This window comes from Grus americana, chromosome 2 (genome assembly GCF_028858705.1).
Source record: "Grus americana isolate bGruAme1 chromosome 2, bGruAme1.mat, whole genome shotgun sequence".
Classification (NCBI taxonomy): domain Eukaryota; kingdom Metazoa; phylum Chordata; class Aves; order Gruiformes; family Gruidae; genus Grus; species Grus americana.
Genome location: NC_072853.1, coordinates 36,164,560 through 36,452,917, shown reverse-complemented (window position 1 = coordinate 36,452,917; position 288,358 = coordinate 36,164,560). Strand labels below are relative to the sequence as shown.

Below are 288,358 nucleotides of genomic sequence, written 5' to 3'. Positions count from 1 at the left end.
GAGCCAAAGCTAGCTCCAAATCTAATTTTCTTCCTTGCTGAATAAGTAGTGTGATGGATAGGCAGGAAACAATAATAGTGACATATTTTGCCTCTAGGAAAGTTTTTAAAAATACAATCTCCATGTGCCATATCTATAAAGAATGGGAAAATAGTATTTTGACTTTCCTGGGTCAAAGCTAGGTCAAGATCAGTAGATGCAGAATTGCTTGAAAACTTGTACCCAAACAGTAGTTATTTCTGATTTTCTGTTATGCATATAAGTAGGACTCTGGAAGGACATCTTCAGCCAGTATCATTCAACACTTTCAGTACAGACTCGGCTGGTAGATTAGAGAACACGTTTACAAAATATACAAATACCAAAAGTCTGTGAAGGGTCACTAACAGACTAAAAGAAACGATCAGCATTTAAAATGCCTTTGAAAAGTTGAGAAAGTCAGAAATCAATTAATTGGATTAATTGAATTCCATAGAGAAAAATGCAAAGGAAAGAAAAAAAAAACAAACCCAAGAACCCTCTTCAATGTGCAGAATAATTGGTTGAAGTAGTAATAAACAGGTAAACAAAATAAGAGCCAAAGGGAAATGTGGTTCTGTTTTTTAGTGTCAAAACCATTCTAACTAGAACTCAAGATAAAAAAATATTTTATTTGGCTTTTATTAGGCTTTATCTGGACCAGTGTTTCCATATTGGCATACCTCCTTTCAAAACAGGTGCAGATCAATTAGAGACAGTCCAAAATGGTAATAGCAAAAGAGCTTTATTAAACGTAACCCACAGGAGACATTAAGTTAATTAGTAAAGATTCATCTGGGAGATAGGAAAAGATTAACTACATCTATGGAAGCCCAAGTGTCGCCTGCTGGGGATGGCCTGGATGTGAACTTGAACCTACCTTAGAGTAGAGGTTGGCCTAGATAATATTTTGAGGCCCCTCCACTTGTGTGTTACGCAGTTATGGAGATGGACTCAATTCAATTTTAAAGGCCATTTGTCATGTTTTCCTCCTTCATGCTTTCTGAGCCGGGGATTCAGGAAGCTGGGGCAGGTCCAGGCATGCTTTAGAGTTAATGGATGTTTACACAAGGAACAATGTCTTTGCACTCGAGGTATTCAAAAACAGATGAAATCAGAAGGGCCTCAGTGGTGCTAAGGGAATTTGGATGCCTGTCTGTGTCCTGTAAAAGCAGCCAGAACTTCCCTAACAAGCCAAAGCCATAAGCTAGGGCTCCTATTTAGCTGTATACCAGTCCATTACGTGCTGAATGTGTTACCTTGCCCACATTGCTGCAGGTTTTGGCACACTTTCAGGACACAAGAACATCATTCTCCGTGAACAGCCTGATGCACAGAGAGTCTAGCGGTAGGTCAAGCTGTGGCAAGACTTTACTCCTGCGGAGTTATGGAGGGATGGGCTGAGATGTCTGCTTACAGTTTCTGCAGACATGGGAAACATGGCTGAGGTTCAGATGTTCGGACACCGCAGTGTGGGCTACCGGATGGGTGGACAAGTCGTGAGCCACATAAAGTTAGTTGGGTCAGAAGTGTCTGTGGGGTGAGTTGATAGGAATTGCAGAAGCATGCAAATCACACCATTTCCAGCGTGTCCCTAGCTTGCTGTTTCTCTGTGCTCATGCATATGGACCTCTAGTACAATGACCCTGATTTTTTTCGAGGATGAAGGAAAGTATTTGCTGGGTGCTGGGTCTGACATTTGGCTTGGAGTCCTCAGGGCAGTTTTGGGAGAAACTTTTCTGAATTATGGGTTATGTGATGAAGACCATGTAACTCCTTAATACCTCATTTGTGACGGTGGAGAACACGGGGTAAATGACACAAAAGAAACACAGAACTGTGACCTGATTCTTAAACTGATCCCCATGTCTGTTGTCACTGCATATCTTGATGGATGGACAAAAGCAGCCTTGTCCAGTTGGTTTCTGATAAAGGAAATACACAATATAGCATTTGTGTGGCTGCAGGAAAACTAGGCTTTGATTTCTAATTTTAGTTAGTTTGATACCTTTTTTTTAAATTAAAAAACCCAAGAGCAACAACCAAAACCATAAGCATGTGGCACTGTATTTTAATGGTGCTAATGTCTTTTTCAGTGAAGACAGTTTAACTAATGATGAATATACTCACCAATATTCATTAGATCAGTATTCAGATCAAAGTATTAATTGAATAATCAATTGCTAGAGAATGCACATTCATTTTTCGAGCATGACATTATGCCTTCCCTCTACTGTATTCAGAGTTTAAAGTAATGAAATATATGGACAAAAAGTTTGATTGTGGTGGCTATTTGTCACTCAACTAATTTTGATCCAAAAATGAAAATTGCAGTGTCACTTCATTAACTTATAGCTTGTTCTAGGATAGCCTAATGCCAGCTATCAGTGTGATCACATGTCACTGAAGAGTACAAATAGGATAGATCAGGTCTTTTGCAGTATCTTAATGGTTTCCATCTCTTCAATTCTATTCCTTTTTTTTTTTTTTCATACTGAAGTCCAGGTGTCCTTGTCTGGAACAGCCAGAAATAGCTGTTCAGTGCAGGCATATCTGGCTCACACTCACCCTGCTGTCTACATGTCTCTGGCACAACCCCCTCCTCTCCCACACACAGTCCCTCCACGCTCAACAGCGAATGCAAAGCCTCTCGTACAAAAAATCCCAAAGCTTTAAAAGCTTTAAAAAACTACTATGCACCCTTGAAAGAGATCAGGAGTTGCTGAGAATTTTGTCAATGCACCAGGCTGTTCTTAATGGAAAGGAATTTGTTCAATGAAGTTATCTGTGAAGATCATTTCCTAGGATAATTCCTCAGAGCTGCTCCCATTCCCAGGGAAATACAAACTCCCTTCCCCCTGCATAATCCTCAATAGTCTCTGCCAATCTTATCTGGGCAAAAAGTCTTTAAAATTTAGTCACAGGGCCTAACTTGGTCCCTTTCCCAAAGATTTTGTGTTCAGGTACCAAGTAGTGCCTCTGCTATTAGTGATTAATTTCATCAACACAGTACTAGCACAGTTGTATCCTGAAGTCTTTTTTTTCACTCCACATACCTGATTAAGCATTTAACCATATGCGGTAATTGCTTGCATTAATGCACTAGGCAAAATCCTTAATGAAGTGTTAAATAGATTCCTATGGCACATTACGCTCTACTGTGATGAAAAAGATAAAGTAATAAAGATTTGTGAACAAAATAACGAGTAAGACAAGATAAGATGCCACAGCGTAGAGAGGCCTGATTTACAAATCACCTTTGTTTATCCTAGGCTAATCTTGGCTTTCAGTGTCTTTCAAGATTTACCTTTTACTTACAATTTTCCAAGTTTTACCGTTTAGTTACAATTTTTTCATGTTTTACCTTTTACTTATAATTTCCAGATGGGCCCCTACAGTCATTCCAAGTCTTCAAAATCATGCTGCTTATGTCCTTCACATCCCAACGTCTTCAAAATGGTAAGCGTGTTTTTGCATAAAACAGATGCTTCCCTTTAAAAAAAAAAAGTTTGTTACAAGAGAATAGGCTTCAGGATCGAGGGAATTAGGTAAGCTGTGCAATTACCAGAAAATACATGCTCCAGTGCAACTGGAAAGCACCATCTGGGACGTTTCAGACTGTAACAGTTCTGCAAAAATCCACTTGTTGAAAGAAACAGACACTGCAAGGGCATTTAATCATCTCACTTTCTTATATAAAAGGAAATCCCTGAACTCCTTTAGAATATCAGCTTTCGGTATAATTAGCCTAGTGATGATAATGTGCTTCACAAAGAGTGGTGGGTTTTTTGAAAGATTTCAGGTATCTGAGAAACACATTTATCAGCTGATGTTATCTCTTGCCACCATCACCCAGTGATTTCAGCAAAATGGACCTGCAGAGACAATTTCACCTTAGCTACCCTGAAAGTTATCAAAGGCAAAGTCCAATCAGAGTGTCTTTAAGATGCATTGGTTTAGTTGGAGCCACATTTTTAATTGTGGACTGTGATGCCTACCTGCAGAGTCCTCCTGATCACCGAGCATAACCACAGGCTGGATGACATTCTGCACTAGCACATGGAACAAACTTTAGCAGAGGTATTTCCAGCAGCTAGTGGAAACAGCTAAAGATACACTCGGGATCTTCACAACAAAAATGGCATCTCATCACCCACTGATCAGCTGTCAGCCCAGTTTCCCCCTGCAGTGTTTTGAAGGAAAATTCATTATCCAATGAATATTTTTTTTAGTTGAAAAACCAGTCAATCATTCTGCATCACAAGCTGCTGGCACTGGGTTTTGCTCAGCCAGACGTATCTGTGTCCAACTTGGCTTTTCTTCTGGTGCAAACAGAAGGACCAGTAAAATCTCTGACTTTGGTACTGGATCAGGGATTTAGAATATTCATTTTAGCCATAGCATTTCTTTCTCACTTGGGTAGAAAAGAGTAGGTCTTGAAATTCTTATTTACCAGTGAGGCTTGCTTCTCCACGTTGCAACTAGAAGACGCTCTTTTTCATGGGCCAATTGTTCCTGAGCCTGAAGTGCTATGATGGTGCCGTTTACTTTAATTGCCATGTAGTGCATAGCAGGGGCTGAGTAAGCCCAGATGGTTGAGAGTCTGGCTGTAGCACTGGGGCTATACTGAAAACATTGAAGCTGATAGAGCATATGTCCTTACACTGTACTGAAGGCAGACATCATCTAATGCTGATTCAAAAGTTATGTGGCTGTTGGGCTCTCCTAGTATGTCCCACATACAGCTGATTATGGCACGGTGCTAACACGGCCATGTGGAAAGCTTATTTTGCCCACCATATCCTGTAGACAAGAAGATTGCTATGGTAGCAAAACTTCTGAGGGCAGAGGCATTAGCCAACCTATTTTTTTACTCACAGATTATCAATATCCTTCCAGAAAACGTTCATAGGATAAGTTGTGACCTTCCACTCATATGTCATGCTTTTGGACATCCAGATGCTGTGCAGGTAAAACAGTTGTCTTGTTTGAAGTCCAGTTTGTTCTAAGAGCCTTCAAAACCTGAACTGTGGTGGTACAAGTTAACCAGTGAGAAAACTAACCTAACCGGTACCTAACCGGTACCAGAGGAAGCCCCTACCACGGGCACGGGCTTGCTGACAAGAACATTGTCTTGTTCCTCAGAACAAACTTCTATACCAGTCTGTGAAGAGATGAGAACCTGTTTGAAATGTGCGGAGGGTATCTATACATACTCCTGCGCTCTCTGGCACCTCCGCTCTAACACCTCCCTTGATACAAAGTTTGCTGTGACGTGACTGCGAGCATTTGCGACGTAGTTACCAGCACAATTGCATCCACGTTAGGAGCAGCTGGAATATCAGCAAGGAAATCCCAGTGTACTCATTGCCTAAATCTCACTCACCCAATATAAACTGAAATCTAAAATCTCTGTTGTGTTATTGTGTAGTAAGGACAGTAGCTGGCATGCTCACTAATATCTTTCAGTGGTTGAACATAAAAGGGAATTTACACAACCAGTGCAGGCAGCCTGGGTCCCCCTTTTCAGGTGTGAAGCGTGAATCTAAAGCATATGAGCAGCTACGGCAAAGGCGGCTTCTTACACAATGTCTGTCTTTGTTACAAGCGTAAGCCAGTCTTACTGGAACCTGAAATTTTGCCATCTATATGACTTTAATCAAACCAACAGATGTTAATCAGCTGGCACTGCTTTGTTCACGTGGAGTGTTATGTGCTGCTACTGTGGAAAAGGACTTAAAAGAGAAAGCAAAGCACAGATGTCCTGAGCCCTAAGCCGTGGGACCAGATGATGAACTACACTGGAGCCGCTTGTACGCACGTCCTTTACAAAATGTTCAGAAATGAATGTGTCTCCCTTCTGCTTATCGTACAAGCCATACTGTTGTGTGATTACTCTCACCACACCATCGCACCAAAACTCAAGTCCTAATACAAAATGTATTATTCTAAGCAGGGCTTATTTTACCACGGTGTGTAAAACTTCCTTGGAAGCAAAAAAATATTGACTATTTTAAGTTAAAGGAGTAATGTTGCCTGGCCTCTGTTATTGATTAGGACTCTTTTCCTACAGTGACACTTTTGAAAAACAGCTAGAAATTTAGCTATGCAAGATCACTGAAATGGAAAGACACTTTCATTAATATTTTTTGCTTGTTTTGGAAAAAAAATGGAACCTGTGTGTCAGAGTTGGAGATTACAGGAGAGTCTTTCTTTTTGGCAATAATGATAATTTTCTTTGGCAAAATAATATTATCTTTTTCTGCTACTTCTTTATTTCTGATTTGGATTTTGTATAGCATTATTTATTGCTATATAAGAAGAGAAAGAAGAGTGAAGTTTGACATGATCAAAGAGTCCTGACTCAGCACAGCACATGCAAACCATTTCAGTTGAAGTGTTCAGTCACTAATTATCACAAGACTGGGCTAGTCCATTGCTTGCTCACAAACAAGACAAAAATAGGAGGAATCATGGATGAAAAGGAGACTTTACAGCACAACTGAAAGGGAGATCACTCATTTGGCAGTTCACGTGAGAGAAGGGAGAATGGTTGAGAGTACTGAGATCATCTGTTAGGGCATGGTGTCCTTGGCTTTTTTTCTGATTTAGGTGTAGCGATGCTGATAAGCTTTCACATTAGCAGTACTGCTAGCTCAGCATCCAGCCTTAAAGTGCTGCTTCTTAGTGAGATCTGGAATTGATTCTGACCAGGAAACACTGCATGGTTTCCAGAGAAATGATCTTGTCTTGGGATATTCCATGCTCCCTTGCACAAGGAGCTAGGTGGGAAGCAAAGATCCACAAAACAGGAAGAGAGAGAAAAAATAAGTTTGCTGTGCACGTGACTGAACCCACAGGGCCATGCTACCACAGTGCGAAACTCAATCTAAAAAGCTGTATGAAGATGTGAGAAACATTAGGAGAGACTAACAGTCATGTAACTTGAATCAGCATTAGGTCATGCCTAACTTCAGTGTAGTGTAAGGACCTATTCTGTGCCAGATCCACTACAAAAAGACGGGGTAGGTTTGTCCTCTTTCGCAAAGAGCACCAGAGAGTAGCTTAGTGCTGATTATGTCTAATGTTTCAGATTTAACATGAGAGCTCAGAGTTTGCAGGAATTCAGGTGAACCTGTGGTTGAAGATGTCTTGCCAGAAGGACAAGTCTCCAATAGAAATTCTGTGGAGGTGGCTAGCAGACACTCCTGAGATGCTGCCCCCAGTCTGTGCTGATCATCATCACCCCATGTACTGTTTTTGGCTGGAACTGAGTTAATTTTTTCATAGTAGCTTGTATGGGGCTATGTTTTGGATTTGTGATGAAAACAGTGTTGATAAGATAGAGATATTTTAGGTATTGCTGAGCAGTGCTTACACAGAGTCAAGGCCTTTGCTGCTTCTCGCACCACCCCACCCGTGAGGAGGCTGGGGGTGCACAAGGAGTTGGGAGGGGACACAGCCGGGACAGCTGGCCCCAACTGACCAAAGCGATATTCCAGACCATATGACATCACACTTAGCATATAAAGCTGGGGGAAGATGAGGTAGAGGGGACATTCAGAGTGATGGCATTTATCTTCCAAAGTAATGGCTATGTGTGATGAAGCCCTGCTTTCCTGGAAATGACTAAACGCCTGCTTGCTGATGGGAAGTAGTGAATCAACTCCTTATTTTGCTTTGCTTGCACGTGCAGCTTTTGCTTTACCTATTAAACTGTCTTTATCTCAACCCATGAGTTTTTGCACTTTTACCCTTCCAATTCACTCCCCCATCCCAGTGGGGGAGGATACGTGAGCGGCTGGGTGAGGTGGAGCTGCCCACCAGGGTTAACCCACATCGCCCCATGGGCTTCAGCGCATTATGATCAAACATGAATCAGACTGGTTTGGTGAATTCAGGTATGTTTATATCTCTTGAAGCTTCCTGATCAATACTCAAAATAGTAGATAAAATTTATCAGCAAACCTTGTATGTAATTTTTGCTTAGGAACATTGGGCCAGATGTGACTAAAACTCTGTAACTGCTGTCATCTGTGTAACCGTAGAAAATTTTACAAGAATACTCCGTTTCTAGCATTCTAGAAATGTTAGAATCATAACAGAAAGCATCACTTCTCAACGGCATTTCACAGCAGTATCTGTACCAGGCTGATTGGCTTGTCCAGTGGTAACATCTTACACACTGACAGGAAAGCCCAACACAAGAAAAGACAGCTCGCAAGTAGTCTATGTGGACAGAGTGGCAATCCTCATTTATGCCCAGGAGTATTTTACCTCTGTCTAAATTGAAGTACTTTACTAGTAAATCTAAATTAGGATCCGGTTTGCCTAACCCTTGTGATATAACCACTGGGGAAAGATTTCCAGCATGTAGCCTCCATTCGCTCTGTGGGAAACCTAATACTTTAGATGCCTAATGTTGGGTTGCTTAAGCCTCCTTTTTGATCTCCCAGTAATATCTGGTACTTGTTTAATCGTTATTATTTTCTTAAGAACACAGAAAGCAGAAATATGGGAGAATATTACTCTCCAGCACTGAACACAGTAATCTTGAATATCATGAATGCTGAGTCTGGAACAGAGCTAGTTTAATAAAAGCGAGTCTTACAAAACTGGGTCAAAGTGGGAGTTTCTGAGCTTTGTATAGTTTTTGCAGAAATCAAAATGTTAGCTCACCTGTCATGCCAAGTTTGCTGTTCTGGGTGCAATACCCTGTCCAGAGCTCCAAAACACCACTGGTTAATAAATGCGCTCAGCATTGCTGGGATGTCTGACACTGACATTCCACCACTTGATTCCTAATTAGACCAGAGGAATTAATGGATGGCATGTTGCCAGAGGGGCATTCTTTCGATCCATGCTTGAGACCAAAAAGTTTTGGCTATGCAGGCATAGTTAGTAGCTATGCAGGCACAGTTATTTTTGGAGGTTGCTATTCTTACTAAATTATCCAACAACCACAAGAGCATGTGAATCAAGTTCTTTTGTTTGCATATTTACGGTTTAATATCATTTATGGTATCAAAGTATTTGACTTGTCAAACTAACTTAATGGAAATTTAACAGGCGTTCCAGCTCTTGCTGTGGCTCTGCCTGTATGAACAACTTGGTGCAAACCACGGCAACCAACCACTAGTCACTTCTTATTATAGAGAGCAGACATTTAAGTTGCAGAAATCCTACATCTTGTGGTGCTGTCTGGAAAGCAGAGTCCATGATTTGTGGGTCAATCCCAACAAAAACTGAAGATTGTGGGATCTACCAGTGTACATATTATTTGAGAGTTAGTTTAGGAGAAGAATGAAAAATGGAGAAGATTACAGCTCTCCAACCCTTAAGTCTGGCTCTTCTTCTCTGTCATATATCTCAAAAGAAAAGAACCCAAGAAAAGAGAGAATATGAGGAAACAGCTTGCTTGGCAGTCCCATCTTGGCTCCTGCCATGTTGTATTTTGAATTTTAGATTGGATTCTGTGCTAGGAGACTGCATCTGCTATTTGTATTCTAATGAATATTTTTGTTCCTTCCTGAGCATACGTTTTAACATCCTCATTTCCCTTCCATTTATATGCATTCATTTTATCAGTTTTAAAATATAAGTAATTATTAAAACTATAGTAAACTTCCAAAATGAAATATGATGTATAGATAGAGATTGATTTCTGTTTGCCGCTTTTGTGAAATGCAAAGGAGGCCTGAAGATTTTGTCAGAAATACTCTTTCCTCTATTATTTTTTACATCAGTCATTTAGATCCAGTCTTATTTTTCCTGAAAGTCTGCAAGAAACCTGGCAGTCATTTTGACATTTTTAAACAGACCTGAACAATGGAATCAACTGAAACCACTGGGTATTTTTATTAAGATGACACAAACAAAGTTCTGAATATTTAATTAATAATTTGAATCAGAGAAAAAACCAACACCACACTTGCAAGAAAAAGAAGCCAACTTTTTTTTTTTAAAACTCCTGACTACTTCAGTTCAGTACTGAAAAGATTAGTCAGAATAGTAATAAGCACATTTCAGTCACTAGAAGGGAGTTTTGATTCAGAATGCTCGAATGTCTTTTTCTACTCAATTTATATTCACTTTTGTAGCCACTCCAGTTCACACTAAAGTCCATGGAAAATTAATTTTCAGTCCATGCCAAAATTAATAAAGTAAATCAAGTACCACAACCTCTGGAGCAGCAGAATTTTTGTCCAAATTTCTCATTAGTGTTAAGATGCCTATCAACTGATGCTGGCAATTGAAGACATTACCGAGATAGTGTAGGTCACTGTTGCTTGAATTGCCTTCAGCCCTGCTGCACTTTTTTAATAGATCTTTTTCCTGTTTGTTTTTTCTCTTCATTATGTGGACTGATGCCTAGAGACTCTGCGCGAAAGATCCTACAGAGGTCTGACCCTGCTTTCCCACAAAGACCATGCACATTCATATGTGCTTCGATAATAATTTCACAATGAATCCTGCTGAAGGACACATGAACACAAAAAGAAAAATTAAACCCAAGATCCCATATAATAATCATGAGAATGAATCACCAGGGGAATTAGATGCAGACGTATCTCGCAGAATCAACCTGGGTATTGGAAATTTGAAAAGGCAAATGCAATATTCACACGCAGAGTGAAGAAGGTGAGCTCCAGTGCAGCCAGGCTTTAAGAGACCTGGAATGATGTAATCCAGAGCTGTTCCTATGGCAATCTTGAATATGCAACAAATCTTTGTGGCCAGTTGCACTGTGAATCAACAGCTGGTGATGGATTAATGGAATATTTTCTCAATGGTTATTTCAAGCCATTTCTCTTCTCGCTGTGCAGACTGACAACTAAAACATTCAGATAGCCCATATACTGAACTCCTTCTCACACAGACATATCGGCTCTTACTCCTATGGTGAAAAAAGCACCCTACATACTATATATTAAGCAAAACCACTAGCAAAAAGCTAGCTAACCGTGCTGGCAATTTCATAGCCTCCCTCCAAATAGTAACATAAGTGCAAGTAGGGTGAAAGTAAATCTACCTTTGAAAGGAATGTAGTTCCTCAGTAATTTTCTCACTCACTGTTCAACTTACTATGTTGAAACCTGACATATCAAGGATCTTGCAGTATAGTTCTATTTCTCTGTATAGAGACTCGCTGTTATTTTAGGGCTATCCTGGCAGCAACCTGCTTCATGCTGGAGTGGCTTCCTTAACCAATATTAGGAACGGCCTCAATTTTCCACCGTGAAGGTGGAAAAATCTCAGCCCTGAGGTGATTAATTGTCTCCTTTTTGAGGAAAGTGGGACTTTAGGGACAAGAGGAGCTGCTGGGTAGCCTTCTTTCTTTACACCTACCTAGTGCAGAACACGAGTGTCAGTTCTAGATGTACAGTGGTGGGTATGTGGGCTGGTAAAGATGATGGGGGAAGGGTTTTTTTCTAACCACATCTAAGCCAGCTATGCCAAAATTAAATTGAGAAGGAAAAAAGCATCTGGAAAATTGCAGCAATTTAAAGCACAATATTTTAGTGCAAGTCCAGGGGGATAACTGGGGTGTAGTGACATTTATCAATAGCTACAACATAGAGTTCCAACAAAAAGAAAAGGAACAATCTGCTCTCTGCCCTTGGCATGATAATTTGCCTTTTACCTTCTGCATTTTCATATACTAGTTTGAAAAGCAGAGGACCAAAACAATCAGCAACAGATGTTCTATACAATCAGCGTGGTACATGAATTCAGTTAGCATGCAAATTGTCATCCCTGGGCTATTCATGTGGACTGCTGGGAAAACAGGCAGCCTGCTTTGCAAAAATAGATAGAAGGGTTATGATTAAAATGTCTGGATTCAATCACATGTTTAATCACCATCCCCTTTTTTATCTCAGCTACAATGACTGGTAGCTATTATGACAAAAATTTGAAAATGTGCATGACACACAGTGGCACCCAGGAGCCTGATAGGTGGTCTGCGCTTGATCAAAGTGATCAAAGCTTTGTCCTGTGTTTCCCTCTGTTCCACCTCACCACAACAACTCTAAATGCACAAAATCTGATTTATAGGAGGGTGTGCTATACTTTTGTTCTTAGGCTAGAATGTTATAAACTGCATCTCAGTTTTTCAGTGAAACCAGTAAATTATGTTTCTCCCTCCTTAAAAGTAACAACAGATAACTGTGCTGTCTACTTAGAAATAGGTTCTCAGGGACAATACAGGGGAACAGAGACTCCTAACCTGCCTACACACAAACGGTGGGTGAATCCTAAGAAAAATTTTGTTGTGTCCCCAAAAAAGCTTATTCACACCATTCTGAAACTTAAGGGTCAGATAACAGTCATCCTTGTGCTATTTTGGCACTTTCTTTCTAGTTGTGGATGGGTGCCAGAAGGGCAGGGAAAAGTAGTAGGAAAAATTATAATCTTGATTTCTTTTTTTAAAATCTAAGAAGTGGGTTAGCTAGAATTTTTGGCAAGGATGTATATTGTTTATTCAGTGAATGAGATGCCAAAAAAAGGAGCAGCCTCTGAGGGATAGACTGCGGAAATTTTACTCACTCTGATAAGTGCTTGCTCATGTGAAGAGTTCTGCTGGTTTCAAAGGGACTATTTTTGTGAGTTGCATAATATAGCTCAAAATTAACCCAAATTGGCTTGAAAAGGAAAATTGTCAAATGGACTGAAGACTGTTTAAAGAACACTGTAAATTAGGGATCACCCTAAATGGCAAAATATCAAGTAAGGGGAAATTCTCTAATGGGGTAATCTGAGGATCAGATACAGTACAGTACCGTAATGACGAAGAAATAAAAGCAAGACTCACTGCAAAGGAAATGCCAGGACACTACCAAACTTAGAAGATTTACAAATATGGGCAAGATAAGCAGAATTTCTCTAAGTCTAGAGAAATTAGCAACCTGACCCAAAAGGATAAAATAGGATCTGACTTGGGAATATGCATGCTATGAAAGCAGAGGAGAGAGTAATCTGAAATACAAAATTAGCAGCAGAAACCTGGGTAGCAGAAATGCCAGGAAGCAGAACTGAAGTGAGAGGAGGTGGCTCTACATCTGCTGAAGCCCGCACAAGTGAACAAGAGGTCACGACACTGGTTATGCTCAGTTCACGTTCAGCATTTTGCACAAATGGGAAGATTAGCAACGATTCATAGTTTTGAGAAACAAATGGCATCTGAGATTATCATCCTTCATTGGGGTTGTGCGCTGGCCTTAGCTGGTTAGCTCTGACCTTTACTGAAAGTCTCTTTCATAGGTGAGGGGGCAGGAGAGGTACAGTGAATTTAACTTTCAGAGGATGAAGTTGGGTGGATGGTTTTGGAGAATTAAGCCTTTCAGTCTGAGGCAAATAGAACATCCAATAATTCCTGCATCCTTTCAATGTGCCTTGAGCTTCCACAGCCCAGCCTCTCCCTGGCCTACCAAAACAATACCCATGCGTCTTCCATTACAGAACCTAAGTGACAGAAAATTTCAAATACAGGGTAAAGAAGAGAGATGGCAAGTAAATAAATAAATAATCATGATACTGCCCGCTAGACGTGCTATTACACAGCTGATGTGCTATAAAGACAGCATTCACTCTGGTCTTGTAACAGCTCTGTTGGCAATGGGAGGCTCGTGTTGTTACTTAGAAATGTAGGGCTGTAGCTGAGCCATTTAGATTAAGAAGAAAGACTGAGAGCCATAACAAAAAAGGTAGCATATGCCAGTGGATCAGATGCAATTTGTATATTTTAACATTGAAACATTCTGTCCTGATTAAAGCTTAATTGGCCAAAACACTGACTCCGCAGACTTCTTGGCTACAATGAACACAAATATTTAAAATGCGCAGTTCTTGATTAAAACAGTGACTGTGCACCACAACTAACAGCACTAATATTTAAACAAAAAGGAAAGGAATGAAAATAGAACTGCAGTGGTAATGATTCTGAGGTTGATCACTTTAAGTTACAAAATGATTTTTTTTTTCTTTATTAAAACAAAAAGAAATTAAGCAGTCGTTCTTTTTGGTTTCAAATTGGACTTGGTTGGTCTGCTGGCCTTGTTGCTTTTGAAAACCACCTCTAAACTTATTTTTTATTTTTTTTATTTGTCAGGCAATTTTGATAATTGCCTGTGTCCTCCAGTATTGGAGGACGCTTTACGGGAGAACAAAACTGAAGAAGGAAACCTCAGTCAGCTTCTGGCAAAATGATCTAGAGAACAAGTTTCAATAAATGGCTTTAACTTCCCCCAAACATAGCTTTAAAAAGTTTTATATTGTTAATTCACCCACGTAAGCAACCTTTGCTAGTCCTGCCTTTGGTACATGACATGTTGGACCACATGGTGGAAGATGGAGACAGCAGGCTAGTAGAGAAACCAACAGCTGTTACTCACAAAATCTGATACATTTTTCAAGTCTTCCCATTTGTTTCCGTCAAGGAGTGTGTTAGCAGCCTTTCCCCCCAAGTCTCATGGCAGGATTTAGCAGTTCCTCCCACAGACCCAGAAAATGATGCAATCTTTATTCTAATTTGAGGCTATTCACAAGAATGAGTCATGATATTCATTTCAGATGACGTGTGAAATTTCCCATCCTCCTTTTTTTCTAGAAGAATTGGTCATTTTGCAGGAACACATCTTTTGTTCTGGTAGGTCCCCGAAGTAGAGAGCTACATGACTGTTGACTTGAAGCGTAGACATCACTGGACTAGCTCTCAGCACTAGAATCAAAAAGTGAGGCTGCCTAGTCACATATTTAACCCGTGAAAGACAAAAGTTGTTGCCTAGATATTTCATGAAGAAGACCTAGTAGTGGAGAAGCGTTGCAGCCTACTGAGCACTGCAGCATTCTGAGTCAAAGGCACTAGGTCTTCATTACAGTTGTTAATCCTTTGATTTTTTTTACATCTGAATTGCATGCAGAACCCAAGGCACACACAATAGAAATAAAGCTACAGGAATAGAAGATAATTCCTCTGTCTGCTGGGTCAAGAAATCTTTCTGCCAGTTTCACAAAGTACATTGGACAGTCATATTATTGTAAGCAGTGTTTTCTAGTTTGGGTAGAAGAAAAGAAGGAAGTAAATACTCATTTATGCATAAGGAAGATTGGAAAGTAGGAAAAAACCTTCACAGCTCAGGAATATGCAAATGCATTTTAAAATGCATTAAATAAAAAGAAATAAAAATCTTCCTCCAAAGCCTCCAAAGCCTAATTCTGCCATTTTCGTGGTTCAGAAGAATTTAAAATAAAAGATGTTAATGCTTACTCCATTGTTATATTAAAATCGCAACAACCCATTCTCAAAGCAGTAAGTTTCTAATGGGACCCCATGGCTTGTAAAGCTTTCTGAGTAACGATTTCATCTACAAAAATACAGCCCCCCAAAACAAAACCTTTGTAGACAGAAACTTTCTGTAAAAGTCATATTGTACTACTGAACAAAAATGCTTTGCCATGAGAGACTACCATCTGTTTACTATATTAAATATATAGATCTTTGTGGTTTTATTAGAAGATTTTTTTCTTTAACAAGGCAGACGGAGGAGCTTACATATACAGCAAACCCTTTTACTGCAACAATGTGTACAAGATGCAGTATAGAAATAGCATGACATTTGGGGAAGATTACCATTTTTTTCTCTGGGTGCTGCTCAGAGACAAGCGATACAGTTATATTTGCTTCTAGTCTTGAGACAGCGGGTGTAAAACTCACTTGTCAGAGAGGACACCTCTGACACTTTTATTCTGTTAGTACCCCCTGCCAATTTGAGAAGTTTAAAAGAAAGTCCGTAGCTAGAGATTATTTCTAACATACATACATATCTCTGTGAGACATCTCCTAGAGGTGTTGATGCCCGTGCTATGGAAAATCCTTCCTTTCGGGCCTGACCACCTGGTGGACCACAGCTGGACTGGAACAGAAGGTCTGGACCGTCTTGCTTGCTCAGTCATGCACTTCAAGACTTCCTTAAACAAACAGCATTTTAATGGAGGCCTGATATCAGAGATTTGTAAACTGCAACCAAATCCATTTACTGATAAACACAGGTCTTCCTCTTGAACAATATTTTTTAAATATGTATTATGCAAGTAGTGTATTTCAATCACTAAAACTTTAAATTATGTATAGAGATTGTTTCCCTTAGCAACAAAACATGCCATAATAATGTGAGCAGCTTTTCCAAAGATTTTTTTTGTTTTAAATGGACTGTATTGTCTAGAAAGTTTTTTATTATTGGTAAGATTTCTTGTTGATTTTTGATTGCTGTGATACAACTATGAAATCTGTATCAAGAAGAAAAAGACTAGAATTTTGGGAAGGAACGAAAAGGAGAAGGAGAAGAAAAGAAGGGAAAGGAAAAAAGGAAAGAGGAAAGAGGAAAGGGAATGGAAAAGGGAAGGGGAAGGGGAATGGAAAAGGGAATGGAAAAGGGAATGGAAAAGGGAAGGGAATGGAAAAGGGAAGGGAAGGGAAGGGAAGAGAAGGGAAAAGGGAAGGGAAGGGAAGGGAAGGGAAGGGAAGGGAAGGGAAGGGAAGGGAAGGGAAGGGAAGGGAAGGGAAGGGAAGGGAAGGGAAGGGAAGGGAAGGGAAGGGAAGGGAAGGGAAGGAAAGGAAAGGAAAGGAAAGGAAAGGAAAGGAAAGGAAAGGAAAGGAAAGGAAAGGAAAGGAAAGGAAAGGAAAGGAAAGGAAAGGAAAGGAAAGGAAAGGAAAGGAAAGGAAAGGAAAGGAAAGGAAAGGAAAGGAAAGGAAAGGAAAGGAAGAAGAAAGAAACAAAAAAGGGAAGAAGGAAGAAAGGAAAAAAGAGAAGAGAAGAGAGAAGAGAAGAGAAGAGAAGAGAAGAGAAGAGAAGAGAAGAGAAGAGGAGGGGAATTGTTACACATCATTAGTTTGACAGGGATAATTTTGGACTAACTGGTGACAGAGTATATTAAATGTGGATTTAAGGCCAAATTCTTTGTTGAAAGAAATGAACGAAACTTCATTGATGCAACTAGAGCACTAGTCATTTCATCTGAGGTGATTCTTTTAACAATTCACATGTGACATCGATTGTTAAAGGGAATTAGAATTCTTAGCAGCCATTTTAATTCATGTCCTCCTAACATTTAAGAACCTATAAAAGTTGTCCCACGGAGAAATAGGACTACCTATTACCATGTCCCTATTTAATATTGTATGCTGAGATTTTCAAGGCATATATTTCTTCTATGAATTTTGCAAAGACCCTCCTGCCAATGGATCTGTACACTTCAGAGGTTCTCAGCATGTTGTGTTACATTTCACTGTCATCTCACATCCCCTCCTCTTTTCTTGCTTTAGGCCACCAAATCCCAACTAGTGAGGTGTGTTTTACTGGAGAAGCATAATGATGTTAGAGATGAGGCATGGCACTGAGCCCAAGCTAATATGCTTTGCTGTGGTTATTAGTATGGGCTCTGCTCCAGAACTGCTGGGGTGGTTGGAGTGGGAGGGATGAGGAAGAGGAGAATGGAAAGAAATTGACAATGGCTATGGTATAGGAATTGGGCAAGAAAAGAGGTGTATGATGCTGGGCACAGAGGAATCCGAACAGGTGAGAAGATCCCAGCTTCAGTGACGTAGTGGGGTCAACATAACAGCCCTGAATCAGCAGGATGGAGTGTTACTGTGAAAATCAGAGGCTATTGTTCCTGTATGAGCAATTGTGAAGCAACTCCAAAATCAAAGATGCTCTTCCCCTTACAAAGTAGACAGTTATCTATAGTCATTTTGCCATCTGGATTAAAGAGGCAAGAAAATGAAGCGATGCAATATCACTTTGAATTTCCTCCCAGTACGTAAACGAATGTTTGCATTTTTAAATTAGAGCGGATTACAGTTCTGTGGCGAAAACCTGTATGATGATCACTGATAATTAAGACAGATATGAATTGCTGTCTTTCTGGCTTTGAAGTGAGGTAAAAAAAAATAGAGTACCTAAAACATCTGTCAAAATAATACACCATTTCTGGATACAAAATGGAAAATCATAAAGAACACAGAAAAATAATTAATAAACAGACATACTTAAGAAACATATCTAAAAGAGACAGGGGAGTGAAAGGGTGGCTTGTGTCACTAGGAATGGCAAAGAGTTAGCAATGCTCATGGAAGTGGTATGGATCCTAATTGCAGGGACCTGTGATGCCAGTGGGAGGGTCTTGCTCCTAGGGGTTGGTTGTGCTCGCCTACGTAAGCTGTTACACTTCTGGCATAGCACGGCACCTATCCGTCCCACCACAGCAGATCATCTAGCAGTCCAGGATGTCTAGAAGTTGTACTGGGTTTTTCCTCCACAGTGCTAATTCCCTTTGTGCTGTTGGTAGGTGGTGGAAATTAGAGCAGATCAGAGTCTCTGCTGGGGGAAAGGGCTGGCACACAGTCATCTCGAATAGAGAGAATACAAAAGGTATTACCAAAGACCCCAGTGAAATTTTCAGCTGCAGACACTGACTTGGGCCTTGACTTTTATTGTTGCCTATTCTGCAGTTACTCTTGCATCCAACAGGCGGAGCAGCCGTAAGCAAACACGCAGCATGGGGGCAGAGCTCATGTCAGCTGACGAAAACCATCGCTGGGAATCAGTTCAACTGACAGCATCAGCCCTGCTCTTCTCAGCAGTTGCTCCCTCACCACTTGCAGGAGCAAGTGTGCTGTATCCTCAAAGACCCAAATATAGACTGGCTCTTTACCCTCCACCCCTATATTCTTGTCAGTTCAATACAGACCACATTATTGTCGTTGTTTGCTGAGTAGTAGAAGGGGAAAGTTCACATTTCCCTTTCCTTGTGCTGTCCAGCAGAATCATTAGAGAATCACTGCACTTAATAAGCTAAAGAGGCTTTTACTTTCACCTACTCTCATAGTATCAAACATTATCTTCATGTTTGCACAAGACTGATTTACTGTTCGCCGTATCTCTCAAGTATGTCTCATTAGTATCACATCTGCTGCGTTGCTCCTGTAGTGCATCATGTGTATATCATCTTCCTCTTTGGCTTCCTACCTGTTTTGAAGACACTTGGGCAAGCTTCTTTCAGCACTGGTAATATGTTAACAACACAGAAATGCTGTTTGGAAACAGAGCTCCCCTCAAGCTATATAACTATTATACCAAATCCAGAAAGCAGCATGTAATTACCATTCTTCCTGGTCTCACTTGTCCTCCTGGCTTGACTCTCCCATACATTATATCTGGACCAAACCTCACCTTCTATCACCAGCTTTGAATCCCAGTAGCAGATGAGATCTTTGGTCAATATATATCTTGGGTAATGTGAAACCCTCTGAACCCAGCACAAATTTCTTCAAGACCCACTGCATAATGTTACTATTACCCAAACAAGACTGTATTTTAGACTGGTTATTTCTGTTTTAGAAGTATTTATAAGAAGTTATCAATTCCAAAGTGTTGGAAAATCCTGTCTTCTTTCAAAGTCAAATGGATTTCATGGCAAAAGTTCAAAATTTAAGATGCAAAACCCCAGGACATTTATAAATAAATAACTTAAGATACCTTCATCTGTTTGTTCCTGATCTTTTACAGGTATGCTTGGAGTACATCTCTGAGTCAGTCTTCAAAACCAGAAAGGTTTAAAAGTCACTGTTTCTTTTAAATGAAAGTTGAGAGCCTCTGATAATCATCTGACCTAGATACAAGGCACTGTAAAAAGGGACACAGGCTGTCATGAAGAAAAAAAAAGAAAAGGCAAAATTTGGCAACTGGGTAGCAAATTAAAACATTAGCTTAATTGCTTTTCAATGGGGAAGAAGTTGATTAATCTGATTATCAGTTTTCATTCATTAGTAATTAGTTATTCAAGCACTTAGAGTATCCTTACTTTAAGCAATGGTAGTTTAAATAATGATAACTGCTATTCATTTAGTTGGAAACTGTGGCTAAATTTTTTTTTCCTGTACACAGAGCCTGCATTTTCTAATTTTTCTAGTATTAGGGAGCTCTCTCCTCTTTTGTCACTGTGCTGTTTTTGGCTGGGATAGAGTTAATGTTCTTCGTAGTAGCAAGTATTGGGCTGTGTGTTGGATTTGTGCTGGAAACAGTGTTAACACAGGGATGTTTTCGTTACTGCTGAGCAGTGCTTACACAGAGCCAAGGCCTCTTCTGCTTCTCACCCCACCCCACCCGTGAGGAGGCTGGGGGTGCACAAGGAGTTGGGAGGGGACACAGCCGGGACAGCTGACCCCAACTGACCAAAGCGATATTCCAGACCATATGGCGTCATGCTCAGCATATAAAGCTGGAGGAAGAAGAAGGAAGCGGGGGGACGTTCAGAGTAATGGCGTTTGTCTTCCAAAGTAACGGCTATGTGTGATGAAGCCCTGCTTTCCTGGAAATGACTAAACGCCTGCTTGCTGATGGGAAGTAGTGAATCAACTCCCCCTTGCACGTGCAGCTTTTGCTTTACCTATTAAACTGTCTTTATCTCAACCCACGAGTTTTTGCACTTTTACCCTTCCAATTCAAGTAATTGTTATGCATGATGGAGCCCTGCTTTCCTGGAGATGGCTGAACACCTGCCTGCTGATGGGAAGTTGTGAATGAATTATTAAACTGTTTGTATCTCAACCCATGAGTTTTCTCACTTTCACTCTTCGGTCCTCTCCCCCATTCTGCCATGGGGCAGGTGAGTGAGTGGCTGTGTGGGGCTGAGCTGCTGGCTGGGGTTAAACCATGACAGTCACACGCTGAAACATATGTTAAAAGCTTGTATCATCCATTTTTAATTTTCTGCAAAATAGTTACTTTCAATTACAGGTCTTCAAAAACTGCAAAGAAAAAATCAATTATTGGTATTGACTTTTTGTATCTCAACTAAGTAATAAAGCACTGTTCAAGGGAACAATGTGATACCATTTCCTCTGGTTTCTTTCTGCATTTCTGTAGTTGGCCATCTCTTTCTTCACATTTTACCTCCTTGATCACTTATCTTGTTTGTAGTGCAGTCAGAAGAACTACGCTGCTTCTTTTTGAACGTTTTAAAATGTGTGATGATATGCTCCAAACAGAGATTTAGATGCAAAACATTCACTAATTGACCTATTACAAGCTTCCTTCTCGCCTCCCTTTAGTCTGGAGACTGAAGGGCAGAGTGCATCTTAAAAAGCTGCATTTTTATGATGTGCTAAATCAGCATTTGGCAAATGCGGCTCTTACTCTGTACCTGCAATATGGAAAGATCCCAGTACAGCACTGCTGCTGATTTACATCACAACTCTATGGACACCAACATGTTCTTACCACAAAGCAGGAATGTGATCTCTGCTTCACGTTCCAAAATCTGTCTCATCTGGATGTCCGTCGGGGTGTCAATCAATCTCCCTTTTTGCTTGCCCTTCTAAACATTTATTTGCACAGTTTGTGAATGTGACAGAGAGTTTACAGTAAACTTCATCTGCTAGTAGGATTAGGCCAGTGAGCAAATACATATAGAAAGACAGATTCATATGGATATATGCTTCTCGGAAGATTCTTCCAGTTCATTGTGGCTTGTCAGGGATAGACAGGGAGACCTGTGGGGAAATGGCGAAGCACATGCACACATCTTTCAGCAAAGCAACAACTTCTCTGAACAACCAGAAGACACCAGTTGTACCAGCACGCACAACGTGTTAGAAATGGAAACAGACTCACGTGGGCCTGTGCAGGACTAAGGCAGCTGTGGCTGATGGACCATTTGTGAAGTGCAGCAATATTTGCTTAGTGATGGACCCGTTTTGGTTAGTAGGCTGGAAAACCAGCTACTTCCAGCATCCCTGTCCTTTTGTTTCACGGTTATTATTAAGGCTTCTTGCACAAAAGGCGATGGCAGGCCGGCCACCTCCTTGCACAGCTTCCCCAGCAGCCTGCCCTCTGCACCAGCGCATATGACCAGGGCTTGGACAGAAGAGATGATGGTGGCATATGAAGCTGCTTTCAGCGTCTTAGTTTTTGTCTCTGCTAGGAATGTCTTGCTGATATTCATACTGATAACACATTTGGGTGCAGACACGGTTAAAGTGGGATAAATGTAAGTATGTGGCTATAAGTCTTGGATACCTGGGGAAGATATCACCAGACCAGATCATGCTCCTAATTAAATTGCCGGCAAAAATTCAAAGTGTGCAGGCAACCTAATCGTTGTGCTACTTTTAAAATAATCTTCTACAAAGCGCTGCACTGTCACTGACCTTGTTCTTTTTGTGTGACCAAGCTAAATATAGTAAGGCTGGATTAAGCCAAAATAAAAGTTTCTGTGTAGCTTCTTGCACCTGATTAACAACATCTTTTTAAAATAATAACTTAAGCTCAACTGGTGCGATTTCTTCATGCATGGAAGATCTAAGTTGTTACAGGTGCTGGGACAGAGAAGATAGCTCCTCAGAACTCAAAAGGTTGTTTTTTAATTTATTTCCTACTTCACACTGTGGTTACTTGGTTTGCATAGAGTCTTCTTTTATTAACTTTTGTTGGAAGCAATTAATTTTCATTCTGATCATCCTTAGGTGCACATATTCAGAGCACAAGAAAAATCTCTGCTCAGATCCAAGCTTTCTAAATGTGAGAGTGCTCAGATCTAGGGATTTGACTTTGTGCCCACTTCTAGGATATACAGTGGTATTTATCCCCAAAAGCTTTTTTTGCAAAATTTCTTTCCAGTATTTTATCCATAAAGCAAAGTTTCTGTGATTTAAAAGCAGTATTTTCCACAGATTTTTTCATCTGGGAGTCGTAAAAGATTGTGACCAAACAAGAAGAGAAGCACCACACAAGGTATATGAAAGAGAAAATTACTTTCTTTAGAGAAGGAACTGTTGTAGATAATGCTGCTTTGAGAGTCAAAAATTATAATTACCTACATAAAATGAGTTCCCCCTTTCTTTATGTTCTGTCGTACCCACTGTTGTCTCTTCAATGCTACTGGAAAGATCTCACTGCGTGCTGTGACTGCTGCAGAACGGCCTCCTCTTCCTAAAATACATCCCAGAGCATCATGCAATCAAAAATAGATGTACTTACTCCATGCTTGCAGATTTTTCCATTTAAAAAGGAAAAATTTTGTTGTATGTATGCATGCTCAAAGTCAGAGACCAAAAAGCCTGGCTCATCTTTTGAAAACCCTTAAGGTAAATAGTGGTTATTTTTAAACAGATCCAGCCTTCATAGAGGCTGCTGAATTCCCAATGAAAACTCATGAAAACCTCTGCCAAAGGTTTTCAGTGACCTCTAGCTGCTTCCTGAATCACCTCTGACTCTGTTAACGCACAGGGTATTAGCTGCCTCTCCAGCAGATTTGTAAAAAAGCATCACTCTTTTGCTTATTCATTGCTAATCACAAAACTGAGTATCAAAACCAAGAGACTGCTCCAACAATCATCAACTCTGTGTGCTGATATCTAAGCGCTTAAAAAGTGAGTTTGACTTTCATAGCTGAAAACCTTAGAAATCTCTGAGTTAAGCCATTTAAAAATGCTGTGAGCTGGCTAGCCAGAATTCACTAGCCACACATAAAAACCATAACCAATAAAACTGAGCACCCATTCCTCTTTCTTCTCTCCACAGATCCTGCCCTCTCCATCCCACAGAGCTGTATGTCCAGTGGGCCATCACAGAAGTCTTTGGTCAAGTGGGTAGTATGGACTTAAGAAAAAAACATCAAAACCTATATTAATAATCCTATTTGTTTCAGCTCATTTCCTTTGAGGTCAGAAGTTAGTAAGAGATCCAAGGAGCTGGTTTAGACAGCCTTTAAGGGTTTAAAGGTTCCCCAAATTTCTTTAATCTGGTCAACCTCAGTCTGTTTTCAGTCAGGAAAAAACCAAACAAAACCCAAAGACCAGAACACAGGGACGACTAGAGACTCATGTAGAGACAATTGGCTGAGGATGATGGAGGCATGAATTTCAAAACAGAGATGGTGAAAGATTTAACTTTATTCTTTTTTATTTCTTTTTTTAAAAAAAAAAACCTAAAAGAAGCTACTGGAATAACAAAAGAGTGAGGTAAGTTCCTGGGCAGATTTTATGTTCAAATTTTCTCCTTGTATAGCTAAAGCTTATTAAACCACACATCTGTCTTTGGGTAATGGGGTACATTAAGTGTACACTGAATGCTGACAAAGGCGGGTTAGTTTATTTTCACAAAATATTATTTGAGACTGCTCTTGCTTATATGGAAGTGTCAGTAAATACCCTTCCTGCAAGTTTTATCCTTTCTTCCTTTTCTCCTTAAAATGAAAGCACTTTAAGGGTCTGCCTTCAAAATTCTTTAATATTATCACATCAAAAAAACATGCCAAGAAATTTATATTGTCCACTATTCTGAATAGCAAACTAGGCAATATTTATCACCTGATATATTTGTTATGCTGTCCATCTGCTCTTACACATATAAACTAGCTATAAAAAAATCAAGCAAATTCTCTAAGGTGAATGGAAGATTTTAAAGCCTGCTTACCCTCATACACATTTTTAAAAAATATTTACTTCCAAAGTTCCAAATATAAAAATCCTAGTTAAAAATGTAGTCTCCAAAAACACACCTGGCAAGGTGGCAATGACAAGCAGAATGAAGTGGGAATAAAAGTTACAATGAGATTAAATATTGCATAAGAAAAAGGCAGGGGAAAAAGTATTTGTAAGTGCCAAAATACCTGCCAAGTAACAGAGTATCCTTCAGCTGTGTTGAATTTGAACAATTTCCCATTGTATCACATCATCCATTTCTGGGCCACCTATAATTTTTGAGTTAGCTTGTGAAGTAAAGCACACAACAACAACTCAGTAAAATTGAGTAATTCCCTGGAAACATTTTCAGTTCCTTCCTTCTTCCTTTCCCCTCTCTGCTTTCCTTTAGAAAACAGGGAAACGAAATAAATTTAGAGCCATGATTTCCAGCTGAATGGTTAGCAATGAATATCAGGTTTTAAAGACCTGTCACCTGCATTTCTTTTTTTAAGTCCACAGAATTATATTTACTGCAGTAGTTGCAATCATTGCCATTTGAAGCCCCAAAAAATTGTGTTAGAATCAGATTGCTGAGCTTTAAACCCGTAGTCCTTTAAAGGTGATCTGCATAGAGGGCTGAACGCTGAAATATTTATAACCAGCAAAACTTCATGTCGACTAAAGTATTTTTGTTTGATGATTTAAACTATTGTTCGAAATGGATGAAAGGATTCTTTCTACAGATTGTTCATACTGTTCCTTTCACCCTTGTTTGAGTCTTCATGTATTATCATAGTAATGGTACTGGCAGCTGAACTACTTCCAATGGCTGTGGACTGCAGGTAATTCACCAAAAGTGTTGGAAGAGATTAAACGCTGAGAGTCATGCAAGTGAGAAAAGAAAGAAAAAAAAAAAATCCCTCTTTGGGACCTCGTAATGAGCTCTCCTTTAATAGATGCTCAGCTGATTGCTATTCTGTACTGATGCAGTGCTTTCCGAGAGGTTTGGCACCGCTGTGCTAGAAGCTACAGGGAAGTGTCGTTCTTTGGTTCAGTCTGGCGAGATTTCAGCCTGGAAAGCGGTGAGCAAAAGGATGGCAGGGCGAACCAGGGCAGGGAAAGCGTGGGAGGGAAGGGGCTTTTACACCAATATCACAGCGCAGGGCTTTCCAGCTCCTGAGGGCTGGTCGTGCTCTTATCTGGAAGCATGACTATACGGCAGAGGCTCAGCTCAGAGCCATAAAAACTTAACACGCGTTTGGGGTGTGCGTTGAAGAGGGAACTGATGCACAGTGCCGCTGCTGTGATCTTCCAGCTGAACAGCCCCGATGCACGCCATTCCTAGATAGCTCTCAACCTGCTGGGCTGTTATCAGCCTGTAATTTAATACATGCGTTAGTGAGAGATGAGTTTTTGGGAGGGACTTGAAGGAGGGGAAATGTTACGGTCTTGAAGAGACTTCCCAGGCGTACGGTCTGGCACCGGCCCTTTGGTTCATTGCTCTTCGTACCTGCGGCACATACGCACACAGCCTGGAAAACGGAGATGGAGAGCTTTTTTTGTCAGATGAAGCAAAGATGTACATCAGTGGATCACTGTGGTTGCCTTTTTACCAGCGGCTCCTGGCTACTGTTCCACGAGCGCTGCACTGAAATTGCTCACAGCCTCCGCGCCTCGATGACATTTCCTGAGTATGAGCAGCAGCGCAGTGGAGCTAACCTTCGAATATGCATGTACCAGTGGAGTGGCACATAAGGGCAAAATAAATGGCATCAGGTGAAAAGGGACAATTGTTCACTCTACAGAAGACTAACTTTGGGACTCCCAATCGTTGCAAGGTGTTGCAAATTCAGCGGCACATCTCAGCTTTGCTATTGCAATCTCAACTGGGCCAGTGCCTTCGGGGAGAAAAAAAAAGGCAAACACCCCCATTCTTATACAACTTCTTTTGGCTGAGTCATTGCTATTTGTTTGGGCCAAGAGCAATCATTATTCATTATGGAGCAACTGGCTGGTTACTATTAGTTTTCTCTTTTTTTTTTTTTCAACTAGAAAAGTGTTGGCATGTCAAGTGGCATGCGTCAGACTAGGGGGTACCAACCAAAAGGGTAAAGAAAAGGTGTACCTATGCAATTCTTCACAGCACTGCAACGGAAATACCTAAGTGCAGCTTTTTTGGTTAAAGGTTTCACTGTGTCATACAGCTTCATAGCTGTAACCACGCTGAATGAAGGAACTAAGTCGTCTTCTACTGCTGTCTCTGCCTCCGTCATTTCAGATGGTTTCTTTTAAATAATCCCATCTCCTTTCTTCCCCCATCACTTGGTGCAGCTTATGAACACATTCAAAGACTGGCAGAGCAGAAAGACATCACTCAGAAAGCGTAATTGTCCCATTAACAGAAGCAATGTAATAACGACAGTGCATGTTTGGGAGAGTATGAATTTAATATTCTACACTCTTATTTCCCTGCTCCAGAAATTAATCTCCAAAGATTACACCCAAATCGATGGCAGTTCACTGGATTTTTGTACGTGTATTAATGTAGAAAAAAGAAAAGTTAAATAAATACTTGAATTCTGTATTTGTTCCAAGTTTTAATTCATTGATGAAACATTTATAATCTCAAGCATTACTTATTTTCTGGAACGTTTTGTTCTATTTTCCTTTGCTAACTTGATTAGACCTGCTGTCCTGACCAAGAGAAACTAGAGCTTGGGGTTTGGATGGGGAGGCGATGATGGTGTCCATCCAGCTCAGATGAAAAAAATCTCCTGCTCTACTTAAATTTAAAATGAGAAAGCCCCAAGCTGTTGAAAAAAAATGGGGTTTTTTTTTCAAATTATCAAAAGATATTTCACTGTCATGTTTCTCATTTCACAGCAATGTGATGTAGTAATGACAGAATTTTGTCAATTAAAGTATTTTTCTTAAATACAGTAATTTAATGAATAATATGCAATTGTTTTGGGGAAAAATTTAAGACAGAAAACTCACAAGTTTTTTACTAAAAACATGAAACATAATTTAGTTCCTGTATTTCATTTAAAGTTATTGTGTGAACTGAAACACTTTTGGAAATGCTTATGAGTAATCCTTCTGCACAACACTAGAGGGGAGGCCAGGTAGTTTCAATATTCTCCGTGTTTTAATACCGCCATGAAGGTAGAAGGATGAGCTCTTTAACACATGGAACTTAATGGAGAAAGGCAATTTTCCAAAATATGAATACAAATCCCATTTTAACAACTGGTGACTGAGCAATACAGGCGGTATTAGTAATATGCAAAACGCAGTAATCTGAGGAAAAATGTATTAGGCTTTAAATTACCAATTCTTATCAGGGCAGTGTAAGATTTATACTAAAACAAAAATAGCACTTTTGCATTTTAGATAGTGAACATCAATTTACTTTCACTTGGTTAAGTCTTTCAAAAGTAGTATCACTTGCAGGGGTTCAGAATAAGATTAATATTCATGTAGCCGTTTGATTTCAAAACTTAATTATAGGCATACAACTATTTAATATTAAATGAAGTGGGATTATTTTGGGAATACAGATTATTGCATGTGGGGGTAGGAGCAAGGGAATCTGAATCTGAACTCCACTTCTGGAGTTAGAAGTCAGGAAGAAAATGGAATAAGGAGTTTTAATACAAGGCAGCAATGCCTCAATAGTTTTTAAAACTGCAAATGCAATTTTTAATTCTTGGATGGATTTTGCATGTTATGTTAAAGCAATTTACCCCCACGCACCATGCTCTACATTGTCACTTGATGCATCCTTATTACTTCTCCAGGTATTAAAGGGGTACGATATATTTTCATTTCATTAATCTTCTCTCAGGGGGCAGTGATGAGTTCATCCAACTCTCTACTCTCAAGACTGAAAATTCTTTTCAATTAAAAAATCATCTCCACAGATGGTACTGGCATTACCAGCAGCCTATTCTGTCTACAACAACAAATATTGAGATATTTCAGGAATTGCCCTATAAATCACTGGACATGGAATGATCTGCAGGATTAAAAAAAAAAAAAAAAGGCTACCAGAAGTTAAGATGATGAGAATCTGGCCCATATGGTTTATTGTCTCTTCGATGTATCAGTTTCGTCACTGTGTCTGGACAATTTAATTGCATGTTAAGGTGAAATATAGTGAAAAATTTAACAAAGCTATTAACTGCAAATATGTTGCCCAAAACATTAGGATCACAAAGGTGATAATAGAAATGGTTTAAACTCAGGGAAAATTCTCTGTTAAAGGGGATTAAAGAGCCCATTTATTGAATAGGATGGATTTCTTCCAACCCCCTATGTGCAGAAAGCATGCAATGCGTGAATAATTCATCCAGAAATTCTATCGTGAAGTTGTATCAGTTTCCACAGTAAAACCTGGCTGTGGAGGAGGAAAATACATCAACATCTGTGACAGGCCCTATGAAGAGACAGTTGCAAAGCCTTTCAGGCACCAGGAGCAAACCAAAATATAATAAATTCACCAAGTGTCAAATTTGTGTCGGCTGAATAATGACACCATATGTCTGGGTTGCCGTGTCGCTGCAGGCTGCCCCACAAAAGCAGCCCCCACGCCTCCCGTTCTCACCAACCCCCCTCCTCGAACCTCCCCACAGCTTTATAAAGTGTGCGTCGGCAGGGGAAGTGCTTCAGCTACCGTTTTCCACCCAGAAGATGGATAGAGATCCGCCTGATAAATATGACTCTTGGCCGTTCTTTTAAGTCGGAGCTCAACCACGTCTTTTTATCCCCATCTCAAGCTAGGTGAAACGGTCACTTCCAGTCCAACGCGGGCTCTCTAATTTATTGTCCGATGAAACGGAGGCATCCGGCCCAGAAAGGATGGTTAGCATTCCAGAAGAGGCAGGCTTTTCTCAGCCCGAGGGGCATGAACCAAAGCTTAAAACTGCAGTTGGAGACGGCTGACTGGGCTGGTGGCAAACCATCGCTACTCTGCAGGAGAAGCTCTTTCTTGGATGTAGTGATCTTCCCTGCAGCGAATAAAGCCAATAAATTCTGGTCCGGTGCTTGTGCCCCAGAAAAAGGTGCTGACTGCACTGTTCCTACTGTCTGATCCCTGCTGGCAACTGCTAGACAAATAAAACAGGGGAAAGGAAAGGGGCGGGCGGTGGAGGGAACAGCAAGTTTTATGCTGTTAAATTGGGTTTGCTCTACATTGAAAAACAGGGACAAAAAGAGAGGACTCAGTGTTTCCCTGAACTGTCTGTGCTGACAGGTGAAATCACTCCAGATGACATATTTGACTCAAATCCTTGGAAAAGCACCTGAACTTCTCTCCAAGTTCTGCTTCAAACCCCAGTTCTTCTACAAACTGCCTCACAAGATGCCAACTTGCATTTTGTTTTAGAAAGCTCTAGCTAGTTTTGTCATCAAGAGCCTCCGCACGCTAACCCTGTGATTGCTGTTCCTCTTCCCGTAACCACCTTGCCCTTGCTGGGAGCTGTTACGAGTTTGTGTTTCATAAGGTTCAGTTTAAGAACTGGAAGTAAAAGATTTTTCAAGCATCGTGAAGATGATCCAGAGAAAATAAATAGAGAACTATTGTGGAACAGCGAGCATATTACATGGGCTGGTGACAGACACAGTTATGAGTTCTTAACAGGATATCCACAAGCTATTATCTTCCCTTGCAAAACAGAAGAATATTAAATAAACAAAATGTGAGATCAGTTAGAATCAAACTTTTTAATCTCAGCAAAGCCAAACAAATGTGAACCTATGCAGGAGGGAAGAAAAAGCTGATAGGAAATTTTGCTGCCCAGCAAAATTCTATATTTTTGACATCTGGTCAGTGAAAATAATCCATAAATCCCTGAATACACTTGCTCTGGAGAAAGAGAGACAAAGTAAGTAGAAAAAAGCAAAAAAACCCCACCTACTAGAACAAGTGAACTCCACTGTGGGTTGTTTAGTTACAGACATCTATCTGTCATCATTGCTTTTATGAACATTGGAATCAATGACAAGTCTGTCAATAAAAGGAGAGGAAAATGAAACCATGTCTTTAAAATAGAGGGGAAATATATCGTATATGTATATCTGCAATTGTATATGTATAACTGCAGGCTGTCAAGCTAACATACACATGGAAAATGAAAACCAGAATGCCATCTAAGGATGTCATTGAAATGGGGAGGACAAAGTCATACCAGAATTGTTTTGGCTTGTGCTTTTTGCTCATTTAATGAAGAACTAGAGATGCCTGAAAAAAACTTTGGTTGCAAAAAAACCCCAAAACAAGACCAAAAAGGAGTTTGATATTTGGTTGAAGATAACCTTATAATTTGCAATGAATGACATAACCAGAAGCAGACTCTTGCTGGGTATTGAAGGGCTGGCAGATTGCTGTTTGCTTTTGCTGACTGGTTTTCTTTTTTTTTTTTCTGACCAATCAGAGAGTAATAAGCTATCTTACTAAGAAACTATTGGACCGATTTTTTTTTAAAATAATTAAATAAATGGAATTTTTGTCAAGATCTTCTGGAGTGTCCAGTGGAAAAGGTGTAAGTTTAGGAAACACGACATGGAGAGGTATGGTTAGTGAATTCTAGCAAGTTAAAAACTCTTCTGCCCTGTACACAGCGGGCCATTCCAAGGACATACCTCTTGGAAATATAAGTAAATGTCAGGTTGAATAGTGAAAGAGTAAAAGGGTGCCTTTTATAATTTCATTTTCACAAAGCAGTTGTGTGGGGTGTGGGTATGTAAAAAAGAGAGGTTGGATTTTGTCACACTGATTTGAATTACTCCGAGTGAAGCATTTAGGGATCACTTGAATTTGATCTATGTAAACGTTATTTGATTTCTCTATGTCCTTGTGTCAGTAAAACTTGACTATGAAAATGGACATAGTAGCAATTTTGAATAGAAGAAGTAATGTTTCAGCTTGAACTAATTTAACGCTTGATAGTTTTAGCTTTGACAACAGGAGTAGTAATTTCTTCTCAGACTCTTCATCTGTCTTCTGCAAGCCTCACTCAGCTCTACCTGGCCCTTTCCTGCTCCCCTGATCTGCTACTTTCTCTTCTTTAGCTCCCACCTCAGTTTCTACAAGAACTTTCTCATTTTCTCTCCCAGTGCTTCTGCTCAGACCAAGATGACAGAGGTTATCCAGTTGCTCCCGGACCACCTCGCGCTCTTCTCTTTCCTCCTTGGCTTGGTCCCCAGAGAAGGGAAAACCTCAACTGCAAAGACAGCATCGAGGTTAATCTGGCATCTACAGCACTGGGGTCCTGAACATAACAGCAGCCTTTAGAGTAACACACAACGCATTTCAAATAAGCAGCAAAAGCTGAAGAAAAAGCAATACTATCATCTATTTTTAAAACTCTCAAAAGACCCAAATGAGGAAGCTTCTCTTCTAAACTATTGCTATTTACTTTTTTTGAACATAGTCATGAAAGCGGAGCTGGTAGCAGGGAACCCACTGCTCTCTGAAAGGGTAGAAACAGTTGGAGATATATGGGGAAATGTATCTGTGACAGTGACCTTTACCCCTGGAGCAAAGTGCTCTTTGATGCATAAATCTCAAAGAGAGAGAAGCAGAAGGGGCTTTAGCTGCTGACTAAAGTCTCTTTTTCAGTAATAGTCGGAACAGACAGTAAAAAAAGCCTGAGAGATGGTTACTTAAGAGGTACTAAAAAGTCCTTTGAAGGAAAGAGAGTCCCCCCAAAAGGCTGAAAAAAACTCAGGTTAATGACTGACAGGCTCACTATGCTATATTTAGCTGAGGAAAATGGCTAACAGATCCACTACATTTGTATATTTATTTACTTTTTTACAACAGATGTAGTCTGAACTCCTCCCATGACAACAGCAGGCTGATCTGTATCCTTCTCAACTGTTTCAGGGTTTTATACAGTTACAGAGCATTCAGGAGAAACCATGGGAATTTTACAGTGCCGAGATAAAGCTGTGTGAAAGGGCCTGTACATCTCCACAAATATTTCAAAACTCACAGTCTCAGGAGACTCATTTTGCACTTAAAACTGGCACGTGAAATTTTGTGAGCATGGGATTTTGAGCAAAAGTGATCCATTTTCTTCAGTGGGCTGCGTACAAAGAAAAGCCACTGCACACATCCTAGTGGCCCCGCTAGCTGATCACCCAATTTAGGAAGGCTCTTAACTACTGCATCCCCAAACCTCGTGTAACAAATTAGATGCGGCAGCAGCTTTCTTGGAACTGTGTCATTGCCTTTACTCCTTGTGAAATTCCCCACAGGCTTTCAAAGCTGATGCAGTCAGTCTTACACATTTTCACTGCTTTGAGACTTTATTTTTGAGCATGCAGATACAGAGTTAATGGTAGGACCTTGGCATTACCCTCAGTTCACTGCTGTCTTGCCTGAACGTCTGTTGTGAGGTGAAGGTTCTACATAAATACTCAAGAAAACAAATGAAAACACCACTAAGCTGAATGCCAGCATTTTTCTTTGCTTGGCACTAAATAAAACGAGTATGGAAATATGATTGTAATGGAATGTATTATGCAGTCATCTCAAGTGAAATACAAGAGTTCCCTGGCTATATCAGTCAAGGGAATTAAAGAAGTTAGTAGCCTGGAGCAAAGAAGGGCTTAATCCAGCCAGAGAGGCTTTAGATCCTTGATGCCACAGATGATTTTCTGGGCACTATCTTCCACTTTAAAAAATGATGTAAATGGAATGCAAAAATATTGTAAAATGCAACAAAATTTTAATCTTGACAATAATTATAAGTACCCAGATCAAGTCTGTCTTTTTAGAGCATTTATATTCCCCTTCTAAGAACACTAGGCAAAGGGACACGTGAAACTCATATTGTAACTCAGACAACCAAGGGAGGACTGGGCATTGCAGCACACGACATCAACTGTATCATAGGCTGAAATATTTCCAGTATAAACAGACTGAAACTTTACTGGTATTCAGATACAAAATACTGAAGCCACTAGTGTTTCTCTTTGACGGCAGTTCCAAATCTGAAGAACACTTTCTAGAGGGGTAATATGTTTCTGTGGAAACTGCACACTTGGAGAAAAGAGAAAGGGAAAAGGAAAGAGAAAAGGGAAGGGAAAAGAAAAAGGGAAAGGGGAAAGATTTTATATTAACAGAGGTTTTTCTACTATCTTGATCTGTTGCTTTGATGAATGCACTAATTATTTCTTATGACTGATGTCCCATCTCCAAAAGTTTTATTAGTACAAGGTCTATCTCTTTCACAGCTGTATTACAAACCAGATTTCCACTCCCTAAGCAGAGACACAGATGTAAACCAGAAAGTTCAAATTCCTATATGGTCATCCAGTCTCTTTTGCCAGAGTGCATTTGATTTATATTGTATTTATATTTAAATAACTTCAATTTCACACTCCATGTAACAAAAATGCAAAGGAGACTATATGTTATATAGCGGCACTGCTGTTTAAAGCAATTCTCGTGGCTTGGTAAGCTACTACAGTGACAAGTGCAATGGACCAATTTGAACAGAACAGACTGCTCCTGCCAATTTTCAGTAAACCAAATGTTGAGCTCCAAATTAATAAACCATTGTGTATACCCTTGGCTATCAGAAGTTCTCCCTGATACTTTGGTAGAATATTTCCTGGCTTTGCTTCTGTACATTTGTCTGAGGGTTCTGTTTCTCACTTTGCCCTAAATTGCAATTCTCTTCATAGAATCATAGAATTACAATATCATTTAGGTTCGAAAAGAACCTTAAGATTATCTTGTTGCTCTTCGTGTTTATTCCCTTTTCAGTCTAGATTGTTAAATGTCACCTTCTCATCCCCAGATCACTGGATTACTAATAGGAAGTGACAATGAACAATTACAGACTCTATAATTGGTCATCCACGCTAAACAATACAAAATCAGTTTTTTAAATCTATTCTCACTATATGTCAACAGCTCCAAGATTATGTTTACTAGAATATGTGAGTATTCTAACACAAAATAAGCAGAGTATATGCATATTGCATATATTGCATATATGCACTGCCATGTCAGTGAATCTCAAACATTTAAAATAAAAATCCAAAGCACTATTAAGCTGAACACCTCCCCTGCCAATTGTTTTACTTAGATATTGTTTGCACTCTCAAAGAAACCCGAATATCTTTCAAGGATCTTCTAAAAATTAGATCTAATTTTTTGTTTTAAATAGATATTTTAAGTCTTTGATGCAGAGTTGACCTCTGTTTTACCTATAGCAAGAGCAGGAAACCTGTGTGGACCAGAAATCACCTCTAGGCATCAAACCTGCAGCCTCAAAAACCACTAAATGAGCTTCTTTTTCTTTCACATATCCCTTCTACACAGCAAAATATTTAAAGTGACACCAGAAACATAAAGAAGATGAGCTACCTCGTAAACTCTTGGCTACCAGTGCTCGCCCTGGAGTCACAAGCCCATTGTTTACCTTTTCTTTTGAAGCCTGGGAAAAAAATATATCAAAGTATTTCAGGCTGCCAGAACATTGCACACACAGACACTGGCATTGTGACAGGAAACCCAGATGAGAAAAGATGTCTAGGCTTAAATATCACGCTCTCCCCTGAGCTCTTCTTGGGAACTTGAAAGCTAGCCTGCTTCAAGGTAATGATTATAAAATCTTGCACAGAAATGGAAGTACTGTACGACTAACCTCTTCCTTCCGTGAGCCTGCTGGGCCTGACATCATCTGGCATTTCTCCATCCAGACTGCAATGGGAAAAGACCTGAAATGGGCCGTTTTGTTTTCCTGTCCATGTTCAGCTCTTCCTTATGGTTTGTCATTGTCCAGTGGAGGAGAGAGCACCAGTTCGCAGCACATACTTCACTGTATAGCAGAGAAAGTGAGTCATTTTCTAGAGTCACATATTGATTTGCCAAGTGGACATAGATCCATTCTATATGGAAAAGTGTGGCAGAACTCATCATAAACTGCAGAGCTCTACTAGCAGAAATCCTAGCTATAAGAATGTCATTTTTTTTCTGGAAGACATTCCCTTTTCCTATGACCTTCCAGGAGAGAGCTTTTTGCTCTCTACACACTTTCCATCTGTCTTTTGCCCGTCCCCAGGTAAATATTCAACTTTACCAGGGGAAACCCTCTGCTTCAAACCAGTACCTTTTGACCACATCTTTCAGATACCACATTAAATGCCTTCTGATCCCCATGGGTATAACAGTCCTGTACTCCAGCTGTCCTGCAGTGTTAGAAAAGCTAATTATCCTGTTTAAGCGAACAATTAGACAACTTCTCTTTCTCAGTGTAAATAATGGCCAAAGAAGCCATGCTCTCTGAAACAAAGATACAATATTTCCTGTACCAGTTCTGTGTATCAGAAGTTTTCCCCTAGGTCACAACCCTGAGATGTCCAAGACATAAAATAATAGGATGATCTTAATCCTTTATATCTTCCAAGTATATGTGGTATGTCGCCAGGCTGAATGGAGCAACAGTTCTGGCTTATTTAAAAAATTATTCTACCACAACTTAGAAATACCCTTGTACCAAAGAAGAAGGAAAAAGACATCCCACCAACACACACATTTGTCTGTTCCAAAGTACCGATCTCTTCTCTCAGCAGGTTGCTTCACAAACACAGAAATTGGGCAATGGCTCCAGCTTCCTCAGGTCGGCTTCCAAGGATAGTTAAGCAACTGCCCTTTATTTTTAAGGCTAACCAACACAACCCACTTGGCTCTTTCTTCTACAGTCTGTGTAGTGTTTGGGCAACAGAAAGGTTGCAGCCACATATAGACACAATAATAAAAAAAGGATAAAGCATAACAAGGCAATAACAATCTTCCACACTATGCATATCATATTCATTCACCCCTACCCTTGCCATAACATTCCTTCAGGAGACCACCCTGTCACACCATATAATAAGGTGATACCTTCTCCCATCATTCCATGGGATTTCTCTTTACTGAAATAACATAGCATCTTTGTATTCCAGATGTTCCCACTGAAAATCATTTCAATAGTATATTGAAGATTAAACTGTTCCAAGATGTTGGCAAGTACCAACTGAAATTCCAGTAACACACAATTTTAACATCAAGATCCTCTGTTTGAGCAATCTCTTTGTACTGGGCTATATTCCAGCAACACCCTTCTCCATTGTCCTAGCAGCAGAAATAAGAGCTGTGAACATGCAAAACCCCTGGGGACCAAGTCCCTCTCAGCAACCAGTTCCCTGTTCTATGAGGGGACAGAGTTTGCAGATGTCATTCCTACAAGGCCACCTGTACAAATTGCATGTGTCTCCCCAAGGCTACAGGTCTGCCTCTGAAGGTGTATCCCAGCCACAAACAAGGATTTTTTTTATTATGAAGAACCCTTGTAAAAATGTATGTTTTGTTTTGACTAGAATTTTGCCTGATACAGGTAAATTAAAAATAAGTCTACAGATAGCTGCAAAGGACTATTATTTGAGGTACTTCAATATTTTTTTGTGTCAGAGACTGATTCATCTCACTCCTCAGTATTACTATTTCCAGCATCCCTTCACTTCTGCATCAACTATGAACTGAGTTTCAAAATGCAGCTCAAGTGACTAAGGACATTTTAGAGCCATTTTTACTTCTACAGGTTCCCAACACAGTTAGGGAGTAAAGTCTTGTTTTCCTCTTCTATCCTAAAGCACGTAATAGTTTTGGTAACATGGAAATAGACCTCCTGTACTACTGGTGTAACCCTGTAAAACCTGAAGTCTGACTGGGGAGTTAACCAGATCTATACCGCTCACATTTTCTCTTGTCAGTGGAAATTCCCTCTGTGTTGAGGTAAGTGACCTCTTTCTGAAAGAGCTCACATTTCTTTGGATCCCATTTCCAACTGACATGCTTAATCTTATCACAACTATCTATGAGTTCATCAGTTCACACTGGAAATGGTCAGGGTGCACCAAATGCTCAGCCAGACACATACGCAATCAGGAGACACATCAAGAGGTAACTTCTCCAGTAATGTTGTAGAGGTCCTAGGAGAATCACACAAGCTAAACCCAGGACTCTCACCCTGGTAACATTCCTGTCCTCATCTTTTTGACTCAATTCCACCTGCTGAAAGGTGGAACAGATTTGAAAGAACGTAGATGAAGCTGCTAGCTCTCAGCCTAACTCACTTAGGTGACAAAAGGTAGGATCTTTAAGATACACTGAATTATTTAAAAGCCAAACAGTTCTGGTCTTGGTTTTGGGGTTTTTCTTTGAATAACTGGAACTGTGAGTGAGACCCCACAACTGGTTGAAAGCATAGTTATGCTTGTTTAATACCATAAAAATTTTCTTCTTCAAAACGGTAACCACAAAGATGTCTGTATGATTGTACCTGATCTTGCCTTACCCCACCAAATCAAACCCACATCTCTGTTGTGTTTGGAAAACAGTTTCCTTTTCCTCATGCTTTCAAATATTTTTATTGCACTCCATTTAAATGTACAGCAATGCCTGAAACTGCTCCAATAAAAACTCAGAGTCCACAATCTCTCCTTATCCTGTAAAGTTTTCCTGGAGCCAACAATTACTGGAATTACACATCTTGCCACCATGGACCCGTTCTTTATCTGTTGCTGTTTTTTAAGAAATATTTAGTCACTGGGCACAAACTAGATTCTACGAGAAGCCCACAGTGGTGCTAGCTGCTAGAAATTCCCCCCATGTTTGTTTACTTCCAAGCTGTTACTCTGATGTGGTGGTAAGGATGACTGCGTTCAGCATAGATCAGACAAGCTCCTGTTCGCAATTCAGCTTCAGCAAAGTTCTTGTTCCAATCAAGTCGCATGGTTTCGGGGTTCCCATAATGCTTTTATCAACAGATGTTATGAAATTGCATGTGTGATGTTTAAAAGAGTTTCATAATGCATTCAAGCTTTAAATTACCAATATACCTCAACTCTGACTGAATTTTAATGTATGGTTTTGTAATAGCATTGCCAAGATCAACATTTTAATGTTTGCGTATTTACCTATTCCAGTTATAGTTAGGAAAAAATTTGTTCCAATTTATCGCAACCCACTACAACTTTCTTTTGTCATTTGTCCCCCCCTTATCTTAGTATATTTTTAATCTATCTGTTTCCATCATGGAAACAATATGGACAATGTTCAAACTATATTATTAGAATTATTATTAGATTTGTTCTCTTTATTTTTTGCAATCCAGAAGTATTTAGCAAAAGCAACAAAAGAATCTCTGAACAAAAATGGTTAAAGGACCCTCTCCTGGCTCAAGAATTTGTTTGAGCTTGCTGAATTAATAGCTCACAATGATTGAGCTATAACAAAACCACTTCATCCCCGAGACAACAGAAATTGTGAGATAAACTCTGGAATCAAATCAAGGATTTTTGTGGGGAAACTCATGTGGTCCTGCGGAGCAAGAAGACTTGTAGGAAATGTCTTTGAAATCAAAGTTTATGAATCACTGGTGTCTATAAAAATTGCATGCAGATGTTATAAAGTGCCCTTTCTGTTTTTATTGCCAAGAAGGTAAACTGGAAACACAGTAGATGTAAAATGAAGGCATGAAATGCTGATTAGTGTTATATATGTAGAATAGAAAATCTTACTTTTATTGTCCATATTGTCTGTTGATGCACCTGCAGCTGATACCAAGATACACATACAACAAGTTACCTCTTGATTCAGGTTGGTTTTCTGTATATGTGCTATGCTCTACTATTTGCTCGTGTATACAATTTGAAAGAGTTCCCATCAGCGTCTCTGATCCTCCCCAGAATGTCAATATCTACTTTGTTAGAGCAGCATTCAAAGCTCTTCTCAAATCTTTGCACTGCTTCATGACTTTCTCTGGTTGTTTAGGGTTTTTTGCCTCCTTACTTTTATGTACTTCTCTATGCTGGGGAAAGACTGTACCACATCCTTTTAGCCTTCTTTTCCTGGAAACAATAGCCAAGTGGTGAAAATTTAAAAAAGGCATTACAAATACCAGGGTTCATGCCTATTTTCCAGCCATGCTCCTACCACTTATACAGAGATTCAAACACACTGGAAAAGTCCTTATCTAGATGCAGCAATACTTCAAACCCCCTGAGTTAGCCCTGGGAGTGCTGAAGCAGTGCAAAGTGTTCGTAACACACCCCAAGATTTCCCTCTGTTGCCAGATGTTAGCTTTGCTGGCTGTTACGGAGTGCCAGGTACACCGATATTGTCCACAAATGTTACAAAATGTCTTCCTACAAAAACTAATTCTGCAGAGCTAGTCTAGCATCCCTGCCTGATTATTTTTAGTGAGCCTAAAGGTATTTCTTCAGTTGGCTATAACAGATCTTCACTTTTCTCAGTTTTCTGGGTCACATATTAAGGAGATGGGAATCACCCTGAGATCTCCACTTTGGTTTTAATTAAACAAACTTCATGGGAATATACTTCATGACAACAGCACCAAGAACAAAGGTATTTTGGTTTCATAGTTATGAGACTATTTTTTTCTATGGTAGAAAGGAGGAAGGGGAAGAGACACGTTGCCTTTGTTTTGCCCCTCATATGGATGGTTGGGTACATCTGAAAATAAAATCTGTCTGGGAAATAATTCACCGAGTTTAAGCAAGTGATGAAACAGCATGATGTATAGACTTAAACAAATTGTTCAGGCATGTGCGCATAACGCTTCAGATGTAACAGGACACTAAGAAATCTGGACTTCTTACCAAATAAAAAATATGGTTTATATTACTAAACCACTCCCCTGAGCATCTGTATCTAAGATATTGCTTTAAGACTCTCATTTTCACTTATGCCACTGAATGTTGTGCTATACGGAGGGGAAGAAGTTAAGCTCAGCATTTCCTGCCCTCAGTTATTTGTAGAAAATGAAGGTGCTGTATACATCTGTGAAACTGCTGCATCTATACAAAACACTTTGTGCCAGGCTGCTGTACTGTTGCCTTCAGAGGGAGCTGAAGGCAAGAGTCAAAGCAGGTGATGGTCCCAGAGAGCCCTCCATCTGGCATTAAGTGTGAGTGAAGAGGGCACAGGGCGATGGCAGACATGGCGGTCATTCAGAGCCCAGGAGAATAGACCCTTTTTCCTTTTTTTTTTTTTTTTATTTTTTTTGTTTTGGTTTGGGTTTTTTTGTTTTGTTTTTTATTTTTTGGTTTTTTGGCCTCCATTTCCACTGACTGAAGAGGCAAGGTTTGGAATGGCCTGGGCTATTTTCCAAGCTGTTTTTAGTAATGTGTTTGAAACAATAATAGTTTCACATTTTCTTTGCTTGCACTGTCTGCTTCAGCTTCCACAACTGAAGCATCGTGCTCAATTTGGAGATAAGAGACAGGGCACAGGGAGAAGTGCTACAGCATGAGTCAAACTGGAACAAATTGCATCAGCATTAAAAAAGGCCACCTGACATTTAAAGTTCATTATTATTTTAGAAGGAAATAATTTACAGAGCTGCAAGTGAGACAAAGGCCTCTGGGACTTGATGTCGAAAGAAAGAGATGCCTCTCACAGTGAGGGACAGCAGCTTCCCTACAGCTGCAGAAATATAATGCCCTGAAACATACAGGCTGAAGTACGCATGGGCGTAGCTCTCATCTCACTGAGTATGCTTCTACCCGCGTCCTCCAAGATCACTATCCCAAACTCCACATGACTTAAGAGAGGTTTTCCAGCCCTGTGACTCTTTATGGCTGAGATTGTGAGGCTTGTGATTCCTTTCACCTGCACCCCATCACCAATTGTCATAAACTACCTGAAATGAAGTTATCCCCATCAGCTCTCATCTGTACCCCAAGGCATGATGCTTTTCCCACTCTCAGGTAGAGTCAGATTTTCCATTTGTGATGGAAGACAATGACTGCTAACACAACCACCCTAACAACCCCCACACTAAACACCTACTTAAACAACTCATGTTTTACTCTTCAGTACAGCGGTTCACCATTTCTTTCCAAAGGGGCTGTCAAAATAGTCCTGCACTCCTATTCATTTTACATAACGGAGCTTTTAATTTCCTTGTTTCACTCATTATGGTTGCTTCCGCTTGTTCAAATCTTCCTGGTATGCTCCAAACCCTATATATATGCTCTTACACATATCTCCTTTTTTTTCTGAATCCTGATTACGAGTGGTATCTTTATATTTGAGTGAGTGTGTGTTGAAAATCAGAATTTCTGAAGACATAGATCTTTCTGCTAATTCTTTTGATTTCTTTGTGTTGTAGCCAGAGCTCAAGAATTAATTTCTGCTATTATCAGGTGTCACCTTCAGCTACAGTTTGAATCCAATGAAAGGCTCTACAAAATGTATTGCAAAGTGATTTTCCTTCCACAGAGGAAAAAGGTAAGTCATTCCTAAACTCCAACCATGGCTAAATTATCTGATGTTGGCATGGTTCAGAGACAATCTACAAACAAAATTATAATCACTGCGCCTTCAGTTTCCATAGGTCTGGCCAGAAAGGATTTTTCTCCCAGACCTTATCCCATTTAATCTTGTTTCCTTTGTCTTCATCCTTTCACTCTCTGCTTCATACTTAATTTCTCACGCTCCTCTCTCATTCTTTTTCTCAATCTCTGCTTTGGTTTCCCATTCCAATTATCATCCATCTGTTAATAAAACTAGGTGCAAGAAAATTCGAAATGAATCAGATTTGGCTCAGGGGTTAGGATTTTTTTTTTCTCTTCTAAATAAAGCTTAGATAGGAATTGGAGTCTCAAGTACAGATACTAAAACCTGAGTGAATGCATTTTGGCTCCTACATCTGTATTTTGGCATCTAAATAAAAGTGGTTATTCAATGATTTTGAATATCTGCAGCTGAAGTTTTAGGTGTTGCATTTAGACATTAACATATAAAACGTTTTTAACTGCAAAATTTAAACATTTATGGTGTCTACAATCTTCTGTAAGTGAACTTCTCTTCTTGTCTAGAAATAAATACTTCATACCAGTAAAGTTTAAAGTGTCACATTCCAGTCCTGGGAAGGCTTTTATTCTACCCCTTGAGTGGGTTACAGGAGCAAAGAAGAGCATCAGTACATTTTCAATGGTTTATATTCTAGTCTGATCTTTCTTTATGCCAATGTAATAATGAAATGTTGAAATAATTCCATTGATTTTTAGAAACTCCAGTGATCATATTTGAGGTTAAAATGAGGCTGTATCCTCAGTTAATAATCAGGTACTGTTTGAAGAAACCTCTGTGACAGTCTGCCCACATAGACATACTCCAGAGCAAGGCTACCGCAGCCTCCTAAGGTGTTGGGCCCATCCAAGGCTGGTGATGGTATGGGAGCAAAGGCCTAAGAAAGCTGATCCAGATCAGGGTGCAGAGAAAGGTGACCAGACTCCAAACATGTTTGGGAGTTTGGCTTTTTTCCATACAGATTTATCTCTCTCTTTCCTTTATTATTCTTGGTTTGTTTTGTTTGAGAACGGAGGAAGGAGAAGTGAAGACCGTGGACACTTTCCAGGGGCCAGAGGCACTGCACAGGCTGACACCGTGAGTTACTAACAGCTTAATACCGATCGAGACCTACTGACTTCTGGCACCATTCTGCTGCAGGGTGGATCTTACTCCCCCTAAATGTCCACTCTGCTCTGACCCTTACAACTTCAGTTTGAGAACATTTGGTCCACAGAGTCAGATACTTGCCTTTCTCTCTCCTTGTGCCCAGAGCAGAAACAATGGAGTTCTAATGATTTAGGGGAAAGGTTACAATAAATGTCTGATTACTTTGCTTTTTTAACATTTCTTAAGCACTTTAGCATGGGTATACATGTGCAGCCATAGCCTGAAAAGTAATCTCAATAATGCCACATTTCTCATATTGTGTTTAATTAAGGTGTTACTTAGCCAAGATAATGACATAAGAGTTCAAAAGGAGCTGCAATAGCCTAATTAATAATAATCCCCATTCTAAAGAGGATACAGAAATTTGGGAAATTAGTATGAAGAGAACTATTGGTCTTTCTAATCCACCCTTTTTCTTTGGACTGCTATTCATTAGCCATGCCCCAAAGTGCTCTCCGCTCACTGCTGTTCAACTCCATGCTGTTTGAATCTTCATCTTTTGTTAGACTTTTCAATATCGTAATTATGTTTTTAAGTGAAAAATCTTTCACTAAACCCCAACCTAAACCTCCTTCTCATTTCTCATTTCAAGTCACAGTGGAAACAAGACAATGGCCATTACAGAGTTAGCCCTTTTTATATGACATTTGTTACATTTAGGTTTTCCTGTCAGCACCATTTTTCAGACTACAGGCATTCAAGCTCTGCAAAACAAGCAATGGCTGTTAACATAGCCAAAGGCAATAGCAGCAAAGGAGTTTGGCAAGCATCTTTAGAGAAGCTTTTACATTTGGAATTTTCTTTAGCTTGATGTTAATTATTTAATTATTAATGACTTTATTTTTTTTAGACCAGCTAGAGGAATATGGACGACAAAAACATATCTGGAACCAATGGCTATGTAGGTTTTATGGTGCTATTTGTAAACATGGAGTTTTGATTCCTAGATCCAATCTCTCTCTCTGAACTAGGGGTCAAGATACGAGCGGGGAAAAAAGTAGGCAAACTGCTTTTTTCCCCATTAAAAGTGATGAAGAACTTCCTTATACAATTTAAATGACATGTCCATGGTGGTGTGTGAAAGATTGTCTCCCCACAATGCATTTTTCTTTGTAAACATCCTTTCAGTGTGCTTCAGTGAGTTCTGAATTGTCTTATCTCTGCCTCAAGGGGAAAAAGTCAGTTGTCTTTATAATCCTGTGGTTTAGGATGTTTTAAAGGCTGATCTAGTCTACGAGGAAGAGGCACACTGTGGCAAGTTCCTTAATCCGGGCCCCACTGATGGCTGCATTCACAGCAGAGCACATGTGGGAAATTGAGGGAGGTCCCTTCTGGGCTCAGCGTCAGTGAAATGTAGGGCATGGGAAGAAGGCCAATATCTGCTCAGGTCTTCTCCTGAAATGGATTTACAACATGCAGCTCAAAACATTTAGACCATGGACGTGCTCCTGGGGTCCCCCAAAGCAGTCATAGCTGAAGCATAGCATGTAAAACTTTTAATGTCTGCAAGTAGGAACATTAAACACTTCCAAAAAACATGTTGAATTTGAAACAAAGAACTACCTCCCCCACAGCCCTATTGGCAAATGACTAAACCGTTAGTACTTTTCTCTTGTGTGCCTGACATTGGATGCAAAGTGTACACAAGGGATTAGTAGGTGACAGCCTCAAGAATTTTGAAATGAAGCAGGGAAAGACTAAATTAAATTCCCAAATGCTGTGAGATGCCAATTTAATCAGTTTCCTTAGAACATTGCAGCATGAAATGCCACAACCAAATCAGGTGTTTATCAGTACTATCAGTATTTTGACAGCTGTAACCCACTTGATTCTCAGGGCTTATTAGGTGCGGGAGACTGGCAGAGATGGTCCCTATTCTTAATGAAGTAAATATATTACCATTCTGCTTATTTACATAGACCCCTTGTCCATGTAGTCAGTCTATATTAGATTTTGTGTACCTACACGGGCCCTTGACTAGGATTATGGTTATATTGTATTTTTGCTTTTGTAGAAACTATGGTTTCTGTAACAGCAGATGTAAGCTGACAGGTACATTCCCCTACTGGCATACCTAGATGAAGTTCCATCTCACAGGTTCATGTTAGGACCAGCTTCAAAAACTAACAGCATAAAAATCTCAAAATATCATACAAAGCTAGACGGCCTTCTTCCACAAGCTGGTAAATGGAAAGATATAGCTTTCTAAGCAGTCTTTCCTGGATATCTCACTAGTCTGGACATTCCCCAAGCATTTGATCCAAGCTAAAAACATTTGTTCTTTGCTTTGTTCTGATCCCTATGACATAAACGTATCATAAACTTCTTACTAGGTCCTGGGGGAGAAAGTATTTCTGTTTCCCAAAACCAGGATAGGAGCCTTTCTTTAAAGAGCAGCCAGCAGACAAACCACATGGGAATCGAGAAGGTGACCTTTCATGCGCTTTGGCAAATACAGTGTCCCAGCATCTTTTCCTCTACCGGACTAAAAGCTATGAGGATAGTTAACTACCTTAAAAGACATATCTGTGACTTTCTCTGTCTTAATACTAAGCTGATTAGATAGCAGACTGGTGGAACTAAACCAATAGAAAGTTTTAACAGTTGCCCGAGAAAATGGTGTGTGGGGTAAGAAGCCCAGGACAAGAATTCTAGTAAGACTTAAGTAATTCTGACTGACTTAAGATGACTCGCTGTGATGAATGGCATCCCTAGTAACTTGCACTCTTTTTTTCCTGTGGATTGTTATTAAAAAGAGTAATAGGAAATAAGTTCAGGAAGGCAATAAAATAAGGTGGAAGATAGACTGGTGCCAAAGGATAATGTGCATTTCTGCCAATGTCACAGTCTACCAGCAAGGAAAAGAGACAAGATGTAATGCTGGTCTATAACTAGTGGGAGAGTACTGCTGCTGAGAACAGCAAGTTTTGCACTAACACAACAGGTAAGACCAATTATACTTTACGCAAAATGTAATTGGGAGATGGATGTGACTAATAATATTGTTCATTTATTTGTGGCTTAATACTTAAAACGAGAAATCTTTTTAGTATCTTTTTGCAAAATACCCGAATGGATGAGCCTAATACATCCTCAGTGTGTGAACATACTCAGATCTTCACCTGAAGTACCTCTCTGCCTTCTTGAAAGTCAGTAAAGAGAACCAAAAATGCATTCTTATTTTGGGACACAAATGGCTGAACTCAACAGTCATTTTCAAAAGTGATCTTTATAGCCCTCCTTGACACCACAAAACCAACCAAACTGTCAGTGGCCCCCCAGAAAAAAATTCATGTTGGCTCAGTTTGTCATGGGCAAAGATGATGTATCCCTGACATGACCCACAGCCCAAAGTGACCTGGGGAGGTGATGGGAGAAGGCAGAAGTGGGACAGCTGCCTTGTATGACAGGATGACTGCAGTTTTCTCACACAGCACAGGTGCAATTATCCCCACCACGTTGGGTCACAAGAAACAGGCACGCTGTCCCATGTCAGTTGAGGTGCTGGGCCACAGCTGAAAAGATGTGCATGGTTCTGGGCTACAGCCGAGCACCGCAGCCTGCTCCCGAAGCCCACACACCAGATGCAGCTGGTGGAAATAAGGGACAGATGTGTGAGCTGGATGCATAAAATGCGTGAGCTGACACCTCTGTCAAGGTCGCACCCCCATTAATCCACACTATGTAAATCCCTCAGTAAATGTACCTCAACCATGGCCGCCCAACCTGCTTCCATCAGCATTCATTGCCCCTGAGCTCAGATGCCCTGGCAGCATGGGCAAGATTTTGGGTGCCAACCACACTGCACACCCGCGTCATCCACCCTGCATGTAAAACAGGAGCAGCTCCCGGGGAGCAGAGGGGGAAGAGTACAGTCCACCACATCCTTGGACCATGGGAGCTGCCTCTGTATACAGCCCTGGTTGAATTTGTTCTGTACCTGTGGCCATAGCTGGCTCACTTTGGTTAGAGGACCCATCCATAGCCTTGGAAAACGGGTGTCGCCTAAACATCTCTTGAGGACAGTGTGGAGTTGCATGTCATTTTACAAAAAACATGAGCGTAACTTCTGCCCATCTACATCTCTTGCTATTCATCCTAAACAAAAATAATATTCTAACAGTAGTCTAAGTGTTGGTTTAGGAACCAGTAAATCCTGCACTTTAATGCTGCTATCCTATTAATTTGCTATGTGATTCTTATACACTCCATTCATAAAATAGAGAAAATACAATTTTTATTTTCCCAACTAATAAAATCACAAGGACCATTTTCTAACATCTAAAAGTTGATTTTAGCATATTATATACTGATTATTAAGCACTTACATTTATGCCTCTCTTGGAAGTTACTTTTGTTGCTAACTCAGATGAAGGATTAGGCTGTAACAAAACTGCATTATCTGTATTTAGATTATCACCAGACATACAATGCTGTCTATTTGGACTTTTTAGACATTTTACTATTTTTAAATATTAAAATATGCAGGTTAGAAAATGGTCATTCTTTCAAAGTCTTCACTATCTCTGCTGCCATAGGTCTCTCTTGCTATTATTTATGTAGCAATAAGTATACTGTCACATAAAATCTCACATATAGAATACACAATATAGATTTTTCTTTCTGTTCCTGTATATTATATTCTCTTCATCATAATAAAATGTGTCTTCCTCAGATGACTCTCAAGAGAATGTGAACTCTGTGTTGTGATCTGAAGGGCTTGCATTATACATTTGCCTGGAGCTTTCATTATTAATAGACCCTCCTTGAGCACCTCTTAGCTAACTGACATTCATTTGAGACCACTGGATGCCTAAACTTCCCTGACCTTGCAGCATTAACTCAAGATTCATAGTCTCAAGTAGAATGGATAAATCAAATAAAATATTTTTATTATGAGGTCTCAAATGTTGTTGAGTTGACAGTAAAATAGACACAATAAAATTATATTGAAAAATGTTTCTCTAGAACAATATACTTTTATTCACCAGTTTACAATGTTTTCCTATTATTTCAATTAAAGCTAAACAATTATTTATTCACTGCAAGCATGGTGCTAGTATTTTAAAGTAAAAATAAGTATTAATTTATTTATATTGTGTTTGTAGTCAAACTCGCATAGAAAGTTTTTCAAAAATTATTTTCATGAGTATTTGAACTGTCAAACTAATATAAAGGGTTTTTTACAGTAGCATTAGTCTTTGCCAGCTATAATATCTCAGTCAGTACAACTGTAATATTAGACCCTGGTAGGGATAGGTATTGGATTTGTTTTATGTCAAGGCTTCCTTCAGATTTTTCCATAGACTCCCTGCTGAATGGTTTTTCTTTTTAATGTGTTCTGTACCTCTCCTGTGTTTGGAGTCACTTTAAGCATTTTGTTCCTTTGTTTCCAGCAGTTGGAGAAGCAGAACGCAAGAGGACAGGACGCTCGCAGGAAAATCCCAGCCCCACAGCAGACAACACCGAAAATCCCTTGGTTTTAGGGGTCCAGAACATGACCCTCAGCACGTGCAGCAGGCAGCTGGCAGCAGCAACTGTGGAAATTTGCCCTTTGGTGTTCTTTCCACTACTGGAGTTGATGTTTGTACCACAAAACATGCTACTAAGGAGGACCTGTCTTGAACCCTCCTTAGATACCCAGGTATCTGTAGCACACAGTAGATATCAGAGTCCCCAGGGTTCATTCCTCCTAGGAGAGCTGAATCTCCAAGTGTCTAAGACTCATCCTCTTGCCTTGATGAGCAATTTGTTGCTCACAGAGTTTCTGCTAATTCAGGAGAGCATAGAGTCCCACTCGGAGCCCCAGGAGAATTTCACCAGTGAAAGTTCAATACGCGTGTGGTAAATCAGAACAGCTAACGAACAGCATAGACGTCTTTGCCATGTAGTTAAGAGGAGAGCTGCAGAAATAGGTGCGGAGAACGGAACCTTTAGGCAAACATAGTCCTCTGTCTAGGTGGACATACTGTTTCACAGGAACCCTTTTTAAAAGCTGTGCAAGTAGAAGATGCATAAACTCTGGGCCATGTCCCAGCTACATGGCTAGTCCTGAAATCCTTGCAGATGTGTCAGGTTACCCTCTCTGAGGTATGTATTTCTGTTTCAGGGATGTGATGGATGTAGCATGTTTTCAGAAATACAAGTCCATCATTTTATTTTCAATACACCGGTTTTTAATAGATTACGCAAAGGATACTGTGTTTAGACTTATATTTATCCAGGCACTGTAAGAAGAGAGATGATGAACTATGCACAAGCATATTTGTGTACAAAAGCCCTCTGAATTTTCCTTTGAAAGCGAATCACTGCCCCAAATGCAAATAAGTAGTTGCATCTGACGTGCCACCTTAGGAACCTAATTTACGTGATTTGAATATATGCCTGGAAGTATCTTTTTCCACTGACTACAGAAAAAGTCCAGGGTAATAGTCTGCGATAAATTATTCACTAAAGTTAGGTTCCTGAACTTAGACAGTATGACTGTCTCTATTGCCCATCTCTCTTAGTTAACTGACTACTAAGGGTGGGCAACCAGCAGATGGGGATGCAAAGACATAAGCAGCCACATTGAGATTGAAGAAATTAAGCCAAACTATTTACAAAGGGACACGTCTCCATTTTTAATAAAAAGTCTTTTGAAAATGTTTTGAAGATTTTCCCTACTGGGAACAATTTTCTTAACACTCCCTAGAGAAGGACACTGCTTCTGGAAACTGTGCCTATTTCCATTTACTCGGGACATGAAAATTACTTGGGATTAACCCAAGGCAGGATGACACCTCAGAAACTTTTGTGTGTTTTTGAATGTCTGGAAACCCTTCAAAGGGCGCACCAACTTGCAGAGAGTTAGGATATTATTAAAGCAACACAGAAATACTGAGCAAAACCAAAACTAGCTCCTTCCCAGAGGTGTTTGTGGCAAACGACGTGTCTGTGGTGGCCTCTCTCCCACTGAGGGTGAGACGCCATGGCTTGCAGCTGCCACAGAGGTTCAGGCCAAGGCGTGAGGGTGCAGAGCAAACGTGAGGCAGAAGCACCATTCACAGCCCTGCGAACATGAAAAACTGGGAAATGTCACAGTTCCTGCAAACAGCAGCCATGGGACAGACCTGAGGGTGCCGACTGGGATGGGATATAAAGGATTTTGCTCTGTTCTTGTTCCAGTGGAGAATAAGCTACCAGGTCTGTTTGCCTGACTTTGGAGAAAAGCCAAGGGTTTATCCCATGGGGAATAAATTATACGTATAAAATATGAGGCATCAGGTAATGTAATTAGCTCAATTTAGATGCACTATTGACATGACACTAGTGCTTATTACTAATGAATACACTGCTAGTGAATCATTAATAACGGGAGTATCTAGCTACCATGCTTATGAATGCTTTATTGTGGAAAGGTGGAAAGTTCATTTAAGCTGTTGGATTTTGTGGGCCAGTTGTTTGCTTCACTTTTGACCTTTTTGATCAGCTATTCTGAATTAGGTTTGTGAACAAAAGGAAAGAATATGAGTTGAGTTTTGAAGGAATTTGGGTGTCAAGGGTAATGGGCATGTCTTGAGTATGTTCACTACATTTTCTTTGCACCACACTTCCAGTTAAGTGCCAGGCAAGGTGGGCAGAGGGCACCAAAGTCTAGAAATAACTGTGAGTAAGAGTTGAATCAGCAATGAGCAGACCTAGCAGAGGCTGTGCCGGAAGAAGAGCGTTTAAACAGTCAAGAGGAGAAGGAGACACTTTCAGAAGGGGTTTGCAAAGGTACAGGGACAGTCACAGAGGTGTGGAAGTGTGAAATGACATGGCTGCAGGAGTCTGCCTCACTGCATGGGCCGTATCATGAGCCTCAGTAAGGCCCTTGTCCTAAAAACTGGATCTACTCAGACAGCTGCACTTGCGGGAACTGGGACTTTGAGCAGGGACACTCTGCCGGTGTGCTGCACGACTTGGGGTGTGAGGAAGGGATCAGGCCGTGTCCAAGTTCATTAAACTTCAGCTGCAGCTTCTGGCGCAGAGGGTTAATAACAATCCCTGGTGGGCCAGCTGGTGGCTTCGGGGCAGCTCTGGTTTTTAAGGCAGAGCTCAGGGAGGATTGGAAGCCCTTGCAGCGGTGACTGCTGCTGGGCACACAAAATAGCTCTGGCTTTTCTCAGGAGAGCACCAGCACTGCCAGCAAACCCGATCCACCGTAGCCTGACGTTTCGCTGCTCACTGGAGACCAGGTAGATCCACAGAGCTGGATTCGGGGAGCGCGCTCTGTTTCAGGCCTCTCGCAGGAGTCACTGCTACTTCCCGGGATAGCTGCTACTTAGCGAAATAAATCAGGGGACTCCAGGTGCGTCAAAACTGCATGGATAACAAGCTTTGTACTGGAAACACTAGCTGGAGCCTCACCCAACCCAAAATATTTTACAACCTGTTTGGAATCTGAGCAGTGGGATGCAGAGATGTGGTGTCTTGTGACAAGCTGGCTCAGCTTCTGGTTTTGAAGCAATTCAACTGATGAGATTTTGCAAGCTCAGAATCACTCTTGTTATGCCCTTGCTAATTGACTGAAGCTTTTCTAATACCAACATTTTCCCATGCAAAAAGGAACATCTTTTTGAAAAACTTGTCTACCTCATAGGAAATAAAGTTTTCAATTAAACAGAAAAGCTTAATTTCTCTGAATTTTGGGGTATTCAAAGGTACTTTATCAGCCCAGAGCCCTGGCCACTGAACAAGCACCCACAGAGACTCTCCCCATGTGACTGCAGTGCAATCTCCAGCACTGATTTTGCATTTTCTAACCAGCCCCGAATTCTATTCTGGTTTTCCCAGTTCCGTTCTCCTAGGTACTTCCATAGTACTTAAGACAAAGTTTCCTGTGAACAGGTCACATTGGATGTCAGATTAATAGAAACTGTATAAATACCATCTTAAAAAGAAGAGTTGTCTTCAACAGCTACTTAATTAATGGAAAATCTTCCTTCCATGGGGATGCCCCAGGCACAAAATGAACAGCTCTGAGCAAGATGACTTGTAGAAGCTTTTGTTTTACATAGCCCCACATCTTTTGTTAAATTTCCAGCTGAAAAGCAAACAACTCTGTCATTAAGGCAAAATTTACTCTTATGCTTCAGTTTGTGCATTGTTTTTTCCCCAGAGATTCACCAATTGAAAACCAAATCATATTTATTTGGGGGTAAATATTTTATGAGTTTACAGTCACATTTTGTTCTGAATTCCTACAGATGGATCTGATTTGTGTGAGCAGGATTGTCTCTCCACTGCAAACTCACCACCCAAAAGGACAAACTGGTCAGGATGTTTCATGACCTTGACCTTCACCTATGAACTCACTTTATTAGTCTGTAGAACCAAACCCAAAATAAATGCCCTCAAACTTGCTTGGCCTTTTCAGCTCACACCCTGCACCCTGCACAGCCCCTTTTTCATCAGTTTTCCTCCTCTTTCTTAATCCACGTTAGTCAGGTGAGCCATAGGAATCAGCTAACCCTTGATGTACCAGATGGTATTGAACTATTTTGACAAATGTGTCAGGTTTTTAAACACAGTGGACCAAAAATCACACAGTATTCATGATTTATGAACTGAAACAGTTCCTCTTGTAGAGATTGTTTGCTTATGAGCAAAACAACAACTTGTAGAAAGACCATCCTCTGAAAAAAAATGGAACAATAAGTGAACATGTGGTGCATTGTTTTTCATAGATTACGTATTATTTTAGCACAGTTATATGAATTTGTAAAGAAAAATAAACAGACTTCGAGAAGTAAACATTACTTGTAAGCTAGATGATTTCTTTGTGTGCTCTCCTGGGTTCTCTTTCTTTCTTTCTTGAATTATAATATCTTGGAGGGGACTGAAAATGATTCCCAGTTCAAAAGGCAGCTACAGAGGGTACAATAATTCTGGAAGCCAGACTTTCGGTTTTTTCTGGCGTGCTGTACATCAGGCAGAATCTTATAATCTGGACTGCAGCTGATAAAAATGGGACTCTTCCCCTCCCTATAAAATGTACAAGTATTTGCTGGCACTTGCTATGATTTTCCCCAGCAGACTATTCTTGTATGAACATGCAATAAAAGGTCCCAAATCTCCAATCAGATATGGGGGTATGGAGCCTGAAACCCAACAAGGCTCCGCACAAACTACAGCCCTGTATCTACTCCAAGATGGCTCAGGTTTCAGGATCAATGCTCTAATTATCCCAAACTTGAAAAGTATGCTAAAAAAATGGTTTTTGCCAAATAGAGGAGAAGGAAACAGAAAAGCCATTTCCAGTGTGAACAGACATGTCTATGCCATAAAGACAATTGGGGTTAGTTTCAACAGAGTTGTCAACTGTCACTGTCAACCCTGGGAGTGTTTAATCATTGCAGTAGTGATATATCCTTCAGTATGGGAGGTGCTATTAAGGTGTTGTGTTTCCTTCTAAAAGCTTCTAACAATCTCCTTTCTCAGAGTGACTGCTCTGTTGTTATACAGTTGGTAGTTAGGAGCAAGCAGACTATTCAGATTTTCAGTGGGTATTTTTTGCTGCTTGGGTCATGGAAAGGTTGGACACATTGAGGGCTGCGTGTCCCCAACTTTGCCCTTGCTTTTTTTCCAGACTTTTTGCCTTCCCACTCTCAGTTCTTGTTTCTTCAAGTTCTGCTCCCCAAATGCCGAACATTTCCACTCCATGCACATAGATGAGCTTTACAGCATGTGCACAGTAAATCCAATACTTGTGTGTCACATTAAACCTACTGCACATGTGCACATACTATGTGTGTAGTAAATGTGCAGAAGGTCCCATGCTTATTTAAAACAGTATGCTCCTGCATGCAGAACTTCACAGCCCATGCACACGTATTTCTTCATGGCCAGTTCTTGACTGCAGTATGCCTTCCTCCTTCGCCCACCCTGCTCTCCACAGGGGGACAATTTTCAAAAAGCTGTTTCCATTCTGGACCCTCGCAGAGGACGGTGTGTTGTATACTGAGTTCCTGTGACAGCCTGGCTGCAAACACGGTATGGCAGGGCTGTAGGCTGTTTTGAGCTTTTGTAAAAACTTGGGTGTCTGAATATGAGCTTCAGAAAAATCTGGGCCCAACAGCAGATCCTGAAATATTTGAAAATCTGGCTTGTAGTGTGTGTTCTTTCGTCTGCTCAGCAATATGCTTTGAACAGAAAATTAAATAGCAATATTGGAGAGAAGATTGATTTCAGGCCACATTTCCGCTCTTCAGTAGCACCAGCTGAGCGGGCGGCTGGCATGGGCAGGGTCTCCCTCCTCCTCCGCCCCCATCCCTCTCTGCTGCAGCTGCTCGGGGGCCGGGAGAGCCCAGCGGGGGCTGCATGCCCGCCTGCCGCCCCCGGGCGGGGGATGCTGCATAACTGGAGATCCTCCGGTGCACCCCACCCTGCCACGGCAAGCGCCTGTCGCACGGCATCGGAGGCTTCGTAGAAAGCCCTGCAGTAGCACTTGACTCATCTTTGCAGACCTGCTTAACTCTCATAATTTATCTTTAATGCCTCAAAAAACTATGTGTTTAAATAATTCTTTTATATATATATATATATATATATATATATAACTTACACTGTTCAATAACTATGTAGAGGATCTGAGACACATCCACCAACTGACAAGTGCAACAAACCTTCAATCTCAGCTTAATAAATTTGGAAAAGAATGATTTGGAAAGGGGTGATTTCAGACCTGCGCTCACCATGTTACATTTCAGTACAAAGCACATAAAGGTTCACACTTCAGCATAAAATTCTTCGGATTTTGTAATCACGTGCTGAAAGGTGGGCCAGGCTATTGACAGCATAGTTTGACTGCAGCCATAAATAGTCCTATGTGGTTTCCTACAGGAGACACTTGACTACCCACAACACCTGTACAAATCACAGACATGCATATTTTTCAATCATTCTCTGAATCTGTGACATACCACAGAAACGAGTGTCTGTATTGAGGATACTGGAAATTGTAAATTAGTACTTAATAATCTTGTGAAAAGAGAAAGACTTCTCCTCCTCCTCCATTTTTTTGGGGGGGGTCTTTTATAGCTAGTTACTGTGGTGGTGATAATATAAAATTCTGTGTATGTACGTGAATATGTTCATATATTTTGAGGGACAGCTGCAATTATTCAGTAGCTTTCTCTTTGTATTGGTGAATATTCTTAATATTAATTTATGTGCATGTGAAAGATGAATATCAAGGTAAGTCAAGTGTCTTGGAGTTTTATATTTATATTTTTATATTTTTCTTCATAACTTCAAGAAGCTAGAAAGTTTTACGAACCTTCCATCCTCCCCCCGTCCCCCCAATGTGCCAACATCTCTTGCTGTTCATTACTCACGTTAATTCACTTCCAGTGAAGAAGACGGATTTCTAAGTGGAAGCCTATGCCATGGTTTTGTGATAGAATAACATTCTTCCAATCTTCAGAAAAACACAGGTGAGCTCACGCAAATTGGTGAGCTCTACTTCTGTAGTGGCTGTTTAATAATGCAATGGCTCTCCAGCTCATTTTTCTTGTGGTATAGCTTAGCTCCATTGAAATCACACTTTTCAGTCAAATGAAGCTGACTTACAGCCTAATTTATTTTTATTAACTTTTATAAATTTAAATTAATTTAATTTATTCAATATTTCTTCTGTTCTTTTTTATCCCTCTCTTTTAATCACTCCTCAGCAACTGAAAAATGGGATAATATTTGTGTTTAAGCTAAATTCTCAAACCCATCATGTTCAAATTGGTTTGGAGTTGGGGAAAATGAATTTGTACAGACCAGCAAACAAGGCTGCCCTGCAGAAGTGCCTGAAATTACCCATGATAATTGTTTTCATATTATCTCTACCGTAACTCTACAGTGATATATTTGCTGCCTGTTCTGGCAGAGATACAGCAGCGCTATCTGGGCAAGTACATGGCAGACATTCCTGTGTTTGTAATTATGGTTCCTTGCACATACCAGATGAACCGAAGCATGGCACAAGTGCCTGTGCGTTTCTTCAGTCTAAATCTGTACACTCGCTCTAAGCTTTCACCAGTCTGGCAGAGGAATCTCTTGTATTCAGCCTTTCCTCTTCAGCATATAGAAATTTTTATTAAATTACAAGAGTGATGAAATGTTGAGACTGTCTTCTGATACAAATCAGGAGGCCAGATTTTTACTCATATGAACAGTTCAATTAATTTGAACGAGATCATTTTTATGGGCGTAGTGGATAAATATTAGCAAAAATTGAGACTTGAGTTTTTTTATTACATTTGTTATGAATGAATGTGACATAGCTGCAAAACTGGGAAGTGAACTTAGTGAAACTGTTAAGTACCACAAAGGGTACTACCAGGGAAATCCTGGTTCCAATGAAATTAATGGGAAACCTGATGTATAGGACAAGCATCAGAAATATGGTGTATAACCACAAGAATTCTCAGGCATATGCTCTTAGTTAAACAGTTTAGAAATTTTACTTCTTACATAAAATCTAATATTAAGAATATTTGTGTTAGTTTAGAACTCAAATAATTTGAAGAGCTCTTCATTTCAGCAGATCACCTTTCATACGGTGGGTTTTCTTATTTGTGGTAGAAGACTAAAATTTGTTTCCACTGCAGAACATAATTGTGTTCTGTGTGAAGTCTTGTAGGTGCATTGGGAGTATGTGATATTTTTTCTAATTAAAGCCAGGCTTTTGCCTAATTACATCTGAGTAAGGATTTCAAAACTTGAGTCTGACAGATTTTGTGTGTGTGATAATTTTATTGTGGCAAATAAATTAGATTCAGTCTTATGAAACGGCATTCATTGCAAGATGGGAAAACAGGACCAGGCCGAGACAGCTTAATCTTTGCAACTGTTGGAAACTCCTTGTGAAATTTAGTAGCCTCGGGAATATTTTGGAATAACCTTTGAGTGCCTGTTTCCAGGCTGAGCTGGAAGCTGGAATGGTGGATCAGAGTTGCTCCCAGATTTTCCAGATATATCCCTTGTCTTTGGCTGGGGCTTCTACAGAAAAGCCCTGGGGGTTCAGTTTAGGAAAAACATATGATATACATATATATTGGAGTCCATAGAAAAATTACAAAAAGACTGCTACGCTTGTTATATATCAATGCATTCTGAAAAGTATTTGAGTTCTCCTTTCAATAACCAGCCAGAAAATATTTACAAATATTTTAAGTTCCCCGTAGTCCAAACAAATTTACTCATTAAAAACAACTGAGTAATAAAAACAAACATACCCAACCATGTAAACCAAATGCAAAAATCTGCCAGTCATTTGTGAAAATTGTTTTGATTTGACTATAGCTAAATTAGTGGGGGTATTATTTTCCCTCAGTACAACTGATGTGGTTTTACATAAAGGGTTTAATAAAATAGGTGGCATTAGTGAAATGCAAAAAAATGTGTCAGGGATGTTATTTTCACCTAACAATATTGAGAGGAAAAAGCAATAGGCAATGTGGATTTTTTTTAATAAAATATACTCTATACCGTCTCTTGTGAGAGGAAATCCAGAGCCACAGTAATAAATGTTCAGTGATAAATGCTCAATTATTTACAGCAATAAGTAATATAAATTGTGCTCTAATATTCTACTTTTCCTATAGTACACATGCAGCACTCTCTGAGCCTGAGCACACCAGGACCACACTATGAGGGTTTCCAATGATCCCGAATCTGTAAAGCACAGATTTCATCATCAGTAGAAAGCACATCTCCCACAGGAAGCTCTCCAGCAATAAATACCTGGGTTTTTGGGTTTGTTTTTTTTTTTTCCTTACAGCTTTGTTAGTCATTTTATCTATGTGTGAATTGCAATATATTTTTCTGATTTACGGCAGAGAGAGAGTTTTGGTTTTACAACAGTATCTCATTATTTGTTACTGGACCAAAAGTAACAATAGCTGAAGTATACAGTGTTATGAAAAGTGCTGGGCAGTTCAGGCTCCTGACTGTTTTGTCCACTAAGAAAGTGGACATTTTTGTCACAAGGCCGATATGTTTCCTAAATACAAATATCACATCTCAAATGTATATCAAAACCTCATTTTGGGTAACAACAATTCAAAATGTTGCAATTCAAACCTTTAGTTCAAAACAAAACATATTGTCTCCAACTTCCTTAACAAAAATGCCATTTAAACATAAGATTCAATATTTCCTAGCAAATATTTTTCATTTTAGCAAAACACCATATTCTGTGGAGCAAAGGTATTGGCCAAAATCTTTGCATTTAGCACATTTCCCACAAAATGAAATGCCAATTTGGGTTTATTCTGTGACTAGTAACTGCATTTCTAAAACTCTGTGGCTACTTTTTCTGCACAGTGTGTTAGGCAAAGTAGAACAATATTTAATTAAACACATTAACAAACATAGTGGGACAAACCTGCGCAAATCCGCAGCAAGATTCGCTGACTTCCAGGCAGTTCATAAGGATTTACACGATTACTAACAAGAGAGCAACATTTGGTCCTGTGTCTTTGTGATGTCTGCACATATAATTTGTAAATCTCAAATATGGACTCTCCCAGCCTCTCCGTACATTTGTTTCTTTATCTGATCGCATACCAGTGTTTAAACCTCCTCGCTTAGGACAGATGGAGATTTCTGATGCCAGAGGCTCAAAACCCCGTTGGGTTGTGCTTACGCCTGCACTCCTCAGAGGTCGGGAGGAGTGTAACTGCCACACCGCAGCCGCCGTTCGTCTGTGCTGGGCCTGAGAACCGACCTCTGCTCGACTTGGAAGGCTCTTTGCCTAACCGTCACTATCCTCGGACAAAATCTTCACCTCCCGTTCACTCCACGCCATTCCATTGGGATGATTGTGCAAGCAGCCAGCAGCCTGCTTTGGTGGGTCGCCTGCACCTCCGAGACACGCACAGGGCAATGGGGAGGCAGTTACATGTGGATTGCGAGCCACTTTCTTGTCCTAATTTGTTCATTTTCCAGCCTTTTTCAGTGCTAAGTTATTAACTGCAGTTAAGGGACCACTTTTTTTCCCTGCATCTCTGCCCAGCTCAGCACAGAGCAGTGCAGGGGACCTGGTAAGGAACTGGCTGTGGTGACACTGAAACTTGGCACAACTTCATAGAGACAGAGAAGAGCTGCCAGCCCATTCACGGGCTTTTGCCCTCCCTGGTCAAACACATATCCTCCCTTTCCAGAGTAACGTGTCTCCCAGGGACGGGGGGGGAAGCACTACTGCTCAGGATTTGCTCTGATTGTGCCATCTTGATCCAAATTCAAACCGCAGGTGAGGAGATAGCCTCTAACTGCCCCTTTTTAGGCTGGAATGGATTTAGCTGCAATTATGTTTACGGTGTTTTTAAGGAGATTTACATTTGGTTTTCTGCTACAAAAAAATACATTAGAAAATGTGCAAAATAGCACAGCCTGTGAGACAAGCAAATCCTTTCTCCTTCAACAGCATCAATGACTTCCAGCCAAGTTAATGCCAGGTTGCATATGTCTGCAGTAAATCTTCACCTTCTTCAACACCTCTGCATGATTTGCTGTCTCTAGGTATACTGACACCTTTTCTCAGGTGAGAACTTTATGGCTTGATAACCATAAAGGGACAGCTGGCTCAGTGGAGTGGTTACTACTTACTCTCACCTCCTAGTTAGTAGGAATTTAAATATATAGAAATGCATGTACAATTCTTGCTTGTAACCTGATCTACGGGAAACGTTCCTTTATGTATAAGCTTATTACTGTGGGGATACGTGTCTTATATCAGCAGTGGCTTTGTAAGTCCCTTTGTAATAATATAGCTATTAGCAATGGGCTCAGTCTGAACACCCCTGAACTCTGAAAGAGGCTGGATCCAGTCCTCAGTCTGAGCCAACCCGTGCTGAAAGTACTCTTGTGGCTGTTTTTATAAATAAGGAAAAGATCAAGGCATTGAAAAGTTTCTCTTCATTTCTCCCTCTTCCTTTCTCAGTGTTGTGCTGCTGATGTTTTATTTTGGAGGTGATGCGTTAAGAGCCCCATTTGTGTGGGGCTGGGATTCCCTGCGATTTCCTGCCTGCAGGAGCTGCAGACTGTCTCCTACTTTACAGACCAGGCAGACCTGCAAGGACAGTGACTAATTACCTTCATTTATCATGCTTCCAGGCACCCTTTCAGGTAATCTGATTGAAATCTTCTACTTGTCAGTGGCTCAGGAGTCATCAGTTCACAGGACCACCGCAGAAAAGTACTGAGGTTTTGGTATCCATTATTGCTCTGGCTGCTAAGGCATTTAATTACTCTAACACAGAGGGAATAAATTGCACATGTGTCAATTGCTAATAAAACTTGAGTCTTCACTACTGCCTTTAGAAATCCTAAATTCAACAATAATTTCAGCTTTGCGGTTTCTGTTCCCTCATCTCACTGGGATGGGAAAGCATAGATATACAGGAAAACTGTTGTTTCCAGGTGGCCAGGAAAGGAGGGATAAGGAAGCAAGCAGGAGCATCACCATGTCTGACTTGGGCAACCTGTTGCTATTAAACTGCTTTCCTTTAGCTTCCCGGCAACGTTAGCATCCCGTGTATGGCCTTTTCCACAGGGGAAGAGCTGGGGACCAGACACCGCCTCTTGCCAGTGAGTCACTGCCAGAGTTTTTCCTCCTCTCATGCCACTGAAGAGAGGTCCTGACCTCAAGGAAGGTGTTTAGCAGGTCCATAAAAATTGCCCTTCCTCTCCTGTCGTGAGGAAAGGCACGTGCACAAGATGGGGACAGTGGCTGGAGTGCATCCACCGTGGCTTCCTTGGCAGGACAAAGCCTTTTCACTGTTGCTACCTTTCAGCTGGCTGAACCCTGGAGAATCTTTTAGGAAAAAAAAAAAAAAAAAAGAGTTGGAGGTAATGAGATGGAATAGCTAGAAGCTGCAGCTGTCATGTTTCTCAGAAGTCAGAAAGCCCACCACCTCTCCCAGCAAGTGCAAGGACATCCCATAGTACAATAACAAAAAGCTGTATTTGCTTGACAGTTTCTATGATAAAAATTCCTACAGCTGGACTGCCCTGGCATTGTTTTGAGAAGTTTCTTAAAAATTACCCTTTTCTGCCAAATTAGTGGTACCTCTTCTCAAAGCTTGTCACTTGCCAGCATGTTTTCTTTTCAGTTCAAGATATGAAAAATATTGTTTTACACACTGCTTTATTAAATGCTTCCCAATTCATGGGATGTGCTTTAAGTTCTGTAATAGGAAATCTCCAATTACTTAATTAAAATTTTAAGCCTCATGCTCCTCCCTTGGTAAAAATCACAATGCTCTACCCAAACCCTGGGACTCCTTACCGTTTTTTTCCTAACTGAACAAAATGTTACTTTGCAATTCCAAGCACTTAAACGTGTTTGTTCACTTCGTGGGAGACTAGACTCAGTGGTGCAGAAGGCACCTTCCCTTCCTCTATTTCTAACTCTTTTGTTACCTTTTTCAAAATTCACCCAAGGCAAGAGTTAATCTTTAGTTAGGGTGAGTTGTATTTTATTGTGCTTGTTCTCTATACCATTAATTTGAACTTTTTCCCTTGAAATCCCATGATTTGAGCATAAAAATCTTATGCATGGAAAGATGTCAGTTTTCAGGCATGAAAATAAACCAGTAAAAAAATATTTTTTTCCAATTGCAATATTGCAAGAGAAAAAAAAACTCAATAAAATTAATTACTGTTTAGACAGAGATTTTATTTTCCTATTCGGTACGTTCTTGGAATGGAAAATGTTGAACTGGTCCATTGATCTGAAGTTTCCTTTATTTAATATTCTAGAGCTCTGCTAAATATATTTTCAGCCAGATCAGTAGCAGTGTAAGTCTATGGTTTTGCTAGTTATATGCTGTATGGTATTGTGTTACCTCAATGATATATTTTGAATCCCACACACATCCATTACTGTACAATGGGCAAGTACTTTCCTTTTGGCTATGCTCTCTTAGATATTTCCTTACACTTGACTGACATTCTCAAATACTTATTCTCTTTGTTAAATACATATTTATAATTTAATAATACATTCCAAGAATGATCACTTAAAGCATCAGGTACTTGGAAAGTTTGCAGAGCAAAGCCAGTGCATACTTGTACACATTTCATGACTATTTGCCAACATATATTGTATTTTCCTTGACCCATTCCTTGCTTTTACAGCTTAAAGCAGAGGTTTCCTGAAATAAGTGTTTCTTTTTAGGATCACCTCATAATTTGGAACGTAGTCACTTGGACTACAGATATTGGCTCTGTGTGCTTCAAGTTCTGCACCTACAATCAGAACCTGAGTCCAGTCAAGTATCAGAGCTCATGACTGTTTCCCAAACTCTTTGGGTCTCACACCTTGCTGATATTCCGTTCACCAAGTGGGTAGGAAGTGTTTGTGTCAATACTGTCCTACATTCCCTAGCAATCATTCTAATGCAACACAATTTATATTAAGGCTCCATAGTTCCTAAGCTTTTACAGAAGAAAGAAAAATTGCAACATTATTCACATTACTGATATGCCTCAGAGTGGTGACAGGAATATAACATCAACAGAAGCCGATGAAAAAATTCCCCTCGCTGGGCAGAGGGAGAGAAAAAGCCTGGAGTTAAATTTCTTCCTAGTAGCTGGTATAGTGCTGTGTTTTGGATTTAGAATGAGAATAACGTTGATGACACACTGATGTTTTAGTTGTTGCTAAGCAGTGTTTACAATTAAGTCAAGGACTTTTCAGCTTCCCAGGCCCTGCCAGCGAGGAGGCATGAGCCTTCCGCAGGAGGTGCCCAAGAAGCTGGAAGGGGGCACAGCCAGGAGAGCTGATCCCAACTGGCCAAAGGGATATTCCATACTGTATGACATCATGCTCAGTATATAAGCTGGAGGGAGTTGGCCAGGGAGCACTGGGGCTCTGGAACTAGCTGGGCATTGGTCAGTGGTTGGTGAGCAACTGTGCTGTGCATCACTTGTTTTGTATATTCTTTTATCATTATTGTTATTCTCTTCCTTTTCTGTCCTATTTTATCTCAATCCATGAGTTTTACTTTTTCCAATTCTCTCCCCCATCCCACTGGGGTGGGGGGAGCGAGCAAACAGCTGTGTGGTTGTTTTAGCTGCCAGCCGGGTTAAACTGGTTAAACCACAGCACTATGGTATGTAATTATTTCTACAATTAATTTAGAAACATATTTTGCTATGATCTGACCTGTTTTCTCTCTGATACAGATGAAATTCCTAAAAAAAGGTGAAGTGAGATTACCAGTGACAAAGGAAAAAAAAAAATCAATGATGTGCAACACGAGACTGTAGTAAAAGTCTCGTCCAAACCTGTATTTTACCTAACTTAATGTCCTTTTCTTGATTGTCACTGTAATGTCTGCAGTCACTGGACTGTGCATTCATAATGATTTGCAGTAAGAGACAGGAGGTAGAAAGCTTTTTGTGTGATTTTATGGACTAGTCAAAGTTTCACCGATTTTGGAAGGCGCTTACACCTTGCTAACCCCACTGCCACTCCAGAAACTGTCCATACAATGGAGTGACGTCTCATGCACAGCGTTATGCCAGATGTTCAGTGGCACAGGAGGGCTTTTGCCTATCTGACTACGCAGGAAAGTTCAGCTCTGAAGGGGAAAGGAGAGATGCCACCTTTAGCCACTTAATCATTCTTGTACATGAAAAAGGTTATTTGAAATTTCTCAGAGTGGTTCCAGTTGTTAGAAGGAGTTTTAAGAAAGATGAATTAGTGGATATAACCAAGGGAGTAACTGATCCAAACCATACTTTATCCCTGAGGTAGGTCTACAACTTATCAAAGCAAGTGTATGTTTACAGGTAATACCTTAAAACTGAATCACTTTTTCTGCATGTAGACATGACTCTTCAAGTGAATATATTTGGCCTGATTCCAGAGTCCTGACAGGCAGAAAGGGAAGGCAAACTCGAGGGTTTCACATAAGAAAATGCCTGTAGTAGTGCTACTCAGGGTTTGGATGGAGGTGAGGGGGGCAGGGCTGGGTTTTTATTTTTATTTTTGTAACAGAGGGTAATTGTCCTGAAGGATGCTCAGCAGGAAGAAGTGTGTCTGTTCCAGCTGGGCTGAGCCAAGTGGGCGCTGCATTTTGTTTTCCTGGCGAGAAGCGGTGACGGCTCGCCATATCTGCTGCCCCGGGAAGGGTAAGAGACACAGGTCGTGCTGTGGGAAGGCGGGAGGCAGCACGTGCTCACGACCGGGACGCAGCCTGGGAATCCCACCTAGGGACTGCCGACTACACGGCTCTGACCGGCAGCAAGGTCAAAGATTCTGGAGACACAGACTGTCACTGACGGTTTGATTTAAATTCATCTGTCTGGGCAAATTCTTAGGCAATTAGCTGTGCCTCGTGGGTAATCCACAGAGATATCCCTATAACCCAGGGAGCTGAGATTAAAAACTATAAAATGATCTCTTAAGGCTGGAAAATAAAAGCCTGAAGCCATGTGAATATTTGTAGAGATTGTGTTTCAGGGCACAGATTATGTCAGTAATCATTAATGTGCTACCTTCAGGTATCGCAAGAAAATTTTCCACTGTAGAGAAGAATTAGCGAGGTTAACTTTTTAGTGCTGGGAAATTATCAAGAAAAATATAAATCAGCAAATACCTGTAAACACTCCTAGTCTGCAGGTGAGGTATCCCCAAACCACCTGCTGGATGAAAAAAAAGCACAGCTATGAGAGAGCTCCGCTCAAATTACAGTGTAAGAAATAAAGAATGAGTCTGTGTGACTGACTGTACCCTTTTAGCATTGCCAAACAGCCCCAGAAAATTAAATTGATTCGACCTGACTGTATGATTTGTGTTATTTTTCAAACACATCATTTTCTTGCTGAGAACATTTTTCAGGAGTTTGTTCATCAAATTGCAATTATTTTAACGTTATGAACCACGAGCCATCACTAGGTTAACCACAGATTTATTGCTGTGATAGGCAAATAAAGCAAGCGTGCCAGCTTCCAGTGGGTTCTGCTATCCCTGGAACTGGTTTGCAGCCGGGATGCTTCCTTCACTGCAATGGAGTAATGTCGGAGCAGACATTCCCGTTGCTTGGTCTCTGCAGCTATGCAGGTCCCTGCTGATGTAGCAGGGCTCTGTGATGGTGGGTCGATCCCAGTGAGTTATTGCTGCAGGAAGGAAACCTCCTGGTACAGCAAGCACAGTCTAAGAAATTCCTTGGGAGAGTTTCTTAGCGTTGATTTCACTTCTTGTAGAGTTTTTTTTTAAAGGTTCACAGAACAGCTGAGGTTGGAAGGGACTTCTCTGAGATTGCCAAATCCAAACCTCCCCCTACAAATAGTGTAGTCGGACTTTGCTGTCCCTTTCTGTAAATACCTGCTTTGAGATGCTTTGAATTAAATTGTACAGAAGAAATCTACAAAAGCTGTTAAAATCAACCAAAGCTGTTAAATATCTGCTTTGAGATGCTTTGGTTCACCAGCTGAACAGCTCACCAACCGTAAACAAGTGACAATTCGGTAAATGTTTTGGGAACTTGGGATGATCTGAATGACTTGACTTTTGGCTTTTGCAGGCATGAAGAACGTATTTACTCAAAAGGGGGAAGACTGGCTTCTCTCATGGAAGAAGGTCATGGAGGCCTGAGGCAAAGGTACATCAAAGCACGGGCAGCACATCAAGTACACGAGCACTGCCATTGACTTCAGCGGGATTGCTCCCGAGTTGAGGGTGAAACCAACAAATTATTTCTTGGCTTTGTGCTTTATCTTGCATAGATTTTTAAGGCATGATTTCAGAGATGTGGTTCATTTTTTTAAGCATTAAACAATACTTCATGCTATTGCAGGCTAATGTAATAAGACGGGTCAGGTTTATACACTAAATTAAAAAATAAATCTGTCCTCAGTTTTCACCTGAAGTTGACATTTCCCTTGCTCTCTTTGTGCATAAATTGCAAAGTGGTAGCCTAAGGGAAGGCGTTTGAAGAATTCTGTGTTTATAAATGGTCTATATTATATTTTATATATGTAGGCAGCAGCTATAGTCTCCATTTTTCGGCCTGAGGGGGAGGCAATGGTTTCCTGCATCACAGAGCCACAGCTCCTGTCTGTAAGCAGGTACACAAAGGTCCCTTTAACTGGCTCGAAAGGAGCGGTGAGATGAAACATGCCCACTGATGGTTAACAGATCTGTCCCTCAAGACTGCTTTTTGCCGAACATGGCATTTGTTTACACTCAGCTAAAGCTTTTAGCATTTTCGGGCCTATAAGAGGATTTGGCTGGTAGCCCTGCTGTTGATTGTCATATTCCCTAGCTAGAAATGTCAGTTACCACTTCTCTTTCTTCTTCCGTTCATTAAATCTTTTGTATATTTTCTCTATCGTTCCCAGGAATTAGCGATGACATGTTCCATTTGCATATTACTGTAGTTCTTCCAGGGGATGTGAGTGCACACAGAGCTTGCAGCTTTTAACCCACTAGGGATTCGGGGGACCAGGAACGACATAATATCATCTGAATATTATTTGTAGCATCTTGTGTATAGAAAAACCTAGTAGAAAAATAAGAGCTGTTCAGCTGGAACTGAATATGCACACATACTGCTTTTCTTTCGTGACCTACCACTGAGCTTTTTCTCTGCAGACGACAGGAAGATATTTCTGGAAATCTATCACAGTATAACTAACTGGATGGATCTCGCAGCTAAAATTATTTAACCCACCCTTTTATTACCGTGTGGCGCTGAGTTGTCAGTGCTGCTGTACAGCTGATTTCTCAGATTTGCCATTGAAGAACACTCGCGGGGTCGCTGCTTCACGCTCCCTGCCTGAGAAGCTACCATGGGCTTCTTCTGCTTCTCTCCTGTGCTAACGCACAGGGAAGCAATGGTGTCCCCCTTTCTTTATGAAAGAAGACCTTCATAATATACAGAATACTTGGCCGTGCAGGGCCGAGGCTCAAGCCAATGGAATTAAAGCTTCAGTCATGGTCAGATGATGTAGCCCAGCTGCTGCTGATTCACGTGTGGTGGTTTCCACCCCAGATCACTCTGTCCAGCCATTTTTCCCCTCCTGGTTCATTCACAAACCCAAAGTAAAGTTCACTGACAACTAGTTAGACCAGCAGAACTGAGGAGGCAATAGCCTTGGGGAGGAGGGTAGGAGCAAGCAGCTGGGCATCAGTGGCAGTTGCCTTAATTTGCCTACCACAGCTGTCTTTGGCTCGTTGCAACAACGAACTGGAGGGGCTTAAAAACACTGGAGTCATTTCACATACATCTACCTAGCTGAAAGTTATGAGCTTGTCCTAGCTCATGAGCTAAAGTTCCTTTGGTGTCTAGAAAAGAGACAGGCACCTTCAGAAGGAATTTCATCTGTCTTAGGTACTTCCAGAGCAACTCATCTGACTCTGTCTCTCGGGGTGATGGTGAAAGCACAGATTAGGGCAATCAGGCTATATGGGTTGGTCTGTGAGAACCAGGGATCCAAGAAAGCTTTCAAGCCATTATCTTGTCCAGATTTTAGTAACACCAGTGAATACCCTGCAAAAGATTCATCTAGGATGCGTCTTCCTCCTTGAGATGAGTCTTAGACTCCCTTATTAATTTCCAACCTGCGGTGGGACAGAAGGAGACTTTTTGCCTGTCATGCTCCCTGACATGTTTTCCACTCCATTATAGCCATTAATCCTGTGTTTAGACTCAAGCTGCCCTATCCCAGATGGCTAGATTAGACTACCTTTCTAACTTCAGAGTATTAAAAACCAGGGAAATTAATTGCATTTTTAAAGGACAAATATGGCCACACTGGCTTTAAACTAGTTAGCTGAGAGAGTGTTAGCAGGTAGCTACAGCAGCAGAGAGCTCAGCTCAGCAGCAGAACCTGCCTCTACAAAACATTTTGTCAAATACTCAAGCCAGCACTCCATTCAAGCAGGGCTGCATCCACAGCAGTATCCAGTAGCCACTCAAAACCTAAGGCTGTATCACACGAGTTACCTATGCAGTAATGAAACGTGCATGATCTTATTCCCTGTCAGCCCCAAATGAGACTCCAGATAGTCTTTGGCAAAGACTCTGCCCTAGAAAGGCTGTCGTTTATTAAAAGACCCACAGTAATCCCAGCTCAATTTGTGGCTGGCGCTTGGCTTTTATGTATGATGAATTAGCAAGTGGGATGGTTCCTCCTCACACTGCAGGTTTCATTTTACTCTTCTTTGTGAGAAATTCCTCCCTTTCAACCTACAGACCTGGAAAGCATTTCAAAGCCCGTCCTGTTCATGTGATAGTTTGGTAACTCCTCAAGAACTGGTGAATGTAAAAAGTGACACTGTTCCCCACTTTCAGTTCCTGAAGCATATCTCAGAGCCACTCAGGTTGTTTCCACTTTGTACCACTTCTGGAATTTCAGAGATAACTAATTTGATATTAGCTGGTAAAACAATGTAACTACATTACTAATAATTCAACCAGATCAGCTGAACATCTTCTATGCCAGCATGAATACCGAAAAGGGAAAATCCCTCTGACAAAATCTTTATTGAAAATGCCCTACAGGAACTTGCACAAATTGCAAGTGGATGCTTACATTTTTCAAACACATCTTGTTTACTTTGAGGTTTTTTTCCAGCAAAGTAGTCCTTTTAAAAAAAGTTCTATAACTGTTTTTTAACTGCAAAATGTAATGTGCATGCCAGGGTGTACATCCTCCTGTTATCCTCTGGACAGTCCAGTGAAATCTCTGCTAGACACTGTACGCAACGCAGCACAGCTGCTGTCGGATTCGGTTTCATTAGCCACTTCCTGCGGCTCTGTGCTGTTGCTGGGACTCTCAGCTATCCTCCTTCCCTTCCTTTAGTTCACTCCCCTCTCATTTATTCTCAGTAGAGTCATATACTGTAAGGTACCTCAGCTCCGGTGTCTTTTCTGAACAGCTTTCAAAAGAACTGGTACCCTTAAAGCATGCACGGATGAATGTATCCAGTTTCACAAAAGTATATATAAATTCACTGGAGAGAGGGAAAATCCAGGCAATGGCCTCAAGGCCAGCAGGTAGCGGGGCTGCATTTGTGGCTCGCACATCAGCAAATTATTTACACGGCCTGAAAGCGCAGTGGGAGCATTGACAGAGAAGGGAAGGGACTGCTGTAATTTTAAAGCATGGATGCACTTTCTGTGAAAATTCAAAAATGAGGGCCTATGCTGAAACTGGTCACATTTTGCTCTCTGAGATGCTCTTCAAAGATAATAAGTTATACAGATTTCACAGAGTGTAATTTGGCTTGCTGCACGTCCTACAGCAAGTTGTTTACAGATATTTGCCAATTTTGGATAAGGATGTTGTACTTGAACTGCTTAGAACAGAGGCTTTTCAGTGCAGATGTCTTTCTTCATGATTGTACATGATGGAAGGGGGTGGCTTGTCAATGTTATATGATAAGAACAGTAATGCTACTGATTTAGCAGGAGCTTACAGATACCTAGGAATTTTCTCCTTATATTATTACTGTTCTTAAAATTTCACCTTTCAAGCAGGATTAGACTCCTGAAGGAGTATTTTGTTTTGCAGTTGTTCATTTGTCCTTTTTCTGTTTGTTTACAAAACATGATCTATTTGTTTCTAAGTGCATAAAATAATTTTTTATTTTATAACAAATATTAACTTTTTTTTTTTTAATAGCTGTAGCTTCTAAGTATTTCTTGGATAAAGATTTGAGTTTGGCACACAAATAGTTCCATGGTTTGAAATGTTCCAGCATTTCAACAGCCTGGTGAAAGTCCATTTTCTTTTGTCCAGATTATCACAGTTAAGTATATGCGGCTTTTGCAGAAAGCACAAAGTGATCGTTTTCCTAACTATCTGCCTCTCAATTTTCTCCTGCCTCTGTGCATGCTTGTGTAAGTAACCTGAGATGAGTGCTCAGTCTCTGAGGCTACAACTATTCTAGTAAATTAAAAAGTGGCAAGGAATGTTCCCAGACACTGGGCTTCAATTGCCTGTACTCCTAAATTTTTAAAAAGGTCCCAGGGATGGTTTTGGCTCATGTCAAACAGCACTCTCCTGGACAATACTCAGGCATGGTCTGAGGGATAGCAAGGGACAGAAAGTCTTCCCAGTGGGCAACCTGAATGCAGGGACCCTGCTTTGGAGGGCAAGAGTGCGATGACGTGAACCCAAGTGCCAGTTGTGCTCACTGCCAGAGAGTGGTTCCAAGCACATTTAGTTTATTAGTACAGACACAATTTGAGTGGTATTAGGGGACCTCTACCTCTTTGATATTTGACGGACCTATAAAATACCCCTCTCATTTCAAAGGAACTGTTAATGGACCCACAGAAACTTTGATGTACCAAGGCACTTAACCAAGTAAGTAGTTCTGTGACAGTCAGCAGCGTAACTCATACGCTTGAGGTCAGCTCCATCCTTGTCACATCTCTGGGTTGTAGCCTAAAGTATGTGAGCTTTGAGCTGGCTGGCCTCACTGAATTTGGATCTTCACAGGACAGTCTCTTTTTACATCATGAAAAGTATCTAAGGAGAAACAAGATAAATTCAGGCCAAATTCAGAAAGGAGGCCTTTTTCAGTACAATCACTCTCTTTTTCTGTACTGAAATATTCGGTTGCTGGCCACTTGTACAGTTACTCTAGATCTAACCTGCGTAGCGTAGAAACAGAAAAAGGCATCAAGTGATGCCTCATGTCACCTGTCTCAGCAGACTGATGACAGCACCCATGTTGTCATCCAAATTAGCATCTTCAAAATTGCACAACTTAGGGACAAGGCCCATATAAATGAAGGTTAACGCGGCTGACTCAAAACAGGCAGGTGTCATTCACATCTTAAATGATAAAACAGAAAAGTTAGTACATTTGTCTCTGGTGAAAAGAGAGAAAAGCCCCACCCAACCTGGCCTTCACTTCCAGGGAGGGGCATTCACAACGTCTCTGGGCAACCTGTTCCAGTGCCTCATCACTCTCATAGTGAAGAATTTCTTCCTAATATCTCATCTAAATCTACCCTCTTTCAGTTTAAAGCCATTACCCCTTGTCCTATCACTACATGCCCTTGTAAACAGTCCCTGACCGTCTTTCCTGTAGGCCCCCTTCAGGTACTGGAAGGCTGCAATAAGGTCTTCCCAGAGCCTTCTCTTCTCCAGGCTGAACAACCCCAACTCTCTCAGCCTGTCCTCATAGGAGAGGTGCTCCAGCCCTCTGATCAGCTTCATGGCGCTCCTCTGGACTCTCTCCAACAGCTCCATGTCTTTCTTGTATTGTACTCTGGGTTTAAAAGCTACTGGTCAATGAAATTTTGCAAAGAGATGACATGCACTGAATAAAACGATCAAGACCTCTAAGTAGGCATACTATACACACAGATGGCTTTGCATGTTTGTGTCTACCAGAATCCAAAGCCACATATTCACCATCAGTATTTGACATGGCACCATTTGGTTTTGGACAGCCTTTGTGCCCAACAGCTAAACCAAGAATATTGTTTTGAATGTGGGTCTTGGTTGCCTTCGTTGCCACTTGTAAGAAGTTTTAGCAGAAACTTTGTCATAATACAAAGGGATTCCCGGCTCAGATAACTGAGCTTTGATCATCACGTATTCACATGAAACTCTGGATCTGGTGACAACTCTAGCAGACTCAGGGAAGCCCAGCACTCACTGCAATAACTGAGCAGCACAGCTCTGACCAAGAAATAGGCATGTTCTGCTAGGATGGATTAGAAGGGCATCTGAGAAAGCTGACAGAAGATTAGAAAAGATAAACTTTTTTTTTACCACCTTTACCATTTCTCAACAATGACAAACCTCTGAAAAGTGAACTGTAAAGCTTGAGTTCCCAGAAGTGGAGAAACAAAATTCAGGGAAATAAAACCTGTATAACCTATACAGGGAAGTCTGTTGGTCATGGCCAAAGGCAAAAGGCTGCTATGAAGGGAGGGCAGACAGAATAACTATGTCAAGAAAAAGCAGCTAAGAAGAGTCTGGCTATTTATTCAGACCAGAGGAAGCCCAGAATGTTGTGGGCTAATGTGGCATCCTTGTGAGGACCAGGCTGGTGGCCAGCCTCAGCAGCATGCAGCTCGTCTGGTGGTGTTCTTCCATGGCATGTGCCTGCAACAGTTCCCGTAACACCAGTTACAACAGGAACGGAGCAGGTAGGATGCACAGAGTTTGTTGGAAGCACCTGTCAGAGTAACAGGATAATCACTCCAGCCTGCCATAATAACAAGTAGACAGCAAATAGTCTGGGTGTGAAAGAACAGTCCTGCCAGAGCTGTATAGCTTGATTATAAATAGCTGGGCACATGGACTTCTAGTACTTATTAAAGATATTTTACCTCTCCTTCTGCTTTGGATTAAAACCCAGCAACTTATTAGAAAAAAGACCAGCAACTCAGTCAGATGAAGATTTTCTAAGTCCAGAGAGCACAACAGCCTCAAAGTGGGAAACATGAAAGTTAATTGGTGCTTCTCTTCTCCTACCCCTTCCCCTTGAACAATTTGTCATATATGATTGAGGCTGGCTGATTTTATAGTGCAGATGACAGGTCTAGGCAGGCAGCGCTGCTTGTACAGTAGGACTAGGAGGGAAGCCCAGGCAAATCTGTGCCAGCTCACGAAGTTAAAACAATTTTGCATATAAAAAGGAAACCATAACTAATTAACACCAGGCAGGTGGTCTAGCTGGAAAAATAAAATCCAAACTAGGTCACAAGGGAATATGGGACTTGGCAGATGAAACTGTAACTGAAATCATCTCCCAAGACCAGCCAAGTGAGAGCAGAGCCAACTACCCTTATGAAAAAATATGCCTGTGCCAGTCATTTCTGGGAAAAACAAGCCAAGGACAAATGACTGCAGCTTTCAGAATGAGCATGATTGCATTTAGTCTTCAGGGCTTTGTTTCTAAAAGGGTTTTTTGTTAAATGCCAGTCGCATTTGGTCAGATTCACAGAGAGATCAAAATCAGCCTTCACGGTGCTTTAAGAAAATCAGCAGGGAAGACGATTGGGAGGGTATCAAATATTAAAACAAAGAGGAGGGTGTGAAAATTTATGTTAAATTTAGGTGGAGCTTGGAGGAAGCAATAGACCCTGCTGAGTTACAAAAGCAAAAGCAGATACCAGCAAAGAACAGAGCTGGCTATATATCAACTATGGTATCAGGGACTGCGGCTGTTACCAAAACGGGGGGAGGTTTTGTTTGGAGGAAGGAAATGGAGAAAGCGAGATTTGTGAGGTGAATGGCTCTGCTCTTATACTGAAAATAAGGACTGATCAAATACAAGTATAGTGTCTTAAAACTTACCATGAGGAGCATATGGGCCTTGGGAAACTGAACACCCAGATCACATTTTCAATTGGTGGCCCTTAGGGATACAGAAATTATTCCCTCCCCTCAAACTCCTGAAATGTAATCTTATGACATACCTAAATGAGAGAGCAGGCTGATGGGGACTTACCCACACACTAGAGAAACAGTTGATAGATTTGGACTTTTAAAAGCTTATGAAGGCTTGCAAATGTGTAATGTAACAGTATGTACAAAGCCCCAGCTTCTTCTGCTGTTGCAGGTAGATTATTCCACTCACCTTGCTATACCTGTGGTCAGAGTATTTGTAGTTCTTCATGTGATAAACTTCAGCTGTGCATTTAATGCATACTAAAAATACAGCCTGTAAGGTCAATTGACTGTAGTTTAATGGAGTCCTTTGACAAGCAATTCAGTGAAGAGCTAATTGTAATCAGCGAGCAGGAAAAGTAGCTCTTTAGCTTTAATCAGCCTCATGGTACCATTTATACCCACTACTATAAACACTATTATGGTAATTCTATAACAATTCATGTTCATACTTTACTAAGATTATGATTGTTCTCCTTTGCACTGCAATGCTCACATGCAGTCACTCACATATGTATAGCATTATAGACATGCCTAAAATACAACGGGCCAAGCTCTTAGCTGGTCAATACTGGTGTAAACTACTGATGCCAGGTGGAGTCCATACACTTCCATGAAATCCTTGACTTGTAAATATTTTTGAGCCCTATTTAAATATGTATAAGGCAAGGCATAAAATACTAATGGCTCAGGGTTTGCTTGTAAGGAAAGTTTGGGGCATCGAACGATGTCTTCCGCCAGATCAAACTGAAGTACTTGAAGACTTAACTGTCCTCGTTTCTCCATTGCCGGCTCACCGGACCTTCTCCCAGCCTTCAGCTCTGTGTTACGCAGGCCACTCAGGGTAAATGCAGCCAGACAAACTTCAAAACTCATCAATGTGGTTTGAGCTAATCTACTAACCCTGTGCTGAAGCAGATTAGGAAGCACTTGCCATGCTTACTGCTGAGGCTGTACTGGCATAGCAAATATTCGTCAGGGTGAGTAACATCTTCTGGCACCACAAGGTTTGCAAGGTAAATGTGTCATGCGTAAGAGTAATGTGCCCAGTCATAACCAACTAGTTCTTCCCTTAGGGAGACAGAAAGAAGTGCTTTGTCACAAAAGGCATAGGAAACTATTTCATCTAGAAAACAGCTAAGATTGGGAGGCCATGAAAATGGTAAAGTTAATGCCAGAAGTTGGAGTGGCAGCATGAGAATAGATTTTATAGCACTTCATGCATGAGAAGAGCTGTTGAGCTGGGGATAGACCATGCAGGAGCTAGCATCCATTTCATCAGGACAAAAGGAGAGTTTAATCCCTTTCGTATCATGTTCTCACTAATTAACTGCTCCCAAGACATTGCCCTGCTAACTGCTTTTCTTGTGTCCCTCCAGAAGTCCTCAGTTCTTAAAAAATAAGCTATTTTAAAAAAACCAAAGAGCACTCTGACAATTGTGCAGTTGGCATCTTTCCGTGTTCTACTTTAAGCAAAATACTGCCCTTCCAATAGGCAAAAATAATCTCCAAATGGGAGCTAAAGCAGCTGAGTACCATTATTTTACAGCTTCTTACCATCGCTGACCTGCTGCAGAAAACTACTCAAATCATTTGGGAGCCTTCTATAGTTTGTGCACAGAGGAGTGATGGATTAATTTATACAGTCATCATCATCTCTATAGAAACGCTTCCATTGTCTTGAGGAAAACATATCTGAATCTCTAAGAACCTTTATTGCTTATATGAAGATTATTCTCTTGGACAATTATCATACCTGTTGACATGGGCATTCAGTTGAAACCAAGCTATTAAAAAAACACCCTGAGGTGATCTTTGTAAAACTTTTAATTATTGAGTTAAATAAAACATCAGTTGTCTTTTAATGAAATATGCCACTGCGTTCAGCCTTTCCCTTGGGTTTACCAAGTGTGTTCAAATAAACACTTAGAGACAGCTCTGTTATTATCATTATTACATTTATAGTGCCAGATAAGTGCCTGTTGTATTCTAGAGAGAGACAGATAGTAGTCTAAGTATGCTTGGACTATTTAGCTATGTAAATGAAAATCACAGGAAAAGAGGCTCTAAGAGAATGAAATAGAAGAAGGTCAGCGTTTGGCTTCACAGAGCAAAGCTGACAGTCCATATTACAAACTAACATTGCATGGCTACAGAAAAAGCCAGGCACTTTAATAAAAATGTTAATTAGTGCGTTCAGCACGGGTGACATAGCCAAATGCTATTCTCTGACCAATTTCATAGAGGTGCCAGACCTGAAATACTCCCAAAGCACAGGAAAGCAATGCCCAGGGCTGGACTATTCCTCTGCCAGGATACATCTGCTGTTCATATGGCACCGAGCCCAGGCACACTGAGAATCCCATTATGGCTTTGTTGTGCATGAAGTTCAAGGGAAGAGAGTGTCCAAAATGGCCTGGGAATCACATTATGGAACTTCATGAGGTTTGCCCGGAGGCCTTAGATGCCCCCATCCCTGTCAGGGTATATGCCGGCTGCATACGTTCACGGCCCTGGCCCCCGGCAGGGACAGAGGCAGCACTGGAGGCAGCCCCTGCTTTGTGAAGCGGGAGTGGTCCTCAGCAGGGTGAAGTACTTCACTGATGTAAAGCGTCTTCTCTGTCTTTAACTAGCAGCATAGTGAAAGGGTAACATCTTTGCTATCAGAGTGCCGCTGGTTTGTAACCACTTAAAGTTAAAACAATGGTTACTCTGCGAGGGAAGCAATAGACGCTCAGATGATACATATGCTACTGCTGGACATGACCCAAAGCACACTTTGGGTGAAATTAGAGTCATCCCATTGGCCTCCCTGGGATTTGGATGATGCCAGTTTGGCTCCCGGACCACCAGGCACAGTTTGTACTGTTCATGCGGATTATATTGTTACCCTTTTCAACTTGATTAGCTATGCCAAAAAACTGGAGGCATGAGGGTTATTCTCTTTAAGAAGAAAAATTGATGATGGAGTCAGGTAGCTTTTATGCAGTTCTCTCTGGCTACAAGCCCTGTGTTCTTGAACCCAGGTAGTATTAAGCAATGGGAGGCAACTTTGGTTTTAGCAGAAAATTTTTAGGGCAGCTTCCCCACAAAAGCTTTTTCCTTTTGGTGACTCTACTGGATGAGGCCATTCTTAGCTTACTTTCTGCTTCTGAGTTTCCTGCCACTGCATCTGCACAGCCTTTTCTACAAGGAGCAAAAACACACACACAAATGTATACACATACATCCAACTATATCCCGCTTAATGTAAGGCCGAAACCCTTCTGCCCACAGAATGTTTCCATTTTGAGCAGGGTCTTACCCCCCTGTGAGTGGAGGCATAGCCCTGTGTTCTGATTTGGGAGGCTGCTATCATTTCAGCTACATACTTAATAGAGGCACTCCATACACAGAGGCACTTAATAGTTTTTTCCAGCCTTTTGAAATGAGGGGTGGCAGCTTAGGTCCGCTTCCTTCGGTGAATTCATGCCCAGCCTGTTTCAGACTGCCTGTTTCACTGTAGCCGTTCCTCAGACCTCATGATTCTCTCCGTACTTTGCTCTTTCATTTGGTATCAGATTTTCTGCATGTTTTGTGTATTTTATGCACTATGAAAATCAATAAAACAGATTGAACAATGAAATGTTAATGAACAACAACTGAGAGACTGCAGCTGTTTCACTTTAAGATGCTTTTAATCGCCATTACCATAGCCAACAGCATGCTCTTGAACGACAGTAGTTACCAAGACAGACGTATTGCCCTCATCACTAACAATAAATCGCTGAAAAACCTACTCAGCTGCAGCATTGCTGTGAGTGGTGCAAGTCCGTTCAGTGAAGCTCCTCCACCAAAATCAAGGGGTCTATGTGCAGGATTGGTTTCAAACACCCAGATCCCTGGAATCGTTCCATGAAGTGACTGAACGAGCGCAGCCCAGGCTCTTGCCACGTCTGCTTATCTGCCTAGGGACACACGGGAAAGTTGAGGCAAACCAGCTCAAGGTGGAAAGTCACTGTGCATAAATTACAGCACACTAATCCCTTCCACAGATGCTGTCATTTAGGTGTAAAATGGTTTAAGGTTATTGAAGTTCCATGCCACCCTTGGCAGGATTTATTTACATTTCCTGCAGGAGGCTGTGGTTTGATGTTACAAAATGGTCAACAGTGATATCAGCTTAAGAGAAATTTCCTGTTAAAAAACTCAAACCAAACCAAAACATGGTAAAAAAAGAAATTAACTGATTTTGCATCCAGATCGGTTCACCAGTCTTATTTGCAATGAAGTCACCCAAATAACATGCTAGAAGCTTTCCTTTTTTCAGATAAAGTTTGCTCTGGATACCTTGAGGTTTTATGTTCATGTTTTACTTTAAGCAGTTAAGGGTACTCCCACTGTAATCAATCTTGTCCAGTTCTGCCTACTTACTAGTATAGCAATTGCAAAAGCAATTTCTAATGAATGTCCTAATTAGCTAAATATGTGCATGCATAATGAAGGCAGAAACTAACCAATGTCCACTCACAAGTTTTCCTCATCAACCTGTACTTCTGCAAACCCTTTACATACTTGCACGGTTGCAGTGAAGCCTAATGCAGAATCGGTGAATAACATGAAGTCAGTGCAGTCTCCCTGGTTAGTGAGATATAATTCAAGAAGTATAAAGATCACCTGATGAGATTGGTGTATTAGGTCAGTAGGTACCTTGGACTTGTGGCACCTCAGAAAAGACCTGGGATTGCAAGTCTCTGTCATCAGTCTTCTAGCTCAGAGACCTACGTGGAGATAAGAAAGTTAAGGACAGGAAAAGAAGAGTTGGAACGAGATTGTGATTGCATACGAAGTGGAAGGAAAGTGTATGAGAGACCAGTTTGGAATGGCAGCACTTGAACCCCCTCTAGGAGCTCCAGGAAACAGGCCGAGGTTTGACAATCTCAGGAACTGGACCTGGAGGTGATGCCCTGACACAGGGATGGACTGGAGCTTCTTCCTGTTGTACAGAAAACCTCGTTAACTCTGCAACAACACAGCAGGAACTACTGAGCTGGTTCTGCCTGACCAAACAAGAGGCAATGGCCTTTAGTCTGCACTTTGCTGTGGTTGGACACACTGGATAAATACTGGGAGATCTGCCATTAAGGTACATGGGACTATTCAGGAATTTCAATCTCCATTGCTAAAGAATGGGTTGACACAATTCCAGTGCATTTGAAAATGTTCGAAACTATTTAAAAATTCCCTTTCACTAAACCTATTATCTGTTTAGGATTATTTCAACATTAGTTAGTAACGTTCTTTGAATAATAGACTAGTGTCCAGTTCCCTGGCAAAACTCACCTTGATCTGTATTACCATTTAGACTCCACCTGAAAACATCATTAATTTAAGTAAGCAGTAGAGACTGAAATAAAATTCCATTCATACTTAACTCTCCAATGTGGTTTTGAAAAACCTTTCTTCTTTAGCCAGTCTTATGTTACATGCTGGATGGTCTTTGCTTTGACCACCTCATAAAAAAAGGCTCATAAATACTTTTCATGTGTTATTTAAACTAGCGGTACTCCCTGAGGCACCATGCTTTTATTTTTAAAAATCCTTTGTGTATTCCTAAAGCATTTCTAAACCAGTAGTAGAGGTAAATGTGTATTTTAACCCAGGAATGCCATGTTCTGTCAATATCAGACCACAAATTTTCTTACTCCATGCTGATAAGAATAAAACTTTTCTAGCAACTTCCACCTGATTTATGTGCTTTCCTTCTAAAAATCATCAATTTTTGAGTATGAGAGAAAATAACTGAAATGATTTTGCCTGTCTAGATGCTTTCCAAAACCAAAAATGCATTCCTAGTATGCTACCACAGGCACAAGCAACAGACCAAGAGCCTCTCCCCCTGCTGCTGCCTGGGAATCATAGAATCATTTAGGTTGGAAAAGGCCTTTAAGATCATAGAGTCCAACCATTAACCTAACACTGCCAAGTTCACGACTAAACCATGTCCCTAAGTGCAACATCTACACATTTTTTCAATACCTCCAGGGATGGTGACTCAACCACTTCCCTGGGCAGCCTGTTCCAATGCTTGACAACCCTTTCAATGAAGAAAGTTTTCCTAATATCCAATTGAAATGTCCCCTGGTGCAACTTGAGGCAGTTTCCTCTCATCCAATCACTTGTTACTTGGGAGAAGAGACCAACACCCACCTGGCTACAACCTCCTTTCAGGGAGTTGCAGAGAGCGATCAGGTCTCCTCTCAGACTCCTTTTCTCCAGGCTAAACAACCCCAGTTCCCTCAGCTGCTCCTCATAAGACTTGTTCTATAGACCCTTCACCAGCTTTGTTGCCCTCCTTTGGACACGCTCCAGCTCCTTAATGTCTTTCTTGCAGTGAGGGGCCCAAACCTGAACACAGCACTTGAAGTGCGGCCTCACCAGTGCCGAGTACAGGGACACAATCACTTCCCTAGTCCTGCTGGCCACACTGTTTCTGATACAGGTCACGATGCTGTTGGCCTTGGCTGCCTGGGCACACTGCTGGCTCATGTTCAGCTGGCTGAACCAACACCCCCAGGTCCTTTTCCACCAGGCAGCTTTCCAGCCACTCTGCCCCAAGCCCGTAGTGTTGCCTGGGGTTGTTGTGACCCAAGTGCAGGACCTGACACTCAGCCTTGTTGAACCTCATACAGCTGGCCTCGGCCCATCGATCCAGTCTGTCCAGATCCCTCTGTAGAGCCTTCCTGCCCTCAAGCAGATCAACACTCCCACAAAACTTGGTGTCATCTGCAAACCGACTGGGGGTGCACTCAATCCCCTCAAAGGAAGGAGGGATGCATAAAAGCAGCACCTGGGATGGGTGAGAGCTTGCCTGGAGAAAAGTGGGACTAGTAGAGGTGTGGTGGGCAGTGACCATAGGTGCATAGAGCAGGTTGGTAGATGGGAATGCAAAATTTCAGCCAGCATAAGAGACTTCTGGTTTTCCCTAGCTGAAAAGTATAGATACCAGTAGAATTAAGTTGTACTGCAAGCAAAAGAACCGAGACTCACAAAGTGTAGGAAATAAAAAATATACAGCAATATTGATGGAATATTATATTTAACAAAATCAAGTGTAAAGTAGGATTTAAACTAAAAAGATTAGAAACTAGATAGGCAGAATATGCATTAGACAACCGGATAAAACCAGATATTCCAGAAAATCTAGAGTGGTTCTTCCATGTTCCAGTGCTGCTCCTCATTTACCTTTCAGCAGGGGAAAAAAACCCAACAAACTCCTTTTCAGATCGCAGCCTGAGCACATCCTTCCTGGCAATATGTAACCTGTGAGCTGATTGTACTATCATGAATTAAGGCAGAAATTACATCATCCTGAGTGAGACAGGTGTTCTCATCCCAACCTCCTTGAACGGCTCAGGCTGTGGTGCCCACACAAAATGCTGACAATAAAGCCAAGAGGTAGAAGGCAGGGTTTCTAAGCTAAATCTTTTCCTTAGACACTGCTGCTGTGGTGGGTCCTTTGACACACGGAGGTCAGCTGGTAGAAGGGGTAAGGTCTTCTCTTTTGCTTACAGAGTTTGTAATCTCTGCCAGCACCTGACAGGCCTTTAAAGGTTCACATTTCTTTAATGGATAAATCCTATTAAACAATTTTGCATCCTTCAGAAGAACCTGCAAAGCACTAGCTCTTGCTGAGATAAATCACTAAGACCCACTTACAGCTTCAGATGTAGCTGGCTTGCTAGATACTATATTTTAGAACAAATGTTACAGAAAACTGTTTTCATATTATTTTTATCAATTGTTTAATCAAATGATCATATTGTCAAGACTTCCTTTCCATATACCCTCAAAGTTTTAAAAAAACAAATAATGAGGAAAACAAAATAATCAACTCCTCCACTCCTTGCCCAACCATCCCAATTACTGGGCAGCCAGTCAGACATGAAAAATATGAGGAAGAAAAAGAGATTTATTAAGAGTTTAGGATTATATTTCATAAGGAAGAGAGAAAAGTGGCATCAGAACTGGTCTAATAACACTTTCTGTATAACTATTTCTCTTTCTTCTGTCACACTCAGATCATTCCCTTCAGACAAAAGCAAACTTTTCACAACACCCTTACTGTTTAGCTGATGCAGTAGTTCTAGGATTCGATTCCAGTTCAAATTTCATGAAATGCGAAAGGCTGCTGGGCTGTAATTATCTGGCACACACCTTGACAATAGCCAACATGGGAACCATGGTCCTGGGTCAAAAGTGGAGTTATAAGCTCTGATTGTCAGAGGACTTCTCCTCCGAATATCCTACCAAATTCAACAAGAGATGAGATTTCTCCCTGCAGAGCCTCCAGACTTGAATTTAGAGGAGTGGGAGAGCAAAAAGTGTCATCTCCATATACTTTTGCTGTGTGGCCACCAAGGGTGACTGTTCTTTGTCTTTTATTGCACTCTACACACCACATGGAAAGCCAAAGATGGGCTTCAATGGGACACTCTCAAGAGACATGGAAATTCAGCAGAAGGAGGAAGAGGAGGGTAAGAAGAAGGAGGTAGACTGTCTCACAAACATCAGGACATCTGGTTGATCCACTGGGATCTGTGTGGAGTAAAGAAAATAAAACAATTGAAATAGAAATAACACACAATTACAATGCAAATGTACATACAATGAAATACTGACATCGCTGAAAACATTTGACCTTTTTTGTATGTCTGAGAATCATAGAATCGTAGAATGGTTTGGGTTGGAAGGGACCTTAAAGATCATCTAGTTCCAACCCCCCTGCCATGGACAGGGACACCCTCCACTAGACCAGATTGCCCAAAGCCCCATCCAACCTGGCCTCGAACACTTCCATGGAGGGGGCATCCACAACCTCCCTGGGCAGCCTGTTCCACTGCCTCAACACCCTCACAGCAGAAAAAAATCTTCCTAATATCTAATCCAAATCTACCCTCCTTCAGTCTAAGGCCATTACCCCTGGTCCTGTCGCTTCATGTCCTTGTAAACAGTCCCTCTCCAGCTTTCCTGTAGGCCTATCTCCTATCTAAGGATAGGAGCTTTTTGCTGCTGGCCATACTCATGCTTTGCCTTCCTATGGCTTTGCCTTCCTATGTGTATTCCCCTAGGGCAGTGTCTGGGGCATACACACGCTGCACAACTCTGCACAGTGTCCAGTATTTTAGCTCTAGCTATGAAAGGGCTCAGGCGTCCCTGCAAGCGCTGCAGAGGCACAAGCGAAGATCCCTGATGCAGGAGAGGGTCATATGTGGCTGCGCTGCAGCTGGATGAGCCCGGATGCTCCCGACGTGGAGCACTGCCTGCTCTCCTTCCCACTCTGGAGGGAGACGGGTTAAGCCTCAGCCAAACTGTTACAAGATATTTCAGCTAACATGGACTCTAAACTTAACCACAGGTGCTGGCATGGCACACAACATGGTCCCTAAGCCAAATCTTTTCTCTTAGCCTGGCTGATCCTTTCTGCCCATCTTTTAGTTTCTGGGAGATGAGTAAGGATTGCTGTCTTTCCATCAGTTATGTTATTCAATTAAAACCATTTATTTATTTTGCTGGTTTTAATCCTATCCTATAGTGTCCTGTCCTATCCTATCCTATGCTTTTATTTTTTGAAAGATCCAGAATGCTTGTTATCTACCAAGCAACCTCAACAACTCTTAAATGAAGGAATAGTAGAATATTTGCAGACTGATGTAGTCAGCATCTGGGAAGCTGAAACGCTGTGGCAAAGTTGCAGAGACCACAAGCTAGGTTTGTGGGCAGAGGCTTTTACCATTATCCTATTTGGTTTTTTGGGTCTTTTTCAGCAGCTGTGCCAATTAGTGTTACTAAAACATGATTCTTTAGGATTTACTGTCCGTGCTACAGAGATGAGGGTTTGGGAAGTTCTGGCAGAACAAAACATTGATTCTGATGGATAAATAAAATGACACAGTTGCATGGGTTCAACTTTTGGCTGAGTAATTTCAAATCATAGCTGTGCCTTTTGATTTATATTTGTTTGCCTTCCTTTTTGCAGCAAAGAAAACTATAAACCACTGTAGATTTACAGGAATATATGAGGATGTCAGAGTTGGTTATAGTCTGACTGCTGAGGCTCCATAGTTTATTTTTTCATGGGCTATATCACTAACAGCATGCTTAAGCTATGTTTTGGAGAACCACTGATTAATTTTATTTATACACTTAATGCAATTGTTTCCTCCTGGCATTGTTTAGACGGGCTTAAATTGTGCATGCTGTTGTTAAGGAGTATTGTAATGAGTTTGAAACAAAGCCTTTCTTCTAGCCATAGACATAAATATATGGTATTTTGTTTATTTTACCCAGGCCACCTTTGCAAAACACTGAACGTGAAGATGAAACAGAAAATTCTCTTTCAAGTGAAGATTATGACATGAATGAGACATGAGGACCTGACATGTGACTCAGTGACTTGACTTGAATTTCATAAACAGGAATCTAACTTGTGTAGAAGAGGCAATATGCCATGACAACAAGCCAGAGCTCTGCCATTTCACAGTTCACATTCTTGCAGCGTTACTACACTGACTGTGAACGTAGGGAATTAATATGATGTAATAGCGAAAGACCAAGACGAATGGAGCTGAGGAATGTGCTCTGCAATACATGAAATAGGGCTGTATATAGAATAGCTTGAACCCAGCCATGGCGGGGCACTCCCTGCATATACGGTGTTGAAGCTGTTAATGAGAAAGATGAGCACGGGCATATATGCTGCTGCTCCTGCTTCATGACTTGTCATGTCACAGGACTGAATAGAATAGAAGATGAAGGTGACTGGTGGCTAAAATACTAATTTCTGCACAAATGTAGGTTCACAACAGAATCTATCTGAAGATGTGTGGGAAGGACGCATGGTGACCCTAGGTCTGGTTGGGAACTCCTCATGCCCACGCTGATATTAACTGTGCAACTGATGCTGGAAGTGAAATCCGAGTGACTGGGAAGAGCAACACACAGGTTAGAGATCTAGGGCATACTTGTTACAAGTGCTTTAGTATGTTCATCTACCAGTTCAGCCACAAAGACATTGGATCTTGGTTAGCTTTTCTCACTTAGTTACCCTCTCATAGACGAAAAGGAATGACATTTGGTTATTTAGGTGGTTTAGTAAATCAAAGGGTCAAAATCCAAATCTCAATCTGTCTACTGAATATTGGGAATAATTGGATTTAACCTCAGACTGCAGCTGTCCCTCATTTTTGATTCAAAGTATGATTGAAAGGGGTCTACTTTCCATTTTCAACTAGAAAGGAGTGGATTGAAATTTTTTTTTTCCATCTATGAGAGCCAAAATCTCCCTATGCTTTGTGCCTCTGAATGAACACAACCCCCTGAATCTCACCTACTAGTCTAATAAAGTCTAATTAACAGACTGATTTGAAAACAGCATTCATAGCTCATCTTCAGATTTATGTCACACAACAAAGCATTTACAATAGTCTATTCTTCTTTTACATCTTACAAATAAGATTTTTATTTCTACAAAATTATTGGCAATTAGTTTGTCATCTGGATAGTAAAACCATCTGTCCAGAACTATTCCCACCAGGAAACTGAGGGTTTAGAAATCCCATGTACTTCCACACTTTAGAACGATAGCACAAATATTCAGCAGAAAGCCACTGTCTAAGAATTAAACCGGTGTCTTGTGGAACAGACTCCTTTTGCCAGCATGTTTTCAAAATTACTAGAATGGCTTTTAGAAACCTGACCAGAGACAACATAACCGTTCAAAGTCCTGCCAGAGACCTACACAAGGTTTGAACATCACTCTATATTTGGTACAGATGAAAGAGTAATTAGAAGCCTGTGGAAAATATTAGTATCTGAACTGTAACTTTTTCTGCCCATTTCAGATACAGTGTTCTCCATCTCAGAACAGAAGGAAATGTATTATATACTATTATGGAAGTATTAAATAGCTTCTGTCTCAGATGTCAATGTTTAAAACATTGGGGTATCATTGAATATGGAGGAGGACATTGCACCCAGTAGGAAGAAGTTCAAATGGCAAGAACAGAATCATAGATCAGTTCTTCACAGACAAACGTTGGTGAAAATGTGGTGGAAAGGAAAGGAAAGGAAAGGAAAGGAAAGGAAAGGAAAGGAAAGGAAAGGAAAGGAAAGGAAAGGAAAGGAAAGGAAAGGAAAGGAAAGGAAAGGAAAAGAAAGGAAAAGAAAGGAAAAGAAAGGAAAAGAAAGGAAAAGAAAGGAAAAGAAAGGAAAAGAAAGGAAAAGAAAGGAGCATGAGGTCAGTATCTGCTCTCATCACCCAGTGGCCTAGCTCAGGACTTGGACTGCTCAGCAGGAAGGAGGAAACAACATCAACCCATATTCCCAAGCAAAACAAGGGTCAAGAAGCAAATTAAAGTCTTCAGAAAAAGGTCTGGCTTGGAGTTGCCATAGCAGTCATCAGGTTTGTCTCATTTCTATTCCTAGTGGAAAAAAAAGAGCAAATATTAAGCAAAGATGCCAATAAGCTTTCAGGGTCTGCTACAGTTACAGACCTGCACAGATGCCCGGAACTTTTCTAGAAACCAATGGGTGACCCAGTGTCTGGGATTTGTAATAGACAATTTATGTTCAGGTTTTGATGGAAATTTAGTCTTTGACTTCAATGGAAATAAATTTATAGCCACCGTAAATGAATTCCAATTCTGCTTACTTGTAAGAAAGAAAATTGCAAAAAATAGTTCAGAAACTGAACTTCTCTGCTGTCATTTAACATGCAAAGATATTAGCCTGTTTCCTATGTTAAGCAAGAACAGCCAATGGTAACAAGAGCACCTTCACTCCCAAGAAGATATTAACATTGGCTCTGTTACCTGCTCTGTGCACCCATCTCCTGGTTTGGATCTTCTGCAGGGAAATGCCCAAAGATCCTCAGCAAAATCTTCAGACCTGCTGGTTCACACAGCAACTGGAGCAATGGAGGGGGAGGAATCACGGGGCATTTGGTCTCTTCTCCCAAGTAACAAGCGAAAGGACAAGAGGAAGTGGTCTCAAGTTGCATCAGGGGAGGTTTAGATTAGATATTAGGAAAAATTTCTTCACCAAAAGAGTGGTCAGGCATTGGAATAAGCTGCCCAGAGAGGTGGTGGAGTCACCATCCCTGGAGGTGATCAAAAAGATGTGTAGATGTGGCACTTCAGGACATGGTTTAGTAGACATGGTGGTGTTGGATCAATGGTTGGACTTGATGATCTTAGAGGTCTTTTCCAACCTTACAGATTCTATGATTCTAGAACAGCAAGTATTTGAGAAATGCTGGACCAAAAGATTACAGAAGGATGGATTTCAGATGGATTGTAAGAACACAAAAAAGGATTGCTAACATTCAGAAGAACTTATTTTTTTTCCCCCATGCAATTACCATTTAAAAGGGATATTGCAACCTTGATAACTTCTGTACAGAGCCCTGGCACAGGCTGCCCAGAGAGGCTGTGGTCTCCTTCTCTGGAGATATTCAAAACCCTCCTGGACATAATCCTGTGCAACCAGCTCTAGGTGATCCTGCTTTAGCAGGGGGGTTGGACTAGATGATCTCCAGGGGTCTCTTCCAACCCCTACCAATCTGTGATTCTGTTTTCATTTTATTTTGCTGAGTTTTCCTTGTCTTCTAGAGAACTAAGTATATAGTTTAGGGGGTTTTTCAATTCCTGTTCAAACACTTTCTGTCTTGAAACAAAAGAGCTCCGGGAAGGCTGTTACTGGGGATAAATCTGGGCCTTTTTAATTGAATTTCAAACTCTCATTTTATAGGAAAATAGCAGGATCACTCCTAGAGGATTTACCTGCTGTGTAGTGGAGATATTACTGGACTAATCTCCTGTGACCCCAAATTAATGATAAGTACCAAATGGCATGTAAGTAGACCTCTGATATCTATGACAGAGATGCTCTACTGAATGTTCAGTGAGTCATATATAAATAATGACTGCATAGATAGATTTAGGAGCTGGAACATGAATTTAATACAAGGTTAATAATCCCTTCTGGAATTATAGCATTTATTGAGGTAAAAGGGAATGTCATGATTTTGTTTCTATCCAGTTCCTCATCTTCGTAGCAAGAACTGCATTCGTTTACTCTGGAGAGGAGGGCAAACAGGTATTGTCACTCTGTCCTGCTGAATCTGTTTCAGTCCATCCAATGGATTTTGCTGAGGAGAGCAAAGGGCTCTCCTGTAACTTGGTGCGAGCGCACACCTCAGAGGCAGGAGCCCCAAACTAAGTGCCAGCTCCCAGGACCTTCTGGTTTTTGCATTAAGCAGCTATACAGAGGCAAAGCATTCTTGCTCTGCAAACACCATCCTCGTGTGCTTCTCTGAGACCCTGCATGCTCGCTTGCTCACTCCCTCTCTCCCGTTTTCTTCCGCTCCCACAAAAAATCCTGAGACTCTCTGAGAATTTTAACAGCCTGCAGCCTCCCAGGAGTACAAGACACAGATATGGATAGAGTTGAAAGCGGACTTGGATTAAAGTCACCTATATCCTGTGCAAGTGGTCACTAATCACTAAGGTTCTGCACAGGGGGTGAGCAGCAGGAGCCGTGCAGAACACGGGGCACCTCCTGCCACGTGCCTCGGCACGGGCAGCCTCTGCTCCTGCACAGGGAAGGGCTCCCAGCCATCAGTCAAGGGGTAAGATGTAGGGCCCAAGCTCCTGGTGAGGGCACAATTTTGTGCACAGCTCTGGTGCTGGCAGCTGGCTTCAGCAGCTCCTCACTGAGGCTCCCGGCTCTCTCCATGGAGAGCACGCATGCCCAGCTGAAGCTCTGGATGCCCTGTTGGAGGCCAGCCACAGCAACACTTGGCTTTGCTGAGTCCGAGCCCGTTGTGGACTGAGGCCCTAACAATGTGCCTGGGTCATTCTATGGCAGAGCCAAGAAATGAAACTTGCTTTCCTAAATGTAAAGTTAATTCACTTCACACTGCACAACTCATCATTCTTCCCCACTCCTTGTTTTGGATTATTTTTCCCCAGAATTATTCTCTTACATTTTTCAAATCAAATTACTTTTTTTTTTCTTTCTCTTTCTAACCACTCTCCATCTCCTCTGCATTTATCTCCTGTCTCTGCAGTCTCAGTTATTCAGTTTAATGCAATCTCTAGATCTTAACTCACTTCCATGTCAAATCTGACATGAGTTGGCAATGAAGAAAATGAAGCAGACTGGGGCTTCCTTTGCAAATGCTTCAGTTCCCACTTTGGAAAACAATGCTGCACCTATACATAAGACTGGAAATAGCACAGTGTCAAAGGCCAGCCCTTCGGGGAGCAGTAGTCAGCAGTCCACGCAAAAGATTTCAAAGAGTAGGTGAGAAACAAAACCCAAGCCACAAATACCTCTTCCCAGAAAAATAACTGCCAGTGGCGGTGAAGCAATGGAAAGGGCAGATTGCTAATAGCATGCTTACTTGTGCCTTGGGCTGACTTCCACAAGGTGTTAGTTGGCAACATCATGTGGCTTCCATGAGAGCTGGCGGAGCTGTATTTTCCTTTGTTTAAATCCAAATCGTTTGTTTTCCTTCTGCTGTTACTCTAACACCATTAGCAGGAACTAATAGCCACTTAAAACCCAGAAATGGCAATGGAGAGTATCAGTACAGAATGAAAAATATAGTTTTCCCCAGTGTATCAGAATATGAAAGTTTATTTGCAGTAACATAAAATGAAATGCCGACAAATGGCTATAAAGAAAGATGATTTGGGTATGCAAAAGTGAGAGTTTTATTTATCTCTTCATAACTCTGCTGGAGAATGAGAGTAAAGGGTGTTTTCTATTGCAAACCATTCGCTTTAGAGTCAGGCAGTCATCAAGCTCAATGACACACCATTCTAATTCTGCTGTCATAACCAAGCTTGGCAATGTGTGCGTGCGTGCTGTGGCCTTCCTGGCAGGCGGTGAGAGGAATCCCTGCTTTCTTACAAGGTCTCAATTTAAGTAGGGTCTTCATATGAAGTTCCTTAAAAAAAAAAAAAAATTCTGAGCATTGAGAGGCTCAGAAAAGAAAGCCACTGGCTTCAGAGGGGATTTAGGTGGCTACTGCAGAGGACTAGCCCCATTGGTGCTGTGCTGAAAATACATATACAGAATTTTACTCTGAGCATCCAACTTCCGTGGAGGTGCCAAATACATAGAAACAGTTCCTTGATTGGTCTTGGTTTTGCTTCCATTTGTTAGGTTGTCAGCTTTAAAAGAAAGGGATGGAAATATAAACAAAAAGCTCAATTTCATTGTCACATTCTAAGTAAAAGTTTGTAAAGCTGTGATTTGCCACTGTAAACTCAATGCTCTAATGGATTACGGCAGAATAATATATTGCATCTGGCTTCTTTTGCCTCAAATACAGCAATAGTACTGTATATATAATGATTTTAAGATGCAAAAGTTTAAAATAAATGAGGGACCTCAGGCAACATTTTTTAATATGAGTATGTGTATTCCTGTATCAAAGAAGCTGACTCACAACGTGGAATATTTAGGCTACATAGCTTCCATCAGTAATGTCAGATAATGTTTAGCTACAGGCCTTCCAGGGTTCTGGAAGCAAATGTTTGGAGCTAAGCAACACTTGCAATTTCATGTTCTTAGTTTAAGACTAATCTGAGATCAGAAGCAATGATGAAAGAGGATGTCTTTAAAACATTGTGGTCATCCACCAGCCTAAACACCAAAACTTCCAAAATGAGTTCAAAAGAACAGTCCGTGCATTTGCATGGGCAGCGCAGGAGCTCACCTGAGCACTACATTCAGTGCATCGAGGGGAAGAGACAGCTTTAGAGGTGGCTTTTTAAAGCGTGGCCAGCTGGCAAGGGGATTTCGGTCTCCAAAAGACATCTATCCTAGTAATCACAAGAAACAGCAAACCTCAGAGGCTTTGGTTACCATTTGCAGAAGTAAATTGCAAAACCTCATGGAATTACAGCCATTATGCTTGTTCTAGAGTGCTACTGTTTGGAAGAATTTGGTCAATTTTTTTTGTAACAGAGAAAACTCCACTTTGAGTGTTCTGAAGGTAAGCCACTTCTTAAGGGAAGACAATTTCTGGCACCTGGTGACATAGTGGAACTGAGTCCCTCACACATGGTGAGACTGGAGATCTTGCAACAAGCACTGCCAAAGATCAAGCTACACTGCAGCAAAACCCAAGTAAGCATTTGTTGGAGGAAAGGTGAAAGTGTGGAAGATACAAGAAAGGAATGGTGTTTGGCACACGGAGGTTGATAATACTACAGCTTAGCTTGTTGCCCATAACCTTTTATTCAGGGTATTTTCCTCTTCCATGGGACTGAGGGAGATGTTAAAGGCTGCATACAGAAAGAATTCAAGTTACCTAAACTGAGACTTAGGCAGACTCCACAATGAAACTATTATCCTGTTCCTGACCTAAAATGATCAGATACTGCAGTTTGTAAAGGTAAGAGTTATTTGCATTTAGTTGTTTCACCTCTTTACATATGCTCAGTCTTGGTTCCCGGCTCACTCCCAGGGCATCAGAGAGTTGGAAAGTAGACTTTTCTTCTCCTCAACCTCCTAAGGACCTGACCTGCCAGGCACTTCCAGCACCTCAGATGCCAGTAGGATCAAGTCGTTCAGAAAACATGGCAGACATCAGTTAATTCCATGCCATGCAGGGAATGGGTGTAATGCACTCCTTTTGGTCATCACTGTTACAATTGGACAATTAGTTCAAAAAGAAGTTATGCTGACTTAATCCCTTTTCTCTCTCACAAGACACAAACCCATCCTTGACTAAGCCATGCCTTTCTTCGCTTGTGGCACTCTCCATCAGTCCTTTTGAAGTTGTACCACAACGTAGCCACAAACCCCGGGTCTCAGTAGACCAGAAAGTGAGCATAAGTGCGCCCTAGCCTCCATTCAAGGCTCTCACTCATGGGTGCAGGAGCAAAGAGGGCTCTTCACCAACCACTGCAGAACAACCATACATAGTTGATGGACACTTTTTTCTCCTCCTGGCTGATCCTGCTTTTCCCTTCAGTGCAGCTGTACTCACTCTTTGGTTCACTGACTTCTTTTCTGCAGTCTCTGGCTCAACTAATCCCTTTGTGCAGGGTGGCACAGCAGTACCAGCAGGAGTAGAGGATGTTTCTTGGGTAGATTAGTCTAAAAGTTAATTAGGATAAACTCATGGAAGGCAAGATATGGGTTTGGGCATGCACCTCCCTCTCCTTAGAAGAGTGAATCAAATCCACGTTCTGGACCAATACTTATGGGTCTACAACAAAGTGCCTGCTATAAAATGGTGGGCACTGCCACTCTTCCCCTGATTTAAAGGGCGGCCCTGCTCCACGCTTGCAAAATATAAATACCAGTCCTGAATTCCCAGAGACATTCAGGCTTGTAGATCCTCAGAGGATGGGAGACTTGCTGTAGCCCTGAGTGAGATGCCTGAACAATGAGACTCATCCGTTCAGCACATGGATTGCTTTGGATGATGTTCAGAGGCACCTAACGTTCAGGCATTTACTTCTATGAGTCACTTCAGCACACATTTCCAGGACACCACGCACCAAGTCCCTATTCTGCACTGACCTTCTCCTGCCAATAAGCAAAACAACTGCTGACCATCTAACCAAGCCTTTTGTAAACTAGATGCAAATAATTTTTATCCTATTTAACCTCTCAGCAGGGCACAAGCAGGTGAACAACTTCTGCCTTGTGACAGCAAAGAGAGATGTCTCCTCGTTCCCGACCTAGAGGGCAGAAATATTATAGACTTGCATACAAGACAATTGTTTAATACGTTCACAAATCAATTTTATTAATTTAAAACAAAATTAATGAAGAAAAATTCTGTACACAATTGTGGACACAACACACCTTTTGTACAATAAGTCCCAGATAAACTGTTTGTTTTTTTCAGTCCGCGAGTGACTAAAAATTGAAAAGAGCCAAGAAAAAAAAAAAAAGACAACCAACCCCCCATCACTGTCTACTTTGCTTGAGAAAAAAAAGGCTAATTATAGTCTCAATTCTAAAAACTACCCACAACGTGCTTTATGTACGTATGTGAGTACTGCGTGAATTCCAGCACTCATACCGGGTAAAGTAAAGCACATGTGCAAGTCTTGGTAGGATAAAAACCTCTCTGTTGGTAATAAAGCAATCCACAAACATTGAATTCTAGCAGCAATGATTCCTCCAATAGAGAAGGGTGGTGTTGTATAGCTACATTGGTGCTTTGTAGCTTTGCAGGTAGCTGTTTCAAGGCTGGTGTTTATAGCGAAAGAAAACAAGAAGAAAAGCTGGAGAACGAGCCAACAAAGCCGAGGCTTCTTTTTAATTAAGAGATTTAAATCAGGTAAAGGGAATTGGTACAATTCAAGCCGAAAAGTCAGACTAACAGTTTATCTGACCAAGTAGCTCATGGCCTTCAAGATTAGAAAAGTCACAAGTCACAGACAGACAGACACACTCTAGGTTTGTCCTGTAAATGGGTATAGACAAAAGCAAATTTTAACTCCTTGGCGATAACTATTTCAGTATTTCCATTGCCGGCAATGGATGTTATATCTTAGGAAAATCTGACTCCTGGTGGAAGAGGATTAAAAAACTTAAATGTATATGAGTATTCTTGTTCAATTTCTCCAAAATATTCCCATTTCTAATTTCTAAAAATAATGCTGAAGATAGTTTCCTTCATTTTTGGATGAGACAAAAACTATTCGGTACCGAGATTCCAGTTGAAGTCATGTCTTAAAATATATTTGTGTTCTCTATTTCTTTATGGAATGAACCTGCTAATTAATTTTTCAATATTTTAAAAAGGGTTATGTTAACTTTCAAAGAGGAAACAGAAGACAGCAAAGGACTCCTCTTCAGTTGTGTTTTATCTGTATTTCCTTCGTGAAGGGAAAGAAATCAATCTTTTCATAATCAGAGTAGGTGAGAGAAGAAAAAGGTAGAGAAACAGCTGAGAAGAACAAAACCCAATTCTTATTGACACTTGACATCCATGCTTTTGGTCTTGACAAATTTATCTAAAAAAATCCATTATCTACATATTTATATCCAACGCATTGATAAGGCACCGCACAACAGTTTGTGCACACGTGGCCTCATTCTTCACCAACAAGGCATTACTATCTTTCAATAGCATTTACCTTAACAATATGTAAAAGAATCATTCATTATTACAAATTTACACAAAAAATTCTTCCTGTACATGATTGTCTCAGTGATGTACCTATTAGTTTAAATTAGACATATTTTAAACTACTCTGTAATGTGCTAAAATCAAAAGTAGTTGCTGTACCATAAGGCAAAGGCTTATAATAGCCTTTAATCCTATTATACATATCCTCAGTTATATGATGTCAAAATATAGTCTGTTCATAAATAAGTAAAGATGTACAGAGTACCCTGGGTATGAGAAACCAAAAAGTAAACCTTCTTTACAAGAAAATTACTCCACTGGTATTTTGAAAAATCTCAGTCTTCATTGTGCAATCAAGTTTGCTGTGTTGAAGAAACGGTGTGTGTCACATTGAAGAGTCTAAAAACTACGAAGCATTTGCAGGTCCTTTTTTTTTCTTCACAGGTATGAACCTTTTATTTCCTTTTTTTTTTCCTTCTCTATTTCTTTTTGGTAGCAAATACGGTAAAGATGAATTGTTCAAACATTTGCATGGCTTATTTTCATCGGACTCGCAGTACCAGAGTCAACAGCTGTTCTGAAGAAAAAGACATGCTCCTCCGTTTACTGAAAGGGCAAGGGTTAAGACCAATTGCAGCTGTACGTCAACATGTTGAAATCACAAAGTTCTGTAGTCCAATGCTGACACAAGACACAGGCATCCCGTCCACGGGCAGAAGGAGGCTCTGGGGTTTCAAAGTGCTGCTGAGCTGCTACAAGTACTCCAGTTCCAAGGCATGGTGAAGGGCCATAAGGTCAGAGTGGCTCGAGATCCTCCAAAATGGCATAGCATGCTGTGAACAGCACAGACAACATGTAAAAATAACCCCGAGCATTCTGGTATTTAGACCCACCCATTGTCTTTTGCAAGGATAAGGGAACACTGTGAGGAGAGAAAAAGAGCTCTTAAAACCTCGAGCCCTTCATGTTTATCTCTGGTTTCTCTGACCCACTCCCTCAGCATAAATTCTCAGTAATAGCAAACCTATTTACCAACAGGAACAACAGCAAATATGTCAGGAAATCAAAAGGAAGGGAGGGGTTTCTCGTCTCTTTTATAAGAAAAACAGATTTCAGCACATTGCAGAAGAAAATGTTATTTCTAGAAAAAAATTAAGAAAAATAACCTATACATGAAGCATGTGGGCAGTTTGAGGAAGGGAACAGAACTTGATTAAAAAACCAAAAAAATAAAGGAAGTGAAAGTACTGTTTACTATCCAAGCGTGTATGCTCCTTGTGGAACTATCCCTGACAGGTGAGTTAAGAACATAGCCATGGTGATTAAGAATAGCTCATGCGTTGCTCACATCACTTTGAAATCTATTTTATCCCAGTGGTTTGTATAATGTCATTCATTGTTAGTGCTGATCTTAAAACATCTTTTCCATATGGGACAATTTTAAAATAAATACATATTTTTTTCCTATTAGTTGTAATAAAATCTGTCTGGAGCACAAATACATTTGCAAAGAACCTGAATAAACCAAAACCACAAACACCAGGAAAAGCACACATTACCTCATCCATGAAGGGTAAAAATCTGATTAAGAACTATCTTTATACTCTAAACCAGAGTTTATAGTGTCAGCAAGAACTTTTGCATAAATAATAATAATAAAAAAAGATAACCATCAGCTTTCATCAGGACAATATTCTATAAATCCCATGGGAAAATAGTTTCAATTCAACAAGGTTCTGAAGGCTAACATGATCATATTCGCCTTTTCATTGGGTCAGCTTGTGCCCTGGCATCTTTAGGAGGCAAACCACAAGCAATTTATTATTGCAATAGCTTCTGAGTTTCCCAAGCATTTTATCTGCAACTTCTCAGAGATGCTTTCCTTCATCCTCCTTCAGCACTTCCTGAGCAAATTCCTAATTCTATTGAAATCAGTGGCAAAACTCCATCTCTTCTGATTATCACTTCTATGCTGATCTCCTTTTTTTATTCAAGTCTTCTCCTCACATTTTAAGTTAGAGAATAATTTTGAAAATAATGTGAAAAGCTCTGTTTCCAGCTGCATGTTTACTGTAAGCCCTGTGATTTTACCTTATACCTGTCTCAGAAGGCAAACACCTTAGCATAGAGCGTATCATAAATTTGTCTTTAGAAGCTCAGGTAAACATCTGTCTGTCAGTGTAAAAATAATTATTATTTTTAGAAGAATGCTGCTTCAATCCAGATAATGATGTGATGATGAACTACTGGGCTGAATTTATAGAATAAAGTGGAGATTTTTAAAAGAAACATAACCATGTAAGTAACAGCTAGTCTCTCTGAAGTCAAATGGCAACTGTTAAGGAACAATCAACTGTTGCTCTTGCAAAAGTCAGAGAAGGTAATACTGAGTTAACTAATGCTAATAAGCAAGACTAAAGAGTCGTACGTGATCAGCAAGGGAGCACTGCAAGGAATCTGGAAAATGTGCACCCAGTGAAGGACAAGTGTCAGCAGCAGAGTTGCACAATTAGAGGACTGAAGAGAGAAGGAAGAGGTGCCCGCATTCAGAGAATGCCTAGCTTTTAGAGCAAAGAAATTTATTCAGGAAGAAAATAAAATGACCCATAAAGAAGCACCATTGGAAGAGTTTCTGTTCTGCTTTGCTTTACTCTAGGTTGTTACAAAGCCTTGAGAAACAGCTGACTAAATCTCAGCTTGAAGATAAATGCATAAGTGATAGCTTCTTAAGGAGAGAACAAAACAAACAAAATAATTCAGAGGCAATTGAGATGTTGCTGGAAAAAATGTTTATGACATTTCCAAAGCACTTTTACAGATTAATCCTTTCCTTAAGAAGGAAGCGTTAAACAGTGATTATGACACCTACTATTTCTACATCTTCAATCTAGCCTGTCTCTAACTGTCTCTACACTCCACCAGCAACAGAAACTCAATGCAATTAGCTCACTCAGTGACAACTCCACGTCCCAGTGTCTTCCCTGTTACATTATACAGACAGTCTATCCTCTGCGCTCTCTCGGATCAGACACTGCTGCTTTCCAACTCAAATCTTTATCCTAAAGATGCATTTCTCGCGCCACATTCAGGAAATGAACCAGCAACAGCAAAAACGAAATAAAAATTCCTAATCATGCTGTTCTCTGCACTCTCCAAAAGCTCCTGTGCAGCTATCTCTTATTTAGGCTGCGAGATCTTCCTGGCAGAATTTATAACATCTGATAGGGGTGTTACATCAAGGACAAACGGGCACAGGTTTGTGCTTGCAGCAGGTCTGTGCAGTGTTTGCCAGCTGACTGCACTTGGCGGGCAGTGCTCAGCAGCGCTGCCTCCCTTTCTTGCGCGGCTGTGGTTTTCCTCTTCTCTCACAAGCCCCCTGCCAGGTGGGACCTACCTGCTCTCCCTGCCAGCCAGCCACAGCTCCCTGCTTCTCTGTTGGCTTGGCACCAGCTCTGTCTCAGCCACGGGGTCAGGGAGGTGTAAATAGCATACCTAAGATGTGGTGTGGCAAAGAGTTTGGTGGACACCTGCCTTTGCGTAGTGTCTCTGCAGAAGCCAAGAGTCAATGACATGGACCCTCTCCAAGGTCATACAGCAAACTAATGAATAGGGAGAATTGTAGTAATAAATTCTTGGCTTCCAGCTCCCACTTCATGCAGCTCCAGCATTACACTGCTTCCCTAGTAACAACCTCGGCATCACAGAGCGTACACACACCAGGCAGCTAGGGCAGTTAAAGACCCTGATTGATTTAACAGAAGGCTTAGCTTCTGCTAAATCAAATCACAGCGATTCTTGCTAGATGCCCATATGCAATATCGAGTTTTGGATTACCCTCAGCCGTTTATGGTCAGATTTTAAACCAAAACTTTAAGTGGTCATTATTTTGACTATATCTTTCTATTTCAAACCACTCAGGTGTCCTCTGCTTTATTTATGTCTGTCTGTGAAAGGAGTATACCTCCATTTACTCCATGCAGTTACAGAGGTGAGGTGTGGAATGATTCCAGAGAGTCCCATGAAAACAAAGAGGTTGTGTAAACCTCAGGATTATAATTATTTTCAGTTCTGCTGCTTATAGGTCAAAAGACCAGCAGCACACTCCCAAGAAATAAAGCATGCCAGGAACGTGGCGGCTGCACAGGGCTGGAATCTGCGCTGGCACTCTCTGCATGGCTGAATGCAGCCGATTCAGATCTCTATCAGTCTGACCCTACAGCACAGCCTTCATAGCTAGGAGGAGGGGAAACAAACCTGATACAGATCTACATATAGCTATATGTATATGTTTGTATATGTATATACAGTCTCACACATGTGTGTCCGTATATATGCATGTGCATTCATGGGTCATATACAGTAATTTTCACCTTATCTAAGATAACAGATGATTGTACAACCCAAAAACATTTAAAATAATAAAATTATAATACAAAACCTTATACATTATTCCTGTATTAACATACTCCATTTATCCACAACTATTCAGCGCTGCCCAAAGAGGCAACACAGCCATGAGACAGAAGTACATTTTTTTCTTACTGAATGACTGGGCACAAGTTTCTTTGTATATCTATTTACTAAATACTGCCTTTAGAAAGCCATCCCTGCCCACACTTAGCACACATGTCATGTACAACATGTGTCTTCTATTCTGAGCATACTGAAAAATGCTAATATCTCATTTGCTGCTGTGTGAGAATGGATGACAAATGCTAACCGCTAATAAATAGGCAGTGTAACTGGATGCATTAGTATCTAATGAAACTATAAGAAAGCTTTCTCATTGCATACTGGAGGAATATGCATCTAGACTGGCAGTAAAGCAATGATTTTGTGTACTATTTTAGTATCTTCCAAGTAAATATATAGCTTTTGTCATTTAAAAAACATGAATCATTTTGTAGATGATACCTGGTAATAAATACATTTATGAACTTTTTAATGATTTAATTTTGATAACATTTTGAAATGAAATATGGTGGCAAAAATTTGAATTTTGTTTTGGTGTAAAAAAGCATGAAAAGTGAAATTATTAATTTAGTAAATCCAATAACTGTAATATTATTAAATAACCTAAAATATTAAGGTATTTTATTTCTTAAATACAAGCAATATTATTTTTCAGCATTTATTTACTAAAAGAACAAAACTTCAACTATTTTGCTCAACAAAATTAAGTATTTCTATTAATACATGTGCAAAACAAAGGCATTTTTTGACAGCCACACGGGAAAGTGCAGGCTATCCTCCTTCCCTTAAATGAATACATATTGATACAAAAAACTTACTCCTGAGATTTGTGATGAATTTGAATAGAAAACTCATCAGTTTCTGTCATCTTTCACAGTATTTTTGTTGTGTTCCTGCCAGATTTGCTAAGCGGTCGTCTTTGCTTCCTACCCCAAACCTGACCAGCACAGTGTGATTGTGAGCTTAAAAGCAGTGGCATATTGGATACCCATTTATATTCTATTTATTGCTCCACAAAGATTTATGATTTTTCCTCCCAATTTCCCTCCGAGGCAGCATGACCATTTTGGAGACAAAGGGAGAAGCCGATTTGCCCAGGCTCTCCCGAATCACCTGATGTAAAATCCAGCTCCTCAGTGCAGAGAGCCTCCTCCTTTGTCTCCTCTCGCAAATTAGAAATCCTTTGGAGGATTCTCCTAAGTAGAAAAACTCAGGAGTTGGGTTTTTTTCTGCCTTATGAGTATTTCCTGACTGTGTCTCCAAAGGCAAAAGATGAGCTCAAACAAAACAAAGCAAAGCAAAGCAAAGCAAAGCAAAGCAAAGCAAAGCAAAGCAAAACAAAACAAAATGCCAAGACAATGGAGTCTCTGGCAGAAAACCCCAGAAACTGATTGTGCGAATAGCTGTGTCCCCGCAGTGGCAGCAAGATGCTGCGGCACTGACCCGCACGGCACCCGCACCGATGCCGGCAGCCGTCCTGAGCACCCCTCGGCTCTCACACCGGTTTCTCTCTCCCCTCCTCTCCCTCTTTTCCCAGGGAAGCCGATCCTAAGGTAGCAACCTCCGTGTGAACCCCGGCGTTACAGCCACCCTAGCTGTGTGCTGAACTGATCCAAAAGGGGACGATTATTCCTCAGTCTGCAACACAAAAGTCCCAAGAATTTTAATTGTCTTATAAAATATTTTGCTGGAAGTGGCAGCTAAACAAAGGTGTTGATACCATGGCTTGTCCTGTGCTATGTGAAATGTAAGAGCGTGCGGTTTCCTCAGTGTCTTGTATTTATTTTCATCAATCAAAAGAGGCATTTTATAAAAAAAGTCTATCCTAAAAATGTTTCTCAAAAGAGCAATGATTTTTTAAATGGCATAAAAAAATTTCTATTATTGAATTTTTACAATAATGACAATAATAAAAAGATTTTAAATTTTATTTTCCTTATTGTTGTATTGACCGAGGATTTTCCATGAATGAAGGACATAAATGAAAATCTTGGTTTATGATGAAGCAATTGATAAATTATTGGTAAATTATTTTTAATAACAAACCTTAACTTTCTTACCTCCTAAGCTGGAAGTTGAGCTCTTTTCACAAAACAAACACAGAATAAAACAATCTCTCAAATTAAATGGGTTTGAATTTATATGCTCACTTAAAAATACTCATTATAGTTTGCATGTAATCAATGAAGTGCTTTTTAAAGAAGGGTGTACTGTTTATGCTATAAGTAGTGTAAACAAACATACATATACTAAGGGCTTCACCACAGGTCAAACCCCTTCAGCAAAGCGCTGTGCAAAGGGATAATGCAAAAACTGTCCCTGCCCAGAATATCACAAAACCCAACATGCTGATGGGAAGGAAGGAAGGAAGGAAGGAAGGAAGGAAGGAAGGAAGGAAGGAAGGAAGGAAGGAACCAGCTAGCAAGTTTCAGGGGATGAGCAAGGCAATGGGGTACATCATGGGACAGTTATGCCACTTTGGATTGATGGGCTTTGGATGGTTTTGTGGGGGTAAATCTTCTCCTGCTTTGTTTGCACGCTCTGCAGAGAAGGTCTAGGCTTTTACTGTTTTCTGACACAGCAATACCATTTATTCCTTAGATGGGGCATACATCTTTAAACTGAAGCACAGTATACAGTAGGGTGCATTCCCATGCTCATTCCTCCTAATAAAAACCACCTGAGGAGCAGAGAACCAAAAAGGCATCATCTGAGTTGGGAGCAGCTCCTTGTACCGCAAGGCACTGTGTGGCTCTCGCTCTTGCAGAATGCGAGGGCCAAAACTTAAGAGGTAAATGCTGCTTTCACAGTGTGAAATGGTGACTTCTTTTTCGGTGGAGTAAGAAGCAGGACAAGAATTGCAGAAGCATTTTCCTTAATCAAATTAATAGTTTCTGCAGAAAGGCAGGGCTGCTGGTCTGCTTATTGACTTCTCTGGCATTGCTGCAGCAGATAATTTAATCCAGAGCATCTAACATGCGTTGAATCTGAAAATTCCTTCCACCGAGAAAGAATACACAGAAATAATGGCACAAAGGAACTTTCTATACTGCTACTCCTCTTAGCAAGTGGAAAGGCTTTTTCTTATGCTTTTCTGAATCATGTTTCCTGTTGAAAAAAGCACTGAATTAGATAATGTTACCAAAAGGACTACTCCTGCCTTTATCATATACAACACTATTTCACCAAGCAACAGAAAAGGAACAAAGAGGAGATTTTTTTTTTCTCCCCCTGATCTTAAATACAGCTTTTAAAATGTAATCATTTACAGCGGGAGAACATTTCTCTGCAAAGATGAAAGGCATTTCTGAAGGAGAAAGGAGCAAACTGTTCCCGTCAGTCCGCCAAAGGGATATATGAAACTGAGACTCTGCGAAGTGCTGGGACGAGCCGGGAACCTACCCACAACGCTTCGGGGGCACAAAACCCAGATTTCATGAAGCAAAACCAGTCAATGGTTGTTAAAATGCCATGCGGACTAATTAGTCACTTCTCCAATTTAGAAAGTTACAGTGGAAACAGATATAGAAGTACCACAGAGTGTTTTGTGGTAAAAAAGCAGCTGTGTAAAAGCAATTTACCTGTAAAAGGAAGCAAGAACAGAAATGCCCATTTTCCTAGTCTTTCTCCTGAATGAGCCAATATTATGCCTCATTCCTCCAAGTGAAGACTCCATATCTGCTATACTTGGGTAGAATAGCAAGGCTAGGAATACTGCCTATTATTTGTCAGTGGGAAGTATTGCTTTTTATGGAGCTTATTCCACACTGGGGGGAAAAAAAAAAAGTGAATTTTTCCCTTCTTCCCAGAGGAGAGCAAAAAATAATAAAGACATAGTCAAATAGTATCCTCCGCTCAGTTAACTGAGGTTATGAATGCAGGACAAGCCACAAGTAGTTACATGAATGCAGAATCCAAATTATGGATGCACAAGAAAACTGAAATTTATGTATACCTACTCCAGTCCTACATACCTTTTCAAGGTGTGACATATATGTATTTCATATAGTGAAATAGCACACTGCCTTTGATCAGCAAGAATTGCCACTTTTTGCTTATATTCATAACATCCTATGTGGTATTTTGGGATGCCAATGAAAACAGAACTATTAGCTCTTGGCACAAAAGCCGGGGTCCATTTTCTGGGCCCTTTTTGAAATACATCAAACATACATAGCTAGCTTAATGTGTCTTTCAGAGAACAGCAGGGCACGTTATTATCTAGAGTTTTATTCAGCTTTCTACTAGATATGGTCAAAACATATCTCATAAAGCAAAGATGCAAAACCCAAATGTCAATGAATGCTGTCCCATGTCGAAGAAAAGACAGTTTTGCTTTCAGACTCTTGAAATCAACCCAAACTGAAAAAGGGGCATTACCTTTTTTGCTCCTTGTTCTTCTTCGACACCATCCCCTATAACAACATACACTACTTTTCTTCCAAATCTTTGAATTATTCGCTCAAAACAACTTTCCTTTCCTGAAAGAAAAAGATCAGACTAATCAGGATAGGTGGTGATGGGATGACATCAAATAAATCACTCTTTAGTCTGGAACTCCCTAACACTTTGAATATATAATTAGAGCTACAGGGAGAGAAGAGCCTCTCCTGCGGGATGGCGTATCAAGGCTGATTGCAGTTTTACTCCCACCACAGCAGCTGACAGGCAACCTGAAAATCTGCTCCGTGAGGTCCTTTAGTACATGCGTCATGGTAGACATAGTGGACTAGAGGTCTGCAATATCACCTTTCTTGTCTCCCTCCCTAATCTGAGACAGGTTTTGGGGGGGAATTTCCCTACCAGAGAATTCTCTACTGGCTGTTTACGGACAGTATCCTGAACTGAGCAAATTGATTGAATCTGAGTTGACATTCTAGCTTTTACTCCACAACTTGTGACAAGATTAATCATAGCTCCTGAAACAGTAGTATCCTGACTTAGAAGGTCACCCAAAAGATTTAGATTTAAATGTCTGTAATCCAATACATGGGCAAGGTCCTTGATCCTGCACTGGGATCCATTAATGAGGCTCATTACTTCCCTGCATGATCCCAGTGCTCCAGTCCTACACATAGGTATCGATACTGGAAAGCTTCAGGTACTGGTGCTGGGAAGCCAGAAAGAATGCTTGCAGTTGAGTTTTTTGAAATGTCCCATTCTGAAAGATCACTTCACTCTGGTCATGGTATGTGCTTACCTGGGTGTCTACAGCAACCGATGGGAAAAACTGTGTTTTTTGAAATAGTTACTTCAGCTACAGAACAACACCAGCGTAAGAACAAATAGGCTGGAAATTAAAAAAAGGTTTCCAGCCAGCAGAGGAGCCAAACTACTCAATGACACCCTCTAAGAGTGGCGCCAGGCATAAGAAACCTCCAACGCTAACTAGGTTGAAACGATGCTTGAAAATTATGAATCGTGTCATGTTACAAAAATCTCGTGATTTCCTGTGATAGTGACTCAATGCAGTTTTCCAAAAATACCCTTCTGTCCTGTGTACATGAAGTCACAAGTGAATATTTATTAAAATATGTTTTAATTAAAATGTGTATTTAAAGTATAACAATTCAACGTTTTAATTTACTTTAAAATTTTGACAGTTGGTACCATAACATTTCTATCCAGAAAACAGCTTTAAATCTTTCATGGTAATGCTTTCAAATTTCTTCACAAAAACTCTCAACTAAGTTTTTTTTTAAAATACCAAAACCAAACAAAAATAATCCACCATTTTTTCTTGGCCATTTGAGCTTCCTGTATTATAGACACTTAAGAACACATGAAAAATGTTTTCATGTAGCCCACAATTTTGAGGGAATCTGAGACAGAACAGATACGTCATAATCACGTTAAAAACTACAAGCACCATTGCCATCTGGTCCTATGTACTTCTACATACTCAGAATAACATCTTTTATATTGAACCAGAAAACAGAAATAAACATTTGCCCGGCTGAAGCTTATTACAGTCAGTATGAATGAACTTAAATAATTACATTCTGCAGCAAAACATTCTTGCTTCTGGTAAATTGTTTACCAAAATTTGCTCCAGAGCCCATGAAAACAAATGGAGCCAGGGCTTACCTTTACAGAATTTCTTCTGCTAATCTGGGGAGATTTCAGCGTTCTGTACTCACAGCCCACTAAAAAGCCTTCTCAGCTGCTACCTCGCCTCACAGTTTTGAGAAACGATGACAAAAAAGCCATTATATTTCCTCCTAACAGAAGCTGCAGCAGCATTAATAGAGCTATATGAAGCTTCCTGTGCTGGATCATGACAAACATTTGAAAAGCACTTTAAGGATGCTTTAGCATGAAAAGTGTTTCATGAGATCAGGTATTACTAACCTCTATATTTGCTACAGTGAATGAATGTCAGAAATAAATATAGACTAGAATATCTTTTTATTTAGAATTACAGCTTCAAATGTATCACAACATTATAAAAATAGCTCACCTATTTTAGTTGCACTGTAAATATTTTCTATGGGAAATACAACCCCTAGTCCATACAACAAGACTTTTGCCAGAGCTGGAATTAGCTGAGTAGTTGTTACCAGAATGTTCACACAGTTTGTCCTATGGAAGAGAAAATGCAAACATCTTTTTTTTTTAACAAAACAAAACAGAACAAGGAAAACCTTATCCCTCCCAGCAGAATCCCTCACCATTATTATTGCCACTTACAAAGAAAGGGGTTTTTTTCCCACCTTACAGGAGAGCAAGGTACAGAGTGGCACGGTCCAACCAGAACAAGGAATGAAAAGAAGGTCCTCTAGGTTCAGCATTTTGCCCACCAGACCAGGCAGCCTCTTCCAGATCATTGTCCTAAAGTTTCCTAACTACTCCGCACTCTTTGTACTCACCTTGAATGAATAAGGGTGAGTGCTTTCAGTGCAAGTGTTAACCAAGAATCCGTCAACGCTTCAATTTCTGCTCTTAGTTGTAACCAAGCCTCTCTTTTTGCTGGACCAAGAAGACCTATGGAGTAGATAAGGGCATGTCTGCACTGAAATTAAGTAATGTTCTGTCATTTTCCTTTGCTTTCATTAGCTCAGAAAAAATTTTTCACACAACACAAACTGAACAGTTCATTAAACACTACCATGTTAAAAAAAGAACAGAAACCAAAAGTTCTTCCTTTGTACTACTTCTTGTCTATATTTGTTATATATTTCAGAGTCACTTGCCTCCGACATTATTTTTGTAGGTATTGTATATTTCTTTTACTCGTCTGTAGCGGAAAGCCAATTTTCGCATCCAGTCCACTCCTCCGCGCACCCCCGTCGCAAGGCACAAATTCGCACTGGTGGCAGCCGCGGGAAAACCGTCTGTTCCGAAGTTATAGGTGCTAGTCAGAAATAAGAAAAACACCCCAGATGATTAACAAAAGGCAACAGGCTACATTCAACCACCAGCTACTCACTTTGCTGGGTTGCAAAGGCTAAGACAGCTAAAAAAGACAGCGGGCTACTCTAAGCGTTACAGCAGTTCATTGCTTTCCCAGGAAGGAACTTGCAAAGCAACGTTTTATCTCGTTCAGTTCTCTTGTACCTTAAATCTTGACCGTTGTCATCTGAAGACACGTCGTCAATGTGAACCTGGTCGCATTCCTAAGATGACAGAAAGATTTTATAATTTTCTTGCAAATCTCGAAAATAAAGCTATAAAAACCTATGAGCAATCAACTCATCAGGAATATTTTTAATTGTAGAAATCAGTAGATGGCAGTCTTGTTAAAACAACTATTTTACCTGTTCCTTGTGCTCATTTCTTAGAATAAATGCACACCATCATTAGCTACTACCGTTAAATGGCTTTCCAAAAACACATTTTTGTGTTTAGAAAGGAAAGTGGTTAAAAACAATTAGCATATGTGTTCCATAAACATTCCTGTAGCCTTTCAGGTACCTTAAAACATCATGCTGCTCAAAGCTGATTCAGTCAGTGCATAAGTGTAACTGAAACCAGACATTTTGGTAAATGTAACATATTAGAAAAATTAAACCTGATGCTAACCGCCAATGAAATTATGACCTCTGATTGCTGTTGAGCCACACACCAACACAGCCTGAGGCCAGTGTTTCAGAGGAGCGCAGACGAAAAATCTGTTCCTAGTTTGCCATTCATTTGAGAGTTGTGAGTTTCCTTCTCTCTCTTTGGTCTTAGTGCATGAAAGCAGCATGCAAAGATGAAGAAAATCCAAACAGAAATAGCCAAATCAAACCATCTTTTTTCAGTGACTTTTATGCAAACTAACATGGCACATTCATAATTAGCTTTGTCCAGCACTATATTAAAAACTGTAATGCACATTGTTTATCCACCAAAAAACATTAGAACATTACTATTAATTTAACTTTTGGCAGGAAAACAAATAAACCTCTGGCACTCTAGATCAATCTCAATTCAATGCTTGAAACAATAATGGATTTCAATTATTTTAATAATTTCCTCTTCTCTCTCTTAATGTGAAGTCCTGTAACAAACATGATCTATTTTAAACATGAAAATACTGCAGTCCTTTATTTTTGTGTTACTGCTTTCCTCTGAACAAATTTTTCTCTCTCCATGGATTTGTGAGGAAGGGAGGGAAGATAGAAGTGGAAAGAAACTCAAACCAGCTGTTCCCTAACAGAATTAAAATCATGACCCTCAACCCTTTTTCTAAAATATCTATTTTCCAGCCAACCCTCTCCCAGCAAGCAGCAAGCTCCAAGGAGGAAAAGACTTTGACCCTGTAACCTTCTCCTCCTCTCCTGAGGTCAACAACCTCAGATAAGAAAAAAGCTGAAGAAGTCTATTTGGCCTCACATGATGGCTGTGGATTCTAGATTTTTAAAAACATAGGTCTACGAAAAATATCTCAGAAACTTTTAAAACGCTTTGAAGAACAAGGTGTGGTCTTTTGCACTTGCACAACATATACTTTTTATTACTGTAATACGTATTCTTTGGTATTTTACACATAGGTAGCTTGTGCTAGAGAGAGAGGTAAAAGCAACAACCAGCACAGGAAAGACAATACTACATTTGCTCATATTTAACCACCATACAGTGAATTTCCTCCTCAAGCAGACAAAATGTATTAGATGTACAGACACAGCTGAAACTACAAGTGTGAACATATGTTGCCAGGCTTTGAAAATCAACTTGGCTAAAAAAAAGCCAGAAGCTTCTTCAGCAAGTTATCAAATTCACAGAAATTAAGGTTTTTTGTTTAAAACTGAAAGGAACTGTCCATCCAAATGCCTATGAAGTTAATGATTCAAAGATGAACTGAGTATAAGCTAATGAAGGGACACCATCCTGAATCCACGAGTTTCCCCTTGTAGTTACTCTTCCACTGCTCAGTGACTTCTCAAAGACTTCATGGATAGAAAACTTAAGCTTGAGTTGTCTATGTAGCAGTGAAAATTATCAAGTCTATAGCTTCCTCCCCCAGCTTGTAAACTACGAATGACAACTGGAACTAGTTGCTGGAGAAGAGGATTCAAAATAGAAATCTGTGAAGAAGAAACAATATTTTTAGTAATCACAAAACTAAAGGAAGGAGTAGAAGATCAGCTTTTCACAGGACTAGCTGAAAGAAGTAATAACTCAACAGACTTCCATATTCAGCGCTCTCAGGCAAAAGACACGAGGCAGGAAAGATGACACCACTACATCTTAGATCCCATGGTTAGAGAGGACTTGAGGACTTGGAATTTTAATTTATGCTGCATGATCGTGGGACCATCACAAGCCTTGGGACATCACAGACATTCTCCCCTTTTGTCCAACCATCTGCTTTGTAGGTAGAAAGTGAGAACTGAAATGATACATTACAAATGTATCATTGGGGCTGGATCTAGATGATCTTTAAGGTCCCTTCCAACACAAACCATTCTATGGTTCTATGATTCTATGAAATAGAAATCATGGTATCGAAAGAAAGAGGTATTTTGGAGAGAAAAACCCAGAAAAGAAATCAGAGACTGAAAATTGGTGGGGTAAAGGTATAGAAACAGTGTCAAGAAAGTAAGCAAAGTGAAGAAAAGGGCATGAACATCACAAATTTCAGGTGAAATACTAAATATAATGAAGAGAGATAGTGTCCTTTTTGTCAGGAATAAAAGAAGAAAAAAGTAAAGTCAGGAAGGGAATGAAGCAAAATTAAAGCACAAGAGATACATGTTATAATTTGGAAAGGATTAAAGACCAATGTGATTGACACTATATTACAAGTGAAGGAAGGTCACAAACAGTGCACGACTGTTTTGTTCCTGTTGAGTGGCAGGACACAGCTTTGAGGCTAAATGTGAGTTTTGTGTGCCAGGTATTTTTTCACACTGTCTAGCTGACTCAGACTTTGGGCTAATGTGTAATGGGTGCATTTTTCAACCTCTGAACACGGGAAGTAAAAACACTCATTTAGCAATTGCCCTTTTAGCAGTAAAGTTATTTAGGAATACCTGTCAAAGAAGCCAATTACCTGCCCACCATTAACTGACCTGGTCCAACCTTGCTTCAGAATGCCTTGTATTTGTTTTCACCTGCTTGCTTTGTGTGGAGCATTTGGTTCATGAGCAAAGACGACCTGAGACGCTGTTCGCTCCCCTGATTAGTTATAAGCAAGCACCCCCACACTCAACATTTTACAACAGCAGTTTACTCAATATGCACCATAATCAGTGATATGTTAAAATGAAGTTTGACGCTGACCAACAAATGAAGTGTGCGCTCCCAACTAGTACATTTGTGCAATGATATATTTTAATAGAAATGCAAAAACTCGTAAAATCCTCAAGTACTTTCCAAAAAAGCTTCTGTGACGGAGGCCAACTTAGAGCTAAACAGCCACTGAGAAAAACCCACAACTCTACTGGTTTGTTTGCACACTTACCATTTCGAACTTTTACAGATATATTTGACACTTTTTAAAAATTTTTATAGGAAATACAGTACTAGTATTCTCCCCCCTAATTTCTCTGGCAAAGTGATATCTGAAATTAATATTGAAAATCCCTGTAGAAACACTATAAATACATATTATTTATGCAGATGTATTTCATTATGATAGAATCAGTTTAGCAGTCAGCTCCAAAGCAGAACATTAAAATTGTTGGATTCTCTTTTAAAATAGGCTGAATTGGCAAGTAAGGAGCAAAATATCCTGTGGCTTATGTATAAAGATTATGCAGCAAGCTGTGTTTTGCTCCTAAAGGTGTTGACCTTGCAACTTCAATGCATCCAGTTTGAAATCTTCATGAGGGACTACAAGCGTTGACATGTTTGCACTGAAGGTTTGGATTTCAGTCAGACAGGCTGAGATGCAGCTCTGCACTTTGGGATCAATCCCTGGAAAGCAAAATGCACTTGGTATAGTTCAGGGATAACACTTTCAGAGGGGCAAAGCACCTTAGGCATCTGAACCTTATTCTCACATAGGTCTTCTAAACTGAACTGATTTTAATGAAACCCTTGCCAAAGTGCTTAATTCGCATTTCAAAATGAGATTTGGGCTACTAAAAACATACAGAAACTTTACAAGACCCTATTCATGGTGCCGCATGCATGTTCTGCGTATGAGGGGCAGACACGGGATAGGACAGGTATTCACAAAGGGTAATTTGGTCTAAGGAAGTGGTGCTGCTCTAATTCAGATCTCTGCTGCAGATCCCTTGCAGCTGTGGCCAGCAATCATAGGGTAAGTTGGTCAGGAACCCAGAGCAGTTGCTTTTTCTTGGTTGGTTTTCTGTGCAATCAGCCCACTAGCTTGACAGCCGCTGTGGGAAACGACAGGAGAGTGGGGCTGGGCGGTGGGAGTGGGACTTGTCTTCCTGGCAGCTGCCCAAGGCAGCACCCTCAGAGCTACGTCAAGTAAGCGCCGTCTGGAAGCTGGGGAGGTTTGTTCAAAAGGCTTCATGGAGAATTACATTTTAAGAAAGAATTCAAGGCAGAGAGAAAATTAATCTTCTGCAAAGGGAGTGAGCAAGTCTTTTCAGTTCGGGAATGGCAGCATGAAAGACAGCAAGCTGTGAAATGCAGGAGGGTTTAAAAGACTGTAGGAGAGAGAATCATAGAGTCATAAAGTCATAGAATCATCCCCTGACATAGGCAGGGATGTCTTCCACTAGACCAGGCTGCTTCAAGCCCCATCCAGCCTGGCCTTGGGAGAGCCCAGCAAAAGCTATTGTCAAGGGAGAGAAAGGAGACATTTCCTGTATACCTTTAAAGTGCAAGTTTGGATGAGGGAGGATGCTAGATAGGTGATATAAAACATTAGTAACATGCTGAAAGTATGCTCAAAGATACGATGTTAATGGTGATACTGGGGGTGGTCTGTGGACTTATCAATTAGCCTAAGGGAAAATGAGAGTGTCAGCGTGTGTTACTTAGCAAATCTACCTATAGCAGTTTAAGAAGTTACTGCCCATTCTGTCCTTTGCTGTTCTCTCGCACAGCTAGCTCACATGGATCCATGCGTTTCTGCCCCTCAGATCTTTCAGTGCCACAACTGGTAGCTTAGCATGAAACAAATCTGCTGCTGCAGCAGCTCAATTAAACCAACAGACGTTGCAACTGAGACTTGTTTCTACGTTCCTTTCCATTGGCTCTGCTTTGAGGTTAGAAGCAGCAGCAGATACGTGCTTGCAGGGGCTCCGTAAAACTGCTGCAATCATTTGCTAAGTGAAAATATGTCTCCAGTGAAATGCAGTAAGCCAAAGAAAAACAACAATCGAAAATGAATGACTAGATGAGTCCAGCCTAAGACTTGTACATGGAAAGCTTGTGTCTTCTCCTTCCTCCATTCCCAAAGCATTTGCTAACTCCTTCCTGCTAACTTTTCCTCTTTCTCTTTTCTGTTTTTGTATGACGAGCCAAAAACTCCCAGAGATGCTCCACAGTCATCATTCACAGCTCTTAAAATGCCTGGACCTATGTAGTCTTCTGGAATCATTCCTTCAAACTAACTTAGGATCTTTATAAAGATTCATATGCAAAGCATTAAGTTATGGCAGAAATGTTCTGCAAATATTTATATTACTTTGCTCTTTTGCTACCACCCGTCAAGTTGTGCACTTCTGCCATAATTATGTAAAATACGCTTCACTACTCAATTTACTGTAGGAAAATTAATAATAATAAAAAAAGAGATTAAGGCTGTTACAAGAGTTTCTCTTATCTGTGCCAATACTACATGCCAAGTGGAGTGACGTAATGGCTAGCATGCTGATCATCTACATTTCTGTGTTACAAACCTAACAAAAATAAATCTAATAATTCTGCTGTCTTTGAATAAACACTGAGTGTAAGATAACTCTGGCCTAGTTTGCACATTATGAAAAGGAATAACGTGAATAATATTATGAACATAACCTCAGAGGATGCCGAAGTATTACAGTCCCAAATCTGCTGATTATAGCTAAAATACATTTCCACATTTGGTTAATCTTCTTAATTTACCGTGAGAAAACTAACACCACGCTGTCAACTAATTGTTTCAATACCTTAGTCTGCAAAGTCAAATGAGAGAGGGGGAAAAAAACCCAACCAGCAACCACCCTTCAGAACAAGCTATTTTCGTTTTGCCTTTACATCAGCTTGCCCATTGAGACAGCCTGGAAGCTGGCCAACTCGCAGGAAATGATTGCTGGGATTCTCTGTTCCTCTCATATCTGTCATTACCCAATTATATCCACTGCTTCATTTTCCCTACTGAACAGTAGAGAAATTTGGTCATGTACATGTGAGAACAGATCTGGCAAAACAAGTTAAAGCTGCAATCCTTTATAAATGTGATGTATTTGAAAAAAAAGCTTAATTTAAAAAAAATCCTCTAGTGTACACTGTTGTGTTTTTTATGCAGCTTTTTACGACAGCAGTATCTCTGTTTATGTCTTTTCCAGAAATAAGATATATACCCTTTAAGATATATAACATTTCAGATTATTATCTGCTCCACAAACGCTCATCACTTCTATAAGCCACAACGTGCTTCTTTGGGAAACAGAGGCTTACAGATTGTCAAGGAACGTTTTTCCAAGCAACAATTGCATGTTCCAAAGCTAGATTGTGAATGACCATTTTTCTTTATAAATTTGTTGGTTTCTACACCATTTTACTTATAGCTGTGATTACCTTCCTGAAAAACAAAAAGCAGATTGGACCAACTCATCTCTATTCTAATTTTAGAAAAATAACATGCAAGGATCCCAACATTAGTTAATAGTAGTCATCAAACTTGACAAGTAAATCTCTGTTTTTTACTTGATTAGAAGGATAGCAAAATGTCTAGTATGCATACAGGTTAGAAAATTGACCTTACATAGAACAACACTCCTATATCCCACGTATATGTGCATGCCCTGTGCCAAATGCTCCTCTACTGTACTTGCTAAATATACAAAAACCTCTGCCCTTCCTTTCAAGCCGAGGCAATAAAGGCTGCAGTGCTGAACTTCCTAACCCATCATCGCGGAGTGACTGTTAACATACAGCACAAATCCATGTGAAAAAGCAGAGACTACGGTTCGCAGGTTCTCAATACTGGCACTCAATTGGCAGGACCTGTCATCTCTGTCTAGCCTGCACCTTGTGACCCTAACATTTTCTCTTCTTTCCCACCACAATTATTCGGCGCTGAAGAAAAAAGGTGCAGATTACCTGTGGGTCAGGCACAGGATATGAAGAACAAAGAGAGTTCTTGAAATCCACTTCATTCTGTCTGACAATTTGTGGATGAACAGTCAAGGAATGAAATCAGGCTGTGAAGGCTTTCAAAACACTCCCATTTTAAACTTAAAACTATGAAGAGAAGCTTATAGTGTCAAAAAAAATCACAACAAACCCCCAAACTTCACCTTTCACTGTTAAAATAGCACATCAGAACAAAAAAATAAATTTAAGGCTATTAGCTATATAAACTATTAGCTATTATAAACACTGAGTACTAAGAACTAAAATTATTTAACAAACCCATTTTCATAGCCAATGACTAAGGAGTGCTCTCCTGCACCAAACACGTAATCCTTTTAGAATGCACAATGGATGTCATTCTTTTCTAATAGAAAAAGTGATTAAAATCCTATTTTGCTTGCTCACACGAACAAGTGCATTTGGATTAAATACGATACTCCTAAAGTAAACAGTGTTTGTTCCAAAATAAATACAGATCTTATTCTGCAAATTGTGTTTACTGAAGTAGCTACACTAAAATCAAGGTTTACGTTTTCATTTCAGCTGTACCTTGTAACTGGAAGAATCCAATTTAAAATAAAACATGACCTACAGAAGTATGTACAGAGCAACTGTAACATGACAGTTACATTCCCACAGCAAAAGAAAACTATTTTGCTAGCTCTCTTTACCTCATAAGTGTCATGAAGCAGATATTTCAAGAACTGATAGTGTCCCGGTATATATTACTCGATACATTGAAATCTTTCTATTGAAAAGGAAGACCACAATGTAAAATCACACCTCTAGCACAGGGTCAGCAGAGCTCAGGACAGTCACAGTAAGTGCAGTCCTCCAAACCCCAGAGCTTTCTCACTTGCTTTAGGGTGTAGATTTGTTGTTTGGGTTCCAGTTCAGAGATACTCCCTATTGTTCTGAATATGCTCATTACATTCCAGTTGTTCAGACAACATAAAACATAAAACTGTTCTATTTCTGTAATGTATGATCTTAGGGAAGTGTTTTGGAGTGCCTGTCTAACAATCAATTCTTGCTACAACTCTGACATACTTTGTTATTCTATTTCCGTATATTTTGCAGGAAAAGAGATGGGAAGAGGAAGGTGTGAGAGAAAGAATTTTACCCATAGATAGAAACCGCTAAATACAACTCAAGTTTATCTGTTTAAAGACTCTGTGTCACTCCTGGAAAGGACAGTGTTAAGTTCAAAATGTCAAGTTCACTTTATTTTAAAAGTTCAGCACTTCACATTGTAAATACCTTCTTTACGACATGATTCATGTTATCTGCGGATATATACTTTTGTAAAAAGAAAAAAATTCTATGACTAATGAAAGCCAGTGAAAATAAAATATGAATGTGTTTAAAGAAGTAACAAAAGCCATGAACCTGGTCAGCATGTCATGAATTATTCCCAAACGTATTAACTTGAAAGTATACTTTTAGGAACATATACACTTTATTGAAACTATATACTAAAGGTTGTTCAAATATATTTAAATTTTAAACAATTTCAAAATTAAACTTAGGAAAAGAACGATTTTTCCATAAAAGCTTGAAAACAATGTCTCATATCTCAGGAAATGAGAGTGCTCTTGTGGTACACATGGAAATTTTCACAAAGAGATGTAAGGTCTCTCTTTCAGTCCTGCGCAACCACTTCACTTAAACTTGCTGTGCCTTGGTGCTGTTGATCGTCTCCTAAATGCATGTGTTTGAATGAAAGCTACAATGCTTTGGGCTAGCGAGTCTCCCATCCTTGTAATTATCTGCTAATGGGACAACAACTGGGATTAAAATTCTCTCTGCTAACCTTGCTAGTACAGACAGCTAAAACTTTTGCTTCTATGGGCAGCCTTTGCACAACACTTTGCATTTTTCTCCTTCCTTTTCTTTCCCCCTTCACGATGTTGTGGGGCAGATGTTGACCCCTATGCCGCTGCTCAGTGGCAGAAGCCGGGAGTGAGCTGAGGCACTGCTGCCTTGCCGGGCTGGAGCAGAGGATGACTATCTGCTTCACCAGAGCTCCAGGAGGGCCAGCTGGATAGGCAAAGAGTTTTTGTGCCACCTACATTTAGAGAAAGGGGGAAGCAACGTGAAGGTAAATGAAGTGATAAAGTGATGCTATGAGCTTGGTAGGCTCCCGTGTATTTTAGCTGAGCTGTATGTGTGCAAAGACCACTCTATCTGATTTTCTTGATAAAGGAAATCATATATGGTCTATTTTCAGTGGCCCCCAGTATGAAGGTACTCATCACTGGCCACATGAAAGAAGTTCAGTGGTTAATAAGTTGCATAAGCTTATAGGAATGATCTTCTCAAGTAAGCTAAGGAGGTATTTGTTATTCTTTGTAGCTCTAACACTCATGAACCACAGCAGCACATTCCACAACAGCCAGGCATCATGCATTTTGGATGGGTCGAAGCTTTTAGCTGGGTTTTGCACACACCAGCAAAGCCACAGTTCTGCCTATGAATAAAGACTTTGTTTTGCATCTCTGTTCATTTACCTACAGCCACATGTGCGGTGTAATTTAGTCCCACATTCATGAAGTGGAACTTCATGAGCTTTCTGCAAGTCACCCATGGTTGTAGTATCACGTTGATGAGAAACTATGTCCAGTCATTCCCTCATATACATATCAGGGAAAAATTCTTTACCATGATTTGTATTTCCTTTCCTTTCTTACCTTCCTTCCTGCAGCAAAATTGAGCTGTTCCTAGATTGCTACTGTGGAAAACTAAATGCAAATAGATGGGCTTTGTGTCTCAGCCTGAACCTGCGATGCCTGCTGGAAGGGACTCCACAACTCTTCATAGGACTTAAAGTACCTTAGAAATTAGGTTTACATGTACAAATAAATGTAGTATCGTAAAAAAAAAAAGGTTTACTGAAGCTTTAGGAATAATCACATTTGGTTTTCCCAGAACTCACTGTTGCTGAAGGTGAACTATCAGACGTTGAATCATGGGCTCCTAATAGAGCATACCTGGCCACAGTCTGGTTGGGAGTTCCCACTGCAGACATTACGAACATCAGAAAGAGATGCACTCTTATTTCAGCCAAAATGAGAAAAGACAGTTTTGAATGGATATTCCTCTGTAGGGCCCTGGATGACTCTACTCTGAAAGATCAGGGATTAGTCCAGCTGCCATCCTTAGGATATTTGGGGGTGGGAGGGAGATAATTCAGCTGGCTCTATCTGAAATTTTCCTCTCCCTGCAACCATCCCTTGCATCTCACCAGGAATAAGGCTTATTCAACAGCTTTTCCTGTAATTGCATATTCTTTTCAATTTGATGGCCCAGAAATCTATTTTCAGTGTGTTCTACAGTCCTTTCCACCTGTTTTTGTAATAAGCAACTACAGTTGTTTCTTATTCATCATCCAGCTAACCAATTAGGAAGCAAAGGGCCAAAGGTCCACTAAGACTTTCCAGGATCCATCCTCCAATCACAGCCAAATCAGACTAACTCTGCTAAAATCAGAGAGGTGCCTCGAGGAAAACAGCTATTTATCACAGCTGTAGAACCAGACCTAGTGGTCTGAACACGAGCTGCTGTCCATTGTTCATTGCTAAATGTAGGTCATCTGGCAAAACCCATCACTTTATGACAAACTGGACTGTTGTATTCTCAATTTTTGTATTACCAGCAATAAATATTCACATGACCAACATGAATGACTACATTCAACAATCACCAAGAGCTGCTTCAGCTTTCAGCTGCATCTTTAACTATCATGCGCTTTTGAAAACTATTTTCAAACAAAAAGTATTTCTTTCATAGATTGTTTTTTAGATATTTCTAGTGAAGGAATATTTCTTAGAATATTAAAGAATGCACATGCTATTTTTCTGGTTTGAGAGAATGTGAAATGTAATATTCTTAAGAAATACATTTTCTTTGGCATCATCTTAATAAATATTTACTTTTGGGTCAGTAAACCCACCTGTTTACCCCAAGAGAGGTTAACCTCCACCTATCAACAACACCATTGCTCTGTATTAATTTTTTTTTTCCCTGACATTGACACAGCTAGGTTGATTTTCTTCCTTGCTGGTACTTCATTGGTGATGTCAGGAAAACAAAGGAAAGTCATGCCATAAGGCTACAGCAAGGTCTTGCAATGCTCTGAGACAAGTTCACAAATGAAATGTTTTAAATAGAACTGGGGTAATTGTGCATGAGAGAAACAAAGAGCAGGAAGCACTCAAAGCTGCTGTGTTTACCTCTTAAACAGCTGCTACCTATTGCTTAAAAAAAAAATAAAAAAAATCCCAGCCAAAATAGTAACAAACCCCTCGATCCTCCAACAACTTTCTTTATGAATGATCAACAATTAAACCCCATAAAGTTGCTGTATGGTTTGAGAAGAACCATCAAATTCTATGTAACTTTACTCTTCATCTCAAATGGAAGATAATACCAGCTCTACTGGCAGTGCTGCAGACTTAATCAATGGTTTAATCTTTTGAGCAGTCCGAAAGCTTATCACAAACCTAATCTAAACAAAGTAATTGTTAATGCCAATTAAGTTCATTAATGTATTAATGCATTCTCCAGCACACTTTCCTTCTAATAGTATTATTTCAAGTTAAAAAATAGCCAAGTGATAAGAAACAGACAAGTGATAATAAGAAATAATAATAAAAAATACAATCATTATAACTAATAATTATTTAAAAATACTAAAAATCTAATCAAAGAATAATTTTTTCTCCTTTCTCCTGAATTATTTTAATTCCTATATACCACTATTTTTTGTTATCTCAAGGAAAATTTTGCTGTAATTTTACTGATTTCTGAAGAATTCTTTCACCTCCCTGCAACTGAAAGCTGAGAAGTCTCGCTTGCTTTATGGACAAGAGAAATGGGAGCTATTAAACGATACACACAATCACAAGTAACTTGTTTTGGAACAGCAGTACTTAGAGGGGCAAGACTCTGATTTACTGTTGTTCTGATTTCTTCTTTTTCAATGGGTTACCCTATCATTTTGTAAACATAATTTGTCACCAACACCAGCCAGAGTTCTCTGTAACTACTTTTTGTCTTTCTTTCAGATCTGTTATCCCTGCTGAGAGAATCTACTAAAGAAGAATTTTTCATACTGACACCAACTGTAGTCTTGCTGTGAATAACCACATTCCCATAAAAATCATTCCATTTATTGCAAAGTTGTTGGCAGACCATAGGAATAATAGTCAACTCAGGAAACCTTTTATCCTGAAATCACATAGCTTAACCCTTTGCATGACCATATGAAGTTTATACACAAAAGCCATATTACCACACTGTTGATTCAATACTTTAGTGAAAGCATTTTTGTTGTTGGCAAGTTTTTAAAATTATTTTTTCACAGTACTTTTTTTAACTAAAATGAAAAGAAAAAAAGGACTGAATTGGAATCAATCAAGCAATATTTTGGGTTTTTTTCTTAATATACACTGTTGTATTTAAAATTATAGATTCTTTCCCAATACAGGAAATAACACATTAGCATAGATGCCTGAGTGTGATTTTGATTATAACCTAAAAATTTACCATCATATGAAACTTTCTTCCCTGAGTACTTTTCCTACCTTCTTATGGTAAGGAAAGATGTATGAAATCACAATATAATGGAACAATTAGAAAAAAAACCTGCTTGCTTTATGATTTTCTGTGGAAGATACTTCTGTTAGTCATTATATTTGCTTTGTTAAACACCAAACTGGTGGAGATTAGATTCAGGAAAGAGATATTCATCTTGCTAGTCAGTCCTCTTGATAGTTTGGGAGTCAGAGGTTGCCTGTATTCAAATTTCTGTCTGAATTTATTAAAGTGATGGAACAAAAATAGTTGGTGTATGTTTTCACTGTCTTTTTTGTTCTGTTCGTCAACTCTTATTTGTAGGTAATTATGGCTTGATTTATACTTTATTCATTTGACCAAGGCCATAATGGGAGTTTTGGACTTGTAAACACAACATTAAGAAATATATACACATTTCATTCCAATAAATTAATTTAAATATTTGACTTGTATTTTTCAACTTTTCAGTCAGAGAAAATTCTTAGAAATCCTCTTACTCTAGTTATAACCGCTGCTACAATTGGTTCTCCCCCTTGCCTCCCAATGTCAGGGAAGGAGTTATTCCCGTGTATCCATGCTTTACATTCGCAATACCAGTTACACCAAAGTGCAGAAGAAAAAGAGGAGATACTTCAACTGATTGAAATGATTTTCTACAGTTCAGAAAGGACCATTTGCTTAGATAGAGATGATCCTCCTTGTGACAATATTTCGGCTGAGCTTGGTACTCATGTCAGCAGTCTGTACTCTGCTGCCAGTGAACATGTAAGAGCGATCGTCTCCCGACTGCACAGTACTGCAGGTAATGTCCAGAAAGTGCCTGGACTGCCCTGTTCCAACTGCACAAGGGTCTTGGAAGAAAATAAAACAAATACTCCATTCCTTCAATACCTCCTCGTTTCTTTTGCTAAGCTTTTCATTTACATTTTTTTGAAATCCTCGTTAAATCCTCATGCTTTAATAGCACACACTAAGACTGCTTTACTCCACCATAGAATCACCCAGCTTCTTGACCATATCTAAAGACAAATTTTAAGAATGCAATTAACAGCAGTCAATTTTTACTTTAAAACACAGAAAAATAAAAGGGATACAGCAATGAGTAAAGGGAATAATCCCCTCCCCCTTTCTTTAAAGTTTCATTAGACCATTGAACTGGATGAAATTCAGATAGAGGCCTTATTGTAACCACACTGAAACAGTAGAAATCTCCCGAGACCGTGAAACTCAAACATTTTGGGAACCAACTTCAAGCACTCCTTTCGTGCTTTTAAAAGAAAATGAATGAAAGGCACTTCTTAATTTTTCTCCCTGTAGCAACATTTTAATATAATTCCTACTAAAAAAACCCAGCACAAACTGATCCGTTTAAAATACATGTGCATGCATATTTTCTTAAAATTTAAACTACAATCATAGCAGTCATACGTAACCACACCAGCACAAACCGCACGATGGCTCTCAAGATACCAGACAACTGCACTGATAACTTTGTAAATTCATGCTAAAATTAAACCTAGGCTGAAGAGGTTGATAGAAACTACGTACCATGCATACTGTGCATACTGTGCATAAGATGCTTACGCTGTGCTTTCAAATCTGCGTACTTATGTGAGGATTGGCTAATGTGCTCTCATCCTGCAAAACGGCATGTAAGGATGACACTTTCACCTAGCTTTCCTAAAATAAAAGTACATAATTTTCAAAGACTAATCCACTTAAAACACCAACTTGAATAATGCAAATCTGAGATTTGCGGTTTAAGATAGTACCAAGATCAATAAGGAGAGAATTTTTTAAAGGTGACTATTACGTTCTCTTCAGGTTATCTTCTGGGTTTTGCATTGGAAGAATCCAGTGAGGAAAAAAAAAAGGTTTTGCCTCAAAGTGGTGGAATCAGAACAAAATAACTGCATTATGTGAACAGAAAGGGTGGGCTGGGAAAGATATTTGAGTGTAAATTAATGTTGATCTTAGCTGGAATAACTCGTACTCCTCAGCATTTGCAGCTGCAGCAGGGACTTGACTGGCTGTATGAGATTTTACACATCTGTCAGCTTAATCAGAGACCAAACCACAAAATCTACTGCTCAGGAATGTTATTTGAATTTGTGAAACTTTTTAGATTTTTAGGTTATAAACTAACAATGGATTACTTTGGAAACTTATGAATGAGTCATAACTACAGTACTGACATCTGTAGTAGTAGATAGGCTTTTGTTCAGTGGTATTCATAATATTTAAAGAAAATGTAAAACACATTTTGTTCACATCAACTCCACGAAATATTAAAAGCCAAAAAGAAGCCTCTCTATGCAAGAATAAATGGAAATAAATACATTAACTAATAGCAACATTTACTGCTTTTGCCATTAGTATCAACTATTTACTCATTCATTTCGCATCTCTGTTCTATTATTTCAGACTTCTGGGCTAAGTTAAATAACAAAAAGAGCCTATTCATATCTAAAATGACAATTCTGGCACTAAGAGGCCTTCCGGATGAATCATGTCATTACCTGGTTTTGGATCGAACATGCTGAACCATCAAGCAGTGTATCACATCTGTGCTTAGGGCACAATCTGCATTGGCAGAAGAGCTCTGTGGCACGTATCGGGGGTGCTGCAACCCCTCAAAAGTAAAAATTCATTAAGGGCAGGTGTCTATATGTGCCAGCAATATAAGGTAAGCCAGTGTTTTGAAATCTGCTAATGGATTGACAGCAAAAGCATGGAAATCAACTGCACAATTCTCAGTCTGTTAAATTTCTTACAGTGAGTTTTGCATCTCTTAATTTCCATCAAGCCTTAGACAGGGTTTTTTTAGAACAGTAATATTGTTTCATTACTGTGTATAAGAGAATTTTCAAAGTGCTGTCCCATATCATTCATTATAGAGCAATCTTTATGATACCCTTCAGAATCTGTCGCTGCAGCACAACACTAATGTTTCTGTTGCGATTCAAGCTGCCATACCTGGGGTAGGTCTGCGATTCCACTAACAGACACTGTCTACATACTGCTTTGATGCCGATGTTACAATGACTTCCAGGTACCTTACTGCTGCCCTTCAACACACTATCTCCTGGACTGGTAGAGCCTTAAATCTGATATTTCAGGCTCTACAGAACCTAGCTGTAACGGGCAGGTACAATTGTTACCATGAAAAGCATGTCAGCATTTGGTATTTTATTTCCCCAGAAGGGGCCAAGAACTTCAATTCTTTCACTAGAAGGAAGACTTTTGAACATGCAATTTGGGATAGTATGTAGACAAAGCATGTTTTGTTATCTGATAGAAATTACTTTAGGGTATGATCTTGGAGATGGGTTTAATACCATTAAAAGTTAGCTTGCTGTCTATCACAAACCTTTTTTCACTAGCATATATAACACTGACAAATGAGATGCCATCCAGAGGGACCTTGACAGGCTTGAGGAGTGGGCCAATGTGAATCTCATGAAGTTCAATAAAGCCAAGTGCAAGGTCCTGCGCATGGCTTGGGACAATCACCAGTACCAACTGGGTGGTGAATTGATTGAGAAGAGCCCTGCAGAGAAGGACTTGGGGATACTGGTGGATAAAAAATTGGATATGAGCTGGCAATGTGCGCTCACAGCCCAGAAAGCCAACCATATCCTGGGCTGAATCAAAAGAAGCGTGACCAGCAGGTCAAGGGAGGTGATTCTTCCCTTCTACCCCACTCTCATAAGACCCCACCTGGAGTACTGTGTCCAGCTCTGGGCCCCCCAACATAAAAAAGACATGGAGCTGTTGGAGTGAGTCCAGAGGAGGACAACAAAGATGATCAGAGGGCTGGAGCACCTCTCCTATGGAGAAAGGTTGAGAGAGTTGTGGTTGTTCAGCCTGAAGAAGAAAAGGCTTTGGGGAGACCTTATTGTGGCTTTTCAATATATAAATGGGGATTATAAGAAAGACGCAGGGAGACTTGTTACCAAGGCCTATAGCAATAGGACAAGGGGTAAAGGGTAACAGTTTTAAACTGAAAGAGGGCAGATTTAGGTTAGATATAAGGAAGAAATTCTTTACAATGAGCGTAGTGAGACACTGGAACAGGTTGTCCAGAGAAGTGGATGCCTCATCATTGGAAGTGCTCAAAAGGCCAGGCTGGATGGGGTTTTGAGCAACCACACCTAGTGAAAGATGTCCCTGCCCATGGCAGGGGGGTTGGAACTAGATGATCTTTAAAGGTCCCTTCCAACCCAAACCATTCTCTGGTTCTATGAAATGCTTTTTACTATACTGGGCGATTTGCGTGTCAATGTATTTCTTCACAAAGTATTCCTGCCTACTCTTTAGCTCATTTATACTACAGCAAAATCTAGGCATCCCAAACAGAAGCCCTGGTACCAAACAGTAGACTACATGCAGTTCATACTGGTTACTAGCTCACAAGTACAAACACCTGAAACACTGCAATGATTAGTGATGACTGATGGTCTTCTGCTCTAAATTGGTTTTGGTTTTTTTTTCCCTGTGGCTTTAAAAAATGGACTTTACTTGAAATGTATGAATGACTCAAACTGGAACAATTACAACTTAAAAAAAATAATCCAAAATAAAACACAGTAGAAAACAAATTAACAAATACAATGGAAAACTGGAAAGTTTTCTTGGATGACTATTTGCAATGGGGTTTTGTCCTTTTTTTTTTTAAAGTTGTTTGAATGCACGCATTTTCTAATTGTCTCAGCAGAGAGACCATTAGTCCCAAGATGTTCCTGAGGACTAAGACATTAAAGAGACCAAGCTGAAGCATTGTTAGAAAGCCAACTACAACTGCACACAATAACAACTACTACAATCACCAGGCTCAGCCGTCTCTTTTTCCTCTTTAGTACTTTATGACATTATTATCATCTTTGTATCTGTAGATAGCATCCTTATCACCATCATCATCCTTATCTGTAGATGAAGAGACTAAGGTACAGTGATCAGGAATTAGAAAGTAGTGGCAAACACAAAAATGGACCTTGTGTCACTTCATTCTACAAGCTGTGTGATGTGGTCAACACGCTGGAGGGAAGGGATGCCATCCAGAGGGACCTTGACAGGCTTGAGAGGTGAGCCCATGCGAACCGCATGAAGTTCAACAAGGCCAAGTGCAAGGTCGGGCACGTGGGTCAGTGCAATCCCAAGCACGACTACAAGCTGGGCAGAAAATGGACTGAGAGCAGCCCTGAGGAGAAGGACTTTGGGGTGTTGGTTGATGAAAAGATCAATGTGAGCCGACAGTGTGCGCTTGCAGCCCAGAAAGCCAACCATGTCCTGGGCTGCATCAAAAGAGGGGTGACCAGCAGGTCGAGGGAGGTGATCCTGCCCCTCTGCTCTGCTCTTGTGAGACCCCACCTGGAGTACTGCATCCAGCTCTGGGGTCCCCAGTACAGGAGAGACATGGAGCTGTTGGAGTGAGTCCAGAGGAGGGCCACGAAGCTGATCAGAGGGCTGGAGCACCTCTCCTATGAGGACAGGCTGAGAGAGTTGGGATTGTTCAGCCTGGAGAAGAGAAGGCTGCGGGGAGACCTAATTGAAGCCTTCCAGTACCTGAAGGGGGCCTACAGGAAAGATGGTGAGAGACTGTTTTATCAATGACAGGACAAGGGGTAATGGGTTTAAGCTGAAGGAGGGTCGATTTAGATTAGATGTTAGAAAGAAATTCTTTACTGTGAGAGTGGTGAGACACTGGAACAGGTTGCCCAGAGAGGCTGTGGATGCCTCATCCCTGGAAGTGTTCAAGGCCAGGCTGGATGTGGCTTTGGGCAACCTGGTCTAGTGGAGGGTGTCCCTGCCTGCGGCAGGGGGGTTGGAACTAGATGATCTTTGAGGTCCCTTCCAACCCAAACCATTCTATGATTCCATGATTCCAAATACGTACGTAAAATACGTGTACCACATTATTGATTAGTACATAATGCCAGCAAAGGCTTACCCTATAAACGTTCAGAGCTTGGAGCATGGCTTCAGACACCAAACAATCTTGATCTGATTTTTTCTGTGCAGAGAAGTTGAGCTTCTCTGAAGAAGAAGAGCTTTTCTCCTCCTTCTCCACTTTCCTGGTCTGGCTGGCTATGTCTCTGCAGCTCCCCCAACACCCATCACGGACTGTGGACCTCTGTACAACTGAGTTAAGTTTAAATCTAGGTAACATCATACCTATCACACCTGCCCAAAGCTGGCTCTATGACATTTCCACAAGGTGTGAGAGGATAAATGATGGACTTCCACACTGCTAATAGTGGCCAACCTGCTCTCTCAGCTTGCTCTGGAGCTTGCTCAAAGCCTGCACTTAAGGGCTGGTTTGCATCCAAGCAAAATCCACTTGTTAGATTACTTGACTCTAGGACCAGATGTGCTAAAATGCTTTCAGAAAGAGAAGCATTTTACCCTGCAGTGGTTATGGTTCTTTGAGATGTGCAGTAACCTGCACACAATAAGCCTGCCGAATGTTATTATTCAACAATGTGTATTATCATAATGCCCGTGATCCCAAATCATGCCTCAGAGTGCTACTGTGCTAAAAGTTACCAGCCTAAGTCTGTGGCGCATTAAAGTATCAAGGTCTGAGGGGAAATAGTTTCCCTTTCTCCTCCAGATTAAAGAAACAGAACATATGGCTGTATTGCTTCAAAGGCATTCCTACAGGGCACTGCGTGGTACGCTGGGGACATAGCTGCATGCACGGTCACTGAAGGACCTGGGAGGAAAGTCACTTAGTCTCCTGCAGTGTTACCGAGACCTACAAAGGAGAAAATTCTCAGGCTGATGAAAAGAAGAATATATGTCCCTGTCATGAAGAAAAGGTCTCCTTGAGGCCCAGAAGTGATTTATATGGTGCGTTTGCTTCTAGCAGCAGGGAGGCAACCCAGTTTCACCTGTAAGAATTGAAGGCAAAGGCCAACGAGGGACTAACATTGGAGAAGTTTTGCTCCATGATCAGGCTTCATGGTCACTGTGCTGTGGTTTTGTTACTTCCTTTCTTAGACCTGAGCTCTCACTACGATCTCCCTGGAGCACCTCTTCTTGGAGCAATCCCTTTAGTGTCCAGTGTTAGTACAGGAGGTATCACCATCTGCTTTAGTGCCACGAGGGTCTGTATTGCAATGTGGGCCTTAGAGGTCCTTTACATTTCTTTAGGGAACAGAAGGGCTTTGCATACTGCTGGGTGTCAGACAACTCAGTCGCATTTCAAGTAGTAAAAGCTGCCCTCCACACTGCCTTGAGCTTGCAAAGGAATAGGAGGGAGAGGCAGTGTTGATAAATGCTGATAGTCCGATGACTGGGAGCTACAAACAAGGAGAGCAGGCACATCCACATAGTAAACTATGCAGAAAACAATCCACAAAGGGCAGTTTTCATAAAAAATACCTGGCAGTTAATTTCTCCCTATCAACTTCTAGATCTGAGTAAATCCAAGCTAGCAGTTACAGACTAGTAGGAGTCCTGGAAGGATTTATTGCCACATGGGTGGAGGGAGGAGGTTTACAGGGCAAACTCAGAGTGTTAGAGTGCAGGGATGCAAATGCTGTCGATTCTTTGCTTTAAACTGTGAAAAGATGCACCGATGTAAGTCAGTATCTCCATGCTTCATGGCAGCCGGCTACGTTCCCGTATGTGTAAAGTGCAGGATTTGTAAAATGTTTTGATATTAATCTAACTTTAGTTAACGGAGTGAAGAGGCAGGAGAGTTAGAGCAATGCAGACGGCTGCTCTTGTGCCACTCCTTGGCATGGGAGGACCGGCATACTGTGCCAGTGGGCAGGACAGACAACGGGGCAAAGGTGCTGCCCGGTAGCAAGGGGTGAGAAGCAAGCACCGCAGCCCCCCTGCCCAGGCTGCTGCTTCAGCCAGCCGCGGTTAAAGAGCTGTATCTGATGGAAATTGCATGCAACTGTAACGCAGGCAGCTTTCCAGAGGGGTCTGTGCATAGTAATACGCTAATGCAATGCCTTAAAGGTTCATTAATCTGAAGTAACACCATACTTGTAATCATAAAGCAGTTATGCAGCCTTTTTGACAGACAGAAGAGACTGTGCTCTGAATTTCTATCAGCAACACATTAATATACATCCAGGTGGATTTTAAGTAAGAATCTGAGGAGAAATTAATCAAGATCAGCATTCCTAATTGTTAGAACATAACTATTTTTTTTTCTTTTCCCAAAGAACCAAAGTTACTGCTTTAGAGTAATACCTAATAGCATTTCCTCATCTTTTATTGTTAAGAGAAATACATTAACTGACATAGCTGAAAAACTCGTACCATGCTGCCGTTCATTATAAATGACTCCCATACACATATCATCACTCTGCATACAAAAGTGAATTGTGAAGCCAAGAGTGTGCTTCACTGATGGCAGAAAAATGAATGTTAATCATTATAACTGTGCCCTTAGGCATTATTGCATTTCTCAGAGGTGTCAAAATTTATTTTTTTTATAGTATCATAATATATATAACTTTATTTTGACCCCCCCACAAAAGCCCAAACCAAAAACCTGAAACAAACAGAAATAAAAAGTCTAAAAGAAAAAAAAATCATGAAATAAAACTACAAATTAATTTGATTTTAATTACTTAAATAGAATTCAACACAGACAAAAAAAAATCTTATTCATAAAAAAGTGTTAGATTAAAAAAAATCTTCATAAGTGACATTTTCAGCTTCAGTAAATATCTCTAAAGGAACAGATCTAATGAGATTGTACCATTTTAGAATGCACTAAACTAACTTTTTAAAATAAGATGTTCATAATCATTCACTACCAGCAATTATTCCTTTAAAGTACCAAGTTATAATAGGCACCTGATATGCCAAAAAAAATGAATGAACTAATCTTTTCAGAGGGTCAGTATAAATATATAAATATACACAATCTTTAAAGATGCAGACAGGTAGATGTCACATTTCAGTCCTATCATCAAGTTGCTAACTTCCCTAAAACACTGGAGCATACATCCTAAAATACCTAATATGTGTAATTGCTCCATATATACCATTAAAATATTGTATCTAACTATCCCTATCACAACATAATCAGCATGTGTCCTGGCTTTGGCTGCGATAGGGTTCTTTTTCTTCCTAGCAGCTGGTATAGTGCTGTGTTTTGGATTTAGTATGAAAATAATGTTGATAACAGACTAATGTTTTTAGTTGTTGCCAAGCAGTCAAGGACTTCTCAGCTTCTCATGCTGACCTACCAATGAGAAGGCTGGGGGTGCCCAAGAAGCTGGGAGGGGACACAGCCAGGACAGCTGACCCGAACTGGCCAAAGGGATATTCCATACCATATGACATCATGCTCCGTAATATAACTGGGGGTTGTCTGGAAGGCAGTTTTGCTCAAGAACTAGCTGAGTATCAGCTTCAGGTGGTGAGCAATTGTGTGCTGTGCATCACTTGTTTTGTATATTCTTTTATCATTATTATAATTATTTTTATTATTTTTATTTTTATTTTCATTTTCTATCCTATTAAACTGTCTTTATCGCAACCCACAAGTTTTACCTTTTTTTTTTTTTTCCCCCCATCCCACTGCGGGGGGGCGGGGTGTGTGTGAGCAAATGGCTGTGTGGTTGTTTTAGCTGCCTGCCAGGTTAAACCATGACAGCATGCAAAATCACACATTCTCTTTTGATGAGATAACTCTGGTTCTCTTGAGAGCACTACATCAATGTAGTTATTCCCTCCTGCATGCAATTAAAATTCTACTGTAGAACAGAGTATGAGATATTTAAATGAAAATTTTCAATACTGAAAACCTAAACTTCCTATTTTGAAGCCCAAATGCAGATTTTGGAATCTAAATTTTGAGAACACTGCACTATTTTCTACTGTTTGGCCTACTATACTTCTAAAATTTCATTATAAAATTACTATTAATGCAACAAAACATTGTTTATAATGGTACTTATATCAAATTATACATTAGTAAACATTAATATTTTCCTTTCAGTATATTAAAGAACTTGTCATACCCCTTTACCATGCTGTTTAAGAAATGTTCCTTCAAGATCTGAAGTTATTTGCTATTATATCAATTTGGAATTAATTACTCAAAATAAATCTGTGCAAAGTGAAGAAAATAAGCCATCTCTCTTACTTTTTCTCAAAGCAATAACCTAAGAACTAGTACAAACTGATGATGTAGTAACTAATTGTAAATCTAAATGCAGCTCACCCATTCGTAAACAGAATACTGACTTCAGAGCTAGACTGTGAGATCTGACTGATTTTTTTCACTGAGTTTGAAAAATGCCAACTACAAATACCATTATTATCATTATTATATACAGAGGAGCATATAGGAACTTAGATGATTCATTTACCTGGATGTATCCCCCACTAAATTAGGATGGGTAAATTAGTTTGCAACTGATACACATTGGCATTGATTCACTTTATACAGACTAAAAAATGACTGCTGAAATTTAGAATTTAACCTAATAACATTAAGTAAATTTCTCGGTTGTGCTTTGAAAAGCCAGTTAGGTCATACACAAATCAAGCAGTGATCACTGCTGCAACTCTGCCCTTTGCATTCAAAATGTTAAATCTGTCTTCAGCAGTTTATAAGAAGACAAAATACTTTCCCCCTAACTTGGATAACAAAAGAGCTGTTCTGATTAGAGCTTTCTGGAATGCGTCGGATGAAAAGAAGATTTTTATTAAAAAACATTAACTTGTGGTATCTGGAAAAATGTGCATCATAGGCCAAAGTTATGACAGATGATTGCCTGCCTGTAAACCCAGCCTCTCTATATGCCAGGAAGGGTTCCCTCTGAGCCTGGGTGAGCCGGAGAGCATCAGCTTTCAGGTTCCCGCTTTGAATTATGCCTAGAACCAAAGACATGTCTACACTGTGGGTTAGACATGTTCCAAATCCAGCTTTGCCTGTCTTCATACTATTTCTGGGCAAGGATGCCCAAGTTCTGCAGCTTGCTGGCAACATTGCCCACAGACTTCTCAATTCCTAAAAGCCCAAACGCTTATGCACATGAATTGGAAAGCTTAGGCCTGAGCAGGGTCACCACTAGATCTTCCAGACTCAGTCCTTCATCAGCAAGAACAGATGCTTTGAGCCTGAGGCAGAGCCAAGCCAAATTGCTTGCAGTTTTCATGGAAGCTTGTCAAGCTGTAGGGCAGCCTGAACTTCCAAACCACCAAGCAAGGACTTTGAGTTTCTGAGATGGATGCAAGGAATCTGCCTTGAGGTCGCAGACCTTGGGAACCAGGCAGGCCCTTCTAATAATGGTGATACTCACAAGAACGATAAACTGTGGCTGCAGGAGGACATGTTCCTTCAAAAACACCACGTATCTGCAACACGCTTCAGAAAACCTGAAATTTCTGGTGAACTGAAAGCCTTAGTCTGTGGCCAGGTCTAGTCCTTATGTGCACAAAGTACAGGCTCTCTTACGCCCCCTCCCCGTGTACTTCTCTGAAGACTTCTCTGTGGCAATCCACACACACAAACCCACTTCCCTGCACCGCTGAACATGCTCTTCTCTCCCTTGGACAGGCCATGATCTTTCAGATCAGAGCTCATGTTCCTCAAAAATCATAATCATAAAATCACAGAATGGTTTGGGTTGGAAGGGACCTCAAAGATCATTGAGTTCCAACCCCCCTGCCATGGGCAGGGACACCCTCCACTAGACCACATTGCCCAAAGCCCCATCCAGCCTGGCCTTGAACACTTCGAGGGAGAGGGCATCTACAACCTCTCTGGGCAACTTGTTCCAGTGCCTCACAACCCTGATGATAGTGAAGAATTTCTTCTTTATATCTAATGCATATAAGGACTTTGAGCTCATGTACAAGGACATGAACACAACTGCTCACTCCTAAGTGCCTCTGTGCATGAAGAATACAGACTAGGGTATAGACACAGACTATTACACTTGAGTTTGGAGACGCAAGATAAACTGGCTTGTTATGGAGGAAATGCAAAGAATCAAGGTCATCCAGTGAGCTCCTCTGTTTCCATGAACCACTAGGATCAGTATTTTTTCCATATGCAGCTTCAAAGTTCTTCAGGGAATAAACTGCTATGCTGTACAGTTAAGGCTGTAAAATGCCAATTAGCAGTTGATTAACTTCCACTAAAGTCAGTGACACTGACAATCACAGAATCATAGAATGGTTTGGGTTGGAAGGGACCTCAAAGACCATCTAGTTCCAACCCCCCTTGCCATGGGCAGGGACACCCTCCACTAGACCAGGTTGCCCAAAGCCCCATCCAACCTGGCCTTGAACACTTCCAGGGATGGGGCCTCCACAACCTCTCTGGGAAACCTGTTCCAGTGCCTCACCACTCTCACAGGGAAGAATTTCTTCCTTATGTATGAAGAAGTAGCTACAAGTCTACTAAGTATCTGGCTATGCAGAGCAAATGAAAACACACTGAACTTTATTGAACATGCTGGTAAGATACAGTAGTACTTTCTCTTTCTGCTCTGGATAAAATGAAATATAACCAGAAATCAGATTTGGAAAATAACTAGCATTGTTATACTTTTCTACAAATCTGAAAAATCAGTCCTATACATGCAGCTCACTAAAGTGTTTCTTATATCCAAAACAATCATATCTTTACATACAGCTACCTTAATGAAAGAAAATTCTACTTTAAAATTTAAAGAAATCCTCTTTTTTATTGTAAGTATAAAAAATAAATACTCCACTAAGGAATGGAAGAAAAAATAAAGCACATTTAAATAATTTCATTACATTCTAAGATGCCAAATCATCTGTGAGTGGTTTCTTTTTAGATGAAAAGAAATCAAAATATAGGACAGATGTTGGACAAACCACATTTGAGGTCTATCACACACTGGCATTTTTCAAATCATTTTGGCTCATCTATTAAATAAGGTGTATTTTGCTTGATTTTGAAAAGGGAAACATCAGGAAATATTTAAAGGCCAATTGCTGCCAATTAACTTTGATCAGCAAAAGTTGCATTTGAATCTTTTAGATTCTTTTGCCTGTCTGGAATAACACACTATTCTAAAATCTAGCAAAACAACAACTTGATGATTAATGTGTGTTGGCAGCCCCACCACAAGCTTGCTTAACAGTTGGATTTTAAATAAACAGCTGTCTTCATTATGATGGGAAAGAAATCTGACTGTTTTCATGTTTTTGTGTTATTAAAATATGATCAGAAATTGCTTTTTTCCCTTTTAAGATGAAACAGCCAGGCATTATGGTGACAGTCTCTTTCAGCAGTTCGGATAGTTTTAGAACGATCTCACAAGCATCGCCAAACCATAGCCTACGTAGGCTGAAAAAGCCCTTGGCATGCCACCACCAGCTCCTCGCCACATGCCGCAAGGGAGAAGCAGAGAAACCCTAGCGTGTAACAAATCGTACCTGCCACCAGGGAAGGAAAAGGACCCCCAGGAACAGGCTACTGAGATGGAGAGTGTATACAACATTAATGATTTCCCTCGGGTTTAAGGTAATACTTGCCCACAGTGGGATGTAAGTGAGAAATCTGTACCCAGCCATTAACTGCTTATAGAAGCTGAAGTTTAATATTTAATGGCCTGTGCAGACTATTGAATTCTAATGTTTACAGACACTGTTGGCATATCCACTTTTAAAACTTGTCTACCGTGGTCATGAATACTAAGACCTGTGAGGACAAAACCCTACCATTTAAACTATTGTAACCTTTGAATGCCAGTGCAGACATTTAGTGGAGATATTATTACACATCCTAATGGCTAAATAATACAGATATTTTCTAAACGTTTCCATATGAAAACTGTGAAACCAAAAATAATTGCCAAACCATCTAACAACACATAAAAAGAGACAAATATTAAATCACCACTATGTGTTTTAAAAGAATGAACACTTACTTCTAAATCGTTAAAGAATAGATGTGTGTCCGCCAAATTGAAAATCATCTCTTCCATTCGGAGTCCAAGAGAGACAGAAGTGGGTGGATCCTTAAAGAAGAAGTTAAGTGAGTACACCATCGATACCGTGCCTACATACATACTAGAATACAAACTGGAGGAACTGCTTTTCAAGAGAGATTATTTGATGGATTAAATGCAACATCCACTTCACTTTAACTTCAGTAACGCTCTAATCCTGTACTCTAACACTTACCAGTAACGCTCAAAAATATGACTTTTAACTCAAGTGACACCATGATTCTGTAGCGGTACCTCTGTGGTCACCAATGTGCATCCCTGGCATGGGCTCTCTGCTCCCCGTGTAGAAAGAGTAAATCCATTTCACCTAAAACTCCTCCAAATTTTACAACTGTTTACAAGTTTTACGATCAACTAGAGGCACGATAATGCTATTGTTACCTAAAATAAATTCTCACTAGTCACAAGTGAAAGGATTCGGTCCTGGGAATACCTACTGACTTTAAAGCAAATCACCATTAATGTTTTATTTGGAAATGGCAATTATATTTAAAACCACTCCTTGATTCTCCACAAAACCATGCTTTAATTACACTTTCAGTTTGGCCCACCCATGCAGAGTGAACAAATCTATTGTTTGTTATTAATACATAACACACTTTAACTTCTCTACAGAAATTACCATAACAACTTATTCTTTACTGAGCTAATAAACTCAAAAAGCATGTTCAGCATTGTGGTTACCAAATGCATTACAGATGTTTGTCTTATTCTGATTTTTTTTGGTGTTTTATATATTTTCAATCTGAAAAATTGAAAAGAAAGCCTAATATATACATTTGATATAGAGTTTCGCATTTATAATGCCAACTATATCCAAGCGCACAGAAGCATGAGTTTGAAAGAACATGTTATATTATCTCATGACACCCCCTATTAACAATGTTAGTTTGTTAGGAATTGTATTTTAAATAGAACTGCAGAAGTGACAACCCATATTTTACTTAAAATAAGTTAATAATCTAAACTTGATGACAACTCGAAGTTAAAAACCAAGAGATGCAATCCGTAGTTTCTTTTTCCACCTCTCAATCAAATTAATAGGTGTTTCAACATGATCTCTGAACTTTCAAACATTTTTCTGTAACTACTGGTTAAAAGGCAAAATGTGTCAGTAGCAAAGAGTTGGAGAAGAATGGTGATTTGGCAGCCTGTTTGCCTTCTGGAAATGCCAAAACCAAAGTAAAACTGACCAGAAAAAGAATTTTCAAAAGAAACATTTACAAACAAAGCTACATAGAACAGACAAAACATTTACTTACATACATTAAGAGTAAATAAGTTTTCTAGTATCAAAAAAATAGCCCTTATAAATGGGAAAGAAAAATTGCATCATGCTACTTTGATGAACTTTGCCCTGAAAAATAAGCCTTCTATTTAAACTGGCACCGCCAAAAAAAGAATATTTGGCTTCTTTACTCAAATGGAAAGACTTTAAAATACGAACAAAAGTATTCTATCTCTCTGTTTTAATATTGCTCTATTTGTAGACCTACATCTTCTTTTATTTTACTTTTGTAGGCACATGAGGTGGAAAGCAGGTGTATTTTCTCTCTAGCTAGGCCTGAGGCTACTTTCCCTCTGACATTCCTGCTTAACTTTGTGCCCAGTGCCTAGCTACATCTTGATTATCAACTGCTAACATAATAGTGTAGAACTAATCCCGTTCTGACCTTTCATCCATAAATACAAACATCATTTTGAAAAGCAGAATAAATGGGCAGACAGAGCATGATATTGGTTATGAACCCATACGATTAATTTTAAACAAATGGCTGTGAATATATATTTTAAGTTTCAATGTACGCATGACAAACATTTTTATTAAACTTTTATCACACTTCTGAGTAAAAAAAAAATGGCTTTTTGTAAAACTTTCTGTGAACCATTTAACTCCAACATATTTTTAAATGGCAGACAAAACAGAATGGGGATTTCTCTAAAGTAATATTAAAATAATGCCATTTATTAGGTTAATTTAATTAGGAGAAAAACAAATAAGAAAATCATTGGCACCTACTGAAAATGTCAGATTAAATACCATAAAAGCTAGGAGAAGAAACAAAACAGGTTGCTTTTCAAAGAAACCTTAATTCCTTGATTAAACACAATCTTTTTCTATAGAAAGTTCCACTTAGCATAAAACCTGTGTTAAGCTGCAGCTCTGGACACCACATATTTAACAGAAGCCAAAGCCTTATCTGCATTAGGGTTTTTAATATCTGTGTAGGCACAATCTGGCAACTGCTCTAGTAAAAAGCACAAGAGCACTAGATTAAACTCTGATGCCAGACATTACAGTGGGGGCTGAAAACTTTAAAAAAAGACCAGGCTAGAATAAAAAAATAATCCCATATTGAACCTTCTTTTGCAGTTTTAAGCCACTAATTGCTAACTAATTATTGTGAGGTGCCACACAATGAGGAGGAAAGCTAACAATCTCTTCTTGTTGATTGGGATTTGCAGGTTCAGTCGGAGTGTCTTTTCAGGTATGGTCAAAATCAGGTACAAATCTCTGAGGGAGGTACAGTTTAACTAAAGAAAAGAAATACCAATGTCAAACTGCTTAAGCAGGCCTCTTGTTTTGAGTATTGGTATTGGAGCCAAAACATTGTCTGTATGTCATTTCTAAATTCTACCCACTTGATTTCTTTGTTTTGTGGAGAAACAAGAAGCTGAAAAACAGGAAAGTTCACTTTGGGTACAAGGCTTATTTTCCACTTAAGCCTACAGGTCACAAATGAAGGGTTAAGTGAAACCAGGCTTTGTTTTTCTCAATCTCTAAAATATATTAGACCACATTAAAATAGCTTATAATTTAAAGGAAAATTCCTTTAAAGCCTCTGAATATAAATGCTTTCACGGTGAATGGAAATGTATGTAAAGACCACAATATTCTAGTGCCAATACTGAGATGTATCTCCACCTGCTCCAAGCTACTAAAGAAAAGCTCCAACTTTTTCCAAATTCCAAAACTTAATCAGTTGACATCTGGCTCAAAACATGAGTTTTGAGGTGTTAGAAGCCCTAATGTCAATTAAAGTAACTGGTAACTTTATATTTGATCAATAGATCTTTCTCTCATATTAAAAAAAAAAAATTCCAAAAGCAAACAGAAATTTTGTTTTGTTTTGTTTTGTTTCTTTTTCTTCTCTTCTGGAAGGACAAATAATTATCCTATGCTAGTTTCACATATTTCCATGAAATTCACAAAATTCAAATCACCCTTAAATAAAAACATAGCAGTTTATACCATGACTGTGCAAACTGAAAAACAAAGGTATTATTTTGTTCCAACAAAGCTGAAGGACAAAAGCAGGGAGAAAGCAGAGCACAATAGCAGCAAAAGGAGAGCAGGTGATAAAAACAGACGAGAAAGTAAGAATATACAGAAGAGGGTGGCACAAGCAAGAAGTTATGAGGAACGAGATAGAGAATAAGGAAAAGAAAATCAATCCCTTCAGTAGCAGGGCTGCTCATCATTCATAGTCATTCACCATGAAACTCACTCAAGCATTATGAAAAGAGCTGAATGCCTAGTTGCCAAATCCCCTATTATTTAATTAGGATAGTTTTGTTTGTTTGAAGATCCAGTTTTTGTATTTTAATGATTATGTGAGCAGCTTAGATTTAATTTTTAAAAGGGCATTTCTAGCCCTCACCACAGTGCAGAAACGTAAGAGAACGTGACGCTTGATCACTCAAAAAGCAGAATACAGGTGAAAGGAACAAAAATTCCCCTCAACAGGTTTGGTTTGGTTTTCTATTTTTTTCCAGATTGACTTATGATCTGGATTTCTGATTTTAAAGGCCAGAAATCATTAGGAAACATTCTTTAAAAAATGTGCACCTCCCATTGCTGCAAATAAAGCCCACAATTCTCATATGACAGGTATATGTTTTAGCATGTTTGCTTTGAACATTCGATACTATCTTCCTCTAATGTCTATGGAAATTGCTAACTGTTGTCTGAAGCTGTCAATAAGCCAAGAGAAATTGTGATATGAATGAACCTTTAAGAAAACAAAGCAAGAATGGCACACTTTCATGACTGCATCTGAGAGGCAAGGACAGGCACGTTGCTACCCCTCACCAAAAAAAAATCTAATATTTATCCACAGCGTAAGCACTAATGCCATCCGTCATGCCTCTTAACATCATCGGTCGGTTGTCGTTTAGCAATGCAGAGGTATTCTGCCACATGCCATGCAACCAGAGCCAGCCGGGCGAAAGCTACATCTCAAGCAAACAGTGCCAACAGTGAGGGAGCTGCAGTCAGGAGTCACCCACTTCCTTACGGCGGATGTATTTATAGCTCTTCGCAGCTGAATACTAGCCACTTTCCTCAACCTCAAGCATCCAGCAAGAAAGGTGTTTATGTTCAGGCCTCAATTAATGAAACCACTATAGGGAACTAGTAACAAATGGAAAAAATATGCTTGTACAAGTACTTCTACAGCAATGACTAATTAGGCTTTTCCAGCACTACCCTGCTGCCCAAAAGCAAGTGGTGAGATTCTCTTGGCACTGACTTTTTTTTGTGAGTACTGGGATTTGTTCTTCTCATTCTGAACTGAACTGTCATAGATTTCATGCTTTTGGAGTGCCATGCAAAAGCTGGTTTTGGCCTGAGAAATGGAAAATAACTTTTGGTAAATGGTTAATACTCTATAAAGCTGTTGCCTATATGTATCCATACAATAATTGTTGAAACATTTAAAGTTCCAGAGTCTTTTTACTACCTAAATATAAACTAGTAACACCTAGGAAACCAAGGTGGCTGAATTAACTTGCTTTTCTGGCACATAATAAAAAAACCTAATCATATTCCTCAAATAGATAAGCTGCTATTACAGCAAAGTCTTCTGAAAATACACTGTACCTGAACAAGTAGGAAAGGTTGCAAAGCAGTACTGCTTTAGATTTTTTTTACAATGCAAAAAGCTATTGGGAGCAATTCAGAACCTGACCCAGGCATGGACTGTATCAGTAGTAGCTTTGCCTTTCACTCAGCTGGGTGTAGGGTAAAACCACTCAGTGATAAATATAAGCTTTACAAGAAGACAGAGTGATTACATGAAGCCAGACAAAACTATCTAGTTGTACTTCATATGTAGAATTTTTTAAGGTTACCAAAAAATCACATTCTAGTTACACTTCACACGAGGTGAACATGAAATGACATAACAGATTTTAGCACAAGCTGAGACATTAGCTTTCAAACACAATCCTGGAAAAACAAAGTTTGATCTCACAAGGGCATTCCATTCATAAACTGTTCTTATTCACCTAAGACCGTGTTTCTCTTCTGAGAATTACCAAGGAAACCCACAGTCTGTAGACATATTCATTAGTTCAGTTGTGATTTATAGACTGTGCATAATAGAAAGATTTGACTCATAAGCAGACTTTCAAAAACATCAGACAATATGTAGATTTAAAAAAAGTTAAGGTAAAAAATTTAGACTAATCTGTCCATGTCCAAAAGTATTCTTCCTCTTGCCTTCTCAATACAGAGCACAGCCCACTGCAGATCGCTCAGAACAAAAATGTTATTTCAGCAACCACTCCTGGAAGTTCTTCACTCTCTGAGGGTAGGTAAACCTTTGCAGATTTTGATGATATCAACAAGTTTTAGACACTCTGTACCTACAAACCAAACCTCAAGTGGTCAAAGTATTACTCCCAAAGCTATTTAATTATTTACTGAATATAAGAGCTGAGTAAGTGCAAAGAATGGACATCTGAAACAGCTTTACTCCTTGATCTTTTATGTCTTGAAGCACCAGTATTTGGTGTTTGCCTCTAGAAAACTAATGTTCTGGTCTTCCTTGTGTATCAACCATAAACCAGCAAATATTACTGAAAATTTCCATCAGTTTCTTGACACTTACCCTTCCATATCTGTTAGCATAGGACCCTGTAAGCAAGGAATGGAAAATGATGATTGTCTCATCCAAATCCCAAATGAATACTCTCTGTAAAAAGAGAATCAAATCAATGTGTTCCTCTGTGAAGCCGATACTTGAAATGGAAAGTTAAAATTTGAATCAGTAAGCGCACAAATGAGAAAATTGTATTGAAATGGTTATATATTAAAACCATAGTTTCCTTGCCATTTGTTTTCAGAACTAACAAGTTTTTTCCAGAATCGGGTAATACAATCTGTTAGCTTTTTACTACAATTGCTCTTATATCAAATTATTCTATTAGAATAGAATTATAGTTATTGTCAAATACACACAGAAAATGAGATTGTACAATGTATTATTTTAAAGCCAGATGTGAGATAGAAACTGAAATAAATGAAGAAAAGCCTCTGAAAATTAAATCTTTGGGGTTTGAATTCTGTATTTCTGCAAGTCTTACAAAACAAAGTTCATATAACTGCTCTTGAAAATTACCTCTAAAACCAAAATGAAACAAATTGCTGCTAAGCACTTAAATCCTCTTAATCTATGTTCATTTTTAATGGATTTTAGGCACCTGAAGAATGAAAATTATGAACTTAGATGCTGCATGTGTAAAAATTTATGGCATCAGTAAATAATTCTTTCACTTACAGCCAATGGAAAATACGTGTTTTAAATTTGTCCTCTGACCACATACAAAATGATATTTTAATGAAAAATAAAGTGTTCAAATACAAGTATTTTAAATCCTGGTGAGATTGTATTTCCCATGATGACAAATGGGCTAAGCTTTTGGAAAGGAAAAGTAATGCAGTGTGGACACTTCTAGCTGTGGTGTGTCATTGGAGATGTGTTCTCAACATAAAGCATGGGCCACTGGGAAGAATGTGAACATAGCATGAGAGAACAAAAACCACTATTGTGCTAGAAGTGTCTCCTGCCCAGATGCAAACCTCTCTTTGACTTGGGAAAAGCTTGCTCTTTTTTTTGTTTGTTTTTTTTAAATAAAAAGGAGAAAGAAACCTCCAGTATTTTTCAGAGAATATTATTTTTCATGAGGAAGGTTCTTCAGAAGAAAAATTCTAATCTTCTACAAAAATACTCTTAGGAAAAAAGGGATCTCCAATGCCACTTTACTTTAGATGTGTAAATAATACTTATCTGTGCAAAATAATGATAAAAATAGAGTCTGTAACAGGTCAAAGATATCTAATACAATGTACCTCTAGATCTGAGTCAGGTGGTGGTGAAGGATTATTGTTTCTTCTGCCACGTCCACGTGATTTCCCATCTGAACTACGACGCAATCTATCTGAATCTGAATCTTTAATGGGTGTTGATGGACTGTGGATTGTACTGTATTCTGCTGTAGTAAAGAAATGACATTTTTACCTTTCAGTTTAAACTCCAAAATGTTCAACTTGCATTTTAGATGTGACACTAAAACCAGGACGTTCACTAAAAAGTCCTAACTCAACCAATTAAATCTGCAATGATAGATGGCAATACTGATATACAAATTAATTCAATCAAGTTCAAGTTATATGTAAAAACAGAGAGATAAATCATTTCAGTAAACAAACAAAAAAGAAGTAAAAAAAAATCTTCATTCCTTCAAATCATAGAGAAGATCATATCACTTCATAGACAAGATTAAACTCCAAATGAACAATTTTAAGGGATATCAACTTTTTTAAAAGAACGTTGATTTAATTCTAAGTTTTCAAACATGCTTTAAGATAACCATTATGGTGAACTGTAAGGAAAAAAAAAACATCCAAGTGTGAAAAAAAATAACATCTAGAAATTGAAAACTTCCAGATTGCCTGGCTGCAGACACTTTACTCTTAGATTGCTTCTTTTCAGCCAGACGAATAGAATTCTTTCTAAATATGGCATAAGTAGAGTCCTTATTTTCCCAGGGTAAGTTAAATTAATGTTTTAAATATGCATCAACTATGAAGATGAAATCCATAGTATTCTTCAAAGGCCTACTCAACATTGAACTTTTCCAATGAGTACCTTCAAGACAGGATACAATTCTTTATAAACAGCACTGCACACAAATTATTATGCTTCAGCAAAATCTATTTACAAAAATATTTACTGTTGTTGAACAAGTAAAAAAGAATGATGATTTACCTATGTAAGAACAGCAAAGTCTTCCTGAAAACTTTGCTAGTTGGAAGATGTTTTGCATTCTTAACATCCATACACTCAGTAACAGTGAAGTGCTTGAACATTAACAAAGCAGACACTCAGCATAAATTATCCTTCCTAACTCATTTAAGTAGAAGTACTATACTCCTCAGAAATGCAACAACACATTTTTAAATGTCTTTTCATGACTTCCTTTCACAGTCTTAAGTTCACAGAGAAAGACTTTTATTTTGATGGTTATAGTTAATTTTTTTTTCCTTAAAAAACCCCTATTTCTGTGAAGGCAGCTGGAATTTTCAGCATCTGATGTATTTATCAATTTCACTTCTCAGTTAACATGAACTACTCTTTAGAGTTCAGTGGATGTGGATATTTGTATCAATATTAATTTTCTTTTTAATCAGCCTCGACCATGGCATTCCAGTTTGAACAGACAGCTATACTTCTCACATAAGTGACTCTTTCTACTAAAAAAACATCCTGTTGAGGTCAAAGGTTAGCTTAAGGAGAGGACTCTGGACATCTGTGTAACACCACACAAAAAATTACTCAAAATAATAACGGTTGCTTGTGCTGAAAGGAAAAGGTCTTCAAATTCTCATGTTCGGTCTTTAAATCTACATTTAATGGAAATCAGCATATATTATATGTTTCACATTATTCTTTTACCTAAGTATCTCAGGCTACAGTAAACAAAGCAGAATAACAAGTTAAGATGTAACTCTAGGTAAAACAAAGAATGTGTGATTCTGTGTATGTGCCAAACAACAAAAATCATCCAGCTATGTCAGTCTACATAACTGAAGACAGGTTTAAATGTTGAAGACCATGTACATTCCAATAACATATATTTTTTTCCCATGACAATGTATACTTCACAATATTTATTTAAACTCTTTAAACTTTGAATACTGATTGCTCTTTCACCTATTGTACTTAAACATAAATAAGAAATCATAACTCAACTACTCAACTAAGACAGATTTTCCCAACCTTTTAAACTTAAATGAGTTTATCTGCTATACAATATTTTTATTATTAAAATCCTTAATAAAAAAGAAAAAAGAAAAGAAAGAAAACAATGCACAAAAGCCTTGAAATAAATTATAACCCATTAAAATAAACGGATCAGAATTTCTTCAACAGGTATATTGGCCAATGGTGTTCTAAGTACATGCTCTAAAATTCAGATGTAATGAAAAATTGTATTTTCTACTAACTAATTTAAATTAGGGTTGCTCTTGGTCTCTGACAATATTTTTAGAAGTTTGGCTTTAGATCCCAGGTTTTTAAATTTTTCTCACAGACGTGATACACCTAAAACTTCTAAGTAGCAAGCTTGGGGTAGTAAAAATAATACTAAATAAAATAGGGAAGAGATAGCATGGAAAAAGTCTAAACAAAACTTCATGACAAATAAAACCAAGTAAACCTAAGAGAGTGAGCACACACAGCAGAGCGTGGTGAGGGCAGGGAAGAAAATCTGTTTGTAAGAGCCAGCCAGCTTTCCATTTTTGCAAACTTCTTCACTTAAGTATACTACATTCAAAATTTCAAACACAGAGCTGCAAATTTGGGTGGAGGCTCATTTCCATCTCCCCTTCACAGGTACACAAATCATCTGTCTGGATGGGCGAGACCCTCACCTGACAGAAAGACTCCCAACCCTACCTCGGGACCCCAAGGTTGGCTGGGCACACCTTAGCCCACCCTTCTTGGGACCACTGCACCTGCATCATTCTCAAGAGAGATTTGTCTGTCTTGCTGTTATGGATCTCTCCAGGAAATCCACTCTGCTGCTTTAATAGCCACGCCATTAGAAACAGAACATACAACTTCAGCATTCATTACAGCAATGTAAATTCAATCTGTGAAAGCAGGGGAAAAAAAATTATTCCCTTCATTGTATTTGCACGCATTTGAAGACTGTTCTCAGATCCCCTTCGTTTTTCTAGGTTCTGATTATCACTCTCCAAACTGGACACAGTAATCCAAAGCAAAAAGTCAAGCAAAGCTTTACTTTCCATGTCCCGCAGGCTACCCTTCCCTGAACACCACTTGGTAGGAGACAATTTGCATTTTCTGCAATATTTTCAATAAATGTTAGCTTCAGGTTTCCATCCGAGGTGGAAGTGACACCTAACTGGCCATTTCTCAAAGACCTGGCCAAATACTGCATATGAACTGAAGACACAACATTGCTAATACCTGGGGCTTCTGAGCCTACTCAGGAGACCAGTCTGTTATGAACAGTGTGACAGATGGCAGTAACCAATGGGGTGAAACGTGACATTGTGTGCAAGAAACTTATTCCATGTATGTAAAGGGAAACCGTAGCATGTACTCTCTGGATTAAGGCTGTTCGACGGGGCAGCCTCTGTGCGCACGGCTGGGTTACCAGCTCACTGTCCAATGGTCACTCTCAGGTCCTCATAAGGAAACCCAGTTAAAGAATCCAGTACCCAGCTGAGCCCTGAGCCTCGACAAGCCCAAGCCCTGACAAATTCTGGAGCAAGAAAAACAACAGCGGCTGAGGGTACTTGGTGTGACACTAATATTTGGAGTACTGAGAGCAGTCTGCAGGGAAAGGTAGAGCCTGGAAGGAGCTGCCAACATTCCCCATCCCACATTTGTGCAGTTCATCATTGCTGCCTAAATGTATACCTCACACCTGCTCCTATTCAGATCACATCTCCATTTTTTGAGTTCTCATCCTGTCTCCAAAGAACTCACAGCCCCTCTCAGCATGGTGTCATCTACATATTTAATAGGCAAACACATTCTGTTCCGTCATCTAAATGATTAATGAAAATGCGGTCTGGTGCTAGACCCAAGGCAGACACTGAGGAATGCTGCTGTAGCCATCCTTCTATTTTAACAGCAAGCTCTCACTGACTTCTCCCTGGACATGGTTTCCTAAAGAGCTTTATATCATTCCACTGTAGTTTCTGCTGGACTGCTTTAGTTTAGTTTGCTTATAAGATTTTTTAAGTGGAAAGATTTAACTGTCAGGGCAGCAAAAGCCTTGCTGAAGTCAAGCTATACAGCCACAAAACACATTACTGTTATACCCACTATTCTACGTGCATTGATAGGAGAAGGTTAATTTGTTCAACCTCAGCTGACTTCATAGTACCAGATGTATTGTAATATTAGCCAAGGGAAATGATTACGTTTCTAAGGCATTGAATTTAATTTTATGCTGTTCTTGAGCATCACAAACCCAGGGAAATGCAGGAGAAAACCCAGCCCTCCACAAAATCATGAGCAGGAAAAGGGGTGAGGATCAGCTCTCCACTGCCTGTCCCAATACTAAAGCAAAGGAAGCTGGCAGCAGCCAGGTTGAACACAAGAAGAAGTTCAGATAAAAACTAGGAGATTTGTGGCATATTTTGCTGAAAAACGCCAGGCTCCCAAAAGATTACAAGGGTTCAAGAGGAGCCTGAAGACATCCTTGGAAGAGAAGCAAGAGAAGGGTGCTACAGCCGTGCTGCATTAGAGGTTGGGTCTGTGGGACCAAACAAATGGTGGCAACAACCCCAGGCTTCACTGCCTGTTTCTGGGAGGTCATTTCACTGTAGGTCCAGCCTGATTTAGTCTCCTGAGCACCCTCAATAGGGGCTGGAGGAATTAGGAGCCGTCCTGGAGGACACCTTCCAGGTTAGTTTTGTCTGGAAGGACTCCAGCTGGGTGCTCTAGGACCGCTCTGCTGAGCCAAAGCTCCGCATCAAAACAAGACTCCTGCTCCAAATTAAAATGTTAATGTAGGCACACCCTAAACATACAAACAACAACAGCTTTGCAAATGCCCTGAGATGAAAATATCTGGAAGCTGGAAAAGTGCTTAGGGCAAGTCTTACACAAGCTCAGCCCATCCTTGCTGCTCCCAGGGTATCTGCTGATGGTCACTGCAGCGGGCAGGGTATGGGGCTGATGATTGATCCATCAGACTGGATCACTACAGCCATTTCAGTGTGTCACATATGCCTTCACAAAATCCTATTAATAATGTAGCAAGTTATTCTTCTGCATTCATTAACAGACACATAATTTTAGATCTCTGTGCTACAGCACTTCTCTGCGTGGCACCCCAGGCAGACACTAAACTTTACAACTTGTTTCTCCTTCACACGCTCAGAGTTCCCTCTTCCAAACCTTGACCAAGTGTAATAGACCAAATCTTGACTTCTTTAGTCAGGCAGAAAAACATTTTAAACACTTATCCTACAAATGTATGCCTCCTTTTCCAGGTGTGACTGGTTCCCTCTGCTCCCTCCTGAGCCCTAGTAGTAACCCCTGTTACTTATGGTGACAACAAGCCAGACAAAAACTACACATAACTGTGAGGAATAAAATATGTTTACATTTAGATTTAGCTAAAATAGATGAACCATACTGCAACATTTCCCTATGTTTCAAGGCACTGTATTATTGCAAGTTGACATAATATTTCATAAGCATATACTTCCCCATTATACATCATTGTTGGGCAGTTTTGATGGTTTTGTTACAGAGGACAATTTCCATCATCTCATAAATAAGAATACTTTGATTATTTATGACAGTAAATCATAGACAATAATAGACAATACAGCCACAGAGAGATACCATTTGCAACACCATATTCTGTAATTCCTTTCTGTTTGTTATGAAAATCCCCTCTAAGTAATTGCTGTATTGTCTTACTATTGATTTCAATGTACTGTACAGCAATAGTATCAAATGACAAACCTGGGGAAAACTAGCTGTCTGAGAAATCCCAAAATCAAGTCTGTCTCTAGTAGGACCAGTAGGTAAATTCAACTGGCAAGTATGTGAGTAGAGCTCTTGCTGTTGACAAAGGCATTGCAAATTTCATCAGACTTTTTCCCTACTACACCAAAAGGGTATGCAAAAAAGAGTAAACGCACATTATCAAAGTAATCATATCTCATGTCACAATGTAAATCACATGAACGAGATGGGCCTAGGATAGCTAGTATAGTCAAATATCTCTGCAAGTAGGTATGTACAAATATTTTCCATTTAGATTGTGCCCAGATTAATGGTTTCCGATCAAATCTTATACTTAATTTTGAATAAAGACCTTAAATCCCCTGGCCAGTGTTATTTTAACTCCAGTATACCAAAATAAAAATATAAGATACAGGTAGTTTGAATACGTCAGTCTCATGCTATGATTTTCTTACTTTTGCATAAATAAAGCTAAACACAAAATTCCATTTGCACTATACAAACTTCTTCCTTTACTGCTTACATAAAACTGGACCAGGATTAAACAATGCAGCAGAATCACGTAGGTATTTGAGGATTTTTTTAATTTTTTTTACTTCCCTATAAAATATATGACTACTACATTAGCAGTAAGTAAAAGTACTAAATAAGTATTGCAAGAAATACAATGCCTGCTGACAGGATCACAGAAGGATGTCTTTAGTGCTGTTTAGACAAAACGTCAAAATCTTCACCTGAAAAATGAATCTAATGTTTGTCTATTGAGGACTATGAATATACTATTATACTCTTGACAGAAATCCTCAATAGTCTGTTAAAAATATTGGCAAAAATGTCTATTTATTTCAAGGCTTGGGCGAATTTTGATTTAGGATTGTATATTCAAAATAATGACAAAATGTCATATTAACAGTAAATCTTACATGTAACAGTATACATTAACTATGTATGACAGCTATATTAACAAGCCCTACAGTGGTCCAGATTTTTTTCTCCAACTTTCAATGTTGAAGAAAAAAAAGATGAAGCAATCCCATAATGGACAGGTAGTACCTCTCTCCATTGTAGGCATTTCTTCCTTACTCATTATTTACACTTTCAAACAATTTGAAATTATTGTTACTTTTAATCCTACTAAAACCAATGAACATCCTATTTATCTATTAAAAAAAGTCTACTGAAAAATGCCTCAAGTTCTTAGCCTCAACGTATCTTGTGACAATAAGTCAGGCTATATATTGTTGGATGCAATGCGAGAGTTAAAAGTTGAACATTGTTACGGTAAAAACAAGAGAACAACCATTATCAGAAAAGCAAAACCAGTCCTGTACTTCACCATTCATCATTACATCCAATCTCATTTCTCTTTTTATAGAATTTTCATTGAGTTTCCTTCCTATATAAATATATACTCTAGATTTACTCTTCATTTATATTTATGAAAAAGAGCAAACATTAGAACACCAGTAAATACTGCGAATACAGCAGTATTTCTTTCCAAACAGGTATTAGTGAAAAGTTGCCTACATAGTCTATTCGCTCTGTTTCACTTTCCTGTCTCTAATTTATTGTTATGAAATACGATAAGGAGAAACTGTAAAAGTAGCTTTCCCTTTTGCAATACTAAATGTGATATAGTGTTCAAGGAAAAAGAAGTTTAGTCTTTAAGAGCACTATGGTGACCCATGGCTGAGAACAATTTTTGTTGGCTAGCACAGCCCTTGTGGGGTTTTTAATCTGCATTGTGAAGTATGTGAGTAATATAAAAAAAAAAACCCACAGCCTTCCAGTAATATTTTAAACATACTTATTGCAGAAACCAAGAAAACTGATCAAATACCAAGAACAATGCAAGTCTCTCTTGCGAGAAACACTGTTTAATAAATTATAAATACAGCATCATATGAAATAGAAGGATAAATTTGGCTTGGTTGACTGAATTTCTAAACAAAAAATCGCACAAATCAAGAATTTTTTGTTACCAGCTGTGATGATGGAGTTGAAATATTACAAGAGAAAATTGTTAAAGCTTTAGAAAAAGTAGTAATTTCCTACATTAACTCTTAGAAATACATGTTATGAATGTTCCTCTAATTATTTTAGAACATCAGGGCAGGCATAATGGATTGAGGCAAAACTCTATCCGTACACAATAAATTTGAACACTGGCCAACAGCAGGTGACTAGGTGAGAGAGCATAAAAAGGACAGACATACACACAGTGCTAATTCGTCCGCTGTCTCCAGTGATTTTTTCTGTCAAGAATTTCTTGAATTGATGTTGGTGTCTGTGTAAATCCAATCTTTGAGTTTGTCTAAGCAATGCTTGAACTGGCATAAACTTTTTGCATCCACAGCATCCTGCAGCAAGGAGCTGCACAGCTTACCTATATGCAACATAAAGAAATACTTCCTTTTATTCACTCTGAACCTACTTCAATGAATTTGAGTATTGGAAGGCAGAGTGAATTTTTGCTCACTAGTCTACTTTTATTATTTTTTATCATTTTAATTATTATTACTTCTCTTACATACTACAGCTCACACGAAAAAATCAGCAACTCGCTGTTCATACCTGGGATAATCTAGTCATGTATGGACTGAAAGCTCATCCCAGAAGGAACCTAATATTCTATCGTTATTCTGATGAAAAACATTTCCTTCTGTAAAGAAAAAGTTAGAATTCTACGAGTGGAAAAAAACTTTGAAAATTCTTACTTCTGAACTGAAACAAAATTTCCAATGAATTCTGAAGCAAAGCACACATTAAAAATTTGAAATGTCATACTGAGATTGTTTTGTTTAATAATTTTCTGATTATGTCACTAGAAAAATACAGCCTTCTGTTCACAAGGAAATAACATTAATCTGAGTGTCTCATTTATGGAGACAGGGACTATCAACCTCTGTGCAATCAAAACGTTTTGTCATGACTGAGGTACAAGAAATTTTTCAGATCCACAAAAGAAAGAGAAAGAAGAAACACTGAGCATGGAAAATCTCAGGTTCTTCTGCAAGAATCCCTGGACATCCTGGATTGCATTGCAAAAACTTGCATATTTAACTAAGAACTGTGGGAAACCATAAAAGGATTATTTTATATTTGGACAACGAATTAAATATATTTTAAGTGAAATTATCTGAGCTTTCTGAGTCTGCAAAACTCTACTAAAAATGTCACAAGAGCACATAATTACTTTCTCTCTTTTCACATTTCTTACCAGACTCTTCTGTTTCACTTACTGGCCCAAATTCATAGGAACCACCTATGTCTGTCAAATTATTCTGGTGCCTCTGTAAAGCCTGAAGGCTGTTCTGTGCTTGTCCTGGCATAGTTCAGAACTGCACAGATTACACGGGTTTTTTAAATATATAAGATGTCTAGGGATATCAGCATCCAGTAAGAACAGCTGCAATTCAGCAGCTGGAGCCCGTCCTACTAAAGGGGTACAGTAGCCTAATGTGATGGCTCTGCACTGCTCCCCACCATCCCTCATATGCAGTGTTCCAGTTGTGGTAGAGAATCAGCAGCCTAACTTGACCAGATGTGGCAAAACATCCTAGAGAAATTTGACTAATTGTAATTAAAATTTGCTTAGTTTGCTCCTTTGTTCTGTGTTTTTGACCCAACTGTGAATTTCAGACTTCTCTCTAATAAGCCTTTCACTTGTCCCCACTCCACCAGAACTCCCTTCCTCCATGCTGATCCTCCTTTCCTTTGACCCCAGCCTTGCTTTGTCTTCCAAGCATACCGTGTATGAGCTCACCTGAGACTTTGCAATAAGCCTCAGCAAGAAGAAAGTAAAAAAATTTACACCGTCTGAGGGGAAATGGCAGGCACAGCACTGGATTCACTGACTGGTCCTTGCTTCCCTTCTACCAGGGTTGAAGGTTTGTGATGCAGTGAAAGGTTCTCACCTAATTTTAACCTAGGAACCCAACACTGGTATATCAGCCGCCTTAAACTGCTCTCATACCAGTGGAGAGGCTTTGGCACCTCAGGATTAAGACTGTAGTTAAAGTGAACTCTAAATAGAGGTACTCATCTCTCTCCACTCAATACAGGAGTAGCCTAAACAGGTTTGATCCTAACTTAAATGCATAAAGACAAATATGTAAAGATAAATGGAGAAATCTGGGTCTAGCCCTACACCTTCTGCAACCGTGTTGGTGAAGTGGAACAGAAAGGTGGTTTCCATTGCTTCTCCTAACAGAGAGTGGCTCACAGCAGGTAATTTTCTAAACGTGTCCCTGCCTGTGGTACAGGCAGCCAGGCCAAGATAACCCCATACCTACATTAAGACTTGTTATTTGCAAACTATCTGAAGGAACTTTTTCAGATTTGCTAAATCGGTAACATAAATATCTCAGGGAAAGAGATGGCAGGCCCAGCGATGCCAGAGGAGGTGTGCACATGTCCAAGGAATGGCTATGTCCAAGCAAGCAGTGGTAGGGCGCCCATTGATGTACAGCTTTCAATACAGGAAAGCATAAATTATAAGAGGGCTTAGGTGCAGGACACATCCATGAGAAAGCCCACCAACTTATTTCAGATTTTTAGACAAAACTATCTTAACAAGACTCTGGAAGATTTGAGGGAGAAAAGAAAAACTTCTTAAAAAGGAACTGATAGAAAAGTTCTGTCCAGGCTTCTAGAGCACAGAAAACTATTTAAATAGGAAGACAGGCTTTAAGTCACTAAGTTTGAGCTTGGAAAAAATATATGTCCTGTCTCCATATGCGTGTTTACTGTTGCTTTTAGGAAGTATCAACTACTTTAAAAACATATATGCAAAGATTTTGCAAAAGATCAAGACCCAGATGATACAACAATTCAATTTTTGTGTCTTGATAAAAGCTAAAACTTGATCACATTTGGTTTTTGGGGTAAGAGGAACTTACTGCTTCCAACTTAAAAAGAAAAGTAAAAAAAACCTGCAAGAAAACAAACCCCCCAAAATTAAAAACAAAGTGAAAAGCAGAGTCATTATGCAGAACCCAATACGCATCCACATATTCTAAAAGCCACAGACTCCAATATGCATTCATATATTTAGAAAGATTCCTTTCTCAAATACATTGATCACACACACGTGATCTCGTGTATATAAACACACACCCCAGCTGTATTTTCTTCCCTACTTAATTTCAGCAAACGTATCAAAAGACACAACATTGCATATGTTTTCTTCAGGTATACACTCATGCAGAAAAGCAACAGAGTACTACCAAATTATATTAAAGCTCACATTGCACATGCAAGATCAGTCCTACAACGTACTTCAAGGAAACTGAAAACAACCTCCCCCAACAAAACTCCAAAACAAAACCTTCTGATAATCTTGCCAAATCATAGGTGATTTTTTACCACATTACTGAGAAATACATCTGCAACCTTGGACCTTCTCTCTGACAGATTTCAAACTTCTGCCATCTACTAACTACTGACATGCTTGAACTGTTAAAAAATGTAATTTTTTTTTTTTTTAATAATGGGAAAAGTATTTTTCACCTCTCATTTCCAAAAACAGCTGGAGCAGTTTGGCATAAATGTTCAAAAAATATCTTAACTGGGAAAGGACTGCCAAATTCCAGCAAGAAAGGTAAAACGACTGGGAAAAAAGGACAAGCCACTGAAAATCTTTTCTTAAAATGGAAACACTTGTGCAGTTTCAACTCCCCATTACAAGCATTATTATGTCCTCTGAAAGTGAAAAACACAAAAGCTCTCTTTCAAGTGGACAGTTGGGCTATGGTCTGAAGGCCTCTAGATTTCAGTTTAAGGAAAAATCAAAGGAGTTTATCTTAATGAAGACAGAGCCTAAAAGCATCAGGTTCTGGTTTAGTGTAAAGAGCTTTCCATGTCCTGCAATTTTTCACACAAGCATTTTACAAATAAATACAAACAACTTGTATTTTGTACAAGCTTTAAACTTTTACTGATCCCGGGTTTTCTTTAGTCTATTTTCTGTTAGAATCTGTGCAAGATGTGCCACAGGCTCAGGATTAAGAAATAATAAAAAAAAAAAATCAACAACTACACACACACACACACACAAAAATCCAATCCAATCTCCTTTCAACTTACAAAAACGTGCCTCATAGGGACCATAAAATCCATGTAATTACCTGCTGCAGGATCTGTAACCGCTTGACTGGTGATGCCAGATGGTGGTTCTTGAAGCTGGTATGTTGCATTTGTGGAGGGTGTCGTCGGGCTGGTGTTGCTGTTTGTCATGTAATGTGAAGGATATGGTGAGCTATTATAATACTGTGCATATTGGCCCTGGCCAAAACTGGGATAAGAGGGATATTCCTGCAAGACAAAAAAGCAACTGAATAGTCCATCAAAGTTTTGCTACTTTTTAGTATAAATTCCAAAATATAACTACAAACACATGTCAGATTTTCAGCACGTATGCTTCCTGGACTGGATGCAGGAGGACCTAAAACTGTGAAGCAGTAAAACGAAATCTAAATTACACATAATTTAGTATGTCTTCTCACACAAATAGTTTATTAGGCACACTACTGAAGATGTGTGAATAAGAACATCAAACCCAGATGATTAGTTCTATTATTGGAAGATGATGAATTGAAGAAAAACATTTATACACATTAGTTTAAATTGAAATTATGCTAATTTCATTCAAAAAGCTATTTAAGGGTTACATTTTTTCAGTGGATGAGAATTCTAAGTTTGCCAAAGTTTCCTTGACTCATATTTACAAATTTACCTGCTGTGAACTATTAAATCCAGTAGAATTTGTGAGTGAATTATTTCCTGCATATATTCCTGATGATGTTGTAAAACTGCTGCCTGAAATCAAATGAAATGAAAAATTATGTGAATTACTAAAACACAGTATCAGAAAATAACTTCCATCATGCGATTATATCATAAGGATATGGCTTATTTGTAATATTTCCCATATGTTGACTGATTCGGTTGTCATCAGCTCTATAACATGTTAATATAGGGAAAGTGATAATTCATTGTTCCTACACCCTGTGTTTCATTACTGCAATAAAAACTTTAAATTTAGACAGGAATTTGGAGCCACATCAGGTCTGATGGAATATTAGGCTATCCCGCCCCTCTGAACAGTCCTCAGCATTGTGGAAGTAATGAGGGTTTCTTCACTTTCAACTTTTTGTTGAACAATAACTGCAAGCTTTGTCCTGGGAGATGCCATCTCCCCTCACTGAAACCCACTGGCTCTGTTTCTCCTATTGCCTTCGAGAACCAGGTCCTCTCTCCTCTCTGAACCTCAGCATCCAAAGGAGCAGCAAAAGTGGTAACTCCCTGATCCGAGCAGCTCAGCCATTAGGATTCACCAGTTGATCATAGACAGCCTTGGGCCGCAAACCTTTTTCTTTTTTGATAGAGTCTACCGGGCATGACACAAGGGAGAAAAGTACCTCTTTGAGAAGGGAGGCCCAAGATTGAATTTAGTGCACAGACTGAATTACCGCCTTCACCTCCCTCCTCCTCTCCTCACGAGCCACCAGAAACAGACAGATGGGGCTCTTGTTTAATACCTAACCTGAGAAGCTGTTCCACTAAAAGGGCAGTAACCCTCTTTCAGCTGTTTTGCCCTTGCTGTTTATAACCCAGGAGTGACACAGCCACCAGCTGAGACATATGGATGCACGGGGTGAAGCTACATAAGCCACCAGAAAGTCTGTAATGAGGCAACCTATTGAACTTGTCCAGCGGGAGAGCACCAGCCAGCGAGGAGCTCGCATTAAAGCGCATGGGTTGTTTACAGCCTTCCTCACCACCGAAACCTGCCTTAGTGCAAAGATATACCGAGACCTTGGGAGCAAAAGCTTGCAGGTGAGCCAAGGAGGCAAGGAGGGACGGAAATCAACAGGGAGCCAGGCGTGCAGAGGCACCGATCCTCTGATGTACCCGACGCAACTCAATTAACCAAATCCTATGCAGCGGTTACTCACTGGGAAAAGTGACATTTCTTGCAACTCCAAACAGCGAGGAATGCAGGCAGGGCTGCATGCTTAGTACAACCGCTAAAGGGCATTTGTGAGCTATTTACTTTTTTTAAACAAAAAACCCCCAAATCAATAGGTATCCTAGCTATAAGAAGTCAGAAGGAAAAATATTTAAATGCGTTGATTACAAAAGTTACTGAAAATGCGCACAAGTTAAACCTCAAAGTAGATGTGAAGTATGTCCGACAGCAGTGGGAGTAAAAGATGAAGCTTAAACTTAAAGCGTGATAATGACTGTAAACATTTCTCTTGTATTTGCTATTAGTGAAAAAGCTCTGTGGTTGTTGATAGATGCTACTAATCCTGTGAACTAAAATCAGATTACTTCAGCAGAAGAGTTGACATCCAAGTTTAGCAGATAGTACAGATAAACAGTACTAATGAGAAAAACATGTTGTTTTAAATTTAATTTAAAATTGGAAAACAGATGTTATTTTTTATTATAACAAACCCCAGAGCCAAAATACAGCTGAAAAATATTTTAAATTGCAAAACTTTGAAATGCTATTTTATTTCTAAGAGTGCTTTGGCAGGAAGAATGTAAGTCACTGTGTCTCTTTATTTCTGTAGTTATTTCTGAGTGATGTAGTAATATATTCAAACACAAGTTTTATAGGTGAATGGTTTGAACCATTCTGAAAAGATACAAAAGGACTCTCATAGTCCCATATAAGCCCATATAAGAAGAAAACCAAAACAAAACCAAAAAAACCACCTTTTTTTGAGGAATGCATTATCTTTCCACAGAAAGTTTGGAAAATAATTTGCAAGAGCAAATGAGAAAAGTAATTACATGCCAGCCAGCATCTCTTCCTCTCAGACAAAGACACACACATACTAACACGCAGATCTCTCTCTTTCATCTCATGGTCAGCACTGGTTCCTATGGAGGAGGGGTAGGGGTCTCCTAGACCGTAACAAACATGAAGCAGGTTTCTCAGAAACGGCTCTGTGGGCCACCCAGAACTACTGGCCTAAAGTTGTTTTTAAAATACTCCAATTTTGCCATTTGTTTTTTAAATAATCGACCACAGCACAGCATAGAGCTGCTGTTCCTGCCTTAGCTGAACAAACACAAAAATAAGAATCTCTACGAAGCGCACGAGATTTACTGCCACAAGTTGGCCAGCTACGTAGCTTTAAAATGTGATAAAAGCTGTAAATTGCAGGTCAAAGGTCTATTTTGTAAAGAGCAAGGACCCACATTAAAGCTGGGAATCCCAGTCAGCGTCGGAAGATGGCCGGACCCTGCTGGGACCAGGGCGCGGGCTCTGGGCGCGGGGCTCGCCCCCGCGCTGCCCCGAGGCGCAGGATGCGGTCCTCCCCTGTGTATTACCCACAGAAGCCCATTTGCTTTCCTAGCTCAGTCTCTTTGCCATGGGCTATGTCTATCATCAGGGTACAATGTATGTGGCAGAAGTTCAGTGCAGCTCTCCCGGGAAAGCCCAAGACGGCCAGATGGGCTATTTAAACTCAAGGTTTCTTCCGTTTGCTTACAGTGTTTAAAAATCCTTGGCAAACTCCCCCTTGTTGTCCTAGTAACTGCTTAGCCATCCAGCACAATATTTTTATACTGTATAATAATAACCGAATACCTTAACGTTTACTTTTTTATGGATGAATTCCCAAACCAATTGGTTAGTATATTCTCAAACATCACAGTCCTGGTAACTAAAACAATGCTGGTGCTCATCACAGGTCTAGTACCCTTCCAGCGGTAGGATACTTGGGTGCAGTGTAAAAGCCATGCTTTTATCTCAACCAAAAGGATACTCAAGAGACAGTTGCAAATTCAGCTCTTTCCTTGGTGTTTCCCCCAGCCCTTCTCACTGAGCAGTCCTTATAATGGTGCCAATATAGGAACAACGGCCCATTCCCACAGCCATTAGTCATGTAAGTGGTCTTTCAACATCTATGAAGCAACCTACATGAAAAACAGCTTCAGGAACATACTCATTAAAGTAAGGGGGTGGGGGGGAGTGTGGAGACAGGGGGGCAGAACCGCCTAGGTCCTCTTCCCCCCCTCTCCCCTCCTCCCTCCCCATTGTAGGGATGATAAATTTGTAACAAACAAAAATCCAATTACCAGAATAACTTTAGCAAGGAGTCACAGGCAGCAATTTTTCTCATCATTTTCAAAAGTTGGCAGTCTCTCCCTCTGCTATTGTTCGGTGACTAATCATGCTGTAATTTTAGCAGGGTCAGGAAAAGCACTGGGTTTAATTGGCTGCACACGCATTGCGAGGCAGTGCCTTTACGTTGCAGGGAGCCATTCGCCCCAGGGAGAGGAACCAGAATAACTCCAAAGCTTTCAGGCGCGAGGTAACCCCAACCAGGGAGCACAAGCACAGCAACTGAAAGGCCACGAGGAAATCCCCTTTACTGCAGGCAAGAAGCAGGGCCCCAAAGACGCTGTCATGTAACGCTTGGTAGGTTGTGGGATCCATTATCTCCATTTAGCAGCTCAGCAGCCGCACGCAGGAGATGAAGAACGGCTATTGCAGGCTATGACAAGGCTGATGCTGCAGCCTGCCTGTATACTGCTAGAGGGGAAAGGGAGAACAAACTCATTTCCCTCTCTGGAGGTTTCTGCACAAACAACTGAACAGCAGCAGCACTACCCCCGACTTCTGTCAAGAGAATCAATTTTGTCCTTAAATAATAACTGAAACTATGAATAGGTTCTCCTTCCAAAATTAAATGAGGAAAGGGAAACAAATGTTCTGGTTTACTTTTAACATCTGTTCAATCAAAAGGAACAATTAAGTCAATTTAAAGTTGTTTCAAATTCAAAAGTTAGCCTAATGAAAACATTAAACCCCATATATTCTCATGTACAATATAGATATATACTGTCAACATTTAACTGCAAGAAAGTCCTGTTCACCAATGTGATTCTTTTCTACTTAGCTTCTACCAACTCCACCAATATTTTCATTTGAAATACTCTCCTTACTTCCATTCTTATGGTCCGTAAGGTTTCTGTAAGAGACCAGTCCTTCCCTCACCCACACGCCATGCTGTTCATGAGCACAACAGAAATGACATACACACCACAGGGACCCCCGACTCTTCTACTCTGACCTGTGGCTCTTCCACCCAAGTCAGACTCTCAGCAATCTGCTGCCTTCCACGGGTGGGCAGCTCTCAGCCCAAGCACGGCACAGCTGGAGCAGAACCCAAGCTCAGACGCCTCCTCCCGCAGCCCTGCAGACAATACTATCGTGAAATCAATGCCTCTGACCCGCCTTTCGTTAGAGCTTCACAACTGGGTCATCTTTAACATATTTCTTTTGCAAAGTATTTTTAGATCCTTGCCTTTCAATGTGTTCAGCCGAAATGCTTTCCAAGATCTTACTGTTCCACCTCTTGACAACCACCACCCTTTCACGACTTTGACAATTCTGATCTTATATACGTTTTGCATATCACAGAAAACAAAGCAATACCCTTTATGACAGACCTCTATGTAGTCCATTGACTAAGTCCTAGGTTTGCTCTACTAATGCCAGAATTCACTGCTTACTCTTAAAATTTTCCAACAAGCACTCTCTCACGTTATCCCATGCTGCCCCCCCTTTCCTCCCTCCATCGAATGAGTTTCCCATAGACATCTGCAAAACTACTTCATTATCCTCCCTAAAATCCCTCTTTATTGACATCCCTCTGCTCTCTATCTTACAAAAAAATCCACCTTTAGAGCTGTTAGATAACCAACGTGGGGTGACAACTGTTTATTATGCCTAAACAGTGCCACCTTTATTGATATTAGACATTCCTAGCCCGTGTGTTTTATTTTAGCCTCCAACTTCTATAGGGACTATATTTTCACTTGGCTGTATAAGTTAGCACAACAGGATCCCGATACATGACTGTGGCACAAAGGCACTACTGCAATAGAAATTATAGGCAACACAGACATGATTTTTCAATAACTCTATTTCCTCACGACCATGAATTATCAGTTCCTTAAAAGCTGGAATGTTGATCCAGGAGTTCCTCATAGCTCCTGCTGGCAAGCACTTTGAGCCGTCTCCTACAGAGAGGTAGAGGTTTTTTGGGGGGGGTGGGTATGTGTGTTTGGGTTTTTTTGGTGTGGCTATCTGCAAAAAGCAAAACCAATAACCTGGTTATGGTTACATTTACTCAGGTGAGTAGAAGTTCACCACTATTCAGCACGCAGACAAAAGTTTGCATACTACTCGTTCTATCTTCCGCTTACTTGTCAGAGCACACTGCAAGCAAGCAGTACTTCAGATGTCAGATGGTCGCTTCTGCCCTGAGCTACTCAACACACAGTTCAAAAGAGGGTTTGTTTTTTTTTTTTTTAAAAAAGGTCTCTCTTGTGTCTGAGCGAAGGACTGGAGCAATATACCCTTAAAGCCATAGAACAAAAGCAAAAACTCATTCACTCAGTCTCTGAAAGCAGTTCTGCCACAATGTATTTCATGGAGTGTTTGCACGATAGTGCACAGTTTAAATGGAGCATGACAATAATAAAGAGACATGCTAAACTTTTTTAAAAAATGTGGTCCAGTTTTGGAAATGATCACTTATTTCAACAGTTCTAAAATCTGCAACACACCTGATTTCAACTATCAAATTCAGGGGTGAAAAGTCCTGCAGCAGATATCCAAAATTAGCTATTTGTAGTAAACAAAGATTTTTTTAAAATATCCCTTAAAGTGGTGAAAATCCAGAGCCAGGCACACCCAGCGACTTCCCGATATAGAAGGGGAAAAAGGAATCAGGGGAACAAGGTGGAAAGATAAGAAGTACACTAAACAGGCAAGTAAGGCTACAAAATATAATTGATAATAATAGCCCGCACATACAAAGACTAACAGCTTTTAAATAGACTTCAAAGAAACAGACTTCAATCATAACTTAGCTACCTCCACAGCTGCAGTAGGTATTTTTATCTTCTTTTCCCTCCCCGAACACACTCAGGTGTCAAATTATATTTGGCACTTCCTAAATTCATAATCCTGACATGTTTTCCAGGACTCGTTTTATCACATTCACTATTTGTTAAACAATTGCTATTCAGAGATACATTTTTACTGTACTAACACTACAACACTTCACTATTTAAAAATTAATGAAGTCACTAAGTGAGGGATCTTCCAAACTGCTGAGAGCTGGCCTGTTGCTGCTCTCAGCAAAGGCAATCATCATTTCAGCTCCAACTGCAATAACATCAGAGGTAAGTGCTCGAGCAAACATTCATTTTTATCCTAGGAATGTAAAGAAATAAGGGCGAAAAAGAACCCCACAGCATTAACTGTATCTAATTAATGGTAATATCTGTTTATACAGACCTTGCATCTGGTAGCTATAGGGAGCCTGTCCAGGTTGAGGTGTGCTAAAGCTGGCACCGTAGCTTAGAAATCCCGTCTGTCCGGGTGACTGTGACTGTGCCAATCCACCTTCTGTCTTGATGCCTGCCCACAATGCACCTAAATCAGTTAGTGACAGCAAATCTATTTGTTCATATTCAAACAGGGATGGAAAATAAAACCACTTAATTAACAGCACTTTTAACATATACCTACTATTGTATGCATGAGAGAACGAATACCGAGAGCACGCACAAACAGAGCAGTCTAAAAGCACACATAAAACTGAAGTTCACCAGGGAGAGGTTAAATTCAAAACTGTGTTTCCAATAACTGCAAAAGAAATTTATACATGAACAGGAAGTTGCATTATTCCTTTTTTCCTTTCCTGCCAGAGGCTAACTTTTCCATATATTCATGACATTTCACAGAGGTAGATTAGCAACTTTATATGATTTTAATGAAGCGCAGCGTAGCCAAGCTCTCCTGCCATCCACCCATTAATGACATAACTGAGATTTGCATTGTATAATATTCCTGCATGAAAATTACATGGCTCCAAGTGCAATGGCTTTCTAAGGAATTAGACGTGAATAAAGGGAACTAGCAGCATTAAGTGTAATGATGATTTTCAAAGCTAATTAAACACTATAGGAGGCAGTCTTTTAACAAATAAACACCTAATAGACAGGAACTATTCCTGAAGCAATCTCCCAAACTGGGAAAAACATAGCAACGTCATTAATCTCCACTGACAGGGAAATCCATTACACATCACATTACACTCTCATTTCCAAATTTAGTAATAAAATAATCCAAAGTCCAATTAAATGAATGACTTGCCTCCAAACTTCAGTGATCCTTCCCCAAATTTGTAAGGCAATGAGCAAGTAAATATCAGCAAGTGAAACACTGAGGAAACGCACACAATTCAGCCTCTGTCTCTTCATTTTAATTATAAGGTTGTCCCAACATGAACTACCATTTAAAAATAATTATAGCCAAAGCAATGGAAAAGTAATACAATACTCTTAGGTTTCACTGTGGCATTCAGTGATACCTCATTGTTCAGAAACCACCGTTATTTGAACTGAATTAACTAAGTGTGAATTAGTAACATTCCTTAGAAAATGACTGTTAGATTCTAAGTCCATTTCCTGGTTGTTTGGGGTTTTTTTTAAATAATATTCAACAACATTTGAAGGTAGGAGAGGGCTGAGAAGTTACTGTGTTTGCAAAACTTCAATATCTCCCTATATACAAATGGCAGCATATTTTCTTCTGCCATTTAAATAATTATTTTTCAACTGCTGTCATTAATTACCCTTAATTCCTTCTGCCAGACCTGCTAACTGCCAGACTAACCCTGTTTGCTTGGTTTTCCCTGATGCTTACCTGCTTCTTCTGTTTCATGTACAATTAAACAATCCCAATGATGAATGTGACACCTTGTTTCCAAGGGGAAACTCCTACTATGGATGTTTTGGTATCAACAATCCCTGTTTGTTGACTGTTTAAGGATTTCTGAAATGCTGATTAAATATTGCCTTGAGAAAGTTTAACTAAATCAAGCATTGAATTTCTAGTCCAGCTTTAACGGCCTGATTCAACTCTCCACCTCAGACGAAACGGGAGCAGACGATCAAAGGCAGAGGCAGGAGGATGCCACTTGAGTGAAGACAACTTGGCAATAACGTGCCCTTTTGCAAACCTCCGTGCTATGAAGAGTCTTTCATCTCCTGGGACTTACTCTTCCCACCTGCTCTCATCCAGAAGGCCTTCACTCATCAAACCTTGATGGTCCCTTCTCCTTCTCGCAAGTCTAATGTATGCAAGGAAGCGGGAAGGGACAGTGAAAAAACATAAAGGGACTGCCAGTATCTGGAAAGAAAAGAAGTTGGGAAGTGAAGCCTTTGCTAGATGCTGGTACGGGAGCAGGCAGGAGGAGGGAGCTTCAGGAAATTCTCCAGCCTCCTCAGGGGCTTTGCAGATGAACCAAAGCCAGGAGCCCCTGGGAGGCAGCTGTCAGTGGCATTCCCCTCCACCCCCCTTCCTGCCTGCATGGTCCTGGCACGGTGGAGGTGGGGGAGTGGAAAAATGAAGGGGGTAGAGGTGCATTCGAGACAGCACCTTCCCAAACTCTGTCCTAGGGAGAAAACTTGAGGGAGGTTGATAGGTGAATTCACGAATACTTTTCCCCCAAGTCCCAGAGTAAAGAAACAAAAAGAAAGAAGCCCCCCCACTCCAACTCACTTTTTCCTTTCACATGTGTCTTAAGTGTCCTCTTTATACCTGCTGGAAGCTCTCTGCCTGGATGAGGGAAAGGCAAGGCAGGCGGTACATGGGGTCTAAGCTGCAGACCCAAGAGGAGAATTTAGGCTCTAAGCAAGGCTTCCGTTCTTGCCTGTTGCAAATGAGCGTCCCAGTGTTCCCCATGTAATTTATTTGGGGAGTAAGGATTATATGATGTGCCTTACGTATGCAAAAATATATATGGTGTTAGGTCCCAAAGCTTTTTAATGGTTATTTGCTTTTAAATATTACTGCTATAAAGTACATCGGTGAGGACTACCTTAGTCCCAGGCATGAGGCACTGTCTGAAAAGAATAAACCACATTAAATCCACTTGGATCAGGACCCGAGGGGTTCAGTGGCCAAAAGCAGCTCTGCAATGTAAAACGTTAGGCAAAATTATCCGAAGTCCTAGGCACGGGGGATGGACTGGGCAAAAAAAAAAAAACAAAACAAAAGAGCAGGCAGGCATGTTAACCCCCAGCGAGCAGTTGCCAAGTAAAGCAACTCTCAATTATAGCTCCGACGACAGCAAGACAGCTAAACGCAAGTAGTGAAATCAAGGCCTTGCTGAAGTCAGTGGGAGTTTTATAAGTTGACTTCAGCAAGGTCAGGATTTCACTCAGAGGAACCAAGCAAAAAACAAAAAAGCCACTGTTTGGGCTGCCCAAGCCACCGCTGCCAGCAAAGTATGAACACGAGGTGTCCGCAGGAGAAACGGGTCAAGAAGAGCACGGTGGGGAAAGGGTTCATCTGTTATCACACCACCTGATCCAGCTGGAAATAGCAGGCAAGCTCTCATCAGCAACATGAGCTTGTGGGAGGGGGAAGAATCCCCATCTCCATAGTCTTGAAAATGTAGCTGAAATATCCTTGAAGTATTTTGTTTGTGTAAGTTTAAAATATGTGGAATGGAACTGAAACTGAAACATGCAATTCATGTTTATAACCATATTTTTGGTGGTAAGTGATCAAGGCTGTAGCCACAGGAAGAATGCCTCCTTGGATCATAATTATTGATGATATATTAATAAAACACATTTTCTTAAAGAAAAGAGAAATAATAATCTATTTCTTGTACCCATTGCCCAGAGTAATCTGCTGTAGGATATGCTTGAGACCCAGTGGATTTCAACTTGCAGATTTCAGGATGAAAGATTCACCAGTTTCGCACTTAAATGTTTTAATGATTTATAAGGGCACAGCTTGTACTGTGAGTTCTGTCCTTTTGGTATAAAACTTATATTACCTGAATGTATCTTTACAAAATATACTGCTACAAGTATGTGGATTGTATATTTTCAGTATATTACCCCAGAGGAATATAAGACCTATTTTCTAATAATGTATCCTTGCTGCTGAACTGCTATGTGGTCTGCCAGCAGACAGTCTGGCAGCAAAATGGTCTCACCCACAGCAGCTTGTTTTTAAATTAATTTTTTTTTTAAATATTTGCTACTTAGTACTATCTCCTTCATCACGCAGACAGAGCTTTCATGGCAATTTATCTCAATTTTCACCTCCAGGGAGTTTTAAAACATTGAAAACGAGGGGGTTTTTTTGACGGGTGTCTTTTTGAATCTGTTCTTCACCTGCTGAAAATCAGTGCAGCTTCTCTGATTCACTTAGGTTCCAGTAATCTGGATCAGCTGAAATTCAGACCTATATGTACTGACCTACCCTGCTGCACTGCCGGAGAGCAGAGCTCCTCAGTAAGTCACCAGGAGCTGTGCCTGTGTAATGGAAGTCCCTAGATCTCTTTTCCCATTTCAGTGCTGGGTTGTTTTTTTTTTATATCACCAATAAAAAACATAATGAATCTCTGTCCTCAATCCCAAAACAGAGTCATCCTCTGGAGTAGCTGCTTAGCTCTTTAATACATAAATTAAGCATCACTCACTCCAATGGAGAAATTACCTGTCTTCCACAAGAAATGCTCAAAAGCACAGCTGTCCCACTAAGCACCCAAGCAAGGGTCACGTGATCTTGTTCTAAAAAATATTTACCTCTAGAATAAAATAACCCAGATGTGATTTCTTACCATACGAAGGGATTCCATAGGGTTGGCCGGGCTGCGGGTAGGTGGCATAAGCTGTAGCTTGTTGCATCCCTGTTGTAAACTGTGTCTGCCCATACGCAGCCATCGTTTGTGAAGAGGGGGTAGGAAGAATATGTGGGTATGGTCTGCTATTGATTACAAACGACAGAAAATAGGACAGACACTGCATTAGACAGACATGCGTGTACTTATTTTTAGCCTTATTATATTCCTGCTACTTCATTATCACATAATCATAGGCTGTGCTAGACAACAGAAAGTGTAAGACAAAGACAAAACAATAACAAGAAATCAATAATAAAAGAATAAGTAAAATAAGAACTTTCCAAATATTTTTTCAAGTACATTCTTAGCATTTTAAAAAAATATATTTTTTCCCTAGAAGCTGCTGCGGTTTAAATTATGACTTAACAGATGGACCCAATTATTATTTTAAATGAGGTTAAAATCTGCCTATTTCAGTTATTATTACTACTACTACTATTATTATTTTTAAAAGATATCATACTTGGAAGGGTAAATCTGTGGTGGGGAGAACTGGTGTGTTTGTCTTGGGCTGAAACCACTGCTTCCAATTGCTGCACCAAGGAGAAAAGAAAGCACACAGAAGTGTAAATACACACACCAAAGATAAATATTATTTTTCCTAATAGAATTTCAGAGTATTAACAAGATTTTAATTAAATTCAAATATCACTGATACCTTAGATAGAAAATAATATTTTATCAGGAACTATACAAGAATGCTTAACATTAAAATCTTGATTACAGATTTCAAATACTAAATTGCCCCTTTGTAGAGCTCCTGAGCAATAGTTTATTCTTCGCTCGCACACAGACACCATTTTCAGTGCAAACAATCTATTTCCTAATGGAAACATTTCCCTTCATATTTTCAAAGGATTATTGATATCTCAAGTGCAACATTTTATTAACTTTTAGAATTTTTAAGACCTACATTTTATGAAGGAGCTTTATGCGTGCCTCGATTGAAAACATATGGCCAGCTTCAGAGCACGTGCCTCTTTTTTTTTTTTTTTTTAAATAATTCCATAATGCAGATGATGTATTACCATATTACACTTCCTTCTCTTTTCCCCCATCTTATCTGCTTTCTAAAATGCTTTCAGACCTTCAAAACACTCAGTATTGCATAAAGCTGTCACGACCAATGCGCAAATTTTCTTAGTGAAACACTTAAGGCTAAATAGCGAGCTTCTCCCCGGCCGCTGCGGACACCAAGCTCTACGCTAACCCATCCCAATTTCTTTGGGTATTTTTGGGTGCTGCCGAGAGCGTGGCGGATGTGCCAGCGTGCTCTGCTCCGGGGGTTATTTTCGGGAGCCCTTCCCTCTCTGGTTACCGTTTGGGTGCCATTTCTTCTCCAGGCCCCAAGGTGGATTTTGAAGCCTTTGCCAGGAAGGGGTCAGCAGCAGGTTATGAGACTACTGTAAAATCAGACAGCCAGAGAAACAACAGGCCCTATTGCTAAGTACTTGGAAATAAACAAGGCACGGATAATTACCCTTCGCCAGCTACCCCTTTCCTGGCCAACTACAGGGAAAATCCATCATCTTTACACTCCGGGAGCGCTCATGAAGCGTGGCGGGAAGCAGGGAATCTCTTTCCGTGCCTTCCACACCTGATGATAGTTTTCTTTTCTGTGGCCTGTGAGGCTGCAGATACATCAAATGTTACGGTCCGACCTATAGTCAGATGACCACAGATGTACATAGCTGCTATGAAACACACTACCTTTTCTTCTTTCAAAGAAGAAACCATTTCTTTTTTTTTTGATGCTTTCATACTCTACAGCACGCGCAGAAAATGGAGGCTGTGACAAGACCAGAAAAGAGTTGCCTACTTGGAGCCTGACTGGTTGCAAGATGTCAAATTTTGCTACTCTGGAAATATAATCACACAACGTAGTATTAGTTCCTTCTTTTATTTGATTTGCACCATAAAAACAATGTGCTTGAAATACCACAGTTATCCATAGGTATGCAAAACTGTGCGAACATCTTAGGATTTTCTCACAGTGTTTGTCTGCTGTATATTAGCAACTAAGAAGTGTTTGGCTTCCAGGAAGAAAAAAAGCCTGACAAAAGAATGAATACCTTGGTAATAATAAATTACAATAAATGAGGAAGACCTACCCCTCAATGACAACATTAATCACGGAGGCAGGTAAGTTTACTCACAGAAAACAAGAGTAATTACTCTGGGCCAGAGTACTCCCTAGTGAGACTCCCACCGAAGACGCCAAAGGACATCAATAAGCCTGATGCTGTAATGCTTCTTACTCGGGGAAAACTCCTATTGACTTACACTGTCTGAGTAAGACGAACAAAAATAGGCATAAGCTGCAAAGTGCACAAGACTTTTTAACAGCTGTGCACAGGTTTAGACCACATGGGATAAGAAAATAGCAAATGAAAAAATGCTGAGCTTAAAACCTTTGTTTATTCCTTACCTGATCCTGAGAAATTGTCTAAAGACCCGTCTGTGGTAGTAGTAGTAGCAATCTCACTGCTGCTCATTGGTTCTGTTTTAACTATAGAAATATAAATAAAATATATTCTATATGCACCTAATATTCTTGCACACGCATGCACACACACTCACTACAGCCACAAATTCAATAAAACAAAAACCTGCCAAAAATGTTTTAAATCATGGCTATCGATATTTTGCATTTTGTGTATACAAACAATGCAAAGTACTGGCAGCTATGATTTACACATACATATAAAATGATTGAGAGGGTTATTTCTGTCCCCAAGGAAAAAGAGCCACTGTAACAAACCAGAAGTCCCCATGCAATTCTCTGCACCTGTCCTGATTCCTCTTAATCCTGCAGACCCAACAATAAGGGTCCACATTTAGATCAGGTCACACAGACATTTGCAGGCTTGAAAGACAGCAATTTGAATAAGACGAAAAAGGAAATAATTTTTAAATGGGTTTCTCTGAGAGCTATTCAATTATTTTTTTCCACCTAAATAACTTTTCAGAGGAAAAACGAGCATTTGTGATGAAGTAAAACACTTTCCTCATGGTGGATTTCTCTTCTCAAAATGAAAACCAACTTTATACTCAATGACCCTGAATAAACAAAGGGGACACAGTCCTCACCAGATACTTCAAAGAATGCTTTTACATTTTATTCCTTCTGCACCCACGACCCAACATGTCCATCAGGGAGTGAAAAAGAATGACAGTAAGAGAGATTCTCTCCTGGCTCATGCTGCATCATAATTAATTATTAATTAATGACTTTTAATAAAGCCTCAAGTAAATAAACAAATTTCCCTTTCTGATACTCCAGCACAATCTCAGTAACAGTATTCCAATCCACGGGGCAAGGATGGGGCTGACCTGGCATGGATGCAAACAGGCACAGTACCTACTCCCAGGGAGTTATCAGATCAGCACGGCAATCTCTCAAATCCATTTTTACATACCTAGCTTTTACAGTTACAGCACACCAAAAGCAACTGAGGATGACATTTCAGAAAACAACAGAGCTGATCTTACTATCAACATCCCACCGCTTTTGCCGTTGTTGACACACACAGTCACCGCTTCCCACGCACCAGCCCTGGTGCATACCTGACCTTTCAGCAAGGCAATTCCTTACCACTGCAGAAAGTGACTCCAAGAAAACCAAGGCAAAGTACACCCTATTTGACTTGTAAAGCCTTAGTGGCATCTTGACATAGGTGTGCATGTATGCGTGCCTATACATATGTGTTCAGGAATTGCAACCATCACTAACAGAAACCTTTTAAGTGCCAGGTTTGCAAAGGGTGAGGGACAGGCGCTTTCCCCTTTTGACAAAGGACCTTTCCTTGCCATTCCAAATTCTTATTTCCACATGCCTCACTATTTCCTTCACTTGACCTCATTCAAGAGATTTACATGCAATCTCTCAAGATTTTACTAATAGCTCACTATTTTCTTTCAATTCTTGAGCAGGATGCTTTGTCTGCACGTGCTAACTCAGGAGATCAATACTAGCTCCACACAAAACTCTGCTACGTCTGCGTTAGCAAGCAGTGCAGACCAGTAAGAAAAGTCTCATGGAGTGAAATGGTTGGTGCAGAGGGTCCAGTATCCACAGTTTAGGCATTTTTTGAGAGGCTTATTCATGCTAGGTTTAGTCTTGTTCCAAGGAGTGAGCACCCATCAGCAGCTGGAGAACATCAGCTGCACTTCTGCAGAGCTCCTTTTTTGAAAGAAGTGAACTCCAAGACACTCCACAAGGTGAATTAACATGTTGTAAGAAAGGATGCCCAAAAGGTTCACTTCAAGAGTGCAGTCAGGAACTGAACTACAACTCTAATACAAATGTATTTCTTAAAAACACAGCATATAACATATTCAACTTCATTTCATAACTAAGTACTGAAAGTCTAATACACAGATGCAACAAAATATTTGTTGCAAAGTGTCTATCCCAAGTAATTTTCCAGAAACTACCAGATTTTTACAGCAAGTTCTACACAGTTTGTTAATCTAGGTACCAAGGTTTATAGCATCAACATTATCTTCTGTTTTTTCTTAGAAGTTTATCACAGGTACATTTTACAGTCAGACTAATACTTCCCTCCTAGATTACTCCAGCTTTCCCAAAAATCTGCAAATCTTTTGAACCTAATTTTCATGATGCAATTATACTTTTGGAAATATCAATGACAGATGCTTTTCTCTACAGCTGACAGCTGTGGGGAGGAAAAGAGAGGAAGATGAGACAGATCAACCTGACTTGGGGTAAAGGGTGGAAGATTTCAGTACATGCTTTCTCCAAACTCTTCCCTTCTTCTCTACTGGAGAAACAATTCTTCTATATTCCTTATAAAATAAAATATCATTGTTAGGATCACCACAACTAGCAATCCAAGGACTACGCTGAGCCACCTCACACAATGTAGAGACCAATAGCATCATTTGCTCTAGATAAAGATTTTTAGGATAATTTCTTTCTAAGTAGGTGTAAATGTCTCATTTGCCATTGGTTTAAAAGCCTACTTCATGTGCCTTTGCACCTATCTGGATCTCAGATCCTTGTTCAAGACACTATTTTGGGAAAAAACTTATCAACGTGGAATTTCTGTCCCTATGACTCACAAGCAATACTTCAGTGCAACAATGTTTATAACCGAATGCTGTTTAGTAGACATACTACTTTAGAAGATAGAGGATAATATATACAAAATACAATGCAGTGCCTTCTTCATGGAAATGAAGCTTCTAGTTGCTGACTGAGGTGCTCACAAATTTTTCAGAACAACTGTTCCTTATGTCTCCTCTCTCAGCTGTTATATTTCCTGAATATACGAAAAACAGGATAACAAAGGCTGTTCACATTAATCCTGATCTGGATATCCATTGGTAGGGTGATAATAAATAAGCCTTATCACACCGTCTTTAGGAACAACCATGACCTTAACAGACCTTTGCTCCGCAGCTAGTTGGGAATTTAATAAAGATGGATAGGAACTGAAAAGCCCTCCGTTCCCCAAGCATTTTAATCAAAATGCCAGAAAACGACTACATATTTCCTTCTATCTGATCCTAAATGTATTTCAAGAGGATGAAAGCTTGCTATACAAAGAAATAAACTGAGAAGAACAGCCATGGTTTTACCCGTTGGAAATATTTATCACATGGAATCTCACTGCAAAGGAAGGTCTCTCATTTGCCCAAGGCAAATGACCTACAACGGAGCGTATTTCCCCTCAGAATCACGGGGAAAGACAGCTGCGAAGGGATTTCCTAAGGTTACAAGTCTGCCAGTCTATCACAGTAGCGCATCAGTAATCCATGTCTATCACGAGAGATATAAGGAGCTGTCCAAGGAAGCAAAGCTTTGGACGGGCACGGATCTGACCCTGCCGCCTGCTCCGTAAGCATGCTCTGGATTTCAACTCTCCATATTTTCCATGACAATTAACATTTCTGCAACGTGTCCTAAGCTTTCACAGGATGACACTGGGCAATGAGTGGGAATATTGACACATCTACAGAGAACACGTTGCAAGCTTGCCAGTAACTGCCAACAGCGTGCTGTCATGGCAGAGACCGCAGAAAGCGAAACGAGTTCCCATTTCTGCTGCTCCTTTATCAAAGCAGACCTTTACAGAGGTGCAGAATTATCAGACTTGCATTAGAGAGACAGACTCTGATTTAGTAATATGCTACTAAGTTTTAGTGCTGGCTAAATCATTCATGTAATAAACGAGATTATCAACAAGAAGTTCAAGAAGAAATCTAATCTGTTGCAAAAAGAAATCTAATCTGCTGAAAAAAATTCAACAGTTACTTAGAATTATTGATATAGATTTGGTTTATATACCAAGGAGCTTAAGAGGGTATGTCAACAGAGAGACATTTTTCCTCCTCATTTTTCTTTTCTTGTGTTTATGAAATTCTAAAAACAAGATTTAAAAAGAAACTGTGTAAGAAAACAACACAACAGAATAATAGAAAATATAGGAGTAGCAGATAATAACACACATGGTAGTTTTGAGAAAAAAAGCACAAAAATTGTGACTTAGCATAACTGCTCATCTAACGTTACATCGATTGTCAAGATATTTCTTCTTAAGACACTCAGAGATTGCAAGTGCAACATGCCACGTTTTGTCAGCAATATTACAAAAGGTGGTTAACAATGACTATATGGCTGTTTCTGAACTCCACTGAGAGAACACCAGACAAGAACTCACAAGTTCATGTGGTTCACTGGCCAAGTAACAACCTTCTGAGTTCACAGCTTGTCATGCAGTCACTGGTGTGTATAGCCGTAAAAAGTGCTATGAGGAATGAGATGCTGGTTGTTTTAAATATGGATTTATAGACCTAACATTTGGCCATTCCTAACTCAACAGTCATATGAATACATCATAAAGATTGCACCTTCAAGCATGCAAAAGTAAGGGTTTTAAGTATCTTTTTAAAATTACTTTGATTATCTAAAATACGTATAAGGCTGGCTCTACTGAAATAGTCTTTGTTAACAGCTACGCCATATACATTAAACCAGAATAGAAACATTGTAAACATGGCTGAGTAATTAAATCAGTTTTAATTTTGCAGTTGTAAGACTGAATTAACACTATAATGTTATAGTCTTTGTATTACATGAATAAGTGGGCAAAATGAAATTGTTCCTGGATGACAGCTCTCAATGTTCACAGGGCACAAAGAGTCTCAACAAAGTAAGCGAGGCTGTTTGTTTATAGACATACATACAATCTCTAGCTCTATTTTGCTTTGTCTCAAGGTGACATGTTCAAATAATATTAGCAGCTAAGCACCAGGTAGATATTTTGATTAAGTATTTCATATATGCATTATTATTGATACCATCCTCTGTCTGTATCCACTAGAAGCCCAAAGCTCACCTTAAAGCTCAAAGATAATTGTCACTAACAACGGGACAAAAATTCTACCTTAAATCTCTAAGCTGATGATATTTTCCATTATTTTATTCAAACTCTCAACTGTTTGCACTGAAAAGTCTTGCAATTATAAACAGCTTACTAAAGGTTACAGATTACATATAAACAGGTTATTCAATTATACTAGTAATTATTCCCTCTGTTTATCACAGACTATCAAATCATCAGCTCCTGACCATGAAGCTTGATAAACTTACTTGCTCCTGTTTCTCAAAGCAGAGGACTCTTCCTGAATCTCATTTGTCTGGAAATTACCAGAAGGTAATTACTACAAGGTAATTTCCAGCCTAAATTTATGTTCAGTTTTCAAAGAAAGTCCCTGCTTAAAGCAGCACATTCTAGTTCAAGCCCAGACTGTTTCCTGCTCTCCTCTCCTCTGATGTGAGAAGGCTTCAAAACTTCTGCAGTATTCTTCCGTCTGTGGCTAACACCTAGCTTTCACTGCATGCACGGTTCCCCCACGACCCTCATCTTCCTCTCATGTTATGCATTACAACTGAAAGATCTATAACGTCATTGTAACCTGCTCATCTGGCAGTAAAAAACTTAAATTTACAAAGAAACGGCATCACCGCTACAGTACAAAATCAGAAAGAAAATTCAAAACCATCTGGATGGAGACAAGTTTTGATAGAATTTGTGGCTGCTAATCAAGATTTCACCTGGATATTCATCTGAGAAGTATAATCATGGGTTAAAATAGTCTCATTCACTGGTGTTAGGAGATGAGAATATCTGAGTCAAAGTGATGTTCTTACCCCTTCACACTCACTTGTCAGTTTACACTGAATGATTGTATCTCTCCTGTCCAAATGGAGGCAGCATATATCCAGAAACAATCCTTTTAGAGGTCTTATGGGCTATTACCTCTTTTTTTTCCCCTTCTTAAATCCTCAGTTAGGAATCTAACCATGGCAACTCCCCTACACACGTGCAATAGTTTGCATGGCATCCATGTGAAATATCTGTACTCTTTAACCAAAGCCAGACAAAATGACCACACAGTGTCACAGCCCCAGCCATGAATGGCAAAGAAGGTTGTCTTCAGCTACCTTCTGGGAACACAGAGGGCTTCAAGTGAATAGAGAGCGTCATGGAGAAGTCAAGCGCACTCTGCCATTTAGGTGTACAAGATGCAAGACTGAGACATGAAGACAGAAGCAGAATGACAAAGCGGGTGGGACCTTTCATAAGTGGGAAATAATATCCTCTGCTTTTGGCCAGGGTCTGAACTCCAGGACTGCCAGACTTAAAGCCAAGGTCACCTGGACAAAGAGGGGTAGCACCAGCTTGCATCCCCTTCCACCCAGCAGCAGCGGAAAACTCCCCAGCTTGTCTCATCAAACCAGGTGGCACAGGTACTTCACTCACTGACCAGGGGTCAGATGATCCAACTAACACTGAAGTGTAACCAAGTTTCATGCTTTTTTATCTACCTATGATAAGCAAAACCCCTCAGAAGACTACAGGATGCAAATGGAAGTGCTAAATCATCTGAAGGGTCACAAGTCTCTGAAGTTGCTAAGGGTCTTCAGATATCACCCTATTGTCTATTGAGGTGTGATGTTAAGACTAGATTTAGATGTCCTGCTCCTGTTCCCTGGAGTTTCTCCTGGTGCACACTGACAGCAGGGGCTGGATTTCCTTCTTGTCTGTATTACTGGCCAGGCATATGATATTTCTATCTTATGCTGTGCAGTCATGCGACTGCACACATGCAGATCATGCATGACAGGCTGGTCCCACTGGAGAGGCGCCGCACCTAGTGAGATGTGTTGCAGTTACAGTTTTCAGTGAAGTAGCAAATATCTTCACAGATTCTTGACATCCTGCAGCCCGTGCAAAGCTACTGTGCCAGCGAAGCTCTGGGACCCTCAGGCACGCTCAGAGGGTGCTCTTACACCACCACGCTCCATCCACAGTCCGGAAAGGCATGTGCTGCGAAGACATTTATGAGAAGCTTGCAAAAATAAATACTAAAATAATGGTGCTTCCAAGATGTTAAATTCTTTTTCTTTTTTTTTTTAAGTTCTTTGTCATTTGGAGTTTTTTCTTTCCCTCAAATGTCTGTGGGAACCCGTACTGCCATTGACTTTTCATTTAAATGAGGTCCTTTCTTTCAGGAAAATATTATGGGGGAAAACAAACTCGTGAAGCTTTCACAAACAGATGCACATACATACAGAAAAGACAATAAATACACAAATATTTATTAGCCAGTCTCTTCCTCAAGATCTTGCAACAGGAGTTGCTGGACTGAGCCAACAGAGGAGTAGACAAGTTATTTCACTGGCCAAAAACCTAAGAAAGAGCAATAATAGAGCATTATGCTATTTGTGCTCAGAACAGGTAGAAGGACTCTGAGGAGAATAAAAGCACAGATAAGACAAAGAGTCTGGAAGGAAGCCAGTGTAATACAGCAAGAAGAAAAAAGCGAGGAGCAGGGAAGAAAAGATAGTCCAAGTCAGCCCCTTGCCTTCACATAAATGGGCAGTGTGATGTGTATCTGATTTTTATCCTTCAGAAGTGGCAGCAGGTTGAAGACCAGATTACTAGCCCCTACAGACCCCCAGGTTGCTTTTGCCAGTCTGGGGCCTGGGACCACTGCGGTCTTTGCCTCTGGCCACACACCTGTCCTCTCGTGCTCTTCTGGGGCAGAGTAAAGAAGTTAGCATCAATAGTTCTTGATACTAACACCCCACTGAAATGCCAGGATTAGATTCATCTTTACCTGGCTATTATTTCAGGATGTCTAAATATGGAGGTATTCCTGCATCAAGTACAAGTTTCATACCATCTTCATCACAAACACAACTCTGGAAACTTCAGCATACATAACTGGCAGAAACTCCAGAAATGAGCAATTAAAAGATACTAGAACCAACACATCTGCCAAAGGAGGATCATTTTGTCTGATTACCATCACTTACCACAACTTTGCACCCCAAAGTACACAAAATTATGAATAACTATTAAAAATGATGAATAATTTATACAAAATTAAAAATTATTCACTGCCAATGTGCAGGTTTGATTGAAATAATGAAAGACTATTTTGAGTGCTACAAAGTATTCTTAGAATTACAATGAATACTCAACATATCATCTACTTGCAGAAATCTACATCATGTGCCATAACAATGACCAGTTCATACCCTCTCTATGGATTTCAACATCTCACTTCACCATTACTTCGGAAAACACTGAAAACAATTTTTTCTCCATTCTATAATATTGCAGCTCGACAGCAAACGTGCTACACAGCACTGCCTTTTGAAAACTTGAAGATGGATTTACGTTCACCAGATTTAAAACAACCTTTCTAATGGCCACCCATCAGATAGTCACGTAGTGGGGAGCTTTGAATGCCTTTGTGTGGGATCTCATTCTCATGTTGCAGCAGGTACTTAAAGAGTGAGAACCCTTTTTTTTTCCAAGGAATTTTGATGTCCAGCTCCCTTTGAAGCCTCCCTTCCTATGTATCTTTGAAAATCTGATCTTCAGTTTGTTATCCATTTTCCCTTCCCGCTTGATATGAAAATGCCTTCTCTTCCTCCTTCTGAGCACTCAAAAATGAGGGCAGAGGCAGTTCCATACTCCTAACATGAATGAAGTGTAGTTGCTTGGAAAACCACGTCTCTTTCTCCCAATTTTCATCTATTCTTTTCCAGTTGCATAAAACATTACCATGATGGGCCACAGGCTTCTGTTTCTCAGTCATCAGAACTGATTCACATTCTTCAGATAAAAGTAAAGATGACTGTAGGCAGAAACTGGATGCAGTTGTCCGCTATGGAAAACAGCTTTGCTACTCCTTTCAAATTTATTGATTACTTGCAGCCTTTCCCCTCTAAAGGGTATCTACCAAAGTGAGCACTGTTGTTGGAAAACCACTAGCTGTCTGATAAGCTTAACGAATGGCAATTTTATGAGCTTCTGTTGTTATTGTTTCTTTAACTCCTTCAGCATCAACCCACCACAGCAATTCGCTGACAAAGGAAGATTAGAGATAAGGCACAACTACGAACATTTTGAACCCTACTTCAATTCTCTCTCTTCTTTTTTTTTTTTAAACAGATTTTCTCAGGCAAGTCATATAGGGCCAAATTTTTAATGGTGTCCAGTGTCTGCTGCTCCCTACAACAGGGTATTTTGTGGAAAAACACTTAGAGAGATCATGGAAAACTCAAATACTGCAGTATTTATATCATCAACACCATCTTGGCATGCCAGGACTGATTTTTCTGAGTGTCTTTAGCCAGACATTTTAGTGTTACTCCTCTGCCTTTGATCCTGGGAAATTTCTGACGAGTCAGACTCTATAATTTCCTTGTTACTTCCCCACCACTGGTTTGAAGACTATGCTGCCTGGCCTGGAGAAGAGGAAGAAAAAAACCAAACACCCGCAAAGTAATCACTTCTTATTAGCTATGATTTTTTTTTAATCAAGATGTTAAGGAAATGCTACTTTTCCCCTCACCACACATACAACCAGAGTTATGAAGACTGTCTCATGACCTGCAATAAACTTAAAAGGATAGCATAAGTTCTACAGAAATCACTATGCTCTAAGAGAATCATGTAGAAGAACTGCTATCTCAGACAAGAAGTAGTAAATCTGACTTGTCAAAAATATTTAGATAGAAGGAAATAAATAGCAGTCATCCGACACCCTCCCCCCCAAAATTTCTTCAGCTGCAGTCCTTGGCCAACACTACCTGGTCAGTTCTACACTATGGTAAGTTTGCTCTACCAAAGTGAAATTAAGCACACAAAGAGTTATTATATCAAAGCTGCATGCAGAGATTAAACTCAGGCTCAATCACACAACTAAATCCCCATTCAATGCTTTGAAAACTCACCACTAAGTGTGAAGCTAAAAATATTAGCTAATAACAGTGAGCTATCTTCCAACCACATCCTCTTGTAGAACAACATCAATAAGAGACAAGTCTGAAAATGTGCCTTAGAGGAAGTAATGAACAGATTTGTTTGAAACAGGGCCATTTCACTTTGGGACAGGGGTGGGGAGTTTTCTGCCTTTTTGTTTTTAACTAACTCCTCCTCATCTAGTGAACATATCCTGCACTTCAGGGTATGGAAACTTGCCTAAATCACACCCATAGTCAAATCAAATTTAACATATCTTTACAAGATATTTATGACATGCAAATACCTGGAGGGTCTGTTTCTCGTTCACATGAAGGTCCCTTACACCAGAAAAGGAGGGCTTTTTCATGTTAGTGAGAATAAGTGCATAGTAGATTAGAAGTTGGTTTCACATATTATATTTAACATGTGAAGGTTCAGCAACGCACACCTCCACTTCACATGCAACACGCAAGCAAAACACGGCAACATTTTAAGAAAAAGGTGTTTGGCAAGCCCTTACGACTGCATCCTTACAATCTGCCGCTTGTGTCTCAGCAGGATTCTGCTTAAAGAATCTCAGAAAAAATAATTTTACTTCACCCTTCATTAAAAAAAAATAAGAAACCCTTGCTTCATTCACTCCATTTTTTCTTAAGCCTGTTTAGCAGCTTAACGAACCCAAACCAAACATTTCCTCAAGATAAAACAGATTAACAGCAAAAATTCCACCTTCAGATTCTTAAGCATCTGCTTTGCTCACGAATTTTGTCTCCTGGCACACATCTAATTCAGAAATAAATTATTCGATTATGTTTCTTTCAAAAACTTTTCCTTATTTGTCACTTAAGAGCAATCAGAGACAGGAATTTTCAATTTAGAAAGTTTAGACCAGAATCGCCAAGCACAAGCTATTTCTCAGGACGCTTTCTGGACAACATCTGAAAACGCATGCTGAGCGCCCACGCCTGCTGCGCCCACCGCAGCCACCCAAACCTGCGGGGGTCTGTGTGCTAGGGCTTAGCAACCAGTCTGCAGTGCTGAGGAGGGTCATGTCACCTGAGGGAAAATTGCAAAGAAAAGAAAACTGTTTGGCTTTGTTTCAGAAGGTAAACGTGTATTGCAACTTAGAGCCTTCCGGGTAGAATTCACCCAAAATGAATAAGCCTGAACTGCAAAATTCTAATGTCAAATAACTAAGTTACTGTGGTTTAATTTACTTTCTTCAATAAACTCTGATACCTACCTAGAAGTTGGGACATTATTTCGAAAATCATTTGCTACCTGAGGTCAGTCCATGAATAGATACAATATATAGCTAATTTCCTGACAAAGTAATATTAAGCACCCCATTTTCTAGAGTGTATGCCTGCACACAACAATTACTTAGAACAGAAGTCGAGCCAGATGGTGAGTGTCTGTCAGTCTTTCAAGGAACATTCCCTATTTTTGTGCTACTAAAGAACCTTCACGTTACACAGAAGTTACAAAAGCTGGTGAAGTTTACAGCAAAGGCTTTTGTAAGCAAGAGGAATTTTAATTTGAAAGAGTCGAGCAATTTTATCCTGTACCAAAACTGGTATATACCTGTTAATAGGACATAAAAATATATTAATATACTTGGGTATTAAAAAGGAAGAAGACTCATCTGTGGACATGAAATATTTTTCTGCTTAAACTACATTAACACATTAAGCACTTTATTCTTTAAAAAGTTACTTTTTTTTCTTTTTCAAATGGCTTAAAATTTGATTGCAGCAATACTTTTACAGCGATAGCAAAAAGTAAATTATACACAACTCTGGCACAATCGCCTGTTAATCTGATAACCCATAAACCCTCCCCACTACAGAGGGCTCCAATTAGAATGAATAACAGAAATGTTTGGGGAATTGAGGGGGGGCGACATCTGTTTGATTGACATATGCCTTTCCTTGAAGAATGCAATGCATGTCCATAATCCTAAACAGTCTGACAGCACTAATATGACCCAGTTCTTAGGAAAAAAAAGGCGTATCTTTGCTACAACAGTTGTCTAACCATACTTCTATATTGAAAAGTATATTTGAAGCTGTGCGATTCTCTTTTCTAGTAATGCATTAAAATCTCTATTCACATAACTAGCCAAATGTCACGTACCATCTTTCCTACTGTTGCCATGTAAATGTTACAGGAAAGAGTATTTTTCGCTGCTTATTATAGAAACTGTTCTGTGTTTCATTATATGTATTATTATATGTGTATATATATGTATTATATTACCGGCAAAGCTGTTAGGTTGTTCTGCTGTTAGTATTCTACTGAGAACAAACATAACTTATCAACTGCCTGACCGCTTCTTGAAAAATAGGTATCAGCTTACCCCATTGAATTACTACACCTGTTTGAATTTTGGCCACTCCATCAGAGCAGCAAGCTACCCCGAGGAAATTTCAACACTCAGTTTTATTAGCCTACTTGACAAAATTTTCATAGCCTTAGGAGCTTGCAAAAAGTGACAACATAAAGAAATACCGAAATAGTGAGAAAGACTGAAACATTACATTTTGTAGTACAATAATTGTAAACACCTCCTATTTTTTCTCATCACTAAACTACCCTTTTGGGGCTTGGGGGATTTTTTTTTTTTTTCCTAAGCTCTGCACATACTACCTGCTCAGTCCATTCAAACTCCACAAAAGGAACATAAACCTGGAATAAAAGCTATTGCTGAAACTTGGTAATAGTAGCTACTGATAAACATTGAACATCGGCTCTATACGCCGTATTACATAAACACATAACACCTAAAATAGTAAATCATTTTTTCTATATGGCTTACTGATTGCTAGAACGCCAATGCAACAAGGAGAAAAAACAAACTACGAAACACTAAAAAAATAGTGGCTCACCTTCTGTGCCATTGGGTGTCATGGAATTATTATTTATATGGGAGTTATCAAGTTTTGGACCACTGGGGGATTCACTACTACCACTTAGTCGGCTATGTGGGCTGGCTAGATCCTGCATTTCCATAGACCTGAAAACAAGATGCAACTTGTTTTAGTGACATATTCAACATGGATTACAGAGGAATTACCTAAACGGGACGCAGCCCACTATTAATCAACATCCTGAAAATTCTTAGCAAAAAATGAGCAGCTTCTCCCAACCTGGTATTTTCTAGTGTTAAACTCATTTTCTAGCCCCCTCCTCCCCGCCCCATGACTGACCAGCTACTGTAATTATTTTTGCAGCTTCTAACAGAATAAAATTTAGATACCAAGTACTGTAAACACTCGTGTCACCTTGTATTTTTAAGATACGTACAAAGACGGATTCACCAATGTACGAAGACATATATTCTCTTAACAACAAATTAACACTCTGCTTTTTCAAGATTTACCACTCAGTGGCAATATAATGGGCCTCCAAACCAAATAAAACACTTGAAGCAATTGTGGAAACCTATCATCTACTGACAGGGAATGAGATATTCCTGATGTATGTGTTTACTCTGGCAAACTACTTAATTGTTCCTCTGTTTCCGTTGAAACAAATGCAGCATTAAAACATTATTATGTCTGCTCACTTGTTTGCTTTGTGGATTACATAAAGCGTGCCCAACTGAAAAGGGATATGACCAACATACAGTGAATCCGTATAGGCGTTAGTATGCCTTAGCGCTCTGCTGTATCTCAGCAGGTGACGCTTAGTCAAAATAAGAAGAGAGCAATTCCGATTCAAAGCAAAAATTAAATGTTTATACAGCACGCAAGCAGCTGAATATTTCCAATTTGTGTTTTTAATAGCCTTATATAAAAAGGCAAACAGCCACCACCACGACATATCCCTTGGTTGATGCTGGGGAAGCTTACGATTGAAATGCCCCATCCTTCCGTTTCTTTATACCTAAAACTTTTGATAATGTTATTTGACGTACTCAGTCTAAGTAATTGCTCCCAGTAGAAATGTCACAGGTTACTGCACCTCCAAGACATTTGAACCAGTAATTTTTTCAGTTTAAAAGAAATGCTTAGGCTCTTTTAAAGACTATTAAAATTAAATATAAAATTCCTCCCACAGTAATGGTATAAATATCCTTAAGCCTAAGTGTCATTTCAGCTATGAAGTTTTCACATTTTAACTGAGAGTTTATCACAAAATCCTTCACTTTATGTTTCATTAGCTAAACCACTCTACACATAAAAAAGGACGATATCGCAATGAGTTTGAAAAGCCAGTACCTACTATAAAGTCAAACAATTTAGTGAAAAAGTGTACGTGCTCGTGGTTTACAGACTTGGTTGCACACACGTAAAAGCGACACTGTAGCACTTACTCATCTGCTTAATGCAGAAAAGAAGAATAAATATTTTCTTAACACCTGAAGTTAAAAAAAAAAGAGTAAAAGGCTTGCAGAAAAATAGCAATATTCAAACAAATCCTTACCTGCAGCTTGAGGAAACAGCAACATCTGAACTGGTTTGGGACTTCTGCACCTGCAAACCAGGGAAACAAACAGAAGCCTCTGTTACTCCGCTTTACTACGAGGCCTTAATTTAAAGAAAGGATATCACCACAGATGACAATTCTGTCCTTTAAACCCAAAAGGAGAGGAGGAGGGTGCGGTGCCCGTGAAAGGCATATTGTCTTTAAATTGAAGGCTCAACTGTTGTTTCCTCGGCAGGTCTCTCTCCCTCCTCCCCGCGCCGGGGGACGGCGGCCAAGTGACGGGATAGTGATTCATCAGGGGTTCGTGACAGCTGCAGAGGGGCTCACTCCTCCCACGGCACAGCACAGCACCCCCGCAAAGGTAACCCTGCCACACCGCCTCGCCAAGGGCAGCGGGAGCCGCGGCAGCCGCTCCAGCCCCGAGCCCCCCAGCATCCTCCACCCCTCTCGCCTCTTGTTATCGCCGACCAGGTTCTCTCTCCCTCCCATCCCCTTAACTCTTGACAGCTCCCTGCCCTCATCACGTTGGCTTTCCTCTTCGCCATCCTTCCTCCACGCCTGGGCAGCGGGGAACCCGCAAGTCAGCTCACCCCAAAGGCAAGGGGTGAAGCAAGATGGAGAGGCTGACACTAATTTTTTTTTTTTTTTGGGGGGGGGGACACAACAAGGGGCAGATCTACATAGGGTAAAGATCTTCAATATATGACCAACATTATTACACAATTATCTCCAAAACGAGCCCATCTTCAGCCAGGGTGAATTAAAATAAAAATCCCACATGTTATTGCACAAGGTCTTAGCTGTAAAAATTCCAGTCACTAATGAGATTTCTGATAAAATGACTTAAAAGAACACTTCTGGCTAGATAAATAGGAGGAAGCCGTAGCATTTACCTCTGAGGTCACTCATCAAGAAAAAGAATCTGGTTCCACTGAGAAGCCCAGCAATAATTTTCCAGTTTAATAAAAGAACTCCTTTTATAACTCAGGTGAGTAATAGATTTTCATATCCTATTAGAAAAACATTGTTGCTTTGCTAACAGACTTCCCTGTAGCCAGTAACGATTGTCAGCAGGTGATAAAATTCAGGTGAAGCTACACTGCTAGACACCGTCAGCTTAAAAGCACACAAAAGCTTCTCCGGGCAAGGTGTATATATATATATATATATATGTATATCCTCTTAATGTCTGCATTGAGAATCCTTCATGTGCGTTTCCATTCAACCTGAACCGACATCTCTTAAATGATCACAGAGCAAAGACAAGAGAGATGAGGCATTTTAAGTGCCATAAAAATCATCCAAGCAAATCCTACTTACGTGTCTGTAGGGTTGTGGGGTTTTTTGTTATTTTTAATCACAGACAGAATTACTACTAGCAAGAGTAAACAACTGCTAGGGACAGCCAGGCAACGCAGAACATTACAAATGATGTCAAGAAGCATGCAATAATGCATGCTGAAAAACATCAATCTTTTTATAACTGGGTACTTAAAGTACTGCATAATGTGCTTTTCAATACATTGTCACATGCCAAATCAAACTAGATGAGCAGATACATTCAAAACTGTGCATTTTGTCTTTTTTTTTTTTTTCAGTTCTTTACCCCAGAAACTGCAGCAGAGTGCCTTAGGATATGTTTCTGCTGTTACTTCTAAACACCTGGAAAAAATTATAGGTGAGAACTAAGTTTGCTTACAGAGCTATCTTCACTCCCTCTTGCACAGGATCCTTTAAAACATATCTTTTATGAAAGAAAAAACTTCCTTTTTCAAATAGATGCTTTAATTAACTAGTATTTTCCAAAGTGCCCTACAGTCATACTTCACTAAACTCTAAAATAATTAATCTTCACTATTTTATTTACCCAAATTAAAAACAATTACAACTTCTGTACACTTACAAATATATACATATATGTGCATGTGTGTGTATAGTGAGAGAGATTTCATCTCAGGATTCATGGGAGAGGGGAAAAAAAAAAAATCCAGCTCATTCATTGTGAATTAAATATATACCTTATATGTCCTCTAACACTCTATGATTTGTGAAAGTTCATATCCACAATCTTCATTTTCATTAGACATACTTTAGATATATTCCTTTGTGTCTCAAGGATTATTTAAACCATGTGTTGCACGTTACCATATTTAAAAATGACTCTTTAATCAAAATAACTTTAAAACAACTAATCCTCACTTAGGCTGGTCAGCTGAATCCACAGAGTGGTCCAGGAAAAATAAATCTACTCTCAAGAATGCGAATGCAGACAACAATTAGACACAGATGTGAGTGAAATTAGTTACAGTTTACAAAATGCTACACTTCACATGCTTTCAGTTTTTTATGTGTAGTACAAAATTACAACGTAGTAAGGAACCACACTTATGACGACCAGTTCATAGAATAAAAACATTTCTGGGTGGCGTGTGCTTGCTCTCATACATTCTCCCATTTTGCCAACAGATTTCTGGATAATTGAAGTTCTGCAACATAACTCACATATCAAACAAAAAGTAAAAAAAAAAAAAAAAAGCAACAGCATTACCCAGCCAGCCAAAGGGGCACATTAAAAAAAAAAAAAAGAGAAAAGAGAAAAAAGGAGCTGTCACTCACCCTTTACACTCTGCTCTCTGCTTAAACTAAAAATGCCTTATATGCTAAATGACATACACATTCTCCTTAATACCTAAAAAATATTACTGTGTGTAATTTGATTGTTGTAAGCAACTTTGACATCTTTCTCTTTAATACGGACTGCAGATCTGGCGAGAAAAAAAGGGACAATGATAGCAAAGCTACTTAAAATTCATCCATTTAAGAATCTTAAATCAGTACCATCAAATTCTGATTAGTTAATGAGGTCTTTTAAGTTTGCCTTTTTTCTAATTAAATTTATAATTCTTCACAGATGTAGGTTTTGTTGATGTTCAATTTGTCTCTCTCATTTTGTTAAACCTCACATAGTACTCCACCAATCCATTGAATAGCCACATTAAATCTGTTAATACCATGCTCTTCAACCCCAGAAATTATTTCCAGAAGGCAAACTTGCTTTGAGAGATCATCAAACAAGACTTAAGGTACACATTTTATCACATTTTCCCTACCACAGAGCTCAGGATGCAGAGGAAAATTCATGACTTTTGCACTGTTTATTATACTTTGCTAAATTACAAATCAAAAGCATCTGACAGAAGATCATGTATGAAGCCAAAAAGTTAATAATGTTCTGTGAAAAGTAAACTGTAAATGGGAAGGGATTCTAAATTTCAGCAGCATAGAGCAAATAAAATGTAGGTACTTGTCTAAATTACAGGTTTTCCACAGTATTTTTGCTTGCTAGGAGCAATTTTTTTTTTAAATGGCCATAATTTAAAACATTTTTCCAGCTGAAAAGAAATTTTCTAAGTGAAAATAAGAAGTTAACCCAGAAAACTATAGCCAGCACATTCGCTTTTTCTTAAAACACAGTTCTACTTTAAAGAAGCAAATTTCAAACACAATGGCAGTTTTCAAATCAGAGTGTTCCTCCTTAGGGAAAAAAAAAACAACTGTCATTTTTAGCAGGGGGGAAAGGAGGGAGAGAAGAGGACTTTTCCCCAACAGCCCTCTTTGCCTCCTTAAAAGCGCTATACGATCAGTACCCACAGACCTAATGGCTTCAACAGCCAAAATGTTACAAAACTAAAATGCAAATTGGCTACAAAAAGGCACCTTGCTGGCAAGACATGAAACTTGGTAATACTTTCACTCTTCCAATAATCATATGGCTGGGCTCTAAGAGAGGAGGTAGAGCTTTTTCACTAGATACTCACATCAAAGACAAATCGCGCTTATTAAACCAGAAGCAGGTAATTACAGTCATTTCATTTTTAATTACTAGTTTAAATTCTTCTAAAAGTGCTATCCTGCATGCTCATTTCATATGCTCATGAATGAAACGTTTTGAAACCCCAACACTTTCTTCCCTTTAAGAAAGAAGTCCTACAATGTGACAATGCTCCTATTATGACCAGCCATTTAAGAATGTCTTTCTGCTTTCACAAGATTTTTTTGGCTCCCGAGAAGTATTTCATACTTATTGCGATTCAAACAAAATGATTACTCATTCTTTTTTCTCCGCTCTCCAAAGGCAAAGCTTGACTCAAGCCGTCTGCCACTGCGCAGAACTGCTGAGAGGGGACGGCTGCTCATTTCCAGACCCTACCAGGCCTTGGGAAAACTCCGACAGCAGTGAGGTGCTCGGCTAAATACTGCGTGTCACATAAAACGCTGCGTGCATACGTGTTTATATACCTAAAAGTGTATCATGTGCAGACACACACACACATAACTGTATTTACAGATAGATATACATGTTATTTATTTACTTTGCACATCAGCAGTCTGTGTTCTGGCAGATGCTTTGCAAACCATCTCAGTATGGGATGGAAAAGAAAAGATTATGCATGGTATCTAACGTTAAAAACTTCCAGTGATACACTACACAACGTTTCCACTTCTTTTCCCAAATTTCTCTCTGTGATCATTTCTACATTTAAACAAATTATATGAAATATACTAGCCTATTTTTTTTTTAAAGTTTTTATCTCTTCTGCTTGCCTCATTTTTAAATGTTTACTTTCCAAAAAAAAACCCCCACCGAAACCCAACCACCTTCTAAGAAACACTTTTAAACGCACCAACACCTTTACTTTTCCAGAATAAACCTTTCACCGCAAAGGACAGTCCTTTCCCTTGTCGGTGTTTGTCAGAAACACCAGGAGAAATACAGACTTGGGAAGGTTTTGTGGGTCTCCGTTGCTCAAAAGCAAGATGTAAATTTAATGAGACTTCAAAAGGTCTTTAACTCCCTCGTTCTAAGATCATCGTTCTAAAGAAGCCACCTAAAACGTCAATAAACGTCAAATATTTCAGTTGTGTAGGTGTTTATTCTGTCATCTTGAAAAGTTCTCCTGTGGGGATCTGTGTGTTTTCCTTGGTGTTCGGAAAATTTAAACATATTAAGCAAAAGGATTTCCTGCTTCAGAAAGCGCTGTCAAAATCTCTGTCAGGCATTCTTCCTTCCAATTTTTTTATTATTTTTCTCACGCTCTCATGTCTCTTTCAGAAAGATCTACGGGTTTCCTATATTACGTGCCTTCCCCCCCCCCCCCCCCCGTTGAACATCTCACCATCACGTTATTCCCGTCTGCCGAACCATTAGCACTCTAGGATATCAAACAGGAGATTCCCCAAAACCTGGCCGATCACAATAAATAGAACCGCCTAACATCTGCTTTGTGGGAAGCCTACAAACCCCAGCCTGAAACACGGCCAAAATTAACTACTGCACCTAGTGATTTATAATTGAGCGTCGCTCTTCTCCGGGACGGCACAAAGCACCCCTGCAACTCCGCGCACGGTTAATGCCCGCCGCTGCGCAGAACTCCGGGCTATTGCAATTAAGCTATTGCAATCGCCGCCTTTTTCTGGTCTTTTCCTCCCCCTTTCGCTTCTCCCGCTGCCCCGCGCTGCCCGCCTCGCCGCCGCCGACAGCCGCTGTCAGCGCCCGCGCCGCCCGCCTGGTACTCACGGTGCCGGGGCGCGCCGTCTCCGCGGCGCGCAACCTCCGCGCTCGCGGGTTCAGAGCGCGGCGGCGGCGGCGGCGGCGCCTCCCATGGCGCGGCGGGGCAGGCGCGCCCCGGGGCGGAGGGGCGCGGGCCGGGGCCGGGGCGGCGGCGGGCAGACAAAGCCGCGGCGGAGGCTGCCTCCAGCCCTGCCGTCTGTTTGCTCAGCCTTGTGGGTCTGCCCAGGCAGTGCCTGGGGGCACGCCGCCGCTCCCGCGCCCTCTCTCCTCCTCACTCCCCTTCTCCTTCTTTTTTTTTTTTTCCCCTCTTTTTTTTTTTTTCCCTTTGGGTTTTGTTTTTGTTTTTGTAATGCAAACCGCAGCTATTCTCTTGTCCTAACCTTATTGGTTTAAAAGTTACAACTGCAATGAGGCTTGCGCGGTCTGAAGTCAACCTTCCTGCCTGGGCGAAACGCAGCCGGGGGCTGCCGCACTCCGCCGGCGTCCGGCTGCGCGGAACCGGCGCGGTGGCTGCGCGCCCCTGGCCGGCGGCCGCCCGGCACCCCCCTCCGCGCCCAGCCCGCACCCCGGAGCCCCTTTTTTGCACCTTCTTCAGCCTCACCCCCGAACAAGTAATGAATCCCCTCGGGTCCCTCCTCATTTAAAAAGTTTAATTGTGTGTAGATGCGTCCCCTCTAGTAAGCCGGGTTTAAAGAAAAGCCGTACTAATAGAATAACTGGAATTAAACCAACATTATATCAATGAGAGAAGCTAAATAAGGATACTCACAGAGGCTCTTAAGCATACAACCAGCATGCACGTCCGGACATGCCGTTTTGATTGGATATGTAACAGATTTGTTCTCAAATATCTGAGATTCTTGCAACCTTGTAAAGAAAGGGTCTGCTAAAACTATTTAAGCCAGCCTTCTCCAATTTAAAGGTATTTATTAAATAAAGTATCTGGAACGTTTAAAATGGTTTAAACCATGCAGGTATGTGAAATATCTGTACTTCTAAAAACAATTGTAAATATAGCCAAATTTGTATTTTAAATTATTACTAGTCACCTACTGAAGTTTTAAAATTTAAAACAGTGTAAAGGCCCTTTCCATAGACCTTACAAGTGTTTCCAAAGAAGGGAGAGACAGTTGCACAGAGTGAAATTTGTGCATTAAGTAAGTCTTTAAAGCTTAGCTTGTACAAATCAATAAGTAATTAAATTATTTAATTAGTAAGCCATTAAACTGAAATGGGTTTATGATACATTTCTATCACAGCACTTTTAGTTGCTCATAATTTTTTAAAAAAACCCACTTTTAAAAATATACACATTATGTTAAAAAACATTATAACGTACACAATAACTAAATTTGACCAGGGTTCTCCAGAGCATTTCCATTTTGTAGGCACTATCTTTCAATTCATGTAACACTTATTTTTTTTTTTACACTTTTTCAGTACACGTAATCCAAATATGATGAGGAAAACAGCGTAACGATTCGCAGTACCAAAAAAAGAAGTCTTAATATTATGCCAGGTCTACAGTACTAAATAAAAAAAAAACCAAACCCTTTATACTGTATAAATAGATTCAAACAGAACTTTTTTTCTTTACAGAAATCTGTGGTTATTAACTGCTAATATATCCTTACCTTCAATTAACTAATCTGTGAATGAAAGCAATACTTCTAGAGGAGGAATGTCTTCTGGCTACTACATCCCAGTAAGCGAGACATTATTTTGTAGCAAGTACATTGGGAATACTTCAGGAAAGCAGATCGGTTTGCAAAGCTACGAGTCAACCTCGAGCTGAAAAGGCACCTAGGATTTCATTTTGTTTAGCGGAGAAAAGGGATCTCGGGACAGTCACACACCATATATGGGAACCCAGGTCAAAATAAGCAGCTTTCGATTGGGCCCGTCTGCGTAGCCAGCACAAACACAAGCCCTTCGCTTCTTTAGAGTCACAAACCAGATCTCGCGCCAAGAAAACTATTTATGATGTTCTATATTAAACTGTGAACGAAATACAAATTACTCATTATGGAGACATGCAGTTTTGTCAGGTAAAATTCACTGAAATCCTGAAATACAAGGCTATGCAATCATTCTGAACTATATGCGTTTTGGAACAGTCATGATCCTCCGGAAAATGCTTACCACTTAAGTCTTTACCAGTGATAAGATCATTTTTTAGAAAACCTTACCCAATCCTATATAGAGTTAAAGACACGTCTTGCTTCGCTCTCTCTAGGAGCTTCATCTACTACATGAAAAAGATCAGGCACGTACTTTTAGGAAGCAGACGCTCTTTTTTTTTCTGGAAAGAACCCTCAAAAATGATCATATTCTTGTTGTGAGGCACCATCTGACTCTGGAAAATGTAACTCAAAACCGTCTCTCAAAAATGGTGATATTTCAATGATACCATGGAAATAAAAAAATTATTTAAAAAAATATGACTGCAACTTCTAGGGATGCATGTGACTTTTTGGGTAAATCTACTTCATTCACTATTTGAAACAAACAAATAGCACAAATATATGAAAAAAATTTGCTGTTTTGAAAGTAAAGCTTACTGAAACAGCTTTACTGTTGGTTGGAGTTTGCAGTCCCTAATGGGAATTTTGTCTAAGTAATAACTTCAGGAGTGTGCCCAGTCTCTGTATTTAATTAAACTAAGACAGATCCCCCCACACATATACAGAGCTTGATGATGTGATGATAAACACGGGATAAATTACACAGGGGCTAAGATGATCAGGAAAAGGGTGCTGATGATGCATTGCAAGAAAAGAATCGGCTTTGAATTTTTAATCTCTTCTATAGTATGGCATGTAGGCAGTATGGGAACTAAAGCCATATAATTGATCTAGATGGGGGATATAAGATAAAGAACGGTCCTCTGTGTTTATACAGCCATTAAACAGTGCCTTAAAGTTCTTTATCTGATGTCTGAAGATTGGACTTCAGATTAGTGTATATCATTACCCCTTGGTATAGTCTAACCTATGAACTTATCCTACAGCTGATACCATGGACCAGATCCTCATTTGGTTTAAGTGAGTGCAGTTTTTTTATTTCAATAACTAATCTAATTATGCCAGCTGAGCACGTCACCTATTTGAAACCTATTTGAAAGAGGTTTGTTTACTTGGGTTTTTGGGTTTGTTCTTCCAGCTAACTGCATACCAAATCAGTGCAGGCTAGGTTGCTGATCACTGACACCCAACACCAATTTTAAACCACAATCACACTAACACTGGGTTTGGAACGGAGATTTCAGTGGGATTTGTATATGTTTACATCATGCTGAATTTGCCCTGATTCTGCATTCCTGCTGATGCAGTTGGCATCTCAAGAGTCATAAGAAGTAAAGGACCAGGCCTATTACGTAATATCAAATGCCTAACAAGCTATTGGGTATGTTTTTACAACTGTTTCTCCTGCAATATGGTTTTAACTCCATATGCAGCGTCACACACTTGTTTTAGCACAAGTAAAACAGATCCATCCTGAACACAGTATTTACTGGGCGCTTAGGTGCCACAATTACAGATGTGCTCATAATTAAGAAAAATTAGATATAACATGCATATGGAACAGTGCGATGCTTGCATGTTTGTCTCTAAGTAGGAAATGCCACTGAAATATTTAATATCAGAAACAGGCCCAGAAAGAGCACACTTCGCTAAAGCAAAAGATGCATCCCATCGCTCCCGAAAGCCGCCGCATGGCTCTTCCCGTAACAACTGCAGTGCAACGTCAGAACCCCTTGAAGCAGGCAATGTCCCTCCTATGTCTGCACACAAGTTTTATCTTACACATAGCAGCTGTTGCCTAGAGACGTCCCTGGCTGAGGCAGAAGTTTGCAGCATTTGACAGGAGCCCTTATTGTCTCATGCTACTCACGTGAGAAAAAGTAGAAAGCCCTTCATAAATACAAACCAAAAAAAGTGACAAATCAACCATTTTAAGTGTTCTGCACAAAACCTGTCAGTGTGCTTGAGAAGGACAATTTCATTATATTCTTTTGAGAGACACTGGATAAAATTAATAATGAATCAAGGTCTATGGGTAATGCATTATAAGGAAAGGTGCGTGCTGCTAACCATTGTCCTTAGTCAAAATGCGTATGAACTGCTGGCCCCAATGACATCTTTGCTAGTTTGCATGCAGCTGTACTTGTTTTAAGTCAGCAACTTCACTATGAAGTCCAGGATCATTTTGTGTAATTTAAAATAGGACATAGTAGACTTTATTAATCTTAAGTAGATACTGCTTTAGCTTTTTGAATAAATCCATGGTTTTACAGGATTCTGAAATAGTTCTTGACAACTATGACATAAACGAATGCAAAGATTTTCCATGGAAGAAGTGGTCAAGCTCTAGTTTGATAACAAATACCTTAGTGTTTCTCAATTTTTCACTTTCCAAAATTAAGATATACATGTTTTTTCAATAGACTTGTTGCATCTTAAAAGCATTATGTAATGGGGGGGGGGAAATATAGCATATATATATTTATAGACACAAACAGTGTAAACTATAAATACCCTCAGTACTCTAACTGCAAAATAAATAAGTAGTTTGGCAGGGGGAAGGGAAGGTTTCCTACATGAAGGTAAGTTTTAAATATATGTAATACTGTCATCTCTCTCTTCATACTTTGTAACACCCAGCTGAAAACTTCCTACATCACTTTTCTCTTCTAGAAATCTCATGAAGGTAATTCTATTTATTACTGCCACACAAAAATACTGCTAAGTTTTGGTGTCCCGATCATCTGAAGCAGATGCTGTTCCCAAAAGAGATGGCATCACTTATCCCTAAAGACTGAGACACCAGGTCTGTGACACGGAGCGCAGAGCTGCAAGATCTGCTCTTCATCTAAGAGTAATATTGTAGCTTTCCTAACTACAACAGCTTTCACTTAAGCAATGTCTTACATCTTAAATTGAACTACTGAAAAATTAGTTTACAGGGGGATTTTTATTACTGTCTGTGGTGCCTAAGAATCAGTGAGAGTGTCACTTTTTTGCACAAAAACCTCAGCTCGAAAACTGCATAAACATGTTAGGAACTGTTTATAAAAGTAGTCCCACCGAATGCCACATAATTGTCTTTGAACAAAGTTATATGGAGAATTAGCTGTTGTCAAGACAGGGGGTGAAATGAAAGGAGTAAATTGCAACATGTAAGCGTCCTTGAGAAAGAGCTAATTTTTCTAATTTACATTCAAGCTTTTACTCCAGCTCAGCATGGAAACATGACTGCCTAAAATTTAAAAATAATCATCCTTCACTGTGATGTGTGAATAATAATTTGCTTATAAAAATGAACAAGTCAAATCAAATGCAGCAGTGATGATAAGGGGCAGCTTGCAAGCGCTCTAACGGGCAATAAAAGCTATGCTCAGTGGTTCCTCAGAAGACCAAGTTGCACGAAAAACACAGTATGAATGAGAGATTACCAGTGAGCTGACAAAATAATCAAGTCCCCTTGTTCTGTAAAGGCTATAAAACACATCATTTCACACACATGGCATTTTTCTGTAGTTCGTCCTCCCACAACTATTTAAGCCTTCCTCATCTTTCATTTAGTGCTACTAGAAAAAAGTCGGAATTTACAAACTATTGCGATTTTTTTTTCCACAGCAGTAACTGAGATTTTTGCCAGTGATACAAATACAGCGCACTGTATAACATGAGTCAGCTCAGTAATGCTAGACTGTCTTTTCTCCAACTATTTTCCATTCACATGAACAAACCCAGTTTTGTCAGCACCTCCTATAAGGTGCAAAGGGAGATGGAAAGTTCCTCTTTGTTTTTCAGCTCTGAATTAAAGTCATACTCAGAATTCTTAATTCTGCAAGAAAAATATGTTTGCTCACCAACCACAGAAACAATAGATTTGTTGCAAATTCCATTTTATTATTATTTCCTAAATGCATTCCATTTTTTTTTCCTGAAGCATTATTCGTGTCACTGTTCAACAGTAGATGGAGCAGTGGATCATTACTGTATTTTAGTTATTTGTGTCAGTTATTGCATAGTTTTTTCAGCTGCTGATATATAAGACTGGACAAGCAAATAAAAAAATAGAGAGAGAAAAAATAATTGTTAATTAAAACATTTAGAATTGTGAAGAAAATCAAAAGAACAGCAATCCAAGCTCACTTTGACAAAATAAGACAAACCTGCATTTATGACTAATATAAGTGATTCATAAACACACATTCAAATCACAAACCTTGCGTTAGTTGAATACAGTAAACATGTACGTCCTTAACCTTGAAACATTCAGTCACACATATTTTTCTTACGACGATCAGGAGGGGTGAAGTATCTTCTAAAAGTGAAGTTCATAAATATTCCACATTTTGGGCCTTGTAATGAAAAGGAAAAAGTGGAAGTCTAAGTTAAAATAGTCATTACAAGGGCAGTTTATTTGACACTCGCATCAATTGCTTTTCCTGTAAACTGTTTTTAAGAAATTTACCACAATAAACTCCTTTGAACGTTACAGTAATTATACCACGACCATCATTTGTTCAGCAGGGGTTAGATCCTCACCTAACTGTAACCATGGACAATTAAGCATTTAGTTTAAGGTGATCACCCCAACCCTTATCTGCAGTGGAGACAGACAGATGTGTTTAAGGGGGACTCAGTTTTGAGGTTTCCCCTCCCCATAGACGCCCGTGATGGGCTTAAGCTAGCTCTCGGGTTTTGATGGCTACGGCTCCCCCAAGAATCCGGACTTTGTTGAACCCAACAGTATAATTCCCCTTAAAAATCAGTTGGGTCTCAATAGTAATTATATTCACAGAAATTTCAATTGCCGTGTGCTCTATTTTGAAACTTTGCATAATTACTCGGAGTCAGACTGCCAATATTTGTTGTTACAAATCAAGGCCAGAGGAAAACTTCTCAGATGGCTTCAAAGTCCCAGTTCTCATCTCCAAGCCAGGCTCCCTCCCCCGCTTCCTTCCAGCAGCATTAACAACTTCTCTGCAATCTCACAAATCGGAAAAAGAGTAACCTCTAAAGCTGTTTTAGACTGAAGGTCAGAATTCAAAGGATTGGTAACTTTATCCACAGAGCCCTGCAATCACATTGCTATTGGAAACACACCCAGAAGCACCAGCACTCGAGATGTTTTTATTAAGCAATGTCAATAGGTACAAAATTTGAAGGTTTGGGGGTTGGTTGGGGTTTGGGGTTTTTTTTCCATACTGTAAGGTTTATCAAGACTCATATTTGCAAGAGATCAAATTGCTTTCTGCCACTGAATTTTAGTTTAATGTTCTCTGAGGTAAGGAAACTGGGCTCTGTGTTACATGCTAATGAAAACAGCAGCTTTGGTTTGTTTATCTAAATACTTAAAGAGAGGCACCTCTTGTAGCCAAAATGTAAACAAAGCTTAAACTCTTTTTACTGCTCGGATACTTCCAGGCTACTAATACGGATTTTTTTTTAATTAAGTGCATTATACAGATTTTCTACATATAGTTCCTGCTTGACAATCCACCTTTCCAAAGAAATATTTAATTCCTAAACCAATTATTCATAATTACACCTATATTTTCAGCCCATGAACATAAGATGACAGATCCCTCTCAAACCTAGGCTCAAGGGAGAAAAAAATCACAGAGGGCAGTCAGTACTTTTGTCCCTGCAAACCTGTCATTAATTTAGAGGGAAATAGGTTAAAATAAGGATTTCGGGAGGGTTTCACAAGAATCAAGAACAAGCAAAAGTTTGATTTCAATACCTAAAAAACCAAATCATATATTTTGCCTCTCTGTTTTGTACCACATTTGCATACGCGAAAGACAAGCATTCATAGCCACCCGAGTGATTCACCTGATGAAGTTCTGAAAACGCGTCTTTAAGGCTGCCTTGCCTTTTATAATACACAGCAACCTGCACTAAATAAAGTTCCCAAACTAGACACAGACAGATGAAAACACACCTTGCGCTGGATGCCAGTGTATATGCTGAAAGCGCACGGCACGGGTACGGCACGCCGAGCAGAGGCAGAACACTTTTCACGCAGTGATACCGGAAGAATGCCATAACATAAGCAGAAGGGGACACAAAGATACACACAACAGCACCAAACTGCATGAAGAGCTCAAAATGCAGGTGGATGAGCAGAGATAAACAGTTTTTAACTCTTATAATTTGATTTTTTTAAAATTGCAATTTGGCAGCCATCGGTGTAAGGAATGTGTTGAGTGCAACTCAGAAATGTTTATTTCTCTTCGGTGCATCTGGTGCCACTTTCCTTATATTCATAAGCAGGGTACCTTTGTGTATCGAGGCTGATTTTTAATAGCTCTTCTGGAAAGCAGCAAATCCTAAATTAGAGACACGTAGGAAAATTTAGCAAATCTTGTAGCCTAAAAATGCACAAGCTTGAAACATACTCCACCAACATATTCCACCGCAGATGACTGCTTACTGAAATAATGTCAAAATTATACTGCTGGGGACTGAATGCTTCAAGCGATGCCTTATGGTGCCTGGGACACAAACAAGGGCTCCTTTGCCCTGGCTGAGGACACCAGCGGTGCTGCCGCCTGCTCCACCAAGCCCCAGTGGGCTGTGGCCGTACGGGAAAGCATCCCCGGGCCCCCGCAGCCACCGGTTCATTGCCTCCCCACCCCTCACTGCAAAGCAAAACAAGCATCCAGAATGATGGCTCCCCCTCCTAGAAAGGGTTCTGAATTCAGAAAGAGTCTCAGGAACTGCATGGTGCCTACAGTCGGGAAGGGGGAAATCCAAGGGATTGAGAGTGGCTGCCCTTCAGCTGGGTACAGCTCAGGCACCGTAAGACTCTCATTCCTCTGAGAGACCCAAAAAGGCTACCACAAGCCAGCAATGATACCCCTACAATGTACTTCTCTTCCCCCCTGTCTCCCCTCTCACAAAATCCTCATTATTTTCAGTTCTAATCTTTTTTTAAATAAGAAAACACTATTAATATTTTCACCTCCAAAATACTATAAAGTATTGTGTATGCATCTTAAAGCCTGAATTAAAATAGGATCAGCTTCACGTTGAGTTTCTTTTTATGGAATTGGCCTCAGACATATGTGGTATACCAACCACAGCAGGAGCTTTATATAAATCTTTCTCTATTAGTTGATGAATTCCAGGATTTGGCTCTTGTTTTTCTGGTCAGTAAGTAAATAATAGCAAATAGTTATATAGTATGCATCATAAAGTAACAACTGGTAGGTCAAATATTTTTTACGGTAATCTAATATAGGGTTGCCTAAAATTGTTTTTACCGTCTGATGAACGTGCAGGATGAAATACATTTCAGCAGGTCCTACATTATGATGTTCCTGTCAGCCAGTGTTGGGGTCTCCTTCAGCCCAGGTCACCATACTGCGGTCCGATCCAAAAGTGGACTGTGGTACCCATGGATAGTCCTTCTGACCTCAAAATGGCTGTGTACCTGTGTTGGAGTCAACCCTCACAGCCCAGGCTGCAGGATCCAGGTCTAGTTATCTCTTCAGGTTTGGATGCACCGAAGTCTGCCAAGTTTCTCAAAATTTGAATGGGTACCATAAAATGACTTGAAGCAAACGGCAATGAAAAAATAGCTGAAAGTTAATACGCAGTAAAAATGTTTCCTATTAATTTAGTAAGAGAAGTGGACTTTAGAGACCCTGAATAAGAGGTTTGAAGACTGCTGTTTACATTTGGTTTAGAAATTCATGACCATGAGTAAAAAAAGAATAAATCACAGTGATTTAAGAGATTGGTTTGAGAGACTGATTGGCTAAATCTTTACACTCACCTAAGCTTGCTTGTAACTTTGCAAGACATAAGTTTCTTTGTTTTAATAAAACTGCACTGCACAGTTTAAAGACACATGCCAAATTTCCAACTTTAGCTCTGTTTAAGCACATACGTGGCTTTTCTCTTGCTAGAAAGATCCACGTATAATAAATTCTCAAATAGCTGAGAACTAATAGCAATGAGAACAATTAGCAGTTAGAAAGCACTGATGCCGTTTAACAGTCAACAAACATGAAAGTACATGGGCAGGCATCAGTGGAAACACGATAACCTAATAAATAATAAAAATAGTGACATCCAGACTTTATATGACTTCCACGTATCAACATGCCATAAGCACATAGGTGTCATTTGCTCAAGGGAATGACTAGCTAATTTAATATCTCCTTTAGCATATGAAAATGTGTTTCTTTCCTCCCATCCTAGAAGAACTACTAATCCACAGCATCCTCCCCTGCCTAAAATCAAATGCAACAATGTCCAAATTAACATCTCTGCAGGGTGAATTCTACTGAAAGAAGAAGTAAATCCAACAAATTTTGTTCACTTGAATGGATCTTGGATTAGCTCCATGATTTGAAAATCCCAAAGAATTTATTCCTTACCCTGCTTGCTTTCTGAAATGTGCAAATGGATTCACAAAATAGAATTTAAAAAATAATTTTGAAACATCCTTTTATAAAAGCTTTTATTTCATCCTTTTATGAAAGAAGTATGCTTTGAAATGTTCAAACTGATGTTGAACCTTTCAAACTGATTTATAATACCTGAACTCTGGTGTTCCAGTCACAGATGGAATACTAAGTAAAGGTTAGCATCTTATTAATGACTGTTGGCTAACAGTTGCAATGAAAAATAAAATTTATGACAAGGTACTAATATTATGAATAATTATACTGGGTAATTATGAATTGAATCAACAAAACGAAGGGAATATTTTTTCTTGTTTACCAGAAAAAAACCCAAACCAAATATCCTCAAACTGTTCCCAACTCCATGAATCGGTCTTAGCTTTCGACCTAACTTACAATGCAACCCTAATAACTGTATCAGACATCATCTAAGAAAAATGAAGAAACTAATGATGTCAGATTGGAACTGGTGCTGAAGTGGTGCTCCTGAGGATACTGAGTGCCATTTCTCCCCTTGCAGAGCTGAGCACTGCGTTTAGGCTACCGTTCTCTGCTGCCTGAGGTTCGCTGGGATTCAGAAAACATCACAGCACCCACATTCTCATGAAAATGCAACTTGTTAGGGCCAGAAACTGCATCTCTTGCAGCACAGCAAAGCAGCTTGGCCAGAAGAGGTGGAAAAGACCTCTTGATGGAGAGCGGGACAGCACAGTTGTGAGTGGTCCCTCCTGCAACTCATGACCTACCTGTAGGATCATCAAACAGCAACCTCCACACCCCAGCTCTTGCTGCCCAAGGCATATCGCTCTCCTCCTAGATGCCACTTGAATGACTCAGTTTTGGGAGACGCAGCAGCAGCAGCAGCATGCAGGCACCCACATGAAGGACTTGGGTTCAAATTTTAAACCCACCTCATGGAGAGATGCAAGTGCAGCTCTCATACAAGCACGTGGCTGGAGAAACCTGCAACAGAATGGCACAGCATCTCCACAGTGCAGGTGGGCTTCTGGGGTGGGATGGGGCTGAGGAGAGGCACAGATTCAGGCCCAATGAGAATTTATGCACCTTCCCTAGAGCTGGTAAAACCTGCTTTTAATCTAGCTTTCAATAAACAGGGCTTATCTATTGCCACAAAGGACGCATTTCCTGAAGAAACTGAATCTCTCATGAAATCATCATTTTCCTCACCTGCCATTTTCACAAATGTTTCTACAAGACTTTATCAATATGAATGTTATCAACATGTTTACTAGAATGTTTATCATGTTTGTCAGAGTGTTTATCAGAGCTACTGGATATGATGATGGTGAAAATAAAACCTTTTTTTTTGGGGGGGTGGGGGAAGCCACACACATAAAAGAGCTATTCCTAAAAAGAGCATTTTCAAAATTTCCCCTAATTTTGGGCTAAAACAAATGAAACCCTGACTTCCTGCAAGTCTAGAAAACATAAACACTGATTTACAATTTAATTTTTTTCCCTTTTTCTGACCTGCCTGCAATCACAACTCTGACTTCATTAGCTGAAATCTGCTAAATGCCTCCCAATTATCTTTTCATAACTGCACCCTGAAAGAGTGTTTCATATCTTCAGTCTTGATCACTTTATCTGATTATTTCTCCATTTACATAATTCCCTGTTAGCTCCGGAAATTACTTTTCAGAAAGTGTTTATCAGAGAAGCCAATGCATTGTCCAACATGCTGGTGTCTTGCACCTAACCACATTATAAATACTTTCCGAGGAGTCTGCTCTCCCACGCAGGGGTGACTGCCTTATTGCATGTCAGAAGCCTATTTCCCTTCTCTTGACTTTGAAGATGAGAGAAGGGAGTGGATGTATTTATTAGATCTCTTTTGTGTTCACTCTATCAGGTCTCTTGATCTGAACCACTGAAGTAGGAATCACAGATACTCTGAATGAGACTGGCAGCAGGGACAGTCCCGTGGCGATACGAGCTGGCTGGCAGGTTCTGCTATCCAGCTGTTCATGAGCCGCTTTCAACAGCTGGAGATGCCCACATTCACCTAGCATGATTTTCCAGCCCTCTCTCAATTTACCCTTTGGTTAACCAGTTTACACAATTCATCTTTCTTTACACAAACTAGTTAATCTCTCCTTTGGGGAAGAACCACATGTATTTTCCAGGGGAATCTATTCTCTTGGAACAGGCTTCCTAAAGAGGCGGTCAATACCCCAAGGCTGTCAGTGTTGAAGCGGCATTTGGACAATGCCCTTAACAACAGGCTTTAACTTCTGGTCAGCCCTGAAGTGGTCAGGCAGTTGGACTAGATGATCGTTGTAGGTCCCTTCCAACTGAAATAGTCTATCCTATCCTATCCTTAGATTTTCCATAGGATAGAGAGGTCACTTATATTTTGCTTGTGACATGTAAGGGATCACTCTCTCTGATACTGATCAATTTGTTATGTATTTCTCCTCATCCCTTTAAACTCCCATGCTGGGTCTCGCTAGGAAGGGTGTGAGCAGCTCAGTCCTACTGGAGATGCGACTGTTTCCTTTTTCAGTTTGGGGTCCTGGGGAGGAATTTCGCTGCTTCAGAACTTCAGGGAAGGAGAATGTTTGGGTTAAGGCAGTGTTATACAGAGAGGAAGCGTAACATTTCTTTTCTCTTGATCTTTGTTTGGTATCCAGTGTTCAGTCCATAGGGCAGAGAAGTTAAGATAAACTGACAAAGTCTATGACAGACTAATTGGTGATGGAATTATTTGGCAGAAGATTGCTTCCCGGTTTGACAAGACTTCAAAATGTAGAAACCAGTTGGCAGACAGGGAAGCACAGAGAAAGCTGCAGAATATCTACTTTTCCTGACAGGGTTTTTTAAAGGTTATATTGATTCAGAATTATTCTCATTTTGCAGGCATTGCCATTCTTTGACCTGCTGCATCCATCTTGGGAAAGGAAAGGTGGTACAATAATACTAATAGCTGAAATTACTTCTGGGTGTCTTGAGTTTTGGATGGGGTGCAGACACCATATGATAATTTTTTTTCAGACATAACTGCTTCATCTTTCATTCTTCCCCTGAACTAAACTGACGATCAGGAACTATGAACCTGGCTAGTTACCTTGCTTTGGATTTATGCTGCTGAATAAAAGATCAGGGGATAATAGAATTAACACCATTCATGACAATTAAAGATAAGCACCCTGTGTGTTTTAGTATGTCAGTAGTAACTGGTCAGAGGACACTGTAGGTAGGTGAGTTCTTAAGGAAATACATACTCCTTTCCTTTTACCTCCTGCACCTTTCTCATATCATCCTTCAGTGCAGGTACAGTCTTCAGAATACAAAGAACTAGTTTAACCCAATGTTGAGATCAAATTAAGACTCTTGGTACACTACCACAAGGCTGTCTGATATCTGGTGATCTGACTGACATAAACCTCTCCTCTTGAGTGACAGAATCATCTGTCTTTTAAAAAAACAAATACTCGACTATAGATTTTAAATATCTTTGTTAAAAGTGCAAGCAGGTTTAGTGAGTTTTTTAGAAACTAAATCAGAAAAGTATTTCCTTTTTAAAGAATTGCTGAAACTGTTTTCTTTTGTGTTTAACTAATTTCTTCATTCATATGCATTTTTTATTACTGGACAAAAGTGGAGTTTATGTCAATAATTAAAAACATGTAAATTACATGATCACTTTGTATTTACACTGGCTTTTGCTTCGTTGTCTGCATTTTATTTCTGATTGCATAAATATTCATAGAGAAACACCCAGGGAAATTTTCAAAGTGGTGCACAGAGACTAAACTATGCAGTTCCTATTAATTTTAATGAGTCACGTGGTTATGTTCTCACACTCTAATTTGAAAATTTCCCTCCTGCTTTCCACCATCTAAAATAACTGTCTGCATCTCCCACTCAACAGTCTATAAATACACAAGGGACATCCAGTCTTTTCACAGACACTTCAGGATGCTCCGGTGGCATTTTATACCCAAAGGAAAAAGTTCCCAGTCTAATCAGAGTTACTAAACTCCTCATGCTGCTCCTAATCCTCATCTCTGAAGACATTTCCATTCATTCCTTTGCTGAAATGCCTGTTTAGATACATAGAAAATTAATATCCTGGGAACCTTCGACATAATTAAAAGTACAATTACCAAAAAAGTAGGATCAAAAGCACCGCTAAAACCAGAATAAGACATAATCAACCTGGTAACCCATCAAACAGTCCCAGAAACTGTACTTTGACATTCCTTCCCCAGAAGCTAATGACAGCGAGTTGTAAATTAAAGATTTTTGTCATTTGACTATATTTGAACTTTCCCCACAATGTGCCAGGAAGGTCAGCCATGGTATTTCAGAGCAAGGCTGTGAGTAGACAGAATTACAGGCTTAGAGTTACTTACAGTATCTTGCCAGAGATTCCCTCTGTTTTATAGCTCGTAGGCTTCACTTTTCACAGTTGCTGCTTCTAACCAGCTTTTTAACATCTCCTGGAAACCGAGAGTGGGGGAAAGGTGGATTTTTCTCCCCGCACGGATAACCTCGAGAGGTCCAGCGGCCACGGAGGCAGGGGCAGTGAACATGGGCAGTCAGCAGGAGCACAGCCTGCTCAAAGCAGCACCTTAAAATGGGCTGGAATCTGGTGGTGCAGCAGCTGCAATGGGTTTGAACGCTCCGTGTTGGGAAACTTGAAGAGAGGATCATGGAGGAGACTTAAGTGAAGGGAATCAAGAGACAGGGAAGAAGGGGAGGTTTGCTGATGAGGATGGTGCAGCTCCTATGAGGAAAGAGTCCAGCTTCTGGGATGAAAGTTGCTTAGAAATCCAATCTCTGGGCTTGGGACCGCTGTGGGACCAACTGTACTACGCACCTCTTACAAAACCCCAGTCTGGGGGGAGGGACACACAACGAGCTGCACCCACCAGCAGCACCCCAGGGTCGAAAGGCGGCTAGCCTGTACTGAAGACCCACGTGCCTCCAACCTTGCCATCGTCAGCACAGGGCAGCCCTATCCTACAGATTCACAGATGTCTACTGAAAGATACATTTGTCTTTAGCCTTTCATCAGCCAAGGACATCTACATAAGTTCTCCACAACCCATCTGCCTGTTTACTTAAAAATTGATAAGTGTGTGGTATTTTTGAGGCTGCTAGCTCTCTGTCAGACTGGATTGAGATTTCTCAACAAAATGAAAAGTTATTATTAGGAGACATACAGCTAGACAGACATGTACAAAGAATGTGGTTGCCTTTTTTCTTTAGGAAACCAGGTTATAACAAGAAACTGCCTGATCTCTATTTACAGCTCTGTTCAGTTATTTTAATGAACTTTCTCATTTTGCTGACATTCATTCTGCTGACAGAGCAACTTCATTTTACATAGAAAGACAGTTCCCCAGAGGGTGAGATTTGTCAGTTGTCACAGGAAATCCTTTCAGTCCCTACCTATACAAGCAAAGCTGTACCTCAAGAAATCAGGTTCATCCTACAGAGCTGCTAAAGGAGGGAAAACAATACTACAGGCACCAAAACCTTCCTCACTTTGGTTGTGCATTCCCTGCTACCAGGGCCTAGCTATGGCAGTGATCAAGAAGTCACTTCCTCCATATTATGGATCATTTGAACTTTTTTCCTTTTGGCCAGCATCTCAGACCTGATGCTGTACACATCTGGACTGTCCTGTCTCATATATGGGCCAGATTGACTTTCTCTTCCTCACCACGTAGCAGCAGGTCACGAGTAAGAGTGATATCAGTGAAGAGGATCTTCCTTCTTCACCCATTTGTTCAGTCTACTTTGATGAATACCAGAAAATAAAATCAAAGGCAGCACAGGACTGTAGTGAGGGATGAGACCACTAGAAAAGAAGTAAAAGCCACAAGAACTGACACCATATATGAGCTCATGATGAACCTGATTTTACATCAAGTAGGTCTTGAAAGGGCTTTGTTACCCAGCCTGCTGGAAAGCCTTAGGCTGTCAGCTTGTTTCAAGGAAAACGGGAAGAGCATTGGCAACCTGAGGGCCTAAAATGATGGGAAAAAAGGTTTGCATCAGGGACAGGGGAAGCAAGAGTCCTTCTCCCAAGCTTAGTGACCTGATGCCTTGACGATTTCCAGCTATGGTTATCTGTATTGGAAAAATTATAGATGTATTGAAAAGGAAACTTTTTCTGCAACAAGCAAATCTCAAATCAGAAGTCTTTTTACCCAAACTAAACAAAGTCTCACTTGTCTAAAAATATTTTAAAAGCCGTAAGAATAAAAAAAGCTGAAAGCTTTTTGCATTTAAATTGTCCTAAAAATTTTACCACATCCTGTAATTTTCTGAAAACCCATGTTTCCCTCCATTTTTAACAAGTTTTTCCTTTTAAACATAATTTCCCTGATACAACATTATTTTTACTCCTATCTTAACTCGTCTGCAGAAATCTGTTTCTGGTTGAAGAGCTATGGAAGGGAAAAGCAATAAACAAGCAACAAAAGTGGAAACTCCATGCCTCTAAATAATATTATTATTAAACTTGATATCTTTCTTTTAAAACATTTCTAAATAATATTAATTCAGAACCATACTAAGTCCATGCTGTTCTTTATTAATAAAGGCAGAGGAGACCAAAGATCATAACAAGCTAGATTGGGCCACATTGTGTGTTTTTATCATCAGTGTTAAAAATAAAGCTTGAAAATGTACACAGCTGAAATTAGCTGCTTTTTAACATATTGATACCTATGCAGTATCCTATTAATTGCTGTCTTTATTAAATACAAAAGGATATGAATGAAAGTTAACAAGCTGTTAGCAAGCTGTAAATGAAAAGCCTGCCTACGAGTTTTTGATACCAATGATGAAATCATCACTGCCGTTCTATTTTTCCTCATAGATCATGTCTTTGCCCATGTGAAACTACCAAAACTTGTATCCAAAGTTTTGAAAAGCTGCATCCAATATCCCTGCTCCGCAATATAAGCTGGATGTACAGTTTCTTTACTGTTTCAGCATCTGAAGCTCTTAGAAGGCTCACCTTTCTTGTAACACTTGAAGGAAAAGATATTATCACATGTAAAAGGAAGAGAGGAGTACATGGAGACTTGCAACCACAGCCAATGTGCAAACACTGAAACCTTCATGTAATATAGGTGTGGAAATTGAGTGCACCTACCAGTGCATCTGGCCTGGATGAACAGCTATAATTTAAGCAGGTGGCTGACAGATGTCATGTCTCAAGTATGCATTTTCATGTTCATTTCCATCTCATTTTCATGTCTCAAGTATGCATTTAAAATTATTTGCTCACATATTGCAGTGTGTAGCCTACATGATCCTTAAAGGAGGTTTCAAAGCAGAGTTCAAAGCTGCCAACTAATTATACAATGGGAAAAATTAGAATAACCGCTGCCAACTTACCAGCCCCCAACACAGATTAAGATGGGCTGTTCCACAGCCGACTGCAGCACCGAGGTTTCAGAATGCCAAATACAGCAATCATCACATCTTTGCCAAAGTTAAAATGAAGTTTCTGCTGCAACTTACTGAAAAAGATATTAAAATACTGCCTTTAGAGACTGAGAAGATGTCAAATGTAACTCACCCTTCCACCATTCAAGAGTTTGCAGATGGTAATCTCATTGCAGCGTAAAGTTGCAAAGGTTTTGGTCTAGGTATTATTTTTTAGCTTCACTCAGAGGCTTGATTCTGTGGAGAAAGTGTCAGAGACCAAAAGTACTAGTTATGGTACCACCACTCACTTCATACGTGATCTTGGGACTTCGACAGAAGAAACATTTGTGTGTGACTACGTACCGATCTTACATATGGGGCTTACATATGAGTATATGTATCCAAGTGTAAGGTGGGTGGCTGCTCTGGAAAATGAGAGCTAGATCCTTGGCTGGCAAAAGCAGCATACCAAAAAGTAAACTTCACTTCTGAATATTGTCTGGAGAGCTGTCCTAATGAATGTAATCTCCCTCACAGGAATAAAACCATCCTATCAAGCCCACTAGGGTACACCGGCATTTAATTAACAGTCCTGACTTTCAGGAAGAAAGTACCAAATAATAACAACAACCAGTGACATTGATAAAGTCCTAAGAACAAGACATGTCTGTTTTGCCAAATACAAGCAGTACTCCTTTATTTTTATTAACAGATGCATCATGTCTCATTCCTTTAAGATGAGGATTGAAACGCTCTATAGTAATTTGTGTGGACTTTGGGGCACATTTACTTAAATCCTCTAAAATATGCAGTCTGTTTGGCCAGTGAATTTCAAAGTTAATGAAGCAAACATCCTCTTACATGCATAAGTGAGGAAAAAAAGGGACATAAATCTTTCTGTTTGACCCCCATTCACATCTGAACATGAAACACAAGCACTTTTAAAGCAAGGCAGAATTTTGTAATGCATTAAAAGCATGTAATGTATTAAAAGCTAAAGCCTACTGCTACTAAAAAGCCTGCTGCGCCTCACTTTATCACTGCGCTGCTTATGCCACCTCGCAGGTGTCTATGAGCTTTTATACACATGCTATTTCTAAATGGGAAAAAAAAAAGGAAAAGGAAAAAAGTAAAAGCAATCTTATGATGACTTTGCAATTTAAAAAGAAAGCTCTTTGAAATGCTGCCCTGAGCCACACAGAACTCCAGTTGAATAATTAATTACATATTGACAAGGTCTTATAAAAGAAAAGCTCAGAGCTGTATTGACATTTATATCTTCTTCTTAACGTTCATCAGAAAATGTCATTCTGCTTGAAACAATTATTGGTAGCTTACGTGGTTTTGCCTTTATATCCAAATTCTTATCAAGAAGATACATGACTGATAATGTTTTATGGCTATACACATTAACAATTTGCCTAAAATTAAATCTTTATGATCAACAAATTTATATTAAAAGAATATTTGTATCTTCCATAAATTAATAAGAAATTCTTGTATGCACATAGCTACAAGCCACAGTGTGCTACAAACATTTATTTGAACTATTCTAATTAGGCATTACATCTGAATTTTTGTGTAATTCGGAACCGTTAACACACAAAATACAGCCAAAACCCATGAATTAAAATGACTGTCCACGAACTTTGCTAGGTAGGATGTAAAAAGGGGATGCACCAAATAATTGCAAAATGTGCAATTCTGTCAGCGTGCTGTATTTCAAAAGGAGAGAAAACAAATTTTCATATTTCTGTTTTCCTATTACATTTGCAATTAATTGAACTAGGATGGCATGCACATTTCTGCTAGAGCTCCTCTGTTACAGTACTTCAGATGCACTTAATAAATTGCACCTTCCATGAAAAGAAAAGGTGATGGATTGAAAAATGTTTAGCACAACCATGCATAATTGATAGGTTCCCTAGTGCAAATAAGTGTCTAATAAATAATTAAATTTAATCTCATTATAAGAGTTTTCATAATGGGATAATTTAATTAAATGAAAGCCAAAGGGTTTCTAGGGGTTGAAAGATGCTGCTGTTGCTATATTTGGCTAATGGTCTGGGGATAGTATAGTGAAGAAGGGTAATTCACATGGGTGCATGCATTATTTAATGAATCCCTCTGAGATGGAGGAAAGGACAGATCAATGATAACTTGTCATTTTATCATTGCTTACAATGCACATTTAAACAACCTGGGAAATGTTAAAAACAGAGACAGAATCTTGCAACTCTTTGCAATGCATCAGGCCTCTCTCTGCCAGACACATAGAGAGCATTGTCTTCTGCAATACACAGTTTCACTTTCATCTAACACTGTTATTTTTTTTTCCTTCTTTCAGACCAAAAATAAGAGCAAAGCCTTACAAGCTCCTGCACAGTTAGGGCAAGCCTGCCCCTAAGTGAAAGTTATAATGGATACAGCATGTATATCTGATACTAAAAAATTGATAGCTGTGTCATGTGGGACCCATTAACAAGCTTTTTGAGTGGGCTGAGTTTTGAGCTTTAAGTCTCCAGAAGCACTTAGCTAGGCTAGGATACTAAAACCATACAAGTCTAAGTAGTTAGCTCATTTGCAGGTGATCAGTTATGAATTAATATGAATAGTGAAGGTTATATCTTTTCAGATAAGACAAAAGTGTCATCTTGCACACAGTAAATGCGCGACACCCAAAAGCTACATGGAGTGGGTTTGCAATCTGAACTTCCGTCTTCTAATGACCCGTACACGCACAAGCATTTTCTCATTTAGAAACTTTTGTCTTTATCGGTGAACTCTGAACGCAATGACTGCCGTAGCGCTGCAGCGGGGGGTCTCACCCATCTGATGGTACCAGACACGTTTATCAGAGATGACCGCTCTTCTAGAACAACAACGGGGGATACAATTGCCCGTGCCTTTGCCTTCTGAAGCATAAGGATTATGTAACATTAAAAAAAAAAAAAATCATTTCATGATGCTGCTGTTAGCTGCATTATCCTTGTTAATATACTTTTAAATCTTTCTGAACTGCAAAAGTAATTCTTCTTCTATAGGTAATACAGGCTTATTATTTGTACAAAGAAAACATTTTCTAGTATCAATGTAACCATTTCATTTTTCGATTGGTGCCGTGCTCTGAGCAGAAGTGACAATGAGCTGCACAAAAGGATGTTCGAATCTCTCTAGGAGCTCTGGCTGCAGCAGCTCAGACAGTCCTTCCAAATAGTTTGCATCGTGTTTGTCAGTTATATCAGGTTGCACAGGAGTTCTTCAGCCTTTCTTCATCTTCTTCACCTAAATCATCTTGTCTTAAATTTTCCTCCACTTTTAAATCTCTCCACTCATCCTTTTTTTAGTTAATAAGTATATTTATCAAAGTACTTGTAGTATAGAAGCTGAAGGGTTTGCATGATGAATATCAGTCTCCTCTTTCTATTTGTTCTTTATTCTCCCAGTCACTTTTCAACCCACACAGAAGTTGAGCAGTAACGTGTTTCTTGAACTACTTCTTGCAAGAATATAAAGCTTTTTTGAAAATCCAAATAGATCGTATCTGTCTGGGTTTTGTTCACCATCTCAGTGACCCACATGAAGAATGCAGAAGCCTCATTGTGTCTCACATACGTTCTCCGAGGGATTTACACCTCGACACTCACCGGTTACCTCAGATAAAAATGTTTCAGTGCTTTCCAGTATTATTACTTTTTTTTTTTAACCAACCCCCTCTTAAGCTGAACAAATACAATGCCATTTGGTTTTCTTGCTGCTGTTCCCTTATTTGGTTTAGCACCTCCTTCAGCATTGTAAACACAAACAGTTCCTCAACTTTCTATAAAAAGTAGGTGTTTAATTTTACACTAACATAGATGAATCCTTCATGAGTCATTATAGATATAATGCCTCTTCCCTTCTCAACTATTACATTTAGTTTCTTACAGTTTAATAGCCTGACTGATTAATGTTTTGGCTTTTACAAAATGAATAATTGGATGTTTTTTATTCTAGTGGGAATTAGCAAAAGGATCCTAAGAAAAAATATCACAAATTTTTTTTTTTTATTTATAAGATAAGCCCTTCCATCTATTTCTCTACAAATACACCTCCCCTCATCCCCCCCCCCGATAATTATGCATATCTTGAGAAAATACAAAGGGCTATATTTTCTGACTTGGGTGCCCAGAATTCAGTGAGACTTCAATCTTCTCAGTGCCTATGAAATGAGTTTCTGAGACAGCGGACTGAAATTAAGATGTTCTTTTCTATAATTCAACTTCCTCGGGCAAAGTCATCTACTTAAATCTCTGGGAGGATTTGTGTACATTTTATTACAGCTTATTTAATTCAAACAGCTGGGAGGTAAGATCTGTGCTGATTATTCAATAATCTATTCCGTCCTTCAAGAACTAATGAAGTTCTCCATTCACTTCTCTGCTTCTCTAAGGAGACCTCCAGTGAAACAAGCTAAAATATACATCAGGCATTATAATATGAAGTCTTTCCCTGCTTTATATAAAATACAGGACAAATATAAAAGACAACTATTTCTTCCTTTTTTAGGTTGCGTTTCCACAATGGCTTGTTGGTGTATATAACTTTAATTCTGAATTACTCTGAATGGTGTTCAAACTTTAAGAAGTTAGAGGTAGAGGGATTTTGTTTGTTTAAGAGTGGGACCTTCTATTTATTTTTCCTATTAAGTTACAAACTCCATCCTGCCCCCCCCCCCAGGAATCAGTATTCTTATACCAAAATCTCAGCAGACAGCAATATCCATGTTGCAATAGCGATCATACCATAGATTTAAATTATAATCTGTGATTTCTACTCCCTGTTACAATGCTTTCCCAGACTGTAAGACAAAATTCCAAGAAGTCGTAAAAAAGGAAAAAAGACTGAAATGAGAAAATAACATGGAGATATTTTGGTGGGAAATTGAAAATGTATCTATGCAGTATAATTCCCTTTCTCATGGTTTCTTTTCTTTACAAAAATCGCTGTCAGCGACCTTAAACTGCACACTTTGGCAGTCAGAGTTTTCATGCAGTACTCCAGTATCTGCAAAATTTTAACACTGCTGTGTGCCTGAATAGTGGCTCCATGTATTCTGAAACAGTAAAATCACCACAGTTCAGTATGGAAATATTGTAACTTCAGCTTTCACAACCAGGGGTTTTTTTTCTAACTAGTGATTCTACACATCAACATCTTCTAGTAAAGAGTTGGTATCTGGCACTAATGAGTACACCAATCAATGTTTTCATAAAGCTCTGCTTTTTGCATATATGTGTTACTGAATCTCAATGTACAGGAACTAGGAGGAAACAGAAGAAATACATGTAATATTTGCCCTTAAATGTAGCCCAAAACTCATTTTAAAAAATGCACTTACACCTAAATTTTTGTGCATTTGGGGCTTATTTGGTTTATCTAATATTTCTTTTGAAATCTACTTCTGTAAACACAACTTGGTTGTACTACTATCACTTAAAGCAGGAGTGAATCTATTTTATGATGACATTGGGATAAACTTCACAAGACCTATTCAAAATATATAAATTAAACCTGAGAATAACTTCCCAAGTAAGTATATATTTTACCATTTCCACAAATCACATGAATCAGTATCCCAGCCTGGCTTGTATATGAAACAACAAGCAATAGCACATTAATTTACACTTTTAATTGCTAAAGCTTGAAATACAGGAATGACCTCAATTTTTTTTTCCTCAGTATACCAATTCATATCGAGTTTGCTCATTTAAACATAAATTTAATAGGCCTCAATAACCAAATGAAAACCCACAGTTTTACTGCCATTTCTGGACTCCTTCCTGCTGCTGTGAAGTCCTTCCCCAGCTGATTTCCATGACCTCAGTTCTCTATGAGACATACTAGTTGGCATAATGAACAACAAAACTTCAGTTACGCTGGAGAAAAAGACTACTTAAAATAGAAAGAAACCAAAACACTAATATTTTTCCTGCTTGCAGCATGGGAGGGATGCTCTGAAAGAACCGGTCAAAATCTGTAGAACTTGAACTGAGTACATCTCGCTAACTAAAACCTTGCCAATGCACTGCAGGGATGCTGTCAAAGAAAAGTCAGTAAATTTGCTCAAAGAGCAAATTTTCTATCTATCCATCTGTAGATACTGTTCATCAGTAGCTATCACCAAATCTAAATGATCACAATTTCTGAAATTCAGAACGACCTGGTGAAATGCTCCCCTCCCTCCCCGTGCTTTTCCATCCATCCATCTAGTACATCTCTCTGCTGTCTCACCGAGCACTAAATCTATAAGTCTTCTGAGGATGAGTACAAAATGCTAAACTGTCATTCATTTCCATAAATGCAGAAATCAAAAGAAAAGCTTTCCACCTCTACTTCTAAGCAAAGTAAATTGGGTCTTTACAGTAGAAATACTACATTACTGTGGAAAAAAATAATCTCCAAATAGCAATTATAAAAGTATCAGAGAATCACAAGGAATTCCTCATGTTTCCTGCCAACAGTTGGTGCTCCAAATGATCTGCTGGATACATGTCACTAAGGCTTTCTGAAAGCATCAGCTTCACGCAACCCGGCTACAGGTCCGCAGCTCCCCTATAAGGACAGAAACACTGAGAGCCAAGCATAAAGCTGTGACAGATGAGCAAGGCTCTGCAAATATCTGTGAATCTGATCTTTCCAACTTCGGACACACAGTATTTTCTGATGTGCTGTGACTGCTGTATGCAAACTAGTTAATATAGCTGTACAAGTCAGTTCTGTAGTTTTTAACTACTGGACAGTAAATAACAGATTTTCACTTTTATCTCTAGGCATACACGGGATCTTTTCTTTTAAATGAAAAAAAAAAAGGATCGATAGAGACAACACTTATTTTGGGTCAATTTTGGCATTTTACTTTGAAACAAATGTAAGACACACCCTTGAATTCCCTTTGAGGACATATGGGAACATCCCCACCTACTCCCTCCAGTCCAGTCTCAATCCAGCCACAGGAACAAAATCATTTTGAATGCAAAGTAAAGAAGACAGCTAATGGCAACTTTGAAACACATTCTCAGGAAGCTGAGATTCATTTGTTTGTAAAAAAGAAAATGTTCATAAAAACAGATGAACTACTTTTCATAGTATGAACATTTTCAGACATCTCATGTTGAAAATTAAATGTGCTAAAAAATGCAGAGCACACCAGATAACAATCGAAGAAAAGGAGCAGATGTCCGAAGAGGTTTATGAAAACTGCTAAGTAGTAGGATAAATGGTGTAATCTGGTGAAGATGAGCTAAACAGAAGTTCTCTGAAGATGAACTGGTGTTCCCAGTAGCTTCATTTTAGTGTTTAAAATCCCCACAAAAGGGCAGAAAGCAAGAAAGATGCAAAGAGGGTATGTCCTCCTGAATAGATTAAGTGGAAACAACACAAGAGAGGAGCAATCCACTGACCTTTGGAGGAACCTTGCGTGACTAATGTAAATAGCAGATTGCTCCTATTATGTGAAGAGGCACTCAAAACCAAAACCTTTCTGCATCCAGCAAAGAATGTTGAGTATCCACAACCTAAAGACCCTTCCAACATTTTAGTTCTCCCCATGCTGAACCTCTGGGCACAATACTCACAACCACTCATTGGTGTCAGACCAACATACAGACAGCACGGAGAGGCATGGTACTAACAAAGAAGAGGGCAAAAAATCTGAAGGACCTAAACATGTGCTGACAGTGAGCTGTCAGGAGTTATTTAAAGGTTAAAACCTACCCTTTATTCCTCAAAATAACACGTGGCTTGGCCAGTGGATTAAATCAGGCAAACTCTACCAAGTTTAGCAGGCTTAAGGGGAACCTAATAGCATCCTTCCAGTACCTACAAGAAGGTCATCAATAAGACAAGAGCCAGGCTCATTACAGTGATGCATGGTGGGGGGATGAAGGACAATGGGCATAAGCTGAAACAGAAGAGTTTCAGAGTGGACAACAGGTAAACCTTTTTCATCCTGACATGAAAACCTTGGAGGTTTTTCAAGACTGGACTAGATAAAGCTCTGAGCAACCTTGTCTGACCTTACAGGTGATCCTGCTTTGAGCAGGAGGTTGGACTAGGGACCTCCCGGGGTGCCTTCCAAACTGAATTTTCCTATAATCCTAACATCCTAAGCTATTAACTATATAAACAGATAAATGGCTAAATAATTAAATATTAATTACAGAAGAATTAATACACAAAGCAAGAAGAACTTGTAGCTGTAGTATATTGCTTACCATCAGCCACTGCATGCTAGTCTTTCAGATCTACATCACTTATTATAGAACAAGTGCCTTGATAAACTGTTATTCAGCATATATTAAAAGCTCAGAAGAAAAAGGTCATAAATTTTAGTCAATAAGCCGTAAATTAAATTGTCTCCAAGTAGATCTTGGCATGATACATTACATTTCCATTCAGTAGGCCTTGACGTGGCCGATTGTAATGATTCGTATTACATTAGTAAGTCATGAAATATTAATACATAATTCTAAAACTATATTCAGACGTAGTGGAGAGGGACAGCTACAAGTAGCTGGCTATTCTTCCCCATTCCTAACCTCCAACTAAAACAACCAGGAGCCCACCCGTACTTCCACCAACACAGCCCAACAACTGATAAAGCACAAAGCAGTTAGCTCCACCACGACCTGTCTCTGCCTCCAGTTCCACTTCTCCTAATGGGAAAGTGGACAGATGGGACAGAAAAATTACCTGTAATCTTTCTGGGGCAGAGCCAGGATTCTCACTGTCTACCAAGGATTCAGCTGGCCACACACCATGTGCTGCAGAACAACCCGATGACCTGGAGAAATCAGTGCTAAAGCAAAATGATGTAGCTTTCCAGAATCAGTTCTGAACATCTCTGATTAAACTGTTTCCCTAAGGTCTGAGGAGACAGTCTAGAGTTTATATACAATGCTATACATCTCTGAATGTCTACATATGTATTGATATAGATACACACATGCACATAAATACTGCGACTAATTCTCCCAGGAATTTTTAGTTTCCTGTCAGCGGTTAACTTGCCAGACCTAGGCAGTCCCACTAGAACTTGGAAAACGGATAGCTAAAAAATGGTATTTACAATCTATTAAATCAAAACTATGCTGAAAATCAAACTCTATTTACAGCATCACTTTATTTGCAGTATTCCTTCTGGTGCAGTGAAATGGTATTGAAATAGTTCTTTTTTGTAGTTTTTTGGTAGTTATTTTGCAGAAATATTTTCCATTTGCTAAGCAAATTGTGTTACAGAGCTTTCTTAAATAAAGAACTGTACTGTTCATATCATAAAATTACGGCGCCGTGGGTTGTTATTTATATCAGTGATGTTAACTATGCCATAAAAGCTCAGAAACGTTCAGAAACATACCTCTGCAGTATTATCTATTAAACATACAAAAAAATATGCATCGTCGCTGGAGAGAGCTCTCCTTGTTCTCTGTCCTTGATGAAGGTACAGTTTCCTCAATCGGAACAGAAGGCTTACTGCTGAAGTTAACAAAGAACATCTGGTTTTCATTTGAGGTGCATTCAAGTGTTCATTAAAGTGTCCTTGCTGGTCATTTTCAGCCTTTTTTCTCTGCTTCACAATGGTTTGTCTCCTAACGCTGCGGCAATTACAGTGTGTTACTAAAAATGGTCACTGTCATTGTACCATTTCCTTTGAAAAACAGCAAGAGAAACATGAAAGAGAACCAAATGTGGATCTCATCTGACTTCGGTGTAAGAGCAGCTTCTATAGCTCACCTTGTTCATACTTCCTAGGGGTGTTTATTTTCTGCAATTATTCATCTAGGCTTCACTGAACTTGAATACTAATAAATTTTAAGAAGTAAAACAAGAAGCCTTCATACTGTCTGCAGGGAGGCCTCAAAAAACTCTGCGTTAGGTTGTGAGTTATTAGTATTAGCACCAAAGGTGCTAATACTTTGTTACTTACCACAGAAAGCCAGATCAGGTAAAAACGATCTGAAAAATAAAACAAAACCTTTGTATATTTTCTCTGAATACATTATCATCCTTACATGACCAATTTAAAATGGAGGGGTTCATCATAATCTGTAAATATTTTCTTTACCTTTGTGTTGTGGTGCTCTATAAAGTTTTTAGATGCATTTTATAGAAATTTGAACTTTAAAAAAACAATTTAAATATTAACTTTAAAAGCACAATTTAAATATTAACTTTAGTAGTTTGTAACTAAATTTGGGGGAAATTATTAATTATTTCATTGCACAAAACTGTGTGCATTATTTATTGTCACAGTTTAAATTTCAGGAAACTACTTCTGTGCTTTAAGTTAGATTTCTGTCTCAAAGCTTAAGGTCAAGAAAATTCAGCAGCGTGCTGTAACTGCATCCTAAGTAAATTGACGTTGGTACGGATAACAAAACTATAAGCATTCATGACACTTAACAGGCAAGTATAAAGACAAGACTGCCTTTAAGTACTCATACATTTGGAGTTAGACTGAAACCTCTCTGAAATGTGTAGCAAAAATTCAGAGGATGCAAATGTGGGCTTTAAACACACATAGGATGCAAATTCTTACTGCTTTCTCTGAAACTAAAAGTATTTTAATAGTTGCATAGGTAATACAGAGGTGGTTCTGATAGTCAGTAGGTGTAATCTAAGCATTTTCTGAGTGCCCTGGACTATAAAAACACTTACAAACCTTGCAGCCTGACAACAAAAGGGGAGCAAGGCAGTTGCAGAAGAAATGGCTTTTCAGCTTATTTTCCAGCTTGACTGGCAGAGATCTAGAAAGCTTAAATGTACACATGCTTTTACTACTAGGGCAACAGTAAATTTACAGCTTCCCCAGTATCAAACTGATTGATATGAAATGTCGATCAAAATTGTTCAGCCATTTCTGAGAATGATAAAAAAGAAAACAATTCCACCCACATTCAAAATAATGATTTTTATTTTTTTTTAAGGTGGACTGTACATCAGGAACATGAAATTTATTTCAGGACAGCAATTACTAACTTTCCTGCGAATTTGCTAAAAAATAATTACCCTTGTAAAACTGCAGCTCATGGTAGAGACTTGACAACATACTACATTTTACCAGGTCAATCCTATGCACTGATCTGTCCACACTTGGCATGCTTTGGGGAATTCTGAGTGGGCTGTCTCATAAAATTAGGGCAGAAATGGGGTTTTATCTTTTTTTTTTTAATCATCTTTTCCTTCCCTTCATTCTCTGCATTGTGTCCAGGAAGGACAGAGAAAGAAGTTGATTGAAATGCATGGAAAGAAGGGCAGATGAGAGAGAAAATGAGCTCTGGGGCTGAGAAAAGCATGAAGAATAGGCAGAGAGGTGAGCAGAGGGAGGAAGAAGAAAGCTAGGACTGGTGAGACAGGAGCTGGGGATGCAGGGGTGTAAGGGGCACTGCAGGACCTGGGGTTGGAGGATGGAAAGAACAAGACGTGGGAACGCCCCAGGAACAAACACTAGAACTGACCATGAGAAAGAAAAGTGACCTGGAGGCCCAACCAAGGAAGAAACATCAGTATTGGCGGAAGGACAGTGCTGAGACTGCTTGCTGGAGCACGAAACACAGGGGGTGCCCAGGGGAGCAGCTTGGGGGTCAGCCACAGCCTTTCCAAACAGAAGACGCCAGCAGATGGCCTATGTGAAGTCACATTCAAGTGTTTCCCTGGCCAGCCCGATTATACAGTTATATACGCTAAGGACAAGCTGGGAGCAACTCTTTGACAAGCTTTTACTAAAGCAGATTAACATAGTCCAACAGTCAAGGAAGAAAAGCAAACAAATAAACTCATAAGGAAGGGATAGGAAATAATATGGGTATGCTTCTAAAGGAAGAAGGACTAATGAGCAGATGCCCTATTTATAGATTCTGCATGTGATCACTAAAGTCAGGATAACTGATAATTCTTTAAGGTGGAACCACTTCCTAGCAAAAAACAGCTTCCGAATGAGCACAAGCCAATTTTATCAATAATTTTGCTAAGTGCAGAAGGTGGTTCATTCTAAGCAAAATTTTTACTAATAGTTCACATTCATGCCACCCCTAGTCTTCTTTTTGCCCTCTTATTGTTCACTTGAATTAACATCACCCTTAATATCCAAAAATATTATCCAACAGGGACAATCTAGAAATCTCCATTCTTCTCAAGTCTTTGTCAGCCCTTACCTACAACAACATTCCTATGTTTGTTGAATGTACCGCTTACTTAGGGTCTCTTTATGCAGCAAAGTATGTGTATAATAATATGGCAGTATTGTTCACCGCAATCACTTTAACTAAGTCAAGTATCTAAGAAAATGTCATTATTAAAGGAAACCCTGAACAAGCTGAGTTTTCTATTCCCTTAATAATGAAGGCCATGGTAGCTCTGGACATTAGGCATATCACAGGACCAAGCTTATGACTAAACAAACATCTCTAAATACCACCATTCTCATTTCCATGTGATTTTGTTTTAATAAACCAAACAAGTATATTTTAAAATTAGCTTTTAGTTCTTACAAATTCTACATAATCCAAATATTTAATTCCTATCTTATATGCGATCCATGTAATCTGCCATAGTACTGTCTGCCTAAACACTCCCATTTACTACAAACAGAAGAATAATTTGTTTAGCTATATAATCAGCAGAGAGGCAGTACACAATAAAAGAAAGCATTCTAGCTTTAAAATGAATAAAAATTGATTGTGTCCCTATAAAAACTAAATTGGCAGAGTGTTAATTGCATTTCACATAAACATCTGTAGCAGACGGTGACTCGTTACTGTGCTGTAATGCAATACAGGACACTTAGGAATAAATGCATCCTCTAGATGAGTTCATAGAGATTTTCTAAAAGCGCCTGATGAGATTGTAAAAATCTGATTAGTCAGAACTGCTAATGACACTTAAAACAAAGGGAAATTTTTAAATAAAATTATTTTGCTTTGCTTTTCTCTTGATAAATTATATGCAAATTACTGTTGATTGAAAAATGCCTGCCTTGAAGGGAAATTCATACTAATGAAGGAAAGGTCATCAGACAACAAAAATACTTCCTAAAGAAATCTGCAGGCATTGAAAATCTGGAAGAACCTAGTTTTCCTCATGTAAAGTTGTATGCTGGAATAAGAAAATATACCCATTCTTCATATTATTTGTTGTTACTATAATGCATAAGATACTCTCCAGGGAGGAAAACAGACTGAGTTGCTTCCCTGAAGACCTCAAAGTAAAGACTAAGTACTCAAAAGATGTAAACACATGTTTAAATATATGCCCTGAAAGCAGTCCCCTCAACTTCAACCACATCAGTTACATGCAAATGTACGTCTGCAAGAACACGGTCTAGGAAAGCAGTGCTACAGGACATAATCAAAACCAAGTTTATGTCTGAGCATCTGACAAAAAAAACACCAACTAATTTATTTACAGAAGTTACCAGTAAAAAGAAATGTCCTTCCAAGACTTCCACTGAAATTCAAGAAAAAAAGGACTGATAATATTATAGTTACAGGACACTGACAATAATAAAATATATAAGAGGTTTAACCATTTAAAATGCAGACTGAGTGATTTCACTCTAGTTGTGGTACAGCTCTAATTTAATATGTACTGAACATTTATTTCAAGAGGAATGTGGATAAAATATAAAAATCAGCAAAATAAAAGGAAGAGTTGGAATTAAAGATGCTCACTGAAAGTTTCTAGAGTTCCCTTCACTGTCAGGTCAGAAAATTGAGCATGTATTTTTAGTTCCTTTTAATTATAATAAGCTAAAATTATACTTAATGTGTAAAATAACTGCAACATCTAAACAGATATGAGAAAGCAACTACTGGAGAAGTAGCATCTCTGGAGAAATGAGTTTGGAGCAGATGACAAATTAAGTCTAAGCAATCTGTGCGAAAAAAAGCGTTCATCCCATATGACACATAAACTGCAATGTCAAATGCAAGACATGCAAAGTAATCCTCCCCACACACATCTACTCCAACACAACCTCAGCTTCTTTTAGGTAACACACCCCAATAAAAATGTGAACCAGCAGGTGAACCTTGCAAGGAGCAACAGACACAGTCAAGGTGAGGAAACACGAGTTATCAGGAATGACTTAAAGAACTGATCTTGGTGGGTCTAGAGTTGGTGGATCTAGAAAGGAGAAAATTGAGAAGAGGTACGATAAATCACCACTGATTCCTAAAAGTCTCTCCCAAAGAGGGCAGTGAATTACCCTCTGTGAACTGGGAATGGAGCAAACTCCAGCATCGCAAGCTTCAAAGAGCACGTTAGACAAGCGTCCACTGGTACAATGGTAATTAAGGTGTTTGATCCTGCTTCAGAGATGGTGATAGATGAAACAATCTGTTGAAGTTCTCTCCCATTTATGTTTCTATTAATACTGTTCAGTTTAGAGTCAGCATATTTAAAATATTATGAAGATATGTAACATAGTAAAAATGCCATTAGGAAAGAAAAAGTCCATTAAAAGTTCAAAAAGGCTTATTTTATTCTTATTCATAGATCAATGAAAATTAGCCTCAAATGGGCCTCAGATACATATATGTATAAGAAATGTCCTTTATAGATAAATGGTAAAACAACTATTGATAACAAGAGTAGGTAGGAGTTCTCTTACATCATTTTTAGTATTACCACTTAGTCTATCACCCAAGAATGGACTTTATTCTCCTTGGTTTTCTACAAAATTAAGTAGTCCCACTCCTGATAAGTGTCTCTGAAAACCACTCTTCTATAAATAACTCCCAGCTTCAAGCACTAGTTTTAATAGAATAAACTCCCAGAAATTTAGCAAAAGAAATAAACTGCGATCCTTGAATGGAGCACACACGAGTTTCAAATGAAAGAAACATGTTTTCACTTCCCCATTATATGGACTGTATCTTTTCAAATGAACAAGACTTGTGTCTAACCTCACAACATACATACTGTATGTTCCTATCTCAGATTAAAATAAAGTGTTGTAAAGCAGCTTGGTCTGAACTGTAGCTGGTGCAGTACCTTTCAATAAATGAAAAATGAGGGGACATATGGAACCACTAGAATGCACTCTATTCATCTGTTAATGGAGGGTCCTAAATCATGAACCATAAGTCTAGCCTGCTGGTAGCTGCACTGATTGTAATGAGACCATTTACTCCTCAGGTTAATGCTTAAGCTGATTCAGATTCTTCAAGCAATCAGATAAGGCTGGCCAAAATGCGGTGCTAGACAGAAGTGGATGTTCAAAGGGATTTCCCTACAGTGAAGCTAAATAGAAGCCAGCAGCGAGGTTTTAGTCGGGCTGCCAGGTACTCCGCACTGCCAGCAAGGTTCAGTTTGCTGAAGATGACATCCCTCAGCTGCTTTGGGACTCAGAAGCAAGACAGGTCAGCCCTAGGGAGCAGAGGGACTCTTTGGTCACTTCTTATTGGGAAATCACACTCCTTCTATCCTTGATTCTCCTAAGTATGCAATATACCCCATGCAGCTTTTTATACACAAGGATTTTCGGACGGAGCTCCTACAGTGAAGAGGTTTGTGCATCCCTGGTTTAAACTTTGCAGCCCTGTTGAATGAAATGAACTTATGTATTCACAGTTCACCTGCTTCCAAGTCCTAACCAGTCTAAACTACAAGGAATTCAGCTCAGTTGCTTCCTCAAAGGCATCGGGAAGTACAGAGCACACTGAATTTGTGCTGTCTTTCCTCACTGAAATTGCCCCAACTGCTGTGGCACACAGTGAAGAAAAGATGGAGCAACCACTGAAGCATTATCACATACTGAAGTTCTTCCCCTGAAATCTAAGCACAATATCTCTAATTTTATTTAAATCACTGATTAGAAAGCATGCCAGGAAATACAATGGAGTCCTTCCAATTAATATTATTGTTTTCGGTGCATTTCTCCTAAATAAGTAAATATAGTTAAAATACTTTTTCAGCAAAAGTTCTATGTGTTATACAATTACCAACTGTGTGCATCTTGATGAGGGAATTCACTCTTGAGCAGACAGTCCCTTGAACTGGCAAGTTCTAGGTGCAACAACGAAGTACTAATGCTTTTAGCATATGAATGTGGGGGATTTGGTCTATGTTTATACTTCTTTCTCTGACAAAGTAAAAGCTAATGTTTTCATAGTGGCTACTAAAGGAAGATCGCTAGAAGGCAGCTCTGGCAAGTAACCTTTTTGAAAAAGGAACAGAAGAGAGGAAAAGAGCTGCTTCTCCAAGCATTAACTGCAGTATTTTGGTCTTATACATGGCAAAGTATTTTTCAAACTCAGTTCTTTAAAAACCAATAAAGGAACCCTTCTGACAGATCAGAAATGTTTCTATATTTACTGATCACAGATAATTTCGGTTCTTTAAAATCTACTATACAGACAACCTGTAAAATACCCTTCTGAGATTGTGTGTTGTAGCAGACTGGTATGACTAATTACTGAAATACTTCCAGTGCATCATAAAATTAAATTATGTGTTCCAGCTCGTTGGCTCCTAATTTAGATAAAACAGTAAGATCTGAATGCATAAGGCTGGTTGGTCGGTAAGGGGCCTGCTGTAAGGGACTGTATATGAGGCTATTAAGACTTTAATTTTAGCCGGGCTGTAGTTATGTCATGCACTTGAAGTGAAAACATGATTGAACATTTTGAGAAAAAAATGGTCAATGGGGTGCTTATATGAACATTTATGGGGAAAGCATTTAGACCTGGTGTTTATGCAGACTGTAAACAATTTCTAATCAGGTCCACTATGTCTTCTCTATGAATAGATGATGCTTTCTTCCCTTTATAGATAAGCATTTAGATAAGAGAGACAGAATTGGTTTGGGGTTAAACATCATTTCAAATAAGCATCAGATTTAAACAGAAAGATACAGTTAATTGCTTCTCCCTTGTATGTAACTGAATCATCATCTTCTCTTCTGGAAGGAATAAATCTGAACATATCTCTTCATGGCAGCAATTTTCCATTTTGTACAACCATTCACTCCTCTCTGTTACATTTTAAATAAGTTCAGTGAGTGAAGAGTCTACCACAGAGAGTTCATTTTAACAGACTGTTAGTTCAGCTGCAACTTCTCCTGAATGATTTAATACATATAGCTATTATGTAACTCAGATTGTCTTCCCATGTTTTAATTTATTCAGTCATTTCCTTTTTAAAACATGTGCTATAGGGTACGGCATACCTCCTGGTTGTGATTTTGAAAGCTTTCAATTTATTAGTTACATTTCTGACACTAAAATATTTAGTTATAAAAATGTAAAGATTTAGAACAGTTGGAACCCATTGTTTTCATATTTTACCCCTGTCTTGCATTAAAGGCTTTTGTCCCAAGGTGACTGTGGTAACAAAGTAGATGTGATTTGGATAAGCCCTAGAAAAGGTATTTTTTTCCAGAAACACACAGTAAGAAGTTTGTCGGGAGAAAAAGTTATGAGAATAAGAGCGACCCACCAAGGATTAAAGGAAGGAAACTTGGAGCTACCTCTCTTCTGGTGTTCAAGTATGTGGTCGTCCAACTCATTAGTTATCTTATTCAACCTTGACATTCATTTATATGGAGGACAAGGCTACAAATGACTTTAGCAGGCATGCAGAGTCTCTTCCTGAAAGGAACACAGTTAGGAAGAAAACACAGTAGTCATTTCACAGTAACTTGCAAGAGGAATGTGGTCTATGTTAGGAGCTTATCTCAAGACATGAATTATTTGTTTCCCCTAATAAACATCCTATTACACTGGCTACTATGTTTAGGCTTAAGATTGACAAGGAGGTCTTGCATAGCAAAGATTTAGCCACTGTCTCATGGTGCTGCAGACCAGATGCTGAAAAAACTTGTCTCACACAGAGTTGTTTTAATATTTGTGTAGCAGCCAGGCAGGCGAGTTTCCTGTATAAAAAGAACATTTGAACTTTAGGCGTCAACACTAGAAGAATTCATGTTCTTTAATTAGGTCACTGATCCCTCTAAATTTCTATGTCTTGACCAGACATAGAAACTTTTTCTGGTCCTCAAGACAGTCAGCCTGTCCCCTCTGGTTCACTTGAAACAGGATGCTTCCAGGCACATTCATCTAAGTCCCCTGGACTTTGCATTGTCATTTACATACATACAGAGTGTTTATAAAGGAATATTGAATCCTATCAAATAAAATCAATCATGTTGTATACTTCTTTTCAGGGATGTACGTGATGAAACACGGCACCTGGCCAGTGAAAATATGGCCCACAAAGATCTGGATAAGGTGTGATCAGTTTTAATTATCTGAGAGTTATAGATAGTTGCACATGAGTTTTAAAAGTCTGTTGGTCTATTTGCACTGTTTGTATAACAAAAATGGAAATAGATATTAAAAGGCATATCAAAAGTTTTATGGTTCTATATAATTTTTGTATTGGTCAGGAATTCTTGTTTGGGTGTTGGAGGTTTTTTAATTATGAATAATCCTGCTTTTAGTCACTTTTCGTCAGTAAACATCAAGAAATTTCATCTACAATTAAAGCTATATCTTCATCAGCCACATAGTGGGATCAAGTGCACCCTCAGCAAGTTTGCCAACGACACCAAGCTGAGTGGTGCTGTTGACATGTCTGAGGGAAGGGATGCCACCCAGAGGGACCTGGATAAGCTTGAGGAGTGGGTCCATGTGAACCTCATGAGGTTCAACAAGGCCAAGTGCAAGGTCCTGCACATGGGTCGGGGCAACTCCCGGTACCATTACAGGCTGGGGGATGCCGGGATTGAAAGCAGCCCTGCAGAGAAGGATTTGGGGATACTGGTGGATGAAAAGCTGGACATGAGCCAGCAATGTGCACTCACAGCCCAGAAAGCCAACCGTATCCTGGGCTGCATCAAAAGAGGTGTGATCAGCAGGTCGAGGGAGGTGATCCTGCCCCTCTGCTCCGCCCTCATGAGACCCCACCTGGAGTACTGTGTCCAGCTCTGGGGGCCCCAGTACAAGAAAGACATGGAGCTGTTGGAGCGAGTCCAGAGGAGGGCCACAAAGATGATCAGAGGATTCAAGGTCAGGCTGCACAGGGCTCTGAGCAACCTGGTCTAGTTGAAAATGTCCTTGCTCATTGCAGGAGGAGTTGGACTAGCTGACCTTTAAAGGTCCCTTCTAAGCCATAGGTAATTCACTTCTGGGGAATGGTGTGGTACCCATGAGAGAACTACAAGAGTTCCTACTAAAACACAGAGAACACAGAAGTCAAACAGTAGAGGTTACACTTTCCTGTTAAACTTCCCCACACTCCCCATCTCACTACTTCCAGGATCTTAAATAACTAACAGTTGCTTCCCTGAGATGTATTACCCTGGTTATCAATTTTATAATCAAACTGTGTGAAAGATCTGAAACCTTATTTTAACATGTGATCTGACATTTTAAAAGATCTTGTGGAATGCTACCTGGCATCTAATTTCATTTACTACAAAGAATATTTTCAACACAGGATGAAGCTTAAAGATTTACCTTGCACAATGACATACCTGTTACTTAGATTTAATATTTACATGAGAGAAAGGTGAAGATATGTTTAAAACTTACTTTCCCCCCCCCCATTTTTTAATTACACAGCAAACAAAAATTCAATTTCACATCAAAAGAAAAAAAACACCAAGTATTTTGCTGTCATGCAGGCCATGTATCTCTCATTTTTTGCTTGGTAACTTTTGAACCTGGCAGACAGAGGGCAGCTTCTACAGTGCTAAGGGACGGAGAAGCCTAACTAGAAGAGAAATCCTGAGTAGCTCTTCTCCATAAAAGGAAAGGATGCCTCATAACCTCAGTCAGATTTTAGATAATAGAAAATCCACACACAGGAGACAGCTACTGAAAACTGAGCTTCATAAATTTCAGCAAAGGTCTACTTTTAATCTGACATAATTCAAAATAATAGTCTTTGAAACGCACAATAGACTAACCCACTATAGACTAATCATCAGCTGGTAGAAACTGGCATTATAAAAAGGGAGGAATTTGGGCCATGGAATTATCTCAAGTAAGAAAAAATGACACTTGCAAAAAAATTGGGAGGCTAGTCCCTCTGAAATTACTGATAATCCTCTTGCTGACTTCAACATGGTCATAGTTTCTCTCATGATCTTTGCATTAGGTCCAATCATTAAAAATAATTACGTATTTCATCATTCACCTAGGAATACATAGTCTGTGATTAGGCCCCTAGACAGTACAGTGAACTATTTAGATGTTGTTTGTATTACAACAAACTAATAATAGTTTATAAATATAGAAACATAAGGTCTGCAAAAGCAGTTTGTTCGTAGGACTAATTATAGTAACACTGAAATGTTCCACTTCCACTTGGTTCATACTCAAGATCTTCCCTGTAAACTCAAAAGCTTGCAATCAAAAATCAACCAACAATGGAAAATCAAAGAGTGTGACAAATGACCTGCCTAACCATCACCTTGGCCACAGTTCAGAAATGTCAGTCACCTTAAAAATGAGTCTTGGCACTAGCAGAGTTTTCTCAATAATTTTCTTTCAATCAGACACCCAGAAAAGTTGAGTTTAAAATTCCCTTTCACAAGTTCCCTTCTGGGAGATGTGATCTACTAAATCAAGACTTTGAGATTTTTAGTGATTGTAATACTTTGCTTCTGAAAGGATTAAAAGATAAATACAGAAGGAATGAAAGCAAGGGATTCAGTATAAACATTTCCAAAATTCAATTAGCATTTCGAACAAAATATACTTTAATAGATCATTTTTCATTAATGTAAACTTGAGATCCATTCACAACAGTTATACTTGCAGTACTGCTGAGGAGCTTTCTACACATCTTCCCAGTTCACTTAACACATATATAACATACATATATGTATTTATATAACATAATTAAATATGAATTAACACGATATGTGTGTTTTACTCAGGTGTGTTTTACAGAAAAAGACCTGTCACTGGCATGAAACGTTTAAAATTAACCACATCGTCACAGATACTACTGAACCACTGTGTTCATCAGAGCTGAAAACAACTGCACTAATACTCAACTGTGTGCCTCATTTTCCCCTTTGTGAATACTTGTATAAATCTCATTAAAAGTAACTCACAGCTGTAAGATATGCAAAAATGGTTTTGGCACAAAAAATATTTAATTTAAAAAACCTCAATAACCCCCTTTTGTATCTTCAGTAGTCTTTTAAGACCTGCCCATTTATTAAGGTCTTTGACTTGCTTGATGGAGTTTCAGCTACCATGACTATTCCAGAAACCACTGAGGTAGTCTAACTCCTACCACTAAAGGATCAAGAAAAGATGAAATTTCGGGAAGATGATGATGATGATGATGATGTGTCCGTTTTAGAAAATTAGGAAAAGTTATTTTGATACTTAACATCCGGCTTCAACAAACATGAGACCTTAAGGGAAGTATCCGTGATAGTCCCAATTTAGTCCCTAGATAACGCAGGCTACATTATAAAAATAAGATTTCATAATTTAGTACAAATAGCATTTTGTGTTAAGGATATCCCCAGGCTTAAGGTCAGCAGGGCAGCAGTTTACTTGCCGGAAACCTGACTGCAAGTCGGAAGGGACTACAGAATTTAAACTAGTTTTTGGTAATTGTTCTTGAAGTCTCCTTAGCAATTTCAAAATTAACTATGTTGCCTTTAGCATTCAGTAACATAAACTGACTAAGGTGGAAGAGGCAGAGGAACTGCTAACATTTTAACATCTATATCTATATAACTCAATCTCTTCAACATTCAGCCTCTTCATGTCTCGATGATGAACTCAATATTGTATTTCTCATCATACTTTATTTCATGATATGTGCTTACAAAAGTCCACCGACAGTGACTGAAGAGTTACTGCTTTTTGTCAACTCATCAGTAAATTTACTCATTTACTGATTATTGCTTTTCTCTGCAGACAGGGCCAACAAATGGAGTACTTATAGAAATCTTCGAAATAAAAGGCAGAGAACCAGAAGCATCTCAGGAAGCAGGGAAAAGCATTTTTTTAATGCTGCGGGTATTGAATTTGTTTTGTACATTACATAATGGGAAAATATTTGGGCCCTGGAGTTTAGCTGCATTAAATAGTTTTTGTGGTTATCAAATTTTGTAGTCTAGCTTCAGCTTTTAAAAGTTGCCACAAAAGCAGTTTTCTGTTTTGTACACTGTAGAGGCATAAACATTATCAATTAGATAAACTGACATAAAATTACTGGTCATTCAAAAGCGAGAACTTCCCCCAGGAATTGATAAAATTCTATCAGGCTCTCAGAAGTCAAGGGCTCTGTTTATGCCACAAGCATTACATAGAAAACAGTCATTCAAAATATCGTAATTACTTCGCATTCTTCTGTAAGGAAAAAAAAAAAGCAACCCACCACACTTAAATCAATTTCCTCTTTCAACCTAACCAGCCATGCTTTACATCCACAGTCTGCACTCGTGTTTTACTGTTTGATTTCTTTTTTATTTAAATGGGCATTCAGCCAGCTTTAAATATTGCCAATCTCTCGGCAAATGCCCACTTATTTAAAGCTATTTCCTTTGAAGCTTACTGATAGAAATGGCCTTCAAAAATTGCTCTCATCTCGAGAGAAAAGAGTATGTCTCGCATCCATTAGCGGGGCAGGGATAAGGCTGCCGTAGGGAGCGTCCTTCTGGTTCGAAAGCAGCGCAGCCTGGGAAGAGTTGGCAGCGGGTACCACACAGTTATGGACGAGATCAAAAAACACAGCAAAGCCACACCGCCGCTACTATGACCGTTCAGATGATCTGTGTCTCGCTGCTCTGCTTCCGCCTCCTCAGGGACCCCCCGGCCCCTCCAAACCGCAGTGCCGCCCGCCTGCTCCCTCCCAGCGGCACCTCTCTGGCAGGTCACTGCAGGCTGCTCTCTGGAGCCGCTCCCGTTTCTTTTGTCACCTCAAACAGCTTTCCAATTATTCTACTTTCTAATAAAATCTTTCGGATTCCAATAAATCTTCATCTATCCTAACACCGAGACGGTTTGATTGCTTATGACAGATACTACTTGTAGACACTCTTTTTCTTCCTCAGCTAGTGATGCAAGGACTTCAGGCTACTGAATGAAGAGCTGCTTAGATAGCTGCACACGCAGAAACGCTGTCAGAATCAAGCCTTACACATGCGGTAAACCAGCAAATTAGGGAGAGTGTAACCACTGAATATGAAGATTTTTCACAATGCATAATAGTACAGTCAAAACATAAATAGTGCTTGTAAATATTTTTTTCTTTTTCTTTCTGATTTAATAATTCAACAGTAGTAACTAAAACACAAACTCCAGCATTTTTTTTTCTTGTCATCAAGCCTCTTGTGCTTTTTCTAGCCAGTTTGCACCCAAATAAACAAAATGATTTTCATGGAAAACTGAGAGAAACAAATCAATTACTTTCCAAAGCTTAGAATGTCTCCTGACTCATGCAGTAAATTAAAACTAATGTGAGGTCCTGTTTCTTTGGAAGACCCAGAGCTTTCCATACTACCTTGACTCTACAGAAAACAGGCACGTGGATTTGGATTCAGTATCACATTTAAAGTGAGGAAAAATCATATGCGTCTTGTTCCAGAAACAATGACAGAACAAGCATAATGGTATCTACACGCTCTTCTGTTGTTTGGTTTTGGGTTTTTTTAAGGACCTTTGTAATGTCAATGAAGTATTGCTATATTAGAATTATTAATTGGTGTTGGGATCTAGTATGTCACCAGTGTGTAAGGACATTAACAGTGATAACATAGGCTACTGTTATATAATATGCAATTACCTCTTAGTTACATAGAGTTTAGTAACAACCCTATACATATAAACCGTTATTCTGAAGAAAAGAGGAAAGGAGGGAAAACGTTTTTGGCTGATCTTTCATTATTGCCTTTTTTAGATTTGATCTATAAGTTTGTCGATTCCGGTGCTAATGGACTTTTCCGAAACATTACAAATCCTATATGCTCTTTGTAGCAACCATCTTCTCCACGTTTGGATTGTCTAAATCACAGTTCTAAAATTTATCTTGCTGATGCCATTAGCTAGTAGCAGCAGCAGCTCTGTTATCAGCAATTGCAATCCTCAGTGGAAGTCATGTACCTCCATTTCTTCCTCTCTACATTCCTTCACACTGCTATCAACCTGGAGATGAGACATACATCCTCTCCCTTCTCTTCTGACCTATCCCACAGAGAGAAGCCAATCCCACATTACCATGAACACTTCCATCCTACAGGCTATGACTGAGCCCCACTCTCTCATCTATTAAAATCTTATCATTCAGCAGAGCAGATAGGACCTGCTTGGCAGGATCCCATGGGGGTAGAGGGGCCCAGGAAAGCTGGTTGACCAGTGACAATCTCCCCAAAGCATGGTCCTTCCCAACAAGTATGAACCTCAGCAGGAAGGGCAGAAGGCCAGTATGGCTGAACAAGACACTCCTAATTGAGCTCAACCACAAAAATGAAGTGTATAGAGGGTGGAGGCAGGGACAGGCTTCTCATAAAGAAGTATAGACACATGGCCTGTGTGTAGGGATAGAGTTAGAAAAGCAGCATGACTGACCATCTTTGAGAGGTCATAATGATCAGAGGAGATTCCTGAAGACTGGAAAAGGGCAAATGTCACGCCATCTTCAAGAAGAACAAGGAGACTGTACAGGCCAGTCAGCCTACCCTCAGCCTCCAGGAAGATTATGGAACAAATCCTCTCAGAAGCCATTTCCAGGCACATGACGGACAAGAAGATAATTGGGAACAGCAAGCATGGATTTAGCAAGGGCAACCTGTGCTTAACTGACCTGATTGCCTTCATAATGAAATGACTGGCTCTGTGGACAGAAGTCCCCAAGTCTCCTACAGTATCCTTTCAGACAAATAAGTAGAAGACAAGGAAGGTGGAAAATCGACTGAACCTTTGGGCTTGAAGGTTTTTGATCAGCCCTATGAAGGCCAGCTAGCAGCTAGTTTCCAGTGGCATCCCTCAGGTATTGAAAATAAGACCAATACTAACAAGCAGGGTGAGGGATGGTGTGTACTATCAACAAGTTTGTAGACTGCAAATTTTGCAAGTTCACAACCCTGCACTCCCAAACTGGTAGGGCAGGGCTGCTATTCATCCGAGAGATCTTGACATGCCGGAGATATGGGCCTACAGGAACCTCATGGTGTTCACAAAGGGACATGCCAAGTCCCATGCCTGGACAGAATAACCACGCGCGACGGTGCAGGCTGGGTGTCAACTGGATAGGAAACATTTACAGAAGAGGATGGGGGTACCTGGTGGAGCATTTGAACATGAGCTAGCAGAAGTGAAAAAGGCCAAAGCATATGGGGCTGTATTAGCAAACCTGCAAGCAGCATATCAGAGAAAGTTATTTTCTCCTCTATTTGGCACTTGAAAGACTGCATCTGGACTACGGTGTCTAGTTTTGGACTTCCCAGTATAACAGAGACATTTCTGTACTGGAATGAGCCCAGCAGAAGGCTATCAAGAAGATTAAGGGGCATATGTCATACAAGAAGAGGCTGAAGGAACTGGGTTTGATCAACCTGAAGAAGAGAAGGCTAATAGGAAATATTACTGCTTTTTACAACTACCTAGTGGGAAGACAAGAAGAAGTCTGCTGCTTCTTGGAGCTGTGCAGTGACAGGGTAAGACACAACATACACCAGGTTCAACATGGAAAATTACACACAAGGGGGGGAAAAAATTCACCATGAGAGTAGTTGCAGCACCAGTTTTCAGTATGCTAATTATAACATAGAATGAAGAAATTAACCCCATAAAATCAGAGGTTTAAACTGAAAGCACTGAAAAGCTGGAAAACCCATTAGGGAAACGTAGAACTTAGAGAAACTCAGAGCATCGATGTAAGACATTTCTACTGACTGTCACTTTGTTCTTTTGACAAACTGAACACAATTTATCAGGGATACAAATTCATTTGCCAATACCAACTTTTTTCTTCGTGGCAAATTTGCAATTCTTTATTGTTTCACACTGGAATTTGCTGTGACTGAATAGCAACTGCTCTCAGGAGCACCTGACATTATATATATGCAAACTGGCATAGCAAACATTGGTTTCATCCTATAAATGTTTTTTATGTGCATGAAGATCACTGTTCCAACAAAATGTCTCTTTCCTCATAGCTTAATTGCTGAACATAAATTATACAGTAAAAGAAATAACTTTCAATAGGAACATCAAAATATGACAACTGGCTACACAACCAGACATGTTTCTATTTAACACATCTGATGTAAGGAAGCTATTAATTTTCTAAATGCGTGGCCAAACTTTTTCGTAACACCTGACACAGCATTTTGCTAGGGTAATAAAAGAAAGCCTGACAGCTGCAATTTTCTAGAAATATGGATTAAGCCTTTCACTATGCTCTTGGGAAAGTTTTCTCTTCTATAAGCTTCCATAATTTGTTTTAAAATGGCTTGCTTCTGATCATTCAGATCCAGAGTTCTCTTGCATCCGCTCCAGCTACAACTTATATTTTGGCATGCATGTATCAAAGCATTGAAAACCAAACATATGTTCTTCCACATATTCTCTCTGACACTGCTTTTCAAGTGATTTTGTTTAAAACATTTATTTCAGGTACTCATAACACTGAAGATTACAGTAAAAATCATGCTGATAGATTTGACTAACGCTTCTTCAAAAAAAAAAAAAAACCCCAACCAAATTATATTAACTGAAGGGGAACATTGCAGTGAAAGTAGCTGGCTTCCCCCTCTGAGAACGAGACGCACTGGTGCCTTGTGCTGTCTGGTGACAGGAACTAAATATATTATCTGCATTCTCCATGACATTCCACTTTGAACTTAACGTGCCAGTAGTCATGGTACGAGTGAATAGACAGCTGCCATGAGGAAGGCATTTAATGTTTGAAACAAAGATTAATAGAGAAACCACAGCTAAATATAAAATAAATATAAGAAATACATGCAGCAACTACCTTTATAATTTAAAAATATTTGTTCTAAAATTTGCATTATTTAAAAACCCATCGAGTTACAAGATAGTAGATTGTTGCTACTATTAAAATTGCATCACGTAGCCCTCTGTTCATGTAGTATCATTTGTGCACAGTAGCAACAGCAGATGTCTAAAAGTAAGTCTACTAACATTTTCCTATTTTAGAAAGAGCTAAAGAACGAGTTTAGAATTTGATTTATTTATCCTGGCATTTCCTTCATTTGCCTCTCAGTACCACTTTGCATTAATTAATTAAACTACTCAATAGACTAAAAAACTACTAAACATATTCTACAATGTGGGGTTATCACAAAACATTGCCACCCTATATTCTGACTAGATGAGAACAAAGAAATGTGAAAGCATCGAACAGTGTCATTTAAATGTGTTCAGTGTTTAAAAATGTCAGTCTGCTATAGAAAATAATTTCTCTAGAATTTAAATAGTTCAAGAGCATACAATTTTTCATAGACTGTATAACAGTCTTATGATAAAATGTGTGTGGATTCACAAAGAGGAAGAAACCATACAGAAGAATATGCTTTAAGAGAAATTACTACATTTACAGAGTACAGGAGAAAATTCTGGATCAAATTCAGGGCTTTTGCTGTGCATGCATAACTCCCGCTCCCCCCACGGGGACAGATTATAGTGTTCAAATCTAGACTTCAGATCTTTGTCAGTGCAAAAACGTATGGGTCATTCCCTGTGTGGTTTGGATTTGTCCACCGGAATACAGTTGCCATGAGCATTTACACAGAGATGTTCATAGGAATAATATTTTCAGCTTCATCATTTTCATTACTGAAAGGAAAAGCTTAGAATAAGTTCAGCTTTCATGTCTGGCACTCTCACTTGACTTTCAAAAGGAAACACAAATTTAATACTCAGGACTGGAAGACACAGTGCTTAGTGCAACTTCTATACATAACACAAGTTTACTACAACTATCTCAAATTAATTAGACTCATATGATGACATGGGAAAGCATTACTATGGTATTTTGCAGACAAAGAACAGAGACAGATTACGTGGCATGCCTACAGTCATGCAAGGAGTTTGCAGGACAGCCACGGAGAGGATTCATATATCCCAATGTCAGGTCAGTGTCTTAATCACAAACCCCTCCTTGCCACCTAAACATTACATCCAATTAGACAAAGACATCTCAAAGCAGAGAAATTTAGTTTCTTCCTCGCTAAGGTCTTAGATCTTTAAAAAGTGTCAGCAGAGCAATCAGGAAATCTCTACTGACAGTTTGTGCACACTGGGCCAACACAAAGATTTTGGATTAAACACACTGTATGTTGCAGACAGTTAAATTTGTCTTTCAGTTTTGACAGACTTAGGGCTGTTAAAAATAATAATTTTTTAATACTCCTTTATGAACATTGAAACCGAAAGGCAGTACTGAATGACGATAATCTCTGGTTCAGAAGCCCAGCAACCTGCACTCCCCATGGCCAGCCTGTTAGTGATCCCAGTGGTACTTGTCTAGTGTCCCTCCAAGAGCCTCTACAGCTCTGCTAACACCACCATCACGCACCTCATCACAGCCACGTTTATTTTTGTTGGCAGACCTACACAGGTCCTGTGTAACGCTTCTTAGCACTTAATTCACTCAAATGTTACTTTTACACCTAAAAATGACTCGTAGAAAACAAATGTTAACGTACCAAATATATCGGGTTTGGCAGCACCACTTGTTTCTGACAATTCTCTTTGACTTATAAATGTAACTCACAATTTCTCACTGGGGCACAAAACTTACAGGCAGAATAACAACACTCTCTAAACTAGTATCTCACAAGGATTTGTGGTTAAAGATACATAAGCGTGAAACATCGGCCAAGTAACCCTGTATTAAGAACTAAAAAGAAAAAATACTACCACAAGAGGTTTGTGACAGTAAATGCCCTCAGTAATAAAAAGCATGGCAAAAGTTTATAACCCCCTCTAGGTAACAGCAGTAACCACTACATAAAGTCTCCCGCCGAGGAGTCAGTTTGACACGAACTATCCACAACTGCTCAGCAAAACCAAGAAGGATGCGACTTCTATTTCTAGCAGCTGCCTCTAGTCCTGAATACCCTGCGCATGCTTTGGAGGGAATAACATTTTCCTGCTTAGCCATTTACAATGAGAAACTAGAGTGGCACGAAACATCAGTGGTTGAATAAGATGAGTGCAGAAAAAAAAAAAAAAATCCCCAAAAGAGCACTGGCCTTTCGACAAAAACAGCTGAGATCCACAGATTATTATTAGCACAAGCTGACAGTGAATGGGAAGAGAGCCAAAGGTGTACTAGAGCTTAAGGAAAGGACTCAGGATGACCTAAAAAGCATCAGTGTAAATCTGGCATTACTGTGAAATAAGCAAATAGTCACAACGCTCATCAGCAGAAGACAGGTATATAACTGATACGTCTCAAAGTCATTCTGAGAAAATGTTTAACATGCATTTTTAATTTCATGGCAGGTAATATAAGACTTGAAAGCTCAGAGGCACAAATAACTTCTCAGGCGTGAGGTGGTATGATCATGTCATATGTTAACGTCATGTGTTAACCTCAACTGGAAAAAATGACTGTTCTGTGCTGGTAAATGTGAAAACAAATGAGAAGACAAAGGCAAGGAAAGGCAGGTGAGTGGAGGAGTGCTTTCACCTGGAGATAAAAGGAGGGAACAAATGACTTGTCCTTCTTTCCTCCAAACTTCCTGCCTCTCTTACAGTTCAGAGTTACCATCCGCAGCATTTTACTACCCACTCACGCATTACACCACACAGTGCAGTTCCCACCTTCCTCCTCACCTTCACCTTGCTCACCACAGCGTCCTCCTGCACACACCTCGATTGCCATAACATGGGGATAACAGCTGTGAAACATAGGAGATTGGCCATGCTCTGGATAGGAGGTCTCTTGAAATTGTGTTAGATATGATAAATCTGATGGACTAAGAGGCCCAGGGAAACAAAGGTGTTAGTGTGACCCTTCTCACTACACAGTGACAAGCAGTCAACACATCTTGGCATTGCAAGTACAGAGAAGCTATCACACACCCCCCACGACAACAATCCTCACACAGACTGTCTAAACCTTTAACAAAGAAGAGCAGTTAACGTTTTCAAAATACTAAGGTATTACATACTGCTTTCCTTTTGATAACACTTCTTATTCTCTTCCCACTTGTATGCCAAAACATTTCATGGGGAGGTCAAGAAGGGGATAAAATATTTTTGTGGTGTCAAAATAATCCAACTGTCATTGGATTAACTCTTCTCTGGAAGAAGTCTAGGAGACAGCAAAAAGAGGATTTGGAGCTGCGGTATTGCTGGTGTCCAGTCTTCCATTCTTGAATATGAAACAATGAAAATACTCACAAAAGGAGAGGGAATCGTAATTAAAATAAAGACAGTTTCTGTGTCTCCTGCACACTTCTAATTGTAATTTGTTGACCAAGTTGAGCTCATGATCTTATCAGCTGTTCTCAGATCTACCAAACTATGCTAGCACCAGACAGCTAAGGCTCAGTTTTTAGCACCTTTGCCAGCTGAGGATTCACAACTGACTTTGCTAAAGGAATCATGCTGGCTACTTACAACACGTTTTTCTTGAACAGAAGGCAAAAGAGATGGGAAAGATGAGGAATAAAATGGAGGAAGGAAAGTAGTGCACAAGGTAAGAGCAGGACCCCACTTCTTGCACTCCAAGTGACTTGCTCGGGATTTAGCCACAGTGGATAGGAGTAGCAATGCAGACTCTTTTCTGTCCCAAGCTCTAGGATTTATCCGGCAACATTGCAGCAGGCACTGGTTCCAAGAGCACAATGGAGCCAGGCTGGCGGAACTACCCGAGACCTGAGGGTAAACAGATCTCACTGGCTACTGATATTTAACAACAACAGGAATAAAGCCCTATATTAGAGCCAACCTTCGACTAGTGCATCTGTTCAACTGAAAAAAAAAAAAATAGTCACTGGCTTACTTATTAAGGATATTGATTATATTTATTTTTCATTAAAAACCATTAATAGAATCTTTTTTCAAAAAATTAAATTAAGTAATTCAGCTCTTAGAAGCTGCTTTTAGAACAGATGAGTTCACAACTCTAACATTTACTCTTCCATCATATCTTGCTATAAACTAAACTTGTAAGTTCTTTCAGGAACAGCTTGCTTTTCTCTTTCCTCTCTGTGTGCCACCTACCAGAATGGGTCTTTGATCTTGCCCTAGGTATAAAGGATAATAGTATATATTTTTAAAAAAATCACAGAGCTGCTAATTGACTTTAAAATAATATTACATAAATAACGGAATATTTCCAAACATTGTCTTTCCTCGGTTAGTGAGATACAGGCTCCAAAAAGAATGTGAAATACACAGCTGTGAATAGAGTTTTGCTGGAAGGCGATATCTCTCCTATCCCAAAACCTATCTGTCTAACCCTTCCAAGTCAGACCACAAATCAGAACTTTCCCGAATTTTTCACTAGCAAGAGGAGAAGAAAGTTTTGGAGAAGGAGCTTTTAACAAAAAGATTAAGTGACAAAAGAAACGGGGGAGGGGGGGAGGGCAGGTGCCTGGAGCAGGTGTTTCTTACCACCTTGACTATCCGAATGCAAAAGAGAGCTTAAACCCCACTTCTGCCTGATTAGAGCTGGAATTCAAACTGCTCCTCCAAGAAAGCATCTTCCCTCTTGCTCTTCTGGAACGGGTTGCTCTCAAACCTCTCCCTCGGAATATCTGCAGTCCAGTGGGTAGGACACTCGCTCGCAAGGGCGAGGTGTTCAGTCACCTCCCTGCTCCGACCCCAAGCACCATCGCCAGAGAACAGAGTGAAGAAGGGGTGGAATCATATCTTCCTGACTTGCAAATGATGCCGGTGCCCCCAACTATTACGCCCAGTTCACCACAAATTCACAAAGAGTTTCAGTTTCAAAGCTATTCTTTTTTTGCTTTTTTTGACTGAATACATGCAGTAAGAAAGGTTCCGAATGGTTTTGCACCTAAAATTGATTTCATTTTTCCAACCCTTAGTCCATCATTTTGATCTTATAAAAACACACAATTTTTTCCTGCAAATCTTACCTCATTTACCTCTTTAGTTCATCACAGCTATATCAACACTTTTACTACTCACTGTAATGAGCTCTGCTATTCAGCTCATGCATCAAATATGTTGCATACCATGTGAAAAGCAAAATTTTGTCACCTCAATTCTCAGCTGGAGAAAGGAGTTCTTTCTAGTGACAGTCTGTTCGGCTTAACTGTTCAAACAACTCTTTCTAACAACAACAAAAAGCTTTACTCAGATCTCACCCTAGCGCTGTACTGTCACATCTGCACAGAATATAAAACCTCCCACTGTAAAAGTTATCACGGGACAGTAAGTTCTGTTCTCAGTCATTGGCACATAATACAAAAGCTTTACACATCGTCACAGGGTGCTCTGGTCTCATGTGGAACACTTCTGAGAAACAAAAGAAAAACCCCAAACTGGAAAATCTCACACAGATAAAGGAGATTCATAAAGAGAACCTGTTGCTTCAAATAATAACAAATACTTTGCTTGTTTTGCAGCTTCATTTCCATGGTTATTTATGCTGTAAGGAAATGGCCTCAAAAATGCTGCCTACATACCATAGTTTTGTGACCTAATTCCGATGTAGTTTGGAGGGTTCACCTTCAACAAAACAGGCAGGAAGATAAAATTCAAAAATTATTCATCCTGGGTGTTTAAAAATGCTTCAGGGATGTTGAAATATCCTGTTGTTGTTGTTTTGGCGATGACAGAAAGAGAAGTCCCATTGCCTGCGTGGCTCAGTTTTGCGTTTCGAAGAGCCGGTTGTATTCAGCGGTGTCAGCAGTGAGAAGGCGGTAGCAGGGCATCTGCCTGGGCAGGAGACACCACTACCTTCTCTGCCTTAGACGTGAGCGAGACTACGGCTGCCCACCTACAGGAACCAAATCTCCAAAATCTTTCAAGAGCATGTTAGACAAACTAAAGAGGTTTCTAGGCTTCTATTTAAATTTTTTGTAAGCTTGTGTGGGAGATGACTTTCTGAAATGTACAATTAAACAACAAAAAAGAACTAAACCAATACTCGCATTAGGAGGGCTTTGATTGACTCCTGTAGCATACAAACCAGGAAAAGTTACTAACCAACTATTATATTCTAACACCAGGAATATTTTTTGTTTCATTTCCTAAGAAATACGAAGAGGTTCCAAAGGTGCAAGCATGCATTCAGTCATGTTACCAGACATGCTCACAGTACTCACAGTTGGCACAGTAAGTATGCTTCAAATAATACATAACTTCTTGGAGGTTATGAATCTTGACCTGGAAGTCAACATGCAATTCATCCCTCACATTTTCTGGGTTTGTATTTTTATACATAATACATGTGATCCATAGATCTCATTAAATCAAGTATTTATATATATAAAATAACAAACAACAATTATAAGAATGATCTGCAACAGTACATTCACTCTGTACTCTGCAAAGATGACAAGAGTACAAAAAGACAAAATTACTAAACAGGAGAAGACAAGACTAATAAAATAAAAAGACACTGCAAGGAATTCTGATGCTCGGACAAGGCCTCTAGTGCCATTTTAGATGTTCTAGATACCTGCACAGGACTAGCTGACCTGTGCAGAGCTGCAGAAGACTCTGCTGGAGCAGATGCTGAGGGTCCAAAGACATTATACAGGCTGAGCACCACACATTGCCGCTAAATACCTGAAACTGGAAAAGGGCTTAAGTTCTGCAGATTCAAATGCAAACCCAGGAGAATGCAAGACCAAAAAAAACCCTGAAGAACCATTTTCTATTGGCTCAGATTAATGTAAAACTTCATGGAAAACATGCGAAAACCCAACATTTGCCTGTGGTAATAAAGGAATGCTCAGTCAAGACAGGATGCTTGCAGAAAAGCTAAATTTGCTTGATACTCGCTATGCAAGAAGAGAAGACCCTGACAGCTCTACATCAAAGCATTAGCAGAGGAAGCTTTGGGGCAAATTAACAAAATGAAGAGGCACAAAACACCCAGACTGAAGAGTTCACCCAGGAGCTCTAAAACAATGGAAGCATGATCAAATCAGCTGCTATAATAAACAAGGGTATTGGTAGGCACACGGGAATATGACGTAATGGGGAAGAGAAAGCATGGCTTTGTAAAGAGAAGTCATAACTTCAAGATTACTAGCATTTCTGTAAGGAGTTAATGATTATTTGGATAAGGATGATTTGGTTAATGTGGTATATTTAGATTTCTGCAAAGCTCTCACAAGCCAAAAGCTCTTAAACAATTTGTCACAAGGTAAAATAAAAGGTCTGTCATTAATTACTATTTAAAGGATGGAACAGAATAAGTGGGCAGTTTTAACAACATTACTAGTGGAATTCCAAAGCGACCTGCTCTATTAAGCATAAATACCCTGGAAAAGATGGCAAACAGCAAGGTTATAAATTTACTAAACTACTCGGGCCAGCTCACAGTAAAGCTGCCTACAGAGAACTGGCATCACGGTGACTACACACGACAAGCGCCAGTGAATTCTGTGTTGATAAATGCAAAGTAAAAGACAACTCAAACTGAGGATGGGCAAGGATAAGTACTAAATTAACTACTGTTCCCAAGGAAGAGATCTTGGAGCTGTTGCCAATAATTTTCTGAAAAAAACAGCTCAGTGGCCAATGGCAGTCAAAAGGGTGGATATAGTGTCAAAAATTATTAGGGAGGAAACACAGAGTAAAGCAGAAAACATAAAGCCAGAGTGCTCACTTCTTGAATCTCTTACACAAAGCTCAGCAGCAGCCTCAGGAAAAACTGAGGCTCTTCAGCTTGGAAGAGACACCCAGTGTCGTGAAAACAACAGAAGTCTACAGAATCAGGAATGAGACTGCAGGACGTGAACAGAAATTGATAATTCTTTATTTCTCATGTCAGGAAAACTTAACACCCCCATGTTTTTGCTGCAGTTATTAGGCAGCAAGCCTAAAACAACAAAAAGACTTTCTTAGAAAACGCATAATTAACTTGTGGAACTCATTGCTACAGAGGCCTAAAGCATAAACATGTCCAAATAAAAGAAGTTCATGAAGGACAGTATTGACCACAATGGTTTGGATGTATCTTCCATCCTATCAAAAGCAGGATTTGCTCTATTTCTCCTACTCTCTTTAAATGTCTGCCGCTAGTCCCTGTGAGACACAGAACAACAAAGTTACGCTGTCTAACCCAATGTAGTGGCACTTGCATACCTCTTGCTCCTCTCGGCCAGTCCAAATCCGAGCGTTCTTCAAGTTGTCATACAAGGCTCCTGTCTTCCTCTCCAGCCCCAAAAGTGTTTGCTTCTGAGTAGCTATTATCTTTAACTCTCCTTAGCCAGACCAAAACACTGACAAATTAATTATACTCATCAGAGGTAATTATTTTACTTAAAACTGCAGATGGAAAAGAAATTGAGGAGATGGAGAGTCCAGCTACCAAGAAGTGCAATATATTCTTTGCTCCTGATGACCACAAGCGTATGCAGTACTGGCAAATAAGACAGCCTTTGAGCAACAATAAACAAGACGAGCTAAGAACAGAAAGAGCTGGTGTCCAGTGCTGCCAGGATTTGGCAGCGTTCTTGTCTTCTGTTTATAGAAAGTATAATGGCAGCATGCAGCCCTTCCAGGGACTGAGCAGAGGATTTATGCAATGCCTGCACTATATAAACCTGCTTGATGCGCCACTTAGCTTTTACAATGCTTTACTAAAACCAGAGACAAATAGAACATCGACCTTACACCTTCTCCCTTTCCAAAATATTATTGCAAATGACACGAATCTGATGTGCCTATCAGCCTACCACTAAATATACCTTGTTCTCAAAACTCCTAATGCTTCCAACTACAGTAGAAAAATAGAAGTGAAACAGGCCATCCCTAAATTTAGACTCTTTTTTCATGTACAAATAACTGAAGGTGAAAGCAAGGCATATAAGCATTTAACTAGTTGATTCTGAATACAGAGATACTTTTAGATCTTTTAAATTATTTACAGGCCTAAAAGGGTGGTCAAACATGAAAAATATGTCCAATTATTAAGAACAAAAATAAAATAAAAAATAGATCATGCTTACTTTCCTAAAAATATCAACAGTACTAAACACGCATTCAGCAAGAACAAATGCCTGAATCTACAAGCACCTAAGCAGTGTTTACACCAAAAGCTATCTCTCTTTTAATCCCCATTCTCATTTTGCCCAAATGTAACACATCTTATATTTTAAAATTACTTTGCTGCGTAAGGACAGTGTGAAAGTGTGCCTGAAATGACTTACTCTCCTACTTGCTCCTTTTAAAACAGATTGAGAAAAAAAAATAAGCAATTTTTTATCTTCAAGCAATTCCATTGATTGACTCATGACCATTAACAACATTTATAGCTCTGTAAATTATAATCAGGATAATCAAATCCTGTGCTTCGGGGTATGAGCTGATCACCATAGGAGCTGGGAAGAAATTTTCTCCCATCTGCTGCACTGCACAGTTGCATAGGTGCATTGTTGGTACGATGGAAAGTTCACCCTGTGTGAATGCTGGTGGCAGAATATAAGGCTTTGAATGCCAAAAATGTCAGAATGACAAATTCTGTGTGATTGATGAGAAATCCCTATGAAGCCTCCCCAGTCGCTACCAGGCTCTGCTGCTGTGCTATGTGCACGGACCGCGAGACCAGCGAGTCTATGACTTCCAGGACAGTCTAGACAACACAGCTAAAGCAAGGCAGACAGAAATAGAGAAGCATCTCTTTCCTCTAAACTCTGAATTTTAATTTCTCCTGTTGTAAACAGGTCCTTGACTGACTAATCTTACCCCCAGCAAATATAATTTGATTTTACTGTAGCCATATATGTAAACATAATATGAGAAAATCATGGCATTAACATTATTAACTACTAACAAAATTATATTCCTCAAGTAAAAGCTGGAACATAACTTAATTTAATCTAATACATTCCATGCACACAGACACACACAGACACACATATATACACTCACACCAAAATAACATTAATTTAAACATCATGTTTCTGAAATCCACTAATCTGAGGTCAGTATATATAAGATTGAAAACTGCACTTAAACAGGATTTCTCTGTCATTCTATCACATTTGTCTGTTACCATAGGACAATACTAAGCACAGATATTTCAGAGAAATCTGAAATCAGGAGAAATTTATATTTCAATATCCCATGTAAAATAACAAAGTAAAACTAGGAGTTTGCTGTGCACGCAGGAGCGATACCAGCAATAGCTGTAGCCCAACCAAGTACCATAGAGCTTTAAGTGCCAACTTTAAACTGCCAACTTAAAATCGCTATCCATAAAGTTATCGGGGGACACACGCGAGCCCCACACCAACGCTCTGCAGACCCCTAAGCCTGTAACCTCACTGCGAGCACGCAGGAGATGGCATTTACCCTCTCCCTTAACCATGAGTGTTATATCTGCACACGAACCACCGACGATGTCAGAAGGAAAAGCTTGAGTTGGTGACCAAAATCCTTGCCAAAATACTGTTTTAATGAAACATACTTCTATTAAGCACGGGTAGAGAAGCTTCACTACTGGCTTAGTGCTTCCTCCTCACAGACAACACTCTTTCTGCTAGGAGGCTCCAGCTTCTCTGTGAGTCAATGTCATGGGGACAAAGCTGAGACCTGGAGTTGGTCTGTGTCATTAGTGTTGCTAAACACAGGGTTGGACCTTTCAAATAAATCTGCATGGTAAATTTGAGACAAAAATCACAGGAGCGTGTCTCTAAAGAAATTGCTGAAATCCATGAGATTGCTCCATACTGGCTTGAAGATACACATTCAAGCAGCTGAACATGAGGTACCTGATCTGTAATGTTTTAATTTTGTTCCTAAATGTTCACATTCTCTCTCTCTCTCTCCGTAGAAGTGTTCATAGAAAATTGTGGGCTTACGTATACTTAAAAATACTTCCCCTTTGTGTCTGCAAGACTACTTTAGACTAGAAAACTCACTTAAAAATTATATTAGTCTCCACATTTATGTGACTGGCACCAGGGCAGGGAGTGTAAGAAAACAGGTATGGCACGGAAGTCTTGGCATCTGAGTGAGTACCCCAGCTTTTGAAGCAGCAACAGAAACACATCCTTCTAATTAAAAATGATTGTTTCAAAAAAAACAGTATGTACTTAAGAACAGTGTTTCAGGTAGTTCACATAATATTGCATAGATACGCTCTGTACTAAAGTTTTGTTATAAAAGTGAAATTCGAAAAACAGCCTAGGTATGTGCACGTATAAGTAAAGCAGTGTGCGTATGTGTGGGTGTGTAAATACTATATACCCAGATGCAAACCCTCAATGCATTGAGTAAACCTCAGCTCTATACCTTAGTACTCAATTCTGAGTCTGGTTACCTTCCGGATTGCTAAGTCTTTCTAAATTAGAACAAGCAATTTCTCTTTGTTTTACCTAATATTTGAAAATGGCAAAAAAGTCCCATGGGTCACTGAAAATTATCCCTTCATTCCTGCCGCCTGTTTCAAGTCAGTCAAAACATTCCAGACTTCAAAAGGGGGCTTTGCCTGCTTAGGCCATTTTGGTGTCCTTCTATGGCCGGCCTATGAGGGATTGGTTATTTGGATAAATTAGTTTGTGGAGCCTGCTGGCCTTCTAGAAGACCTCAGTGTCTGACTGCAAATTAGTTCTACCGAACATATAGAAATCCCTGGGCAGACGAGAAGAAATAAATGGTGATAAAATCTAATACTACGATGTTTGTAATGCGATTTTATTCTGCTCTGTAGCTTGTAAGCAAAGCTAATGTTGAATTAAAAATTTTAAAATATAAAAATGTCCATGAAAGCACAAAATCAGATCAGTATCCGAGTCACAGCCGAGAAGGCTGGATGCCAACTTTAAAGTTAAGCTTCCAGCAGGAATCTTTTACAAGAACAAACAAAAAACCTCCTGGTTTTCCACAAAATCAAGTAGGTATTTACATTACGGATGCACCCCCGCTTAAGCCAGGAAGTCACACAGTTGAATTCTGCTGGAGCTTGGGCTGTGAATAAACTGCTATGCAGTCTTTTAGTGCATAGTTGTACAACTGCCTAAGGAGAGTTTATCCTTAAGGAAGAAAAGTCAGACAGCCAAAACTAACAAACATGGCTCCTCGAGCGGAACAATGGTCCAGAAGACCTAGTAAAAAAGAAAATAAACTTCGCTGGCAGTTTGTTTTTTACTGTTAAGGGCTAAGCTACAACTTCATCAAGACTTTCAAGAAGGGACTTCATGCAGAACAGTATGCATGCATGTGCTGGAAACAGTCAGATGGATTGTGTATTTTTTATATACCCATTATATACCCATTTTTATAAGGTGATCTAAACATGCCTCACGCCATAACAAAGACAAAGATTCACCTCTCTGAGGAAAAGAGGGTTTGTAGCTAAGATCAGTGGTGGTATGTGTTGATGAACCCAAACGAAATCCCTGCAAGGTCTCCATCCTGCTCCTAAAGCTGAGACCATAAGGTCAGCGCTGATGTGTGCGTGCGGAAAACGCACTAAGAGTTCTGCTGGTGGTGGGATTAGTTTCCAGTATCATTGGCAGAAAATTACAAACGCTCATTAAATATAAGAGTTACAATGAATGCTGTGTTTAGGCTCTGGTTCTGCAAAGGTGAATATGCCCAACACTACGAGCTGTGGGTCGGAGTACTTGTGTCAGTGCTGCAAGCATCGTTGCCTACGGCACTGCAGGGTTTCTGCCACCGATTAGGAAAAGTACATTTTAAGCAACAAGAATTCCTCCATGGTGTTATTGCAAACCCAGCTGAATGAATAGTTTGTAGTGAATAAGGTATGCTCTTCGAACTGCCCACAAACAGCTTACAATTTTCAGGAGTATTTTCACTAAAATGTTTTTAAAGAAACAATTCTACTAATAGTTCCTGATTGAGCAGTTACCATAGACTGCCTAGCAGCAGCTCATTTCAATTTGAGGAATTTAAATACATCAGCTAGTTCCGGCTGTTCATTATTTTTGACACTTCCCAAGTGTTATAAGTGGGTTTTGTGGCTTATGTTTCCAATATCCTACCAATTGCAGATAGAGAGGGGAAGGGGAGTGGGAAGGGTGCGGGCGATTACATTTTATAGGCTCAGCTACGGATTGCAGTTGCATGGTGCTTGTTGGTTATTGCCTTGCAGAGCTTTCCAAAAAGAAAGCGCGTTACACATTTCTTCAGAATAGCAAGGGAATGCAGAAGGGAGTGCAGTGCTGTCCCAGCCTTTGAGAGAAACTGAGGTAGCACCAATATACATGATTTTCACAGGTGACGATGCTATGAGTTTTCAACCAAAGGTAAAATACTTGTATTTTCACCCATTTTCCTCATAGACTTTGTTCCCTAATGTGACAGCACGACAAACATGCCGTCGATGACACTGTTCAAACCCGGAGGCCGTGGCTGGCTGTCACCAGCCATGCCCGCAGGCACTGCCGTGCCACCTCCGCGGCGGCGGCCCCTGAAACAGCTTCCGGGCTGGAGAGTCACGCTGCCAAATCCCAGCTTGCCCTGAAACAAAATGAACTTTCTAGCCTTTTTGGTAGTGAAGATAACCTTGAAAATGTGAAGAGAGTGTAATCTGATGCCTCAGTAAGACTGCAAAGAGCTTGAAACAAAGACGGAGAGATGTGAACTGCCCCAGCCATCTCTCTCTGGGCCCCATGGACTCAGCATTTCTGTGGTCGTGGAGTCTGGCGTTTTTCCAAGATTCCACAGAATCTCGCATGTTTGCTGCAAAATTCATTATTTTGCTGCAGCCAGGTGCTGGATGTTTTTTGGTTTGGGTTCCCCCCCCTCTCCCCCCCTGCCTTTTCTTTCTCAAACCAGCTACTCGCTCTGCATCTTTCCATTAGCGGATGTAGGAGGTGAATTTTTGGTGCAAGTGCCGCTCTCTGATACATGGCATGGGGTAAGCAGGAGAGTGGTGTCCAGCAAGGAGCAGGGAGGAGCAAGAAGTTGGAAGTATGCAGCCAGGCTGCCCAGAGCACCGACCGAAAGCTGAGGTTTGGGGGCTGCGGGAGGAATTGGAGAAGATTAACTGCTGAAGCAGACTACGAGCACCTCCTTTCTTGGCTCATTGGGTACTTGGCTCATTGGGTATACACTGTTTGGATCTAACTTGACTGCTGAGGGCCTCAGAGTCTTCGCTCTGTTTTCCAGACAGGCGAAGTCCATCATCAAAAATACTCGATGCTGAAAATACTTCTTGGTGTACAATTTTGCAATGAAAATTTTCAACTGTAAGTCCGGACGGGGCAGGAATGAAAGATATTTAATGCTATGTAATAATCTAATACTGCAACCAAAGAGAGACTGACGGGGAACAAATACCCTCCCAAATACTCCCATAGGGTATAGTAATTGCGGAAAACATGCCAATATTTACTTGTGAAAACTTCCTTTTGCTGAATCTTGCAAATGAGCAAAAATATACATTATTTTAAAAATCAATAGCCAAATTAAATAAAATAGAATGCCTTCTTACCTCTACAATGCCCTTTTGGAGACTTTTTAAAAGTTGCCATTAGAGTACCTCTAACACATGTGTGAATATACCTCAAGCATATCAAGCCAGAATCTTCTGATTATCAGGGTTTGTCATGTTTCTGGGGCTTCTAGAGGGTTTCTAGGGCAATACATTTATGCCAATGCCAACTTTGGGACTGTCAGAGATTTAGCCTACCACAAATATAAGCCACAATAATTTTACATCAATTTTTTTAAACCAATTTGGTATAAGGTGTACTGCAAGCCATTGTCAGTTTCCTTACAATCAGATTTTCTCTAACATCCAAACTGAGTTCTCCACGTCAAAAACATTTAAAACAAGATGTGATTTTTTTTTTCTTCTCAGGTGTGTGTGAGCAGTGGGATTCATTGCAAACGACTGGCAGGCAGAAAAGCCCCCTCAGGATGGTGAAGAACAGGGCTTATAAACTGAAACAGAGATTGGAGCACTAGTATATCAAATCTGGCATGAGATGGCACCCTACGCATGGCACTTCAAATGTAAACATGTTAGCTATGTACCAGACTTGCAGATTTCAGTAGCAAGCCAAACAATACTACTCGGCTGGTGTTTGCTCCAAAGTCAGTCAAGTGAAGAAGTACATCTACAGAAGGGTCAGTGAGGTGAGCGGCACAGCATTTGGACAGTCTTTGAGTTGAAACAGCCCAGTCATTGAGGCAGCCCAGTTGTAGGAATAGAATAGAATAGAATAGAATAGAATAGGAATGGAATGGAATGGAATGGAATGGAATGGAATGGAATGGAATGGAATAGAATAGAATAGAATAGAATAGAATAGAATAGAATAGAAGTATTTCAGTTGGAAGGGACCTACAACAATCATCTAGTCCAACTGCCTGACCACTTCAGGGCTGACCAAAAGTTAAAGCCTGTTGTTAAGGGCATTGTGCTAATGCCGCTTAAACACTGACAGGCTTGGGGCATCGACCACCTCTCTAGGAAGCCTGTTCCAGGGTTTGACCACCCTCTCGGTAAAGAAATGCTTCCTAATGTCCAGTCTGAACCTCCCCTGGCACAGCTTGGAACCATTCCCACACGTCCTATCACTGGATGCCAGGGAGAAGAGCCCAGCACCTCCCTCTCCACTTCCCCTCCTCAGGAAGCTGCAGAGAGCAATAAGGTTGCCCCTCAGCCTCCTTTTCTCTAACTAGACAAGCCCAAAGTCCTTAGCTGCTACTCACAGGACATGCCTTCCAGCCATTTCACCAGCTTTGTTGCCCTCCTCTGGATGCATTCAAGGACCTTCACATCCTTCTGTAATTGTGGGCCCCAGAACTGCACACTGTACTGAAGGTGAGACCGCACCAACGCTGAACCCAGTGGACAATCACCTCTTTTGACCGGCTGGTTACGCTGTGTTTGATGCACCCCAGGATGCGGGTTGCCCTCCTGGCTGCCAGGGCACCCAGATCCCTTTCTGCAGGGCTGCTCCACAGCCACTCCTCTCCCAATATATACTTGTGCCTGGCATTACTCCATCCTAGGTGCAGAATCTGGCATTTGGACTTGTTAAATTTCATCCCATTAATCACCACCACTGCTCCAATCTATCTAGATCCCTCTGCAATGCATCTTGTCCCTCCAGAGACTCAAGAGCACCTCCCAGTTTATCACTGAGATTTCTGCTTCACTGACAAATTGGGCTGAAATCAACAACCAATTTATTACTACAGAGATGCAAATTAAAAATAACCCACCACTTACAAAGATTCAAGAACTCTTACGTCAGCTCAATAAAATATGAGTGGAACATCTTTAATGGGTGCATATATCATTAGCAAACAAGCTTCAAAGCCTTTTTTGGACTTGGAAAGAAAGAAACTGAGCATCAGTGACTTTTTCAGGCAGGGTAAATACACTGATATCCTCTGTCTAGCCAGCCTCAGATTTGTGTTATGCTTCTTTCTCAGGCACCTAGTAAAAGAAAGGCAGGAGCAGATGGAACATTCAAGTTTGCAAGCACAAGTTTTCAAGTCCGTTCCTACAGAATGTGAACCAAATACATGATGGTACCATTAAGACCATTTCTCCAGATAACGAAAGTGTTGCTTAGATGCTAAAATCCCCTCTCAGCTATATGAACATAATAGAGAGCAGAAGTTAGCCTACTGGGCTTACCGTGGTATCCTCTTGTGCACATTAACACCGATGGACTGCATTCCCATATGAAACATCATCCTCTTTCTCATCTAACAGAGAAATCTTGGCCAAAGACAGTGGCAAAGGACCTACTCCTCTACTCTCTCATACTGCTGTCTGATAAACTGTTTTCATTTTCCTTTCTCCTTCTCCTGGTACTTCCTCTGTTGTCCATCTAGCTCTATTTCCCCAAAACATTACACACTTTCAATTCTCAGCTGCTGACTAAAGCTCCTCCCTTACCCATATGTACCTGAAATTGCTTCCACAGCATAGTTTGCATTGACCAGTTCTAAAATTAAAGTACCTTTCAACTGGCACTTGTAGAAAAGATTTCCTTTTTTCCTGTGGACTACCACCAGGTTTTAGGAGTTGCTGCATGTGTTTGGGCTCTTAAATCCCAAATAGCTTTTAGTTTCTGTGTTGTAAGTGCAGGGTGTTAATCTATCCCTCACCCTCTCTTTCTTTCTTGCGTGCACACACACAGAGCAGAATAAACAAATCCACCGCTCACACCATTTTCTTTATTTTCACTAAGACTATTTTGCCTTCTGACTACTGCTTTTAAGAAATCTCCATGTTGGTCAACTGACTGTTGCAAATACAGCAGTCTGTCCAATTATGAATGAATTAAAGAGAGGCCTAATTGCAGGATTTGATTCCCCAGTTTACTACCGCAGTTTTAAACCTATCCAATGACAGGGCAATCAGAAGAGTCACAGCCCACAGTGGTACTTCTGCCCTGTGCCATATACCTTTGGGCTCTCCAGTCCTCACCGTTACAGAAGCTTGAGTGCTTGTGCAAGCAGCAAGGCTGTTCAGCAGTTGCTGGTTTAGATTTTGATAATCCTGATAGCATCCATGACTACCACCCACTTGGGTAACGCAAAGGGAAATTCTGAGCAGATGAAGTGTTTTACAGGCTCTCTGGACTAAGTGGTGAAAAGAAGGAATGGAATGAATAACCCCAACAGGAGTGCTGGTGGTGCCAAACCATGAACAAATATTTCCCTTAATACTCCTGTTATGTTAAGTGACAGTTACATTTGTCATTACATACAGCTCCAGCATGTGATTACCCAACCCAAACCCACTGCAGCACACGAAGCCCGGGCTATGCCGGGCATACAGAGAGGCAGTATTGCAGTGGAAGCCGCAGAAAATCCCAGCAGCTTCGGGAAAAGGCTTTTCATGCATAGAGGAAAGCCTGATGCCGAACAGAATGAGGACCGGGCTTGGGTGGTGCTGAAAGCTCTGGGACTGCAACTGCAAAGAGGACCATCCCATCCCTGTTTAGCACCAGTCGGTAACCATGGCCACCCCTTTCTCTAGGAGTAAATTGGTCCTTTTCACACATAAATACCCAAACGTACACATAGAGACAGGCTGTGGAACAAATGAACATTGGAAAATAATCAAAGCCATATTGCTTCAGACAGTAAAAACGACACTGGGCGAGAAGTGTAACAAAAACACGCAACACAACAGGCTTATTATTAGGTGGCTTAGTTCTTTCTGCTCCGTTGCTATGTGAAAAACTAACACAAGCATCGGGGAAACTGGATATTCAAGGGGAGGAGTGAGAGATGGTGCAGAGTATTGTCAAATGTAGAAAATAAACCAGAAAAAAATGCAGGAAATACATCTAATCAAATTTACTAAATAATAGGTTTTGGAGTTATTTTACAACTAGTAAAAATAAGGCAATTTCAACGTGCACCGTTTCTGCTAAAACAATCCAGAATAAAAACATATATGTTGCATTTTGATGTTCACTGAGTGCCAAGAATGATATCACAAACTAAACTAACAAATCCATAACACACACTAATCATTTGATCGTACATGAAATATTATTAACCACGTCTGATAATTTGCAAAATTTCTTACTATTGTGACTTTATAAACGGGCATTTACAAAAAACAACAATGCTGCTAAAGATTTTTTTTAAGAAACGCAAATTTTGCTACTGTTCATAAGACTTGGCAGCTAGGAGTTACACCCGCTTCTCCCAGAAGCAATATTTGCATATATTCACGCAGGCAAAGAGAAGCAACTTCAATCAACAAGATGAAAACTCTCTAATAGATCAAAATGCTAACAATATAAATGCAGCAAGCCAAATATTTCTTAAAGAAAACAACAACCATCATTTTCTAATATGAATCACTGAGGACGAATATTTTTAAATCTATACTTATTTTCTGTAGCTTTAGCATAAGCCTCCACCTCTCGATGAATGTCATCATTCACTGCTTCCAATCATTAAAAGTGCGTGTAGCTTTCTAAAACTTCCCAGCCACTTGGTTGCAACAAAAATAATTACCACTTTAAAAGCCGTAACTTTTTTTTCTCAGGGCTGACAAGTTGTTTACTTACAGACTTCCCATTTATTCCCTGGGGGTCTTCCATTGAAGATTTCTTCTTCCAAATTATATATGGGCTATTAGTTACAGGGAGGTTCAGACAGTCCTAGTACACACACACACCTGTGGAAAAGACAGTACCGCACAGCTGTATTAATTTGTTGGCATGAAATTAAGAGCTAATCTTTACATCTGCAGCTTTCCATTAACTAACAAGTATTCACAAGTTGGGAGTAGTTATCTTCAATGAATTGAATTAACCTTGAAAATAAATATATAGCTGAGCTGTTTATTGCAAATCCACGTGAGCCAAAAGCAGGCAGCAAGAGCCCCGTCGTGCTCGCTAGCTGTCGGCAGACGAATAAAAGGCAGCCAGGAACTCTTCTACTGACGGTATTTCTGTGCCAACAACACATCTCTTTTTCTCTCTTTTTTTTTTTTTTTGTGAAGTTCAGCCTCTCCTTGATATCTATCAATGTCAATTGTACTTTAATGCTAAGAGGAAATAATAACAAAGAAATATGATTGTAGATTGGGCCAGGATAAAAGAGAAAATCCACAAAGTTTTCAAAACGTTGCCCTCAAGCTAAGGATATTTTTATACTAAATCTCTTCAAGTTTACATTAGGTCACAGTCCTAGCCCCTATAAATTATAAATATGGGATGCTTTGTGTTCTCTCACCTTTGGAAATGGTGTTCTTTGATGTTAAAAATAACACTGAAGCACTGAGATGAATTAACAAAGGTTTACCTCCCAAACAGACATCAATCCAAAATATGGTTTCCTTACGGAGACAATTTACTTTAGAATAAAACTATGTGACTGTCTTAAAATTTAGAATTAATCATTCAAATAATTCAAACAAACTTAACTAAAATCCTCTTTAGAAAAACTGGCTTTTAAAAAAAAAAAAAGACAGGGGGCAAATGCAGTCTGCTAAAGAATAATAAAATAGTAAATCTCAGGTTTTTAAGTGTCTGTATATATATATATGCCCTATATACACAGAAATGTGAATAGCACTTTGCTTATCTATGACAAGCGAAGATCCGATGGCCTGAAGATATTCAATTTGTCTTAAAACCACTCTCCATATGAAACATATATGTGTATTTTAGGATCAGGATCCAAAATCTTATTCTGCATCTTTCTACCTGAATAGGATTCTTGCAAAAAAAAAGAAAAAAGAAAAAAAAAAATCCCTTCAAGTCCATTGTTCTGTGCACCATAAATCCATACCGGACACTACTCATTGCACAAATTTAAACATTAAGAAAGTGTTAACAGGTCCACTCCACACCCTAAGGAAGATGCTAATACAAACCATGCTTCTGTAATGCATCCACTCCCTTCTTTCTGGGTTACAATTGAGAGACCTAATCCAGTCCCGCTCCTGCTGAGAACAATGGCCAGTCTGAAACACTTCTATGAAATCAGGGTTTGGTGGTCATATTTGTTCTGACACCAGATTATAGGTTAGAAAATTACTCAAGGCTTTAAAAAGTGACAAAGTTAGGGAGGGGAAAGGACAAGAATTTCCTCTAACTTAAAAAAAAATAATAATAATAGCACAGAGCAGAAGAAAACAGTTCTCTCACAATGCCTAAGCAATGACTGACATCTGTTTCAAAAACTCTTTTATTGCAAAACTCAATAAATGGAAAAACCGCACAAGCTGAAAGTCTGCCACTTCAGCGAGGGAATAAAATGGAGTCTTTTCTAATGGAAAAATATTCAAAAGTCAATTGATGTAATGCTGGTATGTGAATGACCTGACAGCTTTTCAGATCAGCAGTGCTCTCTTTACTAATGGAAAGAAAACTTTACCAAGACTGGTAATCGTCTACATTTAAAACGCATTTTCTATTAAAGCCCATAAGGAAAAAGCATATATGTTTTAGCATATATCATAGTTCAACCATAATTAGACGACCTAGCTTGCAGAAGCTGCTGTGGCGAACATTCTCTCTCTCTGGGAGAGGCTCCTATAACACACCAGCATCAAAAGAGCCCACTACTGCATATTCTGCTCCGACTTATTCTGCCCCTCCAAGCCATTGCAAAAGAGATTCAAAAAATGGTCCTATATATATCCCCCCCCCCCCCCAAAGTTAGGGATAAAGACAGCAGACACCAGAGACTTCTGGCAGCAGAATCAAGCTAGCAGTAACATAAGGGCTTAGATGTTAATACAGAACAGCTGATTTACAATGTAATTAAGTAATTTTAATTTAAAAAATTCAACTTTTAAACAAGAGTAACTTAGTTGTCCTTATTATAATTGGCATCTTAGGTTATTTTTAACTTTTAGTAAAGCTTTACAAAAACTAATTAAATTCCCTTGAGTTGTTAATGTATCAACAATTACATCTAAATTGCATAAAGTATCTATTACAGAGAAGTTGTTATATGCAAAATATGCCATCGAATATGAGGGAAACTACTTCAAATTATTGAAAAAGACAAGATCTAAATTGAAGGGAAGTCATGAAAGTACATATCCCCTTTTATTTTTCTCTACTACTTTTGAAGTCATTTGCTTGGTTAAATATTATTGTTATTATTTTATTAAATACATGATGGTAGCAGTTATAGTCCAAGCAGCTAAAGAAGCACTATTGTACCAGGCATGATAACCAACAGCCCCCTTCTCCAAAATGCTACCACCATTTTAAAGGGAATAAAAAAACCCCACAAAGACCAAAGTAGTACAGAAAGTGGTTTACGGGGGATTTTATTCCCTTCTTTCTGAAGCGTTACCCAACGCCGTGCAATTTTCCCCGCACGTACGGATCCGAAGGCGCGTCTTTGCAGCCAGGCGCAGGGCGGTTGCCAACCGTTCCCCGGCCAGGCTGCGGAGGTGGCCAGGAGCTTCAATGAGCTCCTTGTCGTGCGAGGGCTGTCCCCGTCTGAGCGCCCACCTCAAAACCTGACAAAAGCGAGTGGGAAACAGATGTTAAACGCAGTCAGGGACACTGTGAAATAATCTCTTGGGGCTGGAAGGTACCGGCGGAGGGTGACTTCTTGCACAGACGTCGCCAAACGCAAGGGTGACCAAAAGGTAACTGGCCACGGCTGACTCCCAGCACCCACAGGCACCGATGTTCTAAGGGCAAGGAACCTGATTTCTTATCTTGCCGAGCTGTTCTCCATAAAAGCCCTACTCTGCCACTAATACCCACACCTCAGAGCCGTCCCCGGGCTGCTGTAACGCATGTTCGGCTGCAGTGAGCCCCTCCTGAAGCTCACTACGATCACAAACAGCAGGAACACACAATACCTTGGGCTACCTTCCCCTCTCCACCACCAAGGAGAAGGGATTAAACTTTTTTCCTGTTCCTGCACCACCAGTAAAACTGCTTCTGTCATAGAACCTCCTGGTTGATTACACCATTGCAAGGTCTGCAATGAGGTCACTTTTAGTGTCATCAGTGGATACTGCTTTGTTCTTATTTTCTTTAAAAAAAACCCACAACAAATGTTTGCCAGACTGATCATGCTTTCTCATGAACTGGTAGGATTTTCTAGTAACACCTAAATAAAATTGTTATCTCCCCCAATTGTATTTCCCTCATTCTCTAGAAGATAAAAAAACCAACAACAAAACATAAAAGCCACACGTGCTTTATCATTTGGTAGAGAAAGAAAGAAAGAGATTATGATGCTGGGCAAAATGGTCTTTTTTACCATTTAGATGATAGCGTGTGGTATTTTACAGTTAATGTTAGGGAACTTTATGGTTTTGATTTTAGGTGCTATATTTGGGAAGTTTCCTTTTTAGCACTTGGTAAAGGCTCACTACATTCACTCCATTCCCAGGTAGGTCTCTCGTCCCCCACCCCCACTTCCTTTTAAGGTGTTAAATTTGGCAGATAACCTGGGTAGCATTTAGAAAACAATTATTTCCAAATGCTAGGAAAGAAACTTGCCAAGTGCAACAGCTAAAACCCAAAAAGAAAAAGAAAAAAAAAAAGGAAGGAAATAAAACGGAAGAGGGAAAGATATTTTTAAAAAATGAAATTTAGTAGGAACCTTTCAGCAGCTTTATAAACAATTAACTCCAGCGCTGCGACTGAAGACCACCTCTGATTTAGCCTGGAACGCCTGCAGATGCAGTACAGCATCCTGCCTTCCAGCGAGCCTTAGGGCCACCAGTAAAACAGATGGGTGCCCAGATGTGCAGGACCTAACAGGCACATCTGCTGGAAGACATCCCACACCAAGTGCCGTGCTGACATGGACCCAGACACAGACTCTGGGCCAGCCCCAGATCTCTCTGTGGGTACGCAAGCCTGCAGGTAACGTACTCTGCACAACAGCACGGGAGGTAGGTCACCGCTTTTGCATCCCCATAAACATCCGTGCCCATCTCAACAGACCTTTTTTTCCAATACCACCGAGCAGAAATGCAAGAAATGTTAGGACTTGTGGCTGGAGTAAAGTTGCAGGAGACAGGGCTGAAAAACTTCAGTTTTATTGGTTTATTGGTAAGCTTTCCTTTTTAAACAGAGAACAAGCACTCCAGTGTACTGGACAAGCACTTATAAAACCAATGGCACTTACGCTCACTGTGATGTCTAGGTCAGCATCATAGTAATGTCATTCTTTTTAAGTCAGTAATATAAATTAAATATCTAGATTTGGGGTTTTTTACTAACTGGATGTTTACTTTTAACTTTAAAATAAAGAGAAAAAATCAATTACAAACTAAAATTATGCTGTTTCCTTAATATTTTTAATCTCAATGAAAATTAACATTTCTGGTAAAGCAACATGAGGTCTCATCTGCCTCCACAGAAATCTCACTGGGTGCTGGACCAGATTAAGAGAGGAGACACAAGAGCACAAGGAAGAAAGACAGGAATAAGGACTATAAACACAAAGAACACATCACAAGCAAATTATATTAATGACAGCCTGGGTAATATATCTGTACTACATTTTGAATCCTGATAGTATTTCTAAAATTGCTACAACACCATAAGCCTAAGTATGTCTCAAAGAAGCCATATGCAATAGAGTTTGTATGATTAAGTCTAACGAGAAAAAGGGGGTGTTGAGAACAGAAGGACCACGACACTGGTTCAGACCAACAATCCCCCTGGTGCTGTCTCCAACGATGGCCATAAATGGACACAGAAGAGCAAGAACAGAACAAGCATGTGCCATTTCTCCAGTATTTTCCCAGCTTCCTGCTATTCCTGCTCAGAGGATTTCCTGAGCCTGACAGAGTTCATCTGTGTAGCAACCCTCAGTACAGCTCTTTCAAGTATGTGTCCATCCTCCTCTTGAACCCACGTAAACTTTTTTGATTCCTAACACTGCTGAACATTCATTTTTGGGGGGGCATTACCGAGAACTGAAGAAATTTTCTTGGAATTATCTTTGATGCCGAGATCTCATTTCTGAATGACGAGAGTCAGCTCAGTGCCCATCACTTTCCACGTACAGCTACAACTATTTTGCCCAGGGTCTGGCAGCTTACATTTATCTCTGCAGAATTTCATTTGTCATTTTATTGTCTAGTGACGTGTCTCATAATGTCCTTGTGCTACTCTTCACAGCCTGCTCTCATTGCTGTTCACCTTGTTGTCCAAGTCGTTTATGAATAATTTGCTAATTTAAATTGCTAACCTGGAATATCTTCCATTCAAGTGGAAGCAGCCTAGAAAAATGATTGAGCCTGATTACACAATTATTCAAACTAAGCTTTTGGGAGAAAGTGGAGTGAGAATAACAGAAAATTCCCACCTGAATAAATAAATAAAGGCAAAAGGTGTTGGCATGTTTCTCAACGAATGGGAATCTGCTGGCTGCTGATTTCAGCAAGCTCAGAAGAGCCCTCTGGTCCCCTGATGTTGGAAGAGACTTAGTCAAATACAAAGAAACCTCTCCCGAGGTGGAGAAAGAAACCTGACAATGTAGTCACCAAAACTCCCAAAGCACCTTGGAAGGGCAAACGTTTAAGACTGTAGAACTGCAAATAGGAGGCTAATAATTTGCCATTGCTTTTACAAGTTCTAAAAGCGAAATATAACTGCTCCAGAAACCATCTTGATAAAGTCTTTGCGTTGCTTGCTTCATCTGCCGTGGTCAGGAACAGTTTAAATTGCGAACAGGAATGAGGCCCTGGTGAGTATGTGCACTGGGTTCCAAATCTGGTGCCAGCGACGGCCGGATTGCCGAGTGCATCTCCCTGGCAGAGGCACGCAACAGGATGCCTCTGTTAAGCTCCGCAAAGGGCCAAAGTGGGAGACACATATACATATATTATTTTAAAGCAATAATGTTATTCTAAAAGCACAGCTCTCCAAACACAGCAAAAGATCATATTTTTCGTTGAATACTAAACACACATGAAAGTCAAACTGTAGAACAACATTAAAATCATACTGGCAACTTGCTTGCCAGAATTTTTTTTAAGTGACTTACAAAACTAATACGATGTTTAAACTACCCAGTGGGATCAACTTTATTTGTATCTGAAATGTAGGTTGAAACCGTTCAGCAAAGAAACACATTAACAGTTTAGGACAGGAAATAAAGAACATTTTTAAGGTGAAAACATAAGGGAAACTTATGCTTTTAAAAATTAATAAAATTACCATTTACAATGTGAATTCTGTGCCTCAAACGAGGATTAAACAGCTTTGCTCTTAGCATTCCATGGAATCTTTATTCTCAAAAAGTTACAAGAATCCCTAATTTCCCTGGGTTTATTGATGTATCATTATCAAAGAGAACAAAACCAGAATGCAACAGCCAATTCCTTTGTCACGAGTTTTTTGAACAACACATCCATTTTCTGCTTTGTATGTGTCAAACACACTACAAAAGGTGAGGGGATCCACAGATTAGCACTATTAGACCAAGTGCATGGTTAATAAAGAATATGAAATACATACAAGAAAAATATTGAGCTACAAATCATAACATGCAACTGGAATACTTACCGAGCTCAGGAAAGAAGTGTAAAATGCTTTAAAAAGCTTACTTTCAACCCGTGTGGTTCTGTACAACGTATCTAATGAGTAATGATTATATACGTGCTCTAGGAAGCCCTTCTACACCTATTATAAATTTAGATTAAAGGTAAGGCATTACTTATTATTTTACATGGGCTTTTAAAGTAGTTTGTAAAATATATGCAGTCTATAAAAGTTTGTGGCCTAACAACAAACAACTGCACTGCTTCTGCACAATTCAGTGCACACAAGTAAAGGTTTGCTAACTATAATTAATACAAGTCACATGTAAAGATTTTAAGGTTTACACAGAGCAATTAAAAGTAATTTTCCTCTAGATGAAATCATGTTTTAATCAGGGAGAGGTTTTTAACTTTTATTCATTTTTTTAAAATAAATCAGATACATTTGAGTCCGAAATTGTAACAACCTTCATTAAAGCCGAGGCTTCCCCCAAGCTAGTAAAAATATTCCAGTAAGAAACGCTACCAGCAGTATTTCCAGCAGGAGAAGCCACAGTATCCCACAGAGCAGAAAAATACACCCAAATAGGATGGGTTAGGGAAAGCACGGTTGTGAGTGAGTCACCCCGGCTATGGAAAGCCAGCGCTCAGCTGGGAGACTCACAGGCCAAATTCACAGCACCTCCCGGTGCAGGTTAGGGTCAGCTGAGGCCCCGCGCTCTGTGAGAACCACCAAATTGCCTCTGGACTCACGCTGATCATAGGAGCACGTAGTGGCACTCGTGTGGCACAGAGCCACAGCTCCGGTGTCTCTGCCCGAGTGGCAGTTCCAGTATCCACACTGGATCAACCACCAACTGGGGTTCAGCTGAACGTGCGTACCAGTGACCTTCCTCACATCTTCATCAGCAAGGCTAAGGATGCTGCTTTCTTATTTACCTGCCATACGATGAGAGAACTTCCCTGTCTCTCGTGGTCAACCAAAATTTTCATTGGTAAGTCACTGCAGTCGCATACTGCAAGAAGCATCTTACTTTCAATCTTTAGAACAGATCAACTGCTAGAATTCACATTTTCCAACTACAAATACTTCTGCTTCTCATCATGCAGTAAAGGTGTGAGTTTCCCTAGCAGGAGCATCTATGAGAACAGAAGAAGGAAGATAGTTCCTTTCTTTTTCCTTTCAACCTCTGTTTAAAGTCCAAGTGAAAGAGCATGGACAAGCCTAAGCCTGAGAAAACCAGAAGGCTGTCATCACTGAACTGTCGAAGTTGTCAATGTGAGCTCCAATGGGCTATTTAAAAGCACCACATCTGGTTAAGCATTTATAGCCATTTACATTTGTTTGCTTGTTTGTTTGTTTGTTTGTTTTATACCGCAAGCACCCTTATGAAGGACAGTAAGTACCCAGCTGCAACTTCGGTCACCTAAATACCTTTGAAAGTCTAACCCACGCTGACCAGCAATACCAACAATTCACTAACTAAAAGTTAATTTTAAAACAGAAGTGATACTGTATTTACCTAACTATGATGCCAGCTTTCCTTCACCTTTCCGTGCTACATCCTCGAGCTCTTGCTTCCCAGGGGGTAATCCCAGGGATGGCGCCGCCCGGCTCCCCGCGGGGCCAGCCCCGCTCCGAGGGGGTCAAGGGATGAGGCACTGGCTAGGACCTCTCTTCTCCAGCCAGCAGTCACTTCTTATGAAACTAAAACCTCACCAATAAATCTTTGCCAAATTTGGACAATTGGTGTGAATATCACAGGGGAGGAGAAGGAAATGGGTGTACGAGCATTCATGGGGCTCTCAGTTCCTTGGAAAACAATGCTAAAAAAACATTTTAAAATGCTGGTTGGTTCAACTTTGTCATATCTCTTGCTTGACAGATGACATTCTTTTCCTCTGATTTCTGCCAGACTCTGTTTTCATGAAAATTGATTCAGTAACTCATCATTTTTAACATAATAAAACCTGAAAACTTAAGGATTGAGAACCTTGATAAATAGGTTCTGCTTACACAACTATGCAACGATGCGTGATGTGTTGTCAGCAAAAAATGCACGTAGTCAAACAGCAGTATTTAGTTTCAGTGCTCCATGCCTCCAAACTGTATCCACCAATGAGAATGAATTCTATATACATTTATGAAAAAAACAAAACACACAAGGGCAAAACACAGTTGAAGTTAAGTCATTAAATCAACCTGTCCTCTAGCAACAGCTACACTTCTTACAAGTTTGCTTATCCTAATACTCTCGCAATCTTTTTCACCACCACAGCTCAAGATAAAACTGTAATTATTGTTATATATTGCTGGCTATAGTAATAGATTAAGTCTGAAAAACATAACAGACAAGAGTTGTTATCTACAGAACATTATTTTTACAATTTGTTATAAAAGATGAATTATTGTTTTGTTTATCAAATAATGTTATATCTAAGTTATAATAAATAATATTTCATAATAAAGGAGAAAGCGAAGAATGAGCTGCACTAATATTCTGAACATAGTGTTTCACTTTCCTTTGAGAACAGTATAACCTAGAAGCTAAAAAAGAAAAATTTATTCCTGCAAAACCATGCAATCCCCTTCAATATTCAGATGATAAAGAGCTCGAGCTATTGAGCTGAGAAATTAAAATTCAGAAATTTCAGGAATTAGGCCAATTGCCTAAAGTGGCAGTAGGTGTGACTCGCTATGGAAACAGCATAGGAAGGACAGAGAAACAACTTCGACTTGGAAAAGCTTTTAAGAGCACATGAAGTACCCAGCTGTGGCCTCCTTGATTTTAAGGACTTTACACACAATTTCCGTTCTTATAAATAAAAAGAGCTTTCTCCCAGCTCACTTCATTATAAGGGGAGCTGCAAAAATGCAGACCCACCTCATAGGGTGGGAGTTCACCTCCGTGATTTTTCCGGGCAGTCTGGCAGCACGGCGGGGGCCCTGGGCGGGCTGTGGTGGGGGTGTTCACTGCCTGCGCTGCCCACGCACCCACCCGCTGCCTGGGGCTTGCCCTGGGTATGGGCAGCAGCTGCCCCCCCAGGCTCCCCCAAGAATTGCCCCTGTGGGTGCCTCTCCCAAGCAGCCACAGCTCACTGTCACACCAGCAAATCTGGGCAAATCTTTCTTGGTCCGACCACTAAAGCCTTTCCATGGTAGCTTGACCTGTGTCATAGAACTTGATGGTAAATTCTCATTTTACTTTCTACGGCCATGCAGTAGGATTAGCACTCTGAGACAGAGTGAGAAGAGATGCTGTGTCACAAAGAGGTTAAAGAAGAAAAAAAAAAGTAAAAGAGCATTAAAAGTGTCCAGACATTTGAGAAATCATTATCTTATGATGTTTGATATATCAGATTAAACATTCAAAGATAGAAAGAGTAAAAATGAAAGGAAGGAAAAAACTCAAGCCTCTTAATTCAATTTAATCTCTTAATTTTGTATCACTCCCCCTCTCTTTCTCTAAATCTACCAGGAAAGGTTATTTTGAGCAATAATATTTATAGATTCTATAATTAAGTAATTGAATAAAAAAAGCAAAGAAAATAACCTAAAATTCTCTAAACTCACAGGATGCGAGAGGCCCCCAGTTTCCAGCTGACTTGGAGAAACTGTTCAAATGACCTTTGAAGATTTTGAAATTCCGCTGGCAAAGTCCATCCCTCACCTTGCCCGCAGTGACACGATTTGCAGTGCAAGGAGGACAGAGCCACAAACAAGAAGAAGAGTGACTTGCTGGCTCCTTTTTCTTCCTACCCTTTTTATGATTCAGTTTACATGGGAAGATGCAGCTAGTGAAGAATATTAGGAATGAAACATCAGGCCTAGAATAAATAACACAGCTGTCAGGAACCAGTGACTTAGTTTCTACTTATACGGTTGTAAACATTTTTATCGATGCTATTACAAATTCCGCAATTCTGAAGATTGCTGAACCATCCATAAAGACTAATCTATACTTTTTAAAATTTTGTTCAAGGACGCAGATACTTGCAGTTTACTTTACGCTGAAATCTATAGTAGAAAAAAATGTCTGCAAGCTAGGACAAAGGTCTGGGGAGAGGGTAGCCAGACCAGCGTTTAGAAGACGTGCCAGCTACCTCCATGAGCTGCAGTCCTCAATTAGGGGTATTTCCATACATATTGCCCTTCTGTCTCTTATTTTCTGCTGCAGACAGGCTACCTGCTCCACCACTACTCTGTGATCCTACAACTACCCTCATTATGGTTCATGCTTACACAGCTTTTGGCAGAGAATGAACAGCTCTAATCTGGAAATTGTTTCATAGGGACTTTCCACACAACACACTCTCTTTTTAAAGAGCTTCTCACAGCACTGAATGACTGATTTCTCTTCTTATAACCATATTTTTATTTTAAAAGACTGTGGAAAGTGTGAGTCTTCAAACATAGTGACTGTCCAGTGCTGCTGTTCATATTGCAGTTTGCTAGAGTATATGTAACCATGAAAGGGCTTTGCTACTAAAGTCAATGTGAACTACTCTTCTTTTTGCAATTTAAATGCAACACTATGTTCCTTAGAGCCTGAAAGGAAAAAAAAAAAAAAAAAAGCCTAATGTTATATTTTAATAATTGAAGGAAACTCTGATCTTTGACTTTGTGATAGAAAAAACCTGCCTATTTAATTACAGTTTTAGAGAACAGAGTATTTCCAGCAAAAAAAAAATAATCTTTACCTCCCAGACCAACAAAACAGACAAAAATCATCTCCTAACTAGCTATATCCAACGATCTTTTCGAGGGGCTTAGGTGACGGCGGGCAAAATGAAAACCCCAGAAGGCGAGCTGATGAGAGGGACACCTGTGGGTGTACCCCTTCCCCGCCGCCGATACTCGGCACTCTCCTCGTCCCGAACGAGGTGCTGGGATGTGGGGAGAGCGGAAAGGCGAGCATCCCTCCTTCCCTCCTGCCTTCTCCCGACCCCCCGGAGGCAGGCAGCCAGCCCGGGGCACCGGGCAGCGCGGGGTGCGATGCGGTGCTGGCGGTGGGATCGCCGTCGGTGCCCCGGCATCGGTAGCCTTTCCCCGTCCGTCGGAGGAGGAGCTGCCCGCTCCTTGCTGGGGGCCTGGACACCTCCCCTAACACTTGCCGTGCTCACAGCCGGCAGGCCCCAGGGAAAGGGGTGAAGGCAGACACGCTCATCACAGCGATGCGCCCGCAGATTTTTACCCTTTGCCACAAAAATCACGCGCTCAGCGGAGCCGACGGGCCGAGGCCCACGCGGACGCGCCGCAGCGCCCGGCGACCCCCGGCCGGCACCGGGGGCTCCCGCGGCGCCGGGAGAGCCGAGCTCTGCCGCCCCTTCCCCTTCCACCCGCCCCGGGGCTCCCGCAGCCTCGCCCCTCCCTCGCCACCGCAATCCCCGCAGCGCTGCGCGCCCGCGTAGCCACCCCCGGCGGCGCAACGCCCGGGGCTGAGCCGGCGCGTCCCGCCCGTCCTCCGCCGCACCCACGTGTCCGGCACCCCGCGCCGCGCCGGCTGCGGGGGGCGGGCAGCGACGGCCCCGGGCCCCGGCTCGGCACGGCTCGGCACGGCACGGCGCGCACTTACTCCGCGGGGCCTCCGGGGCGGCGGCGCGGGCCCGGCGGCTCCCCAGGAGCGGCGCCCGGCGGTAAGTTGCGAGGAGCGCGGAGCCGTGCTGGGCGGGGAGGGGTTTCGGGGAGGCGGCGGCGAGGAAACTTCCCCGGAGCGGTTCGACCGCCCGCCCGCCTCCTCTTCCTCCTCCTCCCGCCGCCGCCGCCTCACCCGGCGGCAGCACCGCGCCTGCCCGGCCGCGCCACCCGCTGCCCCCCGCTGCAGCTGCTTTCGGCTCGCCGGGGCACACCGAGAGCGCCGCTGGCCTCTCCCCCTCCGCTTTTTTTTTTCCTTTTTTAAAATTTATTTTCTCTTTAAGAAGGAAGGTATTATTAGAGAGGGGAAGGATGGGTCCTGAGGAATCGCGGGTTCCTGCAGTGCTGCGGGGTCGTGAGGGATGGCTGCAGGGTAAGCGCCCCAAACCCCGCTGGCAGCGCCCTCGCTTTCGTGGCAGAGCGGGGGCTGCGGGGCGGGCAGTCGGGGGGTACCTGCAGCATCCCCGGGCCGCAGGGGGTTATCTGACACCACCCGGCACCGCGCTGGGATCCATCGCTGCCCTTGATGGAGAAGGCAAAGGATGAGTCAAGACATAAAGGACAGCGTGGGAACACTGCTCTGGGAGAAGCTGTGCTACGCATATGGCACCTGACCCCACGGACATCGGATTATCCCTAAAACCAGGGCTTGTGCACATCATCCTCTCCTCATTACCTACGAAGAGAGAAAGCATGGGTCTGATTCCTTGTGTCTTATACTTCAGGTATGAAGTCAGTGCAAAACACTGGTAGAACATTCTCTTTGCTTGTCCATCCTGGAGGTATGAACTTTGGCAATGCATGAAGCGTGAAGCACGGGCATCTGAGCCTAACATAAATGAATGCCCTGCTCAATTCGGCAAGCTGGTCCACACATGGAAGCGGCACAGCCACTGATTTTTTTTTTTTTTTACCTGTACTGTAAAGATGAACATTGCAGTCCGGGCCTCCTCTTCCCTTTCTTCTTTCTTAAACCAGAAAGCAAAACAAAAATGTTGCCATTGTTTCAAGCCCTTCCGTTTATTTCAGACACTTCTTTGTCTTCAGTACGTACTCTTCTGCTGTTTTCCTTTCCCAGCTCTTCACAGTCTGCCTGTATACCAATTTCAGAAAATAAAAAATGTATCTCTACCTTTAGAGAAATTGAAATTATGTTCCCACAATCATTTGATCTTCCTTAACAATACACAAACAATGCCATTTAAATCACTAGAATATCTAGATGTTTGTCCTGAAGGACCCCAATCACTTGGAATCCATTCTTACTTTTTAACAATTTTAAGGGGCTTTTTTCCCATTTGTTTCTTCTCCAGTGTAACAGTCCTGTAAATTAAAGGGGGAGAGTTAACTAAAATGTTAAGCATGGGGCCATGTACATACATACTGACAAACTGAGATAGTGTCCGCACTCTTTGGAAGTTAATCCATTAGACCATATCTTGAGTTACCAAATATGGAATATTTATATGTATATTTTAAAAATTTTTCATTAAACTATTTCTAGTTCAGCACAATGTTAAGATATTAAACAGAACTTACTCTAATTCCCATTAAATTCAGTAGCCAAACTCACCTTGACCCACGATGATGGGAAATAATGGGTGAAACTACCTCAGCTGAGCATTTTTATACTGCAGGGAAGCAGATTAAATTGCCCTAACGTACCTGAGGGGAGAGTGTGATCTATGGGGTTGTAAAAATTGTGCTCCACAGATTATAAGAAAGACTCGAGAGGTAGAGTCACAGGTCCACTTGCCCCTTTCTAGTGGAATATGAAATGGAGAAGAGCACATAAAAATCTCTGGAAGCCAAGAGGAAAACAGGATCTCCACAACATACTTTCTTCTGGACTCATGGAACAGATGTTTGCAGCCTGAATTCTACAGTGTACAGAGCAGTTTCTTCAGAAATTCACAATCTTTGACTGAACAGGTCTTTGACTATCCAGTCTGTGATGAAGCCTCTCTTCAAAGTCAGGTGTAGGGCTGAGCATATGTCCTTTTTCACCTAGAAGTCTTGCCTGGTAAAAAAAATCAAAGATTCATATCTCCTAGGTATTTACTAATTTTACGCAAGTATTAGAGTATTCAGAAAACCTACACATATCCAAAATATTTAAGAAGGTCTCTGCCAGAGTACATCTAGGACCCCAGGGATGCTCTTATTTTTGTGGGGGATATCTCAGAATAAAATATGAACTTTGGCTCCAGCGTGAGGGTAAATGTTGCATAGACATGTGAGAATGCTGGCAACACAGCCCCAAGGAGGATCATGCTCTCATGAGAGCCCTGAGCCTACTCACGGAAGTAAAAAGAGTGGACCTCCTTCTTATAGAAAGCCCTGGGCACTATGGCAATGAGTGATTTGAATGGTCTTAGATTTGATTTTGCAGTGTTTCTGTTGGCTTTCCCCTTCTGCAGGGTTTTGAGCTGTTGATGTTGTGAGAAGAATCAAGTGAAGCCTATATAATATTTAGGCAATGAGTGAAAAAATCAAAATAAGTACTGTTCACGATAGGTGATTGATAAATGTGGTTTATAGATCAAAATGTTTAAAACAGCACTCAGATGGCCATCCTACTTCCTGGAGTCCTGTCTCACAAATTCTCAAGCATCTGCTGTTGCCACTGGAGTAAAAACAAGTTGTGAAAGCTCCCTCTCACCCCAAGAGCTGTCAGGTCACCTGCTGCCATTATCCCCTTATCTGCAGTAGAAACCTCCATAATGTTAAGTGGCTTTAACAACCTATAGTGTTAGCTAAAACCAGTTTGGGTCTTCCTTATATAACTAATGAATTTCAGTAGGAATAGCAAGAAAACCTATTAGTATTGACAACTCAGAACCCTGAAATTTGCATGACCAGTGTCTTCAAGAACTGACAGTGGTTCCAAGGTAAACAGTTTCTTTTCTGTTATTCTTTCACTCCTCAAAACAAGCACCTCTCCAGATCTGAGAGCTCCTGGCAGGTATGATGAATGGCAAATCCTAATGAAGGCTATGGTTTGGCCAGAAGTGTTAGGACTTAGCACACTGTACAAATTCTCATCTGAAATAGGAGTATCAGGAGCCAATTTCTGGAACATAATTTATTCCAGACACTAGCTGGAATAAACAGCATTCTGCAACCTCCTCAGATATTTTGCCAGTAGGGAGCTGTCTTTACACTTCTTTCAACTAAGTTAGTGATCCAAATACAAAATTCATCACTCAAGAACACAATGTGGTTTTACAGACTCAAGGATTTGAGTTCATTACCAGAGACATTATTGTGCTCTATCTGTATGGTTTTTTCCTTCTGTGTCAGGTCTACTGCAGCAGGCTGCTTGCCTTGCCCTGACAAGTTAAAAAAAAGCAACCCAGCACTCAGTCTATACTGTGGTTTAACTTTGTAGAAGCAACTCAAGCATACATTCTCAAATATTCATTGTTTTACTTAAGTGAAGTTTCATACTAGAACTGGAGTATAAAACAGGACCTCCTTAGGCAGTAAACATCCTCCTGTCTGCCTCAGAGTCTTCTTAGATTCCTTCAGTCACAGACAGACATTTTCAGTGCTGTTGCCTCTGGTCCCCCGCACGATGTATACAGCTCTGACGGGTGAGCAAGATGTTGCTCTGGCACAGGCATTATGAACAAAAACACTGCCGTGAGTATAAACCTGACTTATCCGTGCAAAGAAGGTCAAACAAACCTGAAGTTTTTTGTTGCAGATGTCGTCCTCAGCTACATCTAGATGTAATTAAAAGCAAAATTTTTATTACTAGAAAAAAACACAAGATTCAAAGGGAGCGTTTTTCAGTAATGGTTTCTAATGGAGCATGGAAACATTTTTGAGGCAGATGCTACTGCGATCCAGTACGAACTGGCACCTACAATGCCATGTTGGTGAGCCACATGAGACAACAGAGCTTCACATGCTCCTTTAGAAGAGAGACATGAGAAGACAAATAACAAATAGTCCACTCAAATGTGAATCCATTTTATCTTCTAAGTCTTGGTTATATTTTCTTTGACTTCCCACAATAAACTATTTTCATCTGTAGTGCTTATGTTTTCAATACCTCCAATGTTTGTTGTTATCTTCCACATGATATGCTGATTTAGAAATAAAACTTTAAATACTTTTCCCTCTGCTATGCTGCTCATCTCCTCCTCCCTCCATTAGTTTGTCAATATCTTTTTGATGGGGAGTTGTCTAAAAGTGATGAAGATAGAGGGAGGCGGGAGAAGCAGCAACTTAACATTGTGGGGAGCAGATAAAAAGATCGTCTTCCAGCTTCATAATCTGGCAGTTGTGACATTGCAGATAGAAACTTCCCATAGCAGTCAGTGGTAGAAATCCCCCTGACTTTCAATGAGTTCTGAGAACTTTTTTCAGTCTCTAAATTCGTCTCTAATTTTTTCTAAGATCTAACACTGTGAACACTTGTGTTTGTAATTTTAATAAAACTACTCACTGAGCTATCTGTGAATACATGGATTTACAAAAGTTTCCTCCATGAAATAACTGGCTAAAACTAGATTACAAAGTAGATTATCAGTGAGGTCCTGTTTTATTGCCTTTTATATTTTTTAAACTCTCTGGTAATTTTTATTGTTCTTCCTGATAATCATTAAGATCTTCAAACTGAATGCACCATGTGAAATGGAACAATATTCTTAGCTTTGGTCTCTCTACAATTCTAGACCAGGTTCTTCAGCAGTAAAGGCCTGAAATCAGAAGTCTGTGTACATAACACAGGCATTAATGGGAGGCGGAACCACTCAGAGTAACAATTCACTTGTTTAAGGGCATATTCTGCAAACAGGGACTTGTGCATCATTTTTGCCTGAGACCACTGGTGGAAGTAGTTAAGCCAAGAGTGACTATTGCAAATTTGGAACTGCAGTTTATCAGATATAGTGGTTTAATCAAAGGTGCCTTATTTGGGATCTTGGAAAACTTCTACATATTTGGCATTTCTCATTTTCCTTAAAACATTGTGGTTCTATTTAGCTACTAACAGTCCAAGAGGCTGGTCTGTAATTTAATCATTTTGTTGACAGTGGTAAGTCTTGCTTATCCGTCATTACTATATCCTCGTGAAGATCATAAAAGAAAATTACTTGGTATATTCAAGAAAATTGTGCTTGTAACAGGATGTTCAAATGCCATCGATGCAAATATTAACTCACAAGGCAAATACTTATTGCAATGATGAGAATAGTATTCCTTTAATGAACAAAATTATATGAAGGCGTTGCAACACCTTTCTGACAGGTTAATAGGAAACCATCCTTAGGTATCTGGGGGAAAGTGCTTGAATTTAGTATTACCTTCTCCGAGTTTGCTCAGGCCTCTTGTGAGCACACGTCTGGAAAATTTCCAGAAAGCAAATTTATTGTCAAGAAACTTAACGAAACGGCGAATTTTAAGTAAATATTATCCCACGAGCAAATTTGACCTTGCAAACGTGGTAGCAACAAACCAGGGAGCAGGGAGAAGCCCGCCCGCCGCAGCAGCCCCGGCCGAACCGCACTCGTCGTCCGCCCCACTCCGCAGCCGCGTAGCCGCTTCCGCGGGCCCGGGGCTGCGCGGAGCCGGGCTGGGGATGTGGAGCCCTAACAGCTCTCCTGTGTTTTGAACGCTCCCTTCCCTGGCTGCTTTGACGGGACTTCCCAGGCTTGAGGTCCCACGGGGGACACGGGGCCGGAGTGATGCTCCGAGGGGCTCCGCCGCCTCGCCGTCCCCCCGTCGTCCCCCTTCCCCCCCCCCCCCGCCCCCGCAGCGAGAAGCGGGCTGCTGGGCAGAGACCGGGGTGCAAAACCAGGTATACACGTGAAATCACCCCCTTTCACGCACCGTGGGCCGACCCCGTCGTGTCGCAGAGGGGACCTCCTGTAGCACCTTGGGGGTGCTCCTTCCAAACTACAGTCGCTCGAGTGGTTTCCTACGGCCAAGAGAGAAAACTAGGAGATCAAATAGGGACCTCCCCCCCCAAACCTAATCGGCTGAAGACTGAGTCACTGCTCCGGCTTAATACCGTCCTAAACGCGAGCAGCTAACGCGTCTGTGATCCCTATGGCTGTTTGCAGCGCTTGAGCTCAGCCATTGCCAATAGTCGCGTAAGGGCTTTGAAGTTGTGGAAATCGTCTTCGCAGGCATTAGTCAGTATTTTAACAGGGCTCATTCCGGCTCGCTTGCTAAAAGATGTAAGCAAGCCAAAAATTCAGCACTCTTCTGGGGCATCTAAAACGTTAGGTCCCTCCTCCGAGAGGGATTTCGATGTGAGGCCAAGCGCGAAGAGACGAATGAATGCATATGTTCAAAATTACATTTTCGACAGAAATTCAGATCTACCGGGTCGTGTTTAAATGCGAAGTGGGACAGAAGTGGGGGCGGGGGTCTCAGTGTGCAGGAAACATCACTGGGAAACCTGGAATGTAACAGCAAGGATCAAAAGTTAATGGCCTATTTGATGTGAAAAGGGAGCTGGGGATGCCGGAGAGCGGGAGCGAAAAGAGCCGGCGAGACGCACGCAGGGCGCCCGCACCGCGCCGCGCAGCCAGAGCGCCCCAGCCCCGCGCAAATAGCTAAGCCAAAAATACAGCGCAGGTAGGAGCGCTTCTCTGTCGGTTTAGCCTTTGATCCGGTGGATTTAACCTCCTGAGCGGGGCGGCAGGGTGGCTGAGCCGGCCGCGGCTCCCCGAGAGATGCTCTGCGCGGCTCTCCGCGCCTGGCACCGGCTGTCCCCTGCAAACCCGCCTACAGGCCCGCCACCGTCTGCTGCGCAAAGCCTGGGAAATCGCCGCGGGCTCCCACCCCATTTTTGTCCGCAGCACCGGGGGCGACGACGTGAGCGCAGGGCGCCGCGGGTCCTCCGGGAGGTGCAAGCGGGGCGCTGCGCGGGGAGGAGCTGGACACCCCAGGGCGCGCAAGGGCTGGCGCTGTTACCCCTGCCCGCAGAACCCCCGTGCTCGCACCGCTTGCGCCAGACGCTGCCGATGCTGGGGAGAACGGAAGGCTATATCTGCGCCTAATTTAGATTTACAGGGAAATGCTCAGGAGGAGATCGTGTGCTCCTCCGCGTTGGAAGGCCACGGCCGTAGTTCGTTAAAATCACGGACCGTCCTCACGCACCGTATCGAGCCATCTCGTTACCGATAAAGCTAAGAAAAAAATATTAGCCCCTAGTACGATCAAAATATTTCAGCCATGCCAACATGTTTAATACTATTTTTCTAAAAATAACGCTCTCCCTTGGACCGCTTAATTTCTCCGGCTTTAGCATACGCTTTGAATTAAAACTGTTGACAAGATTGTAACGAAAATACTGATTGATGTAAACATGGCCTGAAACAAATCCACACCTGATTCTGTTTCTCTGACAATCCTGATTAAAGCCAACCCCCGCCTTCCCCCAAGCCTGGCCAGGGTCTCCAGCTTCCAGAGAAACTCTCCGTTGGGCCGTAACGGTGACAGAGAGCGAGCGCCCCGGGCGATGCACAGAAACACGGGGTTTGAAGCGCTTGGGGCTCCCCAAGTAGATTTGAAGAGGAACCGAGACAAGTACGTTGAATGCAGTCATTTTCTCCCTCTTTGGTCTTATCCCAACCCCCAGATGCATTCAACTGTTGAGAGAAATCTGAAGTCAGCCCACTGCCAGCGCTAGAATGAAAAGGCTAAGAGAAGCCAAAAATGCCTGTGGTCTCCGTAAACTACATTAAATCACGGGGGGGTGGGGAGGTGGTGGGTATATTTAGGTGGATAATGAAGCGCGTAAAACGGTAGATAAAAATCAGTTGCTATGGACTGTCTAGGATTTCGTGTGTTTTTATTAATTTTCATAGGAGATTTGAAGATTTACGTGATCTCCCTGTTACAAGCGGAGCCCACCCTCCCGACGGAGCGCCCGCGGCTGGCTGCCGCCCGGTGGGAAGCGCTGGAGGAAACGTTTGCAGCCTCCCTGCCCGCCGCAGCCGCTCCGCGCCCTACCTGGGGCCGGATCAATCCTGCCCCGGCCCCGCCGCTTTGCATAAGCGGCTTGCGCTGTGAACGGAGCCCAGGGCAGCCTTAGCCGCGGGTGAGGTTGGGCGGAACCGGGGTCGCACCAGAGCCCTTGCTCGGGCCCTGGTGTCTTGGCTGCAGGTCAGCTCTGCAGGGGTACCAGGGATGTTTGGCCTCCGCGGGTCTCAGCCTGGAGAGGCGCAAGGCGGAGGGAGGTTGCTACCGCCTCCGCGCAGCAGCGCTGTCCCCCGGTGCCTAGCTGAGCAGGACAAGTTCAGCCCATGTCCTAATATAAAGCAGCTGCTCTTACAGCCTTCCCGTCTCCTAGTTCACCGCTGCCACCATCTCCCTCCGTCTCGTCCCTTCCCGCTCCTCCTTTCCTCTCCCAAGGGCGCAAACATCAACGGTAGCACCAAGCGGGGGCCACCAGGGCCGGGTAAACAGGAAAGTCCTGCTGGATCCCCAGGCAGATTTCCCCGACCCGAGGGGAGGAGCGGCCGAGGCGGGAGCGCGGTATGGAGCGGGAGGCGGCCGCTCTCCTCCCGCCCACCGCCCTGCGCCAGGAGCGGAGGCGGCGGGCACCGCTGCGGCCGGGGGTCGCCCGCGATGGGAGCCCACGGGCCCTCTCGCACCTCTGAGGGGAGAGGGGGATCCCGCAGCATGCGGGCTTCCCACTGGGATTTGCATTCTATCTTTCTAGTAGCAGGTTTTAAAAAATTAATTTATTTTCAGTTAAATCACTATCATTGGGAATATGTGACGGTAGAGCAAGAGTAGGCGCTGAAAAGCTGTGTTCACACAGGCGGGATTTGCACTGGGGCGCGTTCCCACAACGGCGTTAGCCTAAATCACGAAGCAAAACTTCAAACCCCTAGCGACGGCATCACTGACAACTGGCATCCCCCCATCCCCTCCCCCGAGGGACCGCAGGGCCCCCCTCGGCTCGCCAGCGTGCTCAGACAGCCTGTGTGCACCCAGGGGCTCCGCTGCAAGCGGTGCCCGGCGGGGCTGCGCGGAGCCGGCTGCGCGGGGGGCGGGGGGGGGGGGGGGGTCCGGCGGGACGAGCAGGTGCTGCAGGCTCGCAGGCGCTGCCGTGCCGGCGTGCCTCTGCGGGCTTCCCCAGCCGTGTTTATTATCACTCTTTCTCTCTCTCTCTCTTTTTTTTTTTTAATATTTTTTTCTTTCTGTTTTTGGCTGGTTTACCAGATTTCCGTGCAGCGCAGATAGCGGTACTGCGCCCCACGCTTCACCCCTCGGCCAGACTTGAGCTACGTGCCGGTCGCAGCCCGAGTTCCTCTGCGCTATTTTTTGTGCCGATTCTTCCTTATATTCCATCTTTTTCCATGGGAATATATACATATAGATATACAAGGTTATTTCCGTGTGGCAACGACTTCAAACCGTTTAGAGTCCTTTGTTTGGCGAAGCGGCATCATGAGCTCTCCATTAGCTGAGTTAGCGTCACGGCGCACGTCATCAGCCCAAATCACAGCATTCTCACTGTCGTAGTTGCCCTGCGCTTCTCCTCGCCGTGCTCTTGGCGTCAGCAGCCAAGGAAGCATCCCGCGAACGAGAGCACTGACAACGCACCCAAGGGTTTCATATCGCGGAGATATTCAATGTCACGCCGCTGGCTGGTGGTGGAGATACCTGCCAGGTTAACAAATCGAGGTTTAGATCCAAACCTGCCCTCCTAAAATGACACGGCACAAGGAACCCAGGTGGCTCCTGGGCTGCCGTTCACCTTTACCGCTTAATAGCAATAGTACGAACTTTAATAGCAGCCCCCCATTCTTTCGTGCGCACGTTGGTTTCTATGGCACACTGCTCCGTACAAAGGAGGAATAGAAAAGACGCTTTCTGTATCAGGGCGTAAGACCGGTATCAAGTTGTCATTTGGGGCAGGGACAAGGTATAAGTTCAGGGACCGGAGTTTTGCTTGCCAGGCACTCATAAGTGTGCGAAAAACCCCAAACCAAAAAACAACAGCAACAGTAAACCCCACATACCAATAAACCTTAAAAAAAAAAAAAAGCGCAATACAGTTTAAGATCTATTTCGAACACAGAAGCACTGCTACGGCACACAGAAAGCAGAACTATCCTTGTCTCCCGGGCACCGCCAATCGTTTCTCTTTGTACAAGAGTGGGGAGAGAGAATCGTGCTGAAAATGTGCTCCTCTGATACACTTCACTTCTCCGGCTAACTCCTTAGGTCCCGGCTGCTCGGGGTAACAAATATCCACCTCAAAGTGGCCATACGACACTCTTTAATATCCCAGCCATGCAGGTAAAAGTGTAGAGCATTTAACCGCTGTAGTTTATTCCTAGTTTAGTATCACGAAAGAGGGGGTATTATCTCACAGCCAGAAGCTGCAAAGCGGCAGATTTCTCCCTTTCCGACTCCAGTCGGACACGCACGAGTGACTTGAGTGTGTGCGTGCGTATGCACCTTAGAATATGACAGCGTGGAAAATACATTATTTCCTGAAATAATAAACAATCAGCTTGTTCAAATAATCCGCCTTTTGCTGTGTTTTGTGTGTGGAGGAGTGCTTACCTCAAGGCTACTCAGGTTTCCCAAGCATAAAACGTCTATAAACATTGCAAATCATCTAGGAGAAGTGTTGGGTTGAATTCTGCGAATCTAGAAACTACTATATACGTACTGCGTTTTTAAAGGGAAAAAAAATATATTAGCAGGATACGCTGTTAGAGAAAAAATATAGTGAAGGGGAAAATAAAGAGAGAGAAATTGAAATGGTATTGGAAAAGTCTTGGCTCTAGTAAGCAAGGAAACACTCTATCTTCTTCCAGCGTCACTTGATGAGACCATAAAGAGACACATTTTGTGCATTTTCTCAGCCTTTTTCAATATCCCACACACATATAACACTAGCGAGTTTCGACAGCTATTGCCAGGACTCGAGTTGGTTTCCCTCAAGTGAAGAAATGCATCTTTAAGTGGGAAATCTGCCATTGGCTAACCACAGTCAGAGATGTCTGCTGGGATAAACAACATTGTTAATTCCTTCAAGCTCCATCTGTGGAAATGATAAAGTGCAGCCATTATGGAAGACTGCAAGGTTAAATTAATTAGGTTCCTCCATTATGCTGCAGTCTTCTGAAGATGATTGCTATTTCCCTCTTAAATGCCATTATTCCTAGGTCTATCTAGCAGCTGATGCAATTAAAGTGAACATAATGTAAATTTAACAACACAAATAACACTTTCCTCCACGCATGTTTGAACGGGGCATGCCAGGGCTATATCGCAAGCTTCCACTTCCCCCGTAAACATCTGATGTAACCTTAAAAAAAATTCAAACAAACCAGTGGGTATTTGGATACTTTTCTTCTGCGAAATCTTGGATCAATACTTTTGTTTCATGTTTTCATGTTCTCAGTAATGTTAAGGGATCCAGTTACAAACTCTTGCCAGTAAGAAAGAAAATATGCCCCGCTGTGCACCCTCCTAAACACTTCTAAGAAATAGTGTTTTCTTTTCATTTGGAATGACAATTTTGTTTGTCTGCTCTGCCCCGGCGAGCGAGACTATAGATTATTAGTAGACACATTTAATTCCGGACCATAACGCAGGCGGCTGCGCCCAGGGTCGACACACGCCCTCCCGGCGTGGCAGTGCCGGGCGGGGGCCGAGGGCACCCGGGGGGGCACCCGGGGCGGCACCCGGGGCCGGAGCCCACCGGGGCCGGGGCGCTGCCTCTCTCCTCCAGGACCCCCCGGCCGCGCAGCCCGCCCCGCCGCGCTCCGACTTTTTAATTTTATTTTGTTTTATTTTGTTTTATTTTATTTTATTTTATTTTATTTTATTTTATTTCTTTAAGGAAGAAGCGTGTTTTTCCTCTAAGTTTTTGCAGTCCTTCATGGGTCATTATGGCTTAATGCAATTAAGGTAGTCTTTTGTAACCCAATATCAAGTACTTCCAGGACAAATCTTTAAACAGATCACTAATCGTAAAACAAGTTATGGTGTCTGGGAGTAAAAACTAAGCTATTTGCTATTTGTGCTGATACTTTCAAACTTCTCCTCCTCCCTTCCCCCTTCCTCTTCTCGCTACCTCCTGCATCTTGGGTTTATGGGGTTTGTTGAAACGCTGCTTCATGTTACTGTCTCGTGTCTCCCCCCCTCTTTTTTTTTTTGGTTGTCTATATTTAGCCACTAGAAATCCAGCATGGGGTTTTACAGTTTTCGTGACGAAGGCCGACGGGAATACGTTGAAGGACGAAAAACCGCCGGCGAGGAGGCGGGAGGTTGCGTGTAAAGGTGAGGATCCCCGGCCTGGGGGGGGGGGGGGGGGCGAGCCCGGCCGGGCCCCCCGCCAACCCGCCGCTCCGGGGGCCCGAGGTGTGGCGGGGTCCGGGCGGGGCCGGGGCCGCGGAGGCCTCCGGGGGCGGCGGGACATCCATCGGCAGCGGCCGTGGAGCGGGGTGCCCGCCCCCCCCCCCGCGCTAATTGCTGTTGCTTTTCTTTCAGCAAGGGCCGGGGCGCTTCCCCGCGCTCCCTCTCACCCCGGGTGGGAATTGGGCAGGGGAGCCCTGGGCTGGGGGAGATAAAAGAGAAACCGTAAAACGTGTCGCTACATTCACAAACAGAGTTTCCCCCCCGCCCCCTTGTAAAGCTTTCTGCAGCACGCACAATGAAACAGGTTTGGCTGAGAAGTTTATGTTTTATTTAACGATGAAAGGCGCTTTCTGGCCTGGTCTTTGGTTCCTGCTGTGCAGGTTGGGAGTAAATCCAGGTGGGATATTTAAATTTATTCAAATGTCACACGGATCATTTATAGGTGGTTCAAGGTAGAAGCAGATCCTTTCCCCAGACTTAGATGTATTGTTGCGTGCCTATGCGTATATTTCTGTAGGTGAGTGTTAACGTAGATCGTGTCCGTGCAACCTACGCTGTAAGAGGCCCAGCTCAGTGCTGTGGTACCCAGTGCAAAAAAATGGAATGAAACAAGTTGGAAGTAAATCATACAGGGATTCTGGTTCAGGGGAATTACATCCTAGTACTTAAACTATTAGATTCTGTTTGGATAGATTATTTAATCTACCACATACCATCTCTATACTTTAATTTTCCTGATTATGTGTGCAAAATTGGTCTTGTAGTGATTTCAGTTTTACAGCGGAGTTCCAGTTTTAGTTTGTATTCCTAGTGAAGAAAGAGAATCCCTCCAGGAGCCCAACAACACAGGAAAATAATCTGCAGTGTTGCAGGGTACTTGTGCATTATGTTATGGTTTATGAAGAAGTCCTTAAAATGTGTCATCTTTTACTGCTTTGCATAGGACCTTTGTGTGTCAGGAACAGGCACACATAAGTAGCTCTACATAAGTATTATAGCGATGCATTTTCCATCTGATATAACAAAGATAATACAGAAAAGGTCCTAACTGTATGTTTTTGAGGGGAAAAAAAATCACTGTACCCTGTCTGTCTTTTGAGAGACTGACAGGTTTTCGAAGAAATCCTGCAGAATGCACAATGCATCCACCTTGTCTCGTTTAATAGAGGCAGAAAATGATTAGAGTGTGTTTTAATACTTGATGTACATGTGACGTAGGAAGCCAAGCCTCAGAACAGTTTAAATGTTGATATACCCAGCTTGAAAAAGCTTGTCAAATAAATCAAACTGTTCTGGGGGCAAACCCATGTTGTTTTTAAACCACAGAGTGAGGCAGTGGGCGTGGTTACTCCCATGGTTGAATGGTGAATGTATAGATTTAAAATACATTTTGCCACACTGGTTTCCAGAGGATTGTTTTGGCCTCGTATTCCAATACCATGAGCCAAAACTCTGGTCAATGTTTTGACAACAGAGCCAGGAAAAACAAAAAAGGCTTAGCCTGTGAAAAAGAAATGAAGATGTAGTGAAGGAAAACAGTAGTCTCTCTGCCACTGCCTTACTCAATCCATATGTGGACTTAAACACAGGAAATACCCACCATTCACCGCAATCAAGCCAGAGGCTTGTGCATCAGAAAGTGCCTTGTGGAACTAATTGGACTCTATTAATAAAGATTGTCATTGACACAGGAAAGCATTCTGAAATTTGAAATCAGAACATTTAAAGAATACAGAAAAAAGATAATCTGCTACAAGTGGGTGGTGGGTTGGTTTTTTTGTTTTGGTTTGTTTGTTGTTTGTTTTTTGTTTTTTTTTTTTTAATATATTCACCACAGCATTACAATCTTACAATGTACTTTTATTATGGCTTTTTGCATAAATTAATTCTCATCTTATGATGTTTGTGTTCTTAAACTCTTTATGCTTACTTTTTATTTAAAGACTTTCTGATGCAGGGTACGAAGCGGGATCACTTCAGAGTGGAAGAAAATCTAAACTTCACTGATTTAAAATGATAATAACAATGTGCATAGTATGTTTCATACAGACAAAGTTTATGGAAAAAATACAGCTATAAATAACAGCTCCTAGAGTAATTTTTTTCTCATTTTATAGATTTGAATGAAAACAACAACATTTATCCTTGCAAACAAGTATTTGGTGAAGTGTTTATTTTAGCACTTACATGCCAGATATCTCCTTGTGAGGTTTTGGTGATGCTTTTCCTGACCACATTTTTTTTACTGTACTGTTGCATTTAGATCTTTAGTTTGGTGAGTTGCTATTAGACCTGACAAAACAACGTTACGATTGCCAATTAAATTCAGCCTCTGGGTGATTTTCACTGAATTCACACTCCTGTGAGCTCCTGTGATCTTTGCCTGTTTGATTTTTTTCTTCCCAGTGCTTTGCATCAAATCAGGGGGACCATTTGTGCTTCAAACGGTACAGGCTCCTTAGTACGCTGCTGTGCTGTGCGTTAAGTCGCTCGGCCTTCCAGACAGACTGGGGAGTGTTGGAGGAGATGACTTGTTTTCCACCTTTTCAAGTCATCAGATAGGGCTGCCGTAGAGCTGTGTGATGAAAATATCAATTCCTCCACATCAGCCGCACGAGTACTGTGGCAGCACTACGGACATGGAATTTAAGTGTTTTGGATGCCGTCTCTACCTGAAGTAATTTTTTTCAAAATTTTTTTTTGCCTCTTTGATCCCCTTTTGCATCCAAATGGTATTTCATCCAAATGTCATGAAAAAATTCTGTTCAAAAACTCCTATCTTCGAAAGACTTGCAAGAGCAAACCTGTTCACACAGAGCAAGAGTTGCAGTCGTAACTTCCATGTGTTGAAATCCAGCTGATTGACATTTGGAATACAGGTGGCAGAGCTTCAGCTCCTGAAGCTGCACGTCCAAGCATTACATTTGTCCACAGTGATTTTAACCCGCTGTCTATAAATAATATAGTGGCAGTGGAAGCTCTCTTTTGCCATTTCTGAAAATCCCCATTTTCCTTGCCTGGTCCACAGCGTGGAGTGAGATTTGGGACGCCTGAGGGTCACCGTTCAAATTTCTCTCCTGTTTCTAGAGCTAAAATGCACTGAGAAAGTACCCCAGCTCTTCCTCCAGAGTCAGCCCACGGGTGACCACCTCCTAATCCCCACTATCGGTTATTCTTCTAGTTTAAGCAGCAGCCTTATCCCAACATTTTGTGACTTTTGCAGATTAGACTTCAGAATTTATGAACCATTCCTTACATTTTATGTGGTATGTTGGGGGGGAAGAGCGGGGAGAAAGTCTATGTGTAAATACATAAAATGGGATGACTTCACAGGCATGAGTCAAGTCTGATTGTAATGTAAACACAAGTGATTATTGTGTTGGTAGATGTCTGCAAAGTGTATTTGGAGTACAATAGCCCATATGATATATGCAGAAAGCAACTGAATGCGTAATAAATTAAGAACAGACAAAACAGTTATTTCCCTATAAATAAAGTTGTTCATTATCCCTACATATGATTCTTCAATTTTTTTCAGTGTGAAACAGTATATATTTAAAAGCTGATCTGAACAAAACTCTCAGCCCCATCCATATATATCCAAACATTACTGTGGGAACAAAAAAGAAAAAATAAAAGTTTGGCATCTTGAGATCTGGACTACGGACAGATGCACTCTCATTAATTTTTAAAAGTGAGAACAAGGGACTGTAGGCACTAAGATAATATTCTGAGAGTTTGTATTGCTGGCTTTAGAGTGACAGCAAGTAAAAATCACCCCTGAAGGTCAGTGTAATTAGATTTCTAACGTATCCATGTTTTTCCTGATGGAATGAACATTAGGCTGATGTGCACTGGAGGCAGGGAAATTTAAAATTTTTGGCTTCTTTGCTGACTTTGCAGCAGGATTTCCTTGGCCATTGCCCATTGCAGTTCTCTGCGAAGCAAATGTTTACACTGATCCATTTTCTTTTCATTTTTTTCACTGTAGACATCTAAACACATAAAATGGTGCCGTTCTTTAAGGAATCAAGAGCAACAGAACAGTAGAGATGTACTGAGACAGAAAAAGAAAGTAAAGAAGTAAAGGTAGGAGGGTAAGAGGAAAGGCAGAGATAAATGTGTATGTGTGTAAATCTATTTCCTTTGAGTGACACTTGATGAAAACTATAAATTACAACACACATAACAGTAAAGCCTTCGCTAGCTGCATCTGCATCTCATCTGCCACATGCTGATCTGGTGTCTTGCACCATTTAATCGGATGCCATAGAGATAGGCATGGAAAAGAGAGGAGAGATTTGTAATTAAGATGCAGTAAGCCAAATTGAAACCAGTGTGAAAATATGAACTCGAGGGAGGATAATATTCTCAAAAATAATAACTGATATTTATCCATGGCATCAGAATGCCAAAAGCAGTGGGGGTGTCCTGGACCTACTATATCTGGGTGTTGGCATTAGTGCGTAGGACTTGAATTTCATTCCACCCCCGATACTGTCAGTTATGCCTGAGGACCAGCCTTTGAGCCCAGTTACTTTGAAGAAAGGTTTTTAACTCCCCAAAATTATGAATAACTTTACTGATGAGTACTGTGAACACAATGGCAGACTATTAAAAACATTCCCTTTAGTTTGTTAATACATTGTATTAGTAATGGTTGTGGGACCTAGAGTATAAATTAGACAAGACTACTGAAGGCAGTAAGATTTCTCTTATGGGCCATTGTAGAGTTCTTAAAATAACCATGTAATCAAGTATTAAGTCCAAATCAGTTAAGCTGTCTTGGGAAACATACCACTACAGATAAGTGATAGATACTCAGCTGATGTAAACAGATGTGGTTCTATCGATGTGCTCCTCACACAGCTGTGGGCTTATCTCCATAATAATCTACACATTGGAAAGTACTCTTCCCCCCAGTGCCTAAATGACTTCCCGCTGTGTTGTCCGTTCTTTTGCGAGATGAAAAACGCAGACCTCAAAGTGTGTGTACTCTGATTTGAAGAAAATGCAGCTGTCAGTGTGTATGAAAGTGTAATACTGGATCAAAATAAAAATAATCAATTTATGTCTGCTACTCTATGTTTTGGTAGAAAAAACGGTATTATTTTGCACATTACATTTTCTAATATTCCAAGATAAATGGCCTGGAAAAATCCAAACACTGTTATTTTTAGCCCTGTTTTCTCTCACTCTCTCTTTCTCCCCCGCTACCCCCTCCCGTCCCCACAAAAATTCAGGCCAATTTCAACCACATTTGAGAGAAGAGGAGAACTCTCAAACTTTGTTAAGTTCCAATAACTGCTATGAAAATTTGTGGTCGGATGGAAGAGAAAAAACATATTTGTTCTTCCAGGTAACTTGGCCCCCGTTTGGCAAAGCTAGCTTTGCTTCTGCCTGGCAACGGCCAGATGCACAACGGATGCTCTTGGCCACGTATCGGCCAGCTCACCAGTAAACCCATAGCTCTGGGCTGGCCAGGCTGCGCTCTCGCTTGCCAAAAGGGATTATCAAGTAGGGACGCGAGAGATGAATAGGGTTAATACAGTAGTAACGTATAGAGGATATAAGACACAAACATACAGGGGATCAGGCTCTGTTAGCTACTCACAGAACAGCTTGTTTTTTAAAGATACCTAAGGCAGTTACTACATTTTTTCCTAGACATTCTCATGTTTATGAACTATAATCCTTGGATGATTTATCACTTTCAATAAATAGTAGCATTCGATTTTCATGCTATGGCTCTTTCAACAAAGTCATTTAATTGAAACAGGATCTATGGTATTTCCACACCAACACATACAGCATTAGCTTCTTTTAAAGGACAACATGTTAAACTTCTGTTCATATTCTTCACTGCCGAGTGCATGTGTTAGCTTTACAATTCTTCCTATTATTTTGCACACGTATTTTAAGCATTTTCAAATTTACAAGCGATTGAGGTACTCACCATTTTTAATTTGAATGAAAAGCATTCAGGAAATGACCCATTCAGAAAAGTAAAAAGGGAAAAAAAAAAGAATCCTGGTAGACATACAAGGTTAAGCTTTTACATTCTCTTTACCTATAGCTTTTGCTTTCAGCATAAGAAATCTGCAGCTGGCTTGGGAGACTTGGTGGTGGAGCGCTGCCCTCCTGGGGGCTGGGCTCCTTAGGTCGCCTGTACAGACCAGAGAGAGAAAAAGTGTCTTCTTGAGGGAAGTCAAGGAAAGAAGCTTGTGCTGGGAGCCCTGAATTGCTGCCTGGAGCAACCTCTCTTGTTCTGCTGACTCTGTGGGAGCCGGAGAGACCAGACCCCCCCCAGGCTTAGGCACTACCTTCAAATGCCTTCAGATGGATGGTGCAAACAGCCTGAGCAGAGGAGGATCTTGTTCAAACCCTGCTCTCAGCATGAGACCAACAGCCACAACAATATAAGAAAATGTTTCTTCCCCCCTCTGGATGGGCCTAAAGAGATGTAATTTCTCTGTGAAGGAATGTGACTAGGACCCTCAGCTACACTAACTGCCATGCAGTCTGCCATCGCTTCTCCGTTCAGCACAGCTGGAGGGGCAGAGGTGGGGACGGCCACATGCAGAGCGGACAGAGAGGTTCCCTCATGGGCTCCACTGTTTTCCACCTCCTCTTCACTCCCTGACTCAGGGGCTGCCCTTTCACACATCTTCCCCTGCACCGGCTTTCATGCAGTGCTTTCACTGAGGGGATTATCACCTTCTCCAAGTGAATTTCTCTTGCTGCTTCTCCATCACTGCTCTTCCGTGGTCACTCGCTCCTTTGGACAACTTAATTGCTTCCACCTCTGATTTCCTGATGCTTCTGAGGCCACTCGGTACTTCCCTTCCGCTGCTCCTTTCACTGCCTCTCCTTTTCCTCTGCCCTTCAGTGTCTTCTCAAGGCTTTCTTCTTTCATTGCTCCCTTGCTCCTTTTCCAACTCATCACTTGGCAACCTAATTAATTTTCATGGCTTTTTTTTACCTTCTGTAGGAGGGTGGCTACCAAGTCTAAGTTTCTCTTCCTGACAACATCCTTATTTTTTGTCTCTGGGATTCTCAGATTTCACCCCTCAAGTCTATTTGCCAACATTTTCTGGCTAGCTTGCATTGCAATTTTCTCACTATTTAAGTGAAAGGGGAAAAAAAAAAGAAAAGGCAAACCTTGGGTCTCCTTTCTCAAGAATATGAAGGGGATGTTTCTATTCTTGGTGGTGTACCAGGTAATAAAGATAAACCTTGCTTTATTCTGAAGTCAGACTAGACTGTATATATTTATATGTAGCTGCTATGGTGACATTTACAACAAATCATTATCATTCATGTGGAATAATCTGTCAAATATGCAGGGATTTAAATATTTTACCACTAAAAATTGCCTGTGCTCTTCTTAGTTTTATGTTGAAAATTCCACATAGTTCTTAAAACAACACTTTCTCCTCCAATATATATTTTCCGAAGTTGTATTATTGTAAATTGCTATAAATGATTATCATTTGTGTGGGAGAGAAGGATGGCAATGGGAATGCTCATTCCTCCTGAACAATCTTTGTTTGAACTGGCAGAAGACAACCAAGATCCTTCTGCCATGTGCGTTGCACAGAAGGATAGAGAAGAGATGGAGGGATCTCTTTGTCCAGTGGTGATTTGGCTTTAAGTGGCATCTCGCAAGGCTGAAACTAGGAAGGTGACCCCTCTCCAGAGAATAACTGAAAATAGTTCTGTCCAGTTTCATGGGTAGTGATGAGCCATGGACAGGGAGGAGAGTTACATAGAGGGGACAAGCAGATAGCATGAATCAAACAGTTGTCATTTTGCTGCTGGTGATGGGAACTGTCTACTGGCTTCAAAATGAAACAGCTGCATTTACTTCTACGGTATGCTGGACACTGAACAAAACAATGGAAACCGTCCCTCTAATGTGAAAGAGTATGAGTTTCTACACAAAGATCATACTAATTTATAGGTCTGATGACCTTTTGCTGCAGCGTCAATTCCTGGATGTGTACAGCCAAATGAGAGAGTGAAGGGATGTCACACACTATGTCCTCTTGTGGTGCAGGGAAGATGACCAAAGAAGCAAAAGATGACAAATCTATCCATGAATAAAGATGAGAAGGACAAAATTAGAGCACACATTTCATTGGCATTAAGGTACAGACAGAAGTACATTACTTTTTATGTTGTATTTAATCCCTTGGATGAATACCAGAAACAGCAATTCTTTTGTCTGAATTGAAAGCTCTTATTTTCAGCTGCCAAAAAAATCCAAGATTTTCTTTTAAAAAAATCTCAGAGACCTGAAAACAATAAATGTTCTGTTGCCTCAGATCCAGCGGTGGAGAGCTGACATGCCAAAGTTATCCTTCTGTTCAGTAAAGATTTCTGCAATGTTTGTCTTCCCATTAGGGAGGTCAGTAGAACTGAATACATATTATAACATATACTTCACACATTTGTTTCAAAGATGAATTTAAGACATATGCAACATCTTCTGGAAAACCTTGAAAATATGATGGGCTAAATTCTGGCCATGCATACAAAGTCTGTATCTAACAACACAGAAATCAATGTTGTAGCTGTTTCATACAGCCAAAAGGCTACCTTGCTGCATATCCTTCAAAAGCAGGACCAAGGACAACTGGAACAGAGGATGGACAGAGGACGGTAGTTTTGCAATATGTATACATCGCCACTACATTTAGCCAAGGTCGCTGAACACAATGACTTCATCCATCCTGGCATGCCTGAAGCGTGACCTCAGCTCACTTTGGCTTCAGTTTGTGTTGAAGGTTCTTAGCAGGTGCTGGCAGCTCCGTGGATGTGACACAACATATATAGCTCTCTCTTCATCCAAGAGCCAGGATCAGTTTCCTGCTGACCCTGCAAATTACATTTGCACTATGCGGAGTTTGTCCTGTTGTTGTTGTAGCTTGGATGATCTAAGTTTACAACCGAGTCAAGGCTTGTAAGGAGAGCTGGTATCTTTATACTAGACCAAACTGGAGAAACAAAGCAAAAAAGCAACCCAGATTCCAGGCACAAAGGTCTGTCTCGTCCCTCTCTAATGGCAAACCAGAAATGCTGAAGGGCCTGTGTCACTCTCCAGAGATGTGCCATTGCCTGCTACTTTATCATTATACATGCCATTTCCCCCCAGTAGTCTTTCCATTTATTTTTAAGAGATATTTCCCTGTGATGGACATTCACAAGAACACAGGGCAGTGATTTGAAATAGAGACTTTTCTTCAGTCACACTCACAAACGTCTGTTGTAATGATAAGTGACAGGTTTGATGGGAAGTAGCAGCGTGCAGCAAACAATCCTGTGTGGTAACGTCAGCGCTTCTTCTGTACATCTACCAAGACGCTTTGCTTCAGCTGAAGCCCTGCCTCTCAGCAAACCACTCGTTCAGCAAGCAACGCTTCTGTTTGCGCCAGGAGATCTTAATCTGCTCTGAAATCCACCGCTGTGTTTTTATTCACATAAACTTCCTTCCATATGGCAAAATTAGTGCTGGTCACAGAAGCTGTGTATACAGTAGCAGGTAGTACAGACTGGTATGAGCAGATCAGCGGAGCAAATCTTTTGGTGCCGAGGACCAGGCATGTGTCAGAGGGAGTTTGCTTTGGGCTAGTTTGTGACTGGTTCTGGGACCTGTTAGTGGTTGGAGTGCATTAGGTGCAGTCCTGGAGCACATCTGGCTTAGTTTCATCCAAAAAATGTTTATCGAATGTGCTCTTAGACCACTCCGGGCTGTGGACCAAAGCATAGTGAATACGAACAACGAGGAGATTTGGTGAGAAATGGGCTTCTGGTCTGATCTAAAATGTTGCCGTAGATTCCTCTGGAGCACTCTGCACTATAGTGGGCTACAATGCCATCGGTCATATATGAGTGTACATGCAGAACCTTGACTAAGGCAGAAGGTACTTTTTGGGGAGAAGCCCTAGTCAGACATAATATTTTAGTATCTATATAAAAGGAAATATCCTATTTTTAGTGTCTGGTGATGTAACCATAAACTTCTAATAACAAACGACTGGGTGTGATGCATTTGCTAAAAGACCCACCAAACCCCAACAAAGAAACCAATTCTAAAAAAACCAACACCCCTCCAGCCTCCCAAAATATCAAGGAGCCTTTTAGGAGCCTATACTACTGTATTCAAGATAAGGGAGTGAGAAACAGTAGTATGAAACATAAGGCTGACCATACTTACCCTAATGAGAGATGTTTTCATTTTTGTAGTGGAAGCAATGTGCCTTAAAAAGCTAAAATGTTTAATTATCTCATCTTTGCTAGAATGTTTTAATCTCCAGCCTAAATTAAAAATATAGAAAATACTGGAAGTGCAATTGTTTCAATAAATGTGAAGGAAGAACTAAGTGCCAAGAAATACATTAAGAAATTATTTTTTGTCTCTACTGCTACAGTTAAGAGAATATAGATCTCACTCTTGCTTTACTAAGGTCTTTCCTCTAAAAGTAGTCCCATTGATTGTGGCCAGAAGATGGGACTGTTATGTTCCAGCATGTGACACTATTCAGACACTTTTGCGAAACCAGTATAAAACTTAACAGGAGGAAATAACATTAGAAAGCAGTATTTTTTTTTAATTTTTTTTTTTTTGAGGGAGTCATATTTGATTCTGCTTGCTGAATCCACCTTAGAGTTTTATGGACGCTGTATGGACGCTGCAGGCGCAAAGAAGAAATTTTGCAAAAAATGTGATGGTTTTGCACTAATTCCAGGCAAATCCTGAAGGCCGTCCCCACAGTCCTGAGTTTCAGCTGTGCGCTGACTGTGCTGAATTGCAGGACTTGGCTTTAAGTGCAGTTTGAACTATAGGAAGGTTTGGAGCAGACAGAAAAAAGTACAATGTGTGCCTGAACACATTGTAAAATAAGCAATGTAAACTATGAATATGGAAGAAGAAAACAGAAAGTAGATTTCTAATGTCTTCATAAACCATAAAATATGTCCTACAAGTAAAATAAAATCCTTTGTCTATGCCAAGTATTACTCCATGGTAATTTTTCATTACACTGTATCCATTTGCATGAGCCACTAACTCCTGTTTGTAGCCGTCCACTGGTCTAGACAGACAAATCTTTGGAGATCTATTCTTTTTGATGGATTTATCAGATTTCCAGCCCCATTTCCCCCCCTCTTTCTAATTGCTGTTCCTTCCTCACTGTTGTGCTGGCTGCAGCGGATTGCTGGGGTAGGTCCACGTAAGTAATCCTGCGGCATCAGGGCGAGCAGCTCGCTCGCTTGCCTTCCCTTTCTTTCCGTCTTGTTTGAAGTGACCCCCCACCTCGTACTTATTATGATATGGAAACTGGCTGCCTCTGCAGTAAATTTAAAACCTATATGGTACACACAGTATGCTACCGCTGAGGAGCACGGAAAAATAACTCCGTGAAACTCCTGTGCTCCAGCTCCTTTAATACAAAGCGTGTTCTTGCTGCGCGCGCTTTTGTGCGGCGCGTACGTTGTGTATCCAGCAAGCTTAATACCGCGCTCTATGAAAAACTTTGTTGATATAAGATTGCTAAAAAGGGCTTTAATAAAGCTGTTTTCTAACATGGTAGTTTTTGTTTATTTTCAGAGTTCAAGAACACAGTGCTTTGGTAGTTCTGCACTCCCGGATGTGTAAGGTATTTAAAAATCAATTCCAGAAACCAAAGCAGTTCTATCCAAGGTACATCAAGGGCTAGATTCCAGCCACACATTCAGTATAAATAATGTAAAACCATCAGTCACATTTTATAGTAAGCAAAGTAAAATTGAAGAAGTAAAGACAGGCTAATAAAATAATTAATATTAGTGGAAAATAACTGGTGTACAGTAACAAATACATTTCTGTAGACATACCACTTAACTCTAAAAAAATATATACATACATATATGATGGCTACAAATGAGCTTGTGATTTTCTTCCAAAAGTATTTGAGCAGGAAGTAAAACATTTTCCCAGCGGATGAAATAACATTCATTTTTGCCAATCTAAGCAAGGCAGATTTAAATTTTATGTGTGTCCAACTGCTTGTTCCCTCTCAGCTAATAACCTGCCTGCTGGAAACATTTCAAATGAAAAGGAGTTCACAGTTCCTAAGCCCAGCTCTGAATATATCTGCCATGCATGTAAACAAGTAAACCATTATGTTTCTTGTTGAGATAAAGAATACCATGATAAGTGGGGACTTTTACAAAACAAAGGGCTCCCTATTGCGAGTGTGGATAATCTTCCAGAAAACCCTGTGTTTTGGCAAATCACACCAGATTAATCTATTAGGCATCTCCTTTCATCATCAAATTTCCGCTGCCTATCACAGTGGCTGCCTTATCAAGCACCCTCTTCTCAATAGCGGGCCCATTCCTAGGATTTCAGGTGCTGGCCTTCCGTGCTCGGAAAACAGGTGTCCCCACTGTTTTCAGGCAGGAAAGGTCCCTGCACAGAAGCCTGGGAAAGGGCAGGGGTATCCGCCGCTGTTCTACCTGAAGGAACAGGTAACAGGAAACTGTTGATTCAATGGGCTGAACTTAATTGGCACACATTAGTCAGCACTGAGCGTTTTTTGTGAATTAAAAATCCTCATAAGAATTCTTCCCGACAAAAGTTTCAGAAGGGGGGGAAGATAGGTGCCCAGAGGTGCCCTCCCAGGAGCAGCCAATTCTTGTAACTCTATTTTAAGTGCCGCGTTCTCTCAGTGTATTCCAGAAAATACGAGCTAGGGGTCGAGGGCAGCATGTCAAGCTTTACGTGGTTATGTATAGTGCCTGAGCTGTTAGGCAAATTGCCTATATTCAGGAGGAAATGGATTTCAAATCTCAACTAAAGGCTAATATTCCAAACCAATTAGTATGATGGATCAGGTTTTCGAGCTCTCAGTGCCTTCCCTGGTCAGGCTTTTTTTTTTTTTTTTCTTCTTCTAGTTAATGAAACTGGGCATATGGTTTCTGACCAGACTATTCATCTGTGAAACAGGGCCATCCACTTGGTCACCCAGAAACACCGCAATATGGAACACAGACAGAGGCGGGGGTATCAAGAATGACATTTTAAAGTTGACAGAGAAAGGCGTTTTACAGGAGCCAGTAAATCCTCGCTCCTCTTACTTAACTTCCAGTGCTTATCTCTTCTCGTCAAGACAGCATCAAGCAGCTCTTGTCCTGGCGGGTGTCTCAGTGCCCGCCTGCCTTCTCGGGCAGAAAGACCTTCATTCTCTGCTCCAAACCCCGCTCCTGAAAAATTGGCTTGCGCAGACTTTGCTGTAATAAAATCAAGGCGGGCAGGAAGGCCGGCGTAGTGACAGCAGGAAGAGCCCGTCTGCTCTCAGCTCCTTGCTTTGACAGCAGGGCTGCTCGGAGGCATCGGGATGAGCTCCCGGCTCTGCTCGGTGGGTAGGAAGCGTTTGATAAGCGCATGCCTGCCCTTCCGGGACTCCACAGCACTGGCTTTGTTTCATCTACAGATGATTAAATGGTCTACGGGGCAATTACGAACCAAAGGAAGGAATAGTCGGCTCTCTCCAGGTTTCCTCAATCAGCACGATTGAATTTCTCAAAGGAAGGCAGCAGTAGCAACGGCAGGCTCAATGACTTTTCCTGAAAAATGTTCTCCAGTTTAGGATTGAGCTTTCATTTAACTACTTGCTGTTTCATTTTATTAAGTGCAAATTGTGGCTTAATAGATTTACAGTTGCCATAAACTTCGGCATCATGAAAGCTGTCAGAGTGGCCAGTTGCACAACATATTACTTGTATGATGCTAGAAAGGGTGAACTGGACAAGCCAGGCACCAAGAAAGTCTGCAGAGCATTTTAAGGGGTCTGTGCACGGTCTTTTGAGAGGCAAAGAGAGCCGAAACACCAGCAGTCACTCAGTAGTCGCCTTTTGTTTCTCTCTTTTCCAGGAATTAGAGTGGAGGTGGAAGATTTCACAAGTTTATCTGCAAATGAAAAATAGCATATTATTTTGCCTGTTCAAACACAAACTTTGTAGATTGGCTCTGCTAGACAGTGGTTACCCAAGTCTAAAGACATCGATTTTTTTTTCTCCGTGTGCCCATTACACTGTAGCTCTGTTCTGCACTCATTACACTGTGTTTAGTTCCAGATACATACCAGTAGAAGATGTAGACATACTGGAGGGAGTTCAGAGAGAAACATCAAGGCTGATTAAAGGGCAGGAGGGACAGACTCCTGTGAGAAGATTAAAAAAATTAAATATGAACGGTTTGGTTAAGCAGTGATGGGGCAGTGGGCATGAGAGCCACCTATGGCCATTTTCCCTCGGACTAA

At 40.3% G+C, this 288,358-nt stretch overlaps 1 protein-coding gene across 2 annotated transcripts; it reads right to left on the bottom strand.

Annotated features, from left to right (window-relative positions):
- Window positions 1-92,363: 92,363 nt before the first annotated feature.
- Window positions 92,364-238,369, bottom strand: EYA1 (EYA transcriptional coactivator and phosphatase 1). Of its 2 annotated transcripts, none has more exons than XM_054815777.1 (18): window positions 238,264-238,369; window positions 179,556-179,605; window positions 178,016-178,143; window positions 165,263-165,343; window positions 163,298-163,367; window positions 162,772-162,917; window positions 158,421-158,558; window positions 151,824-151,906; window positions 151,216-151,402; window positions 139,417-139,559; window positions 138,176-138,259; window positions 132,201-132,290; window positions 105,607-105,665; window positions 105,243-105,403; window positions 104,919-105,033; window positions 104,510-104,631; window positions 102,430-102,530; window positions 92,364-94,409 (listed from the first exon to the last, which is right to left on the bottom strand). In XM_054815777.1, exons 3-18 carry the CDS (start codon window positions 178,137-178,139, stop codon window positions 94,329-94,331), a joined length of 1,785 nt encoding a protein of 594 aa, XP_054671752.1. In that variant the 5' UTR covers window positions 178,140-178,143; window positions 179,556-179,605; window positions 238,264-238,369; the 3' UTR covers window positions 92,364-94,328. The 2 variants fall into 2 exon arrangements, with proteins under 2 accessions (XP_054671752.1, XP_054671751.1); XM_054815776.1 differs by lacking the exon at window positions 238,264-238,369 and adding an exon at window positions 185,137-185,327.
- Window positions 238,370-288,358: the final 49,989 nt, after the last annotated feature.

Bases quoted from the DNA above. Each gene is read 5' to 3' on its own strand.
- EYA1 (XM_054815777.1), bottom strand. From the start codon at position 178,139: ATGGAAATGCAGGATCTAGCCAGCCCACATAGCCGACTAAGTGGTAGT. The intron at 151,403-151,823 runs GTAAATTTGTAA...TTTGTCTTGCAG, and splicing joins GATTTAATAGTTCACAGCAG to GAATATCCCTCTTATCCCAG. The intron at 105,404-105,606 runs GTACAAGAGAAC...ATTTCTGACTAG, and splicing joins GACAACGGTCAAGATTTAAG to CACCTATAACTTCGGAACAG.